The sequence below is a fragment of the Equus quagga genome, chromosome 10 (genome assembly GCF_021613505.1).
Source record: "Equus quagga isolate Etosha38 chromosome 10, UCLA_HA_Equagga_1.0, whole genome shotgun sequence".
Taxonomy (NCBI): Eukaryota; Metazoa; Chordata; class Mammalia; order Perissodactyla; family Equidae; genus Equus; species Equus quagga.
Window position 1 is genome coordinate 113,636,219 of NC_060276.1, and position 272,094 is coordinate 113,908,312.

Sequence of the window (272,094 nt, forward strand, 5' to 3'; positions counted from 1 at the left end):
TCCACCCAGCCCCAGTCCTCTCCCAGGAGATCTCCGGTAGTCCCGAGGCCCTCCTGGATGAAAGCCCGGTCAGTGGAGCTGCTGGCGGCAGCTGGCAGGCCGTCGCACCATTTGGGATTCTCTCCAGGACCCTCCCAGTGTTGTGGATGCTAGGCGGGACCTCTCCTCTAATGGCGGTAGGGGTTTTCCCTGCCACCTCAGGTGTGTAACTCTGGAGCTTCCCTCTGGGCTTAGGTGTAATTGCGGGGGGCTTAGGTAGGGCTCTGGTCACCTGTTTCCACCGTCGCTCCTCTGGTGTGCACTCCCTCCTGCCCTTGGTGTGTGGCGATGTTCTGGGGGCGTCCGCTGGAAGAAAGCCACTTGCAGGTACTAGGCTGTTCGTGGGTCAGGGTAGAAGAGTTTTCACCTATCTCCACCTCCTCCTGGAGGGAAGTCCGTCCGCCTTCCGATGTATAGCAGCGTGGGTCTCTCAGGTGTCCTGAGATGCTATATGGATATCCTTTGTTAAGCGATGAATGTCCAATTAGTTGTAGATTCGAAGGGGGAGAGACAAAGAAGACTACTCTCGCCGCCATCTTAGTAACTCTCTCCAATAAAATATTTCTCAGTTCAATTTTTTAAAAAGATATTTATTTGGTGTTGCTGTGTGCCAGGTATTGTTCTAAGCACCAGAATACAAATGTGAATAAGATGCAGGTATGTCCCTAAGCAGAACAGATTTAAAAAACCCCAAAAACTAATACTGTGTGAGGAATGCAGTAATAGAAGCGTTAAGACACAGGGAGCTCAGAAGAGATTACTCTTGAGTAGGGTTTGAGGAGCAATCATGGAGGGCTGCCTGGGGAGGTGACCTCTGAGGTGTGATTTGAAAAACAACTAGGACTTCATTAGTTGGACAAAGCAGAGGAAGGACTTCAAGAGGGGGAGCTGTTTTCCTTGAAAAAGGTCACTTAAAATTGTAACTACAAATCAAGAAGTTTTTATCAGAAATCAATCATTATTATGCTTTGAATCTGTACCTATTCTTGTGCTGCCTGAGGCACTTGCGACCTCCACTCCAGCTTCTACTCTATATTCTCCAAGACAGACAAAAACGTCTTCCTGGACTTAGTCATTCTTTCCATTATGCTATTTTATTTAAGATGCATTCAGGTGTGATTTAGTGATACTTTTATGATTAAATGTTATAATTATAATGTCTTTTCATAGCCATTCGCCTTTAACAGTATGAATATTGTGTAATAGAAAAATAATTCTGAAATATAGAGTAATTCTTCACTCATAACAACAGGAATGGGTGACATATACAGGCTTGGTTTCAAGAATAAATTTCTTTCTTTTCAAACTGCAATTTACTCCCAGGAATGTAATTCTTATTTAATGAACCTGAAAATGAAATGGTATTTTCACCCCATCACACAGTAGAGAATGCAATTTACATATACTGTTCTACTTCCCCTGACGCCATCAGCTGTGTGGTTACAGAAGGGATCAACTTAATAGAAATTAAGCATGGCTCGTCTGCTCTTGTACCCACTTAGTAATGCAGGACTTTTCTTTCCTGTTAATGTCTCACCCAGTTTTTCCTGGGAGTTCTTGATGGCATCTCACATGCGTCCACCAACAGTTCTGCCCAGAACATGTGACGTCTGCCATGATCTTCAGCCTCAGTTCATCCTTGCTGGGATCTGCTCCCGGCCTTTCCCCATGCCACATCACCACAACGGAATCTGTGTCATAGCCAGGGGTGTTCGCTCTGGAGTCCCAAGTGAACCAGAGGCAGACTTAGAAATGATGCAAATCACCATTCCCAATCTGTCCACCCTTTGCCATCTAAGCCTCAACATATGCTGCTTGTCCCACAGCATCTGATCAGAGATTTGCTGTTGAGGAAATTGTCTACATCTATGGAGAAAGAAAAAAGTGGGTTCCTACTTGCCTTCATATAAAAAAGTGGATTGCAGATGGATTCAATGTTGAAACTGATGTGGATCAAGGCTGCCCCAGGGAGAGAAGCCCAAGGTGTTCTGGCCTGCATGCTGATCTATATCACCCTCCAGGAAGCATAGGACATCCTGACCTGATTCATATCTAAAGCTATACAACCACATGGTAACCAGACCCCACCTGCACTCATACCATTTTAACAACTTTTTTACATGATCTTTCTTTTGTCTAGTAAAAAATAACTCACATACTTATAATATAAATTTATATTATAAATTTAGCTCTACCTTCAACACACTGCAGCTCTTCACTGCCCATGGGTCCTATCCCCCTGCTTGCAGCTCTTCACTGCCCATGGGTCCTGTCCTCATGCTTACAGCTTTTCACTGCCCATGGGTCCTGTCCTCATGCTATTCTCTGAATAAAAGAGCATTACTACCAAACCTTGAGAATCCAAGAAATCTTTCTTTCAACTGCCAAGCCCACGTCATTTCTTCTGGTGGCCCATATGGGGATCTTGCTTCACCAGCTTGTGAGCTGAAGTTCTGGTAAGTGCCCTTTTCTTCCTTGTGCCTTCTTCTTTCTGAAGGATGGATCTAAATTCACTTCTCCATCGGGAACCTTCTCAGACAGCTGTATGAATCCACATTTGCTGCCCATGGCTACTCTATGGGGCAAACCATGGCATTCAGCCCAAAGAGAATCAGTACCTTAAGCCTGAGGGTGACGAAGCATGAATTAATCCACTCCTTCCTAATCCTGTCTCTAATATATAAATTTTACATGGGCACGGGTCGACCCCTTAAGTCATTAGGAGAGTCACCAATCACTAAGACTCCCATGGCAGGTTTCTCTTCTTAAGGCTGGATTGGGATCCCTTCCTATGGCTCCTGACCACACTCTGAACTGCGAGAAAGGCCCAATCGGGACTCCAGTTCAAGGAAAGTACCAAACTCTAACCATTGGTTGGGTATGGGAACCCCTTCTTAGGAGAATGGCTCCAGGACACAATTGGGTAGAACGTCCCTGAGACCGGCGGAAAATTCTTCACTGTTTTTCTCTTTTATCTCTGGGACCATTCACCAGGCACCTATTACTGCCAGGCATAATAGGGAAGATATACAAGAGATGCAATGCCAGGTGGCACCCTCATCACCCCTTGCTATAGGAACCCCAAAGGCAGAACAACGGGTAGGATTATGCCCTAGGTTCAGGGGGAAGTTTCAAGGTAATAGACCCTTTTCTTTCATCTCTCTTAAAGTTACAATGGCCATTTTGGGCTCCTTTTGAGCTTTGCAATCGAGAAACAGAGGAATCTTTAAAGAAGAGTCACCCCTTTAAAGGCTCCACCCCTGGGGGCCCCCACACTGGTTTCCAGGTCTGATCACCCCAGCAACCCCAAGTGGGGTGCCCTCTCTTGGAGGTTAACCTGTTGAGTGCTTTAGGTGCCTACTGAAATGGTTATGAGGATAGGAGACCTGTGATTTATTCTGTGAACCGTCCTGTTGGGGTTGTGTGCCTGGTACGGGACCTGTTGTGTGACCTTTATCCTGATAATGCTTGGGAAGATGCCTGAGCACAAGGCCTGATTTACTCTTTTCCGTTCTTTGTCTGTCTTATTTGTCACCTCCTCTGTTGTCACCAAGTCGAGGTTAAGTTCAGGCTTGACCTGAGCAGAACCTGGACCTTCTGTAAAATCGAAAACTTGGAAACTTTCTGCCAGGGACCTAACTCTCAACACCAGAATTGGGAGCCCCAGCCTCCAGCCAGTTCCATGCCTTTGCCTCTTGCTTCCCTGGCTCCCCTTGTGCTGGCTCAGGGATTAAGTGCCTGGGCTGAGTGAGACTTGACCAAATCTTATAACTACATTGATGCCTGTAGTCGGGCTCTGCACCTTTCTCCAGCTGCTGTCAGTTGGACATCAGCTTTACCACCATGGACAATACTTCAAGCATCCCCGGAGACCCCACCCCTTGGGTGCATTCTAATTGGAAACACTTTCAATTGGATGGGTTATGCCCCAGAAACTCCATCTTGGAGAAAAATTGAGGGGTTTCTCTCTGCCTTTATGATGTAGTTGGACAGGTAGATCAACCTATAATGTCATTTGAGTTACAACCCAATTTCTAAGAAATCAAGAGCAACTGTCCTTGGAAAATCCTTGTAAGACTAGAAATGCAGCTCTAGAGGCAGTTCAGATTCAACCCATTTCCCATACCTCAAAGAGCTTGAAAATCCTGTGGGGACTGTCTAGCCCATCACTAATTCCTAAGACTGAAGGGAAAAAAGGGGGAAAGGCCAAAAAACGGCCACAAGAGTACCCTCACCAAAAACCTAGCATCTTGAGTGTCTTCTCCACAAATATTAGCAAAGAGGCTCAAAACAAAATTTGGATTCATAACTGGTGAGCTTTCTATTACTGTACCTGATTCATGGCAGTAATTTTAAAACAATAGCTGTGGAGACTCTGTGTATGTGTGTCTATATGTACGTTACATATGCATGATATTTTACCTCTGGATGGTATGGCCAAAATTAAGAGCTCTGTTTAATTGGTTTAAAGTAAGCACTTACATAAATTCTAAATGTAATAGAAATTAACCCAATGTCTTTTAAAGTTAACATGATATAGATTAATCTTCGGTAAATGAAAGCTTAAGTTTGTTGGTTTGATTGAAATAGACATGTCCTTAGAGTTGTCAGTATTTGAATATGATGCAGGCATGCAGCCTGGGTTTAATAGTCAAATAAGCTCATGTTGTCTGTTACAAACTTGTCAGAAAAATAATAGCTTTAAATGATAGCTAATTTCGTCTAATGTCTCATGAGGTTTTCATGGGTAATCTGAACATAATTGTTGGAAACAAATGATTTCAATAGATGAAAATGGGTGGGAGTTTGTGGGTACAATAATTGTTTTATGGTCTGTATGCTTGAAAAAAGAACAGCTTCCTAATTGGTAACTTAAAACTTGAGGGTTTTGCCAAGTTGAGTAAATGATAAAAATCTGTTGAGTATCTGAGTCATTTTTGGATAGGATGGGACACTGAAACATTTTTGTTGAAAATGTCTAAGTTATTTACTTTTGGCTTCTTATTGCAGAGAGGCTAAAGGATGTTTGGGTCTATTAGTAAACAAGCTTTGTGTTTTATTACTATCAAGTAACATGTTTCTGGAAATTTTGAAAAGTGTTTAGAATGCTGATATAATAGACAGTTCATAATTGCTTACCTTTTTAGTTTTTACTAGGGTCTGATAAGGGTTAAAAATTCTAATTAATACATGCAATTAAAGCTACTAAAAATTGTACTCAAGGTATGTAAAGTGTATGTTTTCAGTAAAGAAGGTATAAAGAATGGAAGTATTTTTGTTTGTTGGGTTAAGAAAGATAAATTCGTCCTAATGTACTAGAAGGGAACAATGAAAACATGGGACAAATTCTGAATGTAAAAAGAAAGTTGTAGAAGGTTGTGAAGGAGAAATTCTGAAGGGAGTTTTATGCCTGGTCAAGTTAGCTATGATTAAAGTAAATCCAATTAAGTAAATGAGTTTTAACGTCAAAAATAAGCTGGTGCAAAAAATTAAAATTTGGTTTTCTCCCTCAAAAGAATATTCAAATCCTGAATGAAGGCTTTCTTTTGACCTGGTAGAAGGAAGAAAATTTCTCTGAGGATTTTCAGAGGGCCCCTAAGACTTCTCAAAGAAATTTGTTCTCTCTTCCTATAAGGAGGAACATACTAAACCAATTAGGCTTATTTGGTCTATTAAATTACATGGGAAGCATTGTCAAATAAGTGATGATAAACTTTCTTAGGTGGTATTATGTGGGTGAATGCTATTGATATAAATTTTTTTTTTTTAAGATTTTACTTTTTTTCCCCTTTTTCTCCCCAAAGTCCCCCAGTACATAGTTGTGTATTTTTAGTTCTGGGTCCTTCTAGTTGTGGCATGTGGGATGCCGCCTCAGCATGGCCTGATGAAAGGTGCCATGTCCGTGCCCAGAATCCGAACCGGCAAAACCATGGGCCACCGAAGTGGAGCACGCAAACTTAACCACTCGGCCATGGGGCTGGCCCCTAAATGTTTTAAAATTATATAACATTCCTAAAATTCTGATCTGTCCTAGTTGTCTGCCATAATTCTAGTTATTATCTTGAAGTGTTGTATGTCACAGAAGTAGCCAAGTTTCTTTCTCAATTGCCCTTTTGAGTCTTTTGTCATTTGCAGATAGCTGCTGTTTTATTCTGATGCTTTTTGCTTTTGCAAATATGTTTCATCTTCAGAGAAATTCATGGAAAGGATTCTGACACAGGATTCTAGGATACAGGTTTCTGATAAACTTTCAGATGGTAAAACTGAACTGGGTAAGAAATTACAGAATTCTAACAGAGAAACTGACCTCATAAAACTGCTAACAGAAGATTAAGATCAAGAACCAATTATACAGGACTGTATGAACTGATGAGGATGATTATAATTTTTTATGACTTTTGTTTGAAATATTGTTGACTTTTGATGGTCTGTTTTGTTTTCTCAGATTTAAGGAAATCTTTTTCTCTTATGCTATTTGGTGAAATTATACCTTTGTGAGCAGAAATGAAACATTTATCTTTTCTCTCTACCTGATCCCTCCAGAATTTGGAAACTCTTTGTGAGTATTGTTTTCATGGGAGTATAGTTATTTGCATAAGTTCAATAAGAATCTGTTCTCGTTATAACAGAAAACATTTGGAAACATTGGTTACATTACTGAGGCTTTGAGTGGAATGTCATATTCGAAAGAAACAAACAGACTCAGATATGACAAGACATCTTTTGAGGAGTAAAGGTTGACTTCCTGGAATAAAGCCACTTGGATATATTGGCCTGGTACCTTGTCTACAGAGATTCCAGCAACCTTACCTGGTAAATAAGGAAGGTCACTTATCTGGCAGGTGCCTGGAACCTTGAAATATTTTGGGGGACCTCGAGAAGAGAGTAATCCACCCAAATGTGTAGGTATTGCAGGCAAAATCTGATGGCAAGTCCTCAGCTTGGCTTTTCTGGCCTCAAGAGGCCTTTAAAGTTCAATCTGAGATTCCTCATAAAAATTCCAGCAAAGCAGGTTTAAAAGAGCCTATATGATTAATTGCTATTCTTGCTGCAGTTATGAAAATGCTTGGACCAAGTGTTATCAAAACTACACTTATTTTACAAACCAGTTAATCTTAATTTGGCTATCTTTTGTAAAAAATGAGGGTGATTTTAGAAAAATTATTTTTCAGTAGAAGTTATAGTACATATTCATGGATATTAGATTCTAGCTCTTCTCTTCAAGATTCATCTATTACGAATCATAATGTCTCCTTGTGGCCATCCATCTCTGATACCTGGGAGCTCCCTGGCCACAATTAAACCTTTTCCTTCAACACTATTGCCCAAATACTAACTAGATTCGCCTTGTCACAGGTGGATTACAAACAACGAGTTCCTAAGATAAAGTTCCCAGCCTATTAATACACACAGGATGGACTATATCAAATTTGGGACGAATATATTTGCCTCACTCCTACTAGTGGTCAACTCAGTCAAAAGGCCACTCTATGTTGGGAACAAACCAATCACACTTGTGATATGTGGCCTAATAGCACCTGACCTATGGGACAAATTCCCTGTTTATGTGTTCTCATATCATAGCCTTAAAAATACTGATTGGTTTGGGACTGACTGGGATAGATGGCCCAGCATACGTTGGTTAGCCCCTAATGACAATCAGTGGTTATGTGGCTGCAACTTATGGCCTTGGCTGCCACCTGGATGGATTGGAAGATGCACCCTAGGCTTCGTCTGGATGCAAGGAAGAACTACGTTTAATATATCTCCTCCTGCTAACCTACCCAACCTACAACAACGCTGGACCTGTTCCGTCTTCCACTGGTATGATCACCTTGCCTCAATTTTTCCTTCCCCAATTAGGAATTGAAAGTGTCATCTGGCACATGGAAGCCCTAAACAAATTTACCATGAAGGCATTACACGATACACAACATAGCCTTTTGCTGCTCAATTTAGAAGTATCCCAAATGTGTAAGGCAGTCCTCCAAAACCAAATGGCACTGGACGTCTTCACGGCAGCACAGGGGGGCACTTGTGCCATTATAAAAACCAAATGTTGTGTCAATATTCCTGACTATCATCAAAATATCTCTGGCCACCTCTCTGATATGAGTCACCAAATTAAATCCTTGTCTGACCCTACCCTATCCCTAAATTGGTTGGACTCCTGGTCAGGTCCAGGTCTCTGGACTACTATCAAAGCTTTATTCATTGGGTTAATCATATTGCTTGTACTTCTTATTATAATTTGTTGTATATTTCATTGTTTGTCTTCCACATGTCAACAAAGTTTCGCCTCGTGGACCACTTTTCATCAAATGACTCTCTCGTCTCCAGAGGATCTGTATACCTGGTCAGCCTTGGAGTCCATGAGCACAACCTTCCAGTCCACTGAACTTCCTGCCTGTACCTCTGTGTCACCATTTAAGGACAGCTCTACTTCCTTGTATGGCTGGAAGTAGTTAAAGATTGACCATCATCATATCCCCAAAGGATTTCGAGGCCAAATGGGTTGAGTGGGGGATTTTATGACGTGGATCAAGGCTGCCCCAGGGAGAGAAGCCCAAGGCATCCTGGCCTACATGCTGATCTATATCATCCTCTGGGAAGCATAGGATGTCCTGACCTGATTCATATCTAAGGCTATACAACCACATGGTAACCAGACTCCACCTGCACTGATACCATTTTAACAACTTTTTTACATGATCTTTCCTTTGTCTGGTAAAAAAAAATAACCCACATACCTATGCCTTATAAATTTAGCCCTACCCTCTGCACACTGTAGCTCTTCACTGCTCGTGGGTCCTGTCCCCATGCTATTCTCTGAATAAAGGAGCACTACTACCACACCTTGAGAGTCCAAGAAATCTTTCTTTCAACTCCTTGGCTCGCCAATCCCAAATCAAAACTATACAGAGAAGGTAGAAGAACACATTTCTCATAAAGAATTGAGAGAGCCAGCCCTGATGGCCTAGCCGTTAAAGTTTGGCATGCTCTGCTTCAGTGGCCCAGTTTGGTTCCCAGGCAAGGAACCACACCATTAGTCTGTCAGTAGCTGTCCTGTGGTGGTGGCTCACATAGAAGAACTGGAAGGATGTAAACTAGAATATACAACTATGTACTAGGGCTTTGGGGAGGGAAAATAAAAAGAAGATTGGCTACAGATGTTAGCTCAGGGTGAATCTTTCCCAGCAAAAAAAAAAAAAAAAAAAAAAAAAAGAATTGAGGAAGGACTTTTAAGCAAAACCCTCAGGTAAGACATCATAAGATTAAAGATGGATGGACTTTATCATTTCCATGCTAAGGCTTTGTGTTTTATAAAGGAAATTACGGGAAAAGATCACAAATGATGGACTATAAGATATTTGCAATGTCCCAAATTAATGAGGGCCTTATATCTAAATACATAAGAAACATCTACACATCAATATTGAAAAATAGAAAACTCAATTGAAAATTGGGCAAAAGACATAAGCTGGATAGTGTGCATTGTTGGTGGGATGCATGAATCAATGCCCTAGGGGTGTGTAGGCAGGTGCTGCCATCTTGGTCTGGTCACGTTAAGTATACATATACCTGTCACCCAGCATGTATGTGTGCATTGTTGTTACATAGCGTGACATATGAGGGTATTTATCTCAGCTTGGTTTGTAGAAGGAAGTTGAAGGTTATCTAGGTGTCCATCACTAGGGAAATAGCTAAGTAAAGGTGGTTGATGTACACTCTGGAATATTATACACCAATTAGAAACCAGGAGCTAACAAAAGAGTACACATAGCAGCATGGGACAGATCTTTCAATAATAATAACATGAAAATTAGGATAAATATAATAGTTAAAATGACATCTATAGTACAGTACCAATTATATTAAGTCATGATACATGCAAACAAAATAACACTACATTTTTCTTCGAACTCTCCAGGAGATGAGTTATCCAGATGGTGAGCCTTCCGAACTGATCATTTGATTTCTTCCCTTCTCTTTCCTTTCCCCTACTTCTCTCCTCCCCTTTCCTCTTTCATCTCTTTGTTTAATTTATCCAGGTTTTGTCCATAAGTGTCAGTATAAACCCACTACCAACATTTTTCTACACTGTAGTCATGCCATGAGGAGAAACAAAAACAACTTATTCTACAAGGGCTTAACATGAGCTTAGATACTTGAGAATACTGCTGGGTCCTTGGGTTTGGGTCAGTGTTGGGGAATATATGATTTATTGCAGAGAGAGCAATTGATCGATCTCTCCCTATAAAATCAGCCAGCCTACATGGAAGGAAACCTCAGATACTCAGGAACCAACCACTGGAGAAAGAATATTCAGAGCAACCTAGCCTGTTGCTTGAATTGCTTTCCTTGTTCTTGCAATCACCATGGATCATTGGGCCTGCCTAGTGGAGAGGAATCAATATCTAGTACAGTTGAAGAATATCAAGATATTTCTCAAATTCCACACCTGGGCATATATCCTAGAGAAAAATCACAGCACGTATGCACAAAGAAACAGGTACAAGAATGTTCATGGCAGCAGTGTTTTTAATAGCAAAAAAATGTGAATAACCTAAATGTCTATTAACAGCTGAATGTAAATTCTAATATGCAATAGACCACTGCAAAGCAATGAAGATAAATGAAAGCTGTATCTATGAAAAGCTACAGATCTTGCAAAACTAATGTTGAATAACAAAGTGTAGAAGGATATGTACAGTACACCATCATTTACATAAAGTTTAAAAACATGCCAAATGATATTACACATTGTAAAGGACACGTAACTATGTGGTAAATATACCAAGAACTGCATGAGGCTGATACAAAAGCTGTCAGGCCTGTCATCTGAGGAGGAAGAGAGAAATGTGGGACCAGGGGAGTTTCCTCAAAGTTTTCCAACTGTCTGATGTTTCGTTCTTTAAGAGAAGGATCCAAAGCAACATGCAAGTTGCCAGGATATGACAGATCTGGGTGATAGATACACAGGAATTGACTGCAGAAAATTACAGAGAATAATGTTCGCTTTAAGTGTGTCATACAAAAATCAGAATGCAAATCAATAGGTGGTAAGTAGCAATATAAACAAAGTCACCCATACATCTAGTTGTGCTCACCTAGATCATGGCCAGGGCAGGGGTTGTACTCATCACCCTCGACCTCCACATACTCCATTACCCACCTTATAACCCAAACCATAAAAACGGCAAAGCAGGGCTCTGTAGTGCATCAAAAAGAGTTTTATGAAAACAACATAGCTCATATCTCTGAACAAATATGTGAGTAGTTTGCTCTCTTCAGTGAACACTAGATAATGGCCATAGAGAAAACTGAGAGGAAAAAACAAACAGAAGGAAAACAATCTAGAATTGAAGAAAGGCATGCGCTGCCAGATGGAAAAGATGCACTAAATTCTAGGCAGAATGAATGAAAGAAAATTCCAGACCTAGACACAACCTTGTGAAATTCAGACTGCAAGTAAACAGAAGAAATAGATCTTCTAGGTGTGTGTGGTGGGGACCCTCTAAAGCAACAAGACTGGCAGTTAGCAAACTGATACAAAAAGAAGGTGGGGCAATAACATCCATGTTCTCAAGGAATGTAATTTTGAACCTAGAATCTCACATGTAGCCAGATAATCAGTTAAGCATAAGAGCAAAGTAAAGGTATTTTCAGACATACAAGATTCAAAAAGGTTACATTCCACATCAGCCTTATGGGAAAATTCCTCTAGGCGATATTGGATACAGGAAACTGTGCGGTCCATTCTAAGAAAACTGGGAAGGGAAGTGCTAAGATGATATTTACTCAGATAATAACAGATTTCTACTGGAAAAGGAAGTCAAAAGGCTCTGGCAGGGAGGGATGTCTCCAGGAAATTCCGATTCCGTGGAACAGATAATACGATTGAGATGCCAGACCGTGTTTGGGAGAAGCACATGGGACAGATTAAAGACGGTTATAGATTCTTTGTCATTCCTCCAACTGAGAGGTGAAGCCTAGTTCTCTTCTCGAATTTGGTCTGTTCTGGTGGCTCAGTTGACCAATAGAAAATTGCTGAGTAACTTTCTAGACTAGCCCATAAGAATTGCAGCTTCTGCCTGGCTTTCTTGGGATGCTTGCACTTGAGATGTTCCATCTTGGAAGCCAGCCACCTTGTAAGAAGTGCCGTTATCTTGAGAATGCTATGCTATAAGAAGCCCAAGCCTCAGAGAGAACTCATTTGTAAGACTCTGCTTGACAGCCTCAGCTGAGTTCCCAGCTGAGGCTAACTGCTAGCCAATGAGGAGTCATCTCAAAGCCCTGTTAAAAGGATTCCTGGACCCAACTGCAACATATGTATGTGTGGAGGCTTCCTCACACCACTAAGCAGTTCTCAGGCACCAGTAGGGTGTCCGAGAACTCGACTCAATTCTGACGCTATCCACCCAGAGATAGCATCAGATTCCGCAGGTAAAGGTCTCAGTTCCACAAGACGGCACTCCACTTCAGACGCCAATCACAAGCCTAGGTAGTTCCCTGTGCTTCTTACCAAGTGGCTACAAATTGGAGGTTCCAACGACCCCCCCAACTCAGGAATCCAATTGCAAGTCTAGAGTGTTACCTGTACTTCTGACTGACTAGCTGTAAGTCAGAGGTTTCCATGACTCCCTCCTTGGGTTCGACTAATTTGCTAGAACGGTTCACACAACTCAGGAAAACCCACTCACTAGATGACCAATATATTATAAAGGATATTAAAGGATACGAACCAAGGTCCCGAATAAAGGAGCTTCTGTCCTTGTGGAGCTTGGGGCCCAGCACGGTGACATGTGGAAGCTTTCTGGTTCCCCAGCATGGAAGCTCTCCGAACCCCCTCCTTTTTGGGTTTTTATGGAGGCTTCATTATGTAGCCATGATTGATTAAATCATTGGCCACTGGTGATTGATTCAACCTCCAGCCCCTCTCCCCTCCCTGGAAGTCCACGCCTCTAATCATAATTGGTTCCCCAGGCAACCAGCCGCCATCTTTAGGCGCTTTGCAAAAGTCACTCATTAACATAAACCCAGCTGTGGTGGAAAGGGCTTGTTATGAATAACAAAACACCCATTTCACCTTTATGGCTCTGCAGGGATTTCAGGAACTGAGGACAGGAGACCAAATATTGTAACAAAAGATGCTCCCATTGCTCTTATCACTTAGGAAATTCCAAAGGTCTTGGGAGCTGTGAGCCAGGAACTTTGGATGAAGACGAAATGTATCTGAGAAATATATTTTGGTCATCTGAATGGCCAAATATGTACATTTCTTACAAATCACAATATTGCACCTGTCAAGCCTCAGATGACGCTGGCCTCATCACCACCTGATTGCAGCTGCCTGAGAGACCGCAACTGAGAACCACGCAGCTGAGCCAATTCCCAGACCCCAGAGAGATAATAATAAATGGTTCTCTAAGCGCCTACATTTTGGGGTGGTTTTTAATGCAGCAATAGATATTCAGAAGAGCACATTTCATTTTATCAGTAGGAAAAAACGTAATCCTTTAGAAACCCCAGGAACATTTTTAAAAACCAAAAACCTGGTAAGTAAATACAAAGGACTCTAAATGCGGCATGCTTTGGAGAAATTGATGCTATTTAAGGAAAGAGAATCTATTTTATTTTGATTCTTTCAAATGACTTGGGAGCCATGCTGTAACCACAGGACCAGGAACAGAATTTGCCACCCCAAAATATGCCTCTTCGGCATAAGGGCTATTTTGAGCTGATGACTATTAAAAAAACAGCAGACATAGGAAAAGCTCAGGAAACCTGGTAGAAGTTACCCGTTTGTAAGGGACATTTACATGTATAAGAGAAATCTCCATTTGTAAGGGTGCCCCTTTTTCTGCGCCAGAAAGAGGAAGATGACTCTAAATCTCTAGAAACTTATCAATGGAGAAGGCAGATGACTTCAATCTGCATAACAACTTGACCTTTGTGTACTGTACTTTTCCTGGTCACCTCCCATCACTGACCTCATCTTAACAACGGGATGTTAACAGGGGCAGTGAGCCAGTCAGGAGCATGCGCAGAAGAGAAAACTTTGATCTGCCCGTCGAAACTCGTCCTGCCAGTGCTTCAGCATACCAGCCTGCCCTCCCTGAGTCCTTAAACCTAGCCCCACACCCTGGATTGGGGAGACAGAGTTGAAGGCCTCTTCTTCTGTCTCCTAGCCAGTTGACCTGGCAATAAACTGCCTCCTCTCTCAAAGACTGATGTGCCATGGTAATGGCTTCTACGCGCATTGGGTAGTGAGCGTTTGTTTGGTAACAATGATATTGGGTGTGTAGAAAAGGAATCATCTCAGCACAATAATAATCATAATGCAAATGCTGATTATTGGCTTGCAAATTGTAAATCCAATCTAAGTCAAAGCAAGAATGGCTTCATTTCAGTTAGAGAAATGAAAATGTTACCAACCTTGACAAGGAAAAGACAGTAAGATGAACTTGCCCTTTAAGAATGAGGGCTCAGCTTTGGTTAAAGGGACCCTATAAAGCAATCACATTGAACTTTTGTCAGGCTAACGTAGGGCATAAAGTTGCCTTGCTCTGGCATATTTATGAATATTCTGTCTACTACAGAACTTCTGGTTAATGCAATACAAGTTGTGTTCCATTTACTTTCTTTTGTCTTATGAGACTTCTTCCCTTGATGTTTCACGAGGTTGAAAGTCCAATCGGGTAAAACCTCACTTCAATTTGTATGCAGCCTGTAGTCATCTCCTTTGGAAATATTAATCATAGGCTTTCTGTATTTCAATATTTAAACACATTTTAACTAATTTCAGTCACAAGACAATGTTTAGTGCAGGAAAGAGTCAGGCTCCTTAAATTATATCTGTTGTTAATCATTTAACACAGTAATTCTCAGACTTGAGCATGCATGCATTAGAATCATCTAGAGGGCTTGTTAAATCACAGGTTGCTGGGCCCCATCCTCAGAGTGTCTGATTCAGCCGGTCTGAGACCCGGGCACAGGAATTTGCATTTCTAACAAGCTCCCAGGTGATGCTGATGCTGCTGGTTCAGGGGCCACACCTTGAGAACTACCAATTTAAGAAACAATGAATTCACAGAAAACTCGGTTTTCTCTTTCGTCTTTCTTTCCACATGTAGGATTCTTTGTGTCTCACCCTCCAGAAGAGCTCTGGATGACTCAACGGATTTTGAGAAAGCAGTTGACTACGCTGGTTTTCCAGGCTGCAGTGGTTTACAAAAGTTTGATCCCTAAACAGTGTCGAGAACATTGCTTTTAATAACAATGTAAATAATGTAAATGTGAAGGTTTTGATGGCCTAAGTCAGGAGGAAGAAATGAAGAAGTGGTGAGGTGGAGGGCAAGACGAGCTCGGGGAACAAATCGCTTTAGTCCACATAGATGAGGAGTCAAGAGAGGGTGTCTAAAGATGATTAAACAAGAAGCAGAGATGCAATTATGATATTTAAAGGTAAATAGGTAGCGAAGAATAGAACGTAATAATAACATCCCTATCAGACGTTGGTTAGGGGAGAAGGAAAGGTGAGGGGTAACATATAAGTGAATTCCTTGTTTTTCAAGACGTAGTCAGTAGAAAGCATCCAAAGGCGGTAAATCAAGAAATTATATTATTTAGAATTAAGGATAAAACCACTAAAAAACTAAAAACAGAAGTTGGCGAAATGAGTGGTCACTTGGAACTGGGACTGAGGGTGGGGAGTTATGGGATGGGAGATGGTTGCATTTTGTTGTAAATTCTTTGGTGGAATTTAAGTTTTTAAGAAATATATGCTGGCATTTCTTTGATTAAACACAATCAAGCTATCTACTTGGCCAAAGACGGATGAACAAAATTACAATTCCTCAGTTCAAATCTGGATTCTGACTGGCATCCAGGATTTCGGGCAAGTAATTTAGAGTCTCTAACCTGAATTTCCTTTCTTCGAAAAGGGATGATAATTTCTCATAGGTTGTTCCGGGAAATAAATGGGATAATGATGCATGAAGTTCATTTGGCACAGTGCCTGGCATATTTGCCTGAATAAATATTAGGTACTATTATTATTAATGTCATTATAATCATACTGGCAACAGATTGAAGACTGAATTCATGGTAGTGGGGGGCAGAGGTGGACTGGAGGCAGGAAAGCCAAATCTGGTCCATGCATATATTTCTGGGTGATGTGACACTACATTTATTTGCATCACATGCTCGTGTATGTGTGTGTGTGTGTTGGCTTTGTTGCACCTTTCTCAGAAATCCAGGGAGTACTGAAGGAGTGCTCCAGTAAAGTCTGATTCAATAATATAGCTTTGGAAAATAAGGGGAGAGAATAAAGGGTCACACAATCTAGAAAGAAATGAACCCTGTTCCATATTCATCTCTGCTGGAGCCCACGTGGAGGAAGCATCGTTCCTTCAGGTTCCTCTGGCCGGGAGTTCCAAGTTGGCACAGTGGGCAGCTGAACTTGAATGTGTGGGCTCCACTTCCAGGTGAATAACTTAGGAGCAGGCAACCTGAGCCAGCTCATCCCCCTTCCCATAAATACTTGAGAAAGGCACGGTTACCCTGGTTAAAGTTTAGCATCTTTAATAATTCACCTGCCAGTTGAATTATTCGATCTCACCTGATGTCGAAGTCATAACTTGACTCTAAAATGTGTGCAATGAAAAAAGTCATCTCGCCACAGAAAGCTTACCTATGGACTTAGCATTAATAAAATCCTGACCTGCACAGGTCAGTACATCATAATTATTGGAGTTTCCAGCCCCAGAGCAACTTGGCATATTAACACAGAAATATATCCAGAGAATGGGCCTGGGCCAGGGCAGAGAAGGCTGAAGGCCATCCATGTGGCCTTTGATGACTCGTGTCAGGACAGCGGGTCCTGAAAGCCTTTCAAGTTTGTATTTTAAGTGTCCATATTATTTCTTCTGTCTAGAGGAAGATGTGATCTGTCGAGTTTGTAGCTGAGGGAAGAGCCTTAGAGGGCATGGCAGCCAGACCCTAAGGTGGTCACCATGAGTCCTGTCCCTGCTGTTCATGTCCTCTACAGCCCTCTCTCCTTGACCATGGGGAGGACCTGTGACATGCTTCTAACCAATAGCACATGGCAACAGTGAAATAACTTTGGAGATGTACTTAAGGTCCCAAATCAATTAATTTTGAGTGACTCAAAAGGGAGATTATCCTGGGTGGGCCTGACGTAATCAGGTGATAAAACAGGGTCCCATAAAAGAGGGACTGGGCCCTCCCTGAAGTCATAGATTCTCCTTGTGGGCTTGATAAAGTGAACAACTACTTTGAAGATGCCCCTGCAGCAAGGGACTGTGGGAGGCCCCTATGACCTGACGGCAGCCTCTGGTCTCCAGCCAGCAAAACAACAGGACTAACAGCCAGTCATATAGCTGCAAGAAAATGAATTATTCTAACAATCTGAATGAACTTGGAAGCAGATTCATCCCCAGCCAGGCCTTCAGATGAGAATACAGCCCAGCTGAAACCTTGATTGCAACCTTTTGAGACCCTGAGCAGAGGGCCAGTTAGGCTGTGCCTAGAGAGGGCTGACCTCCAGAAACTGGGAGATAATAAACGTGTGTTGTTGCAAGCCACTAAGTTTGTGTTAATTTGTTACACAGCAATAGAAAACTAACATAGAAGGGTGGAGGAGTGTCAGGGGATATAAGGAGTGGAAAGAAGAAAAAGGGAGGAAATAGTGGATAGTGGAGATTAAATTTAAATTGGCTTTCATCAAACTCAGCTCACATCTTCCTTTATTTCTTTTGCTCTCTCTATATTTTAGAAGGCAGAACGTATTGGGTCACATCTGAGTGGACTTGGGAGCCAGCTGGGAACCTAACCAAGAAGAATGTTGGGCCCAACAACTGGTGGAAAGGTGGGGAAAAGCAGACGAAAGTTCCAGCTCTGGGTTGAGGGCTGGTGTGGGATCAGACTGTGTTGGGAAGGACATATTTTAGGGAGCATATTGCTTATACTGGCTGTTAGGTCAGTATTTGCCACAACACTTCCCATACCCCAGGGCATTTGTCAGTCATTCACAAACTAAGGTGTAGTCAAAATTCTACAGCAGATTTTCAGGTCTTTGGGAAGAAATAGTTATCCATGCAAATCACACATGGTCTAAGGCATCCGAAGTCTAAGAACAAGTGAACGTGTTTGAGTCTGTGTGTGTGTGTTTGCATTGTTCGGGGGGTACCCAGTTGTCTTTTGACCTCAGACTTACCGAGGGCCGAGGACAGAATTTGGATAAGTCAGAACTCATGGTCTAATGAGGAAGAGTCTCTGCCACTGTCTCCATTGCATATACCAGTTAAATGTCTCGAGCTGGGCCTGTGTGAAATGGGTGTCCTGGGGACTAACTGATCAGATTATCTCCTTCCTCTCAAATCTAGACAAAGCCCTGACTTCTCTATAGTCTCTTCCTCAGCAGCCTGCCAATTTCCCTCTTAGAATTTACTGCAATCTGTCATTATTCTGTTTATTTTTGACTCTTTGTCTGTTTGTCTACTAGATCTGCACTATGCAATATAGTAGCTACTAGACACAGGTGGGTGTTTAAATTTAAATTAATTAAATTATAAAAAGTTAAAAATTCAGTCGCCACATTAAAAGTACTTAATTGCCATCTATGGCTATTTGCTCCCATATTGTGCATCACAGATTTAGAAAACTTCCATTATTGCAGAAAATTCTATCGGACAGTGCTGAATGCTACCCATTCAGCCATTTTCACCACTAGCTTCAAACCTTTTAACCGTCTGCCTACAGGTAGTCCTCATTCTGCATGGGTCTGATATGCATGAATTCCAGTTACCAGGGTTTAGCTAAACACCAGTCCCCCAAAAAACATGGTTCAAACTTCAGTTACCGTGGTATGTTAACCATGAATTAATTGCATAAAGTACAAACTTTGCTACTAGCTCTTCAACCCAAAAATCGCTACGTAAATAAAAGATGTGCATGATGATCAGTGACCAGTCACAGCACTTCTTTCAAAGTCTGCTGGCGATTGGTCACTGAGCATCTGCTATTCAGTTCATGCACAGACAGCAAAGCACATAGTTGTGCTGCCTCCTTTTTTTCTAAGTGACAAAGCTACATAACATTTTAGAAAAATGGATGATTGGAAGAGGGAACTGGTCCACAAAGATGAAAGTGCAGCAAAGAAACAAAAAGTGATAACACTGGAAGTGAAATTAAAATCAAATTTAGATGGCGTAATAGAAGAAGTAGCTGACTGTGGGAATGTTGACACTGCCCTCATCTGAGACTGTAGATATGCAGCCAGAGGAATGCAGTGAAGGTGAACTTATTGACATCAATAAGAAAAGTGGTTGTGATGAAAAGGATGAAGCTGTCCCAGAGGAAGTGACACTGGAAAAAAACCCACTCACATTAAAGGAAGTCTTGGAGACATTTCAAAACATTGAACACACCAATGATAAAATGTTAGAAGCTGATCCAAATTTAGAAAGGAGTATGACAATTTGCCAAAGCATAGAAAAGATGCTTACTCCATATTGCATGTTGTATGATGAACAAAAGAAGGTGAGCACTGTTCAAGCTTCTCTTTATAAGGTTTTACAAAAAAGGCCCACTTAATTCTCAAAGTTTCTGATGTTTTAAATTACTGTGTGTTAAATAAATATCAGTTTTACTGTATTTTTTCATGTCCCTATACATTTATAACTGACAGTAAGAGTAACAGTTTGACAAAATCTTCATAGGTCATGGAACAATTGGAATTTTTTCTCATTGGTTATTAAGACCATTTTTGGCTTGCATGGTCATCTTTACAGTCCTGCATTACCTTGTAAAGTGAAGATGGCCTGTTACGCTGACTCACTCTGAGCCCCTCCTTTCTTGGGGGATGACAACAGATTACCCATTCTAGAAGGCACACTCCACTTTGGGCAGGGACCATGTCAATCGTCTTGACCATTGTAGCCCACCTTCAGCATCTAGCACAATGTGTGCCCAGATTAGGAAGTTGTTAATAGCTATTTGAAGGAATGAATGGGCTCATCCTGCCTCTGTGAGTGGGTGACAGAAAGGAGCCATGGATCATTTAGTGAAAGGACAAGATGTACGAAGAGAATCAATCAAAATGAAAACAAAAGAAATATTACTTGGTTGGAGGCTACCAAGCAGGTTCAGCTCCCGAATTTCAGAAACATCCACTGCCAACACTAATTCTGCCTAAAGCTATGAATGATGATGCCACAAATGGCACAGAATTTTGGTTTGGACTGTAGAGCGGAAAATGAAAATTAACAGGTAGAATGAAAAAACCCTCAATGCTTTGAAATTAATGTGTAACAGAAAATTGAGATGCAATCATAAATATGGAGGAAAGATTAGTGAAAGTTTAGCTGAAGGCAGCAGGTTAATTTCAAGTTGAATGGTAAAATAAGCCACTTGGGATAATTGGTTATCTACTTCTTTCAGCAATGCAGGATTTAATTCATTCTGTTATTTTGTGCAGCAGAAACATTTGATAAAGACCTAGATTGTTCTTCCATGGATTTCCTGTGTATAACCTTTGAAATTAAAAAGTGAGAGGGGTAGGCCAGGGAATAGGCAGAATAACTAAAAAGTATCCAACTTAGTGATGTTCAACTTGCTATGAATAAAAATTCAGTTCAAGAGGTAAGATTCCAACTCTTTGATCTTTCAAAGCTGAGAAGCCATTTCTGCAATCTGACTTTAAAGGAAGATTTGGGATGTTATATAGTGAAAGTTTTATTATAGTTTTTGGACTGCCCCAAGGGAAACTAGCACTGAAATCCATAGAGCCAAACTGAAAACTGGTCTTACACACAGACACACAGGCCTATCTAATCAAATATCCCCCCCACCACATCTCTATACACCCAAACCTTTATACACCTAAACACACCCCCCTGCCACCCCAAATCCACCACTTTCAATGCAGAGACAAAATCAGGTTATAGAGAATGTAATATCCATGTCTTGTGATCCCTATATGAAGATTTCTAAATGTTTGGAAGAGATAATCACCCAAACTTAGCTGATTTGGTTTTTCTTTCAATTTCAAAAGCAGTTAAGACAATTATGAATGGTGATAATCAGAGAGCAAACTTCTCCCACTGCCAAATCAAGAGTGATCCAGGAGGAATAAATTAGAGTGACATCCTGAGTGGCTTGGAAGTATCAGTCAGAGAATTAATAACTGGCATTTAGAAATGTATGAAAGAGGAACATAAACCAATGAAGATTGTCTTTCCTAAGACAAGTCATAATGAAGGAGGAAAATTCATAGCAGAAGGAATTGATCCATTGTAGCGTTGCTGCAGCTGGTCATTTCAATATTTATTGTCAGTCTTTCTTTTCTGGAAAATAATTTCTTTTGTGATTAGACTCATTCCAGCTGAGCCTAGGGGTCTGTATTAATTTTAATGTCCGACACAATTGCATCAATTGTTGGATTTTACTATAAGCCTAATGCTGTGGTGGTTGTTCATCTGAGCACTTTCTTTCCACATCAATCATCTCTCTTCTGGCCAATCCACTTACATGAAATACGGTGGAACTGAGACTCAGGCAGAAGGGCAAATGTGGTCAGACCAAATCTCTGAGTCAAAAGTTCAACTCATAAACACAATAATAACAACATTAGTATATATATATAGAAAAGGTTGAAAGAAGATGCCCTAAATTGTTGACAATGACTGTTTTTGGGAGTTGAGTTTATAGGAATTTTCACTTTCTTTGTCATTTATTTCTGTAACATTTACATGATAATATTAGGATATTATTTTTTTAAGTGTGAAAATGGCATTGTGATTATGTTTAAAAGATTTTATCTACAGGAAGTTCTTACTGAAGTATTCATGGATTAAATGCTATGATGTCTGAGATTTGCTTCTACATACAGTGTGGAAGGAGATGCGTAGAAATAGAGAAAGTAAGATTGGACATGAGTTTGTGTGACAAGGACATTGATTCATTATATGATTGTATCTACTTTTGTATAATGTTTGAAAGTTTTATAATAAAAGATTAATAAAAATGATAGGTGATACACTTGGAGAAATAGGCTGAGAACTAAATATAAAGGACCTCAAATGCAAGGAAGTTTTATTTATTTTCTAGTTCAGTGGTCTCCAAACTTTAGTAAATGCAACCCTACCTGTGACAATATCTTTGCATACATGCACCAGGCATATGCTTATTAATTGATTGATTTATTTAAAATAATGTACATATACCACTGTACTATTATGCCATTATAAAACATACACAAACATAAAAAAGGCTAGATAAAAATAAACACATGTATCATTCTAATATATTCTTCCTACACTCTAGTGGACCTGGGCCCCACTTAGGAGCCCCATGTTTACTGAATGGGGGCCCTTCAGGTTTTCTAAGTAGTAAAGAGTTTGTTTATAAGAAACAAAAACTTATTGGAGCACCCATAGGTAATGGGAGATTGATTAGAAAGACCCAGAGCTGTTTCACTGAGGCCTCTCAAGGAATCGGACTGGGAAGTTGTTTTAACTGGATATGTGATGTGAACCAGGATCATCACTTCCTTGTATACTTCTTTTATACATATGCAATACACATAATGTATTCTGCACAGAGTCAGGTTCAATATGCGTATAAAACAAACATCCCCCACATATTATCTTGGACAATATATTTAATGTAATGATTATGATGATAATAATATCTAACATTGAGTATTTATTCTGCCAGGTATTGTGGTAAGAACTTTACATACATAATTTTACTTAAAACTCACGACAACCCTGTGGAAATAGATCTTATTGTTAAACTTCATTTTACTATGAGGAAATTGAGACTTAGAAAAAACTGATCATCTTTCCCAAGATGAAAGAGCTAGAAAATGGCAGAGTCCAAATTTAAATCAAGAAGTTTCTGAACCCAAACCCCATGTCTTTAACTACTAAACCATATTGCCTCCATAGGGAATTAACGAGAGTGTCCAAACAATAAGATTGTTGTGATGATTAAATGAGATAATATATGTGATATGTTAGCACATTGTCTGACATAGAACACACATCCTATTAATGTTAGAATTTCAGTACACAGAATATTTACCAAAAATGTCCACAGTAAACACCATTAATATTTCTCAATATCAAACACCAATATTTATAATAAAATGTTTTATTATTTAAACACTATTTATAATAACACACATCTAAACTTCTTTTGTTTGCTACCATCTATAAATATGTGTGGCTTTTGTTATTGAGTCTCTATGGAACAAGGGACAAGAGAGAGAGCGCAACTATGACTTTGTTATGCATCCTGCCCAGCAGGCTACAAAAATGTAAATATTTGCACCTGGCATACTCCTGTCAAACTTTAAGGAGCCACCTACATAAATAGGAGTGTGTGTAGCTTGAGCACTAAATGACCCATGAAGGACATATGTACATATCAACTTTATTTTACAACTGGAGAGTTTGCATCCTTTTGCTTTGACCTAAAGATAGATTTTTAGAGAGTCCTGACAACTTATTTGCATTCCATCAGTTTCACCTAAAGTGGTCAAATTTACCACTTCTGTCTCTTTTTTCCAGCATTCATATTTCTATCAGCCAATCCAGATTAGAACACTTAATAAATACTTTATTATTTATTTAATCACAGCTTCTATATTAAAGTAGTTGTCTCTCCTTGATTTTCTGGAACATTCCAGATTTGAAAGTTTGTCCCAGTGTTAGGCTGTAATTCCAAATTTGGTTGGAAGCCTTGGCTCCTGTAGAAAAGATGATGCCTGGGGCTCTATGCTGAGAGCTGTGATGTGAGATGACTCACAGGCTGGTGTGTGGTTTGCTTTATGTTACTGGATCTGCGCTTACTTTTGATGATCATTGCATGCTCCTTTTTGTAATTTTGCAAATACTTCACTAAATGTTCTGTCACTCTTAAGGGCATTCTAAGTTTCATGGTTGGGCTGGGTGGGGGGCAAGATGATGTCTTTGGTTTATATATTTTGACGTTTAGTCAAAGCGGATCTCTCTTTTCATCAAATAATTTAAATTTGATATTAATTCTTTTCATTTTATATAATTAGATAATCTATAACTCTAGGTATTACCCGGGAACCTGCCCATCATTCCCTCTGTTTTTCTATTTGGGAAGTATTTTAATTCTAGAAACATTGTGAAGAGCATTTGTGCTGACACAATAGAATCCGCCCCCACCACATTTCTAGCCCAAATGGCATAAGCCAAAATTAAATATGTAGGATTCTTGGAAGAAAGCATCAGATAACCAAAGACTATGAGCAAAAAATTAATTTATTATATATATATATTCTCTAATAATTCATAGTAGCTTCTTGAATTTTAAATGTTTTGCTATTTCCAATGCTTAAAAATCATAATTTTAAAACATAGGTACTGTTTTATATACATTGTGATTTCCTTCCTTCTTTCTTTCTTTCTTTTTTTTACTTCTAAATACGAATGACATGGTCTCCAAGTATCTGCTTGGAGGGAAAGGGGATAGGTTTCATTGTTTTGTTCTAACATGGTAGAATTTAAAATTTCACATCATATACCTGGAGTTTTAACTATAAGAAAAATAGCCAAATGTCATCACTTTCTTGTATATTTCTTTTACATGTATATATATGTATAATATAAACAGAATACATCCAATAAGTACATTTCAACATTTCATCAGTGTGACTTTTATCTCCTATTTTATATAAAATAACAAAATATACAGAGAGAAGAAAGGAGACATCTGGTCATCGTACACATAAAGTAAATAAAAGTTCATGTATGGCTTTGCAAAGGTAGACTATGATGTGACTTTCATACTTTATTTATTTAAAAGCATCTTGAGAGAACGGGTTAGTGTGCTTACGAGAGCGGCCATGGTGGTTGAATGTCGCGTCGAGAGTCCAACATTAGGATCCCCAGTGGTCTTTCCAGTGGCTGCCTCTGCAGCTTTCAGGAGACAAATATAGTTTATGACCACTTCATCAATCTTTGCTACAATTTCCTGCCGCTGTGTTTCTGAGTTCACGACTTTAACTAATCGCATGCAAGCTTCTGTTAGGCAACAGAGCACTTGAAAGCTGGAAGTCATAGCTAGGAGCATCTCCTCTGGGCTTTTCTCCGCCATCGCCATTTTCCTACAGGCACTTCCCAACTGTCTGGACTCAATGGATAACAGTTGCTTGTACTGAGAAAGTGTAAGGTCATACGCTTCAGGGCGTGACTCCTCTCTCTTCTCCTTGGTTGCCCTGACAAGGCAGAGCAGCTCATTGGCATCATTTTGGGCTGCGAGGAACCCATCGGGCATTGCATATGTGCTCTCCTTTAGGGCATTTATTCTTGCAATCCGGGCATCAAAAGCCAGGTTGCTGAAGTCTATGTCATCTGGGCCACTCAGATCTTCTGCCCAGACCTTCAGCACTAAACCTCTGGACAGCTCCCCTCCTTGCTTCTGAATCCCAACAGCCAGGAGTGGGCTGGGTGGTTCTGGCATGGCTTGAGTCATCTGTGGTCGATAGAGGCAAGGGACCCGGCGGGTGGCCTCTCCCCCCTCTTCATCGTCATCACCGTCTTCATCCTGCCCTCGGCTCAGGAAGCAGTAGCTGAAAGGGCCCCGGCATCTCCAATTGCTGCCTTCTAGCTTCCGCAAGGGTAATGTCCTATACAGCTTTGAGTCTTTGTGAGCCACTGGGGACCTTTTGTGAACCCTCCCTTCAGAGCTAAAGTGCATCGAGCTTTGGGAAAAACTTTTGGTGAGCTTCTTCCCCAGGGGGAGTTCTGCTTGCCTTTCTGAACTGGCCTCCTGTGCTTCTGTGATACCTTGACACTTTAAGCTGACTGCACCCTTGGTTCTCTCTCGGAAGATCTCCAAACCTACAGATCCGGAGAGGATACTGCTGCTACGTCTCAGAGCTCTCTGGCTGGGGGGTGTCCTGAGGCTTCCCCCGTTCAGATCCAGTGGCCGCCAGCTCACAGCCTCTCTGTATGCCTGGTTTGCTTGGGAGAAATCATTAGGGTCTTGATTTGGAATTGGCACCTTTGATTCTGAGTGAATGTTTGATGGTAGCAGGATGGGATCAGCTTCAGGATGTTGAGACCAAGCTGAAGGCATGCCTCCTCGTCTCTCCTTCCCAGGCTCTGTCAAAGCTACACTAGGGGTAGTAGAAAAACAGAGAGAATCATTAAGCATCTCATGGGTGGTTATTTTCACTAAATTTCTACGTGATGCCTGTCATTTCCCGAGGATGTATTCTGGAAGGACTGCCATTTGTCAGGGTCATCCTGCTTTCCAAAGACTGCTTCCCGCGATCTCGTAAGAGATTTCCATTTCAAGAAATAATAGAATCTATTATTTCTTAAACTACTGATTCATTTGGAATTGTCTAGAAATCACAAACATTTTCAGGGAGACAATGGAATTTCATGACTTGCCTTGCTCCCAATATTTGTCTATCAAAGCTTAGACACACAATTAGAAAACACACATCCTACATACAGAGTATTCAAGCATATTTATGATATTTAAGTTTCATTTCACGGGAGTTAGGTTAATCCTGGCATTGGTTACCTTTTTTTTAAAGAAGTGGCCTAATTTAATTAATGCAAATTAAATAAGCTAACCTTTTTAAGAGGGCCCCATGAGGTTTGCCTGGTGCAGGGTTTGAAGTTGAGACACTGGGCAAGTTGTTCAACTTTACTCAGAAAAGTTGTCATGTGAAGAAACTAACCTCCATCTCACAGAATTTTTGTGAGAAGCAAGAGGTAAATTAGGTGAAAGCTCTTTGTAAACTGCAAAGGATTAAACAACATGCTTTAATTAGTTTAGAGGTAAAGATGCTATTTGGGTGATGAGTCAAGTAACATTCACCCGACGGGTTTCCCAAGGCAGGTGAAGCCAGCGGTGGGTTTTGAGAAAGTAGACAAAGGGCAGGAATGGAAATTAACCACTATAAGATCTCACTAACATCTATTGACCTATATGAAAAAGACACTATTGATGATACAATTTGAAATTTGAAAGTATGAAAGAGCATCTGCTTTTGCCACATGATTGCTGTCCAAGTGGATCGGTGAGAGGGATATGTGCCCACTGGGTGGTAGAACGGTGGAGGCAGGCACAGAAAGTAGCTGTGCTGTTGTTGCTACCTGTGTCTATATTTTATTATTTTGGGGAAAATATAGCAGCTCATCATGCATACCCCCAAAACCTTCCTGACACCCAGGTATGCCAGACATTTCAGAATATTCCTCTAGGAGAGTCTTACAGAGGAGGGAGGAATCTGTACGTATTGCTGGAAGGCAAATGATCTTCCCAAATCCCACTGATCTTCCTGATAGCCTGCTCTATTATCCTTCCTTGCTCTCAATCATGAAATGGCAAGATTCGAAATTTGATGTCGTGAGAAGGAAATCAAACTCTTGTGACTCTAAGCAAAACTATCTTGTAACTAAAAGTCACACTGGGCACTACCAAGTCTACATCTAGAATTTAGAAAAAAATATTGCTCCATCAAATTCTAACAGCAGGGACAGAGCAAGATTCTAAACAGCAAGTGCCATTTAACTACGGTTCCAGTTCTAGAAACCTCAGTATTAAACACTGGGGGATGAACGATTGATACTTAACCTGGCCACAGTTTTGCAGCCTTTTTAAAAATTCTAACTTTTACTTTAATTCCAGACTTTATATTTTCAGGTTTGTTGTAAGCTTGGTTTACATGCTCCTGGCATGTAATACAAAGTGCTAAATCCATCATTGCTGTACCTGTGGTTTCCTTAATCTTGGGGAGTCGATGACATCCGTCTCTCAAAGTGCCAAACAGGGGTTCAGCATTAATGGCTGTGTGCAGAGCAGGCACTGTCATCCGCGGACACATCCCTTCTGTCTGTGGGTGTAATTCCTTAAAGGTGGCTCCGTGGTTGGGAAGCCCAGTGGCTCTCTCCTCTGAAGAAACATAACTCATGCCTTTCCCCGAAGTCTCAGGAATCAGGTGCTTCCCCATGGAGGGGCAGAGTGGGGACTCCACAGGTGTGGCACAGGTGCTGCTGCTGCTGCCTGTGCCACAGCCTGCATCCACTGAAGAGCCTTGAGAGCTCTGTAGAGAAAAATGGCCCTCGCTTTGTAACGATGACATCCGCTTGGCCAAGTGGTAGTCACAAAGGTGGGCCACACTCTCTTCTGCCTCAGGAAGCTTGGAAGGATGTTCACAGGTAGACGGGTCAACATCCTCTGGGTTATCTAAGTCTTTGGCTGAAGCTACACAGGTGACGTCAGTTAAGAAGTGGTCCTGTTGGCCAAGTCCTGAAACCTCACTGGCTTCTCCATCGGGAGCCCCTTCATCCTTCCCTTCAGCCTCCCTTGTCCCCAGACCGGAAGCTCTTGGAAAGGTTATCCCTGTTGCTGCTTCCAACCCACTCTTTTCAGCTACCCCCCCATCAGTGGCCACATACCATCTTTGACTGTCCTTGCGAAAAGCAGTTCTTTCCAGATTAAAAGTGCTTAGGTGTTGACTGTCCCTTGAAGACACAGTACCAAATTTACCTTTGGTGTCCTCCTCCACCTCAGCTGTTTTGGACCCCTGCTGCTTTTTCCCTGGCATGTTCCCATTAGGGGGTACTTTCCCTTCCCCATCAGCCAGCTTGCTTTTCCTTTTGCTGGTGCAGGAATACGCCACCGACCCCATGTGCAGTTTGCTAAAATAGTCAGTGACTGACTTGGTCTCCATGGTTTCAGGCTCCATCTCCATGTGGTCTGAGTGAAGTATCTGCTTGGAAGGCACAACTTTGGGTGGGACGTCAGTCACCGGACGGGCAGCCAGGGCATGGGAAGACTTCGGAGGCAAGCCCCCAGCAGGAGTTTTGGAGGTGGGGAACTCTGTCTGCTCTTCTGCAAGGGGGTGGTAGCCTTCATGAGTGGCCAAGAACATGCGGGAGAGGTTTTCTGACTGCTTCTGTGCTGTGGCCAGTTCAGAACTCTCAGTCATTTCAGAAGAGTTAGTTTCATTGCCCGAGTCTGACGAAGACTCGGGACTATAAGCCCGCAAGATGGCTACACCTGCATGCCGTAAAAAACAAGAACCGATTAATGGATGCAGAGGCACTAGGAGACATGTAAGAAAATGGGACTCATTATTATTAAAAAAAAATACCAAGTTTTTCCCTTTTCAGTAAGGACTCTGAGTTTATTGCACAGTTGTTCCAGAAATGGGGGAAAAAACGTGCTACATATTTAAAAAAATAACAACAAAGGAAACCACATACACAAAAACCCATGATGGTAGTTTCAGCACATTTATGAAATGGGACATGCGTGAAATGGAGAACACCACATAACAGGACTCCAAGGGCAAATGGCTTGAAAGGATGAAATGATATGGTTATCAGTGAATAAATGTAACAATCGTGAAAGAACCTGAATTGTCACTGGTCTGCTGTTCTTCTGACACGGACAGAGCTTCTAGAGCTTCCAGCGTGGAAACAACGGTGTTATCCAGTCCCTTCTCACACTTCCCCTCGGCGCTGGTGGGCACAGCGTCAATGAGGGACACGGGGATCTCATCATTTTGCAGGCTACTGCCTGGTTCCTTGTCCTCGAGGAAGGAAGCTGCCTGGCTCTGAGAGTCCTCCTCATCTGAACTATCTCTAAAGCCAGGTGGGGGTGCGGCGATAGCCATGTTCAAGGAACGCAACAGAAAGTCATCCTCATTGTCATCCCCTTCCGGAGGGGGCAGGGATGTGAGGTCGATGATGTCATCGCTTGACCCAGAAAGGTTGAGGATGGGTGGTTGGTTCATCTCTCCCACCATGAGGTCCTCCTCACAGCTCACCTCATCCTCGTCCTCTGCGTCATCAGTGTTTTCTGCGTAACAGATGTCGTGCAAGAGGGGCTCCTCTATCCCCTCAGCGGCCTCGAAGTTCTTCACATCACCTATGTTTGCATAAACAGAGTTTGCCACATACTGGATGCTCTCTGTGTCTGGAGTGAGATCCAGGCTCTTCATGTCATTGGCACTGCTGATGTAGAGATTCCTCTGCTTCTCCAGCAGTTCTGGACTCTCATCCAATAGTCTTTCATAACCAAGAGTCGGGGGATTAATACCATCATCCAAGGCGAGATCTCCAAAAATAAAGGACACTTTAGCTCCTCTTGGAGACTCCTGTGCTTTCTTTAGAGTTTCTGGTCCTGAGAGGGTCAACAGGGACCGCTGAGCTAGACTTCTGTAGTCTGCCTCACATGGAGCATCTTCCGGCTGGGTCAGCTGCTGGTTGAGTTCATCTGAATTATAGGTGTTGTCTATATATAAGTGCCGGTGGTCCTTTGGACACAAGGTGCCATCTGTAATCTCAACTGGCTTCTGTTTTGAATCTATGTATGTTATCTGGGCTTCTTGTTCCCCTTCGCCAATAAAGGTGGTCATTTGGGGTATACAGTTCCATTCTGGGCCAAGGAGGTTATGCTTTCCTTTATTTTCAGTTCCTAAAGAGAAAGAATTATGCAAAGAATATTACTGTGCTGTCTGGTTTCTGGAGGGCCTCGTCTCTGTCCTTAATTTAATGGCTTGTAGCATCACTTTTGTAACTACGGTTATTCAGCTTTCTAAATATGGTACTGGTTGACTTAGGCTTCAGGTGTAAGGCTTTCTTGGTTAGGAGAATTGACCTTAACAAAACAGATACTGCATAAAATATAATTGCTATTTGATAAAACATAACACCATTTGAGAGTAGGGAACTCCAGCTTAATTCCATCTGGCCCTTCGTTCTATTATTAAAAGACCTCATTTACATCTATGAATGTGGGTGTACAACATGCCTTTAAAAATCCTTACAGGTGATAGTCCAACAGGCTGTTATTCTGGAAAATAGATTGCCCTTTTCTTTATAAAGCGAGATCTAACATTCCTCACTTTGTAGAGGAAGATGTTGGACTTTTTCTTCATTAAGTTAAGAGAAGGTCAAGGATCCTCATACTCCTACCACATATTTTAGGAAATACTGTAATGATAATGTAAGAATGTAATAATAAGTATGTATAATATATAAATAAAAATATAATGTAATAATAAATATTGTAATGATAGCACAAAAACCTCTATCTTCAGCCATTTTATACCCTTGTGGGTGTTAATATATTCATGTATAAATGTCAGTATGCATGCCTGTATGCACACACACACACACGCACACATATGTATGGTGCATAAGGTAGAGCAGTCACAGGTAATATAATTCTCTCTGCTGTTTCTAAGCACAGTTAATACTTTGACAAATTTCAATTTTTCTTTGTATCATGAGAACTCCTGAAGATTTGTTTGATGCTCCTCATGAATTAGAATTGCAAAACCCTAATTTAAAATATGTTGTTTTCTTTGTTCAAAGGTCTTTCAAAAGGAAATTTTTTTTTTTAAAGATTGGCACCTGAGCTAACATCTGTTGCCAATCTGCTTCTTTTTTTTTTTCTGCTTTTTCTCCCCAAATCCCCCCAGTACATAGTTGTATATTTTAGTTGTGGGTCCTAGTTGTGGCATGTGGGATGCCGCCTCAGCATGGCCTGATGAGCAGTGCTCTGCCAAAGCAGAGTGCGCGAACTTAACTACTTGGCCACGGGGCTGGTCCCTCAAAAGGAAATTTTGATGCGGAGATTTTACTCTGATATTTAACAAAACAGTGCAGCGTGTCATTCTGTCAATGTCGATTTGTAGATTCCAGAGGCAATATTTTGAGGAAATGTTAGGGCCACATATTCTCCCATTTGTCCCCTCAAAGTGCCCCCTGGCCCTAGTTTGGATAACACTGATATCAGGTGTACAAAATACTTGGGGAAAAAAACCAGTTTTACTGAAGAGGTGTTTGCTCCCCACCAATTATACAATGGACTGAGTGCTGAACAATGTTCCAAGTCATTTTACATATATTTTCAAGAATAGCAAGTAAAGATATAATTTTGAAGACATTGAGTTACACACCAGCCATATTTGCATGTTACCTTATAATAAATATACCTGTGGGGGTTCAGCATTATTTTACTAACAACAACAATTTCAATTCTGACTGGCTGCGTGCACATGCACGTCAGGAGTGTGCATCACTGGGGGAGGGAGAGCAGTTGAGCAAAGTCGTGATGGAGCTCTGGGTTTAAACCAGGGCTTGGCGAACTTTTTCTGTAAAGAGAGGGCCAGATAGTAAATATTTTAGGTTTTGAGGGCCAACTGCTCCGTTGAGCAGCTACTCAACTCAGTTGTTGTTAACATAAAAGCAGGCATAGACCATACACAAATAAACGGATGTAGTGGGTTGAATGTCGACCTCCCCCAAAATATGTCCACTCTGTGAATATGACCTTATTTGGAAAAAGAGTCTTTACGCACATAATTAAGTTAAGGATCTCAAGATGAGAGCATCCTGAATTATCCATGTGGGCCCTAAATCCAATGGCAAGAGTCCTCATGAGAGAAAAGGAGAGAGAGATTTGGGTCACCCAGAGAAGAGGGGAAGATGGAAGCAGAGAGATTGGAGTTATGTAGCCACAAGGGATGCTGACAGCCACTAGAAGCGGCAAGAGGCAAGAAAAGATTAGGGAGTAGGGCCCTGCCAGTGCCTAGACCTCTAGCCTCCAAAACTGTGAGACACTAAGTTTCTGTTATGTTAAGCTGCAGGGTTTGTGATAATTTGTTACGGCAGCCCTAGGAAACTAATAGAATGTGCATGACTGGCTTCCAATAAAACTTTGTTTGTAAGAACAAGATTTGATTCATGGGCCATAGTTTGCCAATTCCTGGTTTAGATCAATAAGAAAACTGAATAGGTCAGCAGGCTAAAAGCAAGTTAACAGACACTTATTCAGACTCTTGTAAGGCCCAGAGATGCATAAATATGTGGGTTCAGGGATTTTGAAAGTGATTAAAGGTTAGTTTTCAAGATAGAGAAGAAATGGGGGCTTACTGTTCCTTATCAGAGATGTTAACTAAGGTCTTTGATCACTTTGAGAGAAGAAGAAAATATACACTCAATCTTGGCTTCCTTCCAGAAGGGCGTACTGATTTGGTTTCTAGAATGATTTTCAAGACACAGAAGGATGTGGATTGGGAATTGGGATCTATGCTGTGGCCCAGTCTCCCACAGAATGGGAGGAGAGAATGGACTAGGGATGAACTGGCTGAAACGAACTTCACTCTCTACATTTCTTGAGTCTCAGGAGATCTTTTGGGAGTTTCTGAAGAGAAGAGAAGAACTTTCAACTCTTAGAGGATGCTAAGCCCTGGGCTGCTGCTCAGTGTGGGTCAACCTGCTGCTTTTTGGAGCATGCCGTCTCTCTCCCTCGTCCCCGCTTCTTACACACACACTCTCTCTCTGAGAGTGGAGAGCGACATTTGCAACACGTGCCCTCACCCTCATTCTCACTGTAGAACTGGGAGAAATTACTGAAAGTTTGAAGTTCCATTCTTTCCCCAAGGTAAGAACAGTTTTTGGAACTAAGTTTTTGTCTCTATAAATTTGATTAAACATTACATTTGTGAGTCACTATAAATTGGACAGAGCCCTTATTCCTGTAACCACTTTTCAAATGGTAGGTTTGGTTTTCTTCATGCACCTGTACAATCTTAACAGTCTACAGGGAAAAGGTTTTATTTTCAAGATAAACTTTAAGGTTTGAAAACAAAAAGCCAAAATGTGGTTTTCCAATGTGAAAGGATTGTGTTAAATTGCTGAACTGCACTTCGGAATTTCAAAGGTCAGCGTTACATTGCTCTAAATGCCCTAGCTCAATGACTACGTGTGGTCATAAAAATGTTCACCCCCAAAGCCAGCACACACTCACTACCTCCTCATTGTTCCTTCCCTGTTTCCTTTTTAATCATTTGTGCCTCTCAGGGTCTCTCTGTCTTCCTTTCCTCTCTGTGTTTCTGTCCCTTTCATTCTCGATATTTTCACTCCCGGTTTCTTCCCTGCTGATTATTAATAGAAGTACTGGGCATTGTTTTAGGAGTTGTACATAGATTTTTCTCTAATCTTTACCTTGCAAGCTAGGATTTTAATCCCAACTTTGCCAAATGAAAAATCCCAAACTTAGAGAAATTTTTTAAAAACCTGGACACTTCAAGGTGGGGTTGGATTAAATCTAGTCACAAGTCAAAGTTGCCTTCTGGCATGCCTGGTCCCTCTCTCGCTCTTTCTCTCTGCTTTCCCTTTTTCCTATGACTGCAATTGCCTCCATGTAACCAGCCATCATGATAAAGTGTGCGTGAGTCTGTCTGTGTGTGTGTCTATCTACATATTACAATATACTTATGGAATAATCATTTCTGTTTTCTGCTAAGTTAAAGTGAGAGAATTTTCCTTCCCTTCTTTTCCCTTCCCCCCTCTTCTCTCAGAAACAGTGACAATGGAATTTGTTCTTAAGAATTTCCCTTTCTTTTTAAAGAAACCCTGATTATGTTACCCTGGCTATCCTTTTTGCATGGGTCAGTAGCGCTGGTTTGAACGCTAGTGTCTGTCCATCAGCCACAGCTACAGAGTGTCCACTGAAGATGGAGGAAAATGTTCAAACATGGAAGAAAAAAGTTCTAAAATAAATCAAAACACCCACCCTTAAAGAAACTATCACTTCCACAGTCCCCTGTCCTCGAGTGGGGGCTAGTCATCCTGGCAAATGGCTGAATTGACTTATTCCATGTCTTTACCATCTTGATGGTCCCACTACAGAGCTAAGATGGCTCCTGGGGTCCCTTCTAGAGCCCCAAGTCCTCCTGTTGGTAGGCTCCCAGAATCCTGGAGGTAAGCCTGATGCAGGAGGACGTGTCCAGGTGTCCGGGCCTAGGGCTTAAGGAGAGGCCAGCCCTAAAGCTGGGGGCTCCCAACTCCTCTTGGACATTCTACCGTTAGTTCTCTGCATCCTGACCTCTGTGAGAGTGAGGCAGTAGAAACCACGCCACAAAGACTGATGCTCACTCCCTTCGCAATAATTACATCACTGCCTTTGAAGCACGCACCCCGGCATTTCCAAGCGACGTGGAAAATGTGATGGAAAAATCAACATTTTCATTAAAAACATTAGACCATATCAGAAGCATTTGAAAGCTTTTGTGTTAAATTTGGACATTAGATTTTTTTATGGGTACAATTTTAACTTTTCAAAAAACATCTTTATTATTGTTGTCAGGTGAGGTGGGGGATGGGGGTGGGTTAGTGCTTCATGAGATCAGGAAGAGAATACCTGTTTCCTGGGTGCCTGCATTTTTCTTGTTGGCCATGTTAAATATCGACCTCCTGGAATCCACAAGCAGCCTGTAGTATCCAGCTGTTAAGCAGGCCAGGTTCATGGCATCTGACGATTCCATTAGGAGTGTGATGGGCTACACAAAAGAGAATGTTTTGGTTAAAGCCATCCCTTCTTAATAACCTCCCTTAGGTGACAACAGCTACATTTGTGCTTATGAAATGTAAACAAAAGAAGCTACTGACCAACCATTTCACTAGAGAAGCACAAACGGGGGGGAAAGTCAGGCACAACCCAAACAGCCTTACTGCAAAACATTTAGGTGACGACATTTTGAAAGCCTAGATATTTTGAATCTTTTCCAGGTCATATTGGAAGGAAAACAAAATAACATCGGTTTTGTTCCCAAATAGTTAACATTTTAAAAAGTGATAGTTAAGGAGTCTGTTACCAGATGTGAACCCACAATCTGAAAAATGACAGGAAGGTTAAGTTTGGGTTCATGGTGAAAATTAGTGTTGAAGAGAAGTAAAAATCAAGTGGAAATTACTGCTAAGACTGAATGCAAAGTGTCAAAGAGATGCAGGAAAAGGATGCTTCTAAAGGAAATCGTAAATTCACAGGAGGGCAAAACAGAGATGGGAGTCAAGAAAAGGCCTTGCTAAAACTTTCCGGAAACAATGAGGTTCTCATACCATTGGACGTGGATCTGGGCACATGGGGAAGGATGTGTTCAATTGACGCAATTGTTCTCATTGAGGTAGGAAGGGCGGACTGCGTGGTGTGTTCTTGTTGAAAGACAGAGAAAGTGAGAGAGAAGTAAGGGAGCAACAAAAAAAGCGGACAGCCGGAGAGGCACAGAAATAGAGAGATGACAGGCCTGTCGCTTTCACTCCCAGGCGTAGGACACTGGCCAGGACGGATGGCCCTGCTCGTGGACCCTAACTTGCCATCCAAAGCCCCTGGACTACTTGATGAACTGCCTTTTCCTCCCTTTTCAATGGAAGTCTCCTCTTAAGACACCCCAGAGTTCTGTGATATAGGCAGGAAACCATCAATAGGGTCTTGCCCCCCAGTTCTGTTTGGGACAGATTACCCCTGTTATCAGGCTGATGACTGCATCCAATTCACCCTTTCTTCTGCCCCGTTTTCATGATGGGCTGTTGTCCTCAGAATCTTTGGTTATGGACTGGGGGCCAGGCATTCCAAGCCTATCCTTGCACGTTTCATTGCTACGGCCAACATGTCCGAGCTCCACCTTCTCCCTTTCATGGTCATCTCTTCCGGCTGCAGAGCACACTGACAGGTTCTGATTTGCTCTGTAGAAACCTTTTTTCCCACATCCTCACTTACTCTTAATCTACTTCTCCCACATGACGCTAGTGGGAGTGGAAGGGGGGCCTCCTTGCCTGTTCTCAGAGCACCCCCCTGGTTGACACTGTTTTCTTTTTGGACTCACTCTCTCGCTTCAGGTCCAGTGCCTTTTCTCTAAGGAAACATCAGCTACATTAACACCATCCAAATCCAATGACTCATCTATTCCTGGGACAAGAAGGTGGGGACAGGGGACCTGGATTATTTCCTGTCAACTTCTGTTTTGAGAGTAAAGTTTTGCCCTTTGAGGACAGTCTCAGATTGTTGTTTGAAATGGAATGGCCACGATGTTCTTAGGGGCCAGATTTTCTCAGTACGAACTGCTATAGTACAAAAAGACAGACTGACTATAACACTCAGCTTTTCCAAAAGAACAAGCACATACAGACCCAATTTAACAAGAGAACGGGAGTTCTAAACAAAGTTGGGAAAACTCTCCCTGCCTGTCTATACAAGAGTCATGTATTCCAAAAAGTTAGCAGGGAAAACCTCCCCACTCTCTATCTATGGTTCACGTATTCTGGAGCCAGAAGGGACCTTAGAGATTAATTAGCTTGCTTTCTCACGTATAGATGAAGGAATTGAGTCCAGAGAAGTAAGCCACTTGTCCCCAAATCACACAACTATTTAGGGAGGACCTCAGGCCTGAGTTGGGTAGGTTTTTTCTGCACCACACCTCGCCTTTGATGCTCTGCACACACTGAAATTTTGCCTGCTTTGTAAAGCAGCAGCGTTATCAGAAACGAGCTGTTCAAATCAAGGCCACGTGTCAACATCTGAGAGACTTACCGTCACATCTAGCACGTGGAGCTCCACCCTCACCAAGCTTTCCTCTTCAGTAAACATCTCGATCCTGTTGACATGGCTGAAGTCAGCTAAAAGAGCCACCAGATTGGTTTTGGTGTTTATGACGTGGCTTATGCCATACCGGGGCCCAACCAGGAGAGTCACCTCTGAGCGCTTTTCTGCCTGCTGAGAAAGAGATGTTGACAAAATATAAAAATACTAGACCTCTGAAAAGCCACACAAAGTTGAACCTGAGAGTTTGTTTTTATAGGACTACATTTTCTTTAGAAAGTATTTCTGGGTTATATTGTACTAAATCATCCAATTAGAAGAACCAGATATATGACCGCCTCGAGGCGCTGATAAATCATGAATAATGTAGACAGTAAATGTTATCATAGCACAGATATTCAGAATCATGAGAGGCTTTTAGAAATGAGGATTATTTTTCCTTTTTTAATGTGAAAGCAACTTCTGGCCCAATGATTTAAAAGAAGGCCATTGTTAGAATGCATCAATTCTCTGGCTTCTTCACTTTTCTTTTTCTAGGGCATTCTGCAGTGACGTTATCCAGCTTAACATTGCTTTTGATATTTTCAGGCTAGGGTGCAGTCGATTAGAAATGAGGCTGGAAAAGATTCACAGCTGACTTGCTTTTGTCATCAGAAGCAGCTCATTCCAGACAGCCTATGCAGTGACATTTTGCAGGCCTCTGTGGCTTCCAAGAAAAAGCAAGAAAAAGAAATTACCACTAAGGTCGCCTTGAACACACGACCCCCATACAGTCGAAGGTCACTGAGGAACTTGAGATAATGGACCTTGGCTTGCAGTGCAGAAAGCTGAGGAGAGAAAAGAAACCTCAGGTGTTAACTCCATTGGGTGTGATTCTGTTTCTGCTGGAGACCAGCTGAAAACAAGGGCAAACTAGAAGGATGCTTTTCCTGCTGACAGATGGGGTGTGACAAGGACTCTTCGTGAGGAATGGAAGTCAATTGCTCTCTATTTGGTTTCCTGATAAAGGGCTGCAACGAGATATCAAGATTAAAATCTTTTTATTTGGGAGGAAATGTATGGGGGGCTGATCAGTACAGATATGCTGGGCCAGGGCACTCGACAAGTGAGAACAAGATCAGGAAATACTTCACTGAAACCTCCGCACATGGGGAGACTGCAAGAGGCGAGTGGTGCTTTCCAATTAGGGACAAAGGTGGGTTGCATACGAATTCTCCCAGAGCACAGGAGACTCACCTGTCTGCAGAGTTGGGGCGGGCTGTTTTGAACACACACCTGCAATTTACATAAAGCCTTTTAAACAGGCTCTACGCTCCCTTCTCAAGTTTCTTCCAGTCTCTGCAAGTTTTTAGGGGAAGTGAACTGTCTGACCTCCAGTCATTGTGGAAACGTTTGAACTTAAGTCCCTGTTTTATTGATTCAACTCCAAGAATCTACTGAGTTTCATGATGATTTACAAATGAAATTTTATCCAGATAAAATTTACCTTTATAAAGACTTAAAAATGTAGATTCTCACATCATAAAAAAAGTACTTGATTAAAAAAAAAAGTCCAGGTTTCATACTGAATGTGCCAGGAATGTTTGTTGGGGGCGAAATTTTCCATCAAGGTGTAGACCACCAAGTTGCAATGACTGTAAAATTCTGTTTTCAACTGCAGATGACTTGCCAACTCATTTGTTAACTATACCTAAATGCACTGCCCTTTAGGTAATTATTTTGCACTATTCGTCCATCCTACTGGTTCCAAAAACCCAAAGCACTTTGCAAATTCATTTGAGAGCAAACCACACACTCTTGGCTAGAAAAAACTGTTTGCTAGGAAAGACCCTTGCTAGAAAAACTGACCTTTATAGGACAGTGATTGATGGACACATCTTGGAGCAGTTATCCAAATCATTACAAAACTAGTGAGCCAGGCTTGAAAAAAGTCATATCAAGTCTATTAAAAGAAATTAGCTTTGGGCAAATCAGGACTGAAATTTTAAAAATCTTGATCCATGACGTCCTGCTGTATTTCTGTGAGCTGAACGCTTACAGAAACTGAGAAGTAAGTCAAGGGTGGCTGATCATGTGGTGAACTTGATTATACATTTTAAAAGAGCCATGAGGTGAGGAGAGAATAGAAATAAGCATGTCTTAGCCAGTAAAAAGGACTTAAAATCTGATACTAAGACCAAAGAATTACCCAGGTAAACAGTGATTTGTATTGGAGTCACACAAGTTTCTATGGCCAACATCAATTGCAAAGTGTTCTTGGGTTGTTAGACTGCTTCGAATTTTATAGGTCCAGTATTTTAAGGCTCCCTTTTTTCTGGTTCCTGAAACCCTTTATTTTTACTACCTATAAACATAACTCTCTATTCTGACCAACAGTATATTTTAAAATGTCCTTTGTGTTTCTTCTACTTAAAAAAAAAAGATTTTAACACCAATGATGATGAATGACAATTTTATCTTTCTTCCCAAAGTAAGATTTAATTCAATGGTTGTCAGCTCAGGGTGACTTTGTTCCCCTGGGCACATGTGGCAATGTCTGGAGACATTTTTGTTTGTGACGATTGAGGGGGGTGGGGTGCTACCAGTATCTCGTGGGCAGAGACCAGGGATGCTGCTAAACATCACACAATGCACGGGACAGGCCCCTCCCAGAACAAAGCATGATCTGGTCCCAGATGTCAATATGCTGAGGGAGAGAACCCCCGGTTTAATTAATGTAGCATCCTGTCTGCAGGCACCCTTGCTGACTGCTGTGCATTTAAGCTGGTGTGAGTGATAAGCAAGAGTATGATGGAGATGTGAAATTATCTTGCAATTCTATCCTCTAATTACAAGGTCTCCAGAGCCATGCAAGGTTCTCCTGCATGCACATGTGAACACACATATACTCTCTACATGGAGTCTATAGCTTGCAAGAAATAAGTAGGTTTCCATAAGAATAGTTATTTCTCAATAGTCTTAGAAACATGTTAATCGTTAAAAAAAACACAAAGGTTATACAGTGTTACTGCTTCTGAAAATATGGTGCTAAGTATTTTATTCATGGGCTAATTTTAAACATTTTGAAAAACGCATGCAAGTCTCTCTCTTTAAAATCCATTTTCTATTAAGATGCAAATGTGATACCTTTTTACCCGGTGGTACCAAGTTTTGATTTGCTTTGACAAGGTGTGAAAGTGCTTTCTTTATGTTCTTCTCTTTCATGCTTTGCAGCACAGCAGAGGGAAGAAAAGTCTCTAATCCCCATTCTTTTCTGCAATAAAGAGCATATCTTTATTTCACATTCTTGTGATGATTAGTTCTCTAAGACAAAATGGCGCTCTGATGTTTGCTGGAACAAATGAGCTCTTGGAAAGGCAGGGAATGGAGACAAGTCCCCAATTAGGGCAGCAACTTTTAATTTACACTCAGGAAACATACTATTTGATCATTAATACATATGTTTGCATTTTAAAAGAAACATATTCCTCACCCTCCAGAGAGAATGCGAACAAGACATTGGGGGCCAGTGGAAACGGAGGACACACTTAACTCAACCCACCTCTGATCTTGTAGAATTCATTCACATATCTGAGTGTGTATTTCCAACATCCATTTCTCCCCATCCCTTTGGTTATTTCCACTGTCACTTCTTCTCGTCTGCCCACACCCTTTCTTCTCTTGATGCAACTCCTTCACGCCCTCAAACCATTCTTCTCTCCCATCTCCCTCATCAATGGTTATTTCTCTAGAAACACATAGTTCTCTTTTCTCCCAGCCAGATCACATCGATCTAACTCCCTCCGTCAACATTTCTTGCTAGGGGAGTGGGGAGTGCTGCTAATAAGGAGTCAGGGTGGGGTTCATGAAACTTAAGTATGTCCATACGGACAGGGAGGTGCAAACACCACTCATAGGTGTGGATATACAAGAAAACAAACAAACAAATGGGACTGGGTTAACATATTTCGGCAAGAGCGCACTTCCCCAGCAATGACTACAACCCTACCCTAAGAAGGTACCACATCTGGAATTCAAGGAATTCTATCCTGATTGGTCATGTGCCCAATCAGTGTCTTCTAAATTATGTGAAGACCTTTGAGAAGGTTCTGGTTATTTCTTCTGCTCCAGATCCAAACAAGGGTAAGAAGACAGCCTTCCCCCACTTGACCATTCAAGCTCTTCATCACCAGTTAGTTAGGATAGGGTTTTTCACGATCACTGTTTTCTTCCTCAACTTGTACTTATTATCTTTACCCATCATTTGGCACTCCTTATGAGCTACTGTGTAATTCTACTTGTATCATTATTTTAAATCATTATTTTTCATATCTTTTTGTCTTGCCTTTATAATCAGATCACAGGTTCTTCGATGGTTAAGATTATACTTTATACTTAGTAGTACTTTCTACTGTCCTAGTGTCAATACCATATAAAAGGCTCAATGAACATTTGTTGGGTGAATGAACGAATTAATGAGAACATTATTGTTAACTCTGCAAGATTCTTATTCAAGCTAGTTATCTCTGGAGGTTTTTGACTATACCAAGTTCAACCTGGTAAATGTGGGCAGAGAGTAGGAACAAAAATGCATTTCAATTGTCTGAAAACCATCTCAAGTTGTGCAGGCCACGTTTCCACCGTTTCAAATGGGAGCCAGTTGCATCCGTCTCCAAGAACTTCCGAAAGGGGAGCAGATGCGGGTGTGAATGTATCCACCTGAATGCCAGGCCTCTCTGTGAGCGGAATCTGTCTCAGGCTCCAGTCACTGCATGTGCGGCGAGAGAGAGAGAGACAATACACCTGCAAGAAGGAGTGGGCCCAGCCTGGAAGGCCTGAGGTTCTCAAGCTGCACACAAGTCTTTGTCCTTAGGCACCGACAGGAGAACTGAGAGTTAGGAGAATAGTGGCATTGGAGTCGGCACGTTGGAGTGCTAATCCTCAGGAGCCAGCACAGGCTCACGAACCTGCTGAGAAAAAGCCATTTTGCCCCCTGGTGGGCAAAGCTGGTACTGTGGAATCAGAAGGGCTCTAGAGGCAGCCCATGGGAAGCTTCTCTGGACGGTGGGATTGCCGTTAGGTTGTACATCTCGTGGAGGTGTGGGGGGAGAGGACTCCAAGGCTTTTAGAGTTATGTGAGATGTGGCTTCAGCCCTGCCATGAACTTTGAAACAGGAGTGTTCCTTTCTCTTAGCATTAGAGCTGCCAGGGTTAAGAAAGTGGTGGCTGCTTTAGGCTACTGAATCACCTGCCAATGGGAAGCATACAGACTAGGTGACAGAAGGTTCTCTTTGAAAGGATAACCCTTAAATAGACTCATCAGCTGAAGGCCACACGAACTTTTTTCTAAGAAGAGGGGTCTTCTCCGGCCAGAGAGGTAGTATAGTGATGCCGTAAATGCCGTACTCAGCCAGAGAAGGTATTCACACTTTCCAAACAACATTCAAGTCATGAAGCAAAGTTTGATTGTGTGGCATCCTTTCCCACTCTGTCACCGTCCTCTACTACGAATACCATCCTTGCTGATTGTGACTAAGAACATTACTTTTCATACTGCATTTTGATCATCTAAAGTAATCTGGAGTAATACAGGCCGCTTTCTAAACACGATGCTTCAACTGGTCAGACAAACTACAGCGCAGTGCCCAGCCCCGCTGCCTGGGTTCAAATCCTGCCCCCTGCAGTTAACAGCCAGTGTGACTTGGGCAAGTGACCTCATCGTTCTGTGCCTTGATTTGCTCATCTGTAAAAAGGAGCTAAAATTCTACTGATCTCATAGGGATGTGTGAGAATTAAACAGATTAATGTCTGAAAAGCACTGAGACCAAAGCTTGGCTTGGAACCAAGTTCATTTAGGAATTTAAAAATGTATGCTTCATTTTAAATATGACTCTCATTTTAACCACAACTCTCCAACGGTGGATTATGTAAGAAATGGATCTCTTCCACCAAAAGTGAACATGAAACTCATCTATTTTGCCTCTGGTTAACAAACGCTCTGCCACAAACAAGATCCATTTTGGAAATAGAGACACATCAAAAATACACTCGGGCATTAAGGAGGCAGTATCTTTGTCTGTGAAATGGCTCTGGGAGCCAACACTTACTCGATGTATTTGAGGGAGATTTTCTGCGTTTGCTTGGTGGTCACTGTTGCGATGTACATTTGCAGCGCCGCCAGCCGCAGGGCTATGTCGTATTTCAGCTCCGGCCCAAATCGCTCCTGAACGACATCGTTACAACTCTGCGAAGAGACCAACAGAGGGCGCAGCTTGTTAAAGAATGGGCTGCAAGGGGCGGGGCGGGGTGGGGGGAGGGGGGGTTTGCCTTAGAGGAACAGGTGACACGCATTTCCCCAGCGTTCCACCCTCACTTCCCAGGCAAGGAGGCTAAATGTGGAAACATTCCCACCACGCTGCTTGGAACGGCGTCAGTATTTAACTGCACGCACAAACACAGACCACACAAAACATTTACCATTCATCGACAAGTGAGCTGCTACTTAAATATTTAGCTTTTTGTAAAAATAATTAGGAATTTAGGTATGAAATTTCCAAACACAGGTGCCAAAACTGAACATGTGAAACACTGATAGCTTGATGCGGCTTCTGTAGCTGGGCTGCCGGGGTTGGAATCCTGTTCTTCCACTTCATAAGGGTGTGACAAGCAACTTCCTTAATTGTTTTGTGCCTCAGTTTCCTCTTCTGTGAATTGGGGATAATACTGCTCCCTATCCACAGGGTTTTGGTGAGGATTAAATGAGTTAACCATGTAAAGCCCTTAGAACTCTACCTGGTAAATTTAAGTGCTCATACATGTTAACAACTGTCATCATCAACGTCATTATCTTCCTCTTCATTATCATCCAGAGCAGCTTCGGGGAGGGAGAATTAGCAAGGCGACGGGTATCAGCAGCTCTGGACTTATACCCACCTGCTTTGGAGTCCTGGCTTTGCCGATGGCTACCCATGTACATAACCTTCGACCAGTTTACTTTCACTCTTGCAGCCTCAGTTTACTCATCTGTGAAATGGGGATTTGTTCATCCGTAAAAGGGAGACACCTATCTCATGGGTTTGAGGTGAGCCTCAAGTTGAAGAGTGGCGGAGAGTGTGCTGGGACATGTAAATCCCATATGCCCCCAAGCAAGGGGTTCAGGGGAGAATTTTCACTCATTAGGAGCAAAGCACTGAGCTAGACGTTGATGAGAAGCACAGCATTGCTTACGCATCTTCTGCGTGCGTGTTTACCTACTTTTGTTCTGGGAAATTAGGCTCTTGGGCTAGAAAATATGATATTTAGCCTCTTTTTCCCCTTTATTCTTCATCTTGTCCCAAGAAGCCTTCAAATGGAAAATGGTATCAAGATTTGTTTGCCTCCCTTCCAAGAGGAGCACATTGATGATCACTTCATATATCGCTGCTGCTCAATGGGAACATGCACCTCAGTCTGGTTTCTGCACACAATGTCTACTCTTCGGATACTTAGCCACGCCGTTCTGGCACCCTGCCATGCACACGCCGCACGAGCCGCGTGCACGTCCCAGTTCATCCCTTCGCTGCTCAGAGTGAAGTCACAGTCTCTCCCCCTCCATCCTTAATGTGGTCTGGCACCTTTGCTTCTCCTTCAGTGACACCTCTCGGGACTGCACAGCACGCCTTGTTGGAAGTGAGTCTGACTTGAGGCGGGAGATAGGGTGATGTGAGTGAAGGCAGCCTCTGAGAGCAATTCCCGGCTGCCATTTTGTCTTGCTAGTCTTGGGATTCCCAGTTATTTCCAAGAGCCCAGGGTTGTCCATAATGAGGTTGACAGCCTAGACAGGGTTATTTTATAGAGCCTCATGAAAGATGAGGGTGAGGAAGCCACTTGGCACAGTGCCAGTCCATAACAGGCACTTGAAGAATTAGTTTTTTGACAAATCGTTTTGATAAACTGCTTTCTTCTCTGACTGCTATTGTATCACAGATTTGAAACAGGATTTTAGCATAGAATTTAGAGACAAAAGCTCCAGGTTTGATCCTCGGCTCTGTCAACTGCTAATTGAATGACCTTGGACATGGCATTTCATCTCTCGAGTCTCCGTTTTCTTATCTGAAAAATGGGTTAACAACAGCCAACTCTCAAGGTTGTTAGCATAACTGAGGAGGTTTGATAAAATGGAATGTGCTTTATAAAGGTGAGTCATCAGTACAACTGCCCAGAGTTGGGACTGGGACTGTTTCTCCCATGCCTGTCATAGCCAGTATTTAACCAGACTTCCGGGTGAATTTTTTGTCAAGGTCATTAGTCACTTAATTACATTACATAATTAGTTCAGACTGGTCCTGGAGAATTAGTGTGACGTCTGACTTACGTATATACATATTTTTGGTACTAATCATGCTTTTATTACATGAGAGTACATTACTTAAAGTACAGTTACACAAGCAAATGGTGGTTATTGTGTTGCTAAATAGAGGTCCCGACAGACTCCAAGCCTAAAAAAGTTTATTTATAAAGAACATGTTAGATATTAAAAAGGAAATCGATACTGCTAAAGTGTTTGAAAACATTTTGTAGCCTCTTAAGTACTTGCCAATTGGTGTAATGAGCTTTTTCTTAATAGATAGTGGACAGGTAAATTTCAGCATAGCTCATTATAATTATGAATTAGAACAGTCTGGATTATTAAAGTTTACTGGTATTATAGATGGTAAAATCTGTAAAATACCTCATGGTCCATTAATGACCAGGAGATTAATCGATATTATCATTATTGAAACCTCTGTTTTCATCCCTATGGTTCATCTAGTCAATAGCTACTGTCCTCCTTAGGAGTCCACTGAGTTGAATTGATTTTTGTCTTTGTAATGTCATATATGTTGCTTCTGCTTACTCTTTTGTTCTCTAGGCTAATTTTATTGCATCTTTTTAGTACCTTAAAATCAACATGGGCACGCAGCACCATTAGCAGATACACTGACTTATGTTAGACAGATACGTTATTTTAGATGTACCACACATTCTGTGATACAAGGCATTTTGAAGCAGAGGGTCTGAGGCCAAGAAATTCTCATTTCCTATCCTCAGTGGAAGATCTACAAGATGATGGTAGCTTTATTTTGGTCTCTATCATTCACCATCCATGGCTTTCCACCTCCCCCCCTGACTACTCCCTGAAGGGGTGGCTAATCCACTACTCATGCGACACCCAAGATGGAAAAGCAGGAATGGCGTCAGTCTTCTGCTGGGCCCCGGGCAAGATCCCAGGAGAGGTTTTCCTGTTCTCAGGCCAGTGCCACAGGTATAAACGCTGTGTCTTGTGAATAAGAAAGAGCTCCACACACTGCCTTAGATTTGAGCAAACACACCTTATGCAGAACTGTGCTTAGCAGTACTCCTGGTCTACTTAAGAGGTCTCCCCTCCCCAAGACAAACGCCACCACGCTCTTCTCTTATAAAAATGCAATGAGCTTGTGATGGTTAAAAGAGAAGCAGAGTAAATGGTTTTAAAGCTTCATCTTGTTAATGGGGTGAGTATATAATTATAGAGAAGGACAACTGAATGCATCTCACTGTCTACAGCCACACACTGACTGGCACCTGTAACTATTTATTTGCAACTAACAAGCTAAAAATCATAGCACGTGATCTGAGCTGCAGCGGCAAAGCCGTGGGTCAGTGCTCAGCAGGAATACGGGGAAGACGCAGTAACAGATCAGCTGAGAATCAGGCTGTTTGTTTCATGCAGTCACATCTGGGTTGCCTGGCCTTTTGTAGAACAGGGGCATTTGTTGAGGGGGTCCAGGTGACCAAAGTTTAACATTTAAAAAACCCAAGTCATGACAATTTCACTGTTCTGGGTAGAAAATGTGTAAAGTGCACGGCACATTTCTTTACACGACAAACAGGGTATACCGAACAGGACTTGCCTTTTCCTGATGACTCAGGGTTATCCTCAAGAACATTAATCATCCTACTGAGCTGTAAATACCACAGTCTCTTCCAAAGACCACTGATGGGGAATGTTTAACCAGCCTTTCCCTGAGTGCCTCCATCTGCTGGAATGTTCTAGTACATTCTGATTCTTTCTTCTCTGACTTCATTTCTTTTTTTTTTTTTTAAGATTTTATTTTTCCTTTTTCTCCCCAAAGCCCCCCGGTACATAGTTGTGTATTTTTAGTTGTGGGTCCTTCTAGTTGTGGCATGTGGGACGCTGCCTCAGCATGGCTTGAGGAGCCATGCCATGTCTGCTCCCACGATTCGAACTGGTGAAACCCTGGGCCGACAAAGCAGAGCACGAGAACTTAACTACTCTGCCACAGGGCCGGCCCCTGACTTCATTTCTGTTCTCCAGGGCTTATTACCATTTTAATTTATGTCACTATTCCTAACCTCTGCCATTTATCTTGTCTATGTCTCTCTGCCATCTTCTACTTACTTTCTTTTCCCAATCAACTTTTTAAAGATTACAAAAGCTTTAAACATACAAGAAAATACTGAGAATAGTAAAACAAATACCAGTGTACCAACTACCCACAGTTAACAAATATTTCTTTTATTTTCTTTTTGCGGCTTCGTTGCTTTTTATTTCTTATGTAGGGCTCCAGCAATCTTTGCCCTATACAGGTACCCCCAGCCAAAGAGAGCATGTCGGTTGTTTTTCTCGTCTTTTCTTCCTTTTTTGTGGAGGAAGGTTACATTAGGTTTACAACCTCTTCGAGTAGCTTAATGCTGGATGCTCAAGCATGAGGTAAGTGGGTTCTTACTGTTTAATGTGATTATATTAGGCATTTAAGTGAGAAGAATAGGAAGCAGTGATAGAGAAATATAGGAACATCTCCTAAATATCAAATGGGGAAATTCCCTTTGGGACAAACTAGCAAAGATTCTCATTTCTTGAAGCCTTTTTTTTTTCTGACAATTGTATCCCAGAATCAAAGGATACTGCAAAGAATACTACCTTCTTAAAGTTTTATTGCCTTAAAATCAATAATTCCAGTATAAAGTATATCATGATATTTCAGAACAATCTAAGCACCAAATAAATGAATGAGTTAATAAGTGAATAAAGGAGAAGGGAAACTCTATCTTACAGTAGAATGCCAATAAATGAAGAAGAAATAATGGCATTAGAAAAATCACCATTTTTAACCAGTGCAATAATAGATTCAGGCAAGAATCATCAATAAATACTAAAACTAGTGGGTAGAAGGATAATAAGAGAGTTGCAAAATGACTCTCCACAAATTACTTAATTACAAAAGGAAAAGTGGTAACTTCTGGATGGATACATTTGGAGAATATTGCCTTAAGCAAGAGTCAAAGTCAAACTTGCCATTGAGCGGACAAACTGACATCATGTGCCTCCTGATATGACGCACTAAGGAGGACACAAAATCACTCATGTTGGTGTTCTGCCCAAAATGCACACCTTCAATGTAATCATGAGAAAACATCAGAGAAACCCAATTTGAGAGAATTTTACAAGATAACTGATCAGTACTCCTCAAACTTGTCAAGTCCTTGAAAGTCAAAGAAAGTCTGAAGCATGTTCCAGTTTCAAGGAAACTAAAGTGACATGACAACTACTTGCAAAATGGGATCCTGGAGTGGATCTTGTTTTCTAGGGGGAAAAAAATGATATAAAGGACATATTTGTGACAATAGGCAAAATCTGGATATGTACTGTAGATCAGATCATAGAAATGTATCACTGTTAAATTTCTTGATTTTGTTAACTACACAATGATTATATAAGAAAATGTCTTTGGTACTAGAAAATACGCACTGAAGTACTAAGTAGTAAATGAGCGTGATTTTGGTAACTGATAATCATAAAGTTAGAAAAAAAATTGTGTGGGGGGAACGGGGGATCATGTGCACGCCAAAGATAAAGTAAATGTGGTAAAATGTTAACAATTGGTGAATCTTGATGAAGGATACCAAAGAGTTCTTTTACTACTCAAAACTTTTTCCTAAGTATGAAATTATTTCAAAATCCAAAGTAAAAATTAAGAAAGCACCATGGAATCATTTTATAATGCATTGAGCTTGGGGTGGGGGACAAAAAGAAATAAAATCCCAAACTTCTTTCAGAAGTTAGGGAAAAACCCCACAGTTAATTTACCCCCCAATGTTAATATAAAACATGCCCAAATTCTCACATACCTGAACATAGAGATACTCGAAAGCAACTGGATCTCTCCTTAAAAGGTCAATTGGATCCTTTGGGACAAAGCTAATTCGGAAAAGACACCTCATCTTATGGGAGCTGGGCCGCTGTGTCACCTAGAAGAGCAGACCAATCACAAGAATCCTTCAGTGCTGACTGAGGAATGGCTGAGGGACACAGAAGCACAGGCAAGTTTGGACACTGAGGAAGGAAATGGCTGAAATTCTTTTAGTATTTGTCATAGATACTCATTCCCTGAAAACTGTACATACCTGTGACTTAGGTCGGGTTCCCCAGAAGCAGACCCTATGATGAGGGACTTACCGAGTTAGTGCTCCCGGGAGAGGCCAGTAAGGGAGTGAGGAAAGCAGGTCAGGCAGGAGAGGAAGCCTAGGAGGGCCCAGTATCCAGCAGGGCATAGCTTCTGCCTGACCTGTGGGGGACTCTGTAGGGTAACTTACACCACAGAGCCGCTGGGACCTGGGCCAAAGAGCACTGAGAACTCATTGATTCCGGGCTGTCCCAGGGGGATGTGAATTTCCAGGTGTGGAATGGGCGCCAGTAGTCTGAGGGCAGGTCTCTGAAGACCTGCAGGTGCTGGCTGTTGTAAGTGATAGCACTCCAAATCTAGGGCGGGGGTGCAAGGGTGGGAGGGCACAGAAGGGGATCCAGAGGGAGAGCACAGAGATTGTTCACTACAGTTTATTACTGCATATTACTGCTGTGGGTTCTTTCCAAACCAGACTCCAGACTGACTGTAACAGTGAAAGCATAACTGGGTCAACCTAGGATGACATCGCATTGGAAAGTGGGAAGGCAGATGTTTTGGCCCATGCACTAAATCTGGAGTCCACAAGTTTCCAAACTACCCCAAACTTCTGATATCATGATATTGTTGAAATTGTTCAAAGGAGCTTAGAATATACCACAGGTTCTTTAGAGTCAAGGACCATGGATCATTTTGATTTGTTTTCCCCTCTTCCAGCAAAGTATGTGCCAACTACTAGGTGTTAATTTTTTAATTCCTTTGGCAACCAAAGGGAATCAATCAATGAATAGTAGGCGCTTAATACACAGCTGAATGCATGGGAAGACACTGGACTCCAAGAAAGAAGGTAAAAGCTCTTCAATTTCCCTTAAAGAGGTCAGCACAATTTCCCTTAAAGAGGAAATGAAAACCACACAGCCTGAGCCAACACAGCTGTTCTACTTGTAGTTTTGTGCACTTGGATGTATTTTTTTATGCACTTGTATGTAGTTTCATGTACCTGTAACTACTTTTACGCAGGGGACAAACCTGGAAAAATAAAAAGGTTCATGAACTACGATTTACAAATTCAAAATAAAAATAGCAATAGCTTTTTGAGTCCTATGGCATGTATGTGTATGTATTTATATACGTATTCTTACAGTTTACATTGCTAACTTTCTTGAGCAGAAGAATTTCAATGGGAAAACACAGCCGACTTTTAAAGGTATACTGGACATCCTGGAATGCCCAAGTAGGAACGCTGAACCAGCTTTCTGGCTGTGGGCAGGATGGCAAACCTGAGTGGACTCATGAGGCCATGGGCTATGGGCTGCCAATCACTGGCTGATGGTAAAGTCAACCAGGAAGAAGGAAACACGGGAACCTAGGAGACCTGTGGTGCTGGTCAGGGCTGCCATGTCTCACCGTGACATCACAGAGGATTTTGTTGGAAGATCTGTGCTGATGTTAGAAAGTCAGGTATCATCATATCTCCAGCTCCTTTAATTACTGGTTTGGAATCTATCCTCCCTGAATTTCCTATAAGCGACCTTGGGTCTATTTTTATCATCAGTAGTTTACACTAGTTTTGGGAAATAAATTAACGAAATGCAAAACAGTGCTTTAGACTCATTATAAATGACAGTCTATAAAAATAACAGTCTCTAAAACAAACAAGAAGGGGCTGGCTCCGTGGCCGAGTGGTTAGGTTCACGCGCTCTGCTTCAGCTGCACAGGGTTTCGCTGGTTCGTATCCTGGGCGTGGACATAGGCCTTTCATCAGGCCATGCTGAGGCAGCGTCCGACACAGCAGAGCCAGAAGAACCAACAACTAGAATATATAACTATGTACTGGGGGGCTTTGGGGAGGAGGAAAAAAAAAGAGTTTTTCATATGCATTGATTTCAAAGGCATATAGCTGGTTTGTTTCAAGATACTTCAATCAATCAATTTTCTTTTCTAGAGATAATACTTGAGTTTTAGCACTTTGCTTTTCATTCTGATTAAAAACAAAACAAAGCCTCTTCTAGAAAGATAAGGGTAGAATCATTTTTAGAGCCTTTTTGTTTCCTTGCAACATTTTAAAAGGAATTTAAAAATTGGAAATCAATCTGGAATGGGAAGTTATGGTTAGCCGGCACCAGAAGAGACTTTGCAAGAATCTTTGTCCAGCGAAATCAGCATGAAGCTTTCCCAGAAAGGCTCTGCGGTAGAGAGAAGTTCAGAGGGGAAGTGTAACTAGAAATCTCAATAAATCGTGGGAGGTTTCCTTAGACTCACAGTAACTGGCTGTGCGCCATATCCCCTTGGCATTTACTGATAAAGCTGAAGGCTATTTACTGCAAATACCCGTGACCATCACCAGCACAAGGCGGACCTGCATAGCCAGGGAGCAACTGTTCTTGGGAGTAGCCCGTCACCAATAACGGGCAGCATGTTAGCGGACAAATGCCAGAGCCCCCTCCCCCTTCGGGTGGGAGAGTTCTGAGGTGTGTCCTTCACTGGCTCCCAGTGTTCCCCAGTATGATTGAGCTCTACCTGCCCACAGTGGAAACTGGCTTTGCTAACACACTCTTTACCAGCATTCCAATTTTTCCCATCTTCCTCCCATTCCTCTCCCAGTATTTCCTGATACCTTCTCCAAAATAAACCACTTGCATCCAAATCGTTGTCTTAAGTTCAGCTTCTGGAGGAACTCAGAGCCAAACACTAACTTTTCACATGTGGGATTCTGTATATCACAGGTTGTTCCCCTATAACGAAGCATGAAATAAAGTCATCTGTTTCCAAGAGTGTTTTGGCACAGGTTAAAATAACAAACATTAGAAGTGATTTAAAATATCTATAGGAAGCTTTAAACCTGATAAAAATAATAGGTCAAGTTTAGATAGAGGAATATAAATGAACACAAATGATAACTTTGTAACTAATTCATTCATCGAGTTTTACTGAATCTAGAGAATCAGGGCTCTCTGTGGGACAGAGACGGTGGGACACCAGCTTTTAATTATGCAACAACCAAGAAGCACATTAGCGTGACATCACTTTCTGCTACTTCATCATTCTGGGGATGTTTCGACTCCATGCTTCTCCACCTAGTCTCCCCTCATGCCACCCTCCCTCAAGTTCCCTCATCATCGAACTCTCCTAAATAAGAGGAATTTGTTGAAATCTCTTATACATCCAACAAAGACTCTGCTTGTGCGGAATCACAGGAAAAGTCAGGGAGCCTCATTGAATTCAGCAGCCAAGCAGCCTGCACGTCTCCCCAGAGAACAGATGGGGGTGGCATCTTGGTAAGCAGGAACTGGGACACAGTGCTGGATCACAGACTTACAGTGGGCAGCACTGGGGCAGGGATTTCAGGTTTCCAAAAATAGATTCAAGCGTGCACCCGGAACTTAAAACCACTAACTATGGTTTCAGCTTAATTTATATAATCTCAGAAACCACTTCTTTTTCATAGTTTCCAGAGATCAATGACTAAAACAGGTGCACAAGTCATTCCTATAACATAAAGTATAATTCTACAGAGCCATATTCCCAGGGAGTAGCTGCCGAGTCTTTGGATGACAAATCTGTTTGTGGGACCAACTGGCAGTCTATGAAAAATTGACAAAAGGGAAGCATCACCTTGAGGTGTAAAATCCATTATGAATGCCAGCGTTTCCTCTAGTGGGGATACCCAGGGCTGCAGTTAATACATTTAAAGAATTCGAAGACGGGGGAATTCTGGGGCTGGGCAGCCTCTGCTCCCAGAGCAGCATACCTGAGGGGTAATTTCACACACCTGAGTTAGAGTCTCCTGTTCATGAAGCAAGAGCAGCTTGGTTCCCGCCCCTTCCGTCCTCTGCTCCAGCATGAGGGAGAAGTGTTCGATGCCTTTGATGGAGAGCTTCTCTTGAAGAGTTAAGATGACATCCTTAGAGAGGAAATACGGACAAGATGCAATCAAAATTGAGGTAGCCCTCCTCATGGAGTTTACCGTGACCACAAAATATTGCACACATAGGCTTCAGATCTTTAAATTTTATATCTTGGTTGATTCTGAAGCTTGATGCTCGAAGATCCTAAAAGATACAGAAATGAGGCCTTCCTTCTCTTAGCCTTTTCCTGGCCTCCCCACCACCCAAATCTTTATGGCGTTCAGAAACAGACAGGCAACAAGGTGAACAGCTGGAGGAGGCGCTTACCTATCCCGGAGGGTCTTAGAAAGCTTTTTGATAGAGTGTGTGGTGTAATCAGTTCAGTTCCCCTTTCTCCTAAATGGGTGGGACTTACGCCGCCTCTGAAAGTGCTCTCCCCCAGGGATTAGCAAAGTACCGCCTGCATGCCAAACCCAGCCACCGCCTGTTTTGGGAACTAAAGTTTTATTGGGACACAGTCACGCTCATCTCTTTAGGTATTGTCTGTGGCTGCTCTCACGCTCTGCATTGGCCGACTTGAGCAGTTGCAACAGAGACTGCGGGGCCTGTGAAACCTAAAGTCTTTGCTCTCCGGCTCTTGACAGAAAAAAGGTTGCCGACCCCTCGCCTACCTTTCTGTAAGAGCATGTGGTAGTGGAAAGGAATGTGGGCTCTAGAAACAGTCTGGTTTGTACTCCCGTCTCTACTTCATATTAGCTGTGCACCTTGGGGCAAGTTATTCAGCCTCTAAGTATCTTAGCGTCCTTATCTGTAAACTGCGGATGCAATCCCTGCCTCAGAACAGATATAAGGACTAAACGAGCTCACAGAGAGAAAGCACTTATGACAGCACTGCCAGGCACCGAGATAGGGCGCTCTAACAATGTACAGAGAGGAGCTTTTATTTGAAATCTCTGGGGAAGGTAGAGTGAGTCAGCAATCCTTTACAGGATTAAACATTTATGATCGGAAAGGTGTTCCATACCCAAGCACACGTTTGTTGCAATGCCAAACTAATGTCTTTAACCACTTTTTTCATGTATTTGAAAACTCGTCAATGATCTCTCTTCAAGTTAATTTATACTCAGATGCTGAAAATCCCACAGAGCAATGGTTTTCAACCTGGGGCAATTTCGCCCCACAGCGACATTTGGCAATTACTGGAGATATTTTTGGTTGTCACAATGGGGTTGGGGATGCTATTGGCATGGAGGGGAGCTGCTAAGCATCGTCCGATGCACAGGACTGCCCCCACAGCAAAGAATGATCTAGTCCAACGTATCAACAATGCCAAGATACGAAAGCCTGCCAGACAATTTTTTTTACTGCTCTTTCTGAGATTTTGATTCTTCTCTGTGGACCTTTTTCAATTTCTTCAGGCCCCTTCAAAACAAAGATCCGCACACCCACCCACTACCAAAAAACTCATTCAACAGAAATGCCTCGACTACGTTGAATTTCATAAAAAGATTCTCTGTTTCATAATATTTGCTCAAGGCCCAGAAAAGGGAAAACAAAACCAGCCCTTGTGTGGCAACACGTACTTTATAAAACATTCTCCTGATTCACCCGGGAGGACACTAGAAAATCGATAACAATAGTTTTTCCCTACTGCGACCCTGTAGCGAGAATTTGGGCGATTTTTATTAAACAGTGTCATATCTCTTTCATAACTATACTATTTCTATTGTCTGCCTAGCAGCCTGGGTCTGTTGTGATAATAAGGCTCTTAGGTAAGAGGTAAGATGATTGAAATTGGATATGAACTCTGCATTGCTCCCTGTTTTCCCATTGCCACCTGCCATCTTCAGGGAGATCAAACAGTCTACGGTGGGTTCCTAGAATCAGGAGGCCAGAGAGAGTTAACTACAGGGCTCTCTTAAATTTAGATTTATTTCTGTTAAGAAATGCATGTAAGTCTTTACCTATATCTTCAGGTGAGGTAGGGAGTCCGATAACAAGGAGTTTTTCTGGCCAGCTGGTATCACAGAACAAGCCCCTGTGTCACACGGAGTTGGAATAATGTAGCCCTCTGGGTTAGGTCAGGGGTCTTCAAACTGCTGCCTGGACCAGGGGTCAAATCCGGCCACGCCCATTCATTGACAGATTGTCTGTGTAGTAACAGATTAGTCTCGCCTACAGAAAGGTTTGCCTCTTTGCTCCCGGCTCCTGGGAGGTCACTGCTAGGCCCTTGGGATGTCCTGCCTGATAGGAGGAGTGTCTTTGTTTACCTGGGGGCCTTGGGCCACACCTCATCGTCTATGCTAACAATGCTGTTTGTGGTGGGGTGTTAGGCTATGTGGTATCAGCTTGGCCTCTGGAGGGGCAGGATACTAAGGGCAGCCATGCAGGTGGTCAGCTGCGTCTATGTGGCCAACCTCCAGTAACAGCTCTGAATACCAAGGCTTGGGGGAGCTTCCCTGGTTGGCAATACTCCATGCACATTGTCACACATCATTGCTGGGAGAAATAAGCCCTGTCTGCACGGCTCCACTGGGAGAGGCCAAGGGGAAGCTCCATGCCTGGTCTCTGCTGCCCTATGCGCCTTTTCCTGTTGTTGATTTTAATTTGTATCCTTTCGCTGTAATAAACCGTGACTGTGAGTGTAACAACTTGCTGAGTTCTGTGAGTCCTTCAGGTGAATTACTGACCCTGCGGGTGGTCTTAAGGACCTCCCGAGCCCACCTGTATGGCTGCTTTCATGATACAACAACAGAGTTGAGTAGTTGCCACAGCGATCAAATGGCCTACAAAGCCTAAAATAGTTACTCTCAAGCCCTTTCCAGAAAAAGTTTGCTGACCCCTAGGTTAGCTGATCAATAATTAGAGTAATATCTCACCATAAATTGGTTTTGAGTAGGAAAAAAGGAAAAGGACTTTTTCAGTCACCACCATTTAGAATTAGCAGTCTTGTATGAAGGAAGTTAATATCTCATCTGGAATGATTTAAGAATGATTTAAATGCTCCATCATCAATCTACTAATATTGTCTGCTCTATTACCTGCTAAATTATTACCTATTTAAGGCAATTCAAAACAAGCTGCTTGCTGGTATCACGGCAATAAGAATGCACAGTGAGTGGGCCTTTGCAGAAATACTTCCACTCATAAGGTCTGTGCTGATTAATTTTTAAAAACCAAGAATTAGGGGTTGACTATTGATGGACATTTTTAACACAGAGTTGATAGTCTCTTGATACGTTATTGTACAGATCATCACTAGGTACTTTTTTTTTTTACCTCAATAAAGTCTTTTTTACTGTGCCATTTGAAGAAAGCCTATTTTAGGCTGATGGAACATTAGGGAGCAATCAATTTCTGAACACATTTTTGTCCAATAAAAAAGAGAATATGCACTTTTTTCCCCCAGGAAGGAAGCATGGGGGAAAGAGCCCATATGCTTTGTTATAATACCCATTGCGTAGAACTCACGTGTGCCTCTGAAATCACAGGACTGCTCTATGACTCTTCCCTTCCGCCCCTTCTCCTAAGAAGTCGGCCTCGTTTCTGCCTTTTCATGCAGCATTTCCATGAAATTGGTTAGAGCAATTAAAAGTAAATGTTAGCTTTACATTATTCTACCCCTTGTTTCTGCAGGACACCAAAGTAGCAGTGTTCAATTAACAGTTAACATCTTAATCTTCTTGGCGGCTGACATTGCTGAGGAATCATGCTGGCTTTGGGCAGGGCGCCAGGCCTTCTTGGTGACAGTCACGCTATTTTAATTAATCTGCGGTTGCATTGAAATGACTAGCCCTAGTGGTTCTGCGTGGAGAGCATATTACACCGTTTTGCAACACACACACACACATACACAGAGCAGAACCTTCTTAGTCTAAGCTTTGTGTTTTGGCTTGTTTTTAAGTATTCACACAATACCTTTTGACGCAACCAGCAAAGTCTTAGAAATAAACGGATAGTTCTGACAGAAGGCGCTGCCACACAAGACTCGCAGTGCGACTTTCACGCCAAACCTGCCGTGTCCAGCTACAGGGCTTAGGTGGGTCCTCTTACCTTTATGGAAGTGCTGCAGTCAAAGCGAAATGATTTGGTCTGCCCATTTTCCAGATAGACTTTCAAAACATTTGGCATAAAAAGAAGTGAATTATCCTTAACAGTTTCCTGTTTAGCAAAAAAAAAAGAAGGGGGGGTGTAAGTCAGTCGAATTACAATTCTGCTTTTCGCAGCAACAGCAGCGGCACATGTACAATTTATTCTGATCACAATGTAAAAAACAATCGAACTCTATAAGGTCAACCAAGGTGTCCCTTTGGTGATACCTGAGTTCAGTTGTTCAGAGCAAAATTCTTTTCTAGCTACAAAAAACTCGGTTGATTCAAATAAAAGATCTTTTCCCATCAGAAAATCAATCAGATGAGGTTTTTTTTTTTTTTTTTTTTTTAAATCAGGGTTTCCCATTGGAAAACACAATTACAGAAATAATTCCTTTGTAATTAAGCTACAATGTTGGGGACTGCAAGCCCAGACTTTAGCAGAACAGCATGTCTTGAGCAGAACGAGGACCAGCAATGATGATGTTTGATGTGATGCCTGTTGGCCCCTGGCAGAGGTCATGGCAGTGAGTCACAAGCATTAACAAGCTTCAAGTGTAAAGTTATTTTGTGAAATGATTTTTAACCCATTTAGGAATGTTCCTCAAACTCAAAGGGGACATACAAGGAATGGGTTAGTGTGTTAAAAGAGTAAAACACTATGTCTATAACAAACAGATCATAATCTAGCAATAACTCAAAAAGAGATGCTTGAAACACAACCAAAAGTAAACAATAGCAACGTTTTCCTTCGAATTTTCTCTTTAACTGGAAGTAGGGAGAGATGGAATGGGGAGAAAGAAGGCATGTTGGATGAGTCCCGTGAATTCTTGGAGTGAACTGCGTTACTCACATGTAGTTGGTCATGAAGTCACCGGAGTTGGGGGGAACTCAGCAATCATGAAAGCATATGTTCCTTGTTTTACAGATGAGGAAACTGAAGACGAGCTGTCCAGAGATTTGCTGATGTCCTACAGTTAGTCCATGAGAATTCAATCCCTAAGGATTTCCACAACAGGCTCCATGCCTTTCACTTCCTATTTCTTTCTCTGAATTGCCTCCCCCTCCTTTCTATTTCTGTGGACCTCACATGTGACTTTCCTGCTACCCAATTCACTGAGTAAGTTTGGCTCCAAGTCTAGAGGAAATGACACACAATGACTCAGAAGAGCAAGAGTAGACTGGAAATGAAGATGGTCACACAGGCTGAGGAGCAGACACGTGACTGAATGTCCCTGCCATTCCCAGGCCTGTGGTGAGGCGGAGGAGGCTGCAGGAGATGATCGACCCCTAGGGCTGCTCTCACACACCAGCTGCCTCAACCGAGCCCTGTTATAGCCAGGGACAAAGTGAAACTGCCACAGCAGCTTCTAGAATCATATCCCCTCTAAAGATGCATAAACTGCCTGATTGCCCAATCTCATGCTCAGAGCTTGAGAAAAGATGAGGTAAGTTTCAGATGACCATCTGTGATACAGTGATTCCTCTGTGACTGGAACCTTCCAGCCTTAAACAGGGACAGTCTTGTGAAATGGTGATGTACGGTAACTCAGCATCCAGAGTGGTGGGGGATCCATTGAGGTGAGCAGAGCAGACTGTGGTGTGAAAGGGGCAGAGGGGATGCGGTGGAAGATGGTAAGTGGGAGGATAAGGCCACAGCTAAAATGCTCACAGGGCAGCACAGTGACAGCATTAGGTCCCCTCCCACAAGCATCACAATTGTTAGACAGATTGGCCAGCTAACCCCCTGGACTCCAAGTGGGGCAAACACAGATCAGCAAGTTTGGGCTAGAAGACACTGCGACCGTTAGTTCTTCGCCCAGGATATGCAGGCCTACATCTCAAATCTGATCCAGGACCACCCTCAGGGAGGAGTTTGTCACCCATAAGGAGCTTGTCATGAAGGAGATTTTATCCTTTGAGTTTATTTAAACAACACCAACAGCAACAACAAAACCTCAACAACAAAAGCTGGCATTTCAAAGGTCCAAAAAATACGAGTGCTCTAGATGACAGCAATCTAAACACCAAAAACACTGTGCTGTATATTTTCTTTTAAGGAAAAAGTGAAAATAAAGCATCCTATCGATGTGTGCATTATTCGTTGTGAAGATCAACCACGTGCCTGAGCAGTCATGAATTCCACCAAGACCTAGTGATGGAGAGCTGGGCAGCATTTCTTCACTCTGGTTGCATATTAAAACTTTTCCAGTATTTTAACTTCTTTCCATTTTGATTAGTTGAAAGAATAGAGATGTTTCATTTTGGATAAGGAAAAACTAAGGGAAACTTTTCTCAAAATATATACAGGGCTATCACATGGAAGAATGCTTAGTGGGCAGAATGGGAAGAAATAGGTGGAGGTTTCAAAGAGGCCTATATTACTCAATACGAGGCAATGTCAGTGAGTTCAAATCAAACGAACTCCTTTGCAAAGGTAGTGAGGTCTCCCAACACTGGAAGCGTTCAACGAAATACTAGACTCCTACATATTCTGGCCATGTTAGAGGGAACACATCAGGCACAGCCTGGTGATCTCTCAAAGACGTTACAATCCTGAGACTTGACCCTGTTGTGAAATGCAACAACCAGTTCTAAATTGCTCATTCCAGTGGAACTACTGGCTTCGCTTAATGCAAAGCCCCTACCTCAATGACTATCTCTGAATCACAAGCAGGTGACTGGCAACTCACCGACACTTGGCCATTGATGATGACCTCCTCGGAGAATCGCACTTTGACTGGATTGGACTTTAATCTGGCCTTTTTTGCAGCACTAATAAATGCTGATTTGGGAGACTAAAAAAAAGAAAACATTTTATCTGATTATTGGTGACATTATACAAACCTTATAACAGTTGTTTTCTATCTTTATCCTCCCAGATATACAATATTTTTGCTAAAAAGTCAACTGTTCAGTGCATGCCCAATCCAAGGATGAAATACAAATTATGGATGCACTGGAAACCCTGTCATGCTCATAAAGTAATAAGTTTGATTTAGTCACCAGAAAAGAACTGCAAACAGCATGTTCCATGTTCTTATTGAGCACATTTCCAAGGATCTTTTTAAAAGATGGCTGCGAAAGTACACAAACCCTGCTTTTAATATAGAACTTTGAGAATAATGTGGAAGGCAAGGTGGTGGCCAGATGTAATGTTGGGTTTATGACAAGTGGACCATTAGTGATCTATTTTTAATGAGGTAGAGGAGAGCCACTGATAGATCTAAAATGACCGCGAGGGGCCGGCCCCATAGCCGAGTGGTTAAGTTTGCACACTCTGCTTCAGTGACCCGAGGTTTCACCGGTTCGGATCCTGGGAACCGACATGGCACTGCTCATCAGGCCACGCTGAGGTGGCGTCCCACATGCCACAACCAGAGCACTCACAACTAGAATCTACAACTATGTACGGGGGGGTTCCACCACAGCATGGCTTGATGAGCAGTGTGTAGGTCCATGCCCAGGACCTGAACTGGTGAACCCTGGGCTGCCAAAGCAGAGCGTGCAAACTTCACCACCACGTCACTGGGCCAGCCCTCTCCTGTTATTTCTAAAGTTCCTCTCCACACCCATCCTACCCTTTGCTCTAAGCAGTGTCTTAGAGGACTGGACAGATGGATGATTTGACCTCTAGAGCTTCAATTCCTCCATTTATGCAAGATGTTTTAGGAGAATGACTGTCCTCTTAAAAAAACACAAACACCAAAAAAACTCTGAATGGCTGCTCCTCAAAAAAGAACAGCTTTGAACACACTCAACGTGACTTTTAAAAGTCCTACTGCAGAGCTGAAGTGGTGTGACAGCAGTGTTCTCATTGGCATCTTGGTAATTATAGGCCAAGTCTAGTAATAATTAACGAACAAATCATCCAGTAGAGTTCATTTGCTTTTGATATGTCATTTTTTAGCTGAAAGGAAAACATTATTCTCCTTTAATGATTTTAAGCAGGTGATATTTACATGGGCACAATGAGTTTAGCACAAGTGAAGTGGCTGTAATAAAGCTCCCCAGAACAGACACTGCTAATTAGACGAGATGTTTGAATGCAGCAACACCCCACTTCTCCAGCATTGTTTGCGAATGAAGTATTGCACACGTGTTCAATTACCAGATACTGAGGTTGATGCCTCTATGCATCTGAATTTTTCAATGTAATCTTTTACCATATTTTTCTAAAATGTTCTACATAATCCCTTGCCTCAATAAAAAAGTCTATTTAACAGGCCTTAGTCTTTTATGCTTATCATTTGATGCATAATCTTAGAACGCAGTGATGTTCCCATGAAGCATATAGGGTTATTTGCCCCTAAAGTCAGTGGCCCCATAGAGCAGAACTCGTCAAGCTGAGGATGCTTCTCTCTTCTCTCTGTAGCTACGGCATGCCCGCCTCTTACAGCCTCATTCCCATATTTATTTACTACGTCCTAATGACAAACCTGCTAATCCAGGAAAACCCGGAAGAAAACCAGATAGCCAGGATAGTTAAGTAAATATTATTTTATACATATTTTGAAGTCAACAGACTGGGGATAAAAGTCTAACTAAGACTCCATACAAGTGCATTTTTCTTGTTCTGGATTTGTGGATATTTCATATAATCGACATACATTTTAAAAATAATGTTTTGTTAATAAAAACATAAGCTCTTCAAGTCTGAAGGTTACTGAATTAGAATCAACAAAGGAATGGTTTCTTCCACTGGCTGGAATTACTTGTGGTACATGGAGCAGGTCAACGAGCCAGGACTGCAGTTTTATCTTAGATCTTTCTTTGTGGCTCAACAAATATACAACTCAAAAACGTGATCAATTAATTCTTAGCAACCTGCAGACCTGCAGGTGCTGATCACAAGCACTCCGTATCCTGTGGTGGAAATGAGAAGTAATTACCATTTAGAATAATCAGATTCTCCTGCTGTGGATTAATTTTAAGATTAGAAGGCCTCCAATCAACCCTTGCACCTCTTTTCAAATTTACTGTTGGTAAGGTGGCCACGATAGACATATGGCATGCTCCTGATGCTTTTAGATTCTCTTAGAAGTCACTAGAACATAGTTTGAAAACAATTACATAATTAGATTAATTTCTGAAACAGAAGAGAAAAGTCTTGAACTTACAATCCCTGTAGCTCCAGAGGACTACTTAGAGAGTAGGCAGCGAGTAAACACTTGGTGAGGACGAACTAGCCCACAGCTATCACTGGGTGACTTAGCTTGGAGTCCCCCTAAAGCAGACCCGAAGACAAGGATTCACAAGCAAGTAGCTGATTTGGGAGGGGCTCCCAGGAAGCACGGATAGGTGAGCAGGGGAACGGAAGGAGGGAGAGGGAGTAAGCCGATGAAACGTTCCTTGTTAAGTCAGGCACTACTGTAAGCAACTGGAACTTAGCTCTGCTAGGAACCTCTGAGAAACAAGGCAGACCACAGGCCTCAGAGTTACACTGTCTGAGGAGAGGAAGAGCTGGGGTATTTATTCACCAGCTCCCATCAGTCAGTGATGGAGGGGCTGTTCTTCCAGGAGCGATAGTTCCTCAGCACTTCTGGCCTGCTCTTGTGGCCATAAAAAGCCCACAAGCAAAGAATCACTGGTGCTGTCAGTTGGAAATTGGGCTGGCATGCTCCGCACGACACATGCCAAGGGGATACGGTCCAGGTGCTGATAGCATCTGCTACACTGGGGCTTCCAAGAGGAGGTGTGTAGCCTCCCTCAGGTGTGCGGAACACAGTGGAAGGCAGGCAGCAAGTGAGAGGCAGGCCAGCAGGTCCCTTTGCCCTTCGGTCTAGAAGAAACCTGAGGGAACATGGGTAAGGGTATTTCAGGGGCACCAGAACTGAGACTGACTCAGCCCAAGTCTCAGTGAGTTGGCGTTGTGTGAGGGGAGGTTATAGAGACTCTCTAAATACTCTCTGTCTCAGGAAAGAGTGAACTGGGAAAGTTCTGGAAGTTCTAGACTTGGGAACTGTAGAAGGCAGAGTCAAAGGAAAGAAGGAAGGAGCTGGCCAAGAAAGATATGTAATAAAAAATGGTAACAGTACAAGGAAAGAAAATGGTATGTCAGAACAAAACAAATAAAATCCACAGGTGACCCTGAAATTTCTCTTCTCAAATTCCATCCTGAGGAGATACTACTAAATATGGATAAAGATTTATACACAAAGATGTTCCTTGCAGAATTATTTATAATAGAAAAACATTAAAGATAGTATGAAGATTCTAAGAGAATCTAAATGCAACAGGGGGTTGGTTAAGTACATCTTGGTTCAATGCAACGTTTTACAGCCATGTATATGATGCTTATACAGAATTCTTGATGACATGGAAAAATGCTTGATATACTAAGTGAAAAAAGCAGAATAAAATTGTACATACAATGTGATCTCAACTACTGATGAGGCATGGAACAGAAGACTGGAAGGAAATGGGCCAAAATGTTTAAACTGGTTGTCTCTGAGGAAAAGGTTTGCCGACACACATTTTTCTACTTCTGTATTTCCACAACTTTTCTCTGAGAAATGCAGTAAAAATGGTGGAGAGAGAGCCCTGCATAATATTTACAAAATAAGGCAAGAACCTGTTAAGAATCACTTTTTTTTGAGGAAGATTAGCCCTGAGCTAACATCTGTGCCCATCTTCCTCTACTTTGTATGTGGCACACCTACCACAGCATGGCTTGCCAAGTGGTGCCATGTCCGCACCCGGGATCTGAATCTGCGAACCCCGGGCCGCCGAAGCACAATGTGCGCACTTAACCACTGCGCCACCGGGTGGGTCCCATGAATCACTTCTTATCAAAGCATTTCAGGGATCCTGACCTAAGACTCTTCTCCCAGGCCCCCTTGCCCTGGGCCTCACTGGAGGTTGATTTCTGTGGCTGGGTCATGTTGGGGTGTCCTGGGCACATGTGGAGTGTGGCAAGGGGTACGCACTGGCTCTCTGTCTCGACTGGATCTTATTATCCAAGAGAACTGCAACATAAAAAATGCTGGCCAGTAAGTTGCTAAGAAATTAAAATGCTAATTTTTATTGTCTGTAATAAAGTAGAATTTAGGGACTTTCTTTTGGTCTGGTGGGTCATCTTTTTCTATATGTCAATCCTGGTAGCCAAGAGAATGTCTAGCAAATAAATGAAGCCCAATAATTTTTTTAAAGCAATTTGCTTGTAGGAAAATCCAAACAAAAATATAAGTAAAACTTTGCAGTCTCTTCTCCCATCTGCTCTCCTCTCTACAGTTAATGTATCTATTCAAGTAACTTTGGGGTTTCAACTCCTTTATTTCAACTCCTACAGTTCAGAGGAGGAAAAAGCCACTTTGAGTTAGATCAGTAAGGGAAGACCCTAGGTGGGATAGTGGTTCCCAAGTAGGGATGATTTTGCTCCCCAGGGAACAACTGGCAGTGTCTGGAGACATTTTTCATTGTCACCACTTGGGGAGATGCTCCTGGCATCTAGTGGGTCGAGGCCAGGGATGCTGTTCAACATCCTACAGTGCACAGGATGGCACCACACACAGAGAATTGTCCAGCCCAAATGTCAAGAGTGCCACTGTTGAGAAACTCTGAGGTAGCATTGAGACTTTGCGCTGAGACTTGAAAGATGAGAAGGATTTGGCTGGGCCGAGAAGGTGGTAGTGGAGTATGTGGTGGGCATTTGAGGAAGGAGGGCTGGTCAAAGGCAAGTCAAAGATGAGAATTCATCTACAATGACTGGCCGGGGGAGAGTAAGTCTGAGGAGCAGAGGTGCAGCTGTTGGCCATAAGAACATGCAACATTGCTCCTAAATGTTGTGGCTAAATGTTAACCTTCAATATAGCACAACAGCAAGAGCCACGTGAATTCCTAGAAAATTCCAGATTACCTATTAAAAGGAAGTTCCATGATTCACCAATAATAACGAGTATTCATATGAATAACAAGTCACACAGATTCAAACGGCAAAAACAGCAAGCAAAGCCACAACATACAATCCTTAACTTAAATGTCAAACTCCTCTCTCTTTCTCTGTTTACTGCATCGGGTAAAACACTACTGCACATTGCAAGAAAACCTGGTTTGGAGTAAAATGGTTCTGATCTCGCATTGCTAATAGGTTATAAAGTGGGGAGAAAGAATTCAGGAAGGCAATGTAAACTTGAAGTTCCACCAGGAATTTATAGTAAGTCAATCACTTGCTTATTATAGACATTTATACTGGCTTTACCAAAATGTATTTGTCCACTGCAAAGAAATGAAGAAGTGTTGATAGATTTGAAGTAAGTGTGAGTGACAATTTGCTTAACTGAAACAATCTAAAAACAGACCAGTTGTACTTTATATGGAAGGAATCATGGAATCAGGAGATGGTGGGGCAGGGAGGCCCTTGGATGGCATGTGATCTGATCTTCTACTCATGCAGATGAGGAAACCAGGGTTCTGAGCAGGTGTGGGAGTCACCCATTATTCTGTTGGGAACTAGGTCTCAGATCTTGGTTCTCTTACATCCTGCTGTCTCCTTAGTTTTCAAATCCAAACGTGTGTGTGTGTATTTGTGTCAAAGAGGTGGGACTAAAAGTAACAGTCAATATTAAATTGAGCTTCTAATATACATAGCTATGTCCTGCATGGCATAATTTGTTGTCTTGAATAATTCCATTTGTGATCTTATCAGGATCTTGAATACGTATTTTTTTTCCTGCCTAGAATGCCTACCCCATAGCGCTTAGGAGGAAAATTCTGGGATGGGGCAGACGAAGAGTTTGGTCAGAAGATGCAGATTGGCCGATACCAGAGCCTTTTAACTGATACAGAAACACTCCAACGCTATGGGGAAGAAAACAGAAGTGTAAGCAGGTTGGAATCCCTGCCACTCCATACAAAAGCCACACAGGATACTGACAGTAAACATTTTGGGAAAGATCTGAAGGGATTTGCCTTGGTAATTTTTAGGTCAACTGACAATGTATGAAATTCACAAGGAACGGCAAATCTGCAGAAACAGAAAGTAAATTAGTGGTTGCCCAGGATTGAGGTGGCAAGGGAGGATTCATCGGAAATAGGAACAAGGGATCTGATTGGGGTGATGGAAGTGTTGTTGAACTGGACTGCGGTGATGGCTGTGTATCTCAGTAAATTTGATAAAGATCATTGAATTGTACACTTAAAATGGGTGAATTTTAAAATGGGGCTGGCCCAGTGGCATAGTGGTTAAGTTCGTGTGCTCCGCTTCAGCAGCCTCAGGTTCGCAGGGTCGGATCCCAGGCGCAGACCTAGCACCTCTAGTCAAGCCACACTGTGGCGGCATCCCACATAAAATAGAGGAAGATTGGCACAGATGTTAGCTCAGGGACAATCTTCCTCAAGCAAAAAGAGGAGGATTGGCAATAGATGTTAGCTCAGGGCCAATCTTCCTCACACACACACACAAAAGGGTGAATTTTATAATATGCAAATTACACCATGATAAAGTTGTTTAAAAAAAAAGCATAGAGGGGCCAGCCCTGTGGCCGAGTGGTTAAGTTCGCACACTCCACTTCAGTGGCCCAGGGTTTCCTGGGTACGGACATGGCACTGCTCATCAAGCCATGCTGAGGCGGCATCCCACATGCCACAACTAGAAGGACCCACAACTAAAAATATACAACTATGTACCAGGGGACTTTGGGGAGAAAAAGAAAAAAAATAAAAATAAAATAATAATAATTTGTAAAAAGCATAGAAACTGAAGGCAGTACAATTTTAATCACTCTCCACCCTTCTGACCAAGGCTGCGGAATCAAATTTTGACAAACGTATTTCCTCTAATACCCGCCTTTAAAGCAGGTCTCGCTGAAATATCCAGTTGTCTACCAAACTGTTTAGATGGGGATAAGAAAAACAATCATGCTTCAACCTCCTACAACTAAATACTCTCATTACACTTGTGATTCTTAAACTGGAAACTACAAGAAAGCCTTGAGTTTTGCATCATTTCCAGATGTGAGAGTCACATAGGACTGAATAGGTGATTTTCAAGATAGTTAACTTTCTTTTCTCTCCAATGAACGGGTTTGCTATCATGGAGAACAAAATACAAATAATCAAGATTTTTGAACTTGTATCGTGAATGCATGCTATTTTTTCTCTGCTGTATTCATCATCCCGGTTTTACTGCAGTGGGAGGAGACTAGAAACCTGAGGTCATACAGTGGCATGTTTCCTCGCAGGACACTTACAGGGTAAGGCTGGATGACGGTGAGGAGTATCGATTCTTTGCAGCTTCTGTAAGAGAGAAAAACAAACACATTTATGAAATGCACAGAGCCCGGACTCTAACAGTGACAGTGTTCTTTTGAAACGAAATGTGTGATGCATTGGCGGATGTTGCCTGGGCTTCCAGGGCAGAGAATCAAAAAAGCTCAGACGTGGGCTTTCAGACCACAGAGAAAAATAGAATCAAGTGTTTGCCCAGCGTAACAAAGCCTGATGGAAAGCTTCCTATGCGGTTTATGCCGGGCGATATTATCTGCGATGCCGAACAGCGGGGCCCTACAATAAAACCTGTCGAGGGAAGATTGGTTTTAGAAGCATCAACTCACTCTCTTTACACTTTTTTGCTGCTCTCAAAATTCATTCTCCCCTTCTGATTTTCCTTCAGCGGCTTAAAAATTTCTGTGTGATTTTCTGTAAGGGCAATACATTTGAAAAAATTCTATCAATTCATTGGACACCATTATCTTCCCAGGGTCAGCCTCACGAAAGAAAAATGTCACTGTAGGTTTCTTATGTAAAAACAGCATCCCAGCAGACATCATTTCCCATACTGTGTGGCTTACTAAGTCTGTAGTAACAATGCCTAGGACCTTGGGCCAATAAATATTTCAGACAGGCACTCATTGTAATATTGTTCACAATAGGGAACACTTTGTAACTAAAAGCGGAAAAATGTGATAGAACAGTTTATTTAATTTCCTCCACGTAACCCAAACCTTTCAAATAACTCCACCCCTGGGGGAAAAATCATATTATGGGTTGTAATAGTTTTTCTTCCTTCCTTCCTTTGTTCCTTTTTCATCATGACTAGGAGAAAGGTCAGTTGCCACTTTGTGGAGGAGGAACTGACTTTTTCTACTTTAGGTGGTAACTAGTTACCTGTTTTTGTGATTTATTGTCCGAGTGAATAAAGCGAAGGGGATCTGTTGCAGGGCTGTTCCTTTGGAGAAGCCACTGCAAATAGCATTCCTAGCACTAGCTGCCCTGTGGCTTGGATCACTCATGTCTGGCTGGGCTGGACCATGTTCTACGGACTTGCTACAGCAAGTGGTGGGTGTGGGCCCTGAGGGAGGGAGTGGGGAGGCGGAGGAGAGAAATCTAGGGAGGAGGGAAGGGAGGACCAGAACTCAAGGAACTTAAGGAAGAATCAGAACATTTAGAATGAGGGTGATGGCGGGGAGGGCAGCACACTGTTGACAGTGGCCTGTCTGCTTCCACAAGTTCCCAGTCGCCAAGGGTTGGCAGAGGGCCCCAATAACGGGAGTAGACAGCCAATATTCTCATTAGATGGAGTCACAGAGAAACAGTGTAATCTAACGAGAATTCAGTGGGTAAGATGAAGGATCGTGCATTGCTGGTGGGCGTGTAGACACGTGGAGCAGTTCAGGGGTGCAATCTGGTATCACTAGACAAACTTCAGTGTCACAAGCACTATGACCCAGCCATTGTGGTTTATATCACAAAGAAATTCTGCCACTAGCCTTTAAGGGAACGTGGATGAGGATGTTCCCTACAGTGGAATGTGTGGAGGTGAAGCATTGGAGGCAAGTTGGGCGTCCACCTCTAGGAGAGTAGATAAGTGAATGTGTGGACACGCATCATGGAATGATGCAGCAGGAAGAAGCAGAGGTTTAGATGTGCATACTAACTACTTGGATGAACCTTAAAAACATAGTGTAAGAAACAGGATGAGATATATAACATGATACCATTTACAAAAGCTCAAAATACATGTGCACAAAACCGCAACACACATTTGGAAGAATGCATGACAGGATACACACTAAACATATTAGAAGGGGTTTCTCTTGGAGGAGATGGGAGTGTGAGGATAAATAAATAAAGTCAGAGAGGAGCCTTGCATGAGTCTCTGATGATTATCATTTATACCATAAATTTATGAATTTGATTAATTCAACTCACTGCACCTGTGATATAAAAACAATTTGAAGGAGGATGAAGAAATTTGGGGTAGTCATATGTCAGCAAACTCATAAACTATGTAAGGGGAGGTGGCTCTTGGAGACTTCTAAAGTAATCCCTAATTTGCTCACCAACACAATGGAGAACCAGCCTCCCATCTCTGGGGGCCCGTCCCTCTGCACCAAACCACCCCTCTCCTGGTGGATTTAACGCAACCCCTAGGCTCCCACTGTTTCCCATGCAGGTCCCTTCATAAGAGGAACAAATACAAAGAAAGCAACACAAACAGAAGGAAAGGGCTGCTTCTTAGCTCGCACTCAAGTGCCCCTAGTTTATAGGAAACAAGAAACATTCAGCAGATGAGAAATGGGATATGGCCCCGTTGACTGAAGAATTTGTGAGTGTGGCAGCCCTGGGAGTGAGCCTGTTTGTCCTGCCTGGCCTGTTCTGCCCAAATGTGCTCCCAGAGCCCTCCTTTGTAGGCAGTGCACCCCGGACCTCATCGTCTGGGCACAGCTGATAGGACCTGAATGTTGGAGTGAACCAATCAGATTTCCTCCCTCCAGAATCAGAACTAAAAGACACAGATGGTGAGAGTTGGAAGCCGAATCACATTCACGGCTAAGAGTAAAAGTTACAGATGCCAGAGGCCCCCTGAGTAGTCCTGGTTCCCACCATTCTTGAGGGCTAGTTGTTCACCATTCTGTTAGAAATAAAATAATTTATGCAAAAAAATCTCATGATATCTGTCATCAGTTCTGGGAATGGGCTTTTATTTCTGTTTTCTTTCATCTGTAAGTACTTAATTATCACCTGCCAGACAAGAAGAATTAACTCCATAGTGCTTTGAGTCCCTTAGGATTCCTAACTCAGTCCTAGGAGGAAAAAAAGATCGGAGGCATACGTGTTCATCTGTTAAAGGATGCTAGACGATTGAGGCAGATTCAGCTGAGGCCTCATGCCAACAGCTGCCAATCACCCTTACATGCCAAAGCAGGGTGCTGCGGGACTTTGAAAGGAGGTGCTGAAAACCCCTCATTCAACTCAGGGCCTGACTCATGACTTAATTTAAAAAAAAAAAAAAAAGGCAACAGGGAGAGGCTGGTGGAGTGGCACATGCCCAAAGAGCAGAGGCTATATTTACAAAGTGACTGTCCTTCCACTGACACAGGCTCACAGCGTGCAATTCCCGCGGACGATATATAGAAGATGCAATACAAATGGTGGCCTGGGGTCATTTAATGCAGGCATCTTGCTCAACTGAGCTTCTTCCAGGGGCGAGAGGGCCTTAGTAGAAAGATGTAGAAGCTCAGAAGCGTTGGACACAGCCAGCCATGGGGTTCTGTCTGACTCAAGGGAGCTGCAGTTGGAGCAACCCAACAGAGAAATCTTCCAGGAATCCACAAAGGTGCCCACAAGGGAAAGAGTCAACCTTCATATCTTCCACGCCGGATTACATTGGTGCCAATCAAGTGAGAACTTTCCTGCCTTTTACCTCACTGTCCTGGTCCCATTTCAATGTGGAAGGAGCCAAAGCTAGAGAAGAATGTCAGGGAATGCCCCTTAACCCACTGCAGGCTTCTCAGGCCAGCAATGGGGCAAGGGAGAAGTTTTGTGGAGTTGGGAGTTTTGACTATTACATGACAATTGAACGTTTTAATCACAGATTACAAATTGTCTACTTACAAGCATACAAGTGACTAGAGAATTTTTCTGAACCTGCTCAATACATTTATGGGGCTGCCTGAGATTTTGCTGAGGGCTAAGGAAGAACCGGCCTTGGAAGGCTGTTATGAATGGGCAATGGGGGAAAAGAACACCGTTGCTTTATGAGTCTACCCTCTGTGACTTGCTGCACTTATCCCCAATTTCTCTTTACTTAAACTGACTTGAATAAATCATATTCTTTGTGTCCAGACAATCCTAGACTAAGACAGTGAGTGCTTAAAAAGGACACTAAGAAGAAACAATAAAAAGGTAAACACAAGAATGAAGGATATGAGGTGGGGGGTGGGGTGGACAGGAGAATGGATAGGCACACAAGACTGTGGGAAAAATGCTAATTATCTCTTGAGCAATGCTCAACAGCACCATATTTATTTGTTCATTTCTGGAATGGGAAGCAGATATTCACAGCTCCAGTGCAGTCTGTTAGAAGCAGACTAGCCCCTGGAGAAGGACTCTTGCTATTCATCTTAGATGCTAAGGAAATAAACACAGACACTGTATTGGCTTCCTGTTGCTGCTGTAATGAATTACCGCAAACTGAGCGGCTTAAAACAACACATACTTATTATCCTACAAGTCTGGAGGTCAAAAGTCTGCAATTGGCCTCACTAGGCTAAAATCAAGGTGTCATCAGGGCTATGTTCATTCTGGAACCTGTTCCAGCTTCTAGAGGCTTCCTGTTCATGGCCCCTTCCTCCATCTTCAAGACCAGCAATGTAGCATCTTCAAATCTCTCCCTGGCTCTCCAGCCTTCCTCTTTCACTTATAAGGACCCTTGTGACTACACTGGGTCCGCTTGGATAATCCAGGATAATTGCCCCATCCTTAACTGAATCACATCTGCAAAGTCACAAGCTCTGGGGATTAGGATGTGGACATCTTTGGGGGATCATTATTCTGCCCTACCACAGATGCTAGCTTTATTAGTTATCTGGTGTTGCATAAAAAATTACCACAAACTTAGTGGCTTAAAACAACATACATTTGTTATCTCATAGTTTCTACAAGTCAGAAATATAAGTATGGCTTAACTTGGTTATCTTTTTCGAGCTCTCTCATGAGACTGCAAAGTGTTGCCTAGGGCTGAGGTCTCATCTAAAAGCTCGATCCACTTCCAAGCACACTTTCATGGTTTTTGGCAGCATTAAATCCCTTTTTAGGCTGTTGGACCAAGGGCCTCAGTTCCTTGCTGGAAGTTGGCTAGAGGTCACCCTTAGTTCCTTGCCACATGGGCCTCCCCAACATGGCAACTTGCTTCACCAAAACCAGCAAAGGAGCGAATCTGCTGGCAAGATGGATATTACAATCGTATGTAACACAATCATGGAAGTGACATCCAATTACCTTTGGCATATTCCATTGGTTAGAGGAAAGTCATAGGTCCCACTCATACTAAAAGAGAGGGGAATACACAAAGCTAAGAATATTAGGAGGCAAGGAGTATTTGGGGCCATCTCAGATTCTGTCTGCCACACTAACAAAGAAAGATTTGTAACCAAGTAAACTGTAAGTGTTTCAAAAGTAGTTTCCACCCATGAATTCACTCCACACAGAATATTTTTTTTGTCAAGAACATCAGGAAGAAGCATTGCTCAGTACACATTGTTAATTTGAAAATGGGAACCATTTTTCAAAATATGTCTATTATATTTATGGCATTTAAAGTCTTTGTGTTTATCGTAATTCTCTATAAATTGCCTGAAACATAACCTAGATTGATTTTGATTTTACCATTTAATGAATAAATGAAGTTATTTGAATTGAAATAAAATATTCCAATATGTTATTGATCATCTGGACTGGGCATATGCTTTCCTTCTGTTTTCTCTCATCTATAATTATTTAATTATAATCTGCCAGACAAAACGAAGTAACATCATAATGTTTTACATCCATAAGAGTTCTAAACCTAAGGTCCTAGGAGGGAAAAAAAACCTAAGCCATTTTAAAATAGCCTCAACAGGAAGATCAGAACTGAGAATGGAAGATGCCACATTCAAGTAATCAGATGACTTCTTTTAGGAAGGCCTAAAACAGCTACACACGTTTAAAAATCCAGTTAGAAGCACATTTAGGGAAGTATTATTTCACAATAAATTCCAAGTGAATTTTCTACTTTTGAAGAATAATTTCAAATTGCAGTGCCGATATTTTCTAAGTGGTTGAGTTTGTTAAAAACATCATTTGAATCTCTGAATCACAGTGCCGACCTGCAGAGGAAAATAGAGTCTAACCCACCCTAAACCACTGCTATCTAATTTGTCTTCAAGTCCTCTCTCTTCAATTCTTTAACAAAAGTCTTCTCTTAGCCTTTTTCGATGGAGAGTCTCTTGAAACATGTTGGGGACAACTAGCATCAGTGGTTGCAGGTCACACTGTGGCATCACATCCCATTTTTAATTTCACTGGATGTGACCCTGTTGCAGCAAGCAAAGCGATGCCAGGAAGAAGCTCAGATTCGAATGAGGCTTTTGATATTAAAATCTCTTTCAATAATAAAACTAAAGCTGGTGTTCTCTTTTTCCTAGAGCAGGCACCTTTCTTTAACTGACTTTCCCACTTTATATTTGCACGATTTTAATATTGCAATATATAATCATATTGGCATGCACTATCATATATTTCCCTTCTAGACCAACTAAATAGAACCCTTGATCAACTCAGAGACTGATAGGAATCTAACAGAGTTGCAAACAGCATTGAGATTTCCTCAGATATTGGGAAAACAAAACAAAACAAAACAAAATAAGTAAAATATATAGGAAGATATTTTACGTCAAAATTTAAGAGTCTTGTTTAAAAAAAAAAGTCCAAATAAGTTAACTATAAGATTTTAAACTTCAAAAGTGGACGTAAGGAATCAATCTACGAAGGCTGAAAGGTCAGGCTTTTAAAAGGCAAAATAAAGAGGTAATCTAGAGCTATATATGAAAGGATTTTGTAAACTGTAAAATGACATTCTAACATAACTCAAAAGATGGATGTACAGCATTTTTATTTGGAAAAAACAACGGTAAGGCACAGGGAAAGGGCATTTGAACTCTCACTTCTAAGGTAAATACATGCACACATAAGATTCTTTCTTCTTCTTGCACTTCAGAGTTCTTCAAAGAGATTAGAAAAAATCCTTTTCTGCAAGCTAGTGCATCTCAGCCCTTAAACTCTCTGCTGGTGGACAGCCACTGTGATGGAAATAAGAACCGATTAACAGCATTTCTCCAACGACTCTGCTCAGAAGAGTCTTTCTGCAATCCTAGGGTATTATGAAGCCACTGGCAGGCCTTCTATTTTCTCTTACCTGAACCTGGAGATGTGAAAAGAACACTAAGATTTTTGTGATCTGATAACCAGTCATAACACAGAGTCAGCCTAGTCAATTGCTGGCAACGCTGGAGGAAATAACGTTGCTTTTCATTTTTTGGAAAGTCGCCACAGGACTACTTGGAATGGAGGTTTAATGCTTTATATAGTTGACCTTTCCAACACTCTGAATACAGATTGTAATTATCCACTGTGTCAATTCCTAACAGGTACTGAAGTCATCAGCTAGAGAGAATAGAAACGGACGGCAAACGAGCAAGCGTTCAAACAAGGTCAACACATTTAGGCTGTGTGAACTGTCATGGACTTTATGAAACATTAAAACTCTACCCATTTTTGTTGAACCTCGCCTTTAACTTTGATAACTACAAAGAAGAGGAATGGCATTACTTGTCATTTCTCAGTTATGTTCAGAGGATGCTGAGGAAGAAAATGGGCATAATGAAGCCACTATACTCATCAGGGCAACAAAGCCAGAGAGGAGATGGATCAAAGAGCTGTCCTAAGTAGCATTGGCTTAGCTTCTACCAAGTCTATAACGTCTCTGCCACTCCACTACCATTTTACCCTTTAGTGAGCGGTTACACTGCTGAGCAAAAAAAAAAAAAAAAGACCACCAGTTTGGTAGCCAAAGGGAAAATGAAGAGAATTTAAGGAAAGATCCTTATTAAGCAATATGTTAAAGATTTCACCCTAAAAAACTGGATGATTGCATTGTTCATCTTTTTCCATCTGTGCTATGGAGGCTCCAAAGATGGCCCTCAATGAACCACATTTTGTTGTTCATACTTTTGTGTAGTCTCCTTCCCTCGAGTCTGAACTAGTTCTGTGACTTACTTTTGACAAATAGAATATTGTGGAAGTGACATTTCATGACTTCCAGACCTTGGTTAGAAGAATCTGAGAAGCCTTGCAAGGTCTACATGGGTATCTTGGAGGGTTCACTCTGAGAGAAGCCAGTTACCCTGTAAGAAGTCCAACAACCTTGTGACCACCAGGTTGTGAGGAAGCTTGCCATGCGGAGAAGCAGTGTGGAGAGAGGGAGACTCACCTGGCCAGCCACAGCTGTGTCAGCTGTGCAAGTCCAGGCAACAACACATGAGTAAAGAAGCCACCTTGGACGCCCAGCCCAAACAAGCCTTTATAAGGTTCTAGCTCCAGCTGTCATTTAACTGTAGCCACATGAGAGATACCAGTGAGAACCATCTGGATGAGCCCAGTCAACCCACAGAATCATGAGAGATGAGAAATTATTTTATTAAGCCATTATAGTTTTTGGGCGGCAACAGAAAACTGGAACATCATCTGTCCATGAAGGGTTTGAAAACTGTTTTTAAAAAACAGGCAATCAAAGGGGCCAAATGGTTTTGATATTGAACATGTCTCCCTTATCAAGGAAGGGAAAGTGTCTGATCTAATGGCTCCCCAGAATACTGTAATGGGGACCATGCTTAAAAAAAATGTGCCATACAAACACATGTGAAAGCATGAAAAAGGGTGCTCTAATTGCTGGAAGTGAGGTTAGCACAACTGTAACACAAAGTAGGGACTTTTGGAGATGAGGTGGAAGGGAAAAAGAACTAATAAATTTAGGGGAGCAGAAAAGACCCAATCAGAGTCTAGGACTAAAAATACTTTGCTACAAAGAATTTCGAGGGCACAATTGGCAGTCCATTGTGGGGTATATATTTGAACTTTGCAGAGAAAGGATTAAAGTACACTGTAATTTTAGGTTTAGAATTAAATAGCTTACATACAACCAATGATTTGAACATAAACCTATGGACAAGCTAGAATTCTTTACAAAGTCTAATTCACATTTTACTGAATGTATTTAAGGCTTAGGCTGTGCTTTTCTTTGTGAAGAATACTGGGTTACTAGCTTAAAGTCCATATAAATGATGCAGTGATTATCAAAATTAACATTTTAATGAAATTGTCTGATTTCAAGCCCTTTATCTTAATGTATTTTTTTAACTTCTGCGGTAAAATTTCAAGTCAGGCACTCTGAATTTGGAAACTGCTGCTAAGAGAGTTTTATTTGTATGATATTTGGTTTTGGTTTGACCTAAATTTTTTGTCCATTTGATTCACTTTTTGCTGAATGAATGTTGTCTTTGGTCTTTGAACTACTTACCTTTAACTGATGGATGAAACTGGTACTTATATTTAAGATTTATAAAGGGCAGCAGGGTCTCTCAAGATAAAAATTAAATTATTCTATATACACGTATGATACTAAATAGCTCTCGCCTCATTCCTTCCTTCAGTAGGTGTTTACTGAGTGTCAGCAGATGTCAGGCATTTGGGATACATCAGTGATTCTCAATGGGGAATGATTTTGCCCTGCAGGGGGCATTTGGCAATGTCTGGAGATATTTATGGATGTCACAACGAGGGAGATGCTACTAGCACCTAGAGGGTAGAAGAGAGGGATGCTGCTAAACATCCTACAATGCATAGTACAGCCCCCTAAAACAAAGAATTTTCAGCTCAACATGTCAGTAGTGCCAAGAGTGAGAAACCCTGGGCTATGTCAGATATGCCCCCTCAAGGAAAACCATTATCCTGACATCTAACACCACAGAATAGTTTGAGCCCATTTGGAACATTATATCAATATAATGACATAGCATGAACTATTTACTTTTCTTTCTTCTTTAACTCAGCATTGTGTTTGAGATTCATCCAAATTATCATGTGCCCTTGTGTGAAGGTACCACCCAACGGTGGGTGGTACGTTCATTATCCATGTACCATTGATGGCCATTTGGGCGGTTTTCAATTTGGGGCTGTAAAGAATAGTATTGCTACTAATAGTTTTGTATATGTCTTCTGGTGAATATATGTATTCATTTCTGTTTGGTGTATACTTAGGAGTGGAACTGCTAGGTCATAGGGTACGCATGTGTTCAGGTGAAGACTGTTTGAATGGGCTCTATCCCTCCATCCCAATCTTGTGATGTGTGTATCTCTTTAATTCTATGAACTCCAATAGCCTTCCTTTACTTTATTCTTTTACTCCCCTTAGTGTCTGACTGAGCTCCTTCTGTTCTGCTGGCTATTGGAACAACTTGCAGTCCATCAATACATGCTGTCATCTAAACACATTTTCTTGAGTACATATGGAGACAAGTGCTATTATGACTGAAAGACTTTATGTTGAATAAGCAATCAATTTATGTCTCACAAAGGAGGGGTTAGAGAAGAATGTTTTAAAGTCACTTAAGTACTTAAAGCTTTGTCAGCTGAGTGAGGGGTGCAAGAAGGTATGAGCAGGTAACATTCAACTCGCCCAAACTAAATAGTACAAAACTGTATCAAAATTATTGGGAGCCCCATCGTCCTGGTGAGCAGTTGGTCACAGTCCAAGCTCATCATGATGAGTTGGGAAAGGAGAGGATTAATTCACATCATCTCATTCATTTCCAGCTGCTTTGATCTACTTCCAGTAGGAAAGCATTCTTTCCGTCCTCTTTTTGCCTGTCTATGTTGTCAAGGATGTGTTATTTGAAAGGGTCAAATGTCAAAATTTCCAAGAGCATTCTTGTTGGCTCAGAATATCCAAAGAAGTTTCTAGACCTGGGGCTATTTAAATTTAAATTCACTAAATAAAATAAAACTAAAATCCTGTTCCTATGTTGCACTAGCTACATTTTAAGTGCTCAACAGCCACAAGTAAGTACAGGCTGCCATAGTCCATCATCAAAGAATGATCTGTTGGACAATGCTGTTCTAGATGCTCATCTAGAGACATTTTCCCAAGGAACACGAAGATGATCCTCCTCTAAAATTTCAGCGTGATCTCTATCTTATTCAAAAGGAGGTGGGCAGTTTGGCCAGCCGGATCTGATTGTTGGAAGGCACACAGAGACAGAAATGGTGTTCAGGGACAAGAAATTACACTATATAAACTTTGGAGCAGCCCATTCTCTTGAAAAATTTTTTTAATAGTTTATCCCTAAAATTAAGACATACTATAGTTTTCTAAAATAATATGATGATTTCTAAAGATTTTATGTAATGCTGTTTCCAATATTTCCCCAAATGGATTCCCCAGGGCCTGAGTACATACAAAACTGGAAAAAACTTTGAACAACAGTAACAATCACAAAATGTGAACTAGATTAATGGCTAATATGGTCTGAGCGATTACCACGTGCCAAACATTGTACTACATACATTACTTGTGTTGCCTAATTCAAGCCTCGCAATAATTCTGTAAAGAAGGTATTGTCATGCCCATTTTGGAGGCGAGGAAACTGAGGTCCAGAGAGATCAATTAAATGGTCCCAGTTCGTTCGTTCAGCAACTGGCAGAACCAGAGCATGGATCTGTGCTTTCTGACTCCAAAGGCTGTGTCCCTAATTGCTAAGTTGTTCTCTAGAAACTCAGATATGAGTCTAGAAGCACAGAACTCAGAAGGCACCAGAGTGCCATTCTGGCTGCCCTGGTAACACTTCTAAGTGTGAGGAGCACTATTAGTACTTAAAAGGGGCTTCTGTTTCTCATATAGATTTGGGACAAATCACATCACCCCACTGGGTTTCGCTTTTTTCATCTGGAAAAGGAGGGAGCTTGGACTAAATTAGTGGTTTTCAAACTGTGCTCCACGCAACCCATCTGAGATAGGGACACTTGCCAGTGGGAAGAGCCCTGGATACCCCGGTGTCTTTCCAACCAGAAACCCTCCACTGCTTTATGCACTGGGATCATGGCTCAGGTTTCTGTTGAAGAAAGGGTTCTATTGCTAAAAGCAAATGGAAACACCAACGGACAAAATGACTGCTACCAGTCCATCAAATTCCAAGAGGCCTTAGTCTGCAATTCTAAATCCCATTCTGAATTTCCACGAAGGTGTCCAGCATCCTCTTCTAACTTAAACTTCCTTTCCTCAGTGAAAAGCAAAGATAAAGTTTTAATGGATTTCGTTGCTTTTCTAGTCTTTACATTTTAAGAATGACAATAATATTGCTTGCTAGTTTATACTGTAAATGTAGAGCATTTCAGTAATGATCACAACACCCTAGGAGACAGGTAATATTACTGTCTCCACTTAGGAGACAAGGCTCAGAAGGAAATGAGGCTCAGAAAGGTGACAGCACTTTTAATAACGTCGTATGGTTAGAAAGTGGTGGTGTTCACTTACCTGACCCTAGACTTTGGGCTTGGCCAATGACTTGCTTTGGTCAATGGAAGAGGTACAGAAGAGACAGTGTGCCAGATCAGAGCCTACTCTTTCAGAGGCCCTGTATGCTCCTGCTTGCCCTTTCATGCTTTGTATCACCATGTGCATATCATATCCTAGCTAGCCCCCTTGTCCAAAGAAGATGAGAGACCTGTGGAGTAGACCTGAACCTCACCTGCAGCTTCCAGGCAAGCCCAACTAAGATCAGCAGAGCCACCTCAACCAGTTTTCAGATGCATGAGGAAGAAACACTTGTTCCCAGACACAAAAGGACAAATATTGTATGATTCCACTTATACGAAATATCTGGAATAGGCAGATTCATAGAGACAGAAAGTAGATTAGAGGTTACCAGGAGCTGGGAGGGGGCGAATGGAGAGTTTTTGCTCAGTAGGGACAGAGTTTCTGTTGGGGGTGATGAAAAAGGTTTGGAAACAGGGGTGGTGATGGTTGCACAACATTGTGAGTGTAATTAACACCTCTGAATAGTACACTTAAAAGTGGTCAAAATGGCAAATTTTATGTTAAATACATTTTACCACAATAATAAAAAAAATGCTTGTTGTTATAAGCCACTGAGATCTTGTGGTTATTTGTTATGAAGCAATAGCTGACTGATACAGCTCTTATCTAATAGTAGGGCAGGTAGCATACAGAGAGAAGAATGAGAATTTGGTTTAACACTGGATATGAGTAAGAGAAGAACGAGGGGGAAAATGTCAGATTCAACATCTGGTCTAATGAACGAAATTTCTCCAAGTCGAACATAAATTAGGTAGTGGGCCAAGGAAGAAATTGATTGTTGGGGCAATTAGAAGAGACCATTTTCCAGTGGCTTATGCCATTTCAGGGTCATTCCCATGGACACACTGCTGCCATGGCGTATGTGAGATGACTAGAGGAATTCAGTGAGCTGGAAACATTTTTGAAACATTAAAAAATTTGAAGCCAATACAAATTTGGAGACTGAAAGACTGGAAGAGATTAGAAAGAGACAGGCAGTGTCATCTGCCAAATTGAAGCTGTTGGAAAGAATAGTTCATATCCCGAGTCAATTCTTTAAAAAAAAAATCACATTCTTATGCAATTCAAATCAATTTGCCTTGACAGTTGCTTTCCATTTCCCTCTTAGTTCAGAAGGTATTTATGTTTGATTCTGCTCCCTTTCAGCACATAGTTCACCTTCCTTTCACCAGTCCTGCAGTGCTCTCACAATTTAAACAGGGATTTAATATACTTTTAAACGATAAAATGAAACAGGAGCCCAGAGACTGCAACGGACTATGTGGCACAATCACAAATGGGAGGTGGCAGTTGAAGCCTTTTTTACACACACGCTGAGGGGCTAAAATTGTTCAAGAAATGAGGTGTTAGCTAAAAGTCCCAGCAGCAAGCGATATAACTGCAAAATGGAAATAATGATGATGATGATAATAATAATAATAACAGGCCTGTTCAGAGGATTGTGAGAGGACAAATTATAGATGGGTGAACTGCTTTTAGTATCTTGCAAGAAAGGTATTATGTAAATTCTAGTTCTTTTTCTTTTCATTATTTTTCCTTGAAGACTGCCAAAAAAAAAAAAAAAAAAATCCCAGTGGGTGGATGAGAGCAGGGACTGAGGGAGGGAAGGGAGAGAAAATAATTCAAAGAAGCAAGTGTTACAGAGAAGTACTTCTTGGCCATGGTGTTTAATGAACTTCATCTACCTAGCCACACAGCTCTGTAGGAGGTAGAGTGACTGCCAGATGTTTTCCCCCCTCTTGCTCTTGTCCAGGAAATTTCTAGATTTTACATCCATTTTGCTAAAAGCATCCTCTCCATCTTGTTGACATGGCTACTGCCTTCACTTCCATCAGTGTGCTCTGTGTTTTTAACACCCGCTGAGAATATTCTCCCCAGGCAACTGTAAATGCCTGGTCCCAGGGGCAGACAGTGATACTACGTGCTCTAGGAGAGTTAGTGTGCAAAGGCCAGTGCTTGCAGCTCTTGTTTTAAACTGGACATTTCCGAAGGCAGAGCTGAACATCAGCTTGCTGCAGTTTACGGTGAGAGAAGTTAAAGTCCTATCTTGCGCTCCGTGGATATGTTTGACTTTGTCAGGTGAGATGATGATGAGAAGCTGTGGCTTTCGCGACAACCAATACATGAGCCGTTTTTCAAATTAATGCATTCAATAACCATATTTGGGGAAAATAACTTTATCAAGAAGTGGAATACCTCTTGTCTCCTTTCTCTCGGGTCTATTTGGAAGCAATCTGAACCATCTTACTGAGGTATTAGGTTGAACACACCACTTCCCTTCTCAAAATACTATGATGATTTCCAACTGCATCTCAGATTCAAGAGTCCTAATCTTTTTCCCCCCGTAGGACATACCCCTAGTATCTCTCCACTTAACCTCACTTACAGTTCAACTTTAAAGACCACTGGAATTCATTCAACGTGTGTTTGACAAGCCCCTACTATGTGGCAAAGACTATTCTAGGCTATATGGATACACCAGTGAACAAAGCAGAAAAGAATCCCTGCCCATCTGGGCTTGCTATTCCATGGGATCACCTGGGACTTGGGCATTTGAGCAGAGGATGCCCCAGCTGGCTGGCAGTGGACCTGGGTGAGCCCCTTACACTGCTGGCTGTCTGTCTTCCATCCAGAACATGGAGAAACTGGACTGCACCTCAAAGTACACTGGTTTCTTCTAGAGACCCAAAGCTGCTCACCCTTTCAGTTGATGGGTCCCCTACATTAATCAAACTGTTCTGTTCAATGTCCTTCACCTAAAGCTTCCTGCGACCTTTTCTTCGACAACAAATGATACCCCACCCTCTTTCTTCAGAACACTCCCCAGGAATCAGGCCTCTGAAGTCTTCCCAGATGACTCCATCACCTGAAGGCCTACTGGAGTCCATGGCAACCTTGCAACATCCAGGGACAGCTCTGCAGGGGCAGGTGGGAGGAAAGACTCCCTCTCCTTAAAGAAAAGAGGGAACAAATTGGGAAAAGAGAGAAACAGGTCGCTTGGAGTCACATGGCCTGGACCATTTTTTATCAGAAGGCTACTCTGCACAAGGTTTCAACCCAGATAGGAGTAAAGGATGGTCAGGATCTACGTGGGGCCAACCAGCGACATTCTCAGAGAAACTACCCGTATAAGTGACCATTTATATTACACCCACTGTATGCTAGGGACTGTGTAAAGCACTTCACATCCAATATCTCTCATGCACTCCTTCAAGTGTGTTAGGAATTAGTTGTTATTATTCCCACTTAGAGATAAAGATACAGAGGCTCTAGGAATTAAAATACTTTGAGCCCAGGCGCCAGAAGTAAAAAAAAAAAAAAAAAAAAATCTTCATTTACCAAAGCATCCACTCCTGCTACAGACCCAGTCGCAGGCTCAACTCTGGGGCGGAATCTGGGTCACGAGTGGCAGGATTAAGTAGGATAAGGTATGAGGTATGAGAGATGCATCGCACACTGCCCTGACCCATACAGCTTCATAAATGGTGGTGCCTGCTGTTGCTGTTAAACTGTTTTTCTTCTTATTAATTCCTGTCCCCAGAGCCCTGAGGGAGAATATTCCAGAAGATATGGAGGAGAGTCTAGCCCAGTGATGATGGTGTTGGCTCATTTCACTGACACATGAAGAATTTCTCTGCCCCCATCATGCATGCTGCAAGTTCTCAGAGCTATTGTCTGAGCTCACCATCCCCGAGGGCCTGAGAATAACTCCTGCCGGAGCTGATACAACGCTCTAGATTGCTCTCAGCTGTGACTGGGAGAAGCCTGGGAGGGCGCCAGTTTGCAAAGCAGGTTTCTAAAGCAGCATCTTGACACTTATCCAGGTCGGCAGCTTTCCAGGCTGGAATTCAGTCTCACGGGTCTGACAATCACTCTCTCTCAGACCTTGTCAAACCACATGACACAGTCTCTTGTCCGGGGTGTGTGTCCCCACCAGTATGGTCCATGTGGGAGATGATAAGGGAGCATCAGAAACCATTCAAGTTCAAGTCATCAGAGCTATGTCAGCTTGCATTTATTATTCATCACTGACTGCACTAGGCCTCGGTTGTGTGTTTGTCTTTACAAGCTCCAAAGCATGGTCCCATCTTGTTTCTTTTAATCTCCCTAATGCCCCTGACAGGTAAGCATCACTTGCTCCATTTGGCAGTTCACTAAACTGTGGCGCAGAGAGGCTAGGCAGTTTGTCCGCCTCACCTGGCAGGACAGGATTTGACAGCTGTAAAGCAGAGCTACTGCAGATGTCTTGGAAACACAGAATGGAAAAAGAGCATCTTCGACTTGTGGGACATAGGAGGGCAATTGGTGGAGAACCACAGAGAAGGCACCTTTTGGGTTGCATCTTGATGGATGGGTAAGAGCTTGACAAGACAAGTGGTTTCCAGGAGCAGTAAGGTGAAAACAGTTCTACAGGCAGCAATGCTTTGGGTTCTGTTAGGGAACGGTGCATTTCCAAGCATAACTAGGACACAAGATGGGTGGGTGGCTCTTGAGAGAGAGAAGACTGGAAAGGAAGACTGGGGAGAGCTGACGGAGACCTTGCTGATGCAGAGAATCCTGGTGAGAACCACTCTTCAGTAATGGAGTTACTACAGAGGGAGAGGATGCTGTCAATGGGTAGTCCCTGGCAGGAATTATCCCGTGCATGGGAAATCCAGTGGAGTTACAGGTGAAAATTTAAACGTAGGAGTGGAATTTGTGTTTTTAGTGGGTGTCATAGAGCAAGGAAAGCTCTAGAATGCCTGTTGTCACTATTAGAATTTATAAAGAAACCCATTAATTTTTTAAGAATGAAGTCAAACACAAGAATAAATATGTTCAAAACCACCCAGCCTAGTTTGGATCTCATTCATTCATTCACTTTTTCTTTTCATTCAATAAACATTAGGTACCTGGGACCATGCTAGGCTACAGGGATATGAAGACCATAACAGGTTTCCTGTCCTCAAGAAGCCCACAGTCTAGGCCTACAGATAAACATAATCACAATGAAGGTGCCATGGAGAAGCATATATAGGTACACGGTGGCATGAAGGAGTCATCTCTTCCTAGGGTATATGTGAGGAAAGTTACACTCAGGGAAGCATTTGCCAAGTAGGAGATGCTTCAACTAGTCTTGAGGGATAGAGGAAGAGTTTACCAGGTGGGCAAGGAAATGAAGGAAATTTCAAGCAGTGGGAATAACAAGGTAGGAGAGAACATGGCACACTTGGGGGCTGCTGGTCATTTGGCAATGCCATATCAGAGGACAGGCAGGGTATAAGGCTGACCAGGAGTGTGGGCCTGATCACAGAGGGTCTGGAATCTATGTAAGGAATGTGTCTATTGTCTCAGATGACAGTGACCCTGAGGCGGCTTCTTTAAGCTGGGGACTGATACAATTAGTTTTATTTAAAAACTTCATCCAGCCAACAGTACAGGCAAGCGTCAGGGGTGTGGACAGAAGGTGACTCAGTGACAAAGCTATTGCCATATCCTAGGTGAGATGGAATGATGGCTTAAACAAAAGATGTAGAAATGGTGATGAAGAGAAAGGGAGATATAAGAATGATTTAGAGGAAACTTGTGTCCAGAGGCCTCACATTACGAATGGTGTCCAAGAATGAAAAGGTAAAAGGCACAGATGGAATTAGCGAAACGGAACCTACATACAATGTTGTTCTGGTGCCAGAAGTAGCTGGGGCTCCCTGGTGTTCCTGGGGGTTAACCATGCCTCCCAATTAACGTATATCCAAACTGGAACTATGCGTAGCTCTACTGGGATTGAACTTGTAATTGAACATTTACAGTAAGGCAATGGTAAAGTCTCTGAACTCTCATTCCAGTTGACAACTTTCATATATATATTAGGGGCAAGGGGGCAAACGTAAAATAGAGAAATACCATTTTTAATGTTGGCAAGGAAAAAAATGATGCTGTTGAAGAAGCTGTAATTCAAAGACGGCACATACAGAGACTGCGTGTAAACAGCTCCAGGACAGAACGTACTTCCTACCAAGAGGAAAAAGCAGGGTAAGGAAGAATAGGCACATAGCTCAAACACAGCTACCCTGAAACAACGTCCAAATCTCAGAAAACCTAGCAATGCCCTAATCCTCTCTGAGAGTTGACAGGTTTTCAGTCAACCATGATAATATTTTCATTGAAGGAAAGAGGATGTAGGATTTATACTAAATTTTTGAAGTGTGCCTTCCATGTTTGAATTTAGCCTCAACCTCAGAAAACCATTTATAAATTAATCAATGGCTATAATTTATCCATGGCAAGGCGGAGAGACATTCTCTTTTCCTGTCTATTGGGAAATACTGCTTTCAAGATGAACTCGGACCACACTAACTGCAACTGAATTCCGAGACCCTTCTGCTTTGCGGAAATAGGGTTCATAGTCTGAAATTGGGCTGACTAGATGAAAAAAGAAAGCGTCTCAGTCACAAAAGCTATTGAGTTATGACATGAAGAATCATATAAAGATTACTTTTCAAAAGCAGATATCCTTTGGGGTTAAAAACAAGCAAACGGATAGAAGTTGTGGAATAGCTTCCTTCCTACAGAGCCCAAGAGCGTAGCCTAGATCGTTTCTCTGTACACCCCCTAAAATAATAACAGGATATTGTTTTCGTACTATCATTGCCTTTTATTCTTTCTACTTTCAAGGCTATGAAGAACAGAGAGGGTGGAGGTTGGTGATTTCCATTTTTAATCACCCTATATTTTTCACTCCTGCCACCAAACGGAAGCTTAACCTCACGTCCAGAACCGGAGTGAATTAAAAAGGATGCAAATAAAAATATATGCAAAAATCTTTTCAAAATGCGAACGCATTTTTGTCTCTTACACTGAGTATTTGTTTCCTTGAGTTTCATTAATGTCTAAGAAGGATGAATATTCATCTAGGTAAAACAGAAAAAAAGTCCTGTAGGGTGGTGAGGGGATAAGAAAAGGCAAATACAAAAACTGAGTTAAAGAGTGAGAGTTTTCAAAATCACTCGATGCATAATACAAAATACTATGCATAGCAAAACAGTATGAAATAAAACAGAACAAGGTCTGAAAGGATCATAATATGTTGGAAACAATGGTAAGGGATTAGCAGGAAATATACGAATATGGTAGGAGACTATTACTGTGTGAATATGATTTTAATAATATTGTAAAGTCTTATTTTTCATATTTGATGCAAAGGCGCAACATTAAAATTACCATGAGACACAATTATACAAACACACATTGGGGGTTCATTTAAAAAATGCATTTTCTTTGCCCAAATGAGATATTAATGGCTCCACTGAAACTCATGTAATGTATTATATAAATATGTCTTTAAACAAATGCCCGATAAAACTGTTAGGGGAAGTCCGAACAGAACAGGTGAAGCAGTCAATTTGCATAGTTAATAACTCACTCTTCACGTGCTTTGCTCTTATTCAGTGCAGTTTCTCCATGTAGATGAATTGCTATTCATTTAAAGAAGGGGAAATAAAAGCCCTCCATACAGATCCCCAGAAAATGATTAAATGCAAGTAGTACTCTGAGCTTGGATTTGGAGTGGCTAGCTGGGTCGTCCTCCTGCTTCCATGTTGTACCAGATTCCACCCTGGGCCAGGTCTTCTCCCTAAGAAGACTTGGGTTGGGGTGTCTGGGGCTTGAGATTCCATTTTGCCTGAGTGGAGTAGTGAGGCCGCCAGGAGAAGCCCCTTGCTGCCCTCTCAGCTACCGAGATGGGAAGAGGAACCAGATGTGGGAGGTCTTGTTCAGGCTTGTGCCCTCAGAGCCACTCGCATCCAGTCTACGGCTAAGCACAGTCCTAGAATCTCCTGATTTCAAATCAGGACTCGAGAAATGTTGGTGAGTGGGTCCCCCACAGCTGCCAGAGACAAAATATATGTTATAGTGACAGGAAGAGCTCCACAACTATTTTGAACCCTATCCTGTATGTCCCCAAAGATGCTCTTTGCATAATGTATGTGGATATTTATTTAATTCACATTTGAAAACTTTTAATCAATTGTCTGAAATGGTTTTTTTAAAAAGATGAAGTTCAAAATTAGCTCATGCTTACGCATAATATCAATTATATACAAACCTTGTCAAATGTAAAGAGAAGGCTACACAATTACAGGCATATCTGCCTAAAACAGATCACTTTGACCATTTCTTTGTGGCTTGATTATACAACTGCCCCAAACATTGGCAGTGAAAAAACCTCTTGTTGGTGGTTTTGTGTCAAAGGCCCTAATTCAATTGAGAGTTAACCCCATGTGCTGATTCCTATGGGAGGCCACATTGTGTATTGGGAAAGCATGACGACTGGCCTCCAACACAGGCTCCATGACTTCATAACAAAGAACTCTGAGCGACTCCAACTTATTCACTCACCTAAGTTATTTCTGCCAGGGCCAGTTGGCTCACGTCATTGACTGGCATCATCATCCATCCAGAGCTCAAGCTAGAAATGTGGGAGTTACCCTCCATTCCTCACTGTCTCTCAATCTCCATATCAAATACACCACCAAGTCCTACCGATTCTCCATGACACACTTTTCTCTATCCCCAGGACTACTCCGGTCCAGTCCTCTAGCTGCTGTTTCTTACCTGGACTCTTTTAAGAACTTCTAATGGCTTCCGTTTCCACTTGTCTCCCGTATTCCATTTTCCATGCAATGCAGCCAGGGTGATGTTTTTAAAATCCAAGGTGAATTATTTTATTCAACTGCTTAACACCCGCCAACGGTTCCCTCTCTTTCCTAGAATGAAATCCAGACTTCTTTTCATGCCCAGGGGTCAGCGTATTTTTTCTGTAAAGGGCCAGACAGTAAATATTCTAGGCTTTGTGGGTCAGGTGGTCTCTTGCTACTACTCGGCTCTGCAGTTGTGATACAAAAGTAGCCACAGACAATATGTAAATGCATGAGCATGGCTGTGTTCCAGTAAAACTTGATTTACAAAAACAGGCAATGGGCCAGATTTGGCCCGTGGCCCACAATGTGCCAACTGCTATTCTAGAAGACCCTCCATCACCCAGTTCTTGTCTCTCTCTGGTCTTTTCACACCACTATCCCCTTTGCCAGCCAAGGACATTCCCACACTTCCCCTATTTCTCTTCCCCAAACACTCTAAGCTCTTTCTCTCACTTTACCCTTTGCCTGGTTGACTTTTCCCATCCTCTCAGTCACAACTTAAATGTCACCTCCTCACTGAGGATTTCCCTGTGTCTCCTACTCCTACGCCATCATTCTCCCTTACAGAGCCTGGTCTTTTCCTTCATGGCACTTACCATAATTTGTAACTATCTATGTATTTGCTTGTTTCACCTCTCGCTGTCCATCTTCCTCACTAAACCATACGCTCAAGGAGGGAAGGGACCAGGTCCATGTTGTTTGCCACTCCATAACCAGCACCTACCACCATGCCTAGCACACCTTGGGTGCCTAGTATTTACTGAATGAATACATTTAATCTCTCTGAATCTTGGTTTCCTCACCTCTAAAATGGCAGTAACAATGCTCGCCTCAGAGAAATGCTATGCTGATTAAATATGTCAAGCACCCAGGAAAGTGCCTGGACTCAGACATCTTCCTTGCATTTGGCTCTCTTCTGCATAGATATAGTCTTAAGGGAAAGGATCATTTCTTTAAAAAAACACTCATTCTTTCAAATGGCATTCAAGTGGTTGGTGATCTATCACCTTAGTCATAACACTCAGGCTATTTGGGTTGCATATTTATGATCTGAGGTAAAGATCAGAAAAGCATGGCTTTCTTTTTATAGGAGATTTTTTTTCTAGTTAAATTAATTCATCTCAAGTCCTCTTTCTAAGATAATTGTCAGTGAATGTGGAATGTTGGGCTAGAAACACATGGTGGATTAGGTACAAGTGGTCTCCAATACATGATTTGATGTGTTTCTAGAAAACACAACAAAACTTGCACTTCATATGCATTTTTATCTACTTAGGATGTCCTTGGGGACTCCAGGATGTGTTGATGGAAGCAGCAGGAATAAAGCAAGTGTCAGGAGCAGAGTGAAAGCACCAGAGGTCATCGGCACACAGCACAGAGGCTGATCTCAAGGGCTTTCACTCCCATCATCTAGCACCTGAACTTGACTCTTTGTCCAAGAAATACCCTTAGGCTACTGAGTCGGCCATTGCCTGAGAACATGGAGGGGACACGGTGAGGTAGAAGTGCCAGGGAATTTACATTCTCCAGTGACTGTCCGGCAGTGGAGGAGGACTGCAAATGCTCCATCTCCCTGACTTTGATGGGACGACTATCAGGTGTGATCTAGAAGATATCCAGAACTCTTCTGGGTATTGAGCCAAAGTTATCCACCTGGGATTTTGCCTGATAGGGCATCTTTGTTTGGTCTCCTTGTCTTCCAGGTCCCACTTCCTCACTCCCCTAGTCATTTTTCCTGGGAGCTCTTCCCATTAAGTCACTTGCACATGGATCCCCATCTCAGGGTCACCTTCTGGGAGCCCAACCTAAGATGGCGAACAAGTGCTTAATGATGAAAAACTGCTATTCTCTCTATAAATTGTCAGTTCAATCCCACGTCTTAGTGGTCATAATTTGGGTAAACTTTTTGTGAAAGGTATACAAACTTGCAAAGTTTAAATAAATGTCATTCTACAAGTTCTAAACAAGAAGGAGTGGGAGAAGAAAACTCGAGGTATTGGGAGCTTGCAAGTTAATAAGAAACAGAGCAAATTAAAAGTCAAATCGCCCATGTCAAGGCCATGCTGGGAACATTTTCCCTCTATCAAAACATTGAAATAACCATCACTAGTAAGTATCATTCTTTTAAAAGGATGACTGAAAATGTTCCTTTAAACCAAAGAAATGCCAATCTACATTAATCTTACATAAAGATTTCTCTGAGCAAAGAGGTAATTACAGCCTGACAGATACCTAAAATAGCCATGATTCTGTGTTTCTTTTTCAATCCAGAGGTGGGCAGATCCCACCTTGGTGCCTCTCTGAATTATAGCTTATAAAACTTAGAAGTAAAAAAAATTAGATCTATTGAATTGCAATGTTTAGACTATTTAAGACTTTCAACTATCTTCTCCTCCCCCCTCCTCTTTTCACTATCCTTTAAGCAAATTAAAAGTCTAAGTTTTCTTCCTCAATGGTAATGGTTAGAATCCCTTCTTGTATTGAAAATGGTGCTGCGTGGTCTGGCACAATGCTTCTCGATCGTTGTTCCACTTGGCACTCGCATTTGACTCTGGGCTCTGCTATTTGCTGTCTGCATAACTCTGGGAAAATATTACACTTCTTTGAGCCTTTACATCCTCATTTACAGAATAAAGAAAACTTTTTCTGTCAGTCTACTCTTTTGTGAAGGTGAACAGTACCTTTTACTCACCTATTTAAACATGGAAGAACACAGAGCATGAGAATCGTAGCGGTAGAGGCAATGCCTTCAGGAGATCAAAGATTTCCCATGCTACTTTATAAATAGATATTTCACATTGCAGGAAGTCAATTTTTTAAATCTAGGCTTTGATGTCCACAAGTATCAAATTCTCAACATTTAAACTTCATATAGCAAATTACATGTGCATCATGAAAAGTGGTCTGCTATTCACTTCCAAGGAAAAAAAGAAACATTTTGTTTTCAACAGAACAACTAAGTTTTATTTTTCCATAATGTATGATTATTTCTTTACTAAAAAAGCAAATTTCTACCTGAGCCTGTGAAAACTACCATTTGTCTATATTTGTCTGCCAGGACTGCTAGAGAATTACCCAAATTAAAGTGCTACATGACCCTAAGAGATACTGAATATTTATGAATAGTTCTTCAATTTAAAACTTTTTGATAAAATCTGCAGCCATTGGAGGATTATGTGAAGTTGGTGAAACAGTTTCTGACTCTCCTTGAGTTCTCTCATAAAAAGAGAGAAAGCAACTAGGACGGTAAAGCCAAAACCCACAGACAACATCCCCAGCGAAACCAAGAGGTGAGATCTCCCCATGAACACCCAAATCAGAGCTGGTGGAGAGAAACTGCCAGCAGCATCTGGGTGCGAGGAAACGGAGGGAAGGGAAAGGGGCCTCTGATGAGTCAGAGCCCAGAAAAACCCAGGAATGGCCTACAGGTCCTCACAAAAGGTGGGAGATTCCCATGCAGGGAGAACAAGCTGCAGACACCCATAATAAGCAGAGAGGTGACACTCAAGCAAGTATTTCCTTGTATAACTACCTCTCTGATGCTATAAGGGTGACAGGTGGCATCCTTATTGGCTCTATTCTGACAAGCTGGACATAGCACATCTGTCCAAAAATGGCGGGAGAAAGAGGAAAGTTTTCAGAGAGCAGAGGTAGGTCTGCTTGCCTTATAGTTAGTAATAAGAATTGAGGGTATAAAGACATTAGTTCAAGTCAATTGTTCAAGAAGAGAGCAAAAAAGTCAGAGAAGAGGTTACTTAGCTAATTTCAATGTCATAGTAGGAAACCAATAGACAATGGACTGAAATTTTTAAAAGTTGGGCAGGCACAGAGGGGACTACAACAAAAACATACATCTTTCTAATTACTAAAAGTCACACACACACACGTGTGTGTGTAAAAACATGATGATATGACATAGTGGTCAACAGGATATACAGTTAAGTGAGAAAAGTGAAGCAAATAAAAGTGTGTTTAGTTTACTATTCTTACGAATGGAGAGGGGTTGGAGTATGTGCTCATATTAAACAATGGAAGAATGAACCATAAAATAAATGCTACATATATTAGAGGAAAATAGGGAGGAAAGGGACAGAATTTATACTTCTTTGACTATCCACTTTGTAGATCTGACTTGGGAATCATGTAAATATATGTAATTATAACACACAGTTAAATAAAATCCCTAAAAATGGCATGTAAATGAAATAAATAACCTGTGTATCCAGTTAGAGCCATGGTTATAGTTATACATAATTTTAAAAGAAAACTAAACAAAAGAGCCATGCCTAACAATTGTAAGTAAAATAAAATAATTGCACCAGTGAATCCAGTTAGAGGCAGAGTGACACAGAGAGCACTATCCCAAGTGATTTTGAAACACTATTTTGCACATCCTGGTGGGATATGCCATAAAGACAAACAGAACTGCAATAAAAATATCTTACAATGTGTTCAGTAATCAGGTTCTTTGTGGTAATGTTGTTTTTCTGAGACTGGCATGTATGTAGCATGGGATAAAGTCGAGAAATTACGATGGGGTCACTGAGAACTGGGATTTACAGAAAAAGGAGATAAAGATTTAAGATAGGTGAGCTTATATGACAACTTTTTGTCCTGGCTTTGAATCAGACATGTTACTATGAGCTCACCATGTATTTTATCTTTAAAAAAGTATATAAGTGTCTTAGTCCTGTCTTTACCAATGAGCACACTAGCATTCAGATTACTAAATACCATTTCTCACTAGAAGGAATCACGGCTCCTTGGAGAAATGATTGATTCCAGATCCAGATCCAAGCCGCACCTTGGGTATCTTGTCTCATCAGAAAGTCAAGACACTAACAGAGACTGTAGGGTCATGTTGAAAGAACTCAAGAGCCCACTGGAGGAGGCTCCCACTTACCAAAAGGAGACAAGTTGAGCTTCAACAGGAATTATACCATCAATAAATTTAAATTCATCAACTATACTTAAATCCATGAGTACATGATGATACTTAAGAAAAACCACCTCACACAATTCAACAACAAAAAAAACAAACAACCTGATCAAAAAATGGGCAGAGGATATGAACAGACATTATTCCAAAGAAGATATACAGATGGCCAACAGGCACACGAAAAGATGTTCAACATCACTAATCCTCAGGGAAACACAAATAAAAACTACACTAAGATACCACCTTACACCTGTTAGAATGGCTATAATCACCAAGACAAAAACTAACAAGTGTTGGAGAGGGTGTGGAAAAAAGGGAACCCTCCTACACTGCTGGTGGGAATGCAAACGGATGCAGCCACTATGGAAAATACTACGGAGATTCCTCAAAAAATTAAAAATAGAAATACCATATGACCTAGCTATCCCACTACTGGGTATTTATCCAAAGAACTTGAAATCAACAATTAAAAGAGACTTACGTACCCCTAGGTTCATTGCAGCACTGTTCACAATAGCCAAGATGTGGAAGCAACCCAAGTGCCCATCGAGTGAAGAATGGATAAAGAAGATGTGGTATATATGTATATACAATGGAATACTACTCAGCCATAAAAAGACAAAATTGTCCCATTTGCAACAATATGGATGGACGTTGAGGGTACTATTAAGCGAAATAAGCCAGACAGAGAAAGACAAACCCCATATGATTTCACTCATATGTGGAAGATAAACTAACACATGCAGAAAGAGAACAGTTTAGTGGTTACCAGAGGGGGAGAGGGTTGAGGGGTGGGCACAAGGGGTGAAGGGGCACAGTTATATGGTGACTGACAAGTAATAATGTAGAACTGAAATTTCACAATGTTATAAACTAGTATGAACTCAATAAAACAAAACAAACAAACAAAAAACATTTTGGGGGGAATGCCAGTGAAAGAACTCATTGTTTTAAAAGTGGTAAATAAAGGGACAGAATGAAATATTTGTCCTGCCTTTCATAGGAACTGATCCTCAGGGTAAGCAAATAGTTTCTCTTGATAGAGTTATTCAGCTAATAATTGAAGAAGAAACGACGGAATTAGAGTATCTCCTCTTTGCAATCACTAATGAATTGATAGATCATAGCAAAGATTATCAATAGCTGCTTACATCGCAAAAAGAGAGACCACCAGATATCACGCACCCCTGGAGGATGAACGTACCCAGCATCCTCCATTACAGAGCAGATCAGACTCTTACAGGAACTACAGGAGGACAGAAGACCATTGACAAGATACCTAGGCATGCAGCCAGCAAAATTGAGGCTCTGGGAATCTCTACAGGACAAACAACTTGTTTTTTAAACTATAAATACATTGTTTTGAAAGACAATAAAAAAAGAGATGGAAGGAGAAACTACAAATTAAAAGAATCTTAAGAGACATATCAACAAACCACATATATGGACTTTCTATGGATCCTGATTCAAATATACCGCAACAAGAAAATATTTTATGATACCATGGAAGAGATTTGAATACTGATGGAAATTTGATAATGTTCAGAAATACTGTTAATTTGTAAGGTGTGATAATGCTATTGTGGGTTTTTATTTTTTATAAAGAATATTTATCCCTTAGAGATACATACTGTATTATTATAGATGAAATGATGCAACGTCTGGGGTTTGCTTCGAAGGGTGGGGAAGCATCTTGGGGTATGGATGACTGACCATGAGTTGATGACTCTTGGAGCTGGGTGATTGGGATATGGGTTGACTATGCTATTCTCTATACTTATGATCCTGTTCAAAATTTTCCATAATAACATGTTTCCAAACAACCTGCAGCCATGAGTGACCAGTTGTAGTGGCAGTGGCTTCCTCTGCTTGACCATTCTTAGTAGTGGCCACCAGATTTCCTTTGCAGAACCAACCTCCTCTACTCTTACCTCGAATCCAGGAGGGGCTGATCTCATCTCCACCACATGACCCAGACCTGGCTCCCCAGCACAGTCTACCCTCTGGGTGGCAGTGATTTGTTTAGGGGTGGAGCATCATGATACTAGGCCAGTGAAAGCCCTGTCTGGGAAGTCTGGCTGTATTTAGTGGGAAATAGTGGTCTTTCACCCCTTGGGTTGTTAAGCTCGTGGCAGGTAAGCCTAGAGTTCTAGTTTAGTCTTACCATTACTTGGAGAGAGCTCTCCTGAGAAAGAAGCCAACATGGGAAAGTGGTCCAAGCCAAGAGACGGAGGATGAAGGATTCCTGATGCCAACAGATCTCAACACTCGACTCTCCTTGTGCCTGACCAGCTCCACCGCACACCCTTTTGAGTTCCACAAACCAGAAGATTCTCTTTTTGCTTAAACCAGTTTGAATTACGTTTCACTTCTGCCTGAAAGGCTCTTAGTAATCGCAGCTATGCCACTTTTAAGATATACTGTGTATTTGAGGGCCCAAGGAGAGGGCTTCATGGAGAAAAGAAAACAAATTACAGGGGAAGGTTACCTTTAAGGGCCTCCCACATATTGTATTACTTTATCAAATAATGGAAACCAGTACTTCACTGTGCTTAAGAAAAAAAAATACATGCAGGAAATTAAAGGGTGAGAAATATGTGTGTGTGTGTGTGTTTTTAGATCTTTGCACTTTTAGAAGCTTTCTCCAAACTGGATATTTTTTATTATAAATCTCGAGAGAGGTTTCCTTTGTTACTGTGTTTGGCTATTCAGTTTTGAAATGACCAAGCTCCAAGTTACCCGGATACCCTGAAGTGCTCTTTCAGAAAGAATGTTCCAAATGTTATTTCCAGAACTCAAAGTGAGCTGATCCTGTTGATTGAGTTCAATGAAGAACAGTCTGTTCCACCTCTAATATTCTTCATTTAACATTAAATATAAATGAAAACACCCTGGGGTAGAGTTTCAGAGCGTGTGGGGAAAATTCAGCTGTGACATGCTTCTTGTAAAAATCGAAGAATGCTCAGCCCACAGAGCAATCCCATTTATTAGACACAGAGATGTAGACTATTTTGTGCATAAAGATATAAATAGAACAGCAGCGAGGAGCTAAAGGGGAAAGATGGATGTTTAACAGTGATCAGTTCTCACATGGGGGAAGAGCAACAAATCTTTTGTTTTCTGGGCCCATTATTATTTGACCTAGTATCGGTAATGACTTTTGCCTCACTTGTTTAAGTTGGAAATACTTAGAACACAAAAAAGCGAAGATGCCCAAATAAAAGTGAAATCTTATTTGGAATAATAATATATTACAATCGCTTCTGTCTAAATGGCAAGATCTACAATTTTTTTGTACTTTTCTGTCCAAACATGTGCACCACGTGGAGGAAATGAGCCTACATTTTATCTTTTAAGTTGTTATCAAATGGCTTGTTAATTGCTTTTTAATGTCTACTACATGGTGATATACAACTTGGTACACTTAATAAAGACTGATTTAAGATATCCAAATACTAATAAGCAGAGATGTTGAAATAAAAGTGAAATCTTATTTGGAATGAGACTGATTTGACTGATATGTTTATATGTGGAATCAAAAAGTGTTTCAGAGTGGACAAATGGCACTAAAGAAAATCCCCACTTTCCTTGCTTCTGTGTTTTGTGAACATTAAAAAAAAGACTATGTAGTATGTACAAAATTTTTACTCCATAACACTATTTGTAAGGAATATCCCATTTCTTTATATTCCTAAAAAACATATCTCTTCTCTGAACTCCTGCTCTGTTGGCTGGTGGGAAACACATTCTCAGCTTTGTCTTGGGAGAGTTCCCTTCTTGCCTACGTCATGCAAGGATCTTTGGGATGTTACTCAGCTCCCACCATTCAGGAAGGGGCCTCTGGTGGCTAATTCACACCAGCCACTGCAGAGAGGCCCGCTCAATGTCTAAAGGTCCCTTAGGCACCAAGTGGCAGCATGCAGTAAGAGAAAGTGCATATCACAGATGGACATTGGGTTGACTTCCTGGCTTCATCAAGTATCGCATAACTGACCTTGAACAAATTATGGAACTTACCAGCATAGTATAGAGACTTACATACAGTTAGCACTTGTCTAATCCTGTGTCCTTAATTGTAAATGAGTCCAATTATTACCCCCAATCACAGAGATGTGCTAGGATTTGGTGTACGTGGCCCAAAGGAAGACTTATAAGTGGTGGTTGCTTCCCTTTTCCTTTTTTTTTTTTTCATTTGGTTCAAGTGCCTCTTCCAGCAGCTTCTGTTTCCATGAAAAAACAAGGTAGCAAAAGAGTGGCAAGGGAGTACAAAACCCCTCTTTGCATCTTACTTGTTCAAAGAATCCTCTTCTGCCTCATCCTACAGATTTATAAACCAATTCATTTTTATAGATTCTATTCATAACTAAAATCCACTGTCTTACCATTTAGTTTATGATCAGTTTATGAACATGGGGGTCTCTGCTACCACACCATCTGGGCTCCCAGCAGGGAGAGGGTGGATCTTGATAATTGCTACCTCCCTGCTCCTTGCTCTGTTGCTTGGGAACCAGGACAGGACTTGCCTCATTACCTCCCTCCTCTCTTCTCAACCATGTCATGGATATTCACCCATCTTGGAACATTCCCACCCCCTGGGGAACCATTCATCTGTATGAATTTGAAAACTGCACCCTCTTGAGAAAAAGATGAGATTCATCTACTACTGATCAAACACTTAAGCTGGAAAGATTTCATAGCAATCATCTCCAGTGGTCCTCAATGGGGTGAGGGCATCCCCAATGACTGGGGAGCACCACCAGGACTTAATGGATGGGGTCACAGATGCTAAACACCCTTCCATTCAACATCCTGTACAGAGAGGACAGACCTGTGCAATGAAGATTGGTCTCACACAGAATGCCTATGGTCCTCCAACTCAACCTCTCAGGGGATGAGGACACTAAAGCTGTTCCATGCCCAAATTGACAGAGCTGGTTTGGAGATGCTTGGTGTAGAACCATGATCTTCTCTCTCCCAGAAGTAGGTCTATTTCACACTACCACATGCTCTCCCTCTTAGCGACAAAGAGGGAGCACAGGGAGATTATATAGCTTGGACACTGAGTCAGTTAGGAGAGGAGAAGGATGTTTATCTGCAAGTTCACATGTAAATGATGCACATAAGGCAATAAATATAGCCCTTAAAACCCCACACAAAAGGGCAGTAAACACTGCATTTTCCCAGAGCAGAGACAAGTTATTAAGTTGAACGTAAAACTAGAGGTCATCTTAAGTGGGGGCATAAATGTGATGCTGGTTATGCTGAGTATACAATCTGACACAGCATTAAGGCATCGGAGCAGGTGAATTCCAGAGAGTAATTTAAACCACTTACCAAATACCTCATTTCAAATCTATGAATGGAGTCTTTGGTAACGTAAAGAGATTGAAAACAGTGAAGTCAGTAAGAGTGAGGCAGGTAGAGATAACACAGTGAATGATACCGACGGAGTGATGGAGATGCTTGGAACATATGATGTGTCAAGGCTAAAATCAACACTGATGCAAAGCTTGAGCGAAGCAACGGACCAGCTTCTGGCACGATGGCTGAAAAGGTTATCAACTCACTTAGATTTAATTAAAAGAATAATAAAATGAATTCTAGGTAATCTTTTGAAAGGTGGGTAGTATTAAACTCACTTTTAGGGTTATTTCTGCAAGCATTTATTTCTTTTCAATTTCATGCTCAGCACCGCACTAGGCACAAAGGCTAGCATAATGAATAAAACAGGATCTGCACAGAGACTGGCTACGTGCTCTGCAAACCTGCTCCCTCCACTGCCTGGGCACACAGCTGGACTATGCTTAGCTTCCTATGCAGGCAGACTGACCCACGTGGCTGGCTTCTTGCCAAAGGAAGGGGAGTGGAAGTGCTGTACATCCCTTTGGGGCCTGGCCCTGAGAAACTTCCATGTGCCCTTCCACCCTCTTCCCCTTCTGCAGTTTGACAGGGACAAACTGGAAGCTGTGTGTTGAAGATGGCAGAGCCACAAAATAGCGAAGCTTTGGGATGGATCCATGGATTACCCCCCGAAGGAGCCATCCACCAATCAGGAGCACCCTTATGAACCTTATATGATTGACAAACTCCTATTGTGACTGAACCTTTGTATAGTTTTGGGTTTGTCAGAGCAGCGAGTATTATCCTAATCCTGGTCCCTGTCATTAAGAAACACACAACAACTAGAAGGACCTGCAACTAAGATATACAACTATGTACCAGGGGGATTTGGGGAGATAAATCAGAAAAAAAAAAAAAAAGAAACACACAGACTTGTGACAAAGAAAGACAAATTCTCAAATAATGATAACATTGTGTGGTATAGATTATAATAAAGATATATGTATATTTCAGTGGATCGAGATATGGGAGTAACTAACTTTCGGGGTGATTAGGGAGGATCAAGGAAAACATCACAAAAGTCTGTGTTTTTTACCTATTTGTTTGCTTTCTTACTTTTTTTTCATCTCTCCACTTTCCAAAAAGGATTTTAGGTGGCCAGAGAGTTCATAATATTTGTTTTATCTTTATTATTCTTGCTAGCAAAACAAGGCCCAGCACTGTGCTTCATTTCTCTGCCTCTATGTTCTCTTATCTCCAGATCAGGTCTCTTTAAGTTTCACTGGTTTAGGTCAAGGGTCAGCACACAATAGCCTGTGGGCTAAATCCGGTCCACCCTCTGTTTCTGTACATAAAGTTTTATTGGAACACAGCCATACCTACTTGTTTACACGTTATTTATGGCTGCTTATATGCTACAATAGCAGAATTGAGTTGTTGTGACAGAGACCATATGGCCTGCAAAACCTAAAATATTTACTATCCGGTCCTTTGCAGAAAAAGTGTGCTGACCCCCTGGATCTTTCCAAACCCACTTCACCCATATGACCCAACGCTGAAATCACTCTTGTTTCAGCCTCATCACACTGCTGCACACCTGTGTGGTCCCTCAAGTCAAGTTCAATGCTGGGTTCTAGCACCGCAAGGGTGAGTCCTGGCTGTCTTTGCAAACCCTGAGTTTCAAGGCTTCTTAATTGTTCCCCAAGTGATCTTCATCCTAAAAGACTAGATTTCTGCCCAGGTTCCTCTCTGGTTTTGATCGAATACCCAGGTCTGCGCTCCAATCCCCTACTCTGCAATTTCAAGAGCAGTAATGACAGCATCTAACACAAAGACCTAACTGATGACAAATCACGAAGTGCTCTCACCTACATTATCTCATTCAATCCTTAGACAAAGGCTTAGATGTACAAATTCTTAGCTACATTTACAGACTAGGAGACCAGGACCCTGTGACTTAAGCAATTTGTTCACAACCATTCAGCTATGGTGATGCTGCTAGTGAAAATCTTGATGAAGACAATAACTCAAAATTATTATGACCTTATCATGTGCTCTAACTCTGCTAAGAGTGTTATTCACTATGGTTTATCTAATTCTTAAGACAACTCTATAAGGTAGGTCTTCATTTTGTAGGTCAAGAAACTGAGGATTATATAAATTAAGTTCCCGCTCAAGGTCACACAAACTAATCCAATGCAGAGGTAGGATTTGAATTCAGATTGTTCTGATTTCTATGCCACATGTCTTTTCATTGGGTAGCAGGATAATATTTTGAACTATTCACCAATGTTCTCCTCCCATCCCCATGCCCCCATCTTGTTGTTCTGCTTGATCAGCTCTATTCCTTTGGCCATTTGGTCAGCCAGACTCACCAGACAAAACTCATTGCCCCAGGACAGGGTTGTTAAAGAAGCAGAGAAATATCTAGGTTCCAGAAACTAAGGGTAAACATGATAAGCTAGGAAGGATACTCAATAAATCAGAGTAAAGCTTTCTCCTTTCCAGAATGGGGACTAGTCAGAGGATGGGGGAGATGGAGTGAATCTTAGGGCAAGTAGAAGAGTACCGACTAATGGGTGCCTGTGGAAGAGCAAGCATGCTCCCCCTCTTTTCAGAACTGATCCTCCAGGAAGAATCAATTGGGAACCCCCAGACAGCCTCATGGATTTAAAAAGTACAGCAACCTGTTCCTTCTTTCCTAGTCAGAGCTCTGGGAAGGTGACAAGTTTCCGGAGGGAATTAGCTTTAGACATTTAGCTATGTCCCGGTATGATCAAAAGGGGCAAGTGCACCCAAGATGACAGAGCAGTGGCTAAGGAAGGGTTGACAGTGGTGAATGAGGGATGACACAGCACCTCTCTGCCTGAGTGGCCAAAAGCAGACTTGATGGACACACAGATCTCAGTGAATTCAGCAAGACAGATGATGCAGCCAAAGAGTGGATACACTTCATGTCTCCCAGCACCTCCTCCCATTAAACCAACCCCGCTAAAGGGAGATAGCACTGTGGAAAATGGGATGAACTGACTACAAACTAGGATAGGGATTTGAAACAAAACTTGAATTATCACAATAATAGACTAATAACGATACACTTCTTGCACATCTGAGTGTGTGGCCTTAGATTCTTGCTCACCACATGCACCCCCCGCGTTGCCTGTAAAAATAGGCTCTGACTTTGAGCTCCTAAGACCCTTCTACTAAAATCTCCAGGGAATGGGGCTTATACTTTAGTCCTGGGCATGTTCTGACCACAGGCTCACCAAGAGGACTTTTTTTTTGGTCTTTTCAGCTACTTATAGAAAAGGCATGGAATGATTTATAAATTTGTAGTTCTAAAGGATTAGCAGAACATGGCATAGGACCAATAATTATCTTCTTCACTTCTTTTGTTAAAATACAAGTAAGATGTTAAGATACTTAGTGGTGTCAACAATATGAGATCATTGAAAACACGTCCTAGTTTACAATTTTTTCTGGTTCTTCAATCTTCAACATTCATTTTCCATACATGAGTTGCATAAAAGCATCTGCAGTAAAGGAGAGATTTAATGAGAGAGTGGGAGATAGTCGTTAACAAAATCTAAGGGACATTAAAATAATCTGGGTGAAGCCATTTTTCTTGTTAATTTTCACCATTATATGTCATCATAACCTTTATGAACTATGGACTCAAATCTCTTTTTCTACTTTATCCTTATTAGAATGTTCTCCCACACGTCCTATTTTCTAGAATCACTGACCTCTTTCTCCCCAGGCTCTGTAATTTACAATTGTCAGAAAACGTGCACACTGCAAGAGTGTATTAGGTGAGACCATGATTTGTAGTGTCAGCATACCAAGGGGCCGTTCTTTTGTGTTTTCACTAAAACTGCTTGCTGCTCTTACTCTAATAAGGCCTTATTATATCATACCTCATCATGCATATTTTATGTGCCGGATGCTCAGTAGTTGTTCTTAGCTTTGTTATTTGACTAAGCAGCACCGTGATGCATCTAAGCCCAGCTGAAATTAGACAGGAAGGTGACTTTCCTAATATATTCTTGTGCAGACACAGCGCCCCTGGAACATGATCTGAATTGACTTTCCATTATCATTCTAATGAGGAGGGACTGATAAAATGACAGACGTGCTGAGATCTAATTTTTAGATGGGTCTCTTCTAAACGGTTTATTTTGCTTGCCAATCTTCTACTGACTACAACAAGCAGGAACTCCTGAGCACTTCCCACTAAAATATCAAGGCAATGGCTTGGCAAATTTGGGATAGGAGATAAGCTCTTTGTGTATAATCCAAAAGCAGAGGTGTTTACGGGGTGTAGGCGCTGAGAGCCAGGTGCTAGAGCCCGAGTAGAGGCCTGTAGTTTGCTGGGCCCACCAAGAAAAGACTTGATATGCTAGATAGCCAGGCTTGGTCCCTTTTGCACCACCAGGTCCCAGTAATTTGTACTGGCTTTCTTCCACTCCCAATGCATGCTTCCCTCCTTGCCCAGAGCAAGCGCTTCAACCTCTCTAAGCCTCAGTTTCTACTCTGTAATGTAGGTGCAAGAAACCGTACTTGCCCACAGAGCTGTTGTGAAGAATATACATGACGAGCAGGTTAAGAGCATTCACTCGGGAGCCAGACTGGGTTTCACTCCACCACTTACTAGCTAGCTATGGCATCTTGGGCACATCCCTTAAACTTTCGGTACCTCAATTTCCCATCTGTAAATCAGAGGTAACCATTGGACCCATTCATCGTTGTGAGGATTCGAATGAGTTAATATACAAAAAGTACTCAGGACAGGGCTTAGTATCATATAAGTATTAGCTGGTCTTAATATTAAGGAATGAAAGTGTTTAGCATATGATAAAGGCTTAATACATGGTAACTATTGTCATCATTATATGCTATCAATAATATTCTTTTTTTTTTTTTTTGCTTAAGTGTGTAAAAAAGTTACCCTTCAAAGTTATACACAAAGCTTTGCCCTTCCCTGTGGGAGCGAGTTGGCTCATTTCTTTTGCAGGGATGTATGCATTCCAGGAAGATATGAGTCCCCCTTTGGAGCATTCTTGTTAGAATGGTTAGAACAATCTTCCTGGTCTTACGATGAAATTTGTACATTGCTCGGCATGCATTTATATCTATTAGTTACTTAGGTAAAAGGACTGTCACTAGACATTAGTGTTTTTGTCCTTTATGAATTAAAGTAATGATTAGTAATTTATCATGCTTTCTTATTTCTTATTGCAGTTAGTTTCTTATTGGAAGAATCCTACTGCTCCCCAGAAGAGCTCTCTAATCCCAGGATATCAGCATAGAAGGAGTGACAGATATGGGCAGCCTTCTTTAGATGTGGCCATAGCTATAGCGCTGCTTGTTAATTAGATCAGAAGGAGTAACCAATTTATGTAGCGAGAGAAGAAAGATGGAGAGATCATTAGCTGCCCTCTGGGAGAGGACGGGAGAAGGAGGAGTAGGTTCACTTCGGCCCGTGGGCCTTTTTATTATGGGGTGGGCAGCACTCGGCTTCCACGGCTATGATGGGAAGGGATAAGACTGAGTTGCTCACACACTTGGCTCTTCAATGTCACCTTCTGATGGAGAGGAAGGGAGCCAGCATTCTCAGAGTCTGCTGACAGAGTTCTAAAATTGGGATTGGCACCAGGGGGTCAAGGAACGTCCTGATATTATCTGCAAAACTGTGTATACATGTGGATTTTTCTGGGTGGAGGGATAAGTCCTTGGTATCTATCAGATTCTCAAATGGATCTCTAATCCCCAAAAGACTAGCGCTTCTAGTCTAACATGAGACAGGAGATTCCTGTTACTGCCTCGCTCAATTGAGGGAGGGCAGAAGCAACTTTTGAGGTTGCGGTTCAGGAGAGCCACCTGGGCGATGGATAGTCCTATATCTGCAGGTTGGAAAGTGAGGAGGGTTTGGGGTTTCCAGGGCCAAAGGGAAGATGTATTTTACAGCCCTCTCTCTATGCATAAACCCGTCCTTCTTCTCAGGATCAACAGTTACCCTTTACCACCATCACTACGTCCCCTCACATCCTCATCCATCCCCACCAAACATTCCTACCAAACACCACCGCCCCCCTCAGCCTCGCATCGTCACAAATATAGTGCAATTAATTACAAGTCTCCTCCTCGAGGGCAGGAATCGTGTTTCAGGTATTTATACATCCCCAGCGCCTTACATGACATTTGATACCTAGTTAATGCTCAATAATTGTTTGTTGAAGTCAAATGAATTTAATTGGGTCGGCTAGCCTTGGAGGGTAGGGCAGGATTCATAACGTCCATAGTTTTTAAAAATAAAATTTTGGAGATTGTTTTGAGTTAATTTGTCTAATTGTGAAAAGCCAAGGGCAATTATCCTTGGATACTCCTAAAGAAGAAAGATGCGGTAATTTGCAAGGCATGAATTCTTCAAAGATTTTGTTCCTCAGCCACTATGAAGTACGAGTTAGAGTTAACAACTTAGAAAACTATGAAATGAACGGAACTGGTCTAATTTCAGTGCAGCAATTATAGCTCTTTTTGTGGATACACGAAAAACCCAAATGTGGTTACTATAGCAGTAAATTGGTCTCCAAGAAACTCTTTCATTTTCTCAAGGAAAAAAATTCTATAATAGAGCAACCAAATGATGAGAAAAATAATCCACAAAGAAACACAAATGAATCTGGAAACAAAAACTGATCTATTAGCAAATGCCTCAATGGGAGAGAAAAGAACAAAACAAGACTAACCACTTAGGCAAGGAAATGGGTGCCAATTTTTAAAGAGAGACTTTTACAGTGTTATTAAAATGATGAGTGTTTTTCCGACTTTCCTTCGTGGCTAAGAAAATGAGATATTTTATTAAATGGAAAGGGAATTCGTCTTGTGTAAGATATAGACATTAAAACACATATCGGCTGAGAAGCCCAATAAAAAAGAGATTATTTTACAAGACCTAAAGTTTTAGGTTAGTACATATGCGGCAGCCAGATGACTAAACTGATGGGAAGGCACAGGAAAATTTTCCAATGCATGAACTTTTTCATTAGTGAGAAATACATTATTTCAAATTCCGGTTTAATGAGTTTGAAGGTATCGGCTGCACTAAGAAGCCCAACGCCCGCTGCCTTTCATCTCTGTGAATTCCACCGTGTCATTGAACTTAGATTTATTTGGATAAAATGAAGTCCCTTGTTACTTTGATAAAGATATATTTATTGCCCTGAGATTAAAAGGAGTAAGTTTTAGGATTTCTTGTTCACCATCTCAGTAGTACCCAGGGCCTATGTGTTTTTGTCACTAGCAAAATTCCTTCAAATCTGACAATGCCCCCAAGTGTTCAACGTGGGGGCCCCTCTGTCTGGAAGAGGTCCAACTCGAATAGATGTCACTATTCATAGTAGCCTAGGCAGTAAGCACCCTGAAGGCTGGGCTTTGCCTCATCCGGGGTATCGGGTGCCTAGCTCCATGTCCTGCATACAGTAGGTGCCTGAACATGTTTGATAAATAAGTGAATAAAATGAATGTTTTCTGAGGCTTGGATTCATTAGCTGGCATTCAAACTTACAGAGCTTAGAGCTGAAGGAGGGCTGGGAGGAAACCATCTACATAGCTAGTTTTCAAAGCGTGCTCTTCAGAGCCCACTCACTCACTAACGCATTGCCATTGAGCACCTCCTAGGAGTCAGGCAGTGTGCTAGGTCATGAGGACGTGGCAGGGGGCAACACAGACAAGGTCTCTTTTCTCGTGGAACTTAGGATCCAGATCACCTGATTCTATAGCATCAAGCTACACTCCTGTTTCAAACTGTGTCTTTGTCACATATCGGTGAGACATCGGCAAAGGGACACTCAGATCACCTTGTAAAGCGAGCTGCAAACAAGTGGGATCCCCGAGAACTTTCTAAGAGGAGGCACAATGTGATCTGCTACTGCCAGCCAGCACTTCCTCCTCTTCCTCTCCTTCCCCAGTCTACGGAAGAAGACTGCACAGGGTGGCAGAGAGAAGCGTGTAGTTGTCAGAAGGACTGCGATCTGGTGAGAGTGTACCTCCTCCTCTCTGTGATGAGGTCACACGGACATCTTGAAGAGTAGCTGGTCTTGCTGCTGCCTTGTCCAAGAGTTGTTGGCAGGAAAACTAGCGGCAAGAGGGGTGAAAGAGCCAGAGCCGGACCTCCCATGTACGGTACTGAGCCATGGGGTGGCTCCTCTGTGCTGCCTCCTTTCCTGCCACCAAAGAACTTGCACATGAACTTCAAAGGAGAGCCAGCATGTAGGGATCAGGGACAGGAAGGGAATGGGCAGCCAATGCTAGTTAGAGGAGCAGCCCCAGTTCCCCAAGAGAGGACACAATGAGATCGCAGCTCTCTCTCTTCTGCCCACTCCCGACCTCCACACCAGAGGGGCCGGGCCTTGAGGAGGGCAAGAGTATTACAGACCTGGAGTGTTTCAGGATGTTTAAAAAGCATGTGTGTCTACCATTTTAACCCAGTGCAAACACCAAAATTTCTTTATCAAGTATGTGGGAATCTTGCAGTAATCACAAACTCATTTTGAGAGAAATCCTCTGTGCATATTATTTGGGGTTTTAATCTAAATTTGACTTAAGCAAGGAAAATGTGATTGGTTACCTTAATCTCTCTTAAAGCAGACACTGGCAGACTTTCTATGAAGGCCCAGATAGTAAATAGTCTTTGTGGGCCACAGGTCTTTGTTGCAAGTACTCAACTCTGCTATTTAGAGAGAAAGCATTCTTAGATAGTACAGTATGTAAATGACTAGGTGTGGCTATTTTCCAATAAAACTTTATTTATGGACTCTGAAATTTGAATTGAATATGATTTTCATGTGTCACAAAATATTCTTCTTTTATTTTTTCCAACCCTTTAAAAATGGTAAAAATCATCCTCAACTCATGGGCTGTCCACAAACAGGTGGCAGGCTGGATGTGGACCGCGAGCTGTCGTTTGCTATGCCCTCTTTTAACTGGTTCATTGAGCTCCATTACATACAAAATCCTATAGAGGCTTTTGTATACAGAGATGCCATTTTCTTCCATAACTCATTAAACCAGAAGGAAAATATCTTTTTGGGAAAAAAAATCATTCTAAATGCCCCTGGAAGGATTGCTAGGAATTGAGCACACTTTTAGATAGCTTTTTCTCCATCTCTGTCCTGCAGGAGGTAATTCAGTCCCAGCGAACCCAAACACAGATATTTTATTTCTTCTATCATCACCCAGGCACAGAAATCAATACTACTGATCACAGAAGTGTGTGCTTAGGGAAAACAAAATGATCGTGTGACCTAGCATCAGCCCAAACATGGCACTCCAGGATGCAAGCCTATATAAGGCTCAGAGCCGGCCTGGATGAAGCATGTTCCTGCTGATATCCACATGAATCTCAAGAGAGAAGTGCTTCCAAATGGTAACGTTGCAGTCCCCTCCCCAGGACTGTAAAACACAGAGTCACTCCTGATTCTTGCATTCCTGGTGAACAGGAAGATCGGAGGTGTTCCCAGGTCTTGCTCCTGATGCAGGGTAAATCTAACACGAGCCTTAGCGCCTGCTCCTTCGAGACTTGGACGGCCCATGAGGACAGGCACGACTTTGCCATCCAGCTGCAGAGGCTCCATACATTAGGCCTAGACTAGAGCAGAGTGACCAACTGTTCTGGCACTGTTTCCCAGGACAGAGGCCTTTCCATGCTAAAATTGGGACAGTCGGTCACCCTAAAAATGAACCCCCTCTATTTCTATTTCCCTGTCGTCTTCCCCTTCTCCCAGTTCTTCCAAGGATGCATGACCATCCAGTGCTTCTCTGTGAAGCAGAAGCTGCACTAGGCTTGGGAAAGAAACTTTGTGTGGAAAACCTCAGAAATACTCCACTTCATGCCCTTCCCAAGGTACAGAGGTACCTTTTGTTACGAGAGAGCATAAATGTGAGAAGATCCCCTTCTCAGTGTCAAGGGTTCTGAGAGTGTTAGCTTCTGCTTCAACCTTGCTGGAAAAGATGGGTTTAAAAAAGACAAACATTGCACATCCATTATCCCTCAACACCCTCACAGCATGAGTGGGTCCATTCATATAACAGGCACAACTTTGTCTGGAAAACTTCTAAAGACCCCTTTTGCCCTAAATGCACTATGGGAGTATAACTCTCGTGCACTTCTAAGGAATTCTTGACCAATATTTTAACATCTCATAAAAGATATTTTCCGGTGTCCCATTAAGAATATAACATAACAAATTATTTACATCTATGATAAAACTAAACCAATCAACCAAGCACATTTTTAAACTGTCCTAGCTTCGACCTAATTAACATTTTGCCTCGGTAGATGATTTCAAATTTCAGTAATGAGTCACTCAGTCAAGCATGAAAAAATCAGTGAACTGTATGTTTGTGTATCCATGGGATTATGTATCTAAAATTACTCATTACTTAAACTGAATTCAGGTATTGCATTTTGATCTCCTTGATTATGGAATATCAATTTGTTAGTAATTTGGGAAGGAAAAAAATGCAACCTTTGGATATAGCAATAGAAACAGGAGTCAGAAAATTTTCAGGCAGAAACATATGCACCCTGAATGTCAACATGGAGTGGGCAGTTGTTTTGTGATTATGGAGCATGTGTTTTTATATTAGAGGTCAGCATCACCAGCATCTTCAAGGTGAATGTATGGGCTTGTGTTTCTGCCATCAACTGGCCCACAGGAAGCTCTTCCTCTGCCAGAGGAGGTCTCAGAGCTGTGCAGCAGCCTTCTCCGCAGGAGGGGGCACAGAAGAGTGAGTCACCCACCTGACCAGGTCTATGACCCGCTCCCTCGGTGCAGCGCTGACCGGCTCATCATTAATCATTACAATCTGATCCCCTGGGATCAGCTTGCCTTCTGAGGGTCCACCTGGAGAGAAACAAGAGTGAAGTGCAGGTGAGAAGACCATTGCTAATCCATTGGTAGCCTCCTCTCCCCATCATGATTCACTAGGAGCAACGCGTGCTACCAGCAAAAACAAAACCCAACCACACCTGCATGTTCTCTACATCAGAGCTTCTCAACCTTGGCTGTACAGTAGAGAGAACTGGGGAGCTTTGGACCAGCCTGAGGCCCAGGCTACACCCTGGCCAATTAAATCAGAATCTTCGGAGGTAGGACTCAGGAATCAACATTTCTCTAAAACTCCCCAGGCAAGGTTGAGTCTCAGCAGCTCCACAGCGCTGAGGCATTTCTCACAAGCTCCCAGGGGCTGCTGATGCTGCTGGTCAACTGACCACACTTTGAGTATGGAGGCCCCTAGAAGAAGGTATTTCCCCCACAGGTGGCCAATCAGTTGTGTCGATGCCCTGCAGCCAAAGCTGCAACAACCTGGGCACTCCTGGACATGAACAAAGTTGCATGTATTTTCTTGTTACAACCAGGGAGATGGCACCCTCTGGGGAATCTTATGGCAGGTCAATAAGAGGGTCTTAGGAAGTAATTATGGGATTTGGCCTTGTGTTATGTGCTTTGGGGGAGGGTTCAAGGAAGCGGGGGATTGCGCTCAGGAAGCGGGGGTAATTCTCTTGTGAGCATCTTAGTAATTCTTGTCTAAAGGTGGGGGAAAGGAGCAGGGCTAAAGCTGGACCTGGGACTAAAGTTGGGATTGATAAACTCCTATCACCTGAGAGAGGAGGGTGTTCGGTCAATTTTGTGGTTTGGACCGTGCTTGGATGTTTGTGTCTGTGCTCGCATATGATTACAGAGGACTCTTGTCTTTGTCCTGATCCATCACGGTCACAGACTGGCCTTGTCTGATATGGATGTTCGGTGAGATTGTTCATGGTCAACAGGAGAGCACCAGACCCAGCGGTGAGTGTCTGCCAGCTCCAGGATGTCAGGGGCTGCTTTGCTCTCTTTCAGCTGTTCTTCCAAGGAGGAGGTAGGGAGCTAATATTTGTCGAGCATCTAATATGCACCAGGCAGTGGGCTAAATGCTTTGTCTAGTAACCTCAGTGAATACTGTAATCCCTTCCATAGAACGAGATAACTGAGGCTCACACAGGGTAAAGAACTGGCTGCAAGGCCAGGACTAGATCTCAGCTTAGGTCTGTGGGCTCCTCCAAGTTCAGAGAGGCCAACATCTCTTTTAAACTTGCTCCTAAAATTACAAAACTGGTCACTGCCTGGTCTCTTGACACATAGAGCCACACTGTGTGAAGCACACATCTGTGTTAAATAAAACCTATAAACAAATACTTAAATTATCTGGATAATTATCTTTCAAATATTACCGCTTTTATTTCGTAATTGAAATGAACACTTCACACCCAGAAAATGGAAATCAAAGTAATTCAGTTGTTCTTCACCCCCCCAGACACTTGGCATGTGTGTCACTCAAGCTGGAGCATAAACTTGTATCCTTTCTGGAGAGCAAGAGAGTGGGGAAACCTTAGCATGTCCCCATCTCTTGGTGATAATCTTCATTTCAAGATGTGGGAACTGAAATTCAGTGTTTGCACACATGAGGAATTCTGAAAAATCACTTGAGAGACTCTTGGTAACTATTGGATAATAACGCAATCACTCAAATTTGAACAAATGGTTGGAAATCAAATGCTGGTCAAATACAGACAAATTTTCAAAATAACTGTTTAGATGATGGATGTTACCTACTTTGACGAGAAAACCACTCGCACATTCACAGGACACACCCTTACATTTGACCTATGCCTTTTGATCAAATGGAAATATTCTTGTTTAATCAAGAATTCTGGAGGAAGCAACACAGCATTCCTCCCAAATATGAAGTGGTGGCACACTTTAGAGAATTGTTACGTGCCCTTCACTCTGAAGGCTGGGTTGTCTAGGACAGAAGATATGCTCACACCACTGGAATCACTTGGGACTTCAGTAGAGTCATTTTATGATGGACAGTGTATTTGACCAGCATTTTCACTCATACAAATGACTGGAAACAGTACTTTTGACCTTTGTTTTCGGATTTTTCTACTCTTCTCAAAATTGTCTAGTGGTGGGTGTTAGAGTCTGAAGCTAAGGAGAGTTGAGGGCAAGGAAGGAAGCAGGTGAAGGAACAGGGAGGCAAACAAGAAACTGCAGAAGGAGACTTGGATCTCCAGCCAGCTCCAGGGAGGACACACACTGGAGAATCTCATAACCAGAGATGTTAAAAGGTCCCAGCATTACAAACCAGCATGCCAAATGTGATCCCATTTAGGAAACAACATATAATACGTTATATAGGTGACACATGACATATGCGTATGTACACACAGACTTGTCTCCTATCCACACGCTCTCTATGGGTACATTAACAATGCTTAAGCTAGCTCTCGGTAGCAGGAGCTCAGCTGATTTGTTTTTTTAACCTTCTCCTCTACACTATTTACACTGTATTTTTTTTTTTACAAAGCATATGTATTATTTTATTATCATAAGCAACAAACCTTTTATTTTGAGGATAAAATTCGCAATTGCGTCAAGCTCAACAATCCCACACACAGAACCAAAATATGATTGATAGCTAATGAAACAAAAAGCTCGGCAGACAGAGTAAGAAGTTGTGTGGGGAGGCAACGGAGGGAGGGAAAAGGAAACTTATTCTTCTCTCCACAAGTCTAAAGTGGCTGACTGTCTTTGCGTTGCTAGGCCTGGGGCATATTATGTCAAAATAATGAAAAATGAAATCAACTTAAAAAATCTATACTAGCTCACTAGTTGGCTTTCATTTCCCTTAAGTGATAGACTCTAATGGCCAAATATTTTACAGTTTAATAATAATATTGATAATAATAAACATCTATGGAATAAGTATCTAGCTGGCACTCTTCTAGAGTGTTTCCTTCTCTCCCCAGCCCTAGAAAGTAGATACTACTATGGTCCTCCTTATCCAGGTGATGTAGAGAAGTTACATCAAGCTGAGATGCAGGCGAGTTAACACAGAAGCAAACGCATCTACTGAGGGGCAGAAGCGGGATCAAACCCTGGTGGGCTGATGCCAGAGGCTGTGCTCCTGGGGGCAGCACATTACTACTGAACTCTGTCACTGGTTTGCAAAATCCTGGAGAGAAACGGCATAGAAGAGAAGATGCTTTTGTCTGAAGATAAAGCCAACACAAGTCCATTAAAATAAGCACATATATACCTAAATAAGAGAAAGAACAATGTTTCTGGAAAGGCAAAGGCAGCCCACTTCAGACAGTTGCATCATGGTCCATTATATTCAGCCGCATTGATGGGGGAACATCTGTATACTTTAGCGAGAATGCCTGAGGCAAAGTACATTAATTATCTGATCATATTGTAGAATTTAAGAGCTTTGCCGTGCACTGTTGTCAGCCAGCGCTTACTGTATGACAAACCACCCCAAAACCCGGTGGGGAGTCCAAGAATCATTTCTTCTCCTGCTTATGGGTCTTTAGGACGGCCATAGAGTGGTTGATGTAGGCCAGGCTCAGCTGGGAAGTTCTGCTTCACACTGTAGACAGGCCGTACTTAGCTCTAGGCTGCAGGCTGCCTGCCCCATGTGTTCATTTTACAGCTCAGGCAGAAGGGGTAGCAGCCACTTGAGGGAAATTCTTCTTATGGCCATGGCAGAAACCCAAGAAACAAGCTCATTGCACAAGTGTATTTGAAGCCTTTGCTTATGTCATCGTTGCTAATATGCCATTGGCCAAGTTGGTGACCTGGTCCAGCCCAACAGCAATGGGATAGGGAAACATATTCTGCCTCTAGTGGGAAGGGAGGGGAGTGCATCTTTGTAGAAGAATCCAACCACCCAAATGACTAAATCCTACAGTAACTTCAACGCCACTTTCTGCTTTTTGTCACTAAGGAGTTCGTCCTGAGCTTAGGGAAATACAGTACAGTGCCCGCCTCTCCTTATTTGCATTCATACATTAAGAAGGGGGTCATTTCCATGGTTACAAATGATGGATCAGTGTTTTCCCAAGTCAAGAGATACGGTGGATTTGCCAGTTTAAAACCTATTTTACAGAGCCATTTCTGTCCCTCTGGTGGTCTGACTCTATCCAGGTGTTGGAAAAACTCAACTAGCCTTCACAGCCTGAAACAGAACCGTATAAAACTCATGAAACTGAAAAGTCGTCCTTCTGGCAGGGTATGTCGGATGGTCCCGGGAGACCGAGGAGTGGGGTTGGGTGCTTACCTGGTGTTACTGAGCGAACGACCACTGGCTTTTCACTCCCTGCCACGAAACCAAATCCCAGCACGGGGTCCCTCCTCATTTCCACCTTCCGAGGGGCCGGAGGGATGATTTGGCAGCTCTCCAACCGAGGGTCGTCAAATGGGATTGCCTGTGTCATGTGACTGTGGGAAAAGCACACAGAAGAGAAACGAGGCATCAGTGCAGGTGTTCGGCAATGGCCCCACAATTGCATTCTCCCAAGTTTCAAAACCTTCTATTTTGTGTTTGGTGGAGTGGAAAAGATGTGAGGAGACCACAGTCCTGCTTCTAGCTTGGCCTCCTTGTTCCTTGAAAACTCTAGGCCCATTTCTGGTTTAGGCCTTTGCATTAGCTGTTCCCCCAACCTAGAATGCTTGTCCTGCAGATGTGCATATGGCTCACCCTCTCAAGTCTTTGTTCAAACATGACCTGCTTTTTTTTTTTTTTTTTTTTTTTTTTTGAGGAAGATTTGCTCTGAGCTAACATCTGTTGCCAACCTTCCTCTTTTTGTATGTGAGCTGTCACCATAGCATGGCCACTGACGAGTAGTATAGGTCCGTGCCCAGGAACCAAACCCAGGCTGCCAAAGTGGAGCGCACCAAACTTAACCATTAGGCCACTGGGGCTAGCCCAATGTGACCTTCTTAAAGAGGCCTACCCAGACCACACACTTTAACATTGCAACCCTGATCCCCCATACCCAGATCACTTTATCCTCTCTTATTTCTCTTTTTTTCCCCATACCACTGATCACTTGCTAACATGCTGTGGAGTATACCTATTCTATTTGTTTTGCTTTCCACACTCGAATGTAAGCTCCAAGAGGGCAAGGAATGTCGTTTCATCCACTGATTTAGCCCAGATACCTAGAACAGTGCCTGGCACATAGTGGATTCTCAATAAATCACTGAATTAATAGGTAAAGACAAAGATATTTCTTTGTGGAAAACAATCCAATTATAACTGATATGCTGAGAAAGAGCCTCAGAGGGTTATGGGCATTTAGTAAGGAATGTCTACGGCTTCTGGCCCCAGTGAAATTGAAGTGATGGGGATCATTTTGGCGGCAATAGGTTATCCTGGTGTCAAATACATTCCCCCTTTCCAAAGAAGTTGAGAAATTAACTCTTGGCATTTATTTTCTGGAATGATTTTCAAATGATTTAAATGAATCTTTTTGCTAACACCTAAACTTCAGAAGTCTTATCAATAATCCAAACTTGAAATGTGTACAGCATTCAGAAATTTTCAAAATGCTTCCACATATATTTGATCCACAAAACAACCTTGAGAATGTGGGAGAAGAGCAGATATTACTGTCTGCTTTTTCCCAATGAGGAAACTGAGATCAAAACAGCAGCTTATTGTTGCTCGTGGCCCACGGCTGGTACGCCAGAGCGTTGGGTAGGACACCAACTCCCATGACGCTTAGTGAAGCCTTCACATGCCCATTATCCAAGATAATGGGGAAGAGTTATTAGTTTGAACACTAAGAATCTCCTTAAAGTAATATAAGCAAGATTATTTCAATGACACGGGCTTAATTCAATTTTTTGTCTCTCTAATCTTCTTCAATAAGTAAAAATAGATCATTTTTAAATACCTTGAAAGATGCTACTCTAGATGCCATCTGGACAACATATTGTTCAAATGTAATAAAGAAAGACGGAGAGAAGGAGGAATCCTGTTGTCCTTCTGTGTAATTAATAGGAGTTAAGAAAAATCAATGAAAACTCTCCAGGATCTGTCCTTTACGCATATATCACGGACTAGGAAAATAAAAGTTTAAAATCCCTTTGAAACAGAAAGGAAATGTCTTTTCGATTTAGCGGCTTGTGATCTGGAACACCAAAGAAGTGTCAGTTGAGAACTAACATGTTGTGCGCTCCGTGCTGACACTCATCTGTCATCTTCTTTCATCTTCAGAACCCCCTATGATGGAGGCAGTTTGACCCACCACCTCCTCTTTGCAAATGCCGAGACAGGAAGAAGAACTGGGCCAAGGTCACACTCCTCTCAGGTGTAAGCCAGGTGCTAGTCACACTGGGTCTTCTGATTCGAAGTGTCATGTGCTCGACCAGCTACACAATTTGCAAGGAGAGTGCAAAATGAAAATGCGGGGCCCCGTGGTTCAAACACGATTAAGAACTTCAAGACAGCAGAACATGAAACCCAGCCCAGGGCCCTGTGTCACTACATGGGTCACACGCCATAAAGCGGGCCCTGGTAGCGTGCTATCCCCAACGTCCCACCACCATTCTAGAAATGTCCAGGCTCTGACTGGTGCTGTTATGGGCTCAAAGGGGAAGGGCTGTCTTATGTGAAAGTGCCGGTGTGTGTCTGGACCCAGAGATTAGACGTGGCTATCATGGTGGGACACACACTTGGGATGAAGGGAGGTGGGCCAACCTCAGGTGGGCAGAAGGTCACAAACAGAGGCCTGGCAGTCAGTCCAAAGGACAAAATTCAAGACCCTGGTTACACCAGGAAAACCGATGCAGGGTGAGCCCCAGTGTCCAGGGCAGAAGCCTCAGACAGGGCCCTGGGCTGGGAGGGACTGTGACACAGGGAACAGGCAGGGAAGTCAGGGCTGGGAACCAGGACACCAGGAGGACCTCTGATGCTCCTACAGCGGGCCCCACTAGGCAAGATCTTGACCCTCTAATACTGATCCCTCACAGGCCTGAAACAGGCATGGCTGCGTGTACCCGAGGGGGGAATGGGGCCACCTGGGCGTGATGGACACTGTTCTGTTCTCTTGCCTCCTCCATAAGAGAGCTCCATCTCAGAGCATGCTGTTCTCGAGCTGCCTTTGGAGATGAGCCTCTCCTTTTATCCCCAGATGGAACAAAGGAAAAAGGGAGGGGAAATCCACCTTTTTAGCACCTGCCCCTGAGCTCTGAGTTTGCACCCTAATCCAGAGAAGACATATTCTAAATGAGGAAGGCTGTAGAAATGAAGTGACTTGCTAATAGTCACACGGGTTGCAGAACAGGGAATGGACCTGGGGTTGGCATAACTCTCAGTTCCAAGCGTAGAGAGGGTCTGCGAAAGACTTTTCCCCCTGCTGCCGCCGGTTCTGAGAAAAGCTTCCGGCAGTAGGTCCCAAACTTCGCTGCACATTAGAATCACCTGGGGAGATTGCACAGTCCTGATGCCCAGGTTTCACCCCAGACCAAGCACATCAGAATATCTGGGGGTGCAAGCCAGGATCAATTTTTAACAAGATTCCCCAGGTGATTCCAAAGTGCAGCAACGTTTGGGGACCCTTACCTGCCCAGAGAAGGGTGAGTTCTAGTATGCCTTTGAGATGATAGGAAAAGGGGACACAAATGATGTCCCTGACTACCTCCTCTAGCATCCATTGCAAATGTAACTTAAAATATTGAAAGTATCTGTACTTGATTATCCTCTTTCCACTACATGATAGTCTCCAATTTTTAATTCATCATTCATTCAATGACTATTCTATTATTGTTTGATTAATACTTGACATTTATTAAACACTAATTTCATGCGAAGCATTTTTCGAAATGCTTTCCATATGTTAGTTCATTTAATTCTCCAAAATAACTCCATAATGCATTCATTTATTAATTTAGTCAACAAATATTTATTGAACACCCACTGGCGTCTCAGTTCTGGGGATACAATAGGAACAAAAGCAGAATAAAAAAATAAAATGTTCACTCTAGTGTTCAGAGACAAACTAATAAATTAGTAAAATTTATGGCATATCAGGTTATTATAAGCACTAAGGGGAAAATAATGCAGGGAGGAAAGATAGAGTGCTGCTGGGTGAGGTGCTGCAGTGCAATATCAGGCTTGAGGAAACGTCTGGAGAGGAGCATTTCGAGCACAGGGACCAGCAAGTGCAAAGATCCTGAGGTATGACATGCCTGCTGAGAGTGTGCCTAAGGGGCAGCCTGGAGGCAGGGGGGCGAGGAAGACGGAGGCAGTGAAGGGAGTGGAAAAGAAGTGATGGGGGGGTCATAGACCACATAGGCTCTCGGAAGGGCTTTGTGTTTTGTTCTGCGTGAAACAGGAAGCCATTGGAAGGTTCTGAGTGGACAAGTCATGTGACAGCAGCAGTACAGAGAACAGAAGGAGGGGGCCCTGGGGGGAGCAAGAAAAGCCATTCAGGGCCCATTACATCAACTCTGACAAAAATATCACGGTGGCTTGGACCAGGGTGAGGGTGGCAGAGATGGCAAGAAATTGCTGGGTTTTTTTTTTTTTTTTTAACATATTTGGAGGCCACCCCACAGAGCAGGGGTGGGACTTCTACTCTGGAACCTTCTTCCTGCACACACCCGCTGTTCCCAGTGAGGACGAACCTATGAGCTTGTTGTCTAATGTAAGTCCTGTGTCCTCATGCATCCAAACCACAGGAGACATGTTCTCTTCAAGGAACTAACACTTTCCGGTTTGCCCAAGAAACAGACAAATGCCCGGATAGAGGGTGAACGTGAGGACTGATATGGTAGTCTGGGGTGAGACTTTGGAGCCAGAATGTCTGGATTCCAGTTCTGGCCCCACCACTTCCTAGCAGTGTGACCTGTACATATTACTTCATCACTCTGTGCCTCAGTTTCCTCATCTGAAAAATGGTGGTAATAATCATAACAATCTCACAAGATAATTGTGAAAATTAAATGAATGAATACATGGAAGCACTTGGCAGAATGTCTGGCACGTAGTAAGCACTCAAAAAGCATTACCTGTTATTTTCATCTCTTGAGCTCAATGAACAGGAAGGAATAGGTTTCAGACATTATGAACTCATTCAATCTTAAAATATGAAAACAAACTCAATAACATTTCAAACATCTATGGCCCAACTCTCAGTGAAATGCCTCACAAATCCCAGGTAAGCTCAGAGGCCTTCAATTCAAAAAATCGTATCAAATGCAATCACACAGTAAACACAAATAGAGATTGATATACACGAGGCAATACTGTACCAGAATACCGAAGAACAAAAGAAGGAAGAATAAAATCCAGGCTCTCTAGCGACTCAGTCACTGTCAGCAAGTTTTCCTCAGTTGAGTTTCGAGACCCCCTAAGTGACCGCTGAGTCCAGGGCTGGGGAGTGAGCCTGAGTCATGGGGAAAACGAGAAGCACTAATTAAGTTCTAAGGGGTGGAGAGAGGAGCAGGCTCTTCCATCTCAGATGCCGCCATCCTGGTCAACGGAGAAGCTGACGTTGGTCCATATCACTTCATTGGCATCATCACTTTCTTGCTCAATAGGTTGTATTTTCAGAATAAATTATCTAAAAATAATCACCCTCTGTCTCTTTTCCAGTAAGAATGGCTCCACACTAAAATGTTCCCCTGTGAAACATCATTTTGTTCTTTGTATTAAGGCAAGCACTTTTTGGCTCTCTCCTTGCATTATTTCTTAAAAGGATGCTTGAGTCCTTTTATAATGAGCTGAAAAAGCAACATCTTTTTACCTGCTGAACATGCTTCAGTGAATTCTGATGCTGAGACTAGAAGAATACAACTGATGAGCTACACAAACCACCGACCCCTGCCCCCAACCTTCTCCAACAGAGACACACAGATAGGCCAGGAATCTATGACCTGAAAATCCAGGGTATATTAATTGAGACGGAAAATGTGTCCATCAGGATTGAATGAGCAATCTTCTTGTTTCTGACAGATTCATTTCAAAAGGAAAGATGGTAATCCTGCTGCCTAACTCCCCATAACAAAAGGAAAGAACTTTCCTTGAACTCTTGGAGCCTTTCTTCCTCGGCAAAAATAAAAGACTGATACATCCAACGTATCACAAAGAATTACCTGGACTAGTCGAAAGCGCCCTGTAAGAAAACCTAAAGTAATTCCAGTTTTCCCTGCACTCATTACAGCCAGCGAGATCCTTTTTTGGAATATGTGCTGAGTGGAAAGATTCTGGAAGGGAGAATCAAATTTAGAACCCATTACCTTCGGTGTGGAGTTAAAGAATCTAGGAAGATGGTGGCAGGTGGGACACCCAGGTAGTTAAGACCAGAATGAAGAGGAGTATAAATGAACATATACTCTGGAGCGTCTGAGTCCTGCTGGAGAAGGTCATTGGTGGTGCTACCTTTCAGGGATGGCCAGCTGTGATTACATGAGAGCATCAAGGATCAATAGATTATATTCTTCTCTTGTAGCACTAGTCTGTGTGGTAGACTGAATTATTCTTCATTTGTTTCCCTGGACATGATTCACCACTGGATGCCACATTGCTTTTCAGTGCCTTCCCACTGTACACAGTACATGTTTCTCCACCCCTTGACTCTGCTAACATCTCACTCATTGCCCAAAGCATGTCACACACCTGAGCCCAGATGTGACAAGGAAAAAACACTTGTGTAGCTGAGCATGTGCTCTTTCTTCTCTATCATCACCATGAGAAGACATTCTCAAGTAGCTGCTGCCCCTTCAGCTTGGGCTCCAGAATGGACACATGTGGAACAGACCAGAGCCAGCACCTCAGTGAGGAGCCAAGTGTAGCAGAGCTGCCCATGCCCCCAGCCTGGGTCAGCCAGCTGAATGAGGGATAATGAGGAATGATTGTTTTACGACACTGAATTTTGGGGATGTTTGTTATGCACCAAAAGCTCACTCATACGATCTGTAAATAGTGCTTTCAGTATTATTTAAAAACCCTTAAATTTCATGTCCCAAAAGGATTCTCTCCAGCAACCTTATTCCCAACACCATTTATGACTAAATATGTTATATTGGACAAATACCAAAGACACTTCCAAAGGAAACTTCTCCTCTCATTATCCCTGTTGACATGGCAACCACAAGAAACCCACGGTCTATCCTTCACGGCTTGCTCACATCTCTGACTGGACTTGGGTGGTGGTTACTTCCAAAGCAAGGTCAACAATTCATAATCCCTACTGTGCCCTGTGAGGGGGCCTAATAAGAACAGCCCTGAGCAAAAGTGCTAAGCTAGGCAAAGGAGAGTTCCCCAGAACAAGAACGTAAGTGGGCAGGAAAAAGGAGACAGCATACAGTATAGATTGTTAAAGTTGATAAGTTACAACTGACAGAGGTCATGAGGCAGATTCGACTAAATGGTAGGTTTCCAGCAAGTCAAAATTATGATGATGTGGGAGGCAAAGCAACATATTGAAAAAAATGTTGCCTTGTTCTCACTGAGTTTTTCCCTCTCTCAGGTCGAATAAGGGAGATAGGTCTTTTGGAGTCCCTTGCTTTGGGGAGCTGCGTTTACCAGGGCCCCGAGCAAAAGCTGACTGCAGATAACCCTCTCTCTTGACTTTTGTTTCCTGAAATTCAGAGCAACTTGGCTTAGGAGGCAAACAGTAGAAGACTTCCGTGAGGTGGCAGAAATTTCAGGAGCGAGAGCTTGGTGGTATGTCTCGCAAGGCACCAAGATCCACAGACTGAGCCTAAAGAAATGGCAGTCAGTGAACTTCAGGGGACCACACAGGCTGGGACTGGGGTATTTTAGGAGCAGGTAATATGGAGTGAAGACTATACTCTGCACATGATTCCCAGGACTTCTGAATACTCAACACAGTTATATTTGAATTGCCATCCAGCAGGAATGTAATATGACAATACTCACACACAAGTTTAGGGGTAAGATTTATATGTGCTATGTGAGAAAACAGAAACTATGAGTAAACAGAATTTTGGAGGGAAAGGAGAGTTGGAAAGGAAGTGACTAAATTGGAGAGAAATCACACTGTGGCGTGACATCATGCTAGGAGATCCAGAAACTCCTGTTAATAAGGATTCTAAAGCTTCCCTGTTATCTGGAACTATCTTCTAGTTCTACTTCCCATGAGGCTAGGAGGTTCAGCCATGCTACAGTTCCATTCTCACATGTCCCTGCGATTCCATCTCTCTTATGATATACGTATTTGTATATTCAGCTCGCATTTTTTTCAGCATATCTGGGCAAGCCTCTGTCCTATAGGATCAAAAGAGCCTAGCCAAATCCCACCACTGGAGATGTGTTAAATTTAATATAAACATAAATAACTGCACATAATGTGTTTCCAGCTCACATAACAGTCTCACGCTTTTTGCCTTCATGAATATGGATATTGTGGGATCAGAAGAACTCAACCTTCACTAATCAATTCCACAGGCCACTGTCAGTCAATTCCCATAACACGTCAGGAGCATTTATGGATTTAGAACTGTTTAGTCAAGCTTGGAGACTTACATAGTACTTGAAAAGCTGAGAGAATCCAGAATGCTTAAACTTAGAAATCACAAAATGTTTGAAGGAATCTTGATGGGGGCATTTTAGGAAGGTTTGAAATAAATGGGGCTTCTCCTTAATAGGCAGACTAAATATCAAAATTTCAGTTCTTTTCAAATTAATTTACAGATTTAATGCCATCCAATAAAGACATCTCAATGGTCCTTTTTAAAGAATTCAACAAACAGAATTCTAAATTTTATGTAATAATCTAAAAGAACACAATGAACAAAAAAACTACTCTGGTAGTTTAGCCCTACAAGATACCAGAACCCATTCTAAAATGGCGATTCTTAGGATGCTGTGATGCTGGCACAAATATAGAAAAGTATAAAACGATGGCGTAGCAGCTTTGACTAGAACAAAACGAGGGTCCCAGGGTAAATCTAGAGATGGCTGCCCTCTTGAAAGAATTCCATGCAAACTATGGCACCAAAGAAACCGAAGTGCTTTAGCACGTCAACAACGTGGTTGCTTTGAAACAAAACTGTTAAAGTACAATAGAGTGGCGATGGAAATCGTTTGTCTGCGCAGGGGTTGTTGGCTACCTGATTACAATGACCTAAATGAGTTGGCTCTTCAGAGTAAAGGAGATAGTATAATAATGAGTGAGAGAGCAATTTATTTTTTAAAAGAAACTTGGATTGTGGTAAGAATGAGGGAAGCAGATGTTTGGAAATGATTCTACTGTTACATGCTTGTTTTATTGAAAATTATGCAAATATGTATCTATAAAAACAGCAGCCTTTGAAAACTTGGAAATGAATTTTTCTAACCTGTTTAAAAATCCTCCAAAATGAAGCATTTCAGTGGCTTGTGAACTCATTTGTTAAATATAATAAAATGCAACATCTTCCATTTGGTTTGTGGGAACAATTGAGGGACATTAAGGAATATGGAAACTTTCCAGCTCAACTTCAACAAAATCCCTTGCATAGATAGGATGGAAAAATAGTATTTCATGATCTAGTGAGCAAGCTGGTGAAACACTGTCCATGTGCCTCTTCATATGTTTCTGTGGTTCCTTTTTTTCTCCAATGACAACGATTAAAACCAAGTAAAGGAATAAGCTGAACTTGCAATCAGACCTTCAAAGTTTTATTCAATGAAGTGGGAAACCAATATGCTCAAAAATAAATAAGCATCCTCAATCACATTGCTGTCATTTAAAATGTTAAATAATTTTTAATGCAGCAGTGATAAAATGTTTGCAACTGATTAAAAGGTATATTTCACCTTCATTTAATCTCTTTCTCTGCTTTTTCTCCCCAAATCCCCCCAGTACATAATTGTATATTTTAGTTGTGAGTCCTTCTAGTTGTGGTACGTGGGACACCACCTCAACATTGCCTAATGAGCAGTGCCATGTCCGCGCCCAGGATACCAACCAGCGAAACCCTAGGACACCACCGAAGCAGATCACACGAACTTAACCACTCAGCCACAGGGCTGGCCCCCATTTCATCTTATTTTAATATCTTATTTATATTACAAAGCTCACCATAGCTCTTGAAAAGTTCAGCTCTCACATTCAGAAATATTCAGTGGCATTTTTAGAAACCTAAAAATGCAGTTAGAGTGCTGATGGGAAATGGTGCATTTCCATCCTGCTTGTCTAATCCTACCCCAGCAAGTGAGGTGAAACAGAGTGGCCCCAGGTTTGAGTGACTATAGGACAGACAAATTGATGGTTCTGACATGTGCTCTTGCTTTGGGCTCCAATAGATTGAACCCTTTAGGGGATGGAAATCCAACTACCCCAAATCTTTCTAAGCTATCAATGACATCTGTTGCTTACAGAGCATGAAGTGTTGCATGGCTGGGCAGACTTTCTTCTTGATGGATTACCCTTTTTTTTGTACCTGCAGGAAAAAATATTTTTGAACAAAAGACTTCATAACAATGAGACTTTCTCAAACATGTTAAAATCATAACTTTAGGTCTGAGAGTCTGTCTCTGTGGTAGATCAGAAATAGTCACCCCAAAATGTGTGTCTTTGGCTTGATTATTTTTAAGGACAAAACACTCAGAAAGAAAGTGTGACTTTTCCCCTAACTGCCTAAAAGAATTTGAGATAGAAGGGCTGTCCCAGGAAGGAACTATCACCATAGATAACTCTAGGCGTGGCAGACAGAAAGGTACCTGGCAAGGCCTTAGTTAGATGGCTCAGCAAACATTTGTTTCCCAAACATCTGCCTTTCCACCTCCATGTAAATTACCTCCCTCCCCTTTGAAGTTTCCAAACCACTACCCCCAACATCCTCCTTTGTCTTTAACAAAAGATGGTATTTAAGGTGGTGGCTTCAGCCATTTTGGCGAGTTACTCAGTTTTCCTGGGTTCCTCCCATGTATACACATTATTAAACTTTGATTTTCTCCTGTTATTCTGTCTCATGTCAATTGAATTCTTAGACCAGCCAGAACCCAGAGGGTAGAGGAAGAGTTCTTCTTCCCCTGCATCTCCATCAAATTGTATTCTATCCAGATTTTAGGGCAGTACTTGGGTACTTGGCAGGGGGTGGGGGCTGGTTTGAAGACATAAGAGGTCCCCTCCCCATCCAGAGACTCTGTTGTATATCCCTGTGATCTACACATACTCTTTGAAAATTTATATTATACTTTTATACTTGGAAAGTGAAAACAATCCATGGTTTTAGTAAATTCAAACTATAAGAGTGTATGTTACAGAAACCCTGATCTAAGACAATATTGAAAAACATGATTTTTATAAGAGAGATATTCTTGGACAGACGATTAGCCACACTTTGTAAATTTCATAATTTTATAATATTTACATGCAGATTTCAAAAAGTGATTAAGTGGTGAGGGCTCACTTTGATGACTAAAAACTTCTGATTGAAGTTAAAAGGGGCTAGTAAGGAAATCACAGAATCAAAGTTTTGAGCTAACAGTTTTGTTGTAATCAAGAACTTGCGATCTCTTAACCTTTTCTGTATTAAAATAATTATTCTTGGGGCCGGCCCTGTGGCTGAGTGGTTAAGTTCACACCATCCACTTCGGCAGCCCAGGGTTTTGCCGGTTCGGATCCTGGGCGCGAACATGGGACCACTCATCAAGCCATGCTGAGGTGGCATCCCACATGCCACAACTAGAAGGACCCACAACTAAAAATATACAACTATGTACTGGGGGCACTTTGGGGAGGAAAAGGAAAAATAAAACCTTTTAAAAAAAATTATTGTTTGTTCCTACGTAGAGAATTCAGTTTCCTTAGTCATAAAACTCCATTACTGCCCAAGGTTCCACATCTTTTCTATTTGGGGTTTTCTTTGTTTTCTTGTATTTTTCCTGTTCTAAGCCCTGTACACGTGAACTGAACCTCACTACCCCCAGCCCCCAGGTCTGTGCCTGGCCCCCTTTCTGCCTGCACAGTGCCCTGGGAGCTTCGATTCTATGGGCAGCATCATGTGGACCCCTTGCCCTCTTGCCTTCAACCAACAGAAGTTGCTGGTAGGGTATTTATTTCTCCTGCCCCCTCCTTGCTTTGATGCCGTTCTGAGGTGCCTTTACCCACTCTGATTACTGCTCTTGTCAGCACTTCTTCTTGGCTTCAAGGCTCACCGTGCTTCATACTAGGCCTCTTGAGGCCCAGTGGTGCTATTGGGTCCCAGCTGTTGCTAGTTCCTGGGTTCGTGAGTGGGACTCAGTGATTTCCTAATCTATGCCCACATCCACCCATTTCCCACCAGGACTCTGAATCCTGCACCACGCCTCTCTTGCAGGGAACAACTTTGTTAAGTCCCATGAAACACACCCTGCCCCTTGGATGACACTGAAGGGGAGTCTCCTCATTCTGGCTTCCAGTGAAAAATGTAATTCTAGCTTTTTTCTGACTCTTCGCCAAGAGCAACGAACATTTTGGCCTGAGATCAATTTTCTAATATTTATTTATAATATATCAACTATACTTATATATACCAATGGTTCTCAAAAAACAAACAAAAAACCCCAAAATAAACACCTATTAAATAAACATTTCCTTCTAAATGAAACACATTTTTCACATATAAACCATTAAATACAATGAAGACTTTGGGTTCGTATGTTGACCACTGTGGAATCCATTTCTATTTGCCTACTTTAAATGAAATGCGATCTCTTTTTATCTTAACTGAGGCATTTTCTCTTTGTTTGTCTCTGCCAAAGAATTCTCAGTAAACTTTTATCTTCAGTCAAAATTACCCACAGAGCAAATGAAACAGACACACAGTAAAATTTACAAGAGAGAGAACATCACTGAAGTGGAGAGCTAGATAAGACTGTGGCTAATGCTTTCATGTCTTAGAAGAGTTGACATGCTCATTTGAAGATTTTTGTCTACCATTTTCTTTCAAGTTGGCAGAAATTGACTTTTCAGATTCAATCACAATCAGCCGTTTTTGTTATTTATGGTGAATCAAATTTATCTACCATTTATTCAACAGCTATTTAATAGAAGATTTCTATGTGTCTGGTGCCCCGGAAATGGCTGTGATTCAGACCAACAAGCTTATATTCTAGTACAGGAATCAGCAAACTATAGCCCACGGGCCAAATCTGACCTCCATCTGCTTTTGCAGATAAACTTTTATTGCAACACAGCCAAGCCCATTTATTTATGCATTGTAGCCGCTTTCATGTTACAATGACAGAGTTCAGCAGTTGTGACAGAGACTGTCTGTCCCACAAAGCCTAAAATATTTATGATCTGGTCCTTTACAGAAAAAAGTTTACCAACCTCTCTTCTACTGGAAGGAATAAGACAACAAAAATCGAATAAACACAAACTATACCACATCCTGTAGGGGGTGATGGTTTTTATGAAGAAAAATATAGCAGGGTAGAGAGTGAAAGAAAGAGGTAGAGGAGTGGAGTAGAGGTCTTTCTAAAGAGGTTACCTTTGAGACCTGAATGGAGAGATTGTGCTAGGAGGATATCCATGGGAAAAATATCCCAGGTAGAGGGAACAAATGTATAACGGCCTTGAGAAAACAGTCTCCAGGCCATTGTTTTACTCATGCATTCATTACTTTATTCAAGAAAGTTTCAGTAAGTGTCCATTTACTGTGAAGCTCTCCTTGGTTCTGTTTCCTCAAGGAAATTCCAATTCAGTAGTGGGAGGCAGAGATATAAACATATGACGATGATAGCTTGCTAGAGGCAACTGTGATGAAAGTATATACCCCATAGGATGAGGGATCAAACCCATGGGGGTGGTCAATCTAAACTAAGGGCAGTGAATGGGGACAAGGAAAGACTTCACAGAGAAGAGGCCCATGAGATGAGTCTGGAGATGTGAGGCAGTAACTATCATGCAGATAAGGAAGGAAGGACATTCCAATCCAAGGGAATAGCAAGCAGAGACATAAAAGAAACTGGTGTTCAGGACAGCTATAAGTATTGCTTGTTGGGTAGTGGGGCAGTGTTTAGGAGAGGCAGCAGTATGGTGGAGAAGTGAGGTTGGAGAGGAAAACTACAAGTCATGTTAGAATGCTGTCCAATATCAGCCATATGCCCTTTATGTAAGCAAGAGCACATCCTCCCTGGAAAGGTCAGAGGCTCCAAAATCTATCACTTGATTAGGATCTGGTGTGCAACGGGTTGAGGAAATAAAAAATCCTGAAATTCTCTCTCCACATTCTAGGAGACAAAAGTGGAATATCTTAGAAAATAAGATTAACATAGCTCTTAAATAAAGTTGAATGCACATGTTATTAATTTTATTTATGAATCATGGCATTATTTATTTTGAGGGTTACAGTTCAAAGGACCATAGGTTTTAAACAGAACCCAGACTGATATATTTTTCCAGTCATGCTTTCAACTTTAGCAAATGAGATGCAATAAATCAAGGATCTATTAGGGCTTGTATAAACTAACGTTCAAAATAGGCTCCACTAATTCATGATCAAATTTATCCTTTAAAGATTCAGTTCTATTTGTCAATATCACTACTGAAAAGCATTTCAACAATTAGTCTTTTATCAACAGTCAGTTCATCTACCCAGAGAGAATTTTGTCATTGTTAAAGACGATGAATTTAGCGCCTGTGAAATGCTTATTGACTGTGCCTTGTGAATCTAATTGTAGGATCTAAAAGGGCAAAATATTTGTCAGTTTCCCTAAAGCTACAAAATCCCTACAGCTAAGCTGGTAATCAATTATATTAAATGAGTTCAGTTCAATGTGTTTAAGAGATGACTTTTATGTTAAAGACACTCTAATGTGTCACAGGCAATAATAATCAAGTCACATCCTTGGATTGATTGAGATGCTGACAGAGCTGGTAGCTCTCAACCTCAATTCACACTACCAATCCCAGATATGCGTTACTCCCAAGAAACACTCAATATTAGTTGAGATTTATTGGTGCTTAAAAATTAAAAAGACAGGTCATATAGGCAGGTAGCCACATAATAAACGCTCGGAATCATATGCTCTGTTTGGCAATCATCAGTATAAACAGTGTGATATCTGGGTAAGCGTAAGTTGATGTGAATTGAAATGGAGAGGAGGCTATAGAACACTTCAAATACCACTAGGGAAATCTATTCCTGGACAATACATTAGTATAACTACATTAGAAAACGATTTAGCAGTAAGCCTAAGCTTGTGTTCTCAACCCTGACCTCTGACTCAGGAGCAGGGGTCTTCAGATCATGTTAATGGTCCTTCTGTTACACTTGGTGGGCAGTCCTGTGGTTTCGAGGGTGCACTCCAACTAAAAGCTAGAGGTGCTGGTGAGCAAGGTCAACCTCAGAGGACAGTGGGCTAGGAGGAAACCAGAGGATTTGGTGTTCAGATCCCAGTCAAGCAGGGAAGCCTTCTAGTTCAATAGGGAGAAGAGAATAGTCACTGAGAGTAGAATGGTCAGCATCTTCCAAGACTATGAATTCACCACCACCTGTCTCCATTTCAAAATAAAAATATTAAACTTAAAATAATGAAAGAAAGCACAACAGTGTTCTGATATTTTCCATGTTATCTTCTTTGATGCTATTTGCTTAGAAATAATTCATTTTCCAGATCCAACTTAATTGGTAACCTAAATAATACTGCAGTTCTCCCCATCAGTTCATCCAGGATTACCCAGGAATCTGTGTTCTTAAAAGGCCTTCCAGGTGATTATGATGCAGGGTTCGGGACCACACTTTGAAAAGCTGGCTTAGTGGGAAACATCTAAGGAACAAGCTCAAGAGATAAAACAGCCAGCCAACCTCCATACATCTTGTACTTGGCAGCCACCTCACTACACAGCTGGCAGGAGTGCTGGCCTCTGTTACATCCTCTTAATTCCCTGTGACTTTCTTGAGAATCTGAGTTCCCAGGTGGAGAAGCATTTATGGGAAGCAATAGCAATTCTTGAAGATCAACAATTTGATGGCTAGAATTAACGTGTGTCATTACGTTTGCATGAATTCAGACCACTGTCAAGGATTGGAAAACATATAGAATAGAGGCATGCATTTCCAAACACTTAGGTTGCACTGTTGAGAACTGACGTCCCATCGTCTGGTGGACAAAGGAAATAGCTCTTCATCGTTTTATTTTCCTGTGGCTGCTCCAACACAGACTGGAGCTGCTGAGACTTAAGAACACCCCCACCAGAACATCTGGAGTCCAAACCAAATTTATTGTATAGACCCTTCGTTACAGCAATTTGTGTTTGCCTTTTGTCTTACTAAGAGAACTACAGGGAAAATTTTACTTCATTTTATATTGTTAGATTCATTTGGATAAGCTCAAAATAGCTCAAGCTTTCAGAGGCCATGCATGCTTAACAGCATATTGAAATTTTTAAAGAGTTCAATTATTTTCCAGAATAATTAACATGTGTCAGCAGTATCCATTTTACTAGATGCAGATTTCTTATGATCATAATTGATGTTTAACAAAATATGGAACATAGGCATTTTCAATGACATATATTTAGCAATTTTATGGATGTCTAATTAACTTGTCACAATAGTATTCATTTAATTCAATTCAAGGGCTTAAAACTACTTTCAAGTTTATTAGTTGGACAATTATCCTCTGGGCCACACAAGCCATGGGGGAAACAAATAAAAAACTCAGGATAAAACTCTTGAAGATTTTGCCCCAATCCCTCTCCAGTTTTAAAAAAGGGCATTAAGAGGCCAGCCTGGTGGCACAGCGGTTAATTTCACACTTTCTGCTTTGGTGGCCAGGGGTTTGCTGGTGAGGATCCTGGGTGTAGACCTATGAACTGCTTGTCAAGCCATGCTGTGGCAGGCGTCCCACATATAAAATAGAGGAAGACAGGCACAGACATTAGCTCAGGGCCAGTCTTCCTCAGCAAAAAGAGGAGGATTAGTGGCAGATGTTAGCTCAGGGCTAATCTTCCTCAAAAAAAAGGACAAAAAAAGGACATTAAAACCGCATGTTGTTCTTTGTTCCTCACAAGTAGTTTCAATTTTCTTCAATGATTTGCCTTCATTTATGTAACCCTTAAGTCCTATTTTTTTAATCAGGCACTGTGCGAGGCCTTGAAGTAAAGAACCATTACATAACAGCAGCAGGTGCTACTACATGTGCTCAGCTTCCCAAGCACTGTTCTCGATTTTGTATATATGTGTTACCACATTTATCTTCACAACAAACCTACTCAGTGGGTAGTATTCCTATCACTTATAGTTGAGGGCACTGAGGAACAGAGCAGTAATATTTAAGGTATGAAAGTACTAGAAGAAAATACTAAAGATCACATTTAGTATCTTGAGGTAGAAAGGGCATTTCTAAATATAATGTGCAATCCAGAAGCTACAAAGGAAAAGAAAAACAGGTTCAACTCCATAGTAATTTCAAAGGGCAAAAGCATAAGCAAAGTGATAAGAGCAAAGCAAAAGTGATAAGACAACACACTGGAAGAAAACATTTGCAACATACATAACAGACAAATAAATGATATACATAATAGATAAAGAGCTTGTACAATTCAAAAAGAAAAGGTAACCCAATAAAAAGAATGGTGAAGTATATGATCAGGCACATAGAGGAAAATAATATAAGTGGCCATTAAAGTTCTGAAAGACACTCATTCTCCTTAATAAATGCAAAGTAAAATACTGATATACCACTTTGTTTCCATTAAGTAGAAGAGTAAGGCAGTGCAACTGTAACCACAGGACCAGGAACAGAATTTGCCACCCCAAAATATGCCTCTTTGGCAGGATTATTTTGAACTGAGGATTATTAAGAAACAGCAGACACAGGAAAAGCTCTGAAAATTGAGTAGAAATTATCCTTTTGTAAAGGAAATTTACATTTATAAAAGAAATCTCCATTTGTAAGAGTTTCTCCCTCTCTGTGCCAGGAAGAGAATGATGATTCTAAATCTCTAGAAACTCATCAATGGAGAAGGCAGGACTTAAATCTGCATAACAACTTTACTGTTGTTTACTGTGCCTTTCCTGGTAATTGACTCCATCATAACAGAATGCTAAAGCTGTTTTTCAAGAGCAAGGAGCCAAAACTTGCAAGTCACGTAGCCAGGGCATGTGCAGAAGAGAAAATTTCAACTTGCCAATGGAAACTCATCGTGCCAGTGCTTCTGCATATCAGCCGGCCCTCCCTACTCCCTTAAACTTTACTCCAAACCTTAGATGGGCAAGACAGATTTAAGAGCCTTGCCTCCTGTCTCCTTGTAGGTCGAACTTGCAATAAAGCCTTTTCTTTTCTCAAAAGCCAGTGTAATAACTATTGGCTTTTTATGTGTATCAGGCATCTGGGCCTTCTTGTCTGGTAACACAACCAGTTTCTGAAGGGCCATCATAAGCTTTGAAAATTTAAATGCAAATATTACATATCCCAGCAATTGCATTTCTAGGCCTGTGTCCTAGAAGATAACTGGGCAGAGCTATATGCCCAAGGACGTGCACTGCAGCACTTTACTGGAAAAAAAAAAAAAAACAGAAAGAAAAATGAGAATGAGGGAGTAATCTTGGAAATTAAATATATAATTTCATATTCAGTTCAACAGAAAGCTTGAAGGTTAAATTTTTTAAAAATCTTCCACAAAATTGAATAAAAAGTCAAAACATTGAAAATAGAAGAAAAAAATTACACAAGATCAATTCAGAAGATCCAATATACGATTGATAAAAATTTCTAAAATATGAAAGAGAAAAGAACAGGGAGAAAGGAATTACCAAATAAATGAGTCTGAATCATCCCTGAGCTGAATGACCTGAGAAACTGGCCTGAGAGCCTTTAGCTTGACAATAAAAGCACCTTCATACCCCAATGATTCACAATGAAGTTTTAATACAGCAAGGATAAAGAAATTATCTTTAAAGCTATAGAGAGAAAAGATACATTGAGGATAAAGGAATGAGACTCAGACCATTAGCTGACTGCAGGACTAGAGGCCTGAAGGCAATGTAGCATGACTTCAAACTTCTGTGGGGAAATAATTTTCAACCTAGATTTCTACGTCACGTGAGAGGCAGAATAAAGACATGTCCAGACATGCAAAGATTGAGAAAGTTTACTTCCCACACATCTTTTCTAAGCAAGTTATCTGAGGATGTGCTCCAACAAAATCAGGAGAGCAAAAGGCAAGGGATCAAGAAAACCATGGCTCCAAGAGAGGAGAAGGAAGCAAAGTCATCGGAACACATTGTCATAGTGACCTAGGAAATCATCAGTCCAGATTAGACTAGGAGGAGGAGTTGAGGAGGAGGGTGCCTGGGAAAGAAAGTGTTTCCGGAGATTTGACACTACTCTTGAGAAGGACAAAGTGTTTAAGACAGGACAAGCAAGGGGGGAAATGAAAAACAGTCAGAGACTGCTAGGATAACAAAAAAACTTTAAAATAGTGGCAGTATAGCCAGCACTAATGAGCTACACAATGAGTAATATTTTCTTAGGAACAAAAATAAAAACTCTTCAGTGAGTTTTAAAATTTAGAATCAACCTATAGATAAGGCCCAAAAGACTCAGTAATGGTTACAGGACAATTGTAAATATTTTCAACCTTTGTATTATTCAAGACAAAATATGGAAGACCAAAGGTGAGAAAGGAGAGGGTAAGGAGCAGGAGGCCGGAAGGGTGCCTGAATTCATCTTACTAAGTGGAAATTACTGGTATCAGGACATGCTGTTTACAGTAGAAGGAAGAAGAAATAAAAGTATAATCTATCATTTAAAATCACAAAGTGACTCGATCGTTCTATAGTTACAGTACTACACTGGGAAGAGGAGGGCGAGAAGGTCATGGGCAATGATGCAGTCAGACGAGCCCTTATCTGGCAGAGTAAGCAATGGAGATGAGGTCTAAAGTTGGTAATCCTAGAAATACCAGTTTAAGCATATTATTTAGATCAAGAGCTGGCAGAATTTTCTGTAAAGGGCCAGACAGTAAATATTCTAGACTTTGCAGGTCATATGGTCTCTATCACAACTATTCAACACTACTGTTGTAGCACAAAAGCAGCCATAAACAAATGTATAAAGAATGACTATGACTGTGTTCCAATAAAACTTTATTTACAATAACAGGCAGAGGGCCAGATTTGGCCTATGGGCCATAGTTTGCTGAGCCCAGATCTAGAAATATATGGAAAATCATCACATTTACAATAACCATAGAGCATGATTTTTCAAATTATCATTAGGGAGACATTAAAGATGAACACTTAAATTTCCTCTCTCTTGACTGTCAAAGTTATGTCAAGAGCACAAATGCTCCACTAAGATTAAACGATGGTGGGCTTTTCCTGATATTCAGGACAGGAAAGGTCAATGGATAAAATGTACTTAAACTTGAGCTTTCCTCTAATATTTGTCCTGGTAAATCACTGCATGCCCTTGGCAATTTTAGAATGGACTACTACCAGATTCTGAACTCCTTGAAGGTTGTGTAATATCTCTTTATTTTCATTCTCTGCCACAATGTATGGTATAGAGTTGGTGTGTAAAGAACACTCGGAAAATACAGATATAATTTAGCCAAACTTACCTAGTCAGTTATTTTAAGTTTAATTTAACAATATTTCATAGGGTTTCATAAAGAATCCAAGAGATGTTCTTCCCCACTTGAAATTTTAGAAGCATTGTTTTAGTTTTATACTTGGTATAGTCAACTTTGCTTTATCTTGATTTATAGATAAAGATTATGAATCAAGATTATGAATCAAGGTTAGAAACTTTTGCAAGGCTTATTTCAGGCTTTAGAATTGCAAGATGATAACAGGTCTTTTTGTACAGCTATTTGAAAAGCCATCATAAAAGCTTTTTAAAATATTTTTAAGGCAGAATTCAAAATGTAATGTTGATAATTAGCACTTTTTAAAGTTTGTGAACAATAACTACTAACATTGAAGAGGCGATCATATTAAAGTTTCTAGTTATTCTTCAATTCAAGAAATTGCCTTCTCTTCTGAAAGTTTAAAAAAAAAAAAACGGATTCCCATGGGAATTTAAACTCTGTTGGAAATGAATTGCTTGTTTGTATTCCCCCCTGCAACAAACACTGGACAAAAGTTAAGGCAAGGAAATAAACCTTTGTGGTTTCAGTTCACATAAAGCCTTGTCTACACACTGGAGCATAACCACATTTCATCATTTAATTATAGATAGTCTCACATGATAATTATGTAAAGTAGACTTTCATTATGTCTCAAATTGAGCCCTGAAAACTGTGGATTCAGTAGGTGGGAGGAATCAGCTGATGAAGTTTTGCTATGGAGCTTTGTGCTGTTAATCATAACCATGAAATCCGAGTGGAGGGTGAGGGAAAGAAAAAAGAAAATGTTGGGTAGAAACATCTGGAAATAAATCTAACTTTCCTTTTCTGAAAAGTGCTGCCTTTGAAATGTTATGCCTATAGTATTATTTTATGGGCATTATAAAATCATGCACAATTAAGAAGCAAATTAAGCATGGAAAGGCCACAATTTCCTTGTCACAGGCGTGCCTCAGAAGTGGCTGACATGTTCACGGTGTACGAGAATGGAGGTTGAGGAGACAAAGAGTTTAAGCACTTGTTCTTTACTTATACCAAATTTAGGGTTTTATAGATAATAATAAAATAATTGCTAGTACTTCTTATCTTACCTATGCTACATGAAAAGATAAACATTTTCCATATGTGACTATTATTACAAAGCAGAATGTAACACTTTCTGCATCCAGTTTCAGATATATTAAAATTGGAGATTGTTCACACCTGTGAGCCTGGGGTTCTCTCTCCACAGTGTTTGCCATGAGTTCTGAGAATTTGTTAAGGAGTGGCTGAATGAACAGTGGCTTGATCCTCTGGAAAGGTAACTTCATTACCGCTTTAATGAATATTATCATTAGAAAATAAAAGTTTCAAATGAAACACTTGGTTTTGGCCAAAAGGAAAAAAATCACATTAGGTACAAGCTTGATTTCAAACAAAGTGGATGACATTTTCCCAAAGATTCTAAGATTCAAATCTATCAAATACTAGTGACCCTAAAATGCCCATGTCTACATTATGAAAATAATCTGACAACACTCAGAAAATAATCTAATTTCTAGTTTCAACATGTCTTCAACCAAATATTTGGATAATATTGACTTAGGAAAAGCTTTTATCCTATAAAAGCTGAAGATAAATAATGATTCCCAAAAATCCTTAGAGAATTCATAAGAGAATTGAGGCCAGAGTGTTTTAAAAGTGTTGATGATTCTCCATAAAATATATATCTATATATAATATGTATACATACATTTGAAACAGGCAGAAAAATATTTTAAGCTATGATGCATTTAAAACACATTGGTAAGCAACTGAATATTCTGAGCAAATTGACATTAGTTGTGGGGTGGGGGATTTCTTTACAAAATGGGTATACTGAATTGGAAATTATTGGATTATTTTTAGGCGGGAGACAAAGCAAATTGAAATGTAAAATATAGCTGAGAAAGCTCATGATCTCTGTTGCTAAGCTCAAACTTATGGTATGGTTACAAAATACTCTAAAATCTTTTATATATCCTGTTCTCCAGTTCCTTGCCAGTGGTGTCACCTTTACCGATTTATGCGGTGAACATAGAGATACTCTGATTTTCAATTCAGATACCCACAGACATGGACCACCCATTCTGATCATTAACAATGGAGTGGGGTTGTTATGTGGCACTTGCTAGATGCTTACTTTATACCCAGAGGGAGGAAATCCTGGGCCCTGGCATTTTGCACTTCATGAAGATTCCTTCATTTCAGTTAACAATTCTCTTAATCACTGTCTTTTATCTATCACTGAAATCAAATTAAAGACATAAGAATTCTACAGACCAGGCCAGCATGGTTTTAAAAATGCATTAAGGGGCTGGCCTGGTGGCGCAGCGGTTAAGTTTGCATGTTCCGCTTCTCGGCGGCCTGGGGTTCGCCAGTTCGGATCCGGGGTGAGAAAATGGCACCGCTTGGCACGCCATGCTGTGGTAGGTGTCCCACATATAAAGTAGAGGAAGATGGGCACGATGTTAGCTCAGGGCCAGTCTTACTCAGCAAAAAGAGGAGGACTGGCAGTAGTTAGCTCAGGGCTAATCTTCCTCAAAAAAAAAAAAGCATTAAGTTTGGTGGTTCCTCAGTAAGTTAAACATAGAGTTACCACACGACTCATCCTAGGTATATACCAAAAAGAATTGAAAATAGGTGTTCAAATGAAAAATTGTATACCAATGTTTATAGCAGCACTATTCATGATAAATCCATTCATCCATTAATGGACATTTGGGTTGGTTCCACTTTTAGGCTATCATGAATAGTGCTGCTATATATATACACACAGAGAGACACACATACACATACACATATGCACACATGCATATATATAATGGAATATTATTCAGCCATAAAAATGAAGTACTGATAGATGCTACAACACGGATGAACCTCGAAAACATTATGCTAAATGAAAGAAGACAGACACAAAAGGTCACATATTGTGTGATTCCATTTATATGAAACATCCAGAAAAGACAAATCCACAAGGACAGAAAGTAGATTTGTGGCTGCCAGAGGCAGGGAGAGGGGGCTGGGGAGTGACTGCATAACGATGACAGAGTTTCCTTTTGGGGTGATGAAGGATGAGGGCTGGTTGTCGGGCACCCAACCATGTGATTAGAGGGTAAGAATTTTCAGTCCCACCCTCCAACCTCCAGAGAGGGGAGAGGGGCTGGAGGTAGGTTGAATCAATCACCAATAGCCAATGGTTTATCATGCCTATGTAACAGAGCCTCTATAAAACCGCAAAAGGACTGGGTTCAGAGAGCTTCCAGGTTCACAGAGCTTCCGGGTTGGTGAACATGTGGAGATGTGGGGAGAGTGGCGCTCTTGGAGAAAGCATGGAAGCTCCACGTCCTTTCCCCATACCTTGCCCTCTGCATCTCTTCTGTCTTGCTGTTCCTAAGTTACATCCTTTCATAATAAACTGGTGATCTAGTAAATAAGATGTTTCTCTGAGTTCTGTGAGTCGCTTTAGCAAATTAATCAAACCCAAGGAAGGGTCATTGGAACCTCCCATCTATAGCACAGATAACAACCCGGACATGTGATTGGTGTCTGAAGTACAGGGGGTGGGGGCCCCGGGGGCAGGGCACCTCATAGGACTGAGCCCTTAACCTGTGGGATCTGATGCTATCTCCAGATAGATAGTGTCAGAATTCAGTTGAACTGTAGGACACCCAGCTGGTGTCAGAGAATTGCTTGGTGGCTTGGGGAAAAACTCCCACACCGTGGAACTAGGTACAGAATCATAGTTGTAAACATTATGAATGCACTAAATGTCACTAATGGTAAATTTTAGGTTATGTGTATTTTACCACAATAAAAAAATGCATTAAAATATTTTCTTTTGAGGGGCTAATTTCCTCCCTGAATTTCCCTCATCCCCTCCTATGCTCCTATGGGGCACTGCCTGGGAGTAAGGATAATATTAAAAAGAAAGGCAAGCCCCCTTGCAAAGTCCAAGAATTAAATTTCCTGAACCATTATTCACATGATCTTTTCCAAGGAAGAGAGTGGGGAGAAGAAGGGAGAGAAGGGAGATCCATGACAGAAGAATCTGAAACAAAGGAAGATACAATGCATCCTACCGGGCAGTGGAAGCTTTTGGCATAATGTTCGGGTGAGCTCTTGGTTTGATAAATTGTGTTTGTGATTCTGAGCAGGAGACTCATTGCTCTGAAATTAGCTTTTGGTCCTCATACTTCTGTGTATCAATGAGTGCACAAATGACAGCTAAAGCTTTATGTCTGTAAGGTCTGGTTAATAACTTCAATAGCTAAATTTAAAAAGAGGGACCACTGATCCAGATCAAACCTTGCAGTTAGCAACCAGAGCTGAGGAATGTTAAACTCTGCAATAAATAATAACAGCATGCTAAGACAGACCAGGATGCAAACATCAGATACTAAAGATGTCACTTTTTTGAGGAACAACAGGATATGATCTCCTTGGCATTGGGTGCCTACTTCCTGTGTTTAACAATAGCAAAGAACAAGCTTTAAAAGTGGTTGAGACTAAAAGTTGACTGTCCTGGAACCAGCTGGTTGGCAGAGTTCTAAGTAATTGGACATAGCTGCCATGTGGGTTTTTAGCTCTTTTAATATATGGCCAAAGCCAGGTCTCCGGTATTTAATCAACTCTTGGCTCTGGCAATATGGAAGAATAGGAAGGTCACAGCATGCAGTGTGAAGGACTGACTTTGCCACTAACTAGCGTCTGGCCTTTAGTTTCTCCTTCCATAATGCAGCAAATATTTCTTGAACAGCTCTAATGTACAAGGCACTGTAATAGGCTCTTTCTGAAGTACAATCATATGCCAAAATATTGATCATCTATTTCAAGAGTCTTCTATGTACCAGGCACTAAACATATATCATTCCTAATCTCCTGACCTCGGTTTAGAGATGTTGTTATTCCCAATTTATAGAAGATACAGCTGTAGTTCAGAGAACAAAATATTATTCTTATCCTTAGAAGTGTACAGTCTGGTGAAGGCTGATAAATATATTCATTTTAATCCACTGGAAAATTGTAAGTCATGGAATTAGAGAACTCTTGCCCTAGAAGGGATTTGAGTGGTCAGATTGCAAACCCTTGTCAGATGAGTATATGATCACAGTGACTTGTCCAAAGACAAACAGAAAATTAGTGATAGAGGTGAGGACAGATCCCAGGGCCAAGGACATAATGAGGTTCAGAGAAACGAGGGTGCCCTGGGGTTCTGGGACCCAGGAAAAGCTTGATTGAGGAGGGTGCCTGACATGTTCAAAGGATCACAAGCAGGCAACGGGCTGGAAGGGGATGAGCTTGGGGAGAGTACTGGGAGATAGTCAGAGAGAGGGGCAAGAGGCAGATGACACAGGGCCTGGTAAGGCATTTCGTTTCTTCAAACATTCACCAAGTACCTGCTAGGTGCCAGGCATCATGCTCAGCACTGGGGGCACCCTTACATGCCCAGGAGCTCCAGTGCCTGCATGCACACTGCTTTTTCATGCTTCCCTACCTTGCTCTGGAAGGCCTTTCCAGCCTCATCCACTTGGCTAACTCTTCCTTCTCTTTCAGCTCTCAGTTCAGTTATAACTTTTGTTAAGAAATCTTCTTTGACTTTCTATCTCCCAGGCTGAATTAGGCAACCACCATCCTTTTGAGCTCCTGTTACATCCTGAGTTTACTTCCTATGAAGTTTGTATGACACTGCATTGACCTGCTTAGTCTATAGGCATTGTCCCCCACAAGACTTTGAGATACGTGAGGGCAGGGGCTATAGGTTTGATCTCAGAAGCTATAGGATGTGTTACAGTTCCTAACACATAGTAGGTGCTCAATAAATATTTCTGGAATAAATGAATAAATGCCAAGAGAGCATTTTCTATGCCCACTTATTTGACAAACTCAGATTTAAAAGGAATTGTTACCACCTGCTCTTCTCATTTTGGGTTTTGCACCCAAATCTTAATCTTGCAAGTAAGTCCATGACAATTTGCTAGATCACTGCCTTATGGGAAATAGGAATTTACTTGAAGTCTAGGTCAGGATAGGGATTCAGACCTGGAAATGTTGGTCTTAGCATCTATCCCATGTACAGCTCTTTCTAAGATAAACCACTGTGCCTAAATTCCCTGAAACATGTTACTCCTACCTTACCTCTGTGCCATATCTAATTGGACCAGGGTGGACACCTGATGCGAGGAAACCCAATTCATAGGCTGACCACTGGACCTGTGATACGGCTTAGCACCAAAAGATGAGCTGGGCTAATCAGTATCTCTCCTGGCAACAGAAACGGGGAAACATAGTCTCTTCCCAAACTAGAGCCAGGTATCCAGAGTCAATAAGCAAACATCCTTCATGTATCCCATCTCTAGAGGCAAAGGAGAATTACTATATTGCTCTTTAGTCAATGCCATGAAGTAATTGGCTTAAAAAAAAAAAAGAGTCATTATTATATCAAGTCTTATTTTCCATGCTAATGGAAGACAGGGAGAAAATAATCCATTGTGGGACAATAAGAATTCATAGATACACTTACATTAACCAGTTTTTGTCCTACTTAGAAGTTGTAATAACCTGGACATAGGCTAGACCTAACTTATCACTGTACTCTCTATGGAAAAAAAAGAGATTTGAAAAACAACTTAATAAACAAAAAAGATTGCATGGGATCCTTTCACCCTTTCTTAAAACTTTAGACACTACATTGGTAGAATTCATTTACCTACAATTACTAAAAAGATTAGAAAAGATTTTTGGCTACTACTTAAAGTGAGAGTTCTTGACAATTTATCAGGCACTAGTGTATAGTGATATATAAATCTTAAAGCAATCATGCTATACTGATTTTCAGATATCACATTTTTTTGTTTCAGAATTTTGATTTTTAATAATTTTTCATTTTCTGCTGAGATTTCCTATCTTCTCATTTATTACATGCATATTTTCTTTTAGGTCATTCAGCATGGTTTTGCTCATCTGTGTCATCAATATTGGTCTCTATTGATTGTTTTTTCTCTTAAGAATGGTTCACATTTTCCTGTTTCTTCATATGTCAAGAAATTTGGATTATATCCTGGACATTCTGATATTATATTGCAGAGACTCTGCATTCTGTTATGTCTCTCTAAAAAGTGTTTATTTCAATCAATTAACTTCACTGGACTCAGACTGCATGCTCTGGCTGTTAGGCATCAGCTAAAATTTCAGTTTGGTTCTCTTCTCCTTAGCTGGACTGCATATAGTTTGCTTGCACATGTGTGATTCAGGAGTCAGCCAGATATCTGGGAAGAGTTTATACAGAAAATCAAGGACATACCTTCTTTCGCTTTCTCTTTTCTGAGATTCCTCTCTTTACTTTCCAGCAGCACTGGTTGCCCCTAACTCTGCTCTCTTGTTCTTCAGGTCAGAAAGACTATAGGTTTTCTATTTGAGTTTTAGCCACTTGACATGGGACCAACTGTGACATACCTTTAGATTAAAAGCCATAAAAAACTGGTCAACTTATCCCTTGCCATTCCTTTCTTCCAGTGTCAACTCCTGTCAACAATCTGCCTGCTTTTTTTCATTTTCCAATGCCTTGTGTTGGTGTTTAAAATTTTTTTATTTTGTCTAGAGTTTATAGTTATTATATAGAAGAGGATCAGTGTGGTATGAGTTTCTTTGGCCACACGGGAAATGGAAACCCATTTGTATTTTTAAACAAATCTATAGTCTGAACTTTTTACCTATTCCAGTAGCTTTCCTTCTAATGGAATAAAGTTTCAGTTTATTTTCCAAAGACATTTTCTCTCCTAGTTTCAACATCTTCTTTTTTTTGAACCTCATCTTTTTCTGAAGCTATAACAAGAAAGCGTTTTGAGTTTTCTTTTCTTTTGTTTAATGTGGATATTTTTGAACTGTAATGAAGCATTCATGAAGGAAACTAGATACAACTTCTCTGTCCAATAAGAATTTAGAGAAGACACTAACTCAACAGTCAGCTCCTGGTGGATTAAAAACTGATTTTTGTCTGCAATATCCATAGATTTTTTTTTTTTAAAGATTTTATTTTTTCCTTTTTCTCCCCAAAGCCCCCAGTACATAGTTGTATATTCTTCATTGTGGGTTCTTCTAGTTGCGGTATGTGGGACGCTGCCTCAGTGTGGTTTGATGAGCAGCGCCATGTCTGTGCCCAGGATTCGAACCAACGAAACACTGGGCCGCCTGCAGCGGAGCGCGTGAACTTAACCACTCGGCCACGGGGCAAGCCCCTCCATAGATTTTTAAAAATAAAATATCAAAAGCAGGAGTATATAATGATGAAGATGCAGCACTAACAGCAGCTGCCAGGTTGAACAGAGCATGCCCAGGCTGGTTCCCGACTCATGATCACTGCAAGTGCGGTCCACTGGGAGATCACAAGGATTTGGAGACAAGGTCAGAAAGAGGTGGCCCCTGAAGCTGAAATGACTCACAACAATACCTAATGGATCAGCTGAAGTAACTCTCCTCAGTAGATGGCTTTGAAATGTGTCCCTGATGAGACCAGAGTCTGCAGTCTAATCCAATTAAGAAAACTGAGATGATTCTCAAGGGCGATCAACTACTCAACTGCATTGTAACAAGTACGAGACAACTGTTGTGTTATCAAAATTGGAAGGGTGGTCTGAAGGGTGTCTAGAAAAAGCAGGATGGAAAGAACAGATTTTGAGACTTCATTCAGCATTGTCAAAGAGAAGGCAATATTTTCTCTCTCATAGAGTTAGATATATTTTTTCAATAAAATAAGGTTTTATGTGTTAGGGTGAGGGATAGTTCATCAGGCATTTCTATACCTTGAATGAAATACTTCTATGACTATCCAATTTATTTTCTTTTAACTCAATGCTCTTTAAGCAGATTCTTTTTTTCTTGTCTACGACTTCAATTTTCCCTGGTACCTGGATGGAAGACAGGAATAGTCATTCCTTTGGAAAGTTACACTTTCTATTGTGAATGAATAAATAACATCTGATTTGGCATCTTTATACTTTTGTGCAGTCAGGTGATACACACACGCCTACATAGACACACACACACACACAGATATATATATCTCATGCATTCTCAGTGAGGGTGATATTGCCTCCAAGAGGGTGAAAATTGGTTTTTGGGGGGCAAAAATCTTACTCTTTTTATATATGAATCACAGATATACATATAGTACATAAACATTTATTTATTTATTTATTTATGTATTTTAAAGATTGGCACCTGGGCTAACAACTGTTGCCAATCTTCCCTTTTTTTTTTAAGCATTGGCACCTGGGCTAACAACTGTTGCCAATCTTTTTTTTTTTCCTGCTTTATCTCCCCAACCCCCTCCTCCCTGTACACAGTTGTATATCTTAGTTGCAGGTCCTTCTAGTTGTGGGATGTGGGACGCTGCCTCTACGTGGCCTGTGGAGCGGTGCCATGTCTGCGCCCAGGATCCGAACCCTGGGCTGCCGCAGCGGAGCACGCGAACTTAACCACTCGGCCACGGAGCTGGCCCCCATAAACTTATATACAGTATAAGTATCTGTGGTTTTAAAATTTCATGGAAAGGCAATTAGGAAAAAAATGTCTAAAAAGGCTCTTTTTTGTTGCGGGAGAATAATGAGAAAAAAGATTGCAAAACACTGATATAAACCCACACACCATATATGTGTGTATATATATCTCAGAATACACAATAGGCATAGACATATTTACAATTATACCATAGATAGATATTTTATATCTATAACTATATATCAGTTTGGGGTTTTGTGTGAGTCTGTCGGTTCAATAGGATGATCACCTCAAAAAGCTACGCCCCAACCTAGATCTGATAATCACCCACTTCACACAGTGGATCAAAACCACACAAGACTAGTCACTAAGGCACCTCCTGGGCAGATCTCAAGGCAGTCGCATCTCACCAGCAATGCCAGAGCGTAGGCAGGCCCCGTTCCCATCCAAGCAGCTCTCCTATGTTGTACTCAGTTTAAATGACTAACAACTCCCTCTTTCTCGCCCATTCGAGCACTTCAGCTTTGGCCAAACATGATGGCTTCAGGCTCCCCACACTCTCTCATCTCTTTGCCCACACAGCCCTCTTGTCGTGGAATGTCTCTTCTACCATCTTCATCTGAAAAACATCCTACAGACCACCAACACCAATACCAGCAGAGCCTCTTCTCCAAGGCCTCCCTGAGCCGCACTCTAGAAATCACAGCTGCCCGCTCTGCAAGCCCCTCACTTTGTTTCTGCTTCCCACACTGCACTTGTCATAGTTTGCTCATGTGACATCTGTCTGCATACGGGTCTTCTCTCTTCTACTGAAGTGTAACCCTCTCCAGGAAAGAAGGCTGTTTTTTGGTGATTTCTTTTAGAAATCCAGAGCAACTAACACAATGCTTGGAATGAATAAACAGCTGTGGATTAAAACTCCCTAAATAACTAATAATCTCTCTCCCCAATAACTAAGAAACATCTACTGAGCACACACTATGTATGAGGCGTTGGCTTCTGTGGGAATACAAGGATGATGAGTAAGATGTGATTCCTTTCCACAAGGGGCTTAGAATTTAGTGGGTGTCAAGTCAGGTCCATGGCTTGACAATTTAACAGGAATCGCAGGCTTAAAGTGACAGCTCTCAAGAAATTCAGGAGTCTCAGGTCCCTCAAAGACCTCTGGCCAGCCCAGGTGACAGGCACAGCTCATTAAACCAGCCTCAGAGTGAATGCCCACTCCTATACATTTTCTTACTACAGATGGAAAGTCGCTAAAAAGTGATGGATCCGCCAAATTAAATGATCTTAGTTCCTTTTTCAGTTTCTAAACAATGTGCTAAAGACGATTTTGAAGCTTCTAGACACAACACCTATAGCAGTGGGTTGCCAGGCAGTATGCAAAGAGCTGGGCGGCAGCACCCCAGGATACCATCTAGAAGGCGCCCTCTATTCACTTCCTCTTGCTGTGTCTCTTAGCCTGCCTCCTGCAACCCTGACAACAGATTTGTTCTTCTTGCTTGAATTCCACAAAAGAGTGCCTGAGGTGCTGTTGTAAGGGAAGGGACTGACAGGTCTCTAGTTTGACAAATTTAGCCTGCAGGCCTTAAGCAGCTGAGGATGTGGTATGGTATAAACAGAAATTTCTCTAGACAGACGGACTGCCTCCTGTGTCCTCACAGACCCAGACATATGTCAAGTATCTGCATTAATGTGGGCTCTGTTCGGAGCAAGAATCTTTCTTATTTTTCCTCACCAACTTCAGCATGATTAATTAGAAGTCTAGATTGAACCTCTTTTTCTTATTTTGGTTTCATTTTTAAAAAAATCCATCCAACTTGAAGTCAAAGCCTTATTTTTATGAGAAGAGAATATAACCGTAGCCCATTTTCACTCTGAACTTGGCTGTGAGTGCGAAAGTAAATGTTTTACTTTTAGAAACAAAGCGCGTTGGTGACCATAAGTCCGGGGTTTGGGTTCTACTGCCATCCACGAAATGCGATTTGGGAACATATCATGGAGTCCTTCTTCTGGGGTCAGTCCCCCCTGGAATTGTACACAAAGTTGGCTACGTCTCCATGAATGTGCGCTATTTAGTTTCCTACCGCTGTTGTGACAAATTGCCACAGATTTAGTGGCTTAAAACAAAACACATTCATTATTTTATAGTTCTGGAGGTCAGAAGTCTGAAATGTGTTTCACTGGGCTAACGTCAAAGTGTGTGCAGAGCTGGTTCGTTTCTGGAGGTTCCAGAGGAGAATCTGTTTCCTTGTCTTTTCCAACTTCTAGAGGCTACCTGCATTCCTTGGCTTGTGGCCTCATTCCAACTTCACTGCCAGCCAACAGACAGTGAAGATGTCTAAACATTGCATCACTCTGACACTGACCCTTCTGCTTCCCTCTTGCAAATTTAAAAGGTCTTTTGATTACATTGGAACCACCTAGATGATCCAGACTAATCTCCCTATCTTGAGGTCAGCTGATTAGCAACCTCAGTTCCATGTGCAACCTGAATTCCCCTTTGCCATTTTATATAACATATTTATAGGTTCCAGGGGATTAGCGCATGGACATCTTTGGAGGGCCATTATTCTGTTTATCAAACTCATCTTGCTTGGGGAAGATGTTATTAGCTGTCCACAGGTTCCCAAAGGGGAATTTAAGAACCACTGGATTTGATGCTAAAAGATTTCTTGAAGCTCTAACACAGCGTGATTCTACAAATGTTATCGACCCGCTATGTGCTCCAGGGCAAAGGATTTAAGTTCATCCACCTGGGCCTCAACTGTATCAGGACTGAGTAATAGAGAGGGTCATAAGAGAGATGAGATATGGTCCTGAAAAAATAGGTCTTTACTCGTAAAAATGAATTTACTGCTTTTCCTTTAGCCCATTAAGAAAGAAAATTTTTTGATGGTTTTTACAAGCTACTCAACAAATGAGGAAAATGAGAAGTTAGTTGACCTGCCAGTCTCATGGGAAGACTGATAGTAAATTCTGATGGTCCTGGCTAAAGCACGCTTTCCATTTCTTTTAGCATTCAAAGAATCATGCACATTAATTAGTTATGAACAGCATCACCTGGGGGACCTCCTTGATCTGTCATTTTCAGCAGGGAACGATGGATCTGGTGGGGAGGACAGCCAGCTAGATGAGGGACCCGTGGTCCCTCTCGTGAGATCAGGGCTGCTCTTTATGAAGCTGAAGACTGACACAAAAGCTGTCAGGCAGGGAGAGTGGTCTTCACAGATTTTCCTGTTTAATGAGAACCCTCAGGAGATAGGAGAGTGTCAGAAGACAAGCCTAATTTTAAATATGGCATTTTATTGGGTTAAAGATGTTAATGAATCTCAGCTCTGAGACTTCTATTTACCTTTCAATGTGTATTTAAAATGCTCTTCCAGCTACAGGCTCCATTGAGTTTAGTCTGATCTTTTCCTGTCCACACACACCCAACAGAATATTCGCATTCTCTAGCACAGCACCTCTTAAACTCTTGCTCTCAGAACCCCTTTACACGCTTAAGAATTGTTGGGGATCTCCAAGAGCTTTTGTTTCTATGGGTTATATCTATTGATATTTACCAGGTTGGACATAAAAACTGAGAAAACATTTTAAATACTTATTAATTCATTAAAATAATAATAAACCCATTACGTGGTAACATAAGCAACATATTTATAAAATAAAACTATTTTTCCAAATAAGCAAAATTAGTGAGAAGAGTGGCATTCAATGAGAGTGAAAAGGGCAACTAACATCTCAGCATTATTATGCAAATAGTTTTGACGTGATGGTCCCCCATGGGTCTCCGGTATTCCCCAGGGTGCCTAGATCACATTCTGAGAACCGCTGTTCTAATGTGTTTTCATCCCGGAGTTCGCGCTATGATGGTCCCAGGATAAAGGACAAACTTATTGACTCCAGAGAGTATGTGATGGGCTGAAGTCAGAGACAAAGTGTCTTAAAAAGCGCAGTTTTCTTCTATGCTTCCATCTTCCGACTGTAAGTGAATTTAGGCTTGAAAGCTGTGAGGAGCAGGAAGAGTTTGGGGGGGTCTGGTCTCCCAGGCAGTCTGGGCCTCTTCCACCCTCTTTTCTCTAAGATGCCTTCCACGTGGGTCTCGTCTACTTTTGATCCTTCGGTTTGTTCTGAGAGTTTTCAAACTAGAAGAGTTTTTAAGCCGTGATTAACCAGTGACCTAGGAATAAAATCAAATTTCCTTTAAAGTCCCTTTGAAAGCATAAAACAGGTAGGGCATTCTTACGCTTTAACGGCACAAAAGCAAAAGCACTTGACGAGGGTTCTCTTTGAAAAGGTCCTGGCTGTGCCTCTCAATTATATTAAGCAACGAACTTCAAATATTTTATTTGCTTCCACCTTAAATTTTAGATAGTGCTTGGAGTGAGTCAAATTTTGAACGACTTTCGCTATTTCATGCAGAAAATGAATTGTTAGCTCCTCACTGTTAGGAAGCTCCAAAGCAGTGGCTCTCAAAGGGGGGCAATTTTGCCTCCTGGGGTACTTTTGGCAGAGTCTGGTGACATAACTGGTTGTCACAACTGGGGATCGGGGTTGCTCCTGGCATCTAGTGGGTGGAGACCAGGGATGCTGCTCAACATCCTACAGTGGGCAGGACAGTGCCCATGACAGAGAAGCTTCTGGCCTCAGATGTCAACAGTGGCACTGTTGAGAAGCCCTGCTCTCAAGAATGACTTTAGCTTTCATTTTAGAACATAGGCGTGTCCTTTTGCTTTTTCTTTTTTGTTTTTGAGGAAGACTGGCCCTGAGCTAACATCCGTGCCCATCTTCCTCTACTTTATACATGGGACGCCTGCCACATCATGGCTTGACAAGCGGCACCATGTCTGCACCGGGGATCCAAACTGGCTAACCCTGGGCCGCCGAGAAGGGGAACGTGCGAGCTTAACCGCTGCGCCATCCTGCCGGCCCCAGGTGTGTCCTTTTTCTAACGGCAGCATCCATTCTGCTTTCTGAAACTGACCGTAATCACTTCTCTTCAATCACGTCTTTTAAGGAGTTTTTAGAACCCTAACATGATTACCTTAATATGCTTATAGTAAGATTTAAAAATGGTTGAGTGAATTGTAAGCTCAGTTTAACATCTGGGAGACAATGGATTAATCTAAGCTTCAAAAAAGTAAAAGTAAACCAAACAGGAGTTTTTGTTGTTGTTGCAGGAATCATCAGAGGTTTTAAAAGTCTAGAATACACTGCAAACCTCTGAAAATGGTATATAACACATGGCATTTTGGGAACAGGGACTCCTTTCTGGAGGGAGCCTTTGGGCAAGAGTCTCTGAGGAACACACGGGGAGAAACTCTGTCTTTTTAAGACAAGGCAAATCGTTTCAGAATTCCATACATGTGAAGTGAAAACCCAATGAATCTCTTAAATTTTTCTTGCTATTTTCTTCAATTTAGAAAATATTCCCTTTCTTTAAAAGAAATAGAAATATTATTAATATTATTTTATACCAACGTTCACCACCGACCACACAAAATAACCCTTTCTGAAGCAAATTAAAGCTTCAGTGACCTCACGATTAACAGACCATAGCTTTGGAGCTGGGGAATTTTCAATCAAGTGAACAAGAGTAATTAGGCAAGCCCTTTTCAAAGTCCTCCAAATCTAAGAATGTGTATCATATCATGTAACTATAGACACAATTGCTCAGATGGCGACAAGTCAGGAATAGATGCTTCGCTGGAAGGGCAAGAAAGAAGGTCGGGGGCCTCTGATGGAGCATTCCAGAAAAGCCAGAACATGGCTTGATTATTGGCAATTAAAGAGTGGAAATAAAACTGATCACCTACAATTATGGGACAGAATTCGTGTTCTGAGCTGTAATCTCCAATCACGAAGGCACGGTTCATCAAGACAGAAGCCCGAGACGGCTCGTACGAGGAAGGAGAAACGGGCAGGAAAGGAGAGGGGAAAACCCACCCTTGCTTAGTCCCACGGAGCCACTGTCATGTTGAACATCATGCAAATGCACACTTAAAAAAATTACATACAGGGCTGGCCCAGTGGCACAGTGGCTAAGTTTGCACACTCCACTTGGGCGGCCTGGGGTTCACCGGTTCGGATCCCAGGTGCAGACCTATGCACTGCTTATCAAGCCATGCTGTGGCAGGTGTCCCACATATAAAGTAGAGGAAGATGGACATGGATGTTAGCTCAGGGCCAGGCTTCCTCAGCAAAAAAAGAGGAGGATTGGCAGCAGATGTTAGCTCAGGGCTAATCTTCCTCAAAAAAAAAAAAAAATACACACAGCCCATACGTCACTTAGTGTGTTGTGTTTAAAAATTAAAAAAAAAAAAATTGCTGCCATAGCAACATCTATCTGCAAATAACATAAATATGTTTTAAGAGCAAGCTAATAAGGATTTTCTTCTTGTGATCATTTGTGTAGTTTTAATTTAATATTTCACAGGCATGCCTGACTGAAGAGTGAATTATTCACTGTGGGAGAAGAGAGCTCAATAGTTGAATAAATTAAGGTCAGTCTTAACGATTGGTAGAGAATCTTGGCCTCAAAGTTGAGGTTTGGATGCAGACTACTTGGAGACATTTAAGACAAAAATAGTATTTATTTTTATTTATTGAGATAAGAGTACTTCTGTGTTTTATACCGTGGTACTGGGGGAAAAGAGCCGAAGATAGACACCTGTTTAGTACGGAAAGCTCAGAGAGAGTGAAGTTCTGCCTTTTCAAGGAGATTACAAACCAGGCGCTGCCCTAAGGCCCTGGTGGAAAGGGCAGTGGACTTACCAGAAGATGCCCTGGGCTAAAATCCTAGCTTTGCCTAGGGCAAGCGGCTTCACTTCCGGGCAACTCTTGGGAAATTTACATGTACCTGAACAAGATAACAATGTAAAAGTGCTTGGCCAACTGCAAAGTGCTATTTGATTTATAAAAGTTACACAGGATATGAGCATAAATTAAGAATATAAAGCAGGGGCCAGCCCCGTGCCCAAGTGGTTAAGTTTGTGCTCCGCTTCAGTAGCCTGGAGTCCACTGGTTCGAATCCTCGGCCCGAACGTACACACTGCTCCTCAGGCCATGCTGTGGCAGCATCCCACATAGAAGAACTAGAATGACCTACAACTAGGATACACAGCTATGTACTGGGGCTTTGGGGAGGAAAAAAAAAAAGGAAGATTGGCAACAGATGTTAGCTCAGGGCCAATCTTCCTCACCAAAAAGCATACTTAAAAAAAACCCCAACAATATAAGGCAAACACATAACCAGAGGGTACCTGAAGCAATTTAAATTTATTTAGTGCCTATTGTGGTCCACATGTGAGCTCTTCTTTAAAGACAACTGATTTTACCCTAAGGCAGCTCGGAGTGGGGAGCAGACCCACAGAACTACACAGGAGTTGCTGGATTTTGAACAGGAAAGGCAAGGGTGTGGGGAAGGGAGAGAGCTTATTTTAGGCCACCGGGTAGGAGGAATTCTTTTGCATGCAAACACTGGAGGTAGTGTGAGAACACCTTCCCTCTCCTTCAGGGGGGTGGGGCTGGCGGGAGTGGAGGTGTCTCTAAGACTGAGTCAGCTGCCCTCCCCAGCAGAGGGACAGGAACTTCTGTGCACTCCTTCACTGTCTTTTCCACCGGAGACAGGGAAGAGAGTTAATCAGTTGCAAAGAGGAGTCCCAGGGAGGGCAAGAAGAGGTCCCAGGAGGCCCAGGGTCTCTCACAGGGTGGGCCAGTGAAGCAGGAGCGAAAGCGCTCCTGAAGGGCCCTGCAGACAGAGAGGGAGGCCTGTGCAAGGATGGAGGCTGTCAAGGCCAAGGCCAGGAGAGAAAACAAGGCCCGGAGAGAGACAAGGTTGGAGGAACTGGAAATGCCACATTACAAGAGCTGGAGAACACTTGCAGCCATTTGAGGATCAGGACAGTACCTAGAGATGGGCTAGGAAGGAGACTCCTGCAGGGAAAAGCAATCAACTTTGAAATCAGCCCAACCTGGATTGCAATCCCACCAACTGGCTATGAGGTTCCTTAACATTTGGGCACCTCGGTTTCTCACCCATATAATGGAGATAATACCTACCTCATGGGGCTGTAATGAATAGTCAACTCACGCAAGTTAATGGGAAGCTCCTTGGACAGGCCCTAACACACAGTAGGTGCTCAATAAATGGCAGGGAGTTGAGTTTAGGCAGTACTGGTAGTGCGATAACACGACAAATTTTACTTAATTTTTTTCCCTCCTGAAATATTCTCCCCTTCCAAGGCATTAAAAATTGAATTACTTTCATTTCTCCTTTCCCAAAGTCTCTCAGAGACACAATGATTGGAATATTGTTCCTATAAGGAGAAAGAGTGGGGGTTTGGGGTCAGGCAGGCAGATTCCCACTGCGCTCCGGATCCCCCCTTGTTGTGGACTTGGGTACTTACTTGACTTTGCTCATGTCTTTGATTTCTCAGCTGAGCATCACGGGGAGGTGTGAATGAGTCTAGGGCTATAAAATGCCAAGCAGGTGCTTGGGGCAGAGCAGGCATTCGGGAAATGGCATTTACCTCCCCCATTTATTGGGATAGTATCACATGTAGTCGTCACATTAACTGCCCTCTGATCCTCAGTCAACCAAAGGCAATAAACGAATCCCAGCAGTGAGGGCTGGACACAGGGCCCAGAGATGACACATAGGTTCTCCCACACTCTGCCATTGGGCAGAGTGACTATGGACAAGTCACTGGTCTTTCTCGGTCCTACTCCTCTCAACAGGAAAATGCAGTGTTCTTTAGGAGACAGCAAGGATGCAGCAGCACTGGAGTACATTCATAAATTCTGGATCACTCCCAGTGAGAAACTGCTTCAGTGGAATACCACGCATGTCCAGAACACACCCTTCCTAGTTATGTGATTCTGGTTCTGTGCGAGCTATTTTATAATGTCGTAAACTGTGGATAACCGACAGCAATGCAAAACCTGTCTTGTTGATAGACAGATGAGCAAATTCTATCCTGTCCAGTCCAGCGGAGGTTCTATTGATTTTCCTCCCCCACTATGGCTGAAGCTAATTTTGCCTCCATTTGTACATTCCTTCAATATTCCCAATCTATACTTGCGCCTATTCTTTGGATTCTCCTTTGGACTGGTCATAACATCGTAGCAGTTTCCTCATTAATGAGTTAAATAAAATCTTGGACACAGGTTCATTTTAATATCTGTGGGGGAGTCATGATTTTACCTTGTTTGGAAAGTTATCTTTTAACAGGTATTTATTAAGTACCTACCATGTGCCTAGTGCTGTACCTGGTAGTGCCGTAGATACACGACTATGTTACGTTAGTTCCTGAACTTAAGGCATTCACCTCTAGAGTGAGCCAGCCAAAGTAATTTCTAAAATTTCTCTGGTTTAAGCTCATTTACTAGTGCTCAATTCTTTCCATTAATACCCTTTAGTTTTTAAACTAAATTCCTATGTCACCAGACCAAGAGAAAAAAATATCTGAATGAAATGATATGTTATTCTACAAACACAAACTCTGAGCAAAAGCTAACAGTAGCAAACAGAAAATTAGGGATGTGTTTTTTTAAATCTTTTTTCAACTTTTTAGCTAAATCTCTTACAGACTTCAAATAGTGGGTAAAAAATATTGCTCTCCCGGTGATATAAGTGAACAGAATCATTCCCATTTTGCTGACTGATCAACTGAGCCATAAAGAGAATATCTTAATGCCCAGAAGCAAGAGAAAAATTTTAAACTGTGTCTCCTGACTTCCAGCTTAAAAGCGTTTTAATACAACCTTGCACCAGCATAAGTAGTTTTCTTTACCATAATTTAGTTTACCTAAATTTTCACTTGAAATATTCCAAAATTTCACTTTCTGCTAACTTCTTTGGTATTTGAAATTGAGATGTGATTTTGTAGACTATATAACTCTGAAATGTCCATCTTCCTTGTAGATGAACCATACTGAATAGTCTGAGTCACAAACTAGAAATCAAGTAATTTTAGACTTTACATTGCTAATTCACAATCCCAGGCCAGCTTTCTAAAATAATGGAAGTAAGACATGCCTTAGGAAAAAAATTCAAATACTACAGAAGACGATCAAATGGAAAAATAAGGATCTTGCCCCAGTTCCCCAAATCCTGGCCCATTGTCCAGAAGATATCGGTGTTAAGCGTTTCTAGTATATCCTTAAAGAAATATTTTAATGATATACAAAGTTCATATTTATCTATCATTCTAAAATCATTTAAAAATCACATACAATGGAATTCTATGTAGCATTTAAAAAGAATGAGAGAAGGATATGGAAAACCCTTCAAGATTTATTAACTGAATAAAGCAAGAAATTTAGCCTTTTATTAGTTACATGTATTACAAATATTTTCCCAGTTGGCCTTTAAATTCATTTTGGTATTTGTGCCTTAATCTATTTAAATTTTGAAATAATTATCATTAATGGCAATAATTCTCGCCAGTTTAAAGGTTTATAAAGCATGACGAGTCTCTTAGATAAATAAAGCATGCTAGAAAACTATTTGAACTATAAAACTAAAAGTTAAGACTTTGAAATGCAAGGAATTACCAATAGCACATAGTACCTTGCTGTATGGATCTTTCATCCTACTTGCTATACATTTCCTCCTCCTCCTCCTATTTTCTTGCTAAACAAAATGAAGTTCCTGCAGAGATTCAAGGCAGATATTGTTTTGCAAGCACTGAGTCCGGGCAGCCTCTGGAGGGCAGCAGAGAGGCATCTCCATTTTGCGGCTGTCCTCATTAGAGTTCTTTTATAGACAAGTAGCCTTTCTAGAAATGTTGATAACTCCTTAAATACAAATAATTGGATCATTCTTGAAATAGTCAAGGGTCAATAATAATGCAGACATTATTATAAACCAAGACTATCTATGTAACATTCCTGGTTAAAAACCTCTGTTGGTTTATAAGCCATGGAGGAAATAGTCCAGGGTCTACTACGGGCAAACGAGGCTCTTCAGAATGTGCCCCAAACTATCCTCTCCACGATCATCTCGCAGGGCCCCTTGCTATGATCCAGGGCCACTTACCCCAGCACAGGGGACACGTAAGTCCTATCAGAGGCCTGACCGTCCTTGCTGTATCTACAGAGAGTGAACATTTTGTCACCTGGTGAAGTCCCTAAAACATTTTCCATGTCTGATGCTTTGTTTTTAAGCTGTGTTTGCTTATAGCAACCAAGGCAGAACATTGCCAGATGGCCAAGTGGGAGAACCAGTCCAAACCAGAAAGGTCTAAGATGGCTATGGGGTGCCGTGTGCAAAAAGGGAAGATCTGTGCATGTCCCACAGGCCCCCAGCTGACAAATGACACAGAGACTCCTCCCCCTTCACATGCCAGAAGAACCCTGCTCACCTTCCCATCAGGGAGAAGGTGTTTTAGAGCACAAGCCCTGCCTCCTCCATTCATCCATCAATGAATAATGTTTCTGCTCTGCTATTCTGAACCGAGTTTCGTTCTATGGGTGCGAATGGCTCCAGGCAAAAGGAGCCACTTGTGGGTCATTGGTCCCTTAGGGCTCGGTAACAATGTGAGCATCACCCCATCTACTCAACCTTCTCCATTCCCGCTCATTTCTCTAGTTCAGCACTGGCCACATTGTATTGCGGTTATCTTCTTATATATTGGTTCCCTCCATAAGGTAGTAACCTCTTCAATGTAGGGCCCACTGGTTTATTCATTTTTTTATCCTACCACCTAGCACACAGTAGCCCCTAAGTGTTTAAGAAAGAGATGAGTTCATGCATGCATGAATGAATGAATGGTTAGAGAGAGTCAGGATTTTTAGGTTTTATTTTCTTAGAAAAATCAATTCTATGTTACAGAAACATCACAAATGGACATAGATATTTCACTTCAAATAAAACCTTTATCTTAAATCCAAATGGCTCTAGGACAACTAAGAGTAGAGGGCTCCTGGAAAAGGAGTATTATGCAAATCTGTTACCCCGGAAGCCTGAGGTCGAGGAAGTGCACCTTCCTCAGAATCCCAGAACAGTAAGAATACAGTTGTTACTTACTCTAAGAACTCTGACAATGGAAATCACCAGCAGTTCAGGATGTGGCTGGGCATGACAGAAACTACTAGCTGAGGGAGAAGTTAGTGGAGACAAGAAATGTGTTTCTTCTTAAAAGTAGGACAATGAAGAAAATGTATAATGGCTTACCTATCTTAGTGGGAAGATTATATTGAAATGGAATGAAGGAAGTTAGCATCAATTCCTATTTTCTACCACTGAACTTTGGGTTATAACCAAGATAAGAATAAAGTATGCATACACTGCAAGTGAAAAAAGAAAGATGGCCTTCTCATCACTAAGAGCAGATCCGTGAGAGCAAATTTGGTGTGTGATCTTGGGGAAACAATATTTTCTGCTACTTTCTAAATGATCCCCAAATGCTCCTCAAACAAAAGCATTCCCCAACGAGTCACAGTTCCTAAACCCAAAGAACAGTGGGGAGTTAGTACTCCAATATGCTATGTGAAAAATCCTACACTCCCACCTCAAGAGAAAGGTGAAATAAAGACTTTTGGTAAATAATTCTTATCCACTTTAATCTCCTTCAAGTTATAGAAATTTAAGACAGTTCATTTTAATGCTCCTTTTTTTTCCTTTAAATTCCATGGGGAAGGTATTTATTTTTCCTTCATTTCATTTCTGTCAGCTTGATGAAAATAATCACACACTAGAAAATCCATATATTTATAATATGATAGTGTGTTACTTGTGATATTGCAAAGTCTTTTTGTAAGAACAAGGTAAGCATGTTAATATTGAATATTCAGGGGGCAGTCATGGTGGCAAGATCAGAAATCATATACAGAAAACAAAAAGGATGGCATCACGAATTGAAAAATTGTTTAGAAGACCTGAGTCATCCCCAGGGTTTGCTGGAGGTTGGGGGTGTTCTGGGGCAAGCACAGACTCACACCTGAACAATATCATGGAGGAGGTGAACCTGGCTGCAAACCTTTTTCTGCTTTTGCTACATTCCATTTCCTTCAGTTTTCAAGGGCCCATTGTATTCACATTATTCTTCAATTATAATTTGATTGTCTAGGCGCCCACCTTCTTTGTAAGACACTGGGTTGTACCACAGGAGACACAGTTTTCAGTCCTGGCCTTCCAGGTGTCTAGGAGCTCTTACTCTCTGAGGTCTGCTACATTCAGAGCTGTTCTCTAGATCCCCCAATTCATACATCATCAATGCCTCCAATTACTCAGTGCCTTGCCTCTGGGATGACCAACATAAAGAAGGAAATTGTGTTTCAGAATTAGTGGGTTAAAGCTTCACTTCGTCATTTTAATACATTTTTATTTTGGAAAAATTTTAGATTTGTAGAAAAGTTAGAAAGATAGCACAGAGAGTTCCCATTTACCCCTCACGCTGTTTCCCCCATTGTCACAACTAAGAAACCAACACTGGTACATTACTATCGCTAAACTCCAGACTTTATTTGGGTTTCATCAGTTTTTCCATTAATGTCCTTTTCCTGCTCCAGGATGCATTTCAGGGTGTCATATCGCATTCAGTTGTCATGTTTCTTTAGTCTCCTCTGGTCTGTGACAGTTTCTCAGTCTTTCCTTATTTTTCATGACCTTGACAGTTTTGAGGAATACTGCTCGGGTATTTGATAGAATGTCTCTCAAATTGGGTTGCTCTGACATTTTCTTCATGATTAGACTAGGTTATGGATTTTTGGAAAGAATATCACTGAGGTGATGTGCCTTTCTTATTACATATGTCAGCGGTACACGCTCTCAACATGACTTATCACTGGTAATATTATCCTTGGTCACCTGGCCGAGGTAGTGCTTGCCAACTTTCTCCATTATGAAGTTATTATTATTACTCTTTTTACCCCTTTACATACTCTACTCTTTGGAAGCAAGTCACAAACTGCAGCTTACACTCAAGGACGTGTGTGTGTGTGTGTGTGGGGGGGGGGGCAGACTAAGTTCCACTTTCTGGAAAGGAGAAGTATTTGCATAAATTATTTGGAGTTCTTCTGTAAGGAAGGTTTATCTTGTCTCTTCCATTAATTTATTAAATCGTTCATTTATATCATATGGACTCATGTATATTTAATGTTTACAATGTGTTGTAATGCAACCCCTCAGTATTATTTTGTTGCTCAGATTTTCCAGGTTTAGCCATGGGGTGCTCTTTCCAAGTTGGTGTCTCTTCTGTGCCCCTCTGATGTGTCCTCATGGTTTTTTTTAAACATTTCCTTACTTTCTAGTACTACAAAATGTTCATCTTGCATTTTCCCTGTTCAGGTCCCCAAATCAGCCATTTCTCCAAGGAACCCTGCTTCCTTTTATTGGAGAATGATATAACTCTTTCAATGTAATAGGGGCCTTAATAGGAATCATGTGCCTTAACCTGAACGTTGATCCTACTTATTGACTCCAAGTACAATGACTTATTGAGTACAAAACTCACTTATATTCCGTAAGTACCTGCTTAGTGAAATGAAATATTAAATTGTGAAACTGTAGGTTCTGAGATAAGAGTCATTGGGGGAATATGTTGCCCCTATATAGCATCAATACTTGGAACTAAATAGTGTCTTCATGCAGTAACACATGGCTGAAAGAATTCCTTTTTGCCACATGGAATTCTACAAGCCCATGTTCCAAGATTTGTCATTATTTTACCATAAAATAGAAATCTGAGCCATTTAGATTTCAAAAAACTATCATCCAATTAATCTCTTGTTATGCAAATGTTTAAAGAAGCACCCTTCGTCCAATCTGGAAAGTAAATCCCACGTAGAACAAGGGCGATGCTCAGATAACAGAGTGTCGTCCGACAATCATCTTGAAGATATGCCATTATTACAACTCAGTTCCTAACCATACCTAATACTCAAAAAAATATTGTTTACAACTGTGGTTCTCAACCCCATTGCCAGACCATGATGGGGTCAGAATTACTTGGGAAGCATTCCAGACCAATCGGCATTTAGGGGGAAGCGAACTTCCCCAGGATTTCCATTGGGCAACTGAAGTTGTGTGTCAAGAAATAATGCTCCATGACTATTTTCATGGTTCTGCATGGTCAGGCCTTCCTAAGAAAACAGCACTGGCACCTGGGTTAAAGGATGACTGACTAGCAACCCGAAAGCCTGAACCCTTGGTAGTGATACAGAGTCTTACGCCTTCCTGGAGCCCTGTGTCTACGTTCCAGGGTGGTGAGGTAGAGATCTTCCTCTCTGCTCCCCAGAGAGGATTTGTTTCGTAGCACTGAAATCCTCGCTTTCTGCAGAGGGGAGGATGGAAAAACGTGTCAGCACTTCCTAGATAAGCTCTGCATTTCATAATTCTGGAGTTCCCCTCCTGTGGTGCACAGCCTCTCTACACAGGTAGGACATCTGGCTTTCACTGAACTGCCCTGGAAGGAATTGGGGCTTTGGGAAAAGCTTCTCTGTGAGCAGTCTGTCTCTGATCTAGAGGTCTGGGGTGTGTGTGTGCAGACACGTTACATACGTATAATTGTGACAGGCTGATTTGTTAGCTTGAGAGTAACATTTCCAACCCTTCATAGTTTCAGACTCAACACTGAGCCCCAACACCCCAAGGAAACCAGGGCTGTGTTCCCATAGGCTTGGTGACACCTGTTGTTTTTGTCAGCCATCTCCTCGATTTGTCTGTGCCCATACTATAAATGTTGTTAAAATATTTTGAATATCACCCCTGATGAGAAGCACCAAACATACTAAGCTCTAAGATTTCATCTGGGAAAAAAGTCTTTACCTTATTGAAGGCAAAAAGAAAACAAACCAAGATTGACTTCTGCCCTGACAAGCCTCGTGACAAATTTTAGCCAAATCTGTTCTTTCCATGGTGATTCACTCTGGGTCTCAGCAGGCGAGGGCAGGTCACAGAGTGAGTGTTTATGTGGATTGTCAACTCAGTTTCCTGCATTTCATTTTGTTTCCTCTTTCTACTAACACCATCTGAAAAGAATGAAGGAATTAATCATAACACTTTGTACTTCTTTTGCACATTGTTTCCTCCCAAGGAGCTAAAATGACTTGACACTGAGTTCCTCAGAAATTGAGCAAGAAGTCTCTGAGGTAGGTAGACTGCATAGTTTCAGAATTGTCCAGATAAGAGAAATGGGGCCAGAGATATGTCTGCATATGGCCAGTACCAGAAAGCAGCAACATGTGTCCATTTCCTGGATATCACAGTGGAGAATATTCGAAAGGGTTAACTGTATCATTTGAGTTATGCACTACCCTTCTTTGTAAAACAGTAAGAGGAAATCTCTATAAGAAAACAGCACCTTAAGAAAACAATGTTTTCAAGTTACAGAAAGATTATAATTTATTTTCAAACCTCCCTGAGAAAGAAAACAGCCCCTGCTCTCCCCTCCCAGGTTCATCCAAGGAGGAGGTAGGTTTGTACGCCTAATCATGTATATTAAACGAACAGAAAAGGAAGCAGAATCCCTTGAACAAATTTGTTTTGCTGACTTAAAGAGACTGAACTGGTCATAGGCAGCATCTGATAAGTGAATGCAGGCTGGGCATCTGCAGACTTGGAGTGGCTGACGTTATTAGAGAAAAAACATATCTCGCCAGTTTCCACATCCCTACTACAATTAGGGATGTCGACTCACTCTTCATCTTAATTGGCTGCTTAACATCTAATTGTCATTGAGTCAGTGAGAGCTTTGAGTGAAAGAGATATTCACAGATCCATGGCTTTCTTCATTGATTTTTCTTTTTTCCAAAAATAATGTGCCATTTAGCAAGTTCGTCCAGTTTCCCCTTACTTCTGATCTTTACTGTCTACCACCCCAATGTTAATCTTTCAAACTCCACTTCCTCTGGCTCACAAACGTGTTGCAAAAGAATGTTCTGAGAGTCATGAAAGAGTCACTCTCCTGATCAAAGATTTTCAGGTTCACCATTCTTAGCCTGAAGCCAACCTGGTGCAGTGTATGAACCTGCAAGATAATACACAAAATTCTGTGTATGCATAGTCATCAGTGGAACCAGCTTCTCCAAAAGGGCCCGGGACCAAAATTAATAACTCTTGCTCTAAAGCAGAATTTTTGAACCTTTATTTTATTATTGTCCCTTTATTTATTATTAAAGGATCCCTGTTAAACATTTTTTCCTAATAGACCGTCTCCCACTCTATATCTATACTCTATATCTTTACTCTATATCTGTTTATGTAATATATTTATACCTGTGCTTTATACATAAAAAGAGTAAAAAATTTTGTCCTCTAAGAAGAAATTTTTGCCCACTTGGGGGTAGTATCAGCCTCCACTGAGAATGCATGGTCTACTGGGGCACAACCAAATTCCTCTGCCTGGTTCACCGCCTGCAGCTTCCGCTCACTCCAGCTCTAACCCTCACCAAGCTGGCAATTTCTCAGGGACAATCACCCAACATTCTGGCCTCAAATTCACCTGCAAACATATCTTCTGCTGGTCCAGCAACTCTATGGAGATCATATTAGACTCTTTTACTCGCTGTTGCTCAAAATATCTTAAGGCATTTCTATCTCAGCAACTTGTTCATATCGTCAGCAGCTTTGGCTTGGTTGTCTTTTCTTCAAGGAACTCTCCTTTGCTTCCATGACATGGTTCAGGCAAATACATAGTAGTAGCATAGCATAACTTTTCAAAGTTCATGCTTTGGAGTAGATGGTTAAGTTTGTCTTGACCCCACCATTATTAAAGATCCGATTTTGAGTAATGGTGATAACAATAATGCTTATGCAGTAGACATCTATTGATTTTGCTAAGCACATTCCTCCTTCTTAGTTTTCTTTTCTGGAATCACTCGACTCGCCTCCCACCCCGTGGTGACCCCAATGACTGGGTTTCTATGGTAAACATATGACTTAGGTCTGGCCAATGATCACATCCCATCAGGACTGGCTACATAATTTGTGGGATGCTGTACAAAATGACAGTGCAGAACGCTTTGTTCAAAAATTATTAAGAATTTCAACATGGTGACAGCAGAGGATTAAAACAAGCATGAGACTCTTCTAAGTGCAGATTCCTGTGTGACTGCAGAGATTGCACACCCATGAAGCTGGCCCTGCAGCCTATAGTTCCAGCCTCAGTGAATGGCTTGGGAATGGACACATAAGCAATCCAGATGAATGTTAGACTTATACTTTGAGTGGGAGGGACTATTGGGAAAGAGAAGCACTCTTGCTCCCAGTCCCAAAGTTGCAAGATGGGAGCCTGAGACTGATCTGCCTGAAAATGAAGCCAGCCTAGAGCAAAACACGGCTATGAGAAATAACAGAAGTTACTGAGTCCTGATAACACTGTTGGAGCCCCTGGACCCAGCTCTACCCATGGATATGAGGCAACAAAGCCCTCTTTGTTCCTAGACCAGTTGGAGTTGGAGTTTCTGTCACTTGCAATCAGAAGAGTCTTGACTAACAAAACTACGTTTCAGGGTTGTTGGGAGGATGGAATTAACATGGTGCCTGGAACAAATAAATAGTAACTATTATAATGATCCTTTCTTCAAACTCCTACAACACTTTGCCAATCTTCTATACTTAGTATGAATCATATACTACATTATATTGTTAGTTTATGTTTATAACAACTAGATTTTAAGCTTGTTGAGGACAAAAGTTTTTTAAAAAAATATTCTATAGGACCTACAATAGTGCCTTGCATAGGATACATATATTCATAAATATGTCAATATGATTGCGTTAAAAGTACCATGTGAATTGATTGCTCATATAGCACCCTGCAGGAAAATTAAATATAGATAAGTGTGCTTACAGTATAAAATATCACTTGACAGAGGCAGAAAATTCTCTGAGGTGAAAAGCAAGATTTTTGAAGTTTGTAATTTATTATGACTTGTAGCTAAAGAACTTTTCTATGGAATATACATCCAAGGGGAACATGGAATTCCTATGGAATATACATCCAAGGGGAACAGAGAAAAGATGTTTTAACCTATTTATACAATTTTAAAAAATTGTTTTAAATGTGAATGATATATTGAATTTTTTCAGTCTTGGAAGCCGGGTATCTAAAGGTTACTGTAAATATTCAATAAGATTACCTACCTTTCCACCTTGTTATGAAAAGAAGTTAACCTTGTAATTTGCTGTTATCCTGTTTAACCTGAGGAGTAACTCAAGGGTCACAAGGATTTATGAGCTTGTTTTACAGAATAAAGAGAATGCCTTCAAGGATCACCAGATAACCTGCCCACAGCTGCCATTGACGCCCAGAAGTCAGATTGCCCAGGGGCTTACCAGGAGTGAAAGAAACACATTACCCCTCTGTTTCTCTGAAACTCCTCCTGCCACACCCCTTAGCCCTATAAAACCCCATGTACTTCTCTTGTTAAGGCAGATTTGAGAGAACCCACACTCCTGCCTTCTCATCATGGCCAATTTGAATAAACATCTCTCCATCTCCAAGCACTGATGTCTCAGTGTTTGGCTTACCATGCAACGGACACATGAATTTGAGATTAAGAGGTTTGGTAACGTCTTCGATCGAAAAAGTAGAAAGATCTGAAGAGATTTTTAGACATTTGGACTTACTGATTTCCTCAAGGCCTGTGAAAAGTAAAAGTAGGTGAGTAATATTCACAATTTCCATTTGACAGAGAAATTAACATTGGAGCTGTCAAAAAAGATGAGTGAAGATACAAGCAGTGGGGAGAACTCCTACTCTCAGATGCTGCGAAGTGGCAAAAAATATATACACACCAATTATTGTCCAGACACATGTCATGCCAGATTTATAAAGATGTAGCAATAATTTATTGAGAATTATTGGACATCATAAACATTTGCAGCTAATGAAACAATATTTTAGCTCCAAAATTTTATTTTCCTGTTTTGCTAGTAGTATTTTCCAAAAGGTACACTGTTGCTTTTTCAAAGAAAGCATGCACTATTTACATTTTTTCTTAAAATTGAGTTTTTATGAAGTCAAATTACCATAAAGTCTAGTTAATACCCCTCCTTTGAGATCCCTCAGGTGACTCTGGGTTTTTTGGGTGCCTACTAAATTCTCTCTTGCTGATTCTCTTTTTTTCCATCAATCCAGGCAGTTCATCTTTGCATATCCCTGGGTTCTTAACTCTGTTGAATGTGGTTTTGGCAATTCTAAGATAGATGAACTTCAGATAAGAAAACAGAAGCATATAGTATTTGAATATAGGTTTTGACAAGGGAACCAAATATTAATTATGAAATCACAGACCTTTATATTTAAAGGGGAACACTTCCCAACTAGATGTAGACTGCCTGATATTTTACTGTGAGAGTTAAATCAATATTTTCTTCAGTGGATTTTGAAAAAAGTATCATGAATTATTACTAAATAAATTCTGTCACTTCCTAAACTCAATAAGCCACATAATTGAATGCACTCAGTAATTGCAAAGAATTTGTAAACGAAAGCTCTTATTTTCTCTCTGAACAAATTTTTGCGTTTCCTAGACTGAAAATAGGGAGGACATACTGAAAACAGAGCAGACATTTTTATTCTTCAGAGAACAAAATCTACTTTGAAGACATCAACTTTCTCTTCCCTAAATTTAGAATTTAAAATAATTGCTCAACCAAGCAAGTCACAAGTCCCCCACACTACACAAGTTCCTCTAACTAAATGTTTATTTGAGGAAGGTAGATTTTTTTCTCAAATAAGAGTTAAATGAAGACTTAACATAGTGCACAGTCAGGCCCTAGCTAGAAAGTTCTTTTGCCACTTTTCCAAAGCTCCCATATTCTTGTTAACTATTTCCATTTTACTCAATCTTTTCTATAAGTAATTCTTTCCACTCCTCCAATACTCTTTTTTACTTTTCCTTTGTCAAATGCAATACTGATTTGCTAGGAGCTATGTTTATTACTGAGTCAATGAACCAATAAAACATTTCTCGACCTAAATCTGGCAGGATATAGGATGAGCAGCCCAAATAATTTTTCTGTGCTTAAGAATTTTCTTGGGTAATGGATAGGCAAATTTGGCAGTTTCAAAATGGAAAATTCTGACATTTAACTGATTCTTTCTGGTTCAAATCTGGATGCCAGTATAAAATGTAAGCATAACACCTATGAAATAATACCATGCCCTGAACTTGCCCTTTTCATTCTTAGTTATTTTAATGCTTTCCTTGTTTGAATAAATCCATTTAGTAACTATGGCTGCTGTTTCCTGAAAGACATTGCTTTTGCTTAGCCTTCTTATATGTAAGGAAAAAAATTTCTGTGCTTTTTCTCTGCTATCTCCCATTTAAAACAAGATGACTTTTGAAAAATGTTGACATCTATCATGCTATAACAGACATCATTTAGCAAATACAGTTTATATTTTAAAGGCAGATCACTTCCTGAGGCTATGTCTTGAATGAAAAACACAAAATGTCTGGTTTTCACTGTAACCTTGCAGTGGCACAGACAGATCATATGCATTGCTATTGTTTTGTTTACAAAATGACAACTTTGTCATCTAAGTGTCTGTAGGCCATTTTCTTTTCTCTTTCCTTTTATCAATGACTTGTTAGGCATGACCCTATTCGTTTTCCAGATAATGTACCTTCAACTTTTTTTTGAAAGGGAAAGCATGTGAGTTTTGCACGAGCAATCAAACTTGTGAGGATCTAATGAAATACATACAGGCATTGCAGCCCATGAAGGGATGTCCAAATGGCAGCCATTATTATCACACACGAATGGTTTATTTGGTGACCTTAGGGAAGAATGTGAAAGCCTGAGATGCTGTGATGTTGTTCATCTCTAATTGCACATGATGTGGTAGCAAGAAATTGGCTTTTTGGACTCCTTCAGGCTTCGCATCAAATCCTGCTTTTATTTATTTTTTTTCCCAAGATTGGCACCTGAGCTAACATCTGTTGCTAATCTTTTTTTTTTCTTTTTCTTTTCCCCTAAATTCCGCAGTACATATTTGTATATTCTAGTTGTAGGTCCTTCTAGTTGTGCTATGTGGGACGCTGCCTCAGCGTGGCCTGATGAGCAGTGCTAGGTCCGCACCCAGGATTCGAACCGGTGAAGCCCTTGGCCCCAAAGCAGAGTGTGCAAACTTAACCACTAGGCCATGGGGCTGGCCCCTCAAATCTTGCTTTTACCATATAGTAACTACATGACTTCAGTGACTTCATCTCTGAGTCTATTAACTCATTCCTAAAGAAGGAGCAAAGGATGCCTAACCCAGAAGGTGCTGTTAAAATTAAATGAGTTCACTGCATATTACATAACTGGATCCATGGAAGGCTTACAATACTATTTATTGTCTTCTCCTTCCAAGACTAGCCTCCTTCTGAACAAGTAAAATCCCTGGTTCATGAAACTGAAGGTGTTAAATTAATTAAACAAGAAGCCATTAACCTGATGTGGCTCTAATGCCCTGGTGGCCGAAGTAAGCAAAACAAAATCTAAGTCTATAAATGTCTCTAGGTTACAAAAATCAAAACACTAAGGACCACCAATCACAAACAGTCAAGTAGGCTTTAAGCTGTAGCCAATCAAATAATTCCCTTTCTTTGCTTCCACACTTTCTCTATAGGAGTCTTGCCCCCGGCTCCCGGTCAGCAGAGTGCTCATAACCATTTCCAGCTTGGCGCTGCCTGATTCAAATCCATTTTTGCTCAAATAAACTCTAGAAATGTTTAATATGCTTTAGTTTATCTTTTAACAAAGAGGAGCAGAGTGTGCCACTCCCAAATATGCCTCTTTGGCAAAGGGATTATTTTGAGCCGATTATTTTTGAGAAAAAGCAGACACCAGAGAAGCTCTGAAAACACAGCAGAAGCGACCCTTTTATAAGGGAAGTTTACATTTATAAGGGAAATATACATCTGTAAGGGTGTCTCCTGTTCCACCACGAAGTGGAGAGTGACTCTAAATCTCTAGAAACTCTCATCAATAGAGAAGGCAGGGCTTAAATATGCACAACACCCTTACCCTTGTTTACTGTGCTTTTCCTGGTCACCTCCCATAATTGACTCTCCCCAGCATCTTACTTTTGTCTTCAGCTGAAAATGGTATTTAAGGTGGTGGCTTGGGCCACTTTGGGGAGTCACTCAGTTTTCCTGGGTCTCTCCCATGTGTACAGGAGGTATCACGTTATTAATTAATCTTCTGTTTGTTTTCCTCCTGTTGATCTGTCTTGGATTATGGGGGGGGGGGGGGTATCAGCCAAGCACTAAGGAGGGTGGAGGAAAATTATTTTTCCTCCCGTCCTAGAGGAACGCTTCTGAATCCATCAGATTATCTTAAGCCATACACAATATATTTTCCCAATATATTTCAATTTGATTTTTAAGATTAGTAAAAGAAGGAGTGATATATAATTTGTTGAATTTATATATTCAATCTCAAAATATATATAGAATTATAATGAAGTCTTCTAACATCCATAATAGCATAAAACCCAATTTAAACAAAAAAGAGCTTTTAAGTTGTGTGGACTGACAAAGTGGAAAAGGACACAAAGGGCCTAAAATCCAGCCTGACGTTACGATTCATCAGTTACATGGGAGCTGAAAGTAGAGGTGGAGGCTCATTGACAGGATGAGAATAGGATAAAATTCTATCCTATTTTCTCTAAAATCAAGAAGAATCACGAGACACGGTTTTTTAAAGAAAGAGGAAAAGTAATGAGAAGAAGAGGAAAGAGGATGGTGGCTATTTTGGCTGTAGCTCCAGCGATGACAGGAGAGAAGGTAGCCCACAGGGAGCTGAAGAGAGGGCCGGTGTCAGAGAGTGGGGTGGGCTGTGACCCAAGCCACCCAGAGCAGGGGCTTTCCGACTTTCTTGAGTACCAACCCACAAGAACACAAGAGGAAATATATTTTCGTTTCTGAGCTAGTATGCAAATATACATAGATATTTATTTATAGTAAAACAAAAGTTTTCCAAAACAATATTTACAGTCAGCACAATGCACTCTATTCTCTATCTTCGCCTAGGTCGTATTTTAAAATGCTGGTTGTGACTTACTGACTTTATGAGTCACTAACAGGTCATGGCTACCATTTGAAAAATGGTGACACAGACAGCTTTGGAAATCTCCTCCTTGCATATGATCCACCATTGTCTGCATTTCAGTAGCTCCTGAATGTATTGGTGGGCCCTGCATTGGGGATTAACTCCTCCAGGTACCCCCAAAACTCCCTTCCATAGCATACCTAATTTGGCAATGATGCTGGATAATGAAATGATGTTTGTGTATGCCAAAAGTTTGTATGAAACACTACATTACACATAGATTTTCCTAGATTGTATTTTGATATGAAAAGAAACACAAACTAAAGCATAATATTAAATATAAACATACATACATGTACATATAAATAAGTTTCTCTCTTACAGGCAATACATTCTTTAAAGCAGAGTCGACTACTTGCCAAATTATGAAATCTGTTTATATGTCTCTTAATATGTCTTTTGATTTATAAATGTGCAAAAACAAGCACACACTCACAATAAAGAAAAAAACCCAAAGATAACCATTTCTGGGTTTTTTTTGGCTGAGATGTGAAATTATGAAGCAGGGCTCTGTGTTCCATGACGCATGTTTTCCTATATCAAACCCCTGACCCCACAGCTTCTTGGGTCAGGTCACTATTTCTTTCTGGAATCCCCTTAAAATGTCATCACTATAGAGAAATGTGCTTTACAGACTGTTGGAAGGCTGCAGTCAGAAATAGTTTTCAAGGGCACTGATGTTTATAAACATCCTCTTAAATGGAATAACAGGGTATGTTTGCCTATGTCTTTCTAGAATTCTGACATAGCCTGGACACAAAATGGGTGTGTTCCAGCAAGACGTGAGCTTTGTAGAACTAGAGTGATCAGATCTTTTAAAAAACCATGTCCACCATAATGTTGATTTTTTAAAAAGAATTAGTTTAAGAAAAGAAGGAAAAATACAACCATGTAGTTTTATATACTTGCTATGAGTGGGGTATAAATTAAGTCCCAAACTTTCTTGAAGCAAATACAGAGGGAAATCTAGCCATGCACACAACTCATGTTGTCTATAAGATAAACTCAGGCCATTTAGGAGAAGCACAACTATTTTCAATAGTGAAATCACATAGAAGTTTCTCCTGAAATGCTTCTTCATGAGTAGGCTGAGCAAGATAAGGGACACAACTAAGTCTTCAGCTTTCTTGGACCTGGTCTTTTATGCAATCTAGCAGGAATTGGGTCTGTAGGGACAATGCAAGCCACAGCTTTGGAGGGTTGGCTGAAGACCTGGGGCCCTGGGCAAGTGGCAGGGATTTGAAGGCTATGGTGTTGGGGGAGTACTGGAGGAGATGCAAAATGTGGGGGCTACACCACACGGAATAGGTTGCTGCAATTAAAAGTAGTGGACTAGATGTATCTTTTGGAATATGGACGGATCTCACAAAGTTAATGCTGCACGTTACCATTTGTAGTAATACAAGACTAGAAACTACCCAGATATTCACCACTATTTTCTACAGCTGCACCACGGAGTGAGGACTGCGCCTATATATCTCTGGGGAGTGAGCTCCAGCATATATTGTGAAGTGAAAGACATGGTGGAGAAAAGCGTATTTTGTACCTTAGTGTTTATTTTCAAAACAGGACATATATACAGACATATACACATAAACTACGTACACATGCTTATGTTTAAAAATAACGGGAGGTGTTAAATTAATTAAACAAGGAGACCATTACACTGAGGTGCCTCTAATGCTGTGGTGGCCTATATAAGCAAACCAAAATCTAAGCCTGTGAATGCCTGTAGGTTAGAAAATCAAAATGCTAAGGCCCACTGATCACAAATAGTCAACTAGGCTTGAAACTCTAGTCAATCAGTGATTTCCTTACATTGCTTCCACCTTTTTGCTATATAGTTCTCTCCCCTGGCACTTGTCGGTGGAGCATTCCTAAATACTTCCAGTTGGGTGCTGCCCAATTCGAATTGAATTCTGCCCAAAAAAACTCTCAAAATTTGTAATACGCCTCAGTTCATCTTTTAACAGGAGATAGAATAAAAAGTAGAAAAAATAAAATAAAACATTACCTAAGAGGAAGAGACTGAACAAGGTAGAGAGGACAGGGATAAAATTTCATCTTCTCTGAATACATCTCATTTTGTAGATGTCACTTTGAAACTAGATAAATATTTTAAACAGTTATAGAACAAGATTAAATTGTAAAAGGAACTTTTATAAATAAAAGCAAAGTGAAACAAAAGAACTTAACTGTGAATTGAGTTGGTGACATAAGTGTAAAGAAAGGAACCATTTCAAGTAAATTTAAAGCACAGAAATTTGACTAAACATCTCTAATGTTTCCCTAGGAGAGAGTAAAATGAAATATATATATACATATATTCACATAAATATATATGTATATGATATATACACACATGTACTATATATATTCATGTATATTTATATATAATGTAAAAGGGAATATATTAATATATAAGAATATATTGGAATATATCTATTCCATATATACTTATATACACTCTAAAAGAAAGAATATATACACATAGAAGTATATATGTGCATGCGTATCAGGAGGGGACCTTATGCGGATCAAAAATAAGTTTCTACTAATTGAGGAGTAATATTAAATCAATCTTCCACATCCAAGACCCAAAAGAAAAAAAAAAGCTGTGTATATGCAGAGAACAATTTTCTTTCCTACATCATTTGGCTCAGAAAATGAATACTCTTTAATAAATGGGTTGGAAACTGCTTTCAAAGTTGAAGCTGCAAACACAGTACTATGGTTCTTGCACTTGGCAAGCTATTCTGAAATATTCAATAGTACACTTCAGTGAATCCAGAATAAATCATTCCACTCTTTCCTGTGGAAAATATCGGATATAATGCTCTTGTTTATTTTTTAATATTTGTAAGAGTTTTATTTTTCAAAGAAGATGCTAACCTCTTTAAGGTCATTATGTGTCAGTTCAGTCCAGAAATGTTTTTTATCATTTTGACTTGGTTATTTTCCACACCTAACATAGAACTCTGCTCTAGAATATTAATAGAACTTACTGTCTATCAATTTTATAGATTTTAATTATCGTTTGAAAAACCCATGTGTCTGAAGCCTCTACTACACATCCGCCACTTTCCAATGTGTAGTTACACCTAATTACTTTCCCGTTAGAAAAGTATTTCTCCAAGTTCCAAAGTGCTCTATTTAAGAAAGACATAAATGCAATTTCTTTTGACTCTAATTAAAATTGACCCTGTCATAAATGTAAATATTTAAGCTAGGATAACAACAAATCATAGATTCTTAGGTTAGGAGATATAAATTTCACTAACTCTATGATGCATTAGTCTTCTCAGTGGTGTCCCTATAAATTGACTGCACCTAGAAGTATTTTTAGTGACTAGTAGATTAGGGAGACATTAATGGGTACTACTAATAAAGAAAAGAGTTCTGTGGTTCACAGGATTTGGAAAATGCCAGGCCGAAGAGCCTGAAAATCCTTTCTTTACTTACTCAGAACATGTGATGCTAATGAGCGTTGTGATTTTCCAAAAAAGGCAGAGTTTTCCAAACTTCTCTTCAATGGAACCATTTCCTTTCACAGAGTTTTTTGTTGGACTACTGATCAGTAAAACAGTTTGGGAAATGCTGGTACATTGGCGCCTGAATACTGCCAACAACAGGTAATTAGACCCAACAGCATGGAGCCCATTAAATCTTTTTGTAGCTCTGATTCAGAGCTTCCATTTTCTGAACCAGATGCAGAGGCTGGAATATTTAGAGAAAAAAATTAAGTCCATCTATAAAGATAGATTCTGGTCTTTTGTATTAAAGAGACCTTATACAAAATATGAACTCATTTTAAGAATTAATCAAGAAAGGTACATTTAATTTCAGCTAGAGAAGATAAATCAAAAGGATCTACAATTTGAGTAATCTAATTTTATGGGATATAAAGAACAGTCAATATTGATATAATAAATAGAGAGTTTTGGAATGTGCACATTGTAGGAATGAAATTTGTGAAATAAATGACATTTTTTCCTTTCAAAAACTTACAAAGAAGAGGCTGGTTGTTAGAACCTCTGAGCTGACCCAGGAGAGGAAAGCTCTGAGGGGTACCATAACTAGTCCCATACACATACATAAACCAATTTCATGGAATACGGAGTTATGCTGCCTAGAAGTGATAGCTTTTCTATCTAATAATCTGGGAAATCTTATCTGTGTGGACACCTTCAGGAGAAAGCTTATTTTGCTAGTTGCAGCTCCATTCTCCCAATGCTGCTCATGAGATCCCTGAGGACATAGGAGAGAACAGGAAGTTTTTCAAAGAAGTACAAGTTGTGCAAAAAAAGTCGACCTGGGACTCTGAGAGAACAAAGTCTCCTTCAAAAGCATTGCTCTCCTGGGAACTGTCCATGGTTCTGAGTGGCCTCTGTGAGAAAATCATGATGAAGGGTCAAGCCCCCTAGCTGTCTAGGCCTTATTTGCTTTCTTTGTCAGCCTTATTTTTGCCTCCCAATACAGGCTTAGTGAGAGCTAGCCACTTCTCCAACCCATGCCTGGCCTGACATGATTAAAACCTACATCTTCCGCCTGGCCTGACCAGACAAAACCTAAGCTTGTCTACTGTCCCTTCAACTGTTCACTGTCTGCCATGCTCTAGACTAGCTGCTCAGTTCCCTACTAGTTCCCAGTAGATTACTTCTCATTCATGCAGCCTACAGAGAGGTTAAAAAAAATCTGAAAGGTATGCCATGACTTAATAACACCCTTTAATGAGAACCAAGGGATAGTAGAGGGTAGAATTCTGTCTGGCCTGTTGGAGTTACACTGGATAGCATCATGTTGGTAGGTTGCCAAACAGTTGAGCAACACATTTTCCCTAGAACTAGATATGATGCCAGACTCCAGCATGGAGTAGCTATGTGACTTTGGGCAAGTAAACTTTTCTGAGCCTCAGATTTCAGAAAGCATTAAACTACCATCTTATAAGGACTGAATGGCATAAGGTGTGAAACCATAATGTAGAGAGGTGAATTTGTACACTAGTAAAAGAAGGCCCTCTTTATAACCCTTTTAAGAGTTATAAAATCCTTTTCATTTAAACTCACATTTTTTCCCATCCTACAATGCCCAGATATCAATGAGATCCCTTCTTCTTTAGGTAACACTTTAGTGAAGCCATACTTTTCAGACATCTTTCATTGCGATAATAATAACATGGTAGGGCAGTATAACCCATGGGGCAAAATTTTCTTTCAGGATATCCACATTAAGAAACTAATTAATGATGCGACAAACAGAATCTTAAGGTCAACATTTCCCTCTATTTTAGAATTAATAAGGACGTATGTGGAAAATAAAGATGCTTAGAAACATGCGATCATACTTATGAGTATGCCTTTTGAATTTCTTGTAATGTACCTTTGACAATTTTTAAGTACTCAACAGTGATTTAAATCCAGAGGTCATTAAAATGGACATGGCGCAGTTAGAACCTCTGATCCTATAGTCTTTCATTAAAGGTCTATTTTTTGACATTTAGAATCCTTTTTATTTTTTGACAAGTTAACTTATCCTGTGCCAACTTACTTAATTTTTAAAGTTGACTTTGTTATTGCAAAAGTCACACTTGATGATTGCAGAGAAGGTAGAAAGTACAGATTTTTTTTTTAAATCACTCATTTTCCTACAGCCTACTGTGAACTTTTTAGAGTACTTTTTCCAGTATTTTCTCTGTTTAAACATTTTGTATAAATTAGTGGAATCATACTTCTTATATACTTTTTTATCCCCTCACCAATATGTCACATTTTGTCATATTTAAAATTCTTTATATGAATAATTCAATGGTTGAAAAACAGCTTGTAATGTCTATTACACAATTTATTTAATGTTTATTATAAAGTTGAGTGTCAAAATTGCTTTCAACTGTTTCTATTATCAAAACTACCACAATAATTTTTTTTTAATTTTTCTTTTTTGAGGAAGATTAGCCTTGAGCTAACATCTGCTGCCAATCCTCCTCTTTTTGCTGAGTAAGACTGGCCCTGAGCTCACATCCATGCCCATCTTCCTCTACTTTATATGTGGGACACCTGCCACAGCATGGCTTGCCAAGCAGTGCCATGTCCGCACCCGTGGTTCGAACCGGTGAACCCTGGGCCGCCGAAGTGGAACGTGCGCACTTAACTGCTGCACCACCGGGCCGGCCCCAACACAATAATTATTTTTATACATAAATCATCTTTACATTCATGATTATATCCAAAGGATATATTCCTTGAAGTATTACTGCTGGACCAAAGGGGATGAATTACTTTTTTTTTTAGTTGTAGCATTTTATATATTTTATTCATATAGTATTAAAGGAGTAATTTTAGGCCACAACTTTTTCAAAACTCTTGATAATTGGCTTATAAATAATAATTATATAAGTTCATTCATTCATTTACTTTGATTTGCATTTTTAAAAAAGTTTATCAGCGGGGGGGCATGCCAGAGTGTGGGAACACACAGAGCTCTAGGCATTTACTGTTATTTCATTGATATATTTTTGATTGAGGCAGGAGTCAAGTTAGATCTGACATGAAATCTTATTGTGCTAAATTTTAGTAAGCATGCCAGCATATAGAGGCTTGGGGCTTAGAGAATCCATTCATCTGTGTGTTAGAGCAGTGTCTCAGCGGACTTTTTGGCACGCTCTCCATCACAGCTGAGCTGAGGTGAAGGGAAATGTCAACGTGACCTCCAGCTGAAAGGTAGCAATTGCTGTTGACGATCCACCCACAGTACCTGGGCATTCATTCTATATGCCTAAGACTTTCTGCATGAGGGCATTTATTCTGGCAACAGTGGCACCTCAGCCTGAGAGCAGCACAAAAAGGTGTCAAGTGTTAATGCTTCCAAGGAGTCATCCTCTGATCAATGATAAAAACACTGCCTGCCTGTCCCTCAGTTGGGATAACTGTGAGGCTTGTGCTACACTGGCTCCAGAGGGCCCCAGAGGAACTGAGCCCACAGGAGGCATATATCTGATAATGCACCATTTGCTGGCTCCTTTCCCTCTGTGTGTGTGTGTGTGTGAGAGAGAGAGAGCACATGCGTGTGTCAGGGTAGGTCTCTTTGATAATGTATCAGTTGAGTAAAGATTTGAAGACTGGAGTGAGCCACATTTATTTATTTATTCTCTTGCCCATCAACATTTGGGCTGTGCCAGGTTTTTGATATGGAAATGCTGCTCTGAATATTTCTGTGCAATCTCTTAGGACACATGTGCAAGAGCTTCTCACTCGTACGTACTTCTGCTAGATGTTAAGTTCCCCAGTTCTAGAGACCTGATCCCCAAAAGCTGAGGAGGAAGACTCTGGTTAGGAATGGGTCCCAAGTGTCTCTTGCTGTCAATACCTTCAGCCCCTCCACGGTGGCTGGATTTAGAGTCCCTCCAGTCCCTTAGAAGATGCTGCTGGTCTACCTGGAGCCCTCATTCCTGATGTGCCATGAGTGAATGCCTTGGGAATTGCTGCCACTCTGGCCTCCACATGTACAAGTAATGTCTCCAGGACAAAGCCTTTGATAGAGTCCTGACCTTACTAGCCAGTGGGGGCTTGCAAGCAGGTGCTGTCACAGGGGTCCTGAAATTGGGGACTGGGCTGTCTGGCATCTTTGGAATGGGAGAACCTTGACTTTGCAGCAGGAACTCTGCAAAGAGTTAAAGCACCAGCCCCAGCACTGAGAGGGAGACAAATTCGTTCTTCCCAATGCCAACATTTACTGAAGATTTACAATAAGATAGACATTGGGCCTGACAGCTTTTCATGCACGATAGCAGAGATGGGTAAACTTCCTGAAAAGGGCCGGATGGTAAGTATTTTAGGCTTTGCAGGATATAGGGTCACAATTATTCAGTTCTGCCATTCTGGCCCCAAAGCAGCCACAGATAATACGCACACCAATAGGTGTGACTGTGTTCCAATAAGACTTTATTTATGGGAACTGGAATTTAAATTTCATATCATTTTCACAAGTCACAAAATATTCTTCTTGACCCCCTCCCAACTGTTTAAAAATGGTCAAACTATTCTTAGCTTGCACCCCATACAGTAATAGGAGTTGGACTGTAGTTCACTGACCCCTTTGCTATAGTGACCAAGAGCATGGCTTCTGGAGCCAGACCACTTGGGTTTGAAATGGTTCTGTCATTTCAGGCTACATGACCTTGGGCAAGTTACTTGACATCTCCGTGCCTCAGTTCCTCACCTGTGAAAGGGGAGGTAGCACCACTCTGTAGGCTTGCTGTGAGGGTGACCTGATCAGTGAAGGACATATAATAAACATTTAATAAATATTAACTGTTTTTATTATTGGTCTTGTTGTCATATTTGCATGGAAACGCCACCACGATCATACAAGTCAGGTACGAGTGTTTTAGTGGAGGACATGGTCAGTGGCGGGTAAAGACTCAGCTGGACCAGCTCCACGGCGTTTGTTGGGTGGACTCATCTGCCACTTCTGCTACTGGGGTAGCAGAGTTGAAATTAATGGATCATAATATATTGTTGCACCGGAAAATTCTGGGGAAAAAAACTCCATATTCCCAACTACAGCTAAATTATAAGTTAACCAAGTACCTTTTGTGAGCTAGTCTGGAATTTTGCTACTACTTTGAACATTATTTCTACGGAAAAGTACATTCTAGGTTTCAATTTCTGGCTTACAAACCAATAATTGGAAAACATTCTGGTCACAAGGACAGACTGTAATAAAGCTGCTTCTGGGCTACTGAGAGAACAGGAATAGGGGCAGTTGGCAAAAAATAAAACTCTCACAATTTGGGAAACAATATATTTCACTAAATGATGGCTACCGTAAAACTAAAATTCATTAGTAAATGATACGCCAAAATTTGGACAACTCTTTCATCAACATATTGAAAATGCAGCTCAAAATAATGAATTTAAAGGGTACCTTTCTCCAGCTGTTACTAGGAGTAGTTTCAAGCAGAAGAGCTAACTGTTGCACAATAAAGATAAGTCAAGTGGCTAACTGATAATTAGGGAGCTTTTGCTCTTGCTTTCAAGATGTGCCGCTGGCTGGGACTCGTGTTTAGTTTTTCAAATTTCCCTGAAGCTGCAGAGCCTTAAACTGGAAAGAATACTTTAACGAAGGGCTGGCCCATGCGCTGAAGTGCAGAAAGATTACTCCATGCTGTCTTCCTCTCCTCCCTGCCTGTCTCCTTGCAGTTCACAATTGAACATCATTATCTCACTCTTTCCAAACTAAGCTGCATTATGAGAGGCTATAGCTTAGACCAGCCCTGTGGGCTCATTAAAATAGCACACAGAGCCCAGCCCCCCGCCTGGCAATGTGTGCTACTTTCCAAGGGAGTTATGCCCATTTGAATTAATTTTAGAAACCTCGGGGGTTTATCCTTTTTGTATGTCATTCACTGCCACTGCCCTAGGGCACACACCATCCAGGGAGACTTTGATGTATCTTACACTTTGGTCCTGATGACAGGAAGACATAAATGAGAAAAGCGCTTATTCTACAGCTGATCCAGGGGAATGGCTGAGTTTGAAGGAGCTGTGGAGAACATCACTAGAATCAACAAAATTCTGTGATTCGATGCACTAATAAAAGAGCCTTATGAGTTGTGGTGACAGGCTAGACAGCCAGGTAGAGAATTCAACATGATCAGATTTAAATATCCAAGAACAGGGTGGGTCCTGAGAATATGAAAGAAACAATATTTTACCAAGTTCAGAAATCTTAATATTACACAGAAAGGGCATTTACACTTATACAGAGCTAAAACTATGCAAAATCCAATCAAGTGATTAATCTGGGTGGGGTTTTCAGTCTTTTAGGAGAAGAAAGGATTAGGCATTGTATACAAGAGATTCAACTCCAGGGAGCTGGGCTGCACGTGCAGCCCCTGTAAAACTGTGGGCTTACCAACAGCAGTTAGGAATAGGGTTAGCACAACACATTAAAAGTTCCTGAGAAGACCCTGGTGAGTTCCTGGATGAAATCGCTGGTTGTTTAAAATCTCCACCATGCTGAGGAGGCAGCCCCCAGACTTCATGGCATAAAATGACAGTTAGTTGGTGTAATCACCTTGGATATCTACTCCAAATTTCAACACCCAGTTGAAATCTTTGGTCAGAAGTCATCTCAGTAACTGAGACTGTATTTGACTTCCTGAGTGCCTGAGTATCCTTCAACCCTTGGAAGCTTTAGAACTGAGAACAGAAATAACCAAGAGACTCAAAATCACTATATTCACATTGCTTGGTTAAGGCATCTGCACAAATCTGGTGTTGCATGGTCTTGCAATAGCTAAGAGAATTTGGCTTATTAAGATGATAGTTGTGACTCCCAGATAAAGTATATAACTGAGCAATTGATTTAGTCTTTTCATTTTAAGTTGAAATCTAAATAAATGTATGTGCATATTAGAAATTAAAAAAAACCCTTTGTTTCACTGTATTTATAGTTTTGGTTTATTAGCTTTGTAAGATTTATTTAGAACCTGGGAAGGTTTTGTTAATTAATTCAGACAGTGGATGGACGTAAAGAGTAAATTGAATATACATGTAATTAAATTTCTTTAAATTTTTGAAGGTATTTAAATAATGAAGCGTATAAACTGGATCAATACTGTTTAAAGGCGCTTAACACTGATTGCTAAAATAGGCTGTACTTAACTTAGAAACTGAACTTAAAAGCCAGAGAGGAATTAGTTTGGAGTTTAAACTTCAAAGCATTGAATGATAATTACTTAAACAAAACAATCTCCTGAAGAGTCTTTTCTGTGAATAAAAGCTGCCCTTAGACGCACAAAGACCTTATATCAACAAGCGGAAGGTGACAACAATCTATTAAATGGTTCAGCCTGGACCAGGCAGTGAGCTAAATCTTTACACACTTTGTGTCCCATTATCCTCACAGCTATACTCGAAGTCAGGGGTCAGAAAACTTTTTCTGTGAAAGGCCAGATAGTAAATGTTCGGGGCATTGTGGGCTGTGTGCTCTATGTCATAAGCAAAGTCTGCCAGTACAGCGCAAAAGCAGACATGGACAATGTGTAAGCAAACGGGTGTGGCTGTGTTGCAATAATACTTTATTGACAAAAACAGGCTACAGCCTGGATTTGGCCCTTGGGCCGTAGTTGTAGTTTGCTAACTCCTGCTCTATGGGAAGGATAACTTTACCCATCTTGTAAATGAGAAAACTGATTCCAAGATGCTATGGGCTGAATGTGTCCCTCCACATTTCATATGTTGAAATAATAACCCCCAAGACGATGGTATTAGGAGGTGGGGGTCTTTGAGAGGTGATTAAGTCATGAGGGTAGAATCCTTATGATTGGGATTAGTGCCCTCATAAAGGAGATCCCAGAGGGCTGACTCCTTCCTTCTGCCATGTGAGGATATAGTGAGAAGGTGCCATCTAAGAACCAGAAAACAGGACCTCACCAGACATTGAATCTGCCAGTACCTTGATCTTGGACTTCCCAGTCTCCGGAACTGTAAGAAATAAATTCCTGTTGTTCAAGCCACCCAGTCTATGGTACTTTGTTATAGCAGCCCAAATGGACTAAGACAAAGAAAAGGCAAATGATTTGGCCAAAGTCCTATAAGCAGTAAGGGTGGAGTTGGCATTTGAACCTGGTCTGATCCCATTGTATCATGCTGCCTTGAGAAGTCAGGTAGTTGAGCTTTAGTTTCCTGGTCTACAAACCAAAAGATTTGAATTCAGATGGGCTTTACTACTTCCCTCTCGTACAGGGGTTTTGTGCCATGAGCCCCTTTGACAGCCCAGCAAGGCCATGGGACCTCTTCTAAGAACAAAGTTTGTAAATGCATAAAATAAAATATACAGGATGACAAAGGAAATTGATTCTACTAAAATATGGTTATCAAAATAATATTTTTAAAGAGGCTATAGCAGGCTTCTCAATCTCAGCTCTATTGAAATTTTGGACTGGATAATTCTTTCTTGGTGGGGGCAGGGAGTATCCTGTGCACTGTAGCAGCATCTCTGGTCTCTACTAATCAGATACCAACAACACCCCTTTCTCCAGTTGTAACAACCAAAGACGTCTCCATACATTATCAAATGTGCCCTGTGGGGAAAAACCTATTCCTATTGACAACCACTGGCCCATTATAATAGATGTACTTCTTCATCAGCATGTTCCATGAGGAGATGTAGTGGAGGGTCTAAGAATCACCAAAACTTTGAAGTAGTGGTGAACATTATATTTTCATATCTACAAAAGCAGTAATGTGACATAAAATAGATTTGTGGTTTCTATTGGTGACCAAGTCACAGGCATTGCAAATACTACTCTAGTCTGTTCTTTATATTCCTGATTGAAGAAAACGCTCACTGACAGTTAGAGGTCAGTGAGCATAAAAAAGTAATTCCACACCCCACCACCCAATCATGGCTCATGTATTCTCTGAGTTCTATCCACAGTTCTTGGAGAGCCATGAACCTCATGTTAGGAACCTCTCTTCTAGTTTAGACATATAATAAAGATCTGAGGCAAAGTCAGTCTCTATATAATTAATTTTAACAGACCATAGAGATCATTGAAATTTAATGTACTATTTTACAGCTGACAAGACACTGGCTGAGGTAGGGTAAGCGAGTTCCTTAAGGTCATGCAATCGTTTAGCAGAAGAGTTGAGACTTGGGCTGCCTTGTTTCCAGCTAAGCCATCATTCCCCATTCCCCAGTGACCCATGTTGGCTACTTTCTCAATTGTTTTTGTTACACACATTGCTGACCTCCCCAGTGCTGCAAGTTATCAGATCCCAAATTCTTCCTCAGAAGATGGACTTGATCCCTGACCACTGAACCTTAATTGATTGTGGATGTTTGAAGACTTTAAGGGACAAGGGACTAAAGACTAAGTCTAAGGATGTGAACGAAGCATTAAGCTAAGAAATGCTGAGGGAAAGTAGAAGGGAGTGGTTAGAAGGTCAGTTTTGACAGCCTCATTAGGGATCTGGAGGAGGGGAAAGACAGCATGCCGGAGCTATCCTCGCATATTATTAAGTCGGAGGAGCTGGAAGCATCAGGGAAGGGATAGATAATAAAAAATCACCCAGGGAGGCTATGAACAAGGGCAGGAGGTAAATGAAATTTTTCAGAAAGGCAGCTGACAAGCTGACTGTGTCAACAACAATAGAGATGTCAGCCAAGTCACCAATGTTGAATGATACCTTAAAATCCTTGCCATTCAAAGTGTGGTCCATGGATCAGCAGCATCAGAATTGCCTGGAAGCTTCTGAGAAATAAGGACGCTCAAGCCCCACCCTAGACCTCAAAATCAGAATCCACGTTTTAGCCAGATCTACAAATGGTGCACTTTGAAGTTTGAGAAGCACTGCTTCAGAAAATCTGATGTCCTAGAAACCTGAAAATTGCCAAGAAGTATGGTTGCACCACTGATAGAAAGTTAAAGGTAAGATTAGCACAGAATATGAAAGGAAGGAACTTTTTGATTTGTTTCTGGGAACATTTTTTCAATATTCTCTTGTCTCTTACTAAAACTGAAGGGATGCTAAACGGCTTCAGTGGCCAGACTGGTAGTTGCTTTGTATAACGTTTTAGGATAAAGTATTGAGAAATCTAATAGGTTTCCAAAATGTTGATATGATTTGCACAGAGTTTTGTTCTCTAAAGAAACTACTCTTTCTTAAAACTTGTTGAAGCAGATGGAATAACAAATTGTCAATGAAAACTATCAAAGTCATGGATTACCATAAAGAAGAAACCTGGGTTAATTTTCCACTTACTCTCTGTCACCTTAGCCATCTGAGGGCCTTACTACTTCCTTCTACCCATTCTCTCTTCTGTTCCCCAAACTGATTTCCCTCCTGTATTCCCTTGAATGTTTAATACCACCCATCCATCCATCCATCCACCCATCCACCCACCCCCGCATCCATCCACCCATCTATCCACTCACCTGTCAACTTGAGTGCCAATCATCAAGTACCAGGCATCATTTAAATATTGAGATTCTGAAGTCAAATAAGACATAATCCCTCTTTTGGGAGGCTTTTACTCTCTTGAGACAGAAATTCCAGAGAAAGCCTTGGCTCTTCTATATCCCTCTCTCATTTCTTATAACTCTTGCCTGGATCTGATAATCCTGTCAATTCTAGACCTAAAACAACTCCTGATTTTGAACTTTCCATCTCCAAGGCTTCTTTTTTTTTTTTTTCCTCTTCTTCTTCTCCCCAAAGCCCTCCAATACATAGTTATATATACTAGTTGCAGGTCCTTCTAGTTCTGCTATGTGGGATGCTGTCTCAGCATGGCCTGATGAGTGGTGCCCTGTCCACGCCCAGGATCCAAACCGCCGAAGCCCTGGGCCGCCAAGGTGGAGCATGAACTTAACCACTCGACCATGGGGCCGGCTCCCATGGCTTCTTTTTTCTATATCGTATTTCATATTATTGTCAACTCTCTTTGGAATATTATCTTTGCCTCTTATCTAGTATCTCCACAAATTCTTTAACCTGCTTCCACAGTTCCTTTCTAAGGCATGCATTTCACCACATTAATCTACTAATTAGAGACCTTCAGTGGCCCTCTACTTCCTATACGGTAAAGTCCAAGCACCACGGTATAGCATTCAAATTCATTTTCCTAATATGAACCCAATGCATCTTTCTAGACTTGTTTCCTGCCATAACAATTCCCCATCCCTGACCCCAACCCCAACGTTCTAGCCACATTGTAGTTCCATTGCTCCTGGAATGTATCACACTGCATCATATCTCTATGCCTTTCATTATGCTGTGTTTTATACTTGGAAAGCCATTCCTACTTAGCCCATTTCTTAAGAACCATCTCAATGTCACCTTTTCTGGGAATTTAGTTGGGGAAAAAGAGGAGTATCAGAGAAGGTTCCACAGAAGTGACATTATGTTTACTTTTAACTGAGAGAAAATGGCTTTCTTGTTGCGGGATCCATCATGAACAAAGACATCCCTCTTCTCCATATTCTCATTGGATTTTGAATCCGACTCTAAGATTTTTCATGCTGAATTAGAGTTAGAGGTTGATGTGCTCATGTTCCCAAGCCCACTGTGAATACCTTGAGGACAAGGGTCACTTATTATCACAGTTGCACTCTAGTGACAACATGTGGATGATTGATAAAAGTTTGCCGAATAAAATAATTATGCATCCAGCTTCTAAGATGGCCCACAATGATCCTTGCACCTCCTGGAATTCACTACTTTGTGTTATCTCCCTTTGAGCAACTTACTTCTAACTAATAGAATATGGCAACACTGAGGACATATCACTTTTGTGATTGGCTTGCAAAAATTATGATTTCCATCTTGCTGGCAGACTGTCTCTATGACCTTCTTGGATTGCACGTTTTGATGAAGTGAGCAGCTCTGCTAAGGAGGCCCACATGGCAAGGAGCTGAGGGCACCCTCAGGCCAACAGCCAATGAGGAACTGAGACCCTCAGTCTATCAAACCTGGGGGAACTGAATCCTGCCAATAGCCACCGAGTAAGCTTGGAAGTGCATCCTTTCCCAGTCTCACTGTCAAATGAGACCCCTCAGCCTCAGCCAATCCTTGGATTGCAGTCTTGTGAGAGACTCTGGGGCAGAGCACCCACCTTAGTCATGTCTGAATTCCTGACCCACAGAAACGGAGAGAATAAATGTGTGTTGTTTTAAGCCACTAAATTTTGGGGTAATTTGTTACTGCAGTAATAGATAACTAATACAATGAAAGAACCAATTTCAGTGGCTTGATAAACAATAATGACTCAAGGATAGTTATGGATGATCCTGGACTGTGGGTTAAACGTGAGTATAAAAAAGAGTCTTTTTAAGGTGAGATTTATTTAAGGACTCCTGATGCTGGATTTTTACACACAGTGGATCTATGCTGTAAAGAATACTCCCTGAAACAAAAGCTAAGATACTTCAAAGAGGAGTCTTCCACTTAGCAATGCTGCTCTCTTTCTTCCCACCCTGGCAAGTGTTTCTAATGAGAGGAGCCCAGTGCAGGCTGGGTCAGTCATGGAGGCTTTGCAATCACATCAGAAGTGAAAGAAGCCACCAGAAGATTGACTACAGTGAGGGAGACGAGATATGTCAGCTCTGCCAGCTACTTCCTCCTGGAGCCTTTGTCTTATCTCTGATCTCCTACCACACAGCTCTTAGACATACTTATTATGCTCATTTTGCCTCATATAGATTGTGTCTTGTACACATTGGATGTTTAGTAAACTTTAGTTAAATGAATGAATAAGTGAATAGATGGGTTCCTTGAAACAAGGGCCACATTTTGTATTTTTTCCTATTTCTCAAGGTACCTAACACATCATGTGGCATATGGTAATTGCCCATAAATTCCTGTTGATTGATAGGCTGATGGGTAACAACACAAAGGCTTTAAAATGCCAGAAGTTATAACCTGAGAAAACATTTCAATTTCCCCACTAAGCCAAAGAGATTTTTTACACTTTAAAATTTCGTTGGAATAAAAATTTGAGAAGCCTCATCTAACACCTTAGGAAAAATTCCAACTGTGACATCTCAGCTCTGTAAGGAAGTTTTACTAATAGAACAAACGAACATAGCACATACATTGTGGTGGTTGAGTTCCAGATATTCAGAAACTAACTTTGCATAGGTATTTCAGGTACATTGATCCAACGCAAATTAGATTTTGTCTACATCTGATTGCCATATAGAAGATGGTGAAAATGAGAGCAGGATATTTTTCTTAAGTAGAGGAGTTCTCAGAAATGCAAAGCAAAATCAACCAACCAACCAACCAACAAAAAAAAGATTCAAAGAACATGGTGACTTGATGGCTTCACAAAGAAGGAAGACAGAAAACTGACTCACTCAGATGTCTGATGTTGGGTAAGGTCAATTAATATTGCAAGCCCTAAGCCCAAAGGATTAACAAGGATCACTTACAGTAACAGAAGCAGTGCCAATAAAATAAACAGAAATGTAAATTAACAGAGGAAGAAATGAGGCTAAATACCAGGCGACATAAGTGGAAACACCTGTAGTGAGTTCTCTAGGCGAGGACTCAGCCAGAAAAATGCCACTAGTATGTCATTTTCCAACAAATTAAAAATCAGTAGCAGCTTTAATTAAGCATCATGAGGTATGTGGGACCATTGTAGCTACTCAACCAATATTTACGCCTCAAGAGATGTACCGATTATGAGCTTACAATTTAAAAGACAAAATGATCATCTAAGGCCATTATTTTCTTCAGGGATTGCTTGACCATTTTTTTCCAGCTTTCCAAAATTTGATCTTGGTTATAGGATAACCCGTGAAGCTGACTGGATGCAGCAGATGAAGAGAGACTGTAGGTAAGAAAACACATTCTTCCTTATTTTTTGATTTCTAATTCTAGGACTGACACTCCTGGGAATCTCAGGAGCAGCATTTACAATCAAATGTGTTGTGAAAGATGAAGAATTTAACAAGCGCCACCTGTGAGTAATTCCTCTTGATGGTACGTACTCTGATGTACAAGACAACAATATTATTTTAAAGCATAAGAATCTTTTTGGCTCAGTGGAAAATCAGACACTTTCTCATGTCATAGCTTCTTCCGAAAATTTAAAACCTTTCTGTTGTCATCCATCAATCATCTTGCTTGGAAACACAAGGTGCTTCTTGAGTTACAATTTCTGCAACGCTGTCAAAGGCACTTTCAATGCTCACCTGAGCACCAGATAGCTGCCGCTCACAAAAGAGTAAGATTTAGAGAATGTGTAAGGAAAGTTGGTGCTGGAGGGCAAAGGGAAAAGGATCCAGAGAAAGACGTGTGATGAGTGGAACTAACATCAGGATTACTCTCAAGGCCTTTAGAAATGGACTTCACTCAAGTCAGCAGTTTCTGCACTCCTCAACTCAACTGCTAACAACGCTTCCTGCCCCAAGGGGCTCTTTGTGAACCAAGAGGCAAACTTGTGCACGTATTAAGAATAATACGCCAAGAAAGGATCTCATTACAGGATCCTGTCACTCATTCTGGCTGCTCTAGAATTGAGGAGCAAACATCAGGACTGAGGGTGCTTAAAATTAAAATTCAGGGCAGATGATGGCTAACGTCAGACCCAGCTCCTGCTGTGCACCCAGCTCTTGCTGTTGGGAGACTGACACAGACAAACCGCACTTTGATGAATTGGTCACAGCAAGGGAACTAACCCACCAAGGGAGCTTGCAGAGGGCTATGTGCCTGTGGGAATTGCTAATCAGTGCAGCTCTGGTGAGGAGGCATTTTGAAGGTCCTCAAACTTTAAATTACCTCCTCTGTGGCACTCTCAGACTGTGAAAAAATTTCTCACAAAATGTTTCAGGAAATAAAAGAGATGTTTTATCCAGAATATATGAAGAACTCTTACAACTTATTAATAAGAAGATAAATGACCCTATTTAAAAATGGGCAAAAGATTTGAATAGATATTTCTCCAGAGAAGACATACAAATGGCCAATAAGCATGTGGAAAGACCCTGATTATCAGCAGCTATCAGGGAAATGCAAATCAAAACCACAATGAGATAGCACTTCACACTCACAAGGATGGCTATAATCAAAAAGACAGATAATCACAAGTATTGGGGAGGATGTGGAGAAATGAACACTCAGAAATTGCTGGTGGGAATGTAAAACAGAAAACAGATGGCAGTTTCTTTAAAAGTTAAACAAAGAGTTATCATATAATTTAGCAATCCCATCCCTAGGTATCCACCCAAGAGAAATAAAATCATGTTCACACACAAAGACTAGTACATAAATGTGCAAGTAGTGGAAACAACCCAAATGTCCATCATGTGATGAACAGATATACAAAATGTGATATATCCATACAATGCAATGGTATTAAGCCACCAAAAGGAATGAAGTTGGTGCGGGCCCCATGGCCGAGTGGTTAAGTTCTCGCACTCCACTTCGGCGGCCCAGGGTTTTGCTGGTTCGAATCCTGGGTGCTGACATGGCACCGCTCATCAAGCCACGCTGAGGTGGCATCCCACATGCCACAACTAGAAGGACTCACAAGTAAAAATACACAGCTACGTACTGGAGGGCTTTGGGGAGAAAAAGGAAAAAAAAAATCTTTAAAAAAGAAACAAAAAACCTACCTTTATATTAAGAAAAAGGAATGAAGTAGTGATTCATGCTACAATATGGATGAAACTTGAAAACATTATGCCTAGTAAAAGAAGCCAGTCACAGAAGACCACATATATGATTTCATGAACATGAAATGTCTAGAATAAGCAAATCCACAGAGACAGAAAGCAGATTAGTGGATGCCCAGGGTTGGGAGTGAGAACAGGAAGCGACAGCAAATAGGCATAAAATTATATTGGGAGTGATAAAAAGTTTCTAAAATTACATTGTGGTGACAGTTGCACAGCTGTAAATTTACTAAAAGGCATTGAATTGCACAGTCAAAACAAGTGAATTTTATGGAATGTAAGTTCTACCTCAATAAAGTAAAATAAAGACATCTATCGTAGGTGTGTATATCCATGCTCATTATATATTTTGCATGTTTTTAAACTTTATAAGATGACATCATATCATAGACATTCTTTAGTAACCTCTTTTTCCATTCAACATATTTCTGAGATATAAATGTTGAAATGTTGAACACCCTCTAGCATACCCTCTGTCACTGCTGGATTGAATCCACTGTTATCACCATTTCTATATCATGGCTTACTTTTCCAGTAAAAATTAATTAATTGATTTAAAAGTGTCCATTATATTTCACACCTTGGTGAAGGCAGTTCATCGGGGGAGGTGCGGCAGGCCAGGATCTAGAGTTTAGCAGTGAAGGGCAGTGCGGAGGAGGAGACAGCTAAGGAAGGCCATGATTCCAATAATTTTGCATTCATAGAGAAGAAGAAAGTAAAGTTACAGGTACAAAGCGGGGTGTAAGGGCGAGGGTTGTATTTTATATTTTTTTATTTTGTAATGTAGTAACCACTTATCCATGTTTAAATACTGATGTGAAAGTGCCTGGTATGAGAGTAATGCTAGCTTCATAAAACGAGTCTCAAAGTGTTACCTTCTCTTCAATTTTTTGGAAGAGTTTGAGAAGGACTGGCATCAATCCTTTAAATCTATGGTAGAATTCTCCCATGAAGCCCTCTGGTCCTGGGCTTTTGTTTACTAATCTCCTTACTCATTATCGGTCTGTTCAGATATTCCATTTCTTGATTGTCTTGGCAGGTTCTATGTTTCCAGGAAATCATCTATATCTTCTAGGTCATCCAATTCATTGGCATACAAATGTTCACAGTAGTTTCTTATAATCCTCTGCACCTCTATGGCATCAGCTGTAGTGTCCCCTCTTCCATTTATAATTTTACTCATTTGAGTCTTTTTTTTCTCTGGTTAGTCCAGCTATAGGTTTGTCAATTCTGTCCATCCTTTCACAAAACCAACTCCTGGCTTCGCCGATCCTCCTATTGTCTCCCTAGTCTCTATTTCAATTTTTTTTTGCTCTAATCTTTATTATTTCCCTTCCTCTGCCAACTCTGGGCCCAACCTGTTCTTCTTCTAGTTTCTTGCGGTGCAAAGTTAGGTTGTCTATTTGAGACCTTTCTTTTTTCTTAATATAGGCATTTATCACTATAAACATACCTTAGAACTACCCTTGCTGCATCTCACAAATTCTGGCATGTTGTGTCTCCATTTCCACCAGTGTCAAGATATTCCCCAATCTCTCTCTTGATTTCCTCGCCTACTCACTGGCTGTCCAGGAGCACGCCATCCAATTTACACACATTTGTGAATTTTCCTATTTTCCTACTGCTATTGATTTCATACCATTGTGGTTGGAAAAGACACTTGATATGATTTTAATCTTCCCAAATTTGTCAAGACCTGTTCCAAGTCCAACGTATGATCCATCCCAGAGAATGCTCCATGTGTGCCCGAGAAGAACATGTACTCTGATACTACTGGACAGAGCACTCTGCATATGTCTGTCAAGTCTACCCGGTCCACAAAAGAAAGGAAAAGAAAACAAAAACAACAACAAAGTTCCTAGAGACAACAGATAAACAGCAAAAGCATCACGGAAACACTCAGGAGGACCTTCCTAACCCTTCCTGCTTAACCTTGACTGTGCTTCATAATGGTGGCTCAAGAGAGCATAAAAGGAGGAACTGTACACTAGGCATTCGGAAATCTTGCCATTAAAGCAATGGCTATAATAAAATTCTGGAGTTTATAAGTTTATAATTTCAATCTGTCAGTATTAGGACAATTTAATTTTGTGAAGAGCTAGACAAGTGAATCCACTATTTGATACCCGTATTGGTGTCAGTGTAGGTGAATTCCACCTGGTCCTTCCTGTCCCCTACATGGTCCTTTGACTCTGTCTGGAAATTTCACCTGGGGAACAACTATTCAAATGCACTGCCACCCAATCAGATGTCTTTTATCATGAACCACCTCAGGCTCAGGCCACTGCAAATGGCTGTGCAGGGGGCCTGGCTGAAGAGCCAAATAGGGGTTGAAATCTAGCCCTCTCAGAGAGCCCTGAAAGCCTTGAAATGCAGCACAAAGATGCTACCAGCTGGGACACAATAGCCCAAAGGTGGTGTCCTTTGTAATTCACATAAGAGCTCCACAGGCTAGTTGAGGCTCAGATGGTTTCTTTTAGAAGTAGGTGGGTCATAAACAAACAGTGAGCAAATAAAAAAGGTCATTATATGTGCTAAAGGTATTTGGACTACAATTCAAAGGCTGCCAAAATACATTTGACCAAATCATTCCACAGTTGCCCACTTTAGTTTTAAAACAGATCATCGCCCTCCTAAAGCCCTGTGCTATTCCAATGAATTTGACTTTCTCCCAAGCCTGTTTTCTTTTCATCTTCCTCCAGAGATCCAGCCAAACCCTCTCCTTGTGGGAATTTACAAGCTTCCTTGACTTTATCCCTCCTCTGCTCCTTTGTTCAGCTCTATCTCCCATCCCCCTCTCCCCAGGGTCACCCTCTGACCCCAAAGATCTTTAAACCCACATTTTGAACACTTACTTTGATCATTTACATAACGGCACTCTGATCAATGACTGGAAAATAAAACCGTTAAGAAATATATCATTCTGAAGACAGTTCTAGTCTATTAAACATTTAAGCTAGAAAAAAAGGGTACTGCTAAAGGTGAACAAAAATAGGAGAACAATTGCTTAGCAACAAGACAGAGTTTTAACCAAACTATAAATGGTACCTGCAGATTTGAAGGCACATCTTTAATTTCCAGCAACGGTAGAGAGGAAGAGTCATTATATTTAACATTTAACAGTATTTTGTCCTGTATTTCCCAAGTGTTCTATGGCAACTAAGGTATTACGACAATTCAGTGCACAAGGGAAGAGCAAAAGAGATCACATGTTCTTCCAAATGCCTTGATGTAAGACAGGTTGAGGATTTTGAGCTGAGGGTCATCTCATTACAGGTATTACAGAAAGGAGGAATGAAGGTAGCCAGGTAAAATTATGAAGAAAAATAATCACTTAGCTAAAAGGCATTTGGAGAGATTATCTTGAACAGGGATCTGCAAACTACAGCCTATGGGCCAAATCCCACCAGCCATCTCTGAGCTCAGAGGGTTTCACATTTTTAAATGGCTAAAAAAACAAAAATATGTCTAATATTTCATGATACATGAACATTATATGAAATCCAAGTTTCAGTGTCTGTAAAGTTTTATTGGAACACAGCCATGCTCATTCGTTTAAGGTTGATAGCTGATTTCATGCTACAATAGTTGCAATGGAAACCAAAGCCTAAAATATTTACCATATGGCCTTTTATAGGAAGTTTGCTGACCCCTGGTCCCATTGGGAAACCACCTCTCTCCCAAGTGGTTTAGGTAGGATTGATTCCACTCCCACTCTAGGGGTAGGCTCTGTTTGGTGTAAGCCAATTAGCACCTCCCCTCTCCCCGCCCCGCCCCGCCCTGGCACTGTGACTGGTTCAGGTGTGCGTGTGTGGCATCCACCAGTCCCATCAGTGAGAACCCTGGGGCTGATTCTGAGAATGCTGGGACACAGCTCCTCTCCAGCATGGATGGCCAGTGCGAGGATGGGAAGGGCTGCAAGCCATAGGAATGAAACTTGAGGAGGCAGGCAGAACAGAGAGAGCCCAGAGAGGTGGAGCAGAGCTCTGATGACTCTGGAATGCCCTTCAAACCTCTTCTGAAGCTGGCTTTGGTATTTAATTTGAGTATTTTTCTTATTGTGGCAAAAAACACATATCATAAAATTTACCATCTTACCCATTTTAAAGTGTACGGTTTACTAGTGTTACATATACTTACATTGTTGTGAAACAGATCTCCAGAACTTTTTTAACTTGTAGAACTAAAACTGTACTCATTAAACAACTCCCCACTGTCCCCTCCCCTCAGAGCACTATTCTACTTTCTACATCTATGAATTTGACTACTTTAGATAAATCATATAAACGAAATCATACAGTATCTGTGCTTTTGTGACTGGTTCATTTCACATAGCATAATTTCCTCAAGGTTCATCTGAGTTGTAGCATGTCACAGGATTTCCTTCCTTTTTAAGGCTGCATAGTATTCCACTGTATGTATTTCCCATATTTTGTTTATCTATCCATTGGTCAAAGGACATTTGGGATGTTTCCATCTCTTGGCTATTGTGAATACTGCTGCTATGAATATGGGTATGCAAATATCTCTTTGAGACTCTGCTTTCAATTACTTTGGATATATACCCAGAAATTGGGATTGCTGGATTATATGGTAGTTCTATTTTCAATTTTTTGAGGAATCATCAAACTGTTTACTGTGGTGGTTGCACCATTTTACAATATGCCAACAATACACAAGGGTTCCCTTTTCTCCTCATCCTCACCAACGCTTGTTATTTCTTACTTTTTTGAGAGCAGCCCTCCTAATGAGTGTCATATCTCATTGTGGTTTTGATTTGCATTTCCCTGATAATTAGTGATGTTGAGCATCTTTTCATATGCTTGTTGACCATTTGTATATCATCGGTGAGAACTGTAAGTCCTTTACCCATTTTTTAACTGAGTTATTTGATTTTTTTGTTGTTGAGTTGTAGTAATTCTTTACATATTCTGGATATTAACCCCTTATCAAAAAAATGATTTACAAATATTTTCTACCATTCCTTATGTTGCCATTTCACGCTGTTGATTGTGTCTTTTGATGCACAGAAATTTTTTAAAAAAATTTTATTGAGTTAATGATAGGTTACAATCTTGTGAAATTTCAGTTGTACATTATTGTTTGTCAGTCGTGTTGTAGGTGCACCCCTTCACCCTTTGTGCCCAACCCCCACCCCACCTTTCCCCTGGTAGCCACTAATCTGTTCTCTTTGTCTACATTTTTAAATTCCTCATATGAGTGGAGTCATACAGAGATTGTCCTTCTCTATCTGGCTTATTTCACGTAACATAATTCCCTCAAGGTCCATCCATGTTATTGCAAATGGGACGATTTTATTCTTTTTTATGGCTGAGTAGTATTCCATTGTATATATATACCACATCTTCTTTATCCAATCATCTGTTGATGGGCACTTAGGCTGCTTCGACATCTTGGCTATTGTAAATAATGCTGCAATAAACAGTGGAGTGCATAGGACTTTTGGAATTGCTGACTTCAAGCTCTTTGGATAGATACCAAGTAGTGGGATAGCTGGGTCGTATGGTATTTCTATTTTTAATTTTTTGAGGAATCTCCATACTGTTTTCCATAGTGGCTGCATCAGTTTGCATTCCCACCAGCAGTGTACGAGGGTTCCTTTTTCTCCACAACCTCTCCAACATTTGTTACTATTAGTTTTAGATATTTTTGTCATTCTCATGGGTGTAAGGTGATATCTTAGTGTAGTTTTGATTAGCATTTCCCTGATGATCAGTGATGATGAACATCTTTTCATGCGCCTATTGGCCATCTGCATATCTTCTTTGGAGAAATGTCTGTTCATGTCTCCTGCCCATTTTTTGATCGGGTTGTTTGATTTTTTTGATGGACAGAAGTTTTTAAGTTTTACATAGTCTCATTTGTCTATTCTTGCTTTTGTGACCTGTGCTTTTGATCTCATAGCCAAGAAACCATTGCCAAATCCAATGTTATTAAGCTTTTCCTCTATGTTTTATTCGAGGAGTTTTATACCTTTGGGTCTTTAATCGATTTTGAGTTAATTTTTATATATGATGTAAGATAAGGGTCCAAGTTCATTCTTATGCATATGGCTATCCAGTTTTCCCAGCACCATTTATTGCAGTCTGTCCTTTCCCCACTGAGTGTTCTTGGCATCCTTGTCAGAGATCATTTGACCATAAACACAAGGGTTTATTTCTGGACTCTACTCTATTCCATTGGTTTATATGTCTGTCTTTATGCCAGTACCATATTGTTTTGATTACAGTAGCTTTATAATATGTTTTGAAATCAGGAAGTATGAGTCCTACAGCTTTGTTCTTTCTCAAAATTGTTTTGGTCATTCAGGGTCTCTTGAGATTCCATATTAATTTTAGGGTGGTTTTCTCTCTTTTTGCAAAAAAATGCCATAGTGATTTTAATAGTAATTGCAGTGAATCTGTAGGTCACTTTGGGTAGTATTGACATCCAAGGAAAATTACTTAATATTAATATCTTCCAATCTTAATATTAATATCTTCCAATCCATGAACACAAAATATCTTTGCATTTATTTGTGTCTTCTTTAATTTCTTTCAGCAATGTTTTGCAGTTTTCAGTGTAAAAGTTGTTCAGCTTCCTAGTTAGATTCATTCCTAAATATTTTATTCTTTTTGATGCTACTGTAAATGGAGTTGTTTTAACTTCCTTTTTCAATTGTTCATTGCTAGTTTATAAAAACACAACTGACTTTTCTATGTTGATTTAGTATCATGCAACTTTGCTGAATTTGTTTATTAGTTCTAATAGATTTTTTTGGTGTGGAATCTTTAGTGTTTTCTCCATATGAAATCCTGTCATCTGTGAACAGAGATAATTTCATTTCTTCCTTTCCAATGTGAATGCCTTTTATGTCTTTTCCTCACCTAATTGCTCTTGCTAGGATTTCCAATACTATGTTGAATAGAAGTGGTGAGAGCAGGCATCCTTGTCTTGTTCCTGATCTTAGAGGAAAAGCTTTCAGTCTTTCACCACTGAGTATGATGTTAGTTGTGGGTTTTTTATATGTGGCCTTTATTATGTTGAAGTAGTTTCCTTCTATTCCAAGTTTGTTCAGTATTTTTTTCATGAGAGGTTACTGAATGGTGTCAAATGCTTTTTCTGCATTAATTGAGATGATCATGTGGTTTTTGCCCTTTATTCTCTTAATGTGGTGTATTACATTTATTGATTTCTGTATGTTGAACCATTCTTGCATTCCAGGAATAAATCCCACTTGGTCATGGTGTATAACACTTTTAATATGTTGTCAAATTTAGTTTGCTAGGATTTTGTTGAGGATTTTTGCATCAGTATTCATCAGGGATATTTCTCTGTAGTTTTCTTGTGATGTCTTTGTCTGGCTTTGGTATCAGGGAAATGCTAGCCTCATAAAATGAGTTTGGAAGTGTTACCTTCTCTTCAATTTTTTGGAAGAGTTTGAGGAGGATTGGTGTTAATTCTTCTTTCAATGGTTGGTAGCCCTCTCCAGTGAAGCCATCTATTGCTGGGCTCTTCATTGTTGGGAGGTTTTCAATTACAGATTCAATTTCCTTACTAATTATTGGTCTGTTCAGATTTTCTACTTCTTCATGATTCAGTCTTGGTAAGGCTGTGTGTTTTGAAGAATTTATCCATTTCTTCCAGGTTATCCAATTTGTTGACATACGTTTGTTCAAAGTATTCTCTTATAATCTTTAATTTCTGTGGCATTGATTGTAATGTCCCTTCTTTCATTTCTGATTTTAGTTATTTGGATCTTTCCTCTTTTTTTTTAGTGAATCTAGATAAGGGTTTTCCAATTTTGTTGAGCTCGAAAAACCAAACATTAGCGAGGCTGGCCCCGTGGCCGAGCGGTTAAGTTCGCACGCTCTGCTGTAGGCGGCCCAGTGTTTCGTTGGTTCGAATCCTGGGCGCGGACATGACACTGCTCATCAAACCACGCTGAGGCAGCGTCCCACATGCCACAACTAGAAGGACTCACAACGAAGAATATACAACTATGTACCGGGGGGCTTTGGGGAGAAAAAGGAAAAAATAAAATCTTTAAAAACAAAAACAAAAACAAAAAAACCAAACATTAGTTTTGTTGAATTTTTTCTATTATCTTTCTATTCTCTATTTCAATAATCTTTGCTCTAACCTTTATTATTTCCTTCCTTCTGCTAGCCTTAGGTTTAGTTTGTTCTTGTTTTGGAGTTCTTTGAAGTGTAAAATTAGGTTGTTAATTTGAGATCATTCTTTTTTTTTTAATGTACATGTTTATAGCTATAAACTTCCTTCTTAGCTCTGCTTTCATTGCATCTCATAAGTTTTGGTATGTTGGGTTTTCATTTTTCTCAAGGTATTTGCTAGTTTCCCCTGTGACATTTTCTTTGATGTATTGGTTGTTTAAGAGTGCATTGTTTAATTTCTGCATATTTATGCATCTGCCAGTTTTTCTTCTGTTATTGATTTCTAGTTTTATTCCACTGTAACCAGAAAAGATATTTTGTATAATTTCAATCTTTTAAAATTTGTTGTGACTTGTCTTATGGCCTAACATGTTGTCTATCTTGGAGAATGTTCCACACGCACTTGAGAAGAATGCATATTGTGCTGTTGTTGTGTGGAGAATTCTGCATATGTCTGCTGGGTCCAATTGGTCTGTAGTGTTGTTCACATCCTCTATTTCCTTATTTATCTTCTTTACAATTGTTTTCTCCATCAGTGAAATGAGCTATTGAAGTCTCCTACTATTGTTGTGTTGCTATTTCTCCCTTCAATTCTGTCAATGTTTGCTTCATATATTTAGGAGCTTTTATGTTTGGAGTATAAATATTTATAATTATTATGTCTTCTTGGTGAATCGTCCCTTTTAACCTTACACAATGTCTTCTTTGTCTCTTGTAACAGTTTTTTTTTTTTTTTTTTTTTTAAAGATTTTATTTTTTCCTTTTTCTCCCCAAAGCCCCCCGGTACATAGTTGTGTATTCTTCGTTGTGGGTTCCTCTAGTTGTAGCATGTGGGACGCTGCCTCAGCGTGGTCTGACGAGCAGTGCCATGTCCGCGCCCAGGATTCGAACCGACGAAACACTGGGCCGCCTGCAGCGGAGCGCGCGAACTTAACCACTCGGCCACGGGGCCAGCCCCTCTTGTAACAGTTTTTGACTTAAAAACTGTTTTGTCTGATATTAGTACAGATCTCCCTCAGTATTCGTGGGGGATTGATTCCAGGATCCCTTGCAGATACCAAAAATCCATGGATGCTCAAGTCCTTCATATAAAATGGCATAGTATTTGCATATAAACTACACACATCCTCCTATATACTTTAAATCATCTCTAGATAGCTTATAATACCTAATACAGTGTAAGTGCTATGTAAATAGTTGTTATACTGTATTGTTGAGGGAATAATGATCCAAAAAACCCACCTGTTTTTTGTGTACAGTGTTTGGTACAGATGCAACCATCATAGGCCTTTTGATCCATAGTTGGTTAAATCTGTGGATATGGAATCTGTACATACAAAGGGCCAACTGTATAGCCACCTCTTCTCTATTTTGGTTACCATTTACTTTGAATTTTTTCCTATCCATTCATTTGCAGCCTGTTTGTCCTTGGAATGAAAGTGAGCTTCTTGTAAATAGCACATAGTTGGATTCTGTGTTTTTTTTAAGTTAATTTAGGCTATCTATGTCTTTTGATTGAGGAGTTTAATCTCTTTGCACTTGAAGTAATTACTGATATGGAAGGACATAGTATTGCTATTTAAATTGTAGCTTTTTTGTCCCTCCTTTCCTCTCTTACTGCCTTCCTTCGTATTTCATTGATTTTTGTAGTGACATCCCTTGGTTCTCTTCTCATTTCCTTTTGTTTATATCTTATAGATTTTTTTTGTGGTTACCATTGCAATTACATAAAATATCTTAAAATTATCATATTCTATTTTAAACTGACAACTTAATTACAACTGCATACAAAATTACTCTTATGCAGCTCAGCCCCCTCACCTTATGTTATTGATGTCACAAATTACATCTTTATATATTGTATACCCATTAACATAGACTTATAGTTATTTTTTATGTTTTTATCATTTAAATTCTATACAGAAATTAAAAGTGAATTTATGCGCCAAAATTATATTAATACAGGCTGCTATTGCATGTATTTACCTCTACTGGAGAACTTTATAATTTCAGTTGGCTTTGTGACACTCTAGCATCCTTTCCTTTCACCTTGAAGGACTTCTTTTAGTATTTCTTGCAGAGCAGGTCTAGTGGTAATGAATTCCCTCAACTTTTGTTTATCTTAGAAAGTCTTAATTTCACCTTCATGTTGGAAGGGCAGTTTTGTTGTATACAGTATTCTTGGTTGGCAGATTTTTTTTTTTTCATTTAGCACTTTTAATATGTCATCCCATTCTTCTAGCTTACAATGTTTTTGCTGAGAAATGTGCTCATGATCTTATGGAAGCTCCTGTGTAGGTGATTAGTTGTTTTTCTCTTGCCGATTTCAAGATTTTCTCTTTGACTTTGAATTTGATAGTTTTATTATAATGTGTCTCAGTGTGGGGCTTTTTGGATATATCCTGGTTGGAGTTATTTGAGCTTCTTGAATTATTACGTCCATTTCTTTCCTCAAATTTGGGAATTTTTCACCCATTATTTTTTCAAATAAACTCTCTGCCCCTTTCTCTTCCTCTTCTCCTTCTAGGACTCCTATAATGCATATATTATCACTTATTAGCATCCCATGATCCCTTAGGCTCTCTCAATTTTTCTTTCTTCTTTTTTTCTTTTTGCTCTTTGACTCCATGATTTCAAACTACCTGTCTTCAAGTTTGCTGATTCTTTCTTCTCCCTCATCAAGTCTGTTGTTGAACTTTTCTAGTAAATATTTCAGTTAACTTATTAAGTTTTTCAGCTCCAGAATTTCTGTTTGGTTCTTTTTTATAGTTTCCATCTGTTTATTGATATTCTCATTTTGTTCATGCATTGCTTTCCTGATTTTGTTTAGTTGTCTATCTGTGTTTTCTATTAGCTCATTGAGCATCTTTATGATTGTTATTTTGACATGTGAAATATAAAGGCATGCTTATAGATCTGTATTTCTTTAGAGTCAGTTTCTGGAGTTTTAGTTTGTTCTTTTGATTGGGCCATGTTTCCATGTTTCTTTGTATGCCATGTGATTTTGTTGTTGTTGAGACTTGGGCATTTGAACAAAGAAAAAATCTCTTCCAAGTCTTTATAGATTGGCTTTGTTGAGGGAAAACTTTCATTGATCAGCTCAGGTAAAGATTCTAGGACCACTAAACCTTTTATAAGGATCCATCTTCCCTGGGCTTGTGTGTGAGTCCTTTTACTCATTTTAAATTCACTAAATGACTTGATCCTACTTCTTTTCAGAAGCCCACAATCTCTTGCTCACCCTAGCATCTGTCTGTGGAATTGCAGCTCTAACATGCCATGATGATCTCATCTGTTTTCAGCAGCTTCCCATCAAAGCCATCAATCATGTCATCCCTGTCTCAGGTGAGACAGATACCAGTTCCTCAGGCAGCCCCTAGACTAGCCAGAACATTGGATGCACAATCCACTCTTTTGCTTCTGTCCTGAGGAAGAATTCCTGGTGTGGGAGATTTTCTCCTGGTTGTGCCATACTAGATCAGATAATTGGAGGAGTACAGACAGATATGTAAAACACCACAAATTTTCCTACCCTTTTTTCTGGAATTCCTTTTTGGTTTTACATTGGTTTGGGTGTTATAACTTCTCAGTTGGTCTCCAGAATTCTCACAAAGGTATATTGGTCAATATATTAACTCAGTTTCTCTGTGGAAGAGGGTTTGAAGCTTCCTAGACCACTATCTTGCTGATGTCACCCCGCTTTGTATATTTTTTTGATACATAAACTTACTTTAGAACACTTTTAAAGTTACAGAAAATTATAAAGAGAACAGAGAGTTCCTGTATATCTGGCACCCAGATTCCCTTATTGTTAATATCTTATGTTAATGTAGTATACTTTCAATAATTAATGAACCAATATTGATACATTATTAGTAACTGAAGTCTACACGTTACCCAGATTTTCTTAGGTTTTACCTAATGTCCTTTGTCTGTTCCAGAATGCCACCCAGGATATCCCTCATATTTAGCTGTCACGTCTTCTTAGGCTCCTCTTGTCTACGACAGTTTTACTACTTACTTTTTAGGTAAATAAACCAAGAAATTCTTTTTATTGTTTAAGCCAAATTGGTTAAGAATTTTCTGTTGCTTGTCACTTGCAAGTTTCCCAACTGACACAGTTTTTTAGTCTGAACACATTATTTTATAGTAAGAAAAGTGGGGCCTACCATGTCCAAATGATTACCCACCATCACACATCTAGTACTGAGAAGAGCTGGAATCCTAGTCCAAGTGTTTATACTCTCTAATTTCTGTGATTTATGATTCTAGGCCACTTGTTGCTGGGATACACTGCATTCACACTACCCCAGAAAGACACTTTCATTACATCCTGAATTTTGAAGATCTTATAAACAGCCACACTATGATATGAATGAGTGACAAGGCCTTGATGAACTTTCAAGGTCTAATTAGGAAATATAGGCTTTATCTATGTGCCCAAATTCTGATAGTGAAATTTCTACATCAGTAACTTAAGGAGAGATAATTTCCACTCACAGACTTATGTATCAGCATCTTTTCCAACAAGCTATTTAATACAATGCTTCAGAAAAAGGTCTATTCATCCATCCATCTATCTACTCATACATCTAAATATTTATTCAACAAACATTTATTGACCACTTGTTATTGCCTAGACAATATTCTGGGCAGTGCAAACCAACTCCCCTTGATCTCTTTTATCTTCTGTAGTGGAACAGTCATGAATCTCCAGCAATTTTTGGACCAACACCAAATGGCATCAACATATTTAAATTCATGAAGCCTTTTTCTTTCTTATAGATTTTAAGTAAAAATGAAGGCTTGATAATGTAGGAAACTAAAGTTTAAATGTTGAGCTAAAAAAGAAGAACCAGTTGAGGAGACATGAGAAAGAACCTCTAGTGAGTTTGGAGCAAAAAAAAGAGGGATGGTGTCATGGAAGCCAAGACAACAGCCTAAAACAGAACATCACGAAAAATGAATTGGGGACCTTTATGTGGGAGCTTTATAAAATTCCACAAGGATAATGAGCAGAATTTCTTCAAAACGCTATGGACAATTAACTTTTTGAAAGCACAATGGAGCTGTTTCTCTATAGACCATTAGTAAGAACAAGTTGCTATGTAATTTTCACTTCCCTAATAATTATTTGCACTTGCATTTGGCATTCCATTGTGACTGGGCTTCGAGTTGCTATCATTTCCTGTCCCTTCATCTCCCTCCTACGAAGATACTGGTTGGAGGTAGGGAGAGGCTGCAAACCCTGTGATCGGCAGGCCTCCTCTCTCTTAGCACCCACCACAAGGAAGGGAGTCATGACACTCTCATATTAAAAGGTCTACTTCTCTGGTGATTCTGACAACGTTATTCCTAGAACACCCTTTAGAGGTAGGTCATGAATGTCAGAGCTGTGCAAGAACTGTGTGCTGACACCAGACACATTATAGAGCTTTCTGGCAACAAGTAGGAAAAAAATGGGGCTCTGGGGTCCATTTTTAGCTTCCTGCATGACTCAGAGTGCAATCTCAGAAAAGTCACTATACCAATGACTGCCCTAGTTTCTTTCATATATAAAATAAATGGCAGCTCCCCATTTCATGGGAGGGTTTTGAAAATTTATCAATTAGTGAATTAAAAATATGAGAATGGGGTCAAATGCATGATGCTCTAGAGCAAGGTTTGGCAAATTATTATAGCCCATGGGCCAAATCCAGCCTCAGTTTGTTTTTGTGAATAAAGTTTTATTGGAACACAACCATGTCCATTTGTTTACATATTTCCTATGGCTGCTTTCAAATTACAATGGCAGAGTTGCATTGTGTTGAGTCACAACAGAGACCACATTGCCTCCGTAGCCTAAAACTTTTACTATGTGAACTTTTGCAGAAAGGTTTTGCGGACTTGGCCTAGAGAATTCAGGGCTGGAGGCAAGGGGAAAAAGGCATTTATGTTTTGGTGAGAAAACCCATCTTTGGCAAGGCATGGAAATTGCTTTCTGAGGGAGTCCATAGTTAGAGGCAATCTTCCCTTTTTCTAGGCCTTTATTGAGAAAGCCACATAAGAAATGATAAAAAAAGACTCAAGAGGTGAAGTTGGGAGGTAAGGGCTGAGGGCTAATTAGTTTTTAACAGATGTGGCCTTCTGAAAAACATGAATGACCAAGGAATCCTGTCATATTCTTTCTTACTTGTGTTACTTTCCTGTATTGGCCATCCACTCACACTGAAAGTGATGACCCAGAAGAAAAGGGAAAGACAGGGCAATGCATAGTTCCTTTCCTTTTAGCTCTTTACCCATCAGCAAGCCAAAGGTTGGGGCGTTGGTAGAGTGTGTTCATATCAAGAAATAAAATAAAAACTATTAGTTGGTTTTGCAAAGCATTTCTACTTTTCTGATTAGAATGAAATACATACACATGTAAGAGCTATGAAACACAAATTGTGTAATTTCAGTGATTCTGCATACAAGTTAAATGCTCCTATACTTGCATCTAAAGCTTGCATTGCACAATATAATGGTGAGTGGCAAAATTCATGCTAATAATTTAAAATTTTAATTTCTTTACTTAGAATGGTATTAAATAGTAAATAAGAAAGTATGTTGACAAAGAGACCACAAAAAAGGAGAAAACCTTTACATTTTAGTACCTTTAACAGCACTTTTATCCAGCTTTTTGAAAAAGGGGACTGCATTTTCACTTTGCAATGGGCCCCCAAAATTATGTAGCCAGTCCTGCATACTCAGCAGCATCCTTTAAGATCAACTAGTCTTCTTTGAGAGTCTCTCCCGGCCTTATAAATCTGGACATCTGCTGCCAAACCTGTGCTCTTGAACAGCAGTGTGGCACATTCCATGCAACAACTATGTGACACAGTTCCTCTTCACTCAGATTGATCATAGTGTCCACTGGCACAAAAAGTACTACCATCTCTCATTATAATGCAATTGAAGATGCTCTGCCCCAGAAATTGACCACTGATAACAAAGTTTTCATCAAGCTTTGAGAGGAGCTACAGGACAAGGGCTTGGTAGGGAACTGCTGTTTCCTACCCACTGGTGGACCACACACAGTAAGGCACTCTGTCACCAGCCCTCCTCTTCTCCTCTTACGCATGAGTGCAGACAATAATGAAAAGACACCTGCCACAAAGATGATTCCATGTCCTCTTAAGTTCAGCCAATTTACTTGGCAGCAACATCCATACCCCCCACTTGGCATTTGGCACAGGCCACCATCTCCTGCCTGTGCCCCAGCCTTAGGCGATGACATCAAAATTACTCTGCAAAGGTTGGCTCAATCCAGAAAGAAGAGATCCAAAGGCGCCTCAAAAGAATCAAGAGGTGGTAGGCAGCCCCAAGCTAGTATTTCAATTACAGGCTGTGATGGAAACCTGGCCATCCAGGTGCTTCTCCTCTTTACAGGCTGGCTGTCCCTGTGATTCCAAATGGACTTGGTGACCCACCTCATGTACATCCCTAGGGGCTACATAAAAGCTCAGATGAAAGAACTCACCCCGTGCACCGTGCACCAACTAACCTGCTGTCTACAGCTCCGCCCGAATGCGCATGTCCCAACTCTGTTGTAGTCAAGTGGCCCAAGGAAGTTCAGATAATTACAATCCCGTCAGATACTTTGGCCTGCTGGACAAATAAGCCAAATAGTTCAGGGACCTGTCCTAGAATGATGGCCAGATTGAGTAACCCAGCAAAGTTTCAAAAACAAATGTACAGGGAAAATGATACAGGAGGAGTCTGCCTAGCACAGCTCTTTGCGCCATATGCCAGGTTAGATCTGGAATGATAGTGCTGTTTCAGAGCCTTCCTGTTAAAAGCATTTCCATCAACTCTGCAAACTCACCTTCCAGCTGGGAGCTGTCATTATTAACTTAGCAGATAGGTGCTTTGTCAGATTCGAAAGAAAACAAAGCTGCTCCAATGAAGGGAATAAACAGCCCCTAATGTTCAGCCTGGGAAGCTCTTGCATTGACACGACATAATTACCTTTCATTTCATGTAATGATACTATCACTTTTACTTTGTTTTTCCAATTCCAAAATTACAACATATCTCCCTCCCCTTGACTAGATGCTCGGGATCCTAAGGAACTTGGTTAATGAAATGGCATTTGCTCTTGTCATGAGGCAATTATTTGCATTTTACACAGAATTCACTGTGTGCACTTAGAAGTGATATATTTTATTTACAAATTCTTCATCAAAAAACACAAAAGATGATGGAAACTGCCTCTTCTCTAACATAATGCCAGTTCTTAACTCTTTGGATGTTTAAAACCTCACAAAATAACAGAGCAAACACTTCAAATAGCTCTTTCTTATCTCCTTTATGGGCACGACTGTTAATTTCCACAAAGACCTTCTGCATTTTATTACCAGAAACACAGGGTAACAACGTGGGTAATCTCCCAGCCCTATTTCTCCTTTTTGGTCGTGCATGAAAAATGTAGGCTTGTTAAAGTAGGAAATTGACGTCTGCTTCAAAGATGAAAATGTTACAGGGGACGGTGAGTGCAACCACAGTATCCACGTCCAACTTTACAACTTGACTCTTCTTGACGTTTAAAAATTTTTAGAGAAGGAAAAGTTCAAGGGCACGCATCACAGAGTAACAGATTAAGGGATTCATCCACAGAATAACAGTCAAACTTTCTTATGAAATCTTGGGGTAAAAATCAAGAAAAAAATACTTGAAGAATAGCCCTAGAACTTCCAAACATGCTTGAAGACAATCAATTGCTTCTTCCCTCTTTGGGACATTTGAATTAGATGAAGTAAAGTCTAGAGGAAATACCTGGGGGCTCACACATAAGGATGAGGTAAGATTTTGCCACTTCTAATTTCCACGAAGACAGAATCCTATCACATTGACTTGACTGTCTTCTGTTGTGATTGATAAAAAAAGGGGAGTGGTGTATGCAAATTGCTTGTCTCTCTAGATTATTCTTTCTTGGAGATAGATGAGCCAAAAATTTCACATTGACATTTCACATTGACCACTGAAATGACTGGCAGATAAGAATGGCTAAACTTCTCTCAAGTTGGGCCAAGTCCATAGTGGAGAACTAAGTGGAAGTTTCCATATCTCATTACTAATCTCCACTATTCAGCTTTCAGAACTGAATTCTGCATTAAGAAGATAGTGACTCGGTTTAATTGCCTACCATGGGAATTGCTGGTAGAATAAGAGAACAGCGTGTCTTGTCCAATACGCATGCAGGGCTACTTTTTGTGGACTCAGGATGAAGGTGGCCAGAAAGCCAGCAGACCAAAAAAGAAAAACAAGAGCCTCTTAAATTTGGAACTTGAAAACTCAGGGCACGTGGTTTAGAAATGACCCTCCGGTCTCTTTCTCCACCCCCCATCACTCTCCCCAGACTCCAACTTGGCTCATTATAATCATATATCTTGCCAGCTAGTGTTTTAATATTTATTTTGCTCATGTTTTAATTTTTCCTTCAAGCTACAAAAACCAAAATTCCAGATTTATGAAAGCACATTATTTTTGCATTAACTCTCCCACCCCTAGAGTCAAATAAGCATGTTCTTACTCCATTTAGTCAAAAACAGAAACTAAGCAATACATGGTACTCCCTACTCTCTGACTATTAAAATTATTATATGTCTCTAAAGAGACTAAACGAGACGTTGCTCGGTTGAGAGTGATGGCTGGCCTCTCTGTAGCATGAGGCCCATGGCAACGGCCTGCCTCCTTGTCCAGCCCTCACCCCTACTTCCAGCAGATTAGATTAATTCCTCCTTGGGGGTCTCCACTGTATCTAAAACATATTCCATTATTTTATTTATCATTTCCAGCACATTCTAAGATCCTTGAAGGTAAGAACTTGTCTTATTCATCTTGGTATTTTCAGCATTTAGTGGTGCTCAATAAATGTTGGGTGGATGGATCTTGAGTGTGGCCAAGGAGAGGTTCTGAAGGAAGGACCTAGATACCCAGGTTGATCAGGCCCAGATCTAAGCATGCTGAGTGGGGAGGGTATGGCAAGAACAGATGGAGGTGAGCTGAGCTGAGCATACATTGATAAGGCTAGGTAATCCTAGGGGTAGGGGACAAAGCTATAGAATATGACAGGCTTAGTGTGGATGAAATTCCATGACAGAGCCCAAGGAACCGAGGCCTTAGAGTCTGAAGATGTGATACAAACACTGGTATGACTAGCCATAGGATGTGGAGATACCAATCCCTGGAATATTCAGCTTGTTCTGTAAAAAGGAGGTTCTTCTATGTGCCTGAACTACGTCAGAGGACACTTGTTAAGATTAAATATAATCTTATTTCTTGCAAGAATTTTCTAAACTTTGGTAGTGTGATACATAAACAGAGCTATCTTCTATTACCAAATTACAACACTTTGAGAGCAAAAGGAGGTACTATCAGTAATTATGTCAGAATTATGATATGGTCACTCATCTATGTCTATATCTATTTCTATATCCTATATGCATTTATATCTGTATCTACAATGATGTCTGTGTACCTGTATCTATCTACAGCTACATCTACACATACATATGTTCATATCTCCAACTATATCAATATCCACCTGTATCCACACCTACACCTATTAGTTATTGACTCTGTTATTATAACAATCATCTCAGAGTACCTCACTTTCTCTTCTTTTCCCTTTCCATCCATCTTGTCCTCTCTTATCCATTTCTCACCAAACACTCTCTCTCCTAAGAGTCTTTCCATTCCTCATAGTTTCTCTCTTCCCATATTTCTCTCTTACTTCCCCTACTCTACTCTCTCTCTTAACTGGTAACAATAAGGAACTGAGAAATTTTAATTTTGCATCTGTTATGTTTCTTAAACAATGTTTTCTGTTCCTCAAAAAAATGTATTTCATATTTTTCTAAGAATACCAACAAAAGTTGTCCTTTCTTAATGGGGAATCTGGTACATTTGAGCAAGCAATGGCTTGTGACTTGGTACGTCTGTGTAAACTTTGGGAAAGCCATTTGATTAGTCTGAGTCTCAGTTTTATTTATCATCTGGAAAATGGGATGATTATTCCTTATTAAAAGAGGTCATGTGTAGAACAGTGCTTTAGAGCAGCAGCCATAGCTGTTCATCAGAATCACCAGAGGAGCTTTGAAACTCCCACCTCGTAGGCTCTACCCCAGATCCAATGCTAGGGTCTGAATGTCTGTGTTCCTCCAAAATTCATATGTTGAAGCCCTAGCCCCAAGGTGGCCGTATTTGGAGGGTGGGGCCTTTGGGAGGTAATCAGGTCATGACGGTGGAGCCCCCATGATGAGATTAGTGCCCTTATAAGAAGAGACAGAGAGAGATGATCTCTCTGTCTGTGTCATGTGAGGACACAGCAAGAAGGCAGCTGTCTGCAAGTCAGGAAGAAGGTCCTCACCAAGAACCTGGCTATACTAGCACCTTGATCTTGGAATTCTCAGCCTCTAGAACAATGAGAAATAATTTTCTATGTTTAAGCCACCCAGTTTATGGTATTTTATTATAGCAGCCCAAACAGACTACGACACCCAGGCATCAGGATTTTTTACTGCTCTTCAGACTATTCCAATGCACAGCCAAAGTTGAGAACCATTAGTCTGCAGAGTATACGATATTATATAAATGTACATTAACATGTGTGTAATGGCATTTTCAATTTTTTTTAACCCTAAGGATTAGTAACTCTTTATAGAAAACAGGTTATCCAGCCCCACCCTAAATAATTGGGGATGGGAGAGGGAAGATGAAATTTGAACACATTTTGAATTACCCTGGGCCGTGTTCTGAAAGACTCATAATGATAGAGTTATCTCATCATTTAGCTATTAGACTCTAACTTTGAATATGTGAAGCCTGGCTCCTCCCATAGTTTGTCCCTCGCTCGGAAGTAGTTGCACTTTCACCACAATTGCCTGATGTGGGTTATCCTTTAGATCCTAAGACAAGATTTAAAAAAAGAAGATATCTAATCTGTTTCAAAGAGAATATGTCAAAGAGTAAAAAATTAAATGCAAAGGTGCTAATTACTAACTACACATTAATTTTCAAATTGTTCTTTTAACTTCTAAAAGTAATGAGTACAGTTATACTCCATACTGCAAACACGGGCTCCGGGAAACTCTGGTAATTAGAGTATCGCTTTGTAATGGACATTACTCAGCAGGAAAGAAAAAAAAAAATCACAATGATTCTCATTACGTATAAAACTCATTAGTGACAAAGGAAGAACAAACACTTTTCAAAGTACAGTTCTTGACATCTTAAAACAGTGTCTCTGAGAGGACTGTGGAAACTTATTTTTCAAGTAAAAAATCCCCGTAGATTTGGAAAAGTAACACCGGAGACTTTGGTTTTAAAACTTGCTATTTAGCAGTCAGTCCAGGTTTCTCTATTAAGTTGCTGATTGGCTCTTACATGTTTTAACAGCTGGCATTAGGCCAATGTAAATGTTAAATTGACACCTGGGCTGGCCCTCAAAAATGTCAATGACACCAATGGGAATGCATGTAGGTACAGCTAGCTGGGGTTCCCAGAATCTCCAACCAATAGGCCTCGGTTTGGGATTCTATCTATTGATCAAATGACCTGGAAGGTATAGGAACGCAAATCTAACCAGGGAAAAAGAAAAATCCATTTTAATCAAAGAAGTCTGAGATAGACCTTCATAAATTCACAATCCATGTCTTTTAAAAATTACATTTCTTTGGCAGAAAGGTTTATTGTTTTGAGTCAAAGCATCTAGGCCACCTCAACTGAGCCAATTACATAAAGTCATAACCGCGTTAGAAAATAGATGGCACGATATCAAAAAATATCATCTTTCTAGCAGTATAAGAGATGAGCAAACTGTATGAAATTAAAGGTTCAGAATCTAGAGTATAAGCAAAACTGTTGACCTTTCTTCCAGTCTTTGAGCTTTCCGGAGATTCTGCTCCCACTGCCATTTCTACCAGTTTCTCTGTGAGCACATCCTCAGGAAAGCCTTTATGAGCCAGAAGGCCACTGCCCACAGGCTCCCCGGACTGGGTCATGTTCAAGAGCAACTTGAATCCTCCCAAGATGGACCCAGGAGGCAAGCTCCTCAGCAACAAGCTGTACTCTGAAGAGGGGCCCCTCCCCTCGGCAATAATTCTAGGAAGGTGAAAGATTTGGGCTGCAGGGACTGCAAAACTGACCACAACACTCATGTGAGTTTTCCCCTGGCTACTTCCCAATAATCTTAACTTGGAGGTGCCGGGCTGTCCAAAGACCAAATCCCTCAAATCCAATCTTGGCAGATATTTTTGTTTTTGTAAAAATGATCCGCCACCTCGTGGTGATCCTATACTTGCTAACCACTCCACAGTCAGCTTGGCTGGAACAAAGAATGCAGCCTGTGGTATGAAAGATTTCTTCCTCTTGGTCTTCAATCTCTGCTCAATTGTACTAGGCTAGGGCCAACCATGCCTCCTGATCTCAGATCTATTTCACTAATTTCTCATAATTAAGAATATTTCACTTAGGTTGAAGAAGAAAGCAGGGTGGATCTTTGCTGTTTTGAGAAGTGCAATGTAGAGACTTTTCTCATACAACTGCAAAAACCAGAGCACTGCAGCCTCCGTGAAAAAGGTAAACACAGAATTACCACGTGATCCAGCAATTCCACTCCTAGGTATATACCCAAATGAATTGCAAGTAGGAACTCAAACAGATATTTGTGCACCAATGCTCACGGCAGCATTATTTACAAGAGCCATAAGCTGGAAACAAGCCAAACGTCCACTGACAGATGAACAGATAAACAAATGTGGTCTAGTCGAACAATGGAATATTATCCAGCCTTAAAAGGAATGAAATTCTCAGATATGCTGCAACATGGATGAACCTTGAGGACATTATGCTAAGTGAAATGAGCCAGATAGAAAAGGACAAATACTATATAATTTCACTTATGTGCGGTATCTAGAATAGGCAGATTCATAGAGAAAGTAGAATAGAGGTTTCTAGGGGTTGGGGAAGAGGGAATGGGGAGTTATTGTTTAATGAGTACAGAGTTTCAATTTGGGATGATGAAAAAGTTCTAGAAATGGATAGTGTGATTTTGAATGTACTTAATGTCACCAAATCATATACCTAAAAATGGTTAAAATGGTAAGTAAAATTTACCATTATGTTATCAATAACATAACCATTATATGTATAGGACGTATTTAACATAACCATGATATAATATATATTTTACTACAATTTAACAAAAGAAGAGAGCACCACAAAAATCCAAAATCTTAGCCAATGTCAGTGGGAGAAATTTATGATACGACCCATAATGCATAATCCTTTTAGCTGATTTTTCTAGTAAGAGATGAGCCAGGAACATTCCTGTCTTAACCACTTCTAGAAAGTTTTCTAAATGATACTCCTCCATGTCAAACTTTAGTTACTAGCCTCAGGCAATGAGTACAACTGGCCTTGGACTTAATAATGAAAACTTTTGCTCTGGGCTGGGATTATCATGCTACGTAGTGAAGCGTCACTCTAAAATGGCACGTGCCCAAGAACAAAGCACCTTCATGTCACAAGATATAGAAAGCACATGAGATCAAGCTGCTTGAGATATGGCCTCTAAATGCCTCTGACTTCCTAATTTAAGTATGTTAATTCTCCCGAGTCAAGGGTCAAAACAGAGATGCCCAAAAAACCAAAGCTTTCACTGTTCATGCCGTCTGTTCAACCTACTTGATGAAGCAATCTCGGCCATCCCGGTTTGCAGTCATCTCCCATCCATAGGGCGGCACCTGGTTCAAGCCCCAGGTTCCCGAGGGAGGCGGCCAGCCTGAAGACTTTGTCCTGTGGCTGGAAAAAAACAAGAGAAAAGCATCATCACACCTGATACCTGGACGTTTCTTCAGAGACAAACTCCAGGGGGTCATGGGACTTGCTCCTCTCAATTGTGAGTTGTATCCTCAGCTGATCAAATGAACAATTGGAAAGAATTCTGGTTTTTTTGGTTGTTTTTTGGATTTTTTTGTATGAGGAAGATTAGTCCTGAGCTAACATACATTGCCAATCTTCCTCTTTTTGCTTGAGTAAGATTGTCACTGAGCTAACATCTGTGCCAATCTTCCTCTACTTTATGTGGGATGCTGCCAAAATGCGCCTTGATGAAGTGTGTAGGTCCATGCCTGGGATCCGAACCTGCAAACCCTGGGCTGCTGAAGCAGAGCACCAAATTTAACCACTACGCCACCAGGCCGGCCCCTCGAAAGAATATTTTTGTGTCAAGTATCATGCTAGGCATTTCTTTATAGTATCTTGCTTACATTTCCACAGACGCCCTATGAGGTAAGTGTACTTATTCTATCTTACAGATGAGAAACAACGAATGGCCCAGAAAGACTAAGTAACTTTCCTGAGGACACACAAGCCAATTTTGAACAAAAGTTTTGTATACTTTCGATTACACTAGGTATTCTTGAGATCAGACATTAGGATAGTTTTGCACGTACATAGATATCACACCACAATATAAATACATGTGAAAATAAATTAATAGTTTTTATGGCTTTTAAACAAATAACCCCAAGCCTCAGTTTCCTGGACTCCTTTTGATCAAAACACAAAGTTTCCACTCATATTAACCATACTCCAGTCAAGATGAGTCATAAGACCTTAGACAAACTCTCAATTTAATTTGCAGTGAAAATCCACACATTAACTTTTACAATTTCCAGTCCACACCTTAAAGTCCACTTATCAGCAAAATGCAAGGATAGGTGAAGGAGACTCTTCTAGAAGCGTGCCCTTCTGAGAGCAAGAGGAAAGAGGAAGTGAGTCCATGTGACAAGCAGTTGCGATGGGCAGCACTGCACAGTCACAATCCCTAACCAGAGGCCTGAGCCCACTCTCTGGAGCATCACTGAGTCCTGGCCACTCCTCTCAGGACCCACAGAAATCCCACCGATCTCTCATGAATGCTGCAGACTCTTTCACAGCTTAACCATGAAAGGAAAGGTGATAAGCAATGCCGTTTTAGGACCAACCAATATCCCTTGTCATTTGGTCCTTTTACTCCAGGTGAGGTTACTCAATCTGGATAATCTGTAAGATCCTCTCAGTGGTTCCAAATTGCAGACTGGTACCAAAGTGCGTGGGAAAAGCAGTGGTGACACTTCCAGGGCCTCACAATCAGTTTCTCAATAGTGTACCTGGGAGCCCTTTATAATTAGAAAGAAGCCCACCCCCACCCCCCCCCCCGCCCCCCAACTCCTTGCACCAAGCATAACATGCCCAACTCGCACAACCATATGTGGCAGCTCTCACGCAGAACTGTTGCCCTCCCGCAGAAAACATCCAAATCAGGGGTGTAGACCTTTCTGGAAGAGGAGAGACTTTTAATTCCGCAGGACGCTGGGTAACTCACCCCTCACCCAACTCATACATCTAACCATAACCCAGTGAAATAAGCCCATTTCCTGCAAATTTTCTGGAGAGGAACGATTTTGCATAATTTTAACCACCTCCGTTACTTTTCTTTAACTTCCTTTCAGTTTTCCCACATCCTTCATAAAGTGTGGAGAGCAAAAGAGTTCACACACTTAACACAGGTCTTGCAAATTTAGAATGCTGCCGCAGGATTATTTCTTGCCCGGCGACTATTAAAAGAAAAGACATGCACCAGTTTTTGTTCCTCTTCTTCGTGCAAAAGTCAGCAGTGGCAATTTCCTGTGGCGGTTTTTTAAAAATGTGCTGCTTCCCTGCAGTGCGAAAACACATGAATTTGCCACCCTGAGGTATTACAGAAAGACGGGCCATTTCTCTCCACTCGCAGAGAAGGCATTTGAAATGCTTTCTAAGGTGCGCGCAGGAACACAGGCCCTTGGAGGTACGAAGACAGTATGCCCTGCTGTGAAAAAGTTTTGCAAAAGCAACAGTACAGTAAGAGGTGCCACAAAGAATATTCTTGTAAGTGAAAGGGAGTCCATGTACAGAAGGCAACAATTTAATCTGGATTGCTAAATTATATCCTGTATCAGAATGTTAACCTTTCCCAGAGGTGCTCATTTATTAAAAACAAATAAACCGCCTTTCTTTTCTCTTCTCTTTTCTTTCCTTCTCCCCCTCCCCCCCAGAAGTCTAAATCACTCAAAGAAAGACAGAGGCTTCCTAATATAACTTATATGTAAAATACTATATTATAATAGTGAGCTGGAGGAAGCTTCAATTTTATTATAAAGGACATTCAGTCCTGTACAGTATGTTCAGGAAGCAGCAAACATCAGTTCAGCAAGATGTTTTCAAGCAAAGCCTTTTGTCATAAAACACCAAATGAACAGCTAATATGGGAAAAATCCACAAACACCAAATGCGTTAATTCAGGTCAAGGGACACCAGCTGAAATAAAACAAATAATTGAGTAATTAAAATCAGACATGACTATATGTCTGTCTGTTAATGTGTTGACATAAAATACATGGGTCACAAAGGCATCAGTAGAACTTGGAAATTAAAAGTGCAAGTAGAAAAAAAAATAATAGCCTTTGTAAATATCTAACCATAACCATCTTGAGGAAAATCAAGGATGAAAGTCATAATTCTGGAGGGATTTGCCTCCCGCTTCTACACAGTGTGATGACTAGAAGACCAGCCCCGACAATATCCAGCCTCGGAAGCTGGTTTACTCTCTGTGTACTGGGAAGATGCCGCAGGGACCTCCTTTCCTGGCTCCCATTTCTGTGGCTGCACCAAACTCTCCACGACTCCCAAAGGCCCCTCACCCCATCACAGCTGAAAGACACAGTTTCTTCTACCCTTGGTGCAAAGAGACGGCCCCTTGTGGAGCAGCAGCAGGGGTGTGCAGATAAAAGGAGAGTTCTCTGGCTGCTGCGCTTCAGAGCCCTGTCTGACGCAGAAACTATACCCGGCTCCTCAGGACAGACCAGGTGCTGTTACGAGGACACAGTTCTGTGCAGAACTCCTCAGCTTTGGCAGTAATGCTGATCTTGTGTCCCAGGGTGAGAGGCACGCCCTTTATTTTCCCCCAATTCAGAAAGAGTCTACTCTGAGTTCCTGGGCACCCTTCCCAGGGACTGAGGGCTTTTTAAATTCCGCCTCTTTGAATGAGGTCTTACTTTTCTTGTCCAAGGACCCATTAGCCTCAAAGCTCCTCTTGACCACTTGTGTGGAGCCCAAAGACTCCCCTAGAAGGAGGAGCCCTGCAGTTCTGCTCAGGGGCCAGCATGGCCGAGGACGGTATGCAGGTGGGCCCGCTGAGATCATGTGGAAGGACATCCTCCAGCCTAGGATGGCCAGATTTAGCAACTACAAACACAGGACACCCAGTTAAATGCGAATTTCACATAAACAACATTTTTTTAAGCATAAGTATATCACAAATAACATTTGGTGAATACTTATACTAAAAATTTTATGCATCATTTATCTGAAATTCAAATTTAGCTGGGCATCCTGTATTTTTTCTGCAAACCCTATTCCAGTCCCTCAAATAAATGAACACCCAGATTCGCTGAGAGTATCAAAGAGAACAGCTTCTCCCTGGGGCTAAAACATCATAGCCCAGAAACTTCAAGATTTGCCTTCATCTTAGTAGCAGGACTGAATACTACTACCACTGAGTGTAAAATGTGAAAAGAAGCACCCTCGACTTGCTGGCGAGACTCAGGACAAACTACAAACTCCTAATGTGTCCGTGGGCGTGAGGTGAGGATTACAAGCAGTCATAATCCAGGGTTTTATGTATTTCCCAAACCGAGCTGATAAGGATTACCTGGCAGTGCTTGTTAACTATGGAGATTACCAGGCCCTAGAAATTATGATTCAGCAGGACTGGATTAGGACCAGGAATCCATGAGTGTGTGTGTGACTATGTGTGTGTGTTGAAACAAGCAATTGAGATGATTCTTATCTTCAGGTAGGGTTGCTAGATTTAGCAAAAACCAAAACAAGAATGTCCACTTCAAGTGAATTTCAAATAAGCAATGAATAATTTGTAGTATAAGTATGTCCCAAGCAATATTTGGGGGCATACTCATACTAAAAAAATAGTTATTCGCTGTTTATCAAAAATTCAAATTGAACTGTATTTTATCTGGCAACCCTAGCGTTTGGAAAATCCTAGTCCTCGCTACTCAAAGTTTGGGCCGAAGTCCAGCAGCCTGGGTATCTCCTGGGTGTTTGTGCGAAATGCGAATCTGCATTTTATCAAGATCACTAGTTGATTCATATACCCATTAAAGTTTGCTACACGCTGCCCAAACCAGTGGTTTCCAATGCGAAGCCTCACTGTACATTGGAACCACATGGGGGAACTTGTAAATGACACACGCCTGGGAGCAAGGCCAAGCCATTTGAGTCAGACTATCTGGGGATGAGGCCCAGGCATCAGTATTTTACACCCCAAGATGGCTGCCCACTGCTCAAAGTAACTCTGCCCTTTTTTTTAGTTGACTAGATGGGGGTAGCCGGGCAAGGCGGTCAAGAATGTGTGCGCTGGAGCAGTGGGTTCGCCAAGTATGGTTTTAGGTCCAGCAGCAGCAGCAGCAGCAGCATCTGGGAATTTGTCAGAAATGTAAATACTTGAGCACCACCCGAGACTTATTGAATCCCAAACTCTGAGGTGATGGGGCTGACCCAGCAATCTGTGTTTAACACGCCTCCAGGCAATGCTGGTACCACTCAAGTTTGAGAAGCACTGGATTAGAATCAGACTCTCTTCAATCCAGGCTCTGCCACGGATTTTCCATAATCTTGAGCGTTACTCAGCCTCTCTAACTCCCTCAGTCCCAGCTACTCCTCTGTAAAACGGCGGTAATAGGACCTCGTGTTTGGGAAAATATTAAATGAGTTTCGTAAAATGTCTAGTATGCTGCCTGGCATGCAGTATGGTACGTGCTATAAAGTCTCTACCAAATAAATCTCTACCTACTCCGCGAGAGAATATAGGGCTTTGGGTGGTTATGCAAGTATAAACGTCTTTATCCATTCTCAAAATAGGAAAAGGGTGAAAAGCTCAGTCATCTATTGTTTTCCAGTCTGGCAAGAGCAGGGCAACAAGGGGCGGAAGCAAGCCAGTTATACTTTTCCTATCAGGTCAGAAGTTGATGAGTTCAGCCCTTCTCAAAGGAGAAGGAAATATCAGGAAGTTTTTACCAGGAACCAGGAAGCCCAGCTGTGCTTGTGATCCTTGGTACGGAGGGTCAATTTCCACTTGTCTCAGGCCAGGCCTTGAGATCGCTTGCAACTCCGAGGTTCTGTGACTTCAACCTGAGATCCTGGCTGTGTGAACCACTTTCAAACACTTAGCTCAGCCTTAAAAATAGCGACCTACATTGGCAGGCCTATTTAAGTCCTTCCAGAGACTCCCGACAGGCTAAACTGGTTTGCAACTTTGTGCTTCACCCATCTATTGTTTGCAACAGACTGAAACTGTCCTGGACAAAAAAAGATCTTCACGCTTTATGTGAAGTGAGAGCAGCTATGAAGGGTACAGGCAAAGTTGCAGAACTATTTGCGTTTAGACCATTGGTGGAAGCAACCCGTGGTCTCTTTCTGTGTGCACGCCTCAAGCCCTAGACCAAACCTTGACAGCGAATCTACCCTAGAAGGCAGGCACATAGAGACCACATGCAGGCTGCCTCGGTGACCTGAGTTTCCTTAGAAACAAACCTCAGTATCAGAAGAGGGGATGCTGTAGGGGCGAAGGAATGTGAGGTCTGGTTCCAAAGTCCCAAGTCAGACAGATTCAAATTCTCCGACTTACTAGCTTTGTGACCCTGTTCTATAAACTCTCTGTACCTCATTGTCTCTCTGTACCTTCTCTGTACCTTATTTTTCTCTGTAAAATAAAATTAGTCTCACTCAATGGTTCTCACCAGGGGGCGGTTTTGCCCCCAGGAGACACTTGGCAACATCTGGAGACATTTTTGGTGGTCACAACTGGGGAGGGGGTCCTTCTGGCATCTAACGGGTAGAAGTCCTGGATGCTGATAAACATCCTACAATGTACACGACAGCCCCCACCACAAAGAATGATCCAGCCAAAATGACAACAGTGCCCCTGCTTAGCTCTTAGAGTTGTTGTGAAAAGTAAACAAAATAATGAATGTACAATTCTTAGCACACTTGACATATAGTTGGTGCCCAATACACTTTAGTTGAAAAAAAACCAACCTTCTCAATGTTTCCACTTAAAGTCTAATTGTGATACGTAGAATGTACCTTTACATCAGAGAGGAGTGCAAATCCTAGATTTGCCACTTGATAGCTTCATGGCTTTGGGTGAATTACTTGGCCTTTGTGGATTTTAGCTTTATGTATAAAATGGAAATAATAACATCTAGCTCACAGCGATATTATGCAGATAAATGAGAAACGTAAAGTCCTATAGTGGTTGACTCATTTAGAATAGTCTCATGAAACGGTGCTGTCATGTCATAAGTCGTTGTAACAGTAAAGAGAGCAACTTCTGTATTTGACCTCATCGTTTAAACAGCACTTCTACGGACATCATTCCTCTGATACTCACAAGCCTGCCTCAGCAGGCAACAGAAGACCTGCTAAAGCATTAATATTTCTATTTTAAAGATGAAGAAACTGAGGCTCAGAGAGAATGTATAACTTGTCCAATGTCCAGTGGAGGCATCAGATGTTCTTCAGTGCACAGAAAGCGGCACAGCGATCTAGTTGGAAGGAACACCGCATGTGTGGCAAGCACCGTCCTTTACGTAGATTGTACTAGGAATGGAAATGTGCGGGAGGAGGGTAGAGCCACCCAAACGCACCTTATGTTAAGCTCCTGCTGGCACCATACAACTAGTTAGAAGAGTGTCCAGGACTGAACCCCGAGGCTTCCTACTCCAAATGCCATATTACTTACACTGTGCCACGATTAAGTGTGACTTCCACTTACGGGCTTCCTTATATACCAGGTAATATTTAGGACCCGTAGCCAGGATTAAGCTGCATCCTTTGATCTTGGTGTTGAGAAATTAATTATCATGTCTATTTCAGATACGGGAAAACCTAAGCCACATCTACTCAGTTACTCATCCTTGACATGGAATGACTCTATACAAATCCACCGAAATAAAATGTGACCCAGCATTTGATCATCCTTATCTCTTTGAACTCACAAAGATTTTCAGAATAACCCAAGGTTATATAGTGCTACAGATGGTGTTACAAAATATACAGCACTTTTTCATTTATTTTCTTTAAGTGCTTGCTGGGTTACAGTACCCGAAAACCTACAGAACTCCTATCTTCACATAATTTGCAAGCAGGTGATATTCAAAGGACCTTCTAGATTGATATGCAATGTGGGTTAAGGTGAAGGAAGCAGAGAGGGAGTGAGAAAAATGAACAAAAGATGGTTCTAGATGAATTTAAAAAGCTCCAAGTTTGGTGGCAGCCTTGTTCCTTTTGTGACCAACTTGGGATGCCCCATTGGGACTGGAGGAGGTCCTGTCCTGCAAAGTTTCTTGTCCACATGGGTCAGTGAGCAACTCACTAAGTCTTTTGGTTCCAGTTAATCATGCTATTGACACACAGACGCGTTCTAAATTAGGCTGCGTTTTCTTCTATCTCAGAACGTAACTCTCCTCATTCAATCAGCCTTTAGAACAATAGTCACAGTATTTCAATCTCATACAAGAGGTAACAGCTTTCCATCCTACTGCCTCTTATTAGCAGCTTCTAGTGCAGTGAAGAAAGCTTCGTTGATAGGGTGATAACAACATCAAAGCCATGCAGACAGAAGCAAGAATCATCCTACCAACTATTTTTAAGATTTCACTTCTGTTATGACAAGGAGGACGGGAAAATACAATAAGGGGGAAAAGTAAGCAGTTAAAAACTACTTTAAATATTAATGCCAAGCCTCATAAAAGCAGAAACTCAAAAATATATTCATTACAAAATCACTTTAGTCAAGCAGAAATGTATTATTAATCAAGAGTTTATGGTAAAAAAACATTTGTATGTATATTTTAATAACCAAATGTGACCATTTTTCTGATTATTTTCATCTGCTTCCTTGCATGACTTACCAACCCACACAAGAAAACTAATTGTGTGATTATATATCGATGAGTTGCAATACAAACCTCTCACCAGCCTGTTGAATTACTTGCTTCCTAATTGGGTACCTGGGAGAATTATCAGGGGAATTAAATCAGGCTAACTGGTTCTCCCAAAAATTTGCACGTAAAACTCGAGCTTTACTCTGGAAACAATCCTTGGACAGACTGAAGACATCCTAAGAGTCTGAGGCACATATCTAGAGTCCTCAAACATTGCACACACGGGTGGCCAGAGCAAATACTGAGTACCTAGTATGTACCACATGCGGGTCTAGGGGCTTGGAATACCTCAGTGAACAAAATAGACAATGAAAACCAGGCTCATCGACACAGAAAATCAACACCCCCAATCATCTGGCCCAGATCTTCTTTGCTAGCCTAGCATACCACTAATTTTGTTTAAGAATATTCTGCTACTTCTAAACTAACTCACTCATCATTCCCTGAACACGTGTTTTCCACATTCCTATCTCCACGAATTCCTTCATGCTATCCCTTCTCCGTACCTGGCCAAAATCGATCCATCCTCCAAAACTCACATCAAATGCTACCACCCGCAGAAAGCAGTCCCTGAATAGCCTCGCCCTAAAATGATTACCTTGCTTTCCTACACTCGTGGGAAGCTATTGTTTGCACAACTGAGGTAGCATCTACCTTGTTTAGCTACCCAATAACTGTGTGAATGCATGTCTTCCTAGTTTATAAGCTCCTGAGAGTTAATAACATTAGGAAAATAATCTACATGCTGCACTTAGTTGATGCTCAGTAAAAACTTTCTTGTTAATATAGTCATTGCAACTTGAACTCTTCTCATTAGCATTCCCACCGTGAATTGGCATTAGCTCTTATTTGTCTGTTATATCCCCCAGCCAATTGTGATTTCCTTAAGGACGGGGTGAGTCTCCTTCATCTTTAGATTCTTGGAATTCACACAAGTCTTGGCATTGGTAGGTCTACATCACATACCATTTGTTAACTGAGCTGACACATAAGTTGTCCTGTTACATTTGGTTTATTATGGGCTACAAAATTGTACATGAATAGGAATTTTACTATTGCTTTTGGAGGGGGAACCTAAATACATAGAAGCAATAACATAACCTCTTAATATTACCTTCTGTTGTTGAATGGCTGGGTGGATCTATGTCTCTGCACGATGAAAATGTACAGACATGGGACTCCCACGCCTCGAACCCTCACCTTTGAGTTCAGCAATGGCCAACAAGCCCATGCTCTGCACAACTGGATCCCAAACCACAGCCACTTTTTACATCAGCATAGAATGCAGGATTTGGCTTGTGGAAACTGTTTTATAATAGTATTTGTTTGAACAAACGAATGAATGAATGAATAAGTAGCAGTCAACTTCAGAGCATCCTCCAAGAGGAGCAATATGACAGTGACCAGGCAGGTCCAGGATTTCAACAACAGACACTACGGCCCATAAGGCAAGACTGCAATCGACAGGAACTTGCTGCATCGGCCTTCCTGAAAGCTTCCTGTTTTTGACGACGAAATTGCAATTGAGAGCCCCCAGGTCAAAATCAAAGGGTTTAGACCTAAACCTTACTGAAGCAAAATTTTTAAGCCTTGATTAGTTTCCTTGACATAAGGTCATTTTTATTTTTCCAGTTGAAGGTCCCCTTAGCAGGAAATGGCTCTTCACCGACGGCGAGCTCACAGTTCCAACCACGATTGCTTGATTCTCTGACTTCTCATTTCGTGAAATTTCAATCATAGAGGAAAGTTGAAAAAAGAGTACAACCACCATCCTTGTACTCTTCACCTAGAGCAGTGGTTCTCAACCAGGGGCGATTTTGCCCCCCAGTGGACATTTGGCAATGTCTGGAGACATTTTTGGTTGTCACAAACTGGGGGTGGTGGAGTGCTACTGGCATCTAGTGGGTAGAGGCCAGGGATGCTGCTCAACTTCCTACAGTGCACAGGACAGCCCCCCAACAAAGAATGATTACGCCCCAAATGTCAACAGTGTGGAGGCTGAGAAACACTGACCTAAGTTTATCAATTATTAATATCTTGCAACATTTGTTATATCCTCTTTCCCTTTGCTCTTTTATCCTCTCTCCCTCTGTTTATGCTGTAAAATGTTTACTTGAACCATTTGATAGTAACAGATATCAGGACACTTCACCCCAAAATTTTGCAGCATCCATCTCTTTAAAAAAAGGACATTCTGCTTTAAAACCACAATACCATATTGCAACCAAAGTGAATATTGACACAGTATTATCTAATATATAGTCCATATTCAAATTTTCCCAATTATCCTAATAATGTTCTTTTATAGTTTTTTTTTTGTTTGATTCAGTATCAAATCAAGCTTTATGCTTTGCATTTAGTTATCCTGTCTCTTTATTCAATCACGTTTTAAGGATGCAAAATATCCTAAATTTAAGACTTGGATGAAATCTTGTCATTTGAGACAATGTGGAGAGACCTAGAGGGTATTATGCTAAGAGAAATAAGTCAGACAGAGAGTGACAAATACTGTGTCATTTCATTTATATGTGGAATCTAAAAAATAAAACAAAACAAAACAGAAATAGACTCATAGATACAAGAAACAAACTGATGGTTACCAGAGGGAGGAGGGGTTCGGGGGAGTGGCCAAATAGGCGAAGGGGATTAAGAGGTACAAACTCCTAGTTATAAAATTAATATCATGGGGATGCCACGTACAGCATAGGGAACATAGTCAATAATATTGTAATAACTTTGTATGGTGACAGGGTAACTAGACTTATCATGGTGATCATTTCATAATGTATATAAATACTGAATCACTATGATGTACACATGAAACTAATAGGATACTGTATGTCAATTATACCTCAATAAAAACCCCATTATATGTTGACCAAAAAAACAGGACTTGAGAAAAGATGATGCAACCTTTTCCTTCAAAACTCAGCAATAATGACCAATGTTTGTAAATCACACCAGAGAGTCTACTCCAGCTCGACTCCTGGAGTTCACACAGTGCCCGGCAATGGTAACTGTGCAACAGATACTGTTTGTTAACTGGGCTGACAGACAAGTTGTTGGAATCTTTTATGTGAGGACCACAATTGTGGGCAGTTGGGACATGGCAGAAAAGGGCCCCAAAGACTCCTAGGATTTTTCAAAGGGTAAAGTTCAAGAAGGGAACATAAATTAATAACTTCTCAGCAATCAGAAGACAGAACAAAAAGGGCTCTAGAATTTTTGATGAGGAAACAGGCCAGTCAGGAATCAGAGGCCCCCACATGCCGGTTGTTAGGGCAAGGTAGCAGGACAGACAAGAGAGTAGCAATGGCATACAACAGGCACCAGAACAAGGGTTTTGACATCAAAGAACATTCTACTCCAGCTGGAAAGCCCCTCACAGATGTGTTGAAGTGTCAGGAGCCCAGGGCACAGCCGGACTAGGTTGCTCACATTTGCTGGGGGACCCCTATCTATTTCCTTTGTCCGTCTTCTTCCCAGAAAGGATCCGGGGTGGCAAATGAACCTCTTGAAAAGACAGTATAATTTGGTTTAGCTGATGACCGGAGGGAAGATGGGCCAATCTGGATTAAGGGAAGATTCCTAGCGGACACACAAGGCATTATATGAGCCAAGTCTCTACACAGAGAGGCCTTTCTGGTCAATCAACAAGCATTTATTTAGCATTGACTCCTCTTTGCAAGCTTCTGTGGTTGGCCCTGTGTATGATACAGCAACTCTATAATACACACTTCCTACTCTCTGGGCTCTAATGTAGTCTGAGAACCTGTTTTCTCTCTTCCAAGCACCTAGTGCCCTCATGACACTACATTCATCCATTCAAAACATGTTATTGAGGACTTTTGTGCTAGTCATTGTGCGGGACTAGAGCTGTGACAAACAGATAGGGTGCTTGTCCTCTTGGAATTGATAACATTGTTGAGGAAGGCAGGCATCATGGCTCAGCCTACCTGAACAATGTCCTGGGTCTTGGTCGTTACCTGGACCCTGAGCTTTCACTGAAACTCCTCAGGTAGGAGTCCCATGCTGCAAAAATCAGGCATCAGGAGACAGGGACCTCTTCCTCACCCCCTTCCAATTAGCCCACATGGACTACTTCACCCATACTAACCATTAAATGCTTTTTTCTACTTCATCTAGGGCCCAGTCTTTTGCTCTTCGCTGTAATATGGAACCTGAAGATGCTCTCAGGACCCACCAAATGCATCATGTCATAGAACTTGACAGTGATTATAGGATTAATGAAACCCAGCCTTGGCTGAATCTGCCAAATGGCCAAATCCAATTTTCAAGTGTGTTGTTAAAACACTTTTGCAAACACTCATCATTTTGAGAGGCAGCGTTCATGTTCACATTTGACTTATTTATAGATGACTCATAAGCTAATATTGCTATTCACCAAGCTTAGCCAAATCCAACTGGCTTCCCATTGAACATCTTCATAAACTGCATATGAAAAATTCAAACATTTTCTGAGTTAGCTATCCATTGTGAAAATTATATTTTCACTGTTGGGGACATGCACATATATTTTGATCATTTTTGAATTTTTAGGAATTAATATATAAAGTATTTGCTTGTCTGAACTGTAGTTTTCTTAGCTTTCTTAGCCTTGCTTAATGACTTTTAGAATCCTGTGTCAAAAGTATACCTAATAGATATCTCCCATTTCGTTAGTTTTAAAAATAATTTCTAAGATAATAAAATATTACTTAAAAATTATCCTCTAGGCACTAGCAGGAATAAAAGGGAAGATATTATTAAAAAGAAGAAAGTAGAGAGAGAGAGAGAAAGGAACTGATATGACTATATATATATGCCCCTTTTGTGGACTAAATATGGATATGGATGGAAGAACACTGGCCTGGAAGGTAAGAGACTAAGTTCTAAGTCTGCCATTTACAGCAGGGGTCAGAAAACTTTTCCCGTAGAGAGCCAGATAATAAATATTTTCAATTTTGAGGGTCACATCATCTCTGTTGCATCTACTCAACTCTACCGTTGTATCTAAAGCACCCATATACAGTATGTAAACTAATGGGCATGGCTGTGTCCCGGTCAAACTTTATTTACAAAAAAAGTCTGTATTTGGCTCACGGACCATAGTTTGCTGACCCCTGATTTATAGTGGCACCTTGGAAAAGTCATTTATATTTCTGTCCCTCGAATTTCTTATTCATAGAATGAAGGTGCTAGACTATATGATTTCTGAGGGCCCTTCAAGCTCCAAAATGTTCACCTCCATCAACCAAACAGGTCTCTTTCTCAAAGACCACAATCTTTAACAGGCTTGGAAGACCCAGATACACAGATTCCACAAAAACCGTTTTCCCGCTGAGTTAACAGTTTACCACTCAAGGAAAGTGAAGAAGATTCCTATTTTCCACAGCATTTGACCCAAAGATAGAACATTATAGCTCAACCTATCACATACCTGAATATTTATGGGGAATTTTAAATCTCCAAATCATTGATCCTGTCTTGTAAATAGGGCCACTATCTGTATGAATGGTGTTTCAAATATGCAGTATGTACGCAGTCCAAAACCATAATGGAAAAACTCACTCTAATTGCTACTTTCCAAAGTTCAAATCAAGATTCTTTTCGGCACGTAGAAATAGTATTACAAGCTGATTTTTTAGAGTTTTCAAATGTGATGTTATAAAATGCTTTTAATATCAAGCATGATGTCTAATAACATCCACTACTGTTTTAGCCTTATTCACTTTTTAAACTACCAAAGATCATTAATTTTCCAAGCTGAAATGTGTCTACTTTCAATCGAAAACATGCTTGAGTTTGGTTTGTTAGCTCAGTGTCTGCTGGAGACTTCATGTCTTTGCTGAATTATAATCCTTAAAGAACAGGTATTTATAGTACACCTGCTGACATCCTTAACAAGGTAAGTCAGAGTCATAGCACACTCAGGTATACCTAAACACACTGGCATGCGAAAATATGCTGTCTGGCTTCCTTCCCCAGAGTTAGACTGCATTTGTGATACTTTTAAAGGGTTATTTATAATATAAACAAAACATATTAACCTAGTGTACTTGATTTTTATCTAATTATAGGAAGATTTCTGGTGGCTTTTCATTTTGAGTTGTCCAATACAGAGATTCATGGCTTTGTTCCTGCATTTACATGATTGTCACCTCTCCCCATCACAACCCTGAATTCATCATACAGATCCACGGCTTCTCTCATTTTCCTCAACTATTAAAATAGAAGCAACAAATGTGTACATGATGCTAAGTGCAGAAATTAAAAATTTTTTTAATACTCTCTGCCTGGATATCAAATGGGAATATATTATTTCACTAGATTTCTCACTATCTGCACATCCCCAAGGTCATCAAAAATGTATAAGAGTAGAGAGTACAAAAAGGCTCATAGAAGACAGAAACATATACAATTGAAAATAGATATGTCATTCAGGACCTCTCTCAGGACCTTTCTGTTCTTTTGTTGTTGTTGCTGTTCTTTAAATAACTGTGAAGAATATAAAGAGAAAACATATTCTAAAGTTAATGTGGGAACTTTCTAGTAGTAATGGAAGGTAATTTGCAGATGCTCCCCACCCAATATTACCCTTCTCTTATTTATTTATTTTTGTTCATTCAAAAGCCCTTTTATTAGGCACCATTTTATGGGGAGAACTGTGACAGACAAAGATGACAAGCCCCTGTCCTCAAAGAATGAACAATCTAAGAAGAAAAAGAGAGGGGAGGAGGAGATGCTGAGGGTGGGGTGAAAACCCGAGCACTGGGCCTCGTTAGTCCACATCAGGAAAACAGACTCACGGTTTATGTCTTTAGAAAATCTCTAAGAGCTGGAGTCCACCCCAAACTCGGCAGGTGAACGAGAAGGCCCACGTTCTTTGATAATTTTCATCGTTTCCCATTCTGCTCTCACATTTCCATAACAATTTTGATAATTATATTTATCATGACGATTATAATAAAAACTATAGCAAGATAAAGAGTGCCATTAGTAACAATATTAGGGTTGCTTAGTTTTTGTCCATTTTCCTCAGCTTCCATTTGGAGTTCATTCATATTTTTCACTGCATCTGCTCCAAAGATAGGCATGTTATCCACTGAACACAGAGAAAGATCCAGAAACTCCTCGTCCTAGCTCAAATAAAGGCCACAAGTAAGCTCAGCTATCTTTTTATGTCTAAACATGATCAATTTATTCATCTGGACAAAAACTATCATGTATTTCCCCAAGATGTGTCATGGAGAAGAAATGAGCTGAAAACACCGGAGAGACAATGAGCTCTCAATATTTCTACATCAAGGAGCAATTGTTTCCACAGTAAGGAAGACATTTATTTACAAAGTGTGCAGACTTAGAAATTGTGGCAAAGAGCTATATTGTGACCATGTATGACATGCTAAGTTTTTATTAAACAAGTTTTAAAAATCTGCTCCTCTAACCGACAATGATAATATATACTATAAATGTGAATATTTCCAGGAAAGGGATTTTAGCAACTAAATGATGCATTTATTAGAATAGTGCTGAAAAGCCTTTCATAATGAAAAGTGCCCATTACAGCGTGGCTTCTCCAACTTTAATATGCCTACGAATTAGCTGATCACCTTGTTAAAATTCTGGTTCTGATGCAGGAGGCCCGGGGTGGGGCCCAAATTCCTTGTTTTTAATAAGGTCCCAGGTGGTGTTGATGCTGTTAGTCCAAGGAGACTACTTTGAGTAGCAAGCATAAACATGTTTCTGAAACAGGAAGTAAACTGCTGCTGAAGGTTTCAACTTGGGGTTCCCAGAAGGATGGCAGTCAACAGGTGTCTGCAAGGCTATTGAGGTCGGCCTGGCAGGGATGTGCCAGGAAAGAAATCAGCACACACTCCTTACCTGACACTGACCTTGGGAGACCCAGGTAAAGGCAAAAGAGTCCATGAGAACTGGTGTGAACAAGGAAAACAAAACTAAACAAAGTATGTCTCCTGAACAACAGTGGTACTTCACATTCATGGGCCTCTCAGATTTCTAATATATAAGCAGAGTGACCGCCCATTAAATGGAGCTCTAACTCATTTCCTTTCAACATTAGCAGAGAGCCTCCCTTATGGTCTGGAACCAAAGGGCTCCCTTCCCTGGGCAGGATCCTGAGGTGTCTCTCTCAGAAGCCCTATCCACATCCACAACTCCAGACAAGGTACCCAAGACACAACTTGGCCCTAATTTTTGGCTGTGGCTTTGGTTCTTTAGCAGAGCAGAGTTTAAACGTTCTTGGAAGCTTGCCTTGAAGCCCCTACCCTACTCCTTGACAAAAGGAGTTATTGAGCACATATTGTATCTTAGAACTGTCTAAGCTCTGTAAGAACACAAAATGACCACCTGGCCTCAGTTCTCAAGGAACACGTACAAAAGCTGAAGACGGGAAACTATTATACGTAAAATAATTTGAGAGCAACCAAGAACGAACTAGATTGAAGACAGGGATCCCTACAGAAATATGACGCATCTTGTTAGAACCATTTCTCGTGCTACCTCCTTCACAAAGGCTTGACTCTCACATCTAGCAATGGTGTCTCCTCCCTCTCTTCCCCCCATCAGTGGTCAGCAAAGTACAGCCCACGGGCTTGGCCCACTGTCTGTCATTGTAAATAAAATTTTATTGGAATATGGCCATACCCACTGATTTAACTGTTTCTATGGCTGCTTTTGCAAGAAAATGGCAGAGTTGAGCAGTGTGACAGAGACTATATAGCCTGCAAAGCCTAAACTATTTACTGTCTAGATCTTCACAGAATAAGTTTGCCAAGCCCTGCTCTAGAGTAATGAGTACCTGCCTGACATCTCTTCTCTTCCATCTTGTATTACAGTCCACTCTAGACAGGGAGCGAGAAAGATCTCCAGGGTCACCCAGTTGCACAAGTCCAGGTGCCATCATTCACTTTATAAGTGGCCTTGAATCCCACAGGGATACGGTTCTCTTACAGGTTTCAAAGCTCCTCATATCCAAGTTGTGGCCCACTAGCGTATGGATTTGCCTAAACTTAAAGTTCAATGAATACAGCTGAATGAAACTGAACTCTGGAGTTTTTCTAGGGCACAATCAAAGCCGTGATATTTAGGACGGTGAAATTACCGAGAGCAATAAGCAAACATCTGATTGTACCTTTAACTAAATTAGCAGAAACCAAATGGTCCTTTTGGCAGCAAAACGAAAGTGGCTCTTACAGCCATTTTATTTGACAGGGATTTTACACGAGGCTCCATAATGAATTGCAGCCATAAAATACTTGATATTAGCACTAGGGTATCCTTGGTGAATCTTTACTTTCAAGCCTTAGCAGAGATAAAGAGCACAGTTCCTGCTCTTTCCAATGCAAACAACCCAGAGACACAGCCATTGCTAAGCTGGTTTATGGGCTATGTCTTTCTCCTTCTGCTCCAGCAGCCCCATTCATCTGGTATTTTATAGTCTTAGCTGGGCTCCAAGGACCCAGCAGGAAGAAGAGGCAATAATTGCATTTTGTAAGCAATTAACTTTTTTCTTTCTTTTTATGTTCATCAATTTTTAAGAATGGAATAAAAATATACACTTTCTGTCATTGCCTCTGGAAAGCAAACTAAGTCAAATCCTCTCCGAATCATCGTATTCTTCCCTTCTATGTTCTAATGTTCAGCTTTTCATTCATTTACTATCATTCCACCAGTCCAACAAATTCCATCCTTTTGTGATTGTGAGTCCTGGAAGCCCATACAAGTCTACTGGTATCATAGGACCGTAGGATCATAAAAGAAAGGTGTTCCCAAGACGCTGGTGAACTTTTGGTCTATTAAAATAAATTTAATTAAAGTTAATGTTTATGGAGATAGCATGCTATTTAATTTGCTTTTCCCCACTAAAAAATCTAAAATTTTTAATCTTGTCCCTACCCAAATTCTATATCTAAAGTTTATGTATAAATTTAGAGGATTTTTTTTAAAAAACTTAGAAACAATTTGAATTAAGAAAGACTAATAAGTGTGATACTTTAATTTACTCGACTTAGGCATGGACCACAAAATTACACAGTAAAAATTATGCATTTCAATGAACGATCTTTCCTAATAACAACCTAAAATTCATAAAATTCCCCTAAAGCACACAAAATGAGCCTTAATTTCATGAAGGATTAGAATATAAATATTCCAATAAAAAGTCTGGCATCCTACATCCAAACGTCATTCTAGCATAACAAGAAACCCCACTTTGTTTATAGAAGATAATGAGGTATGAAGGATACATACAAGCTAAATTGGTATACATAAACTTTTGATGGTTCCAGTAATTTGCTGTCTCTGTTCCTCTGATGGAATGGCAAAAACCGAGAACTCCAACCCAATACAAGCCATACTTCCTGCAGGCTAAATGGCATTGACTATACCCATCCTTTAAAATACTAGTTAACTTCTCCCCTCCTTCCTGAAGCTTCTGCACTCTGGTCCGGTCCACACTGAGGTCTCTGAATTTCTGCAGTTCTTACGATCTCACACTTCTCCTTGGTCATCCACAGGCAGCTCAAATTGAACACATCCAAAACTGAACTCATGTTCATTCCCTCAAATCTACTCCTCTGCTTAACTCCCCCATCCCTACGAATGGCAACCCTTGTTCTCCAAGAGAGGCTACGATGAATTCTGTGCCGTTCCTAGAAGATATTTGCCTTCTCTCGCCTTTGAGTGTTTATGCTTGCAGGTCCCTCAAGCCTGGAAGCCTTCTCTAGCCTTCCCAATCCCCACTCATCCTCCCAACTGGCTTCTTCTCCTTCTGGTTTAATGGTTCATCTTCCAGGAAACCTGCTATCCACCTGCTCTGTCCAATATGGTAGCTACTCACCACACGTAGCTTTTGAGCACTGGAAATGTAGCAAGTCTGAACAGAGATGTGCTATACGTGTAAAATACATGCCAGATTTCAAAGACTTAATAGGAAAAAAAGAATATAAAATGTTACAGCATTAATTTTTATAAACTGATTACATACTGAAAGTATATTATTTTGGATATACTTGGTTAAGCCAAACCTAATATTGAAGTTAATCTCACCAGTTTCTTTTTATTTTTAAAATGTGGCCACTAGGAGAATTAACATACATAGCTCACATTGTAACCCTTTTGGACTGCGCTGTTCTAGACCCTTGGGACAGGGTCAGGTGCTCCTCCCATAGATTTCTTTACATCCCTCATGCTTTCTGCTAATTTGTCTGGTGACTTGTCTATCAGTTCTAGGCTCTGTTAGCTGCTTAAAGTAGGGATCCTGTGGTCTTATTCAGGATTGTGCCCATAACTGATGCATAGAAGGCACTCACAACACGTTTGCTGAATGAAAACGAGAACTATAGTAAGAATCAAGAGACAGGAGCTGCAGTCACCTTACCTCCCTGGGCCATGCTTAATGTGAGACTTAAACTAGGTTGTCTCCACCAGCCCTTCTAGTTTCACTGACTGCAAATCTCTAACACGGATGTTTAAGTGAGTCTCTTCTTCCTTATCAGACTTTCAGTTCTTTTGAAAAAAGTCTTATATTTTCCTTGTGATCTTCTGCAGGACTCAGTAAATGCTATTAAATACTTTTAAAGTAATTATCGATTCACCAAGTAGTCAACTAAAAATACTTGCTTACAAGTTTTACAGAGTGGGCCTGACGTGAGACAGTAAGCACTTGATTTACTCGGACTCTTCTTAAATCAGGTACAAATGTGGAGCCTCTTTCCTCGGAGGGGAGAGGCTAAGGGCACAGGTGGAGAGTGGGAGGAAGTAGAAGAGCTGGCTGCAGCAGGGCTGGCAAGCTCCCTAAGGCAGTTGGGTAAATTCCCCACATGCCACACCACTGAGAAGCTCCCAAAGAAGCCACTATCCAAGAATGTCTGTTTCCAGGGACACATCCACTCTTCTCTTTCCTTTTTCAGACAGTAAGGAGCAAGTAGGAAGGGCTGCCCCCAAAGTATTGGGTATTACTCCCTAAGCTGACCATCTAGCTCCATAATGGTGTCTCATGACCCCAAATCATCTCTTCTGTGCATCTCAAGATGCTTCCTATAGAAAAACACAATCTTACCTTACACCTACAACAAGCAAGTGCACAAGTGATCAACTGCTAAGTTTATTTGAGGAAAACATCCACACCAAAACATATGTTTGTTCTTAGACTTTTTTTTAACTTAACTGGAAACTGGTTGTCCAATTCGTCATCATTTGCAGGCTCGCAGTCTATGTTAGCTCCACTGCTATGATAAACGTTTCCGATGTAGACTCTTGAAGTCATTAAGATCATTTCCTTTATTGCCAGAAAGGATGCCGGCCATCAATCGTGACACACAAGACAACCTGATCCAGGCCAATCTCATTTTATTGAAAAGAAGGAGCGAGTTGAAAGTAGCTTTGTCTAGAGCACAGGGGAATGAGTTGAAAAGGAAGAGGCACTGCATATGGAAGATATAATAAACTTTTTTAGTAGGTGGCAAAATCCATAATTACTATTTATATTCCATGTGTATTTCTCCCAGTGATATTCAATATCTTATGACTGGGAATTTTTTTTCTGGGAGATAGAGGAGTCAAAGATGCAAAGACTTACTAGAAATTTTGCTTTTCCTTTTTCATTTCTTTTTCCTTTTTTAAAGTAGCCTGCCTGAAGCTTCTATTCTGGAACCTCTCTGATCACCCCTGGAGGATTCGACATTCTAACTCTCAAAGGTTTGTGTTGTGTTTTTCTTCTTACCAACTGCCTGCGGTCCTCTGATTCTGGGATTTTGGTCATGTGTCCTTGAAGCCAATCTCTGTTTATATAATTGTTCTAATTTCTTTCTTGCAATTACTTTTTTTTCCCTTTTCTTTTTGTTAATTTTAAATCTCACCCTTTGTTCCATTTCTTTTTCATCTCTTGCCCTAGGAAATTTCTCTCTCTTTCTGGCCAGCTCCCCTTGCTCTCTTTGGCAGTATTTCACAGAGGGACAAACAGTCATGATGATCAAAATGTGCACTTGCAAAGGAGGCCTCACCCAAGGAGACTAAGCTACTCTGCAGACATTATCTCATCAATCTCCCCTAAACTCTGCAAATGAGGGACCCATTTGCCAGAAGAGAAGGGAGAGGGTAAAGACAGCTGCATTCTGAGCCTTAAAGAAGCAGGAACACACAGTCGCTCATTTGCCTCACATTAGGTCCAGCCTCTTAGATTTTCCTTCTCCCATTCTTTCCTTCTGAGCCTCATCCTAAATTTTTACCCAACACAAAAGGGTGACTCCTCTCTTGAGACTAATTCCTTCTTACATATATAGTGTAAAATCTGCTGCTGCCCCATGTTGTAGAGGCACAAAGGAGAAGAAACATAAATTTAGTTTATGCTTTCTTTTCAATTTTACTCTCTGTTTCACATGCTTTCTTGGGTTCCTTGGGGAGCTCCACAACTGGTTCACTTTTTCCACTCCTACGTTATTGTTTTACTTAGATTTCGTTGAGGGCATTTGATAACTTCATAACATCTCCACGCCCACCCCATGGCGACAGATGGGGCAAGAGATGTTGAAAAATTTAAAGACACGACCAAGCTAGATGAGTGTCCAAAGTAGATTTATAAGCTCGGTCTTCAGACGTCTCAGTCTGAACTTTCATTTTTTTCAAAAGCACTTCCTAACAATTTTCACATTTAATGATCTAAACCACCCTGTCAAGTCATTATTCCTATCCCCATTTCACAGATGAGGAGACTGCTAGACCGCTTCCCCAAAGTAATCTAGCTACTCAGTTGATGGAGCCACTATTTCAACCCAGGGTTGTCTAAATCAAATCATTGGTCTGCACTTTACTTTTTGAACGGCTTCTGTCTTGACATACTAAAGAAAAGGATTCCCCGCCCCCCTTCACCTGTGTATCTTAGTCTGTCCTCCCTTGCGAGCACCTGACCTCAGAACGCTCCCTCCATGGGAACCAACAGCTTGCCCTACTGGAGACTTCCTTCTTCCTGTGAGTAGGAAATGCCCGCCAAGGGACACACCATGCACATCATTTTGTTTTAAACTTGAAATGCATGTCCCCAAGAGGCATGACAGTGTTGCTAGCACGTTCTCTCTGGGCCAAGTGTTGCCAAGGGCAAGGGGAAGCCAAAAGCCTAGGGACACTTTCCCGTGCCACCTGTCCCTACTTTGCCACAGGCTGTTGAGCGTTTCAATCTTTCAGGGGGTTCCCTAGGGCAGGAACTTTGAAACTATTTCAGCATTCTACTGGGAATGCAAATGTGTAGTTCTTTACATTTCTGCTTGGAGATAGGAAAAACGAAACAAAACAAATATAAGTCCCTCAAGATCCTTTTTGGCCCTTTTAGTGGATAAACAAATGCTCCTGTATGCACACACATTAATTGGTATAAAGATTATACATTGTGCTGCTCTAAAGAAGCGATGGGCAATAATTATTAGCAAAGCAGTCAAAAGGGAAACATGTAAATATGTAAAGATTTTATATAATTTTTAAGAGAGAAGAAGAAAGAAGAAATTTTGCTTCCCTACTGATGTAATTATCTTGTCATCCAGCCTCCCCTGGAATTATCTGCAAGGGCAATATTCCCTGAAAGATGTAATAGCTCAATAATTAGATAGAGACAGGTTATCTGGAAGAGAGACCTGCATAAAATGAAGTCCTTTTAACCACATGTCCTCTGCCACCATGCTAAGTCTGTGTGTTTATGACATTGCCAAAGGGAGCCCGAGCCCAATACTTTAGTGAACTTTGTAGCTAAGTGGATGAAACTAATCCTAACACACAACTAGTATTATTTTCTAGTTTGAAAACGGGCACTCTCAGATATGACCAAAAGTAGGCTCAAACCTAAGAGATATAAGTTATGTTTTTGCGGTCCACGTTCCACAGCAGCAAAACCATCACTTTCTAACTACCCCTTGCTAATGTGTGGAAACACATTTAAGGGACAAGTTTAATGAGGTAGTTCCATATTAAAAACTTGCTTCTAACAGCTTATAAAGTTCATGGTTCCAGCCACAGATTGTATCCATTACCAAGGGTTGAAATACATGACTCTCTTATGGTGTGCACGTTTCAAGTGTGATCAGAACGACTGTGCCAGACTCTTAGATTTCTGGCCACTTTTGTCATCACATGTGACAAATTTCATGTAGTGGGAGTTGGGTTGGATTTGATTGGTGCAACGTTCTAGAGTTGGGGCAACTAATTTCCTAGTTAATTTGTTTTACACTTAAAATACTTTATAAGCTTTTTTCTCTCTTACCACGAAAGCAAGATCAAAATGTTTTGTGGATAACTAATCAAGTAATCATAATGTTGAATAGGTATATACAGCCATTGTAATATTATACTTGTATATACCAAGCACTGAATAATTATTTGTCAACAAATGGCAGCAATACCAACTCATTTATTGCTAATTATGAGTTATGCTTCTAAATAACTCCACTGTGTCTAACACATGGCCCCTCATCTCAAGGAGCTTTCAATAGTCATAATTCACCTCTGTATTCAATGAGGCAGCTGGAAACAACCCAGCTAAAAAGACTGATGTCTGCCCAGCAGTTCTTCTCACACTCCCAGCATGAAGAAGCTTTCGAATATAATTTATGGCTCAAGCTGCAGCTTCTTAAATTCTATGAAGGAAGACCCCAGGATAAGCCTGTGGATGGCTTTGCTTCATGACTTGAGTTCTCAGGCTCTATACTGATCTCAAAACAATATCTGAACTGCAACAAGTCTTCTTTTAAGAGCACTTTCAAGTTATAATCTCTAGGTCTGCGGAAAAAAAGTGGGTGATTGTCTTAAAAATTTTGAATTGTGTAAACGTGGGTTTCACACTGGTTTCCAGGTTCTCTTTTGCACTTTTGAGTGGGGCTAAAACTGGAAGAAAATAAAAGTTTACATAAAAATTTTCAGAACTCATAATAGTCGAGAGCAGTTGTTTTTAACTAGGGATGGTTTTCTTGTTCCTATCCTCAGCCTTCCCTGGGGGACATTTGGCAATTTCTGGAGACATTTTTGGTTGTCACAAAGGGCAGGGGGGCGCTGCGACTGGCATCTAGTGGGTAGAGGCCAGAGATGCTGCTCAACGTCCTACAGTGCACAGGACAGCCCCCCACCAAAGAATGATCTAGTCACTAACGCCAAGAGTGCCAAGACTGAGAAATCCTGCTCTTGAGAGAGGGCATGAAAAAGTGGACAGAGAAAAGTTGGGAGTCAGAAAGACCTGCGGTTGAGTCTGGGCTCTGCCTTTGGCATGTAATTAAGCTTCAGTTTCTTTTTCCAAAATGAAAAATACCTTCTCCTTTGGTTGGAGGTGAATTCAATAAGATAATGAATGCCAAGTACAGAGATCAGTGTCCTTCCACTCACCTACAGGGCAAACAGCCTTGGTAGTCAATGAAACCACAGCAGTGAGTCCCCAACTACGAGCATTGCCATCTACGGTCTCCCAACGTTCTGACAAATAAAGGATGAATGCTGTTCTCCTCAATGAATGTACAACAGCAAGCACCACAAACTCACCATGCTCAGATCTCTTAATTCCCTGGCCTGAATACTAGCCAAGCAAGTCTGCTGCTCATCTGAGCTTCTGACTTTGCCTAAATTCTCATCTGTCCTTTAGGAACTGCCAGATCAAATCGGCCCTTTCCCTTCCCATGCCAAACCCTGCTTGCATCACCCCTCCTCTGCTAAGTCTTTTCTGATTAGTCCTGTATATCCAGTCACCTAACTTCATGATAGAACTCATCCTGTGTGCTTTATTAAAGTTCTTTAAAGCTGTATTAGTTTCACTTCAGAAGTCTTCTATGGGTGTATTTTACGAGTTTTTCACAGTATTTATTCTTGCTCCATTAATTGAAGTGCCTTAAAAACAGGCTTTGTGTTCCTCACTTCTTGAGCATCTTCCCTTAGGGTGGAATGTGGTTTGTTACAGAGTGTGGCTCCTACTCAGGCACTGACAAGGCTGCTTTTGCCGAGCTCCTCGTCCCTTAGTCAGGAAGGTTAGCTTCTCCACTTGAAATATCTGGCCACCCACAGAAACATGGAAAGGTAAGTTGAGGAGAATGTTTATGAAGGTCCATGTGCTGATTTGAGTGCTATAAATTTGGGAGAATGGCAGAGTCTTTAATGGGGAGCACAGGAGAAAAGTTTCCATGAAGACAATATCAACAGGAGAAGGAGGCCTTGAACCAGCATCGTTGGAAGTATCTAGCAGAAGACGTTAGATGCACAATAAACATTTGTTGCTTTAATGGATGGATGAACACACATATGAGAGGGGTAACCAGGGAAGGGCATAGAAGCCTAAAGGTAGGCTTCTGAATATGTTTTCAGTAGTAACAGGGGGCTACTGAAAGATTTTGACAAGGAATACCTGTGTAATGCAGAAGACATATTTAACAGCTTCGGGGAGGCATATCTCTATGGGAGACCCTATTAATCAGCTTGATCTTGTACTGGGTCACAGGAAAATATAATTATACTTTCACAAAGGAATTTTGGAAACAATTTTCTATCTTGTTGGTTTTTATTATATTTGAAATAAACACAAACTATTATAACAATACTAGAATTAAAATAAGACATGTTTATGTTTATTCACACGTATAATTCATGTTTAGTATGTGTCAGCCTACCCACAAAGACTTCAGGCCATTCTACCCATTTTTCTGGAAGAAAACATCACAGTTATTGTACTCAATCAACAATGTTAATGAACAATTCATTTTTTTCCCTATGCAAGTGCGATTTAATGGATGGGGTAACACAGTGGTAAGAATTGGGTCTTAAAGTACTCCTGAACCTGGGCCCGTCAATGACTATAACTGCATTTATTCATTATGAAAAAAGTTTTGATCGTTAGTTAGATGGTTATTATATGAGAGGAAAACAAATAAAGAATATATAGATGTTACCACAATTTCCAATTGTGTTTAAACAGAAAGACAGCCTAAGAATCTCACCTTGGCAGAGATAATGATTTTTACTAGTCATTAAGCGACTCTGAAGGGAGGGCTTTCTTCTCACTTACACAGTGATTTTAATTGTGGCTCCATTCTGATTGGCTCCTTGTTTGATTTCACAATAATGGTATCTTTGTACACAGTATAAGTATAGTACAGATACTTGTAATATTGGTATCTTGGATCGCAGCTTTCTATTTGAAAAGTTTGTCACTTGTCATTTCATCTGATCCTAACCATCAGACCAAGGAGGGTAAATTACTATTTTCCATTCAGAGATGATGAACTGACTCGTCCCAGGTTAAATGGCTGTTAGTTTATGCCTCTCAGTGCAGAGGTGTTCCCATTATTCCATGTCAACTTTCCAAGAGAACAGACACTCAATAATAGTTGGGACATTTTGGATATTTTTACCTAATAAATGATTTCAAATTTCTCTACATAGGGTACCCAATTATAAGCCAACTATGGATAATTTATTTGAAATAACTTCAAAGATTTTCTTCTTCTTCTCATTAGCCCTATTTTAAGATTGCCTTTGAAATACTCACCACCTTAATTCATCTTGAGTATTTGCCAGTGCTGAGCTTCAACAAGGCAATTATAAAAGCTAGTCTACCTCAACCTGAAAAACCAAGACCTTCTGGAAATAAGATTTTTTTCCTAGAGAGATACAGTTCGCCAAGATAATTAAGAAAAAAGAAAAAAAAAAGGAAGGAAGGAAGGAAAAATAAATCTTAGTCCCCAATATCGAAACTATTAAGCTCTACTTTCTAATTCCCCAGAGATCATCAAAATTTTAGGTCTGGAACACTGTATCCAATGTCCAGGTCATTCTAAGCAAATGACATGACTCAATTTAATTTTAATGTGGAAAAGAACCGTACTTTTAAAAAATCACTTTCAAAATTGACATTTTCTGAAGGAATCAAAGCACTCTGTTTCTGTCCCCCAATTTTGGTTGCAGTTTTTCATCCGGATGTACCAAATATTAGAGGATTTATATTTGATATGCTCATGTCCAATGTGTTCCATAGAGACAGTGTGAAACTGGCAGAGTAAAAGACATATTCATACTGTGCCTTTCCTCGTAAGGTCAACGAGTGCTTTTAGGACATTTCATTCTTTATGAACTTCTCTCCAGAAACTTCTGTATGACTGTCAGGGGAATAAAAGAGTAGATATCTGCCTGGTGCAGGGTATCAAGGTGACTCATGCTTGAGAGCCCATGGTAAGAGAGTGATAATGTGGCTAGAATATTCTCTTCACTTTGGTCTCATTTTGGGTACATCTGTTACTTGTGAACCTCAAGTCATGCATGCACTACAACGGACAAGGTGTTCCTGAAAGTTAAATAACTTCACCTAAATGAAGAATTTCCTCTCTACAAGAACTCTCATCACCCTGATTCTACATGGGGTCTGACTACAGACACACGATAAGCTTTGAGTGTCAGGTGACTTGATCCTCCCTTTAGTGCAGTCACACTGATGGGAACATCAACTTGGAATATGACACCTCCCTACACGTTCCTTTGTTAAATCTCCACTTTATGCAATCTTGCTGTTAGTTTCTGCTGCCTGTGAATGATATCTCTTTTGTGTTCTGTTCAAAAATACTTCTTTTTTAAAAGTATAATTTGTTCTAGCGCTTTGATATCATCTCAAGTAGATACAGCTGGATCCAAACCACTTATTTATTCTGACAAAAAATTTACACAAGTTTGAGGAAAATAAAGTGAGGCAGATGCTTCTTGAATTCACTCAATACACTGAGATAAAATTCATACACATCCCCCAAAGGCAAATATGACATGTGAAGGTGACTCTAATAAATGGATTTCGGATTAATTCACCAAAATTCACTAATTCTTACAAATTCACTGATTCACATCTCCACTCATTTTATTTTGACCATTCAATTTTCAGATTTGATTGTCATTTGTCGCTCTGTGCTCTGCACAAAATGGACCTTTTCATGAAGAAATGGGAAAAGCATATTAGCACTTTTTACTACATTAGAACAAAAGTAAATGAGAAATTGGCATCATGCGACTGTGATGAAAAGAAAGGACTTATCTGCCCCACTTTTATCTCGTTTTCTCGGTAGTTCTGATTTAGTGTCAATGCAACCCTTCACTCACCGTAAAATCAAATCCCTCTGTGAGACACACCCATGGAAAGGATCTTATGTAGAATAGCATGCAAGTTTTCCTTCCCTCTTGTTTGCATTAAATTGGAACAGATTAACTTCATGTTGCACGAAAAGAAGTGTCATCTTAATTAAAAGTCAGCAGTGCTATATCATTTGGCTGAAACTCAACAAGCACTTTCCATTTCTTGAGAGTAAAACAGATAATTTTTCCTGATGGCTCATAAACTAGAATTTTACCTTAATCTATTTTGATATGTTGGACCGGGCACGTTTGTGCTGTGGACCAGCTACTCATCATGTGAGAATGAAGCCATAACATTCTGACAATTTCCCAACACTGAAGCTAGTCCAATAGGGAAAAGCAGTTAAAATGGCGGTCAGAGGGCTCTTCTGCTACTAAAATGTGAAGGAACAATTGTCAGGAAACGAACACTTTTTTAGTAGACAGCACATAATGCTGTACTTTATCAAAGGACCGTGAGTTTCATTCTTTGAGCCTTTTAGCCTGAGGTGAAATGCAGTCTTCAGCTGTAAAGGGAAACCATGTTGGAAATTTGATTAACAAGCTAGATTGCACAGCACAAGTTGGCCTGGTGCAATGGACCATGCATTGGAGGTAAAGCTCTCCTGTAGTTACTTAAACTGGCCAAGCTCTGTGCATGCACACTGCTTTTTTTAAAGAACATACCGATGGGGAGCCTAGGAGTCTGCTCACTGATATTTCCAACAACTGCCTTAGAGGTGCATAATTAGTATCTCTGAGCAAGCAATCAAGCATGCACCCATGCAGCAGGCACACATAAAAGTTTCTATAGCAACACACATATATGCACGCACATAATTCTCCCCATTTTTGGAGACAAATACAATTGTAAGCGCAGGAACAGAAAGGAGGTGGAGCTAACTGGAACTCTCCAAAAATGAGTTGGTTCAAATATATCAACACTTACAAAAAAACAGTTTGATGCTCCTTAAGTGGATTCTACCTTTCCCAACACGCCAACTGAGTTACCTCTTGTTCAACTCTCGCTATTCCTTGCCTGGCTATTCCTTTAGGAAGAAGGAAACTGCTCTGCACATTGATTTAGCGTTCAGTGTATGTTTCCTTAAGCATCATGTTCAGGCGGTTGCAGAGGACTATTTTCTGGGTCCCTCACTAACAGGGGTTCTTGCTCTCTTTTCTTGCTTTCTTCTTCTGTGATTTGAAGACTGAAGGCATTTGAAACTAGAAGTTCTTTTGACTTGTTAAGTTCTAAAGAAACCAATGTGTTTTCTGAGATCACAGAAAAGAGTAAGAACAGACCATAGGAAAAAAACTTCTGGGAGAGATGGAAATCAAAAAGAAAAACAGGAAGATCTCAGTTAGGCCTGCTGAGTGAAGACCACAGCTGCATTTGGGGAGACAAAAGAGTCTCTTGATCACATGGTATGAAAGTATGATCCTTACCACTTTTTGCTTTTCATTGCAGGCACTTTTAAGGGGAACAAAAGCAACACTGGGAAATATATTAGCTCTCTTTTTTCCTGACAAAGCATTTTGTTTGCCTGTTTAGTCTCACAGGCATTTCTGAGAACACAAACCAAAAAGGCTTATTCTCAGTAAAAGGGTTATAGTCTCATTCCTAATGTTCCATTTGTATTAATGAGATTTATATTGATAAATCCAAAAATATTCAGACTGGAAATATGCTTTCACCATTCTTGCTTCCCTCACTTCCCACCTCTTCCAACTGGGGCCACCATCTCTTTCAGGAATGAGAAGTCAAGAAGTCCCATGTAGAATCTAATTTGAAACTGTTTTATAGACACCGAAAACCTTTTAGGAAGAAAACACTACTGTATATTGGTCTTTCTCCAGAGAAAGAATGAGGGCATGGGGCAGGGAAGTCGATGGCTGAACGCAGGCATGGAGCCCAGGGTTCCAGTCTAACAGCAAAAGGTATCCATACTCTGCATCCTGTCTGTATTTCCAAACAGGCGGGGCAAGAATGATTTCGTTGTCAGAAGTTATTCTTTACATTAAACATTACTTTCCTTATTTTGGCATGTTCTCAATAATGATAACAACCTGCAATAATCATGCATTCTAGGCGCTGCACTTATCCCTCAATCTATCCCTTCATCTAATCTTAAAAGCACACAACTCTCCCAACCAAATTCCTATTAAAACCTAGGTCTTCAAATTTCAAAAGCACAGCATCAAAGACGATTCAATCGAATTTATAAAACCTAACTGAAATCCAACAAAGCATTTGTCTTGAGGCACAGAGGACAGTGCAAAGCTGGGTGTTTCCCAAGCAATGGAATGGGACACTCATTTTACGATTTAGGAAGACTTCTTAGTTTCTAGACTGTTTTATAATGAAATCCAGTCTTACTTATGTTGTGTGTCACCAAGACATTCAGCCTTGGTACTGCTGAGCTAGGAGCCACGTGGCCATCGGGACACTAACCCATCAAGCAAAACACAACCAGGGACCATCTTACCATATCCTTCCCTTCAATCATTGATTCCTGGCTTGGTATTATGTAATTTTTCCAAATCAATGACATTGTGTTACTCCTGTGCAGTAGATCATGGGGACACTGACAAAGAAATAAGCACCTTAACCCTCCTGGGCCACGCTCATCCATCAGAGCTTGTGTAGACAGGCTTCCTGCCTTAGAAGAAAAGTTAGAGTATGTGACAGAGTCCTTATAACCCTAGATTCCTCAGGTTCTATCTTCTATCTTTCAGAGGCAATTGATTAAAAGAAATGTTGTCCATATAAGCCCCAAATACTTTCTAACTACTGGGAAATACATGGTACACTTAATGAAGTAAGTGGTTGTTACCTACAGCAGAGGATGTGGTGAACAGATCATTGGCCATTAACTCTCACCTGGGGTAATGTTAAAGGGGAGAGCTCCATGTCCTGAACTTCATCTTCTCTTTTCATTTTGGCTCGACTGCTTTGCCCACTCGAAAGGACCACCTCTATTTTTAGTCCCAATGCAGCATTGTAGTACCTACCCCACCTGTCCTTTTTACATTATCCAATTCCAAATGATCTCTAAATTGGATTATGGAAATAGTTACAATTTTGCACATAATTGCTGAATAATGAGCATTTAAAGCAACATCAAATGGCAAGTTGTGGGGCCAGCCCGGTGGCGCAGCAGTTAAGTGTGCATGTTCCACTTCAGCAGCTGGGGGTTCACTGGTTCGAATCCTGGGTGCGGACACGGCACTGCGTGGCAAGCCATGCTGTGGTAGGCGTCCCACATATAAAGTAGAGGAAGATGGGCACAGATGTTAGCTCAGGGCCAGTCAGGAAGATGGGCACAGATGTTAGCTCAGGGCCAGTCTTCCTCAGCAAAAAGAAGAGGATTGGCCGATGTTAGCTCAGGGCTAGTCTTCCTCAAAAAAAAAAAAAAAAAAGGCAAGTTGTTCCTCCAGGAGACATTCAGCTCCACAGAGCTTGCCTTTGCTGGCAGGCACATATGTTATTTAGAAGACATCGGTTGGAGTGGGGCCCCCATCAGCTCTGTCCCTTGTCTGGGGCTACGAAATAGAAGCTCTTATTTGGTCAAATTGTCTGTCAAGCTTATTTTGCAAAATTAACTTCAAAGAAAACCTCCTGGGGCACACAAGTGCACACACAAACCCCACAAACTTTTGAAACTGGGATTTTGGGAATAACCAGAACTTTCTGGATGATGGTAAAGGGACAACAGTAAAGCTTTCTTGTTGATCAAAGGAAAACAAACGTTGGCGGGTGAGAAGCAGCTAACCCTTGCAGGGTAACAGTACTATAGAAGCTGCTTTTGATGCCTCCTCGTGGGCTGATCTGTGCCTGTTGTGTAGATAGGGTGGACAGTTCTGTGTCCACTGGTAGTTTCGCCTCGAGGGTCTTAGTTGAGCGGTATCCCCACTTTTCTGTCTCAGAGTTTTCCTTTAAGTTGCTTAGATGCAGTCCAGGTGCCCTGGGGAAAACACTTGACCAATGGGAAGGGGTCAGTGAATAAATACTCCAGCTCTCATCCTTCAGAAGGACAAGTCTAAGGTAAGTCCTACACTATGGGTGGGCAGTGAGCCAGATATTTTTAGGCACTTTTAGATATTTTAGGCCATATAGTCTCTGTCACAACTACATAAATCTGCCATTGTAGCACAAAAGCAGCCATAGTCAATATGTAAACAAATGGGCTGTGTGTCAATAAAACTTTATTTACAAAGAACAGGCCAGGTTTTGCCCTCAGGATATAGTTTGTTGGCCTCAGTTCTACATGATTTCTTAGAAATCCTGCAGTGGGCTTAAGCCCCAAATGTCCATTCTGCTGATCTATATATTCTTTTTTTGTTTTGCTTTTCTTCCTTCTCTCTCTCATTTGTCCCACTTCCTCCCTTCTGCTTCCTAGAATCACCTCCCAAATAGGCTACTCACATTCTTAACTCATGTAGCCGGCACAGACACCCACTCAGTGTCTGTTGACAGAAGGAATGAAGGAAGCACACGTGACAAAATGTGGTGATTGTACAGTGGCTTTGGTGCCCTGGTCGAAATGGATGCTTACTAGAAGATGATACTAAAGATACAGCAGCAACTTCAAGACCTGGGTTTATTCTAGAATAAATTAGAATAAATTGCATCACCTTTATATTCTGTGTCTCATAATTATCATTTATTTAAGTGAAAAAAGTATTTCAAAGGATCATATTTGGCTGATGAAGGGATACAGACTAGGAAGTAGAGTGCTGGCAGGCACATCAGTGTTGGTGAAATGGTCCCTGAGCTGTTTGCAAGCCATGTGCTTTTCAAGCAGTCCTTCTAGAAGATCCCCTAAGAACAAGTCTATACACACACTTTCAGGATTTAGTGAACAGTGACAATAGGGGACATCCTTGCTCAAAACAAGGGAACCATGAGATGGCAGTCTCAGCGGAGGCCTCTTAATGGCTTCTCTAATCTTTCTCTCAGTTCATCAAATTCTTAGAGAGAATTCCTTTTCTTGTCTGTTCTTCATGGATGGAGGATGCTTTGGGGTTTGGCCCTCCCCAGCCTCTCTTAGTTTACAAAATTAGCAACAGAAAACTCTTCTTCCTATGCTAACTGTTAGATGTGATCTTAACAGCAATTTCACTTTCTAATAGATGTATACTCAAATAAAATGTTTCACTCATAGAAGCCTAAATATGACAGTGAACTGGGCAAACTCCATTTTAAACGAGTGCCTTCATCTATTTAAGTTTATTGAATGATGGGAATATGGAAGGTAGGCAAATATTTGACTATTTTCCCTGAGGGCATTAAAGGTTCTGTAACCATATAAAGTTGGTAATGATGAGCTACTAATCCTATGGTCAAATATAAGGATCTCAATGAGAGCAGAGTATATAAATTCCCAAAAGGTTCAGTATTTAAGTTTCCACATGAAACAATAAAATAAATACTTGATATCTATTCTGGTTTTTTTCCTATGAAAACAATCACTTGGTTCAAATTTAATGACTGATGGGGTTATACTGTTTTGTATTTTCTTCTACTTCTTCTCATGTTTTTTCCTTGCATTCTATTCATTCATTCACAAAATAAATAGAATATCTATTATCTACAAAACATTGGGGGGGGGAGGGTTGGAACACCGTCTTCATTATCTCTCTCTATGGGCAGATTAATCTCTTCACCCCATTGGAGCCAAGCTTGGACAAATGATTTGCTTTGGTCAACGATCTATGAGCAGAAGTGACAAAAAACTTCATAGTAAAGATTTGTTAGCATCATCAAATGGTTCTACCTTCCTTCTGTTTTCTTTTAGCTGAGTCCAAAAGTGAAGATAGCATGGTAGAAAGCCATAGATGATCCACAATGGCCTTGATGAGAGTGAGAAACAACCTTTCTTACTGTAAGTCAGTGAGATTCTGAGGGTTATTTGTTACCATGGCATAATTTTGCCAAAGACGACAGTTACAGAGGTTTGAAAATGAAACAGACATGGATCTTGCATGCAAAAAGCTTTAGTATAAGTTATACAATAACAAGATCTCCTGTATGTGGTGTGAGTTGATAGTCTGAGTAGTGGTTAAGGGCACAAGTTTTGGAGTCAGAAAGCCCGGTTTGGAAATTCCCTCTCTCATTTAATTTGGGCTAACTTACACAAGTTATTTAACCTCTCTCAGCCTTACAAATATAGTTTTTAACTTGCTGGGTTGGTGGGAGGAATAGCTGAGATAATATCACCATATGTACGGTACACAACACAATAGTCTGCATAGAGGAAGTGCTCCATCCAAATTATGAATAATTCAATGCTATTTAAGGGAACCCACCATTACACTGATGGCCTTGTATACTTCCAAGAGATAAATTTTACCACTTATTTTCACTAATGACCTTGTAGTAATTGTTAATCAAATAATAAGACATGGTGTATAACGTCATAGAGTTTGTAAATAGTGTTCACTTCATAAACTTCTCCTCTGGTCTCACATCAACTCTGTGAGATTCTAGGTTAGTGATACTTCCCTGAAAACCTGAGGAAGCTGTGGCTTCTTAACTCCAAATGTTTTGCTTTCTTTCATGCCATTGAACCTCACTGTCTCTGAAAAAAAGAGGTTTCCCATTGAACTGGATGGATCGACTCAGAGTGATAAATAAGAATATATCCCCAATAATGTACAGCAAAGCTCAACATCTCAGTTCTTTTAGAGCCCATCGCTGTATGTCTAGAAAACAACTCCTCACATGGTCTTGCTTCTCCCTTTTTGTTGCAAACCTATGTTGGCAGAACTGGTCTTGATCATCAAAAGGTCATTTTCCTTTGCAAAATCTCCCTCCAGCCATTCTTTGACATTTAATATTCTCTGCAGTCCATGATCATGTGATCTTTCTTAATTGCATTGTGGAATCACAGTACTGTGGAATTCTTCCAGAAATCTCATTGTTTTCAATCCACACATGGCTTTTAGAAGAGACTAGAGAGCAAGAAAAGTCTTCTTAGCTTAGAAAATAGGAATTGGTTGTGCAGATGTTTCCTGAGTACCTCCTTTTAAAAATATTTTATCTTCTCAAATCCTTAAAGCATCACTATATTCTGAGAAATCAAAGCTTACAGCTCCATCACTGAAATTTTAGAGAAAAGAGAAGGTGTTGACGTGAGTCATATTTGGAAGCACAACTTCTTTAGAATGTTGATATTCACATAGAAACTTATGCATCTAAAGACTGACTTTTTAGCTAAGCCAATACTAGTGTATATTTCAAATATTCTAAGACATAAGAAAGATTCCTTTCATCTGCTTTTTAAAAGAAACTTCTCTGAACAAGTAGCAAATCTGTTCATAACCAAAGCATTCCTATGCCGTATGTATTTCATCTGTATTTTCAAAGTAGAACATACATAAATAACAATTAGTCCTTCACGGTAATACAGAGGAATAAAATTTGAATAGCAGTCTGTTGGGGTAGTATGTTAATACGTTAGCTTGAGGAGCTGTGCGACATTAAAGTCAAAGTCAGAGCTTCACTGTTGTACAATCAAATCGTAACCCACGTAGATCATTAAAGAGCTCCTTCTATACCAGAAATCAAAATCTGTTGAACTTTCAGATGCTCTTATCCCGAGCTTCAAAAGTAATTTTCTATTTTTACTTTATTCTGTCACATAAAGGTCCGAAGAATGTGGTTTTAAATGAATGAATGAATGATAGGATATGGTGCTGAACTTTGCCAAGCGGGAAACCCAGACTTCCTACAACCTGCCCCATGGTCCTTGATATCAAATCCACTCAGAACTGATTCTGAAGGATGACTCTCTAAGCAAAGAAGTCATGGCCCTATTTCACCTTTTTGCTCCCACTAACAAAATCAAGGAATATTTCCTCAGAATTACTAGGTAAGATTTTGCTGCTTTGAAGAAGACATCAAAAAGGGCAATTTTTTTTTCATTAAATACTTTAAGTAAATTACTAACTTCAAAAGTAAATAAAAACAACAAATCCAAAACCCAAACAAAAAAGCAACCTTGCCATTCTAGTATGAACACAGACCTTCTGTAACTACTTTGTTTTACAAGTATATCTACTTTTCAAGAAGTAGAACACAGTTACTGTTTGGATGGTTGCCAATGCTAATTCTCTCCTTTATTTGCTCAACTTGTTCTATCCACTGTAGGGAGTTTTGAAAAAGCACAGGAGATAAACACGAGATCTTACAATGGGCAACAAAACTCAACATAACCATTGACCTGTTTTGCTACTACACGACTCTAAGCAACAGCATGTGTTTGGGGTTCTTTTGAATAATGAGAGTCACATTATACAAATATACTTTTTGAACATTCTACTCTACCTTCTGCAGTCAAAATCAGAAGGAGCCACAATTACCACCATGCTGGGCTGGAAGCCTGGCCTTGCCACTGAGAGCTCCAGGACAATGGCCATCAAGCATTCATCATGTCTGACCAGACAGTCGGGACAACTTGTAGGGCAGTTCTGAGGTGGTAATTCACCTAACTACAGGAAGCCCTCACAGCAGTCCGTTTTTAGAACTTGCAATTTTAGTCTCATCAGTGGTAATTTACAAGTGATTTAATGGTGCTGAATCATAGGCCTGCTTCAACATTTATGAGCGGACATAAAAAGTTATGACAATTTCACAGTGCAAAATGAATATTAATATTAAAAATAGGCTTGGCTTTTAACTGATATTCCATTTCTGAAATGTTTGGGGTATTTTTTTTCATATTTCCTTAAACTGCAGGCCCTGAGGGAGAGAGAAGAGAATGGCTGACACAGAACAGAGGGAGATATGGTTCAAGGCACTGACAATGAAGACCACTGCCAGGTTGGGAAACTGGCATTTTCGAGTCATAACAGTTCTTTTCTGCTGATTACGGCAAAGTTTCATAACCCCTTGTCCTTGCTCTCCTCATCCAGTTGTTTAAAAAACAGATGTCAAGATAGTACTTATGGCCATGAGTATATTGCAGATATTCAAGAAAAGTTATTTCATAAATTGTAATGCAATGCATGACAAAGTAGATATATATCTAACTCCATCTGAACATCACATTTTGATTATGTTATATGGAATTATTTTCGAAAAACTGTTAAAATTCCCACTTATTGAGGAATAACAATTTAAATGAGAGGTTTAACTAAGCTATTTGTGTTTGTTCCGTAAAGATAAAGACCTCGTCTGGTTCGGGGCCTCTTTTCTGATACAGCAGCCCTTGCTGGTCTGGGTTTTGAAATTTGGGTGCTGGTTTTGGTTGACATAATTATCCCTGTACACAAGGCAAAAGGACTCAGCAGAGGAAAGAATATTCTATGGAGAGAATTATATGACATCAGTTCTGATAGAATCTGTAGTGTCTCATGGTATAATTGTTGGAGGATGATAAAAGGCTAGTGGGAAAAGAAGACAAAAGAGAAAGAACAGAGCTGCCAGTGACAAAAGTTCAAGGAGAATATGCAAAACAGATCCAGAAAAAAAATAAGAAAGTAACTAGTGAGCCTAAACACTGAGAAAAAGAGGGAGAATGTATTCAACATGTCAAGGCTTGTTACACAGATAAGACTGGAAAAGAGGAAAGTAAAGAAAATTCACACACACAGACACACACATACACAGATCGCTGAAGGTGTCAATAGTAGAAAACTACAAGAAATACAGAATCTGAAAGAAAGATTTTTACAACGTAAACTAAGAACTGACTGTGAGAACAGTCTGAAACAAATAAAGATATTGCACGTTGAAATAGACGTTTTCCTTGTTTTAGTCCTTTGAGTGTACTTTTACATAAGTAGAAATAGATATCAGCCAAAATTTATGATATGTAAGCCATCTTTGTCCTTTTCCTTCAAGGCCACACCCTCTGTGAAAATCCCCTTCTCCTCCCTTTGCAAATAAACAGGTGGAAAAAGTATCTTGTGGAAAGAGAAAATTAGAGAACTCATGAAAAACCAAAAGAGGGTCTTCACCCATTTTACAAACATAAGCTGAAAAAAAGTAAAGTGCCATTATTTATTTGTTTATTTTTTGAGGGGTCAGGGTTCTACAATTCTAAACATTATGAAGAAAAGAAGGCAAAGTTTCTGGTCTCTCTGGATCAGGGTAGATCAAGGATTCGAGACCTAGTTCCAACATAAGGGAGGGGTCCCCTCCAGCAAGTAATTCTCTGACACCAGCTGGGTGTCCTACAATTCAACTCAATTCTGACACTATTTACCCAGAGATAGCATCCGATCCCACAGATTAAGGGCTCAGTCCTATAAGACTGTCCCACCACACCCCTATTTCAGATGCCAGTCTCAAGTCCAGGTTGTCACCTGTGTTTCTGACCACTGGCTATAGATCAGAGGTCACAATGACCCCTTCCTTGGGTTTGATTAATTTGCTAGAGCGGCTCACAGAACTCAGAGAAATATTTTACTTACTAGATTACCAGTTTATTATAAAAACATATAACTCAGGAACAGCCAGATGGAAGAGATGCACAGGGCAAGGCACGGGGAAAGGGCATGGAGCGTCCATGCTCTCTCCAGGTTTGCCACACTCCCACATCTCCACGCGTTCACCAACCTGGAAGCTCTCCAAAGCCCGTCCTTTTGGGATTTTATGGAGACTTCATTACGTAGACATGATTGATTAACTCATTGGCTATGGTAATTGATTCAATCTCCAGTCCCTCTCCCTTCCCTGGTGGTGGTGGGGGGGGGGGGGCCTGAAAGTTCCAACCCTCTAATCACATGGTTGGCTCCACTGGCAAGTAGCCCCCACTCTTGGGGGCTTTCCAAAAGTCACCTCATTAACATAACAAGAGACACCTCTAAGGCTCTCATCATCAGTTTTAGGAGCTCTGTGCCTGAAATGGAGATGAAGGCCAAATATGTACTTCTTATTATAAATCACAATATCACAGTAGGTTTCACTGAAAGGAATAAATTTGAGCAAAGATCTGAAGGAGGTGCAGGAGGAGAAGGAATGAGCCGTGCAGATATCAGGGGAAACAGTTCAGGCCCAGCGGAGCAGCCAGTGCATAGATACTAAGGCAGAGAGAGGCCTGCTTGACAAGTCCAAGGTTAGTGTGTCTGAACTAGGATGAGGAGGAGGTGACGTGACAGGCCCGTTTCTGGACTGCTCTGTTGATCATTCATCGCAAGGACTTTGGCTTTAACTCAGTGAGGTGGAGAGCCATGGGCTTAAGGTACTCTCTTGACTTTACATTTCTCCTTTACTTGGATAAATTTCACAGCATTGAGCCCAAACTAAAGATAGATATTTTCATTGATTTCGTGCTAATTATGCAGGGCAAGGAAAGCTCTCCCCGAATTTCTCTCTCAATTTCATAGAGTGTTACTTCATAGAGTGTTCCCAAATGTGGGAAAGTGGCAGATTCTGCTAGCTGCTCCCCAAGAGGCACCTTCCCTTCATCCTTAGTAAAACAATCCCTCTTTCATGCAGGGTTAGCATGTATAGCTTTAGAAGATGACATTTGCAGATTAAGTTCTGGCCAGGCTGCGGAGAAAGTGTTGAGTGGGACTTCTAGGAAATTTGCTTAAAACTGAGAAATGCATCTCTTTTGCACTTCCTTACTCCTCTCTCCATCCTTCTTTTCCTACTCTCTGAAAAGTAGAGGTCCATGTTGTGGGTTCACAGGCCATCTCAGAACACAAAGTGAATTTGAGATTGGAATAAACTTCTATCTTTTCACCCTACTATTTTACTATTATCATATTATTTTCTATTATATGTAATGGAACCTAATCCTAACAGAGAGAGTTAGGATGTTTCAGTCTCATATCTTTTCCTCCTTTAGCTTTTCTTTTACATTAACAAAAATCATTGCTTTGACTTTTAAATAATACATCCCACTCCCCTAAAAAAGCACCACAAATTTAGAAAATCTCTTCACAGGGAAAAAGCAAACCAGTTCAAACAAACAGCACTGCCTATAATTAAAGATACCTCGAGTAGTTGACCATGGAAGTAGAATCCAAGACAAAGACTAGAGACTAATTAGCTGAACTGATCACAGACAGAGAGTGGTAATCTTTATCCTGTACACAGGATGCCTGCAGGATGGCTATAAAAATGGCTGGCTCAGTCTGAGAAAGACAAACACCAGATGATTTCAGTCATATGTGGAATATAAACAAGTACTGGGACAAAGAAAACAGTTCACTGGTTACCAGGGGAAGGGGTGGGGGTGCACAGGGAGTGAAGGAGAGCACTTATGTGGTGACAGTCAAGAAATAATGTACAACTGAAATTTCACATTGATGTAAACTATTACAAACTCAATAAAAAATGGCTGGCTCAAATTAATGCACTAAGCAGAATCAGAAACTCCCATGGGACAAATACACTACGTATTTCGCCAAGTTAAGGGAGAATTACTCAATGTAAAGTTCTGTTCATTTTCCCTCCTCTTGGAACATATGCAAATGGGATCAAATTTTAGAACTATAGAGAATAATAATAAGTATCTCATATTAATGTGGCAAGGACTAAGTTTGATATAATAAAAATGACAAATCTTTAGTTCAGGCATGACACACAGTAGGTGCTTAATAAGTGTTCATTTGACATTTCAACTTTATAGCCCCAATTTATGTCATCTACACTTCTTGTATCTCATTTGTCAAAATAGATCAAATAAAATCTCCTAATATTTTCACAGAACTATGAGAATCAGAGCAAATAACAGGTATGAAGCCCTCTAAATAAATGAAAAGCATTTTTAGTAGTAATTGCATGATTTGTATCAGTATTATATATTGTTGCATTATTTTAAGAAAAGTATTTATGTTCATTCTCTGGGTCTGGCCATTCTCATAATACAATTTAAATTAATAAAAAATGACAATATTATATTTTATTTTGAAAGCACTTCAACAGCTTTTAAAGCAATTTGAGGTATATTACTGTCTCAAATACAACAATATTGAAACATAGAACAGTTTAAATGGTTACTCTCACTTAACACTTGAGATCAGTGAGGATCAAAAAGTTTGAGCAACTTGTCCAAAGTTACTTGGCTGGGAAGTAAGGAGGGAAGTTTTGGATGTGATTCTTCTGATCATTAAATCCAGTATTTGTTTTATCCCATGGTTTTTCTCTCTAAACAGTTTCTCAGAGAGCAGATGGATGACCACAATCAGTTTGCCTAAAAGAGGTATTGTGAAAAATCCCTTAACTCAGAATTTCAAATGGCATGGTCCACGCATGGATCTCCGCACGTATGAATAGATCAGCCAGCTATGAAATAGAGAATTCATTCCTGTAAGACTTGTAGTCAGGGTGCCTGGCCATCAGAGAGACAGTTTTCTGAGCAGAGGTGGGATGTTCAATCAGGGTCTTAGGCACCCAGAGGAGACACTAATTCTAAACTTGCTCAACATGGAGAGATCGGTGGGGTGTATATTGGGCCAGCGGCACTACTCAATGGGAAAAGATTGGCGTGAGATCACATCGGTCTTCCCACACTCATTTTATCAGATGTTTAATCTTCGACATATCACTTAACTTGAAATCAAATATATAAATGTCGAGTGCACAAAATGGAAGCACCTTCATTTGATCCCTGTATTTCCACAAAGACAGCAATAATTCCTATTAGTCATTCTTGCACGAATAACAAGCAAACCCATTTGATTGGGTAATTTAATATTTTCTAGGCATATGCCAAGAATATTATTTTCTTTCCAGACAAAGATTTCTTAACTCAATCAATGGCAGAAATAATAAAATTCACAAGGACCAAAACTGAACTTATTGGTTAAATTTGCCTAATTCACATGGCACATTTTAGCAATGTTTATTTAAAGGAAAGGAGCTCATTTTATTTATTGAAGTGTTTCTCTGGGCCAAGAATTAGGCAGTTTTTTTTTTTTCATACAAATCCTGTGATCTTCTCATTGGCCAACAGTATGAATTCTAAAGAATACATTTCTAGTCTTCTCAGCTCTAAATGTAGCTATTCTTAAAAGAGAGAACAAAGTTCTCATAAACGCGTAGATCATTTCATTTTTCAGGAGCAGTGACTCTCAATTAATAAATTTTAAGAGAAGCTTGTGTAATTTGGAAACAACAAGACTCTTCCACTGTGATTAACTGAGTACACAAACACTTTATCATTCCCTAGATGGGCACGGTCAACAGATCCTATAGAGAGTTAAGCAATATTTGCCGCATGCAATCAATTACCATTCTATAAATACGGCCTTTACGAAACAGACAGTTACCACCCATGACACCTAAATCCAAATCAAGCTTCCTAGAAAGTTAAAAGTGGTATTTCGGCTAAGAATCAACATCTGTATATTGTGAAAGGAGACATGTGAAGGCAATACTACATTTAGTTAGATAAAATAGGAAGGAAACAGTGAAAATTAAGGGAACTTAGCAGAGGGATGATGCTTGTTTTTATAAGTATGTTGTTTTGATAATAACTGCAAATATGCAATAGCCTCACATGTCATGCACTGTCTTTGTTCCTCCAAATAGGATTTTACCAGGAAACTGTGCAGACCACAATTTACATATTTATTCCACATGTAAGTCAACAGAACAGAGTCCTGGATCCATGATGGAGTTAGGCTGTAAAATGACGAACTAATCACTCGAGACCCAGAGAAATATGAGAAGTCTAAGAAGCATTACCCCATCACACTATAAAAGACCATAAAACCCTGATGCATTGGTTCCATCTGAACTTGATTTCCCCATACAGAAGAGATAGATTTGACTTTCTTTCCCTTTTACATATCATTTCAAATTTTGTTGACTAAAGCAGTTCACCACAGAAGGTATAGGAAATGTGATTCTTGGTGAAGGAGAAAAAAACATTTTCCACAGTTTGCATCTTATCATGGTACCGCGAGTGACTCCGAAAAGTTGCAGGAAGGGACAGGCTTGTCCTGGGCATGCTGCCTGTGAACTTCCTATTATTACCTAAAATTGATTTTTAAAGTTGTCTGGGGCTCTCTTCATTACCTTAGACCAGTGATTCTCAACGGGGGTGACTCTCCCCCTTATATGACACTTGGTAATATCCGGAAACATTTTTGGTTGTCACAACTGAGTGGAGGGCAGTGCTAATGATATCTAGATTCAAGGCCAGGGATGCTGCTAAACCTCCTACAACATACAGGGCAGCTCCTGAGAACAAAGAATCATCTGGCCCTAGATGTCAATGGCTCCAAGGCTGAGAAATCCTGCCTCAGTCGCCCATGCTGCTCCCCTCTTAGTTTCCCTTTCATCACTGATTTAGGACTAGGGTATTAATTTAGTCATTTTGCACCACAGGAGCCTAGCTTAGCCTTCTCTCAGATATAGTTTTTGGCTGCTTTCCCAGTGTTCCATTCCCCAAGGACCAGGCTGGCTTGGTGGCAAAGAGCTACCCATCACATTTCTCTGTTCGAGTGCTATGGGCATCTTGGGCAGGAAAAACTTTGCAGCGCAAGAGTGCCCCATGCCCCTCCCCACAGTTAGTATTCCTGCCCTCCAACCACCAAATGCCAGTAGTGTTCCCTGTCATGGTGGCAGCCACACGATGTCCACAGGCTCTTCCAAATGACCCCAAATGGGGCAGAACCAACCCCGGTGACGAACCACCCAGACATCTCCTTACTACCTACCATTGTGAGGTTCAGAAGCCCAAACTAAGGGTTTTGGAAGCCGAAACCCACTCTTTCAGTTTCAGCCTTGTTGATTATCTTCTGCCCAATCGAGGAACATTTATTCCCTATTCCAGGCACTCAAAGCACCTCAGATTCCCCCAAAACATGTGCACTAGACAATGTTTTTCAACATTTCAATATTTTCAGCATTGCAAATTGCTACTGATTAGTGGAATGCAAAATCACTATAGTGGGTGGTGGCTAGCATTAAAAAAATAAATAAAATTGCAAATAGAGTTTATGACACATACTAACTATAAATATTGTTTTGTTCAATTTTGACCGTTTTTATAAAGATGTACATACATTTACGTATGTCCTGAAACGTATTGTACAATGTACTTTTAATTGTGGGTTTTGATCAAAAAAGATTAAAGCCACTGGTCTAGACAGACATCTCTGTTCTCTACCCAGTCCCTGAGAGTAACAGAGCTTTTGATTTACCTCGCTTTCTCTCACACTCTCATCCTTGACCTCACAGACCCAAGTGACATTGGCAATAAGAAGCCCATTTCATTGAAGAATTCTTGTAATACAGCATTTCTCATTTTCATTTTTCAAACAACAGATGCCATCAAACACAAGAACGCATGTGTTCTGTATACGCTTGCTCTCTGTGCTACAATTTGAAAATCCTTTAGGGAAACCCTGTGTATACTATTGGAAAAGAGAGCAGGAAATGATATGACAGCCACCAAACACTTTTTACAATAGAAAAGAATAGATAACAACAACACTATCACCCCACTCTCACCAGCAGCGAACATTCACAACTCTATACCTCTCTAGGCTCTCTAAGCAAACAGACCTGGACTCAACTCCCATTATCAGCTGTTGATGCTGGGCACATTACTTAACCTCTTTGAACAAGAATTCCATCAGCTATGAAATAGGGATATAAATGGATATATCCAACCAATCTTTCAGATTCAATGTTAAGACTAGAGAGAATGTATGTCAAAGGTGCTAGAAGAGTGTCTTGTACATCATAGGCATTCAACAAATGATTTATTATTCCCAAATCTATGTTTGCATGGCTTTTCTCTACTTCTGCTATTGGAACGTTTTTCAACTGGAGTTTTTCCATTCCTATTTATTTTTAAAGTCCCTCAAGTGGAGCAGGAGATAATACCTCCATAGTATCAAATGCTCTACATCAGCATTCACAAACTCTAGCATGCATTATAATCACATGGAGGGCTTGTTAAAACACATTTTCCTATAGATCTGGAGAGGGGCCCCAATATTTTCATTTCTACTACATTCCCAGGTGATGCTGCTGATGCCTGTCAGTGTTTGAGAACCACTGCTGTACACGGACTTTTTTTTTTTTTTTTTTTAATTTTTTTCCTTTTTCTCTCCAAAGCCCCCCAGTACATAGTTGTATATTCTTCGTTGTGGGTCCTTCTAGTTGTGGCATGTGGGACGCTGCCTCAGCATGGCTTTATGAGCAGTGCCATGTCCGCGCCCAGGATTTGAACCAACGAAACACTGGGCCGCCTGCAGCGGAGCGCGCAAACTTAACCACTCGGCCACGGGGCCAGCCCCTCTACACGGACTTTTGTTAGAACTCGTACAGCGGCCATTGCAAGAGGAACTAGCCAACCACACCTCATCCACCATGAAAGCATTGGAACCAGCTGACCCAGGGTCTAAGACGGATAAACAGAAGCTCCTGAAGGATAGAAAACAGGAACCCTATGATCATAACTCACCCGAGTCAAACTCAGGTCAGGACAGTTGTCCCTGGAAGGAGTGAAAAATGTACTGGAGAAAGAGAGGAATAAGATTCAACCCCTTTCCTCAAGTCCCAAGAACGTCATTGTCTAGCAGGAAAACAAAAACAACCAAACATTGTGTCTCCATTTTTGGAGTTAGTAGCAAAGGTCGGTCTCTTCTCAAACTCATAAGAAAATGTCCTCACAGCCATTGTTTATGAGCCTCGCTACACAGAGCTTGCCACCCCCTTCATTCCCAGTTGTCAATGAACACAGACTCACCAAAATTAATAAGTGACATAACTCTGCTTTTGGTGGGGCAGGAAATTTCCTTTCAGAAGCTTCTTATTTTCCCTGTCCTTAGAAAGCCTCAGCTTTAGGAAAAAGATGAGCATATTACCCAGAGGTTATTATTTTCCCATTCTCTGCTTCATGAATAAGCCCCAAGTCCACCCACAAGATAATGAAAATCCTGTGTCTCTCTGAAATTAGGGGATGGGCAGAATAATGCAGAGGGAGTTCGGGTGTATTCTACACCATGCTACTGAGATGTGAGGGCACCAAACCCACCAGGTGGACAGGAAATCACAATTTGAAAAATCAGGGGTTTTCAAGTTAAGTTAGAAGTGCCAAGATGAGCAACAGGCCAATTTTTAAGAAAATGAAGAAATGGTACAAATGATATTTAAGTTGAAGTTCTTCAAAGAAAGCTAACTCACCATATGGCTGGGACACATATATCTGGGAGACCAAAATATGAATGGTGAATGGGTTCAGTTAGTAGCTATGGGTTTGCTCTTTTCCTCAAAAAGCAAAAACATCTGCGTCCCACATTTACTTTGGAGGCACAACTAATAGTGCTGAAAGGTACAAAAATCTAGCCCTAAGAATTAGCAAAATCCAATTAAATCATGCTTTCATTCACTTCCACTTCAACTAAGCTCACTCAAAAGCTTAGGCTTTTTTAGGCTTCTGATGTAATCTTATTATATTAAACACACAAAGCCCAGAAGCTAACAGCTGTTAATAACCATTAGACACACGCCGTCTACTATGGTAGCTACTAGTCCCATGCGGCATTTGAGTCTTTGAAATGTGGCCAGTCTGAATTGAGATGTGTTGTGAGTGTAAAATACATGCTGGGTTTTAAAGACCTTAGTTCAATAAAAAAATGTAAAATATCTCAATAATTTAAAGAATGTTGATAGGGGTTAAGATGACATTTTGGATATATTAGGTTAAATAAAATGTTTAATTAAAATTATTTACACTTGTTTCTTTTTGCCTTTCTTAATGTGTCTACTAGAAAATTTATAATTATATGAGGCTTACATTATATATATATATTTTTTATTACAGACTGTTGAGATATCATTTACATACCATACAATTCCCCTTTTAAAGTGTACCACTTAGGGGTTTTTAGTATATTAAAAGAGTCATGCAATCACCACTTTCTATTTTTAGAACATTTTCATCACCCCCAAAAATAACCCTGTACCCAAGAACAGTCATTCTCCATTCTCCCCTCTCTGCAGTCCATGGACACCACTAATCTACTTTCTGTCTCTATGGATTTGCCTAGTCTGGAAATTTCTGATAAAATCATACAATTTGTGGTCTTTTGCAACTGGCTTCTTTTACTCATAATGTTTTTTAGGTTCATCCATGTTGTAGCATGTACCAGTACTTCATTCTTTGTTATGGCTGAATAATATTCCATTATATGGATAGACCACACTTTGTTTATCTATTCATCAGCTGATGAACATCTGCATTGTTTCCACTTTTTGGCACTTATAAAAATGTTGCCATGAACATTAATGTACAAGCTTTTGTGTGGACGTATGTTTTAATTTCACTTGGGTACATACCTAGGAGTGGAATTACTGGGTCATGTGGTAACCCTATGTTTAACATTTCAAGGGACCGCCAAATTGTTTTTCAAATTGGCTGCACCATTTTATATTTCCACCAGCAGTGTATGAGGGTTCCAATTTCTCTATATCATCACCAATGCTTGTTATTGTCTGACTTTTTCATGCTATGAATCCTAAGGGATATGACATAGTAGCTTATTGTGGTTTTCACTGCATTCTATTTTTATTGGACAGTTCTGGGTTAGATGGTCTTTACAGAGGAGCAACAAATACTTCAATTTGTCAAATCTGCAGGGCCAATGTGGATTTACTATTTGCAACCTTAATGTTAATTTTCTCTCCCCCGGCTTCCCCTCCCACCTAAAGACCCACTTGTCTCCACAGTGTTCATAATCATGCTGTGCCCCAGGAGCAGAGGTCCTATGACAAATAGGCAAATATTAGTAATTATGCTGGGACTATAGGCATAAACCAGGAGTGTCCCAGCAAACTGCGACATATGCTCTCCCTGCCTATATCTCACCTATGGCACACTGGTTGGGAAGCTCTGCTCTAGAAAGCAGTGCCTCTCTGGAAGGAGCTCATTGCACCGTGCTTGGAAACATGTACTGTCCAAATTGTTACCGCCAAAGGCATGAAGGGGCTATGTGTTCCCACACAATTCTGATAAGAAATGATACCTGTTAGTCAGTCTCAAAATCCGTGGTTTCATTAAAATTATCATCTTCTTAGATGGAACTTCTTGGAAGAAGAGTCTCAATAATCAACAGTTAAAGGCATGTCATCATCACTGGGACAGCCTTAGCGGCTGACAGCTGACAGAAGTCGTTCTCCATTGAGTTGAGAGACCTTGTCCTATAGTTTATCCATAAAGGGTTCATTTTTTCCCAAACACTCAGTTCTCAAAAATAAATCTTCCCTTGTGTCTTGTGAAAGACTCTTTTCCCCTTCTCCTAGCTTCTCAGTTTGCTCCTTTTTGCCTCTAAATAATGCACAAGGAGTGGCAAAATGCCCTGTCCTGTCAGCCTATCGTTTCGCATCCTGGGAGTCTCTTGCACAAGTGAGGGTGAGTGAGTACGATACTAGAGGATCCTTTTGTTGTGGAGGTATTATCTCAAGGAGGAGAAGGGGTAAAAAGCAAAAAAAAAAAAAAACCCAAAATAAATGATGATTTTAATAGACACGTTCTTTTCCAGTTGTGTATTTAGCTATTTTTAATTTTAATATTTAGAGTTTTATAGGCCAAGCAGAGCATACAGCCTCCTGGGGAGACTTTCTCTAAATTACAGGTTTTTTAATATGCAGTTTTGGCATCAGTTTAAGGCCATTCTAATTCTCTCCACGATGTTTTAGACAAAGAGACGTAGCACTTCATGGATTTCCAAATTATGCCCTGTAGTTCCCTCTGAGATGCCCTTCAAGGATTGGCGAGTGTATGTTTATGGTTGGCTCCAGCTGGGCTTCCAACAGCACAGTAAGCAGGAGGCTGTTCTGTAGGGGCTGTTTTCTCTCTGGATTTTTGGAAAGCTTAATTTTTTCACAGATACATGCAAATAAAATGGAGAGGAAGTAATACCCAATGTCCTAAATGAGTGGTGGGATCTAGTCAAGAACTCTTAAGAGAATTATGACACTTATCTCTTGAGGGAGTAGGGTCCTCTGTCTCTTTGGTTTTTGCTGTACACTGAATGTTCGTACCCGCCACCTCCCAATTCATAACCCCTAATGTGATGGTATTAAGAGGTGGAGCCTTTGGGAGGTGATTTAAGCCATGAGAGTGGAGCCCTCATGAATGGGATTAGTGTCTTTATAAAAGAGATCCCAGAGAACTATCTAGCCCTTCCTCCATGTGAGTACACAATGAAAAGATGGCCATGTATGAACCAGGCAGTGGGCCCTCACCAGTTACCAACTGCTGGCGCCTTGATCTTGGACTTCCCTGACTCCAGAACGGTGAGAAGTAAATTTCTATTATTTATAAGCCGCCCAGTCTATAGTATTCTGTTATAGCGGCCTGAATAAACCAAGACAGTTTCCTAACTGAGAGTCTTGTCTCCCAGTACCCCTCAATCTGTTGTTATCAACCATTCATAATATTCTATAGTTTATAGAGCAGTGTAGTGGCCACTGTTGTTGGCACTCTTCCCAGATGTCCTAGATCCCTCACTTGTGGATTCTGTTGACTTCTTCCTCCCACTATGTGCTTTCATTTGCAGTAATCTGAAGCTACAGATCTCTGGAAGGCTGCCCTCGGGCCCTTGGACCTGGTTTGCCCATTAGCGCAGAGAGCCAGAACTACCCTTAACCAATAACTGAAAGGTACAGGGCATCTCAAAGTCCAGCTTCCCTACCACTGGTTGAGACAGAACTGTGGTGTTCCTCATATTCTCGAGCCTCCTGCAGGATCAGGCTGGAGGTCTCTGCAGAACTTGACCTGCAACGACACATATGCCTAGCTTCTCCTCCCCTCTCCTCTTCTGCTCTCCCTACTCCCCTAACAGCCACAGTCAACCCTAGGAGCAATTCCTTAATAAATGACTTGAACAGCAATCTTTAAGTCAGGGTCACTTTCATATATATTAGCTCTGTAGATGGTTGCATATAAAATATAAGATATCCAGTTCAATGTGAATTTCAGATATACAACAAATTATTTCATATGTCACAGGCAATATTTGGGACATATTTATACTAAACAGTTATCTTAAATTCAAATATAACTGGGAATCCTATATTTTTATTTTCTAAATCTGCCAACCTCATCAATTGGACACTCACAGCAACCCACTGAGATTTATTCCCATTTTACAGGTTAAAATAGCAGTTTGGAGAAATCTAGTGACTTTTCAAAGGTCATACAGGAGTTGGCAGTTTTCTGACTCATACATGGGACCTTTTTACTGCTTTGTTTCTCTTTTTGGCTCATTTTCTTCAAATTCTGTATTTTTCAACCTCCTCCCTGTTGGAAAACTAAAGTTACCAAACTCATTCAAACTAAGGTTCCAATGACCATTTGGTGTGCTGAACCAACTCAGAACATGGCATTTTAACAAACAATGCCTTAACAGGAAAATGCGAATTGTTCACAGTGGAAACATCTCATCTGCGGACGGGTGACCTTCATACAGTACAAGTGACCCATTTCCTTTGCCTCTGAATTAGGTCGGATAGAATTTCAAGGGTTATAATAGATAAGAAAATGAAATGAGCTCTGCACTTCAGCATTTCAGAACGTAATAATAAAACAGTTCTGGTTACACCATGGGCTCATGCTGAGATTCTTCATGCCTGTTTCCATGGGAAACAGTAGAGTGGAGATTGAGAGCTCTGGCTCTGAGGTCCATCACACCTGGGTTCAGACCCCACTACTTCTTAGCTAGACAGTTTTGAGCTTTGCTAAATTTCAAGAACTGTGAACAATCTGAGATTTTACTCTATTTGCGAGCTAACACATTAGTCTGCTACAGGGTCATGTTTGCTTGCAGAAGACAAGAGACTCCTAGGTCAGAGAAAAAAGAATTTGCTACTTAGAGCAACAACAATAGCCAGAGTATCAGCATTTGTGCCAGTTCCAGAGCCCTGATTCCCACTGGGGGACACAAAGAGGGTCAGGTGATACATGCACACAAACTCGGTTACAGGTCCGAGATCCAGAACTTAGGGAATCTGAATCTTTCATAAAGGACAATAAAGCCTGCCTGACCATGTTCTAGAGGGAGCCATCATCTTTACTATACTAGACAATAAACAAACCTGCCTTTTCTCTGGATGGAGTCCCTATCTCTGGCATGCAAGTTTGTTCACTCGACAAAAATCCTTGTAAAGACAGTTCAGTAGAAAGGCAGTCAGTGCCTTTGCTCGAAAGACAATGCGGAAAGATGAGACCCACGGAGAATTGTCTCCCAACCATAAATCTTGGTTTCCGCATCTATAAAATAGGAAAAAGAGTTTCTACCCCACAGAGTTCCTCTTTACCTTCTGTTTAGAAAATTTCCTTTATGCTGACCAGTTCTGTTTCTTGCCTCCTCCACAAAAGTTGTATAATTCCATATGACTAAATGCAGCTGTGGAAGTAGAAAGAGCCTTGGGTGGGGCCTCAGAATTGCAGGTTTTGTCACCTACTCATTAAGCAAATATGTATTGAACACCTACCACCTACAAGGCTCTGTGCAATGTGCTGGGTCAAGCCCATACTGTCTGGCTTAATCTAACGTCTCTTACTTGAGATACATCCTGAAACTCCTTGAGGCTTTCTTCTCTCTAAATAAGAAAGCTATACTTTCTCCATATTGTTATTAGGACTGATGAAATGACAAATGAGAAACTACTTTTAAAATTATAAAGTGATATATACATTTAATTTTTCACCAACACTGTCTATTCAGCAAGAGCCTGGCATACAGCCCTATGAATCTAGTGCTGCCCAAATGTTATTAAGGGACCAGCAGACTTTAATGACCAAGGAGGGAGAACAATTTCATATCCAATCCCAAGCGCACAAAGGATGATGGAGAAAGTAAGGTCACTTCCTTGATATCCTGCTCTTAGATTTCTAATTCCACTAAGTCTTTGTGTGCTGTGTGTGCCCCAACTGACTTTTCATAATTTTATTAAAACAGTAGGAATAGTTTCCCTCATAAGGTCATCCGAAAATCTTTTGTGGATGGGTTTACTGATACTCTCAGTTGTTAAATAATATAGTTGGATATAATGCAAAGAGCTCTTAATTCTTTGTAGGGCTGGTAAATCACAAAATAATATATCTCTAAAGGCCAGAGGTAGCGTTGATTTAATATCCCTCTCATATTTTCTAGGTTTAGGTAAAAGATGGATGCAAGTATCCCCACATTGCTTTTCATGAAGAAACTTTGATCTTTGATCCTGAACAGAACTCACAAAACAAAATTTGATTCTATTTTGAAATTCTAAGTAAACAAAGGACTTTGAATGTGTAACATGACAGGTTCCTCAGCAAACCCGCAGAGAAGACTGAAGTTTGTAAACTCGCAGGAGAGATTCACCTGAGTCTCAGATACTTCACAGAAAACTTCATCACATCAAGTGTAATGGGAGCATCATGAAAGGACAAGAGGCAAAGGCAGGTTACCTGTGAGACCCAGACGGAGAGAGACCAGTACCAGACTTCTCATCACAGCAGTAACTTCCAGAAGGCAACGGAATATGACCTTTGAAGGGTTGAGTAAAACTGAGAAAGTTCTGAGGGGAAAAGACCTAGAACCTAAAACCATCATTCAAAAGTAAGAATGAAATAAAGACATTTTCGGACACATTAGAACTCAGAAGGTTTGCCACTGATAGACCACAAGTCGGGGGTGGGGAGTTAGGACTGATCCCAGCATAACTGAAATGAACAAAAGAAGCAAAGAAGTGGCTGAGAGGTACAGGGAGAAGAAACAATAAGAGAAAGTAAATTATTAAATCTAAATAAGCACTGGTGTGTGTAATAATAAGTAGGAATTAAAATTCCAGATTCCAAGTAATACCATCTTGGGAGGTGGGGGTAGGTTCCAGGTTGGCAACGTGTAGGGAAGCTAAAGTGTCTTGCTGGGGAGGGAAAATACTGATTAATTTTAGATTTGCTAGAAAAATATTAAAGTGCGCTTGTTAATTATAAAAAGGATAAGCACAAAATAATGAAAATGAAATGTGTAACTTCCAAGTAGTAAAAAAGGAACAAATAAAATTCAACGAACCCAACAGAAATCAGAAAATAAAAAACATAAAAATTATAGAGAAAGAAGATACAAAAAATAAGTCCAAATGTTTCAATAGTACTAATAAACATGAATCAGTTAAACTCACCTACTAAAAGACAGATATTCACATTTTGTAAATTCATCTATATATTAGGACAAAATAATTCTCTCAATTTTAAAGATCTGATTTCTTACCCATTATAATCAATCATCACAACACAATTCAAAGAGAAATAAACAAAAAGACTTCAAGTCCCAAATACCTAAAAACTAAAATATATTCTAAATAATTCACGGATAAGAAGAAAGAAAAATTATTATACAATATTTAGAACTGAATTATAACAAAAGTCAGTCCATATCAAAATTAGTCGGATGAACTAAAGTAGTACTTAAATATTTCTATTAAAAAAGAAAAAGGAACTAAAAATAAATTAAGTGATCAAAGCTCGAAAATACCAAAAAGCAAGAGGAAGAAAATGAAAGACAAAAGAAGTTAAAATGGAAAAAAACAACCAAACAAATCCCCCCAAGGGTTGCTAAATAAAGTTAATGTTGGTTCTATCAAAGTCTAATGAAATTAATAAACCTCTAGAAAGAGGAAAAAAAGAGAGCGAAAGCAAAAAAAAGAATACTAAAAATGAAGAGCATAACTATAGATGCCATAGAGATTTCAGATATCATAAGAGAACATTGTACATAATTTTAAGCCAATAAATGTAAAACCTATGAAACAAATTTCTACAAAGAAATGAATAACTGGAAGCTTTAATAGACCAATGACCATAATACCAATTGAACCACTAGTCCAAGTTCTTACAAAAACCCCCACTAGGTCTAGTGATTTTACTGGAGACTTTAACTAAATTTGTACTAAAATGATACCTATCATACAATAACTTTTATATGCTGTCAAAAGATGTCGAGCACGCCAACTTGTTTCAAGAGGCTAGCATAACCTGAAAACCAAAACCAAAGAAAAATAACATTAAAAAAAGGACCAAACTTATTTATGAATTCAGATATAAAAATAATTCTAATCAAGGCAGAGAAAGCATTTACTACAATTTAACACTTATTCATAATAAAAATTTATAGCATACTAAGGAAAAAGGGAAATTCTTAAGTCAATAGAGGGGTGCCTACTAAAAATGTACAGAAAATAAGCTATATAGTAATTAAATTTAAGATACATTCCATAACAAATGTTGGAGAGGATGTAGAGAAAAGGGAACCCTCATCCACTGCTGGTGGGAATGCAAACTGGTGCAGCTACTTTGGAAAACAGTATGGAGATTTCTCAAAAAATTAAAAATAGCAATACCATATGACCCAGCTTTCTCACTACTGGGTATTTATCCAAAGAACTTGAAATCAACAATACAAAGAGACTTATGCACCCCTATGTTCACTGCAGCATTTTTCACAATAGCCAAGATGTGGAAGCAACCCAAGTGCCCATCAACTGATGAATGGATAAAGAAAATGTGGTATATATATATATACAATGGGACACTACTCAGCCATAAAAAAGACATAATCGTCCCATTCGGAGCCACATGGATGGACCTTGAGGGCATCATGTTAAGTGAAATAAGCCAGACAGAGAAAGACAAACACCATATGATTTCAGGGGGAGGGTGGGCACAAGAGGTGCAGGGGTACATTTATACGGTGTTTGACGAATATTAACATAAAACTGAAATTTCACAATGTTATAAACCATTTACGCCATAATAAAAAATTTTTCTTAAAAAGATATATTCCAGTAGAAAATCAGAAATAATGAAAAATATCTGCATATATTCAACAGATATGCAACATTGTACTAGAGATTCCAGCTAACAGAGTGATTTTACAAATTAACAAAAGATTTTAGGATGATAAATGAAGGGACAACATACTAGTCAGGGTAATCAATGCATAATTAGTATTTATATGAGAATTCACCACATGGCTAGTGACAAGCTTAACATCTAACAATCAATAGGACCCCAAATGCCACATTTTAACCAGTTAGAATACCTAATAGAAAATAGACCCCATTTTAAATAATTAGAAAAACTAAAAATACCTTGGGATGAATCTAATAATAAAAGTGTGTTATGAAGAAAACATTGATGAAGAATCATGTATGAAGAAGAGCATAAAATGCTAACAGAAATAAAAGGCCTGAACAACTAGCAACATACTATGTTCAAGAATGAGAAGGATCGGCTCTGTAAAGGAGTCAATTCTGTTATTTTCACTAAAATTCCATTCAAAATCCAAAAAAGATTTTTGCTGGCACCTGGCTAAAAGACCTTAAAATTAACATGGGTGAGTAAATGTGCAAGAATTAGCAGTTGCAGTTTCTTGAAAGCAAACTCTGTATGTAAAATTCCATACTTGTCCCACATTAAAGCATGAATGCGTGGACCTTGTGGTCTTCCCCAACATCCATTCAGTCCTTCTTCCACTGTAGCTCCCATGTGCTTTGGGGATTCATCCTAGCACCAGGAGTGGCCTGATTGGTCTAGATCAGTCAAGTCCCATCACTCCTTCAGGTATGTGGTTTCAGAAACCAGGCCTCAGCCAATCAGAGTACGGCATTCCCAAGTCTACAGAGGCAAGCTCAGGAGAGGGTATATGATGCAGACTGGAGGGGAAGTTTCCTGGGTGCATCCAAAAAGATCTCAGTAGCTGGAGAGTTACAGGCAGAGCTGCTTTCTCTTCTTTTGATATTTTCTGGAACAGACATGTGGACAGAACTGGGCCACCATCTTGATATCAGAGTGAGGATAAAGCTTACACTGAGAGGACTGAGACCATCACAAGGAAACAGTTTCGCAACCATTGGGTTAAGCCAACCCTATGACTTTATAAGAATTTCTGAAATTTGTAATTTGACAAAATTGTCTTGATGGATACAATGAGAGTTAAGTATTCACCACAGTGTTTCCCTAAACAGTAACTTCTCATGGGACCTTTGAAACACCCTTCAGTTCATATAAATTAAAGTTCATGTGTTGAAGGAACACAGCCACGTGTAGGAGAAGTAATAGTGGTATAGAGAAGGGCTGGATAACATCTGAAGCTTCTCTGCTCCTGAACACACTGCATTTTCTCACCTCCAAGCTTTTTAACAAATCTATACTATTCTACTGAAAAGGAGGGCCCCCACCCCTCCTTCTCTCCACCCATAAAGTCATCCTCATTTTGAAAACCCAGATGAAATTTTGCCTTGTTTACAAATATTTCCCTCCTTTCTCCAGGCTACCCATCTCTTTGCTTCCCCTGAACTGCTCTTTAAGGCTGACATCACAAAGCTGGCAATTGAAGACATATTGCCAGGTGATCTCCCTTCTCCTGTTACTGAGACCTTTTATGGTTGCTTAACTTTTCAAATATTTGTCTTCGTTCCAAATAGACTGGAAGCTATTAGAGGACAGGAAGTAAGTTATACCTTTATGGTTCCTCATACTTTGAACACAGTAAGCTCTCAGAACATATTGTTGATTGAATTGGATTTCTGGGATCATGATCCACAAGGAGCAGAGGTTTGAACCATCTGCATTCTGAGCAGATTTTTCTTGCCATTAATATCTTCAGCCCCAATTTCACCCTGGCTAACTTTAACTTGTCTCCAAATTGTATAATCTGCTCACTCCCCTTTGATCAGTTAATTCAGAAGATGGAACTGTGAATTTGGCCAGTCTCTGGAGAGTAATATCTCCCCAGCAGCAAGAAGCCAATTCAATCTCCACGTTTTTAGATCTTAGGAAATCATTTGTACCCCGGGGCACTGTTGTGTCCATGGAGGAGAGGAGATGCCAATCTCCAGGCTGTATTTATAGTTTAATCCTATTTATCTCCTTTCCATGTCAGCAGAAACAGATTGCTTTTTGCTCTGCACTGTTCTGTTCTGCCCATGACTTCGTTTACAAAAACAAGCTCCAAGATAATAAACCCCTTCCTTGCTCCTGAAACCTTAGCTAGCTGCTCAGCACTGGCTTTAATACAGACAACTGTCATAGCTCAAAAGTTAACCCATCAAACTTGAAGAGACTGTTTAGGATACCAAAGTATATTAATAACTCAGCTGCTTACCTTGAAATCTCACTTTTGGAAATATTGTTTTCACTGCCCTCTGTGGGTACTTCTCATATTACATAGCAGAAAAATGCAGTTCATTTTCTCCATATAAAACTGTAGTTACCAGTAGTTAGGAGTTAACTAAAACCAGAGCTTAAAAAGACTAAAAGATAGACTTAAAAAATCCTGCTTAATCACAATGTGCTCATCAACAACCAAGAAATTCAAGGTGTGATTAAATGATTTAAAAGATTATTTTAAAGCTTCATTCACAAAATTTCTCTATCACATATTAAAATGTGCTTTACTGAGTAAGTAGGTATTGGGCTATATTTTTGTCAGCTTCACAACCTTTCTATTAAAGGGAGCAAAAGTAATGAACACGAGGCCTTATATTTCAAAAAGGAAAGAGCTCTTGTTTAGAGACAGAATATCCATTAGAAACAGATTTAAAATTAGTTCTGTCTCCCTTCATTGATACTAAAGAGAATTCCTTTCTACATCCATCCCATCCCATCCTTCCCTCAATTGGCCCCTATTTACACAATCCACTGCTCTAGCACAGTGGTTCTCAGCTGGGGGATATTTTGCCCCACTCAGGAACATGTGTCAATCTCTGGAGACATTTTTGATTGTCATGATGGGAAGAAGGGTCTGCTAACTGGCATATATTTGGTAGAGGCCAGGAATGCTGCTAAACATTCTACAATGAACAGGATAGGCCCCCCGATCCCGTCACACACACAATGAAGACTTACCCAGTCTAAACGTCAGTAGTGCCAAGGTTGAGAAACCTTATTTGGCACCTAAGACTAAAGAAAATCGCACCTAATGTAAAGCACTTACGTTTCAATATATATTCAAGGTCAAGAGCTAAGTGTATAAGCAGGAGAAGATATCAAAATGGAAAGATTGATACATTTGTCTGATGGAAGTTGAAAGTAGTCACTGTATCTTAACATAATAAAAAAACATTGAAAGACATATGACAAACTGGGATAACCTATTTGTGACAAATGTTGACAATATTGAATTGATTCCATAATATACAAAGAGTGCTTACAAATCGATATGAGAAAAATGAACACCATAAACCAAAAAGAATGATGATGGAATGAAAAGTTGATTCACAAAACAAGGCAATACAAATAGCTGATAAACATATTAAAACCAGTCAACCTTACTAGGAATCAAATAGCTATAAGCGTGATACTGTTTTTCATTGATCAAAATGGAAAACTCTTATAAAGATGATATTCCTTAATGCTGGCTAGGGAATCATAAATAAGATAGGTGGCAGGAGATCAATTAGATATAATTTTTCTGCATAGCAGTTTGCCAATAGATCTTAAGAACTTTAAAAATATGCAAAGCTTTTCACTCAAGTGTCATTTCAAAGAACCTGTTATGAAAGAATGACCAAAGATAAGGTAAAGACTTTTAATAATTGATATTCATAACAGACAATTGAAAACAATTAATATATTTTAAAAAGTCAGCTCAAGCAATTATGCTACTACTTATGATAAAATAAGGGAACAAGAGATATTAGATGGAAACAAGAGAAAGGAAGACTCCAGTAAGACAGTATCCAGGAAAGGCTAGTTGAGTTAATATTCTTGTATTATCAAGTTGAGCATCAAGAGATACTCATTTGTGAAACAGGAAACAAAAGACTAAGCATATTATTTAAAGCTTCAAAGATAAGCAATAGAAGAATCAAGGATGGGCCTCTAACTAAGTGGAAAGAAGAGAATTTTGGAAGTGGGACTTGCATGTGTGAAGGCTCAGGAATGAAATGGTGGCATGATGGAGGAAGTGAATTAAGTTCCAAATGACTAAAGCCTGGAATGCAAAAGAGGATATTATGAGGAAAAAAAGAGGTCTAAGAGGTTACTAATTAGTATCCATATGTGAAGAAAGAGGGATGCAATTTTCTAGTGTGGACACCAAGAAAAATTATATTAATGTTTATTTCAAAAGCTCCTTTGTCTTATGAAATATGAATATTCAACAAATATCTATCGGATATTTACTACATTTGAGGCACCATGAAGATTCAGCAGTGAACAAAACAGGCAAAATCCCAGCTTTCCTTGAGTTCATATTTCAGTTTGTGGAGGAAAAGATGGAAAGTAAACTAATAAATATATGGCGTTTACTAGGCAGCCTTCAAAAATGGCTCCCAATGATCTTCCCCTCCAACAGGATAACGACTCTTGTCCTTGTGTAATCCACGACCCCTGAATGTGGGCTGGACTTAGTGAACTGCTTCTAATGATAGAATTCAACAAAAGCGATGAGATTTCACTTCTGAGATTAGGTTTATACAAGACTGTGGCTTCCATCTTGCGGGCAGTCTCTCACAGTATCTTGTTTATTCACTTTAATGAAGCCAGCTGCCATATTTTAGGCTACCCTGCAGAGAGGCTGATGTAGCAAAGAACTACAGGCAGAACCTGCTCCAATTTAACCTTGAGATGTTTGTGGTCCTGGTCAATACCTTGACTGCAGCCTTGTGGGGAGCTTTGCTATGCATTGTAGAATGTTTAGCAACATCTCTGACCTTGAGCCACAGGATGCCAGTAGCCCCCACCCTCCCTCAGTCATGACAGTCAAAAGGTCTTCAGGCACGGCCAAGTGCCCCTTGGAGGCAAAATCACCCGTCATTGAGAAGAGGAGACATAAAGAATATATCAGCTGTTATCTTATCAGGAAATTCATAAATTCCAAGAAATTTTTATAGAACAAATTTATTTTGTATCTATAATGTAAGGATCACAGACTCACTCAGTAGTGAACAGGGAACAGGGTTTAGGGGGTCCAGGGGTCTGAGAAAACCTCAGAAAGAGTACCTTTTTACATGTAATTTTTATTGTTTCGTTTTCACTGACGATGAAGAGAAGAAACAGGAAATACAACTCTGGTCGGCTGGCAATTTCTTATTCCTTTCAGAATTGCTCTGACAAGTAGAGAGACGATCAGCAAACACAAAGCAAACAGACTACACAGGAGGAAGGTGGCATTTCTTTGAGGAATGTGGTCTGTCCAACCAAATAAAGGCATAGGAAAAAAAACCTAAGCATAAATACTAGCTCAGTAGATATGTCTGTCTAGCAAAGAAAGTAAGGCTCTAGTTGGTTCTTATTTATTTTGTCTTCCTGAATCACGGCAGAACAAGTGATTAATTAGCTACAAAGGGAGGACCTCATTAAAGCTGCTCAGGAACTTTTTAAAAAAGAGACACTTCACATATTCAACCTATAAAAAACATCCTTTGGTGTCAGTCAGCTCGGGCTGCCATAACGAAATACCACAGACTGGGGGGCTTAAACAACAGACATTTCTTTCTTGCAGTTCTGGAGGCTGGAAATCAACGAACAAGATGTCGGCAGATTCGATTCCTGGTGAGAAGTGTCTTGCTGGCTTTCAGACAGCCACCTTCTCATGGTGTCCTTACACGGCAGGGGAGAGAGACCTCCTGCTCTCTCTTACTCTTCTTATAAGGACACTGAACTCATTATGGAGACTCCACTTTCATATCTCATCTAATCCCAATTACCTCCCCAAAGTCCCACCCCCAAATACCATCACATCGGGGTTTAGGGCTTCAACATACGAATTTTGCAGGGCCACTCCAAAACACTCAGTCCATAACATTTGGGAAAGATTAAACACCGAGTTACTGAGGGATTTGCTTTTAGAGCAGGGCTTGTCTTTGAGAAAACAAAAGCATTAGAGAAGTCGCACTGCCTCGACCCCAGTACAGAAACATCTCAAGTTCTAATCGTTATTTGTAATCATGCAGCATTTGTAATCAGAGATGCTCAGAAACCTTTCAGGTAAATAAAAACCTGTTGGGAGCTTTCATATGTTTTCCTTCATGATGTGACAAAGACCATAATTATTTCGCAGATGGAGAGGCTGGGCCACCGGGAGGATGCACAGTGAGCTCTTCTATATGCAGTTAAGTCTGACTTGGAGTCCGCACCTCAGCACAGGCCTTGAACCCTCCTACTCAGAGGTGGACTGTGGATGGGCAGCATCCACACCACCTGGGAGCCCAAGAGAAATATAGAAGCTCAGGCCGGGCCCCAGACCCATTGAATCAGAATGTGCATTTTAACAAGAGAGAGCCTCAGGTAATAATTATGCTCATTGAAGTTTGAGAAGTACTGCTCTGGAGAGTCCAATTTTATCATTTAAGACTATATTGTATAGAATCTTTTGTTGTAACCAAGAGAAATATTTTTTTAAAAAGAGATTTTATTTTTCCTTTTTCTCCCAAAGCCCCCCGGTACATAGTTGTGTATTTTTTTAGTTGTGGGTC

The 272,094-nt window shown here is 40.7% G+C and overlaps 1 protein-coding gene across 1 annotated transcript; it reads right to left on the reverse strand.

Annotated features, from left to right (window-relative positions):
* Positions 1-24,467: 24,467 nt before the first annotated feature.
* On the reverse strand, positions 24,468-210,273 carry FRMPD4 (FERM and PDZ domain containing 4). The gene is made up of 16 exons (XM_046672654.1): positions 210,220-210,273; positions 114,335-114,495; positions 109,971-110,073; positions 67,989-68,034; positions 60,492-60,596; positions 57,761-57,868; positions 53,632-53,763; positions 49,588-49,707; positions 43,545-43,681; positions 40,585-40,711; positions 38,196-38,285; positions 37,450-37,632; positions 35,284-35,422; positions 29,482-30,546; positions 27,835-29,124; positions 24,468-26,216 (listed from the first exon to the last, which is right to left on the reverse strand). The coding sequence occupies exons 1-16, from the start codon at positions 210,255-210,257 to the stop codon at positions 24,892-24,894; spliced, it is 5,169 nt and encodes a 1,722-aa protein (XP_046528610.1). The 5' UTR covers positions 210,258-210,273; the 3' UTR covers positions 24,468-24,891.
* Between the last annotated feature and the right edge of the window lie 61,821 nt (positions 210,274-272,094).

Bases quoted from the DNA above. Each gene is read 5' to 3' on its own strand.
- FRMPD4 (XM_046672654.1), bottom strand. From the start codon at position 210,257: ATGACTGCAAACCGGGATGGCCGAGATTGCTTCATCAA. The intron at 57,869-60,491 runs GTGAGTTGCCAG...TTTGCTAAACAG, and splicing joins TCATCAATGGCCAAGTGTCG to GAAACTGTTAAGGATAATTC. The intron at 49,708-53,631 runs GTGTGTGAAATT...CTGCTCTTCTAG, and splicing joins AACAGGAGACTCTAACTCAG to GTGACACAGCGGCCCAGCTC.